Here is a 275625-nt window from a genome sequence, read left to right on the forward strand (position 1 = left end):
TAATATATTACATTAGGCATCTGTTACTGCACCCATTGGGTTTGTCGTTATCAGATGTAATCTCTGGACATTATAATCTAAAATGAGAAAACTGATGGCATTTTCTAGCAGACATATGTGATCAGGTGAAAGCTGATCATAAAATATATTCTAACAAATATACAGCTGCACTCTAAGACGCTAAGATATGCAAGTATTGAATATAGGAATTTGGACATGCATGGTAACAAAATTAAAAATTGAGACACAGCACATAAAAAAGGCCAGTATTATGTGAGCCCAGCTAACAGCCAGTGGTGTAACAAGAGTTTGATGGGCCCCAGTGTAAAGTTTGGGCCTGCCCCCCACCCCACCGTGCACAGACACTTGGGGCATAGGATAATGACGCCGACACTCGGGGTACGGGATAATAATGCTGACACTTGGGGTATGGGATAGTGAAGCTGACAGTTGGCTCTTTCCCTCAGCACTCAAGCTTCCCATGATCAGAAATCCCTCTATCAGCACCCAGCTTTCCTATGTTCTGATATCCATCTTGTCCTCATCCCCCAGCTTGCCCATGCTCTGCTATACATCTTTCCCTCAGCACGCAGCTTTTCTATGCTCTGATATACATCTTTCCCTCAGCACACATACCTTCACAATGCTTGATTGCTTGCATATAGTATAATGGCCCTCCATAAAGTATTAAAGCTCCCTCATATCTTTCCAAATTGTTTAATGTCCCCACATAGCCTTCCACATAGTATAATACCACATAACCCTTAATATATTACAATGCAACCCCATTGTCCTCCATGTATTATAATGCACCACATAATCCTCCATGTACTATTGTATAATGCACTCCCCATAGTACTCCATATATTATAATGCACCGTCATAGTCCTCCATGTATTACTCTTAATGCAATCCCCATAGTCCTCCATATATTATAATGCAGCCCCCATAGTCCTGCATATATTATTATGCAGCCCTCATAGTGCTCCAAGTAGTATATTATGTACCCACACTGTAGAAAATTCGTGGAATTTTCCTCGATTTTTTTGAGGACATTCTGCGGATTTTTCAAAACTCCGCAGTACAGCGAGTCTCTAGCTATTTCTATGGCATTTGGGGACTGCTGTGCCCATGCTGCGTTTTTTTCCGCAGCGGAAATAATGTGAATTTCCCTGCGGAAAAATCTGCAGCATGTGAATTATTCCAGCGGATTTCTCCGCAGGGTCCCATACTTACCTGCCTTGATACAAGACACCGGAGTCACTTCCTCCGGTTCAGACTGAAGCCAGGAGCAGGAAGGAGGAGGTGAGCGGGACCTGCACGAGCTCCGGTCATGTGACAGCCAGAGCTAGTTCAGGCCCACCCACCTTCTCCAGCAATGTGCAGACAGACACGGCCGGAGAGGGAAGTTCTGCGTGATGGAGGTAAGTATGAACTCACCAATCACTGCAGCACTTGTTATGCATTGATGATGCAGTGCCGAAGCCATGGTACTGTGTCATCAATGTAGAATGACCGCAGCATATCCGCAGAACATTCCGCAGCACAACCGCAGCATGTAAACAGACAAAGTTGTGCTGCGGTTTTCTGGGAGCCCCTGCGGAATGTCCTGCGGATATATCTGCAGGGCACTTTCCCTGTGGGCACATAGCCTAATTCACACATAGTTCTCCATGTATTACTGTATACTGCACTCCGCATAGTCCTCCATATATTATAATGCACCTCATAGTCCTCCATATATTATACTGCACCCCATAGTCCTCCATATATTATACTGCACCCCATAATCATCTATATATTATACTGCACCCCATAGTCCTCTATATATTAAACTGCACACCATAGTCCTCCATATATTATAATGCACCTCATAGTCCTTCATATTTTATACTGCACCCCATAGTCCTCCATATATATATATTATATTGCACTTCATAATCTTCTATATATTATACTGCACCCCATAGTCCTCTATATATTATAGTGCACCCCATAGTCCTCCATATATTATACTGCACCCCATAGTCCTCCATATATTATACTGCACCCCATAGACCTCTATATATTATACTGCACTCCATAATTCTCCATATATTATAATGCACTCGCATAGTCCTACATATAGTATTCTCCATAGTCCTTCATAACCCCTTTAGTCCTACATAAAATATAATGCAGCACCCATAATCCTCCATGTATTATAATGCAGGCCCCATAGTCCCCCATGTATTATAATGCAGCCCCCATTGTCCTCCATGTATTATAATGCACCACATAATCCTCCATGTACTATTGTATAATGCACTCCCCATAGTACTCCATATATTATAATGCACCGTCATAGTCCTCCATGTATTACTCTTAATGCAATCCCCATAGTCCTCCATATATTATAATGCAGCCCCCATAGTCCTGCATATATTATTATGCAGCCCTCATAGTGCTCCAAGTAGTATATTATGTACCCACACTGTAGAAAATTCGTGGAATTTTCCTCGATTTTTTTGAGGACATTCTGCGGATTTTTCAAAACTCCGCAGTACAGCGAGTCTCTAGCTATTTCTATGGCATTTGGGGACTGCTGTGCCCATGCTGCGTTTTTTTCCGCAGCGGAAATAATGTGAATTTCCCTGCGGAAAAATCTGCAGCATGTGAATTATTCCAGCGGATTTCTCCGCAGGGTCCCATACTTACCTGCCTTGATACAAGACACCGGAGTCACTTCCTCCGGTTCAGACTGAAGCCAGGAGCAGGAAGGAGGAGGTGAGCGGGACCTGCACGAGCTCCGGTCATGTGACAGCCAGAGCTAGTTCAGGCCCACCCACCTTCTCCAGCAATGTGCAGACAGACACGGCCGGAGAGGGAAGTTCTGCGTGATGGAGGTAAGTATGAACTCACCAATCACTGCAGCACTTGTTATGCATTGATGATGCAGTGCCGAAGCCATGGTACTGTGTCATCAATGTAGAATGACCGCAGCATATCCGCAGAACATTCCGCAGCACAACCGCAGCATGTAAACAGACAAAGTTGTGCTGCGGTTTTCTGGGAGCCCCTGCGGAATGTCCTGCGGATATATCTGCAGGGCACTTTCCCTGTGGGCACATAGCCTAATTCACACATAGTTCTCCATGTATTACTGTATACTGCACTCCGCATAGTCCTCCATATATTATAATGCACCTCATAGTCCTCCATATATTATACTGCACCCCATAGTCCTCCATATATTATACTGCACCCCATAATCATCTATATATTATACTGCACCCCATAGTCCTCTATATATTAAACTGCACACCATAGTCCTCCATATATTATAATGCACCTCATAGTCCTTCATATTTTATACTGCACCCCATAGTCCTCCATATATATATATTATATTGCACTTCATAATCTTCTATATATTATACTGCACCCCATAGTCCTCTATATATTATAGTGCACCCCATAGTCCTCCATATATTATACTGCACCCCATAGTCCTCCATATATTATACTGCACCCCATAGACCTCTATATATTATACTGCACTCCATAATTCTCCATATATTATAATGCACTCGCATAGTCCTACATATAGTATTCTCCATAGTCCTTCATAACCCCTTTAGTCCTACATAAAATATAATGCAGCACCCATAATCCTCCATGTATTATAATGCAGGCCCCATAGTCCCCCATGTATTATAATGCAGCCCCCATAGTCCTCCATATATTATAATGCAGGCCCCATAGTCACATATGTAATATAATGCAGTCCCCATGGTCCTATATGTATTATAATGCAGCTCCCATAGTCCTATATGTATTATAATGCAGCCCTCATAGTACTCCATCTATTATAATGCCGCCCCCATAGTCCTATATGTATTATAATGCAGCCCTCATAGTCCATTATTCACGGGTCCGATAGCGGCTGTGTGGTCTGATGCCACTGGTGGTACACCACTGAACAGCGCAGCTCCTTTCTCATTGAGAGGAGCTGGCTGCTTCTCTGCAGGGTGGGTGCAGGGACCCTAACCCTGCCATGCCCGGTCGCAATCTTTCTGACTGCAATCACTGCACCCTTGCTGCCAGCATCCAGGTGTATCTCTTATGCTGGGTCCCTACCTAAATGCCTCTTCTTGAGCCTACAATTTTATGGGCAGGCAGGAACTTAAAAATCGCCTTAAGGTTGTAGGAAAGAGTGCTCAGTAAAAAGTCAGTGGAAGTAATGCATGTCCAAATTCCTGTATTCAATGTTTGCATAGTGTCTCAGAGTGCAGCTGTGTATTTGTTAGGGAGAGTACACACAATTAGGGTTTGCAGTGTTTTGGACGCAGCGTATTTTTGCTGTGTCTAAGATACTGAGTTGTACAGTGCAAGCACAATGGATGGGATTTAGAGAAATCTCCTGCCCACTGTGCGTCTCTGTAGCATAAACTGACATGTGACGCGGCTTTCCGAGCAAAGCATGTCAATTTATACTGTGGAGATGTGAAGTGTTCTACCCAGGGAGAATAGAGCTAAAGTTTGCAGCGGCCCGAACCCTCATCATGGGCACGGGTAACTGCGATCTCCTGCAGACAGAATCTCGGCCCCGCAGGAGAAGACATGCTGCATCCAGAATGCCACATGTACTGATCGTGTGCACATATCCTTAAGCGGGCTTTACACGCTGCGATCTCGCTAGCGAGATCGCAAGCGATCGCACCGCCCCCGTTGGTTGTGTGACATGGGCAATCGCTGCCCGTGCCGCACAACCTCGCTTAACCCCGTCACACGCACTTACCTGCCCTGCGACGTCGCTCTGGCCGGTGAACCGCCCCCTTAGAAAGGAGTGCGGCGTCATAGCGATGTCACACAGCAGTCGTCCAATAGAAGGGGCGGAGCTGAGCGGGACATAACATCCCGCCCACCTCCTTCCTTCCGCATTGCCAGTGGAGGCAGGTAAGGAGATGTTCGTCGCTCCTACGGTGTCACACACAGCGATGTATGGTGACGCAGGAACGAGGAACAACATCGCTAACATGCAGAAAACGATTTTTTTGTTTCAGGACGACCTCTCCGCGGCAAACGATTTTGACCGCTTTTGCGGATGCTCATACTTGTCACACGCTGCGATATCGTTAATGACGCCGGATGTGTGTCACAAACACCGTGACCCTGACGATAATTCATTAACGATATCGCAGCGTGTAAAGCCCACTTTAGAGTAATCTCAGGACAGTCCAAGGGACAACTACACCATGTTCCAAATTATTATGCAAATTATATTTTCTCTGATTTTCCTAAATGGTAAGTGCAAATGACAGTCAGTCTAATAAAAGTCATCACCCGTTAGAGTATACAAATTTTATTGAAGAAACCTCCCAATGATAACAGTATATTTTTACTAATACCAAATTATTAGGCACAGTAGAGTTTCTAAACATTTTATATGTTTTAAAGAACTGAAATTGCTTATTCGTGGAATTTGCAGCATTAGGACATCACATTCACTGAAATAAAAAGCTATTTAAATCCAAAACATCCTAACAGGCCAAGTTACATGTTAACATAGGAACCCCTTCTTTGATATCACCTTCACAATTCTACCATCCATTGAACTTGTGAGTTTTTGGAGAGTTTCTGCTTGAATTTCTTTGCATGATGTCAGAATAGCCTCCCAGAGCTGCTGTTTTGATGTGAACTACCTCCCACCCTCATAGATCTTTTGCTTGATGATACGCCAAAGGTTCTCTATAGGGTTGAGGTCAGGGGAAGATGATGGCCACACCATAAGTTTATCTCCTTTTATGCCCATAGCAGCCAATGACACAGAGGTATTCTTTGCAGCATGGGATGATTTTGCTCCTGAAGGCACATTTCTGCTTTTTGTACCATGGAAGAATGTTTTCAGTCAGAAACTTTATATACTTTGCAGAGGTTATTTTCACACCTTCAGGAATCCTAAAGTGGCCTAACAGATGTCTCCCCATGATTCTGGCCCAAAACATGACTCCTCCACCTCCTTGCTGACGTTGCAGCCTTTTTGGGACATGGTGGCCATCCACCAACCATCCACTAGTCCATCCATCTGGACCATCCAGGGTTGCTCGACACTCATCAGTAAACAAGACTGTTTGAAAATTAGTCTTCATGTATGTCTGGGCCCACTGCAACCGTTTCTGCTTGTGACCTCTGGATAGGGGTGGCCAAATAGTAGGTTTATGCACCACAGCAAGCCTTTGAAGGATCCTATACCTTGAGGTTTGAGGGACTCCAGAAGCACCAGCAGCTTCAAATATCTGTTTGCTGGTTGGTAATGGCTTTTTAGCAGCTGCTCTCTTAATCCGATGGACTTGCCTGGCAGAAACCTTCCTCATTCTGCCTTTATAAGCACAAACACGTATGTGCTCTGAATCAGCCACAAATCTCTTCACAGTACGATGATCACACTTAAGTTTTCATGAAATATCTAATGTTTTCTTCCCCTGTCCAAGGCATTGCATTTCTTGATGCTTTTCGGCAGCAGAGAGATCCTTTTTCTTTCTCATGTTACTTGAAAACTGTGGCCTGCTTAATATTGTGGAACATCCAGTTTTCTTTTTTTTTGGGCTCACCTGGCAAACTAATTATCACAGGTATCTGAGACTGATTTCAGTGATCCAAAGAACCCTGAGACACAATACCATCAATGAGTTTCATTGAAAAAAAATAAATAAATAAATAAATCGCTATGACACTTAAATCCAATTTGCATAATAATTTGGAACATGGTGTATTAGGACTCAAGCTGGTGTGCACTCGCTTTGTTGATGCTACAATCAGGATTTTTGCTGAGGAGGTGGTTGTTAATAAAAAACAAATATGTTTAAAATTTCAAATTCCTCCTCAGTCAATATAAAACTGCTGTGCCCACATGACAACATTACAGTAAATATATGATGATCAACATTATGATTCCTAAAATGTGATGCACCACCCCTTTAATCCCTACATTGGGAATTACATAAAATATATTTTTATGATGGCTTCCTTTAAAGAGGTCTAAAATGACAAGTCTGCAGTAGGTCTATGTGTCACTTTACGTGACTGCAGACTTTGCACTGTTAGGCTATGTGCCCACGCTACAGGATTTATCGCGGATTTGACGCGGATTTTGACGCGGATTTAGCGCGGATTTGCCGAAAATCTGCAGCACAGCTACTCCCCAGCCATTTCAATGGCATTTTGGAAATGCTGTGCCCATGCTGCGGATTTTTCCGCTGCGGATTTTGCCGCGGATTTTGATGCGGAACAAACTGCAGCATGTCAATTGTTTGGTGCGGATTTGGTGCGGATTTTCTGTTTTGAATGGGGAAAAAAAAAAAATGAAATCCGCATCAAAATCCGCGGCAAATCCGCGGTAAATCCGCGGTAAATCCGCGGCAAATCCGCGGGTGCGGATTTGCCGCGAAAGTTGCGGATTTTCAGGCAAAAAAATCCGCAGGGACCTTTTACTGTGGACACATAGCCTGAGGCTTCTGCCACACTCACGTGAAATTCACGCACGTGCCGAGAGACACGTATTTTCCCTGCGTGTTGCGTGCAGGTAAGTACGTGTCTCTGGTACGTGCGTGACACGTGTGTTCTACGTGTGCTATCCGCGATAGCACACGTAGAACCGGTAATTAACATACTCACCTGGTCCTTCCTGCTGTCCGCGCTGCTGTCCGGCAGTGAAGTGAATATTCAATGAGAATAATGAGCGGCGGTCGGCAGCAAGAGGCAGCAGCAGCAGAGACAGGAGGGCTGGAGAAGGTGAGTTAATGTTTTTTTTTTTTTTTTTCACTGACATGTGTGTTTTCTCCGGCACGTGTCACACGGGACCGCATCCATACTACACCCGTGTGGTACGGGTGCGGGCCGTGTGACACCCGTGCTGCGGGAGAAATCACTGACATGTCAGCGCTTTGAAAAACGCACACACGTACAAACGCACACGGACACACGTTCCGTGTGGTTTTACGTGTGTGTGCCTGCTACAATAGGGTAGCATTGGTTAACGTGTCTCCGTGCCGCCGGTACGTGTAAAAAATGACAAACACGTGCCGGCAGCACGGATGTGTGGCGCAAGCCTTAGGCCCTGTGCGCACAAGACGTTTTTGCTGCGTTTTTAGCGGCTTTTTTTTACCACGTTTTTGTTCAGAAAACTATGTGACATTGCTTCCCCAGCAATGTCTATGAGTTTTCAGAAGTGCTGTCCGCACACAGAGTTTTTTTGTAGCTGCGTTTTTGTGGTGCCCACAAAAACGCAGCATGTCAATTATTTCTGCATTTTTCACGGCGTTTTTCACTCATTGAGTTCAATGAGATGTTCAAAAACGCAATCAAAAACGCAAATTGCACATATATCTGCGTTTCTATGACTAAAAACGCAGCTATAAACCCAAGGGGTGGGTAGTAAAGTGACATGTACAGGAAGAGCATTCCTTCTGTCAGTAAACACAGAAGCGTGAATCCTCCCAGTACCGCCACCGCTGCTTCCACCACCCGCTCAATGCCATATCCGCTCCCGTGCGGCGCCATGGCCGGGCGGGAGGTGGAGGCAGCTGTGAAATCAAAAGTCAACAGTAGAAAAAATGTCATACTCACCTGTCAGCAGACTCCCGGTGCCATGTCCGCCCCCAGCTTCTCTCCTGGTACCGCCACCCCCGGTCCGGCTGTGTGCCAGCTCCCCGGGCACGTCCGATGGCTGCATGACCTGGCGGTGATCACCTGATGCGGTCACCTGACGCATCAGCTGATCGTAAGTCTCTCGGTGACGCCGCCTTTTTAGTGCCCGACTGGCTTAAACGATCAGCTGATGCCATCATGAGACTTCATCAGCTGATTACCAGCAGCTCCTGCAGCGATCGGACGGGATTCTCCAATGTCAGAGCTGAGACAGGCTGTCACATTGCCAGCACTGTGCACTGTTAGGATTCTTCAATTTCAGACCTGGGACAGGCTGTCATGTGGATGCAAGTGCAGTGGAACCTCGCTTAACGAGTAACCCAGTTAGTGAGTATTTCGCTTAACGAGTAAAGCTTTCTGTAAATTTGTAACTCAGTTTATGAGCAAGCTTTACTGAACAAGCAAAATATTCACCGCACACACTTCCGGTTCCGTACATCCACCGTGTTCTAACCAGCTCTTGCAGTCCACACAAACACACACAAGCACTCACAAACATACACAATACAAACACGCACACAGACAAATTATGCTCAACTTACCTTCCGTTCCCTCGCCTGCATCCTGGAACTTGCAGTTCGCCCGTACAGGATGTGTATCGGGTAACCATCGCGACCGTTGCCGGACCTTCCTCGCGCTGACGTCAAAGGCAGGAGCTGCTTGCCTCTGATTGGCCAGCGCGCTGCCTTGGAGTAGCAGCTGACAGGGGAAGTTCCTCCCTCGTCGCGATGCTTGCCGATACACATCCTGTAGCGGCGAATTGCAAGAACCATGAGGCCGCCGATGGAATGGAAGGTACACATATTATGCGCACCTTACCTTCCATTCCATCGCCAGCCACATGGTTCTTGTAGTTTGTCGCTACAGGATGTGTATCCGGTAACCATCGCAACGAGGGAGGAACTTCCCCTGTCAGCCGCTACTTAAAGGCAGCGCGCTGGCCAATCAGAGGCAAGATCCGGCATTGGTCGCGATGGTTACGTGATACACATCCTGTACGAGCAAACTGCAAGTTCCAGGAGGCCGGCGAAGGAACGGAAAGTAAGGTGAGCATAATATGTGTGCGTGCGTGTGTGTTTGTGCATGTTTGTGCATGTTTGTATGTGTGTGGAATGGCACAATAGGGGACCAGGATGGGACATTAAACAAGTTGTGGAATGAATTGTCTGCATCGCAACAATTTCCTATGGGAATTCTTGCTTTGCTGAACGAGTAACTTGGTTTACAAGCACATTCCCAGAACGGATTGTTCTCGTTAACCAAGGTTCCACTGTATGTGATATGTGTACTCTAGACCAGACTCTGGACTACTGGATGGGCGCAGCCTTGCCTGAGGCGAGTAAGGCGGCGCCCATCTAGTCGGATTCTCGCTGGGAGTATACATATCACATACTCGCACCCGCGTGACCGCCGTTCCTGTCTCTGACACCGGAGAATCCTCACAGCGTGTATTGTGTGAGTTGCAGTCACATAGAGTGACACATAGACCGACTGCAGACTTGTCATTTTAGACTGAACAACCCCTTCCACCAGTACAATCTCTTTTTCCTTGTAATATGATAGTATACAAAACTAGAAAGAAAAGATGCCACAAGATGTGAAAGAAAAAAGCTGACAAGTAAGTGAACAACGCTAACGCTTTAATAGAACAATTACTGTATTTCCTACATGTTCAAACTATTCAGTCAAACAGCAGAGACAGCGCCGGGTCCTTCCGATAATCGCTGAACTTAATGCTGCACTGCAGTCCTCAAAACAAGCCGGAGCGTCGTCAGGACAGATCAGGCGAACAATACCGCTGGCTGCTATTCTATTGTCTGCAGCCCTTATATCGTTTAGACCTCAAACTGTGATTACACAAGGTTGCTGCGGCAGTTGCTATAGAAACCGCTCTTTTACTTGTGTAATCGGCCCCTGTGCATTTTGAGCTCTATGTCTCCAGCTTTTAATGCAATTAAGGATTACTGCAAGAAAACACTCACACAGAACTACAACCAATTACCATCACTTAAAGGACAAGATAATCTAAAAAGTCATCTTACACTGTGTTTATCCTCTTTATATTATGCTGTATGAGTGGCATAATGAATCTAGAACTTTTCTTTTGAATCATATTTTTTTTTTAAGCCAGCCTTGTTATTAGATGTTGATATAACATTCTCAATAATGATGTACTATCCAATTTTTCCCACCGTAGAAACTGACCCTGTGCACACATTGCCAGAGATGAATATGTATCCACTATTGGGTCCAAACTGTAATATAACAATATTGGAAGCATATGATTGTCTAAAATGTCTTTGTATGGCACAGTGTTAACATTGTGTAGCACTCCTGAGGCTCCAGGCGCCACAGGGTACTGCACCTCCATTAGGGTGTAGTACTTATCCCAGGTCCAAGGAAGGTCGTTAACGGTTCCACAAACACACACACACAGTTAGAGTGGGTTTCCCTCCCCAATGGGGACCAGGCCAGAGTCGGGTTCCAGTAGGAGGTCACTACAGCGGTTGGGTTTACAGGACGCCACCGCACCAGGGGCTCCACAATCCACTGGAACTGGGACTCAGGGTCAGGAAGAAGCAACCACCAGGGGGAGTGAGGAGCACACAGTGGGAAGATCAGGTTGATCTAGTGAGAGTAGTGATCCAGCCGGTGGCAGCGGCTGGGAGCATCAGCTTAGAACACACAACACAACTACAACAAGGATATCAGCTACAGACACAGAGCAGAGAGGATGTGCCGCTAGCCGGTTCTGTGTGCCAAGGCATTTTCAACACTGTCGTTGGGGAGAAGCAGGCGGCTGTGTGACGCCCTGGACCCCAGGGGTCACAGGTAATTATATCAGCCACATACACACACACCCCCATCCCCTGTGAGGTCACACACATGTCACCCGAAAGGGAGACCTGATGCCTCCCCCAGGGCAAGTAGAGCACACCAGGTGGGCGGAGTCAGGTGGAAAGACACGCCCACCGAGGAGACTACTGTCCTGGGGCAGGAAGTTCAAGCAGATTAGTTTGGAGAGTGACAGTGACAGGAGGTGAAAAAGGAGAGAAACTGTCTGGGACCCGGGTTGGAGCCTGGGCCCCTTGGAAAACGTCAGGCAGGCAGGCGGTGGTGGCCATCTGCAGGAGTACCGGTACAGCAACCGGCGGAACCGTACGGACCGGGCCTGGGTTGTGGCCCGCCAGTCACGAACCGGGGAGTCAAACGTGTACCAGAGCACCAAACGGAGGGTACTCAGTCCCCATTCTAGCTTAGAAGCCACTGAGTATAGGCAAATTGACTGATTGCTGGCTGGACCTCATGGGTTCATCCACAACCAAAGTCCCGAAAGAAAGCAAAAGCCCACCGAGACCGGGTGAGCGCCACCGCCAAAGGCCAAACACCCGACAGGCCAGGACCTGCGGACAACCGAGGGCTCCTCCGGCAGCTGAACGCCGGGGAGCGGGCTACCACTGCTCAGGCAGGGGGGAGCCGAAACACAAACATCTAGAGGTGCACGGGAAAAGGGGCCACCATCAACCCTGCAGGGGGACATCAGCAGCCGGCCGCGGGAACCGACCAGACCCGAACTTTGGTTTACCAGTGACTCAGTGTGAATTAATCGTGAGTACACCAGTGCCATCCGGGCACGACACACTACACCGCGGCACGGCGCCCTGCACCCCGACAACAGCATCAAATAACCCTTAAAGTTCCCCACCGGGCCCCGGAACACACACCACCCCTACCCACAGGGGCTAACATCTCGGCTGCGGCCGCAACACCGATCCTGGATGAGCCCGCCATCACTCCAGCCGCAACGGTGGTGCATCCCCCGTCACCACGACCCGTGGGTGGCGTGATGACCCGTTACACGACTACCATCCTCCCACCGCCTACCCCTTTAACAAGAGTGACGCGGCCCCCGGTCCAGAGGCGCTCGTGCCACCGACAACCCGAGCCCGGACCTCGAGCGGCTCGGCCCGAGCAAGCAGAGGAAGCGGCTGGGCCCCTCTCAGGGCGGTACAGCTGCTTCAACAGGACTCGCGCTGTAGGGGTACAGAACCCTAGCGCAGACATACTTCACATTGTCTACCAACTCTGCAAGGGTCGTGGAAATGGCTAAAAAAGTCACTGGACCTGTCCCACCAAGTCTGGAACCAAATAGAATATAGGATCCTGGAGCTGAGGTCTTCGACTGGCCCCACATTGGAACCACGCTATCAGCAGACAGAACATGACACTTTACTGACACTGAGATTCCCAAGTGCTTCACGCCACGGGGATCTGATACTTAGCGCATAAAAAGAGGAAGGGCCCATAGGCAGACACACCGGATCTGACCTTCCACTGATTCGGGATTGGCTGGAGCCCATCGTGGCGAAGACTGATACTCTGGGGCAGTGCCTGAGCTACCTGTGAGTAAAAGACCTGGAACCGCAGCCCCTGTCTCTGCCTCTCTTTTACCGACGCAGTCACACAGCGCTTCGGCGCCAATGGGGACTGCCACCACCCCCGTCTGTCCTCCGTCATCCTCCCTGGGGTAACCCCGCTCCGCCTGAGGGGCAGTGACACCATCCCAGCTGCGACCTTCACCATCAGCCCCGGAGAGCAGCACCCACAGCAGCGGCCCATCTCTGGCCGTGGACTACAGCTGGCGTCACGATCTAAAAAGACTTTCCTCATCGTCACTACTACCTCCATCCTCCATCCTTCCTCCCATACACTGCCTTCCCTCCCTTCTGTATGCCTCGAGGTCACGAAACCGAGCCAGGCCAGCCCGTGATGACACAGAGGATCTCCACCCATGGCCCGGCGACGAGTCGGGTGAAAACCCCTCGACACAAGGGTGTTACAATTGTACTTCAAATACACCATGTTCCAAATTATTATGCAAATTATATTTTTCTCTGATTTTCCTAAATGATCGGTGCAAATGACAGTCAGTCTAACAAAAGTCATCAACCGTTAGAGTATACATCACAGTTTATTGAAGAAACCTCCCAATGATAACAGTATAATCTTCAAAATTAAAAAAAAACTCAAAATGCACTGTTCCAAATTATTAGGCATAGTAGAGTTTCTAAATATTTTATATGTTTTAAAGAACTGAAAATGCTCATTTGTGGAATTTGCAGCATTAGGACATCACATTCACTGAAATAAAAAGCTATTTAAATCCAAAACATCCTAACAGGCCAAGTTACATGTTAACATAGGAACCCTTCTTTGATATCACCTTCACAATTCTTGCATCCATTGATCTTGTGAGTTTTTGGAGAGTTTCTGCTTGAATTTCTTTGCATGATGTCAGAATAGCCTCCCAGAGCTGCTGTTTTGATATGAACTGCCTCCCACCCTCATAGATCTTTTGCTTGATGATACTACAAAGGTTCTCTATAGGATTGAGGTCAGGGGAAGATGGTGGCCACACCATGAGTGTATCTCCTTTTATGCCCATAGCAGCCAATGACACAGAGGTATTCTTTGCAGCATGAGATGGTGCATTGCCATGCATGAAGATGATTTTGCTCCTGAAGACACGTTTCTGCTTTTTGTACCATGGAAGAAAGTTGCCAGACATAAACTCTATATACTTTGCAGAGGTCATTTTCACACCTTCAGGAACCCTAAAGGGGCCTACCAGATGTCTCCCCATGATTCTGGCCCAAAGCATGACTCCTCCACCTCCTTGCTGACGTCACAGCCTTGTTGGGACATGGTGGTCATCCACCAACCATGCACTACTTCATCCATCTGGATCATCCAGGGTTGCTCGACACTCATCAGTAAACAAGACTGTTTGAAAAGTAGTCTTCATGTATGTCTGGGCCCACTGCAACCGTTTCTGCTTGTGAGCACTGGTTAGGGGTGGCCGAATAGTAGGTTTATGCACCACAGTAAGCCTTTGAAGGATCCTATACCTTGAGGTTTGAGGGACTCCAGAGGCATCAGCAGCTTCAAATATCTGTTTGCTGGTTTGTAATGGCTTTTTTCGCAGCTGCTCTCTTTATATGATGAACTTGCCTGGCGGAACCTTCCTCATTCTCCCTTTATCAGCACGAACACGTATGTGCTCTGAATCAGCCAGAAATCTCTTCACAGTACGATGATCACGCTTAAGTTTTCGTGCAATATCTCATGTTCTCATCCCATGTCCAAGGCATTGCACTATTTGATGCTTTTCTGCAGCATAGAGATCCTTCTTCTTTCCCATGTTACTTGAAAACTGTGGCCTGCTTAATATTGTGAAACATCCAGTTTTCCTTTTATTGGGCTCACCTGGCAAACTAATTATCACAGGTATCTGAGATTGATTTCAGCGATCCAAAGAACCCTGAGACACAATACCATCAATGAGTTTCATTGAAAAAAAAATAATAATTAATCGCTATGACACTTAAATCCAAGTTGCATAATAACTTGGAACATGATGGTATAAAGATCAAAACTCTGGGAGACTGCTACATACCATAATATTTTAGTAGGTGTTTCTGCTAAGCTTACTTGATCCAGATGCATATTTACTACCAAATAGTCACTATGATTTATTAGTCTTCAATACACGTTTCTACTAATGAAGAGCTAAGTGGTGACATACACTACTCTAGGTGATGCTGGACTATGAGCAGTGTTGAGGTCCTGTGTTCAAATCCCACCAAGGACAAGATCTGGGAGTAGATTGAATGTTGTTTGCATGGATTCCCTCAGTTTCTCCATTTTTCTCCCACACTCCATAGACATACTGATGGGGAATTTAGAAAGTGGGCTCAATGAGGACAGTGTTGATGGCTGTAAAGTGCTGCGCAATACGATGGCGCTGAAAAAATACCTATTTTAAAGGCAATCTACCACATCATATGGTACACAAAGGGGTCATGTTCGGCTAGTAAAACCTGATAATTAATGTGAACCTGTCAGGTGCAATATACACCCAGAACCAAGAACAGTTCTAGGTGCATATTCCTAATCCCTTCCGAATCCTAACAGTCTCTGTATCTAGCTGTATAGCTAAATATATCTTTAGAAAAAGTATTTCTTAAGATCCTCTATGAAATGCTAATGAGCGCAGGGTCTAGTCACAAGGGTGTTAGTTCCTGCACTCACTCCGCCCTCTTAGCACGCCCCTTGTGGCCATGCTACCATTCTAACATGCTATTCAATGCCCACTGCTTAGCATCATCATCGGTGGTGACGCGCGTACCTGTGCCCATTAAACCACCTCAGAACGCTGGGCATAGGGTCAGTGCACATGATCAGAAGTCCCCGACACTTTCGGTCATGCACACTACACTAATTTGAAGCCAGGACGCGTATAGTGCGCAAGACCGGAAGTCAGCATTGGGTATGGTGGCAGCAGAGGTGAGCGCGACCATGCCTCTGATTCTGTGCATTTATTAGCATAACTTGTGCACAGGGGATGGCTCAGGGTAGGCAAGGGGGTGGCCACCATGAGTCATGGGACTTCCCCGTTCACTGAAGCCAGCCACCTGGGGGGCGAGTTCCACTTGGGGTAGAAGTAGGAGCACACGCACACATTCTTCAGACAGTCTACTCGGGACACCGGTTCTGGGACACGACAAGCTCAGCCCAGGTTCCTCAATGCTAGAAGCGGCAACTCTGAAAAGGACTTTCTTCTTTCAAACACCGGTGACTGCTTCTAAGGCCTCTGCCACACTCACATGAAAATCAGTCACGTGCCGAGAGACACGTATTTCCCCCTGCGTGTTGCGGCAGGTAAGTACGTTTCTCTGGTACGTGCGGGCCACGTGTGTTCTACGTGTGCTATCCGCGATAGCACAAGTAGAACCGGTAATTTACATACTCACGTGGTCCTTCCTGCTGTCCGCGCTGCTGTCCATGGTGCTGATCTTCGGTCTCCAGCTCTCTCGTCTCCCCGCTGCTGCTGCTGCCAGGCAGTGAAGTGAATATTAAATGAGAATAATGAGCGGCGGTCGGCAGCAAGAGGCAGCAGCGGCAGAGACAGGGGGGCTGGAGAAGGTGAGTAAATGTTTTTTTTTTTTTTAACTGACACGTGTGTTTTCTCCGGCGCGTGTCACACGGGACCACATCCACACTACACCCGTTTGATACGGGTGCGGGCCGTGTGACACCCGTGCTGCCAGAGAAAACACTGACATGTCAGCGCTTAGAAAAACGCACACACGTACAAACGCACACGGACACACGTTCCGTGTGGTTTTACGTGTGTGTGCCTGCTCCCATAGGGTAGCATTGCTGAACGTGTCTGAAACGCCCACGCCGGGGCTTGCAGGGCTCGCACGGTCACCAGGCCGGTGGTATTCGGGATCAGGCTGTGAGTGGCCCGACCCTGCTTCCATGACTCCCGGCGGGTTTCAATAAAAGGAAAGTCCGACCGTCAGTCCGGTGTTACAAGGGGGGTGGAAGGAGGGTAGCGGGGGGGCTTGCCATTGCTCTCCCCCAGGAAACAGTACAGGATGGGGACGGGGGATGCTTGCAGCGCCACCCGTGGTTTGCGGCCAGGTGTTCAGCCGCCGCTGCGCGGTCTCTCTCCGGGGCAGGTGTTACGGGCAGCCAGATGGAATCGCTCCCCACGGGTGGAGCGGGGGAGCCCCGGGAGGTTAATGAGACCCAGGGCAACAGTCCTCAGGGACACCGGGGGCACAGTGCGGCGGCATTACTCACAGCAGTCACGGTGTGCGGTTCCAGTTGTTCTTTATTTAAGTCTGTTTCACATCGCACCCGGGTGCTGGTCCTCGCCGCCTGTAGCCTTTGGTCGATCCCGGGCAGGTAGGAGGAAGGGGAGTCCGGTGAGATATTCTGGGGGTATCTCCCTTTCGGTGCATTAGTGCCGTCCCCGTGGCATAGAGCATCTTGGGAACTCGCCGCCTCTCTGTCTCTCTCATCCCCAGTAGCAGACCTAACACAACCGCCACCGGGTACAACTTTCTCCAGGGAACCCCAGTCCTCAGCTCCATTCCCCTCCTCTAGGTGTTATCAGCCCTGGTCTCGTGGCATCTCCTCAACAGGAGCTGTTCTCTGGACGTCTGCACTCCCTTGCAGCCTCTGATGTCCTGCCTAAAACTTCTGTGTGCTCTGCACTAAGCTCACTCCTTCAGGCCCCCCTCCCCTTGGTTGTCATGGGGACCTGCCTGTGTCCAGCCACCTGCTCATTAAGGAGACAGGATGAGTAATGGACTCAGAACAAACTTCATGCTGCAGAAGCTATTAACTCCTTCCTGCCAGTGTGATGTGAGTGTGTGTTGTGGGGACTCTTCTTCCTCCTGCCCGGGAAAAATGGGGTAACATTTAATACCCTGTAACGACCCGTTTACAGGGGCGTTACATATCTCCGTGCCGCCGGTACGTGCAAAAAATGACAAACACGTGCCGGCGGCACGGATGTGTGTCGCAGGCCTAAGGGCCGCTTTACATGCTACGTGTTAGGGCCAGGTAGACGGGCAGACCCAGGAGGTGGATCCACTGGGCCGAACTCCTTGATGAGGGTAAGGGGTCCGGTAGCTGGAGCACTACGGATAGCAGGACAGTCCGTGCACCAGAGTAGAATGGAGAAGTCCCTGGGACCACGGAGTCACTGATGGTAGTCCGGGTGATGGAGCTCAGGTTCGGAAGCCGAGATGTTGTCAGGCGGAGTCCGGAACCGATGGAGCGAGAGGACGGGTCACCACAGGGATCAGAGATGGAACGGACTGTCAGGATGGCAGATAGTCAGCGGTCGGGGTTCGGGAATCGGCAGGACCGGATGGCGAGGCAGGATCGGCTCTAGAAGAGAGAGAGGTGAGTATATCACAGGAACACAAGGAGACCTGACTCCTAGCTTGGGAAACACGAAGAACAGGCCCCGCCCACTTGGACACTAACCCCCTTTATACCCTGTACCTGTGTGCTCAATTTCCTGTCAGTGGACGCTGGCCCTTTAAGAAAGGGTCAATGACCGCGCGCGCGCCCTAATGCGCATGCGCGAGGCCCGGGTGCCAGAAGCCAGGACAGGGAGCAGTGAGGAGGAAACAGGAGAGCCGGGCTGGGGCTGAGTAGCCGACGGGCGCCGGGAGCGGGGACCAGGACGCCTGGGAACCGCAGGCAATGGAGGCTGGAGACCGGGAGGCGTCGGACGCCAGACAGAGGAACCGGGGAGCGACGCAGGGAAGCCGGAGAGCGTGGCAGGTGAGCCGGGGAGAAGAGCAGGGGACCCGGGGAGCGTGACAGCACCCCCCCCACGCCCCCCTCCCCGCAACCGGGACAGGAAGGCACGGAGCAGAGGAGTACCCACATTCTCCCGGGGTTCCCAGGACCTATCCTCAGGACCATACCCTGCCCAGTCCACCAGGAAGAACTGTCGGCCCCGTACGGTTTTCATGGCCACGATATCCCTTACCGCATAGATGTCGTCATCGGCAATAGGAGGAGGAGCCGAACTGGCAGCAGCGGAGAAGGGACCAAGGACAACCGGCTTGAGCAGGGAGACGTGGAAGGAGTTGGGTATCCTCATCGTGGCCGGGAGCTGCAGCTTGTAGGAGACCTCATTGATCTTGCTGAGGACTTTAAACGGCCCGATGTAGCGAGGTCCCAGCTTGTAGGATGGCAGCTTCAATCGGACGTACTTGGAAGCAAGCCAGACCAGATCTCCTGGAGAGAAACACGGGGGATCCAGACGCCTCTTGTCTGCGTGTCTCTTCATCCGCAGGGAAGCACGTCCAAGGGACGCCTTGACAGAGTCCCAAATTGTGGCAAAGTCACGGGCTACAGCATCAGCAGCAGGAACATCCGAGGAAGAGGATACAGGTAATGGGACGGAAGGCTGAAGTCCGTAAACGACATGGAAGGGAGAGCTGGAAGAGGACTCACTGACGTGGGGGTTATGGGAGAATTCAGCCCAAGGAAGAAGCGTGGACCAGTCGTCATGATGGGCGTTGACGTAGTGACGTAAGAAGGAGGTCAAGATCTGATTGACCCGTTCCACTTGGCCGTTCGACTGAGGATGGTAGGCTGAAGAAAAGTCCAGAGTCACTCCCAGATGTTTGCAGAGGGCCCTCCAGAAGCGGGAGGTGAACTGAGTTCCTCTGTCGGACACAATGTGTGATGGAAAGCCATGCAAGCGGAAGATGTGTTGTATATAGGCGTCAGCGAGTTCCTGGGAAGAGGGCAGTCCAGCCATAGGGACGAAATGAGTCATTTTGGAGAACCGATCCACCACGACCCATATGACTGTGTGTCCGGAGGACAGTGGCAAGTCCGTAATAAAGTCCATTGCAATGTGTTGCCACAGAACTGAGGGTATAGGCAGAGGCAGAAGACGGCCATATGGCAGGTGTTTGGGCGTCTTGTTCCTGGCACAAGAGGAGCAGGCTGAGACAAAAGAAGCGACATCCGTGCGAAGGGATGGCCACCAGTAGTGACGTACAATTGTACTCCATGTTCTCTTCTGACCAGCATGACCGGCTATTTTCGAGGCATGGCCCCAGTGTAGCACTTTTTTCCTGTCAGTCTCAGAGACATAGGTCTTCCCGGGCGGTATCTGAGCCAGGGTGACAGGAGCCACCGGAATGATTTTACTAGGGCAGATGATGGGCTGGGATGTCTCCTCCTCCTGCTCCATGGGCATGAATGACCTGGACAAGGCATCTGCGCGTACATTCTTGTCCGCGGGTCGGAAATGGAGCTGGAAATCGAATCTGGCAAAGAACAAGGACCACCTGGCTTGCCGTGGGTTCAGTCGCTGAGCAGACCGCAGGTATTCCAGGTTCTTGTGGTCCGTGTAAATAATAACGGGGTACACTGCTCCCTCCAGAAGGTAGCGCCATTCCTCCAGAGCCAGTTTGACTGCCAATAGCTCTCGGTCACCGATGGTGTAGTTGCGTTCAGGCGCTGAGAAGCTCTTGGAGAAGAAACCGCAAGTCACCATCTTCCCGGAGGAGGACTTCTGCATGAGCACTGCTCCGGCTCCCGAGGAGGAGGCATCCACCTCCAAGGTGAACTGTCGGTTTAACTCCGGACGGTGGAGCACAGGGGAGGAGGCAAATGCCCGCTTCAGAGAGCCAAACGCGGCGTCGGCCGCAGGTGACCAGTCCTTTGGATTAGCCCCCTTCTTGGTCAAGGCGGAGAGAGGAGCAGTCAGAGCCGAGAAGTGAGGGATGAACTGGCGGTAATAGTTGGCGAATCCCAGAAAGCGTTGGATTGCCTTTAGTCCAGAAGGAGGAGGCCAGTTGAGAATGGAAGAGACCTTCTTCGGATCCATCTGCAGTCCGGTATCGGAGATGACGTAACCCAGGAAGGGAAGAGAAGACTGCTCGAAGACACACTTCTCGTACTTGGCGTACAGACGATTCTCCCTCAGTCGTCGTAGTACCAGCTGCACGTTCTCTCTGTGGGTCTGGAGGTCCGGAGAAAAGACCAGGATGTCATCAAGATACACCACCACACAGATGTAGAGAAGGTCCCGGAACACGTCGTTCACCAATTCCTGAAAGACTGCTGGTGCGTTACACAGGCCGAAGGGCATCACACAGTATTCATAGTGCCCATCGCGAGTATTGAACGCGGTCTTCCATTCGTCCCCAGAGCGGATGCGGACCAGGTTGTAGGCACCCCGAAGATCCAACTTGGTGAAGACACGAGCTCCTCTAAGCCGATCAAACAATTCGGGGATGAGCGGCAGGGGGTACTTGTTTTTCACGGTGATTTGGTTCAATCCCCGGTAGTCTATGCATGGGCGTAGGTCACCTTCTTTCTTCTTAACGAAGAAGAAGCCTGCTCCAGCAGGAGAGGAGGATCTCCGAATGAATCCCCTTGCCAGGTTCTCTGTGATGTAAGTAGACATGGCCCTTGTTTCGGCAGGAGACAGCGGATATATCCGTCCTCGAGGTGGTGTAGTTCCCGGGAGCAGGTCGATGGCACAATCGTAAGGACGATGTGGCGGGAGTACCTCAGATTCCTTTTTGTCAAAGACGTCCGCGAAGGACCAATAGGCCGAGGGCAGTCCCGGTAGGGACTCTGGAACCGGAGGTCGTCGGATGGGTTGTATGGTCTTCAGACAGTTCTCATGGCAAGAAGAGCCCCATCGGGTGATTTCACTAGTGCCCCAGCTGACTGACGGTTCGTGTGTCCGTAACCAGGGGAGTCCCAACAGGATTTGATCGGACATGTGTGGAAGGACGTAGAGAGCGATGTTCTCGGTGTGCAGGGCACCGATACGCAGTTTGACCGGCCTGGTGATCCACGAGATGGTGTCAGAAAGGGGTCTCCCATCCACAGAGGCAATCACGAGGGGTTTGTCGAGTGGAATAACAGGCACCTGGTACTTGTCCACCGTGGCCTGCTGGATGAAATTGCCTGCTGCCCCAGAATCGAGGTACGCCTCGGCCGTGAACCGCGTCTCTCCCGTTGTCACTTGAACAGTCCACGTAACCGGGTCTGAGAGAGTCCCAGCACCTAGGGTGGCCTCTCCTACCAACCCTAGGCTTTGGAGTTTCCCGGCCTCTCTGGACAGGAGCGTAGAAGGTGTGTGCCCTCTCCGCAGTAGAAGCAGAGGCCCTTGGCGAGCCGCTCTGCTCGGCGTTGTTCAGACTGCCGCACACGGTCGATTTGCATGGGCTCGTGGACGGAGACATCAGATGCCGTTGACTGAAGTACGGCGGGCTTCTGCGGAGGAGAGGAATGCCGTACCGGACGTCTCACACGGGACACCTCTTTGGATCGCTCCTGAAAGCGAATGTCCACTCGAGTCGCTAGGGTAATCAGGGCATCCAGGGTGGACGGTACGTCACAACCAGCCAGCTCATCTTTAATTCGACCCGAGAGTCCTTCCCAGAAGGCGGCGGTTAGAGCCTCGTTGTTCCACCCGAGTTCCGAAGCCAAGGTACGAAAACGGATGGCATATTGACCCACCGGCAGAGTCCCCTGACGTAACCGGAGAAGAGATGAGGCAGATGCGGAGGCGCGTCCGGGCTCGTCAAAGGTGCCACGAAATGCCTGCAGGAACTCCTGGAGGTTCGTGGTCACAGGGTCCTCCTTCTCCCACAAGGGGTTCATCCACGCCAATGCCTCACCCTCTAGATGGGACATCATGAAGGCGACCTTGGCTTGGTCGGAGGCAAACAAATGCGGCAGCTGCGTGAAATGGAGGGAGCATTGGTTTATGAATCCCCTGCAGGTCTTGGGATCTCCGGCGTACCGGGGTGGTGAGGCCAAACGAAGCCTGGAAGCATCCGAGGAGGCTGCCATGGGAGCTGGAGCCGTGGATTGTCCAGTGGAAGCCCGAGATGCTGAAGATGTAACCGACGCTTGTAGTGTGTTCAGGCGGGCGTCCACAGAAGACATAAAGTTCAGCATGCGGGTCTGAGTCTCACGCTGGCGTGTGAGTTCTTCCTGCAAGGCCGCTAGTGCTTCGGCGGGATCCGGGCCTGTTCTTACTGTTAGGGCCAGGTAGACGGGCAGACCCAGGAGGTGGATCCACTGGGCCGAACTCCTTGATGAGGGTAAGGGGTCCGGTAGCTGGAGCACTACGGATAGCAGGACAGTCCGTGCACCAGAGTAGAATGGAGAAGTCCCTGGGACCACGGAGTCACTGATGGTAGTCCGGGTGACGGAGCTCAGGTTCGGAAGCCGAGATGTTGTCAGGCGGAGTCCGGAACCGATGGAGCGAGAGGACGGGTCACCACAGGGATCAGAGATGGAACGGACTGTCAGGATGGCAGATAGTCAGCGGTCGGGGTTCGGGAATCGGCAGGACCGGATGGCGAGGCAGGATCGGCTCTAGAAGAGAGAGAGGTGAGTATATCACAGGAACACAAGGAGACCTGACTCCTAGCTTGGGAAACACGAAGAACAGGCCCCACCCACTTGGACACTAACCCCCTTTATACCCTGTACCTGTGTGCTCAATTTCCTGTCAGTGGACGCTGGCCCTTTAAGAAAGGGTCAATGACCGCGCGCGCGCCCTAATGCGCATGCGCGAGGCCCGGGTGCCAGAAGCCAGGACAGGGAGCAGTGAGGAGGAAGCAGGAGAGCCGGGCTGGGGCTGAGTAGCCGACGGGCGCCGGGAGCGGGGACCAGGACGCCTGGGAACCGCAGGCAATGGAGGCTGGAGACCGGGAGGCGGCGGACGCCGGACAGAGGAACCGGGGAGCGACGCAGGGAAGCCGGAGAGCGTGGCAGGTGAGCCGGAGAGCAGAGCAGGGGACCCGGGGAGCGTGACACTACGACATCGCTAAAGCGATGTCGTTGGGGTCACGGAATTTGTGACGCACATCCGGCCGCGTTAGCAATGTCGTTGCGTGTGACACCTATGAGCGATTTTGAATCGTTGCAAAAACTTTCAAAATCGCTAATCGGTGACATAGAGGTCCATTCCCAATTATCGTTGCAGCTGCAGGTACGATGTTGTTCGTCATTCCTGCAGCAGCACACATCGCTATGTGTGACGCCGCAGGAACGAGGAACATCTCCTTACCTGGGACCGCCGGCAATGAGGAAGGAAGGAGGTGGGTGGGATGTTACATCCTGCTCATCTCCGCCCCTCCGCCTCGATTGGCCGGCCGCTTAGTGACACCGAACGCCCCTCCCCCTTGAGGGAGGGATTGTTCGGCAGTCACAGCAACGTCGCTGAACAGGTATGTGCGTGTGATGCTGCCGTAGCGATAATGTTCGCTAAGGCAGCAATCACCACATATCCGCCGTACGACGGGGGCGGGTGCTATCGCGCTTGACATCGCCAGCAAATGCTAGCGATGTCGCAGCGTGTAAAGCGGCCCTAACTCATCCGAGGTCAACGGGGCACATCACAGTGAGTGACTAGTGCTACCCGGGCGAGTGGCACAAAGAGTGAATAAAGACTCCTGGAACCGCAGCATCTGACTTGGACTCTTATTACCAGCGCTGCAGCCCCACGCCTCAGCGCCAAAGGCCATTGCCATCACTACTCACCTCATCATCCTCCCCAGGGCCTGCTCCACCTTTGGGTAGCGATACCATCTCTGGCTGCTACTACCATCTGCCCCGGAGGACAGCGACAGCAGCAGCGGCTAATCTCTGGCCATGTACCACAGGTGGCGTCACGACATTGCTACTACTACTACCCCCATCATCTTCCCTCCTTATTGGTGTACACCTCGGGGCACAAAGCCGGGCAGGCCACCGTGACAATCCAGATCATCACACCAGCCCGGTGATGAGTAACTCAGGTACAAGGCCCCGTGCCTGATTTCCACTGCCCCCCTAGGTGCTACACATAGGTTTGTACAGGAGCTGCAAATTCAACACGATGGGATATTTTTATTATGACTTTGTTACTTTCCTCTCTGGGCTGCTGCTATGAGTTAAGGCAGGATTTGTACATCACATTTAGCTTTTCTTCCTGTCCTGGTCTGATCATAAAAATCACTACCAGGCAAAGAGAAATCAAATTATGAGGCGGTTCAGTTCTTTCCATGATATAAAGCTGAATGTGAGGAGCACATTTTGTTCAGTATCTCATGTAGCTATGAACAGTCACAGAGTTTTCTCAACATGAGGCAGAACACTTTATAAAATCCCCGCTCAATAAGTACAGTAAGTGGTCATGGGCTAGCAACTGGTAATCCTGACTGCAGGCTGTAAGACAAAACACTTTTAACCGTTCGTTTTAATGTTTTCCTTATTTTCTTCTAAGAGCTATAACTTTTTTATTTTTTAATCAATATAGTCATAAGAGGGCATTCTGCCAAATTTTGCATTGTAATTGTTTTTTTGAATTTTTTTTACCATGTTCACTATATGGTAAGACTGAACTAGCAGTATGATTCCGCAGATTGTTAGTACGAGTTCGTAGATACTAAATATGTATATTGCACTTTTGTCCCCATTTTCCGAGACCTGTAGTGTTCTTGTGTCGCCCGGCTGTAGCGGTCGCCTCAGGGACGTCACTCCACTTTTGGGATGCCACAGGGGCTCCACTTGATTACCGCTGGCAACAGGTATGTCAGGTTTATTTACATGGGAGTCGTGACGCCACTCACGTTTTGCGGTCAGGGTTATGGGTGACCGCCACTGCAGGTTTAACGAGCGTCTGGGGCTGATGGGGTCTGCAGTTGGGTGGTCTGGCCTCCCGTGAGTGAGGCTGGCCCCAGGGGCTCGAGTGTAGAACAAGAGGTTTCAGAATAACTCAGTCGCAGTCCAAAGGGTCTTTCAACTTGCTTACTCACTTTTGGATCTTTTGTTGTGAGGAGCCCGGGCGATGCTGAGATTCAACCAGGTGGAACCAGGAACTCCTTCAGGCCATTCTGAGGGTAGCTAATAACTCGCCTTCCTTGCACTTCTTGTTTCGGATAACCCCTGACTTAAAGTACCGTGGGGCTCATCCAGGGAAGTCGCTACTGCCTTTTCACCCCTTTTTGGACCGTTTGCCGGCAGCGTGGACCAGGTGAGATGGCTTCTCGCTCCGTTTCCTTATGGATCCCCCTGTTGCTGCTGAAGCTCGGACTCTAGATGGTTGGCGAGGGACCTCCAGTCCCCTCACCGACAGGTTCAGCAGATCACTAAATGGACGTCTGCTCTAGTGACCTGCTCCCTGCGAGTGCTTAGTCACCAGCAGTCCCCGTACTCGACTGCCTCTCTTCATGTGTCTTTCAGACTGACTTTCTGGTCACTGTTCTCCCCCGCTAACAGCTACTACACGTGCAGGGTCTGACTAGAGTGAGTGTGCACATCTGCTTCTCTTAGCCACTGCTGCTCACTGCTCCCAGACTGGCTTGCTTCTCCTACTTTCCTTACAGCCACTGCATCTTAGCTTCCAGACCCTCCCCTACACCCCTTGACAGGAATTGAAAGCTAACCTCTTCTAGGGACTGCCCAAGGGTCCCATCTAATGGTGTGGGAGACCTGGTTGCTATGTGTCTATGCGTACACACCTCTTTCTGGCCTTTGGAATTACCTGAAGGTACTGACCCAGCATGGGTGCAGTACCCAGTGGTGCCTAACCAGGTCAGGGGCGCCACATTCTCATTTTTCAGGATCTAGGTCTTTGTGAATGTTGATTTTTTTGCATCCTGAGCTGACATTATAATTACAACATTTTGTGGTAGATGCAATGTTTTTTGCCCATTGTATCGTTATTTACTAGTCTTATTAGGGGATGTGAAGCTCATATACTCCGATCGCTTTTGCTGTACAGTGCAGTGCTTCAACAGAGATGCTGACCTCCTATGAATGCCAGCGTTCATCACAGGAACTATGTCATGACAGTAACAGGGGTCATTAGATGACCCATGGCTGCCATGACAACCCATCGGCACCCTGTGATCACGTTACAGGTCGATAATGAAGGTGGGGAATCACCTGCTCCCCACCAGCGAGCATTAAATACTGATGTCAAAAATTGACAGTGGGATGTAACTAGTTAACATGCGCAGGTGGATCTTCGATCCACCCTCAACTGTCAGCTGCACATGTCAGCTGATCAGACCAGACAGCACGTGCAGGGAAACATGCAGGTTTGGCGTGCGATCCCACATTTAATGGGACACACGCAACCTATGTACGGGTACGTCATAGGTCGTGAAGGGGTTAACATAAATTTTCATTCCAAAAGTGTATTTTATAGTCCATCTGAAAAATATAGTGGAGTGTATCACTTGCAAATCAATAAATACTAACATACAAGCTGTAAATACTGGGTTACTACTGTTATTCTTGTAGAACAGTTGGATCCAAGTAAGCTTGTCATGAAACCCGGTACACAAATCTCTGTCACATTGTACAGACTTTAAAGGGAACCCATCACATCTGAAAATGGTGTAAACCTGCAGATAAAGAGTCAATCTGCAGGTTAATAGCATTAGGAAAATACAGTTAGGTCCAGAAATATTTGGACAGTGATACAAGTTTTGTTATTTTAGCTGTTTACAAAAACATGTTCAGAAATACAATTATATATATAATATGAGCTAAAAGTGCACACTCCCAGCTGCAATATGAGAGTTTTCACATCCAAATCGGAGAAAGGGTTTAGGAATCATAGCTCTGTAATGCATAGCCTCCTCTTTTTCAAGGGACCAAAAGTAATTGGACAAGGGACTCTAAGGGCTGCAATTAACTCTGAAGGCGTCTCCCTCATTAACCTGTAATCAATGAAGTAGTTAAAAGGTCTGGGGTTGATTACAGGTGTGTGGTTTTGCATTTGGAAGCTGTTGCTGTGACCAGACAACATGCGGTCTAAGGAACTCTCAATTGAGGTGAAGCAGAACATCCTGAGGCTGAAAAAAAAGAACAAATCCATCAGAGAGATAGCAGACATGCTTGGAGTAGCAAAATCAACAGTCGGGTACATTCTGAGAAAAAAGGAATTGACTGGTGAGCTTGGGAACTCAAAAAGGCCTGTGCGTCCAAGGATGACAACAGTGGTGGATGATCGCCGCTGTTACGGTTGCTGCGAGCACTGGAGACTAAGTCCAGATTTCTTGCTACTGCACATGTGCGAGCGCTGGAGACTAAGTCCAGATTTCTTGCTACTGCACATGTGCGAGCGCTGGAGACTAAGTCCAGATTTCTTGCTACTGCACATGTGCGAGCGCCGGAGACTAAGTCCAATCTTGGAGCCATTGCACATGTGCGGGTGACATCATCGCTGACACGAGGTCACATGTCTCTGACACCTTCTATGCCGATTGGTCGCTGGTCATGTGCTTGTGACGTCTTGCTCGGTGATAGGCCAGCATGACGTCACTCCTGTCGTTCTGGCAGCGGATTGGCTCTGGTGTCCTCCATCTTGGATGAGGCACAGAGTCTATATAAGACCCTGACACACGCCGCATGGTGCTCAGTCCTCTTGGTTCATGCATATGAGTAGACGCTCTGTGCGCGTTCCTCTAGGCATTCCTCTGTCTATGCTAGGTGAGCGCTACCGGCAGGGTAGCGTTCTTATACCTTACAGCTTCGGCTGCTGTCCGTATCCTTACCTCTTAGGGGAGCGGACATAGGCAGGTGCCTGAGGCACATGGTCTGGCTGGGCCTTGTGATTCTACTCGTAGGTGGACGTTGCCGCTAGGGTAACGTTCCTTATACTGCGTCTGGCAGTTGTTCGTATCCTCGCACACTAGGGGAGCGAACAGAGGTAGGAGCTTTGTGCGGCTTACGCTGCTGTTCGTCTCTTTTGCACCACTAGAAGAGCGGACCTAGGCAGGTGCCATATCTAGTGGTTCGTGTCCTCGCACACTAGTGGAGCGAACGCAGGTAGGAGCTTTGTGCGGCTTACGCTGCTGTTCGTCTCTTTTGCACCACTAGAAGAGCGGACCTAGGTAGGTGCCATTTCGCACACATTGCCTTTGTCTCTGTGATTATTAACAGAGATCATTCCACACACCCTCCAAGTAAGGGAGGAATTGCTTTACTTACTTATTATATCCTTCTGTGAGTTAACAGAGGTATTGCACTCTGCCATAGTCTGCAGCAAAGTCTTTGCACGGTGGACCCTGACTGTCTGATACTCCTTTCAGTTATTATCAGACAGCCCCCCGTAACAGCCGCATACTTTCTTTGGTGAAGAAGAACCCGTTCACAACATCAACTGAAGTCCAGAACACTCTCAGTGAAGTAGGTGTATCTGTCTCTAAGTCAACAGTAAAGAGAAGACTCCATGAAAGTAAATACAAAGGGTTCACATCTAGATGCAAACCATTCATCAATTCCAAAAATAGACAGGCAAGAGTTAAATTTGCTGAAAAACACCTCATGAAGCCAGTTCAGTTCTGGAAAAGTATTCTATGGACAGATGAGACAAAGATCAACCTGTACCAGAGTGATGGGAAGAAAAAAGTTTGGAGAAGAAAGGGAACGGCACATGATCCAAGGCACACCACATCCTCTGTAAAACATGGTGGAGGCAACGTGATGGCATGGGTATGCATGGCTTTCAATGGCACTGGGTCACTTGTGTTTATTGATGACATAACAGCAGACAAGAGTAGCCGGATGAATTCTGAAGTGTACCGGGATATACTTTCAGCCCAGATTCAGCCACATGCCGCAAAGTTGATCAGACGGCGCTTCATAGTACAGATGGACAATGACCCCAAGCATACAGCCAAAGCTACCCAGGAGTTCATGAGTGCAAAAAAGTGGAACATTCTGCAATGGCCAAGTCAATCACCAGATCTTAACCCAATTGAGCATGCATTTCCCTTGCTCAAATCCAGACTTAAGACGGAAAGACCCACAAACAAGCAAGACCTGAAGGCTGCGGCTGTAAAGGCCTGGCAAAGCATTAAGAAGGAGGAAACCCAGCGTTTGGTGATGTCCATGGGTTCCAGACTTAAGGCAGTGATTGCCTCCAAAGGATTCGCAACAAAATATTGAAAAATATAATATAAAAAAATATTTTGTTTGGGTTTGGTTTATTTGTCCAATTACTTTTGACCTCCTAAAATGTGGAGTGTTTGTAAAGAAATGTGTACAATTCCTACAATTTCTATCAGATATTTTTGTTCATACCTTCAAATTAAACGTTACAATCTGCACTTGAATTCTGTTGTAGAGATTTCATTTCAAATCCAATGTGGTGGCATGCAGAGCCCAACTCGCGAAAATTGTGTCACTGTTCAAATATTTCTGGACCTAACTGTACCTGGACGTTGTACTAAAAATATGGCACCTGGCAGAAAAACAGAATCATTCCTGCCGGGAGCCACCAGCATTCAGACATAGAAGCTTGCCGGGATGTCTACAGTGCACTGTGGGCAGCAATGGAACTTTCCACGGCTGCACAGTTCAGTGGTGACATACACTTCTCAGGCTGAGCAACGAGCAGCAATGAGACTTTGATGGATGCAGTGCAAAGCTAGCTGTCCGGAAAAGTGCATGCCAATGTGATGCCCCTGAGGCTCTGGTCACCACAGGGTACTGCACACCAATTAGAGTGCGGTATCTATCTCAGGTAAGGAGGGGTTAATCACCGATGTTCCACATTCACACACTCCATACAGCTTAGGAACCTTCACACAGAGTGGGTTGGTTCAGGGTAGGCATGATCATGGACTTCCCGTTCACTGAAGCCAGCCACCTGGAAGGGACGGGTTCCACTTGGGGTAGAAATAGGCCCAACACACGGACATCAAAAACAGACCCGTCAGGATCATAGTTCTGGCAAGACATCTGTGGAAAACCTGGACTTTACTGGGCCCAGGAGCTTGGAGCGTGAGTTCAGCCAGGGTACCTAACTGTGGAGGCGGACACCCTAAAAATAGGACTCTCAATCCTTCTCTCTCAAAACACTGGTGGTGACCTCTTACCGGATCTGGGATTGACCTGAGCCCATCACAGCAGTGACCAGTGTGAATGGGCTGGCAGCTGAAGTTGTGAGTAAACTACATCCTGAACCCACAGAGACTGTGTTGGCTCGTCCTTACCGACGACGATGCCCAGCGCTTAGACGCCAATGGCCATTGTAACCCTCATCATCCACCCGGGGCCCGCTCCGCCTGTGGTGAGTGACACCATCCCAGCTGCCATAACACCTGCCCCGGCGAGGAACCTGGCAGCAGCGGCTACTCCCTGGCCGCATACCACAGGTGGCATCACAACAAATTTTTCACAATACCCAGTTTCCCCCACCATTTACTGTACGTCTCGGGGCAACGGAACTGGGCAAGGCCACCCCGTGACAATGCCTGATCCGACCCGAAATGGCCCGGCAACGAATAGGTTAACCACCTGCCCCTTTGAGCGCTGCACTAACAGTGATTCAATGATTAAGGGCTCCCAGGAGAAATAAAGAATAAAGTTCAGTTTGGCCTAAGTGCCATCCTTACAGCACAGCAGCTGGACACCTTCCTGATGCTGTTAACCTACAAATTAACCCTATATCTGCAGGTTATTAACTTTATCCAACTTGACAATGTCCCTTGAAATAGAGTTGCAGTAACTTTCAGCCATTAAAAAAATGGGAAAAAGCATCAGCAAAGCAAGAGTTGTTAAATATGCTGCCTACAGCTAAAAAATCTATACATATATCCACTGTTACTTGCGCCTTTTCCGATTATACTATTATGCTTAGATAGCTTTGTTTTGTTTCACTTCATAGCTTTCTGTGTTACTACACCACAGGGGGTGAGAGCCGAGCTTCATGTTATGTGCCGCTGAGCGGTTTTATGGCTTATCAATAGAAATTGTTCCTGAATCTCCTCTAGGGCTTCACCACTGCATGCCCGCACCACATGTTTTGTAGAAGCAACAATTCAATAAGAAATGAGGGAGGAAAAATAGATTTCGTTTTACAACATGAAATTTTCCTGAGAGCTTGAAGCCTTGAAGAACCGCTTAAGGAAGGGAAGATTTCTTTAAAGAAGCCTTTGATTTGTATTTTAAATATTCTGCACAAACCATTTTTCTCGCAAGACTAGTAAAATTTTAGCCAGTAATAGTAGTGACATGTTAGAGAAAGCAGTGCTTAAAGGGAACCTATCACCTAGAATATGCATTCTGACCTATCAGCAGACGCATGTGTGCCCTAATTACACCTCCCTACCCATCCTTGTGTTGTAAAATTGTGTAATATGAAAGTAATAAAAAAAACATTTTATTACCTTCATATTTCCTATGTAAATAGCAGGGTATTTGGTCACAGGGGCGGCACCTTGCCCCTGCATTCTTTCCGTGGTATCACGCCCCTGTGAGCGTGATATCATGGAGTCACATGAGCGATGTCACCGTCGCTCATTCTCTCCTGTGAGCATTGTGGCAGCCTTCTTTTCCGGGTGTTACGCACCGCAGTGCGCGTCTAAAACTGACAAGGAGAACCCGGAAGAGAAGCCTGCCGCAATAGTAAGTGTAAACACGTGCAGGATAGAATGAGTGATGGTGACGTTGCTCATGTGATTCCATGGTATCATGCCCACAGGGGCGTGACACCACGGAAAGTATGCAGGGGCAAGGCGCCGCTCCTGTGACCAAATACCCTGCTATTAACATAGGAAATATGAAAGTAATAAAACAGTTTTTATTACTTTCATATTATACAATTTTATAACACAGGGATGGGTAGGGAGGTGTAAATAGGGCACACATGCGTCTGCTGATAGGTCAGAATGCATATTCTAGGTGACAGGTTCCCTTTAATGCAGGTAGGGGAATAGTTGGATTAGGCCAGGTTCACACAGCTGTATTTTCGTTAAAAAAATAAATCAATATTATTCAGTGGGCAAAGATACGGATGTTTTTAACCTAGATAGTTGCATTTAAGTTAGGTTCCCGGATTACAGAGATATACCTTGCCGTTGGTTTCCGGGCTTACATGTATTGGCCAGTACATAAACTAAATATGTCTCTTTTGCTGTAATGCAGTGCCATATTTTCCCTTGTACATTTTTGGCTTTTTCAGAGTGCAACTGTATGCATTTATAGTTACTATGATTTTTCAGTTAGCACCTGTTCACATTTGTTGGATGTGCGGGTCAGTTTTTTGATATTTCTAGTGAGTCTTTTCCTGACTGAGCACTCCGCCCTTAGACCTGGCTGTGTTTATAACCATTATAGCAGGAGCCTAGCTGCCCATACATGGAGGTTTGTAGTCCAAATAGTGGTATTTTGCCCAGATACAGATGTTTTTAACCTAGATAGTGGCATTTAAGTTAGGTTCCCGGATTACAGAGATATACCTTGCCATTGGTTTCCGGGCTTACATGTATTGGCCAATACATAAACTAAATATCTCTCTTTTGCAGTAATGCAGTGCCATATTTTCCCTTGTACATTTTTGGCTTTTTCAGAGTGCAACTGTATGCATTTATAGTTACTATGTTTTTTCAGTTAGCACCTCTTCACATTTGTTGGGTGTGCGGGTCAGTTTTTTGATATTTCTAGTGAGTCTTTTTCTGACTGAGCACTCCGCCCTAAGACCTGGCTGTGTTCATAACCATTATAGCAGGAGCCTAGCTGCCTATACATGGAGGTTTGTAGTCCAAATAGTGGCATTTTGCCCAGATACGGATGTTTTTAACCTAGATAGTGGCATTTAAGTTAGGTTCCCGGATTACAGAGATATACCTTGCCATTGGTTCCGGGCTTACATGAATTGGCCAATACATAAACTAAATATCTCTCTTTTGCAGTAATGCAGTGCCATATTTTCCCTTGTACATTTTTGGAGTTCAGATCTAGTGATCTGAGGGCTTTTTGTACTATCAGGTTTTTGGAATTTTGTAGGGTTTTTCTCTGGCCAACATCAGTCCCTTTCCTATCCTGTCCTATTTAGTCAGAAGGGCCTCACCTTTTGCTAATCCTATCATCTATCTGTGTATTGTGTTTTTCCTATATCACCGCAGTCTTTGAATGTGGGGGGCTAGCTATTCTTTATGTATTTTCTGAGGCAGAGAGTTATTCATCTTTCCTTCTTTTAGGATAGCTAGTTCTCCATCTGGGTTCGCGGTGCACAGGATGTTAGTTCACCCCTCGGCTACTTCTAGTGTTGATGGTTAGTAAGGAGATGGCGGCCAGATTAGTTGCCAATGCTCTTGTCACCTTTTTCCAATGATTTATGGTGGTCTTCCATGGTTCCGGATCATAACAGTACATCCGGCCAACAAATTTAAAGGGTACTCTTATGAAAAGAAAAAAAAAAAAAGTCTGCAGAAAGATTTTTTTTTTTTTTTGGTGTTTTTCCTCTTTTTCTTTGGGTTCCGTGGAAGATTTCTTTTTTTCTAGCATGAATAAATTGGGTGAGCGTGTTGCTCATCTTGATGCTAAGGTTCATCGTATAGAGTCTTATCTTGTACAGACTCCCCTTGCACAGCATAAGATTCCCGTTCCTGATTTTTTTTCGGGAGATAGGTCGAGATTTTTGAGCTTCAAAAATAATTGTAAATTATTTTTTGACCTGCACCCTAAGTCCTCAGGGAAGATCAATCAAGATTGTCATCTCCCTGCTGCGTGGTAACCCTCAGGACTGGGCCTTCTCTTTGGCGTCTGATGATCCGATTCTCAGTGATGTGGATTCCTTTTTTCAGGTCTTGGGATTATTATATGACGAATCCAAAATTGTGGACCAAGCAGAGAAGGCCTTGTTGTCCTTAACTCAGGGTCTGGATTCTGTAGAAAATTTTTGTCAGAAATTTCGAAAGTGGGCGGTCCTTACCAAATGGAATGATAACGTGCTTACAGCTCTTTTTCGGAAGGGTATTGCTGATACTGTGAAGGATGTAATGGTGGGATTCCCTGTCCTTTCTGGTCTTGATGCCTCTATGACCTTAGCCATTCAGATTGATAGGCGGTTACGTGAGCGCAGGAAGACACCTGCTGGTTTTGTGCCTGTGGAACAACCTTTGGAGCCTATGGAGTGTGTTAGGGTCCTTTCTAATGCTAGTCGACAGGGGTTCAGACGGAAGAATAGATTGTGCTTCTATTATGGAGACGCTTCTCATAATATCTCTGTCTGCCCTAAACGTGAAAGGAGATTGGCTACTTCTGTTACTGTGGGTTCTTTGCAATCAAAGTTCCTTTTGTCTGTCACATTGATTTGCTCATTGTCTTCCTTTTCTGCATTGGCCTTTGTGGACTCAGGGGTGTGGCGCCCTGGACAAGCCAGGTCGTCACAGAATTAAACCAACACACCCCACACCCCGGTTAGGCACAGCAAAGTCAAACACAAAATCCTTGTTGCCTTCCTCCAGGGGCTGATGTCCACACCAGAGGGTGGGCCAGGCGGTTGGTCCCGCCCACCGAGGAGTTCACAGTCCTGGAGGCGGGAAAAAGGTTCAGTTTCAGATCAGTTTTGAGAGGAGTTGAAGGGAGAAGTGAAGTGGTAGAAGAGGAGACTGACTGTGTCCGGGTGCGTGGCCCGGGCACATACAGCAAGGTTGGCAGACGGTGGTGACCGTCTGCAGGAGAGGCTGATTAGAGTGAACCGTAAGGACCGTGGACGGGCAGTGGCCCGACGGTACCGGATCGGAGAGCAAAGAGAAGCCAGCACCATCCGGCAGGGCTTACGGACCCCGACCAGGCTAGGAGTCGCCGTAAAACTGGTCAAATCCGTTAGCGAAGGGAACCTCTGGAGTTTCCCTGCTGTCAAGACCCGATTGAAGGCAACAGCTCACACCGTAAAGGAAAACACAGTCAACGCCAAGGCTACAGTTCCCAGGGCAAGAGCCTGCGGGCAAAAGGGGCTCCCTCAGCCTCCATCCAAGCTGGGGAGCGGGTTACCGGTGGGAACCCATTGGAACCGTAAACACAACACAACACAGGTGCAGGGAAAGGCAGTCACCATCAACCTACCGGGAGAACTACCGCAGCCGTCTGTGGGACCCGTTCATCCAGCCGTTTGTTTTACCGGAGACTTTGCATTCGTCATTGGCTGAGTGAGTACCACCGTGCCGTGTGGCACAGCGCTGCCCCCGCGACCCTGCACCTCACCAGGCCCCGTAACCCGCCTGCCATCCATCCCTACCTCCCTCACTGGGCCCCGGGACAACCAACACCCATACCCACGGAGGGGAGAACCAACATCCAAGCTGCTCCCTGTCATCGCTCCCGGGATCCCCGTCCAGAGCAGCGGTGGTGTCACAACCTCACCACAACCGTGGGTGGCGTCACGGACAATCAATCCCCAAAACCATTCCCCTTTTCACTCACGGGCGAGGAATGCCGCTCGAGTCCCCGGGATCCGGCCCACCGCTCGAGCCACCACCGAGCAGCAGCAGCAGCCGGACCCGAGCAGTGTGGGTGAGCGCAGCGTTCCCTCCTCCGCCCGCGACAGGGGCAGTGCTCAATTTGATGGATTTTGGGTTTGCTAGGGATTGTGGTTTCCCCATGCTTCCTTTTCAAACTCCTATTCCTTTAAGGGGCATTGATGCTACCCCATTGGCAGAAAATAAACCCCAATTTTGGACCCAGGTGCCTATGAGAGTTGCACCAGTGCATCAGGAAACTTGTAAATTTTTAGTATTGCATAATCTACAGGATACCTTGGTACTAGGACTTCCAAGGGTGCAGACCCATAATCCGGTTATTGACTGGAGATCTTTGTTGGTAGCTAGTTGGGGTTGTCAAGGTGTGCATCAGGACCTTTCCATGTAATCCACGTCTGCTCAGGCAGTTGATGTTCCGGCCTTCTTGTCTGATTTCCGTGATGTATTTAATGACCAGGAATCTGATTCTCTGCCCCCACACCGGGACTGTGATTGTGCCATTGAGCTGGTGCCGGGCTGTAAATTTCTCAAGGGGCGGATTTTCAACTTGTCTGTGCCCGAACATGATGCCATGCGGTCATACATCAGGGAATCATTGGAGAAGGGGCACATTTGGCCCTCTTCTTCTCTTTTGGGTGCTGGCTTTTTCTTTGTTTCTCAGAAAGATGGGTTGTTGAGACCTTGTATTGATTACCGTCTTCTTAATAAAATTACGATCAAATATCAGTACCCTATGCCTCTAATGTCTGATCTTTGCTCTAGAGTGAAGAGTGCCAAATGGTTTACGAAACTGGATCTTAAGGGTGCATATAATCTCATCCGTATTAAGGAGGGTGATGAATGGAAGACAGCTTTTATTACTCCTGAGGGGCATTTTGAGTACCTAGTGATACCTTTTGAGCTCACTAATGCCCCCTCCGTCTTCCAGGCCTTCATGAATGATATTTTTCGGGACCTTATTGGTAAATTTTTGATTGTCTATTTGGATGACATCTTGATTTTTTCTGATGATTGGGACTCTCATGTTGGGCAAGTACGGACTGTTTTTCAGATACTTAAGGATAATGCACTGTACGTTAAGGGGTCAAAGTGCCTCTTTGGGGTACAAAGGATTTCCTTTTTGGGGTTCATCTTGTCTCCCTCCGCTATCGAAATGGACCTGGTTAAGGTTCAGGCTATTTACGAGTGGGTGCAACCGACTTTTCTAAAATCCCTGCAGCAGTTTTTTGGGTTTGCTAATTTTTACCGTAAATTTATAGCCAATGTTTCTGCCATTGTCAAACCTCTGACAGATTTGACCAAGAAGGGAGCTGATGCTGAGCATTGGACCCCAGAGGCGATTGTGGCCTTCCAGGAGCTTAAAAGGCGATTCACTTCTGCCCCAGTCCAGCAGCAACCTGATGTGTCTCGCCCATTTCAGGTTGAGATCGATGCCTCAGAGATCGGAGCAGGAGCTGTTCTGTCTCAACGAGACGCTACTTCGGGTAAACTTAAGCCCTGTGCCTTTTTCTCTCGGAGGTTTGCTCCTTCTGAACGGAATTATGATGTGGGGAACCAGGGATTATTGGCTATGAAGTGGGCATTTAATGAGTGGAGACATTGGTTGGAGGGGGCTAAACATCAAGTTGTGGTGCTTACGGACCACAAAAATCTTACCTATCTGGAATCTGCCAAGAGGTTGAATCCTTGGCAGGCCAGATGGGCTTTGTTTTTTACCTGGTTTACTTTTGTGATCTCTTTTTTGCCAGGCAAAAAGAATGTTAAGGCCGATGCCCTTTCCAGGAGTTTCTGTGCTGACTCTTTGGAGGTTGTCGAGCCGTCTACTATCCTGAATGATGGTATAGTTCTCTCGACCATTTTGCCTGATCTGCGGTTGGCACTGGCGAAATTTCAGGGGGATAAACCTGAGAGGTGTCCTACGGGGAAACTTTTTGTCCCGGACCAATGGAGAGACCGAGTTGTCTCTGAGGTTCATTGCTCTGTTTTGGCGGGTCATCCTGGCATTTTTTGTACTTGGGATCTTGTGAGCCGCTCTTTTTGGTGGCCTTCCCTGTTCCGGGATGTCCGTAGTTTTGTGCAGTCGTGTGGAGTTTGTTCTAGGTCCAAGCCCTGTTGTTCACGTTCTAGTGAGATATTATTACCTTTGCCGGTACCTAAGAAACCTTGGACGCACATCTCTGTGGAATTTATATCAAAGCTTCCCGTCTCTCAGAAAATGACTGTGATTTGGGTGATCTGTGATAGATTCTCCAAGATGGTTCACTTGGTTCCCCTATCTAAGTTGCCGTCTTCATCAGAGTTGGTGCCTTTGTTTTTCCACCATGTTGTTTGTTTGCATGGTATTCCCGAGAACATTGTTTTTGACAGAGGGGTGCAGTTTGTATCCAGATTTTGGAGGATTTTTTGTTCCAAATTGGGTGTTCAGCTGTCTTTCTCCTCGGCGTTTAATCCTCAGACCAACGGTTAGACTGAAAGGGCTAACCAGACCCTGGAGACCTATTTACGGTGTTTTTTTTCTGCGGATCAGGATGCTTGGCTTCGTTTTGCCTTTAGCTGAATTTGCCCTTAACAATAGAGCTAGCTCTACCACATTGGTGTCCCCATTTTTCTGCAATTTTGGGTATCACCCCAGGTTCCTCTCGGGGCAGCTTGAGGCGACTGACTGTCCAGGGGTGGATTCGGTGGTAAACAGAACGCAGCAGATTTGGGGGCAGGTAGTGGATAAATTGTTTCAATCCCAGGAATCTGCCCAGAAATTTGCCAACCGGCGTCGGACTGTTGGTCCCCGGTTTAAAGTGGGGAACATGGTGTGGTTGTCCTCTAAAAATATTCCTATGAGAGTTCCATCTCCTAAATTTAAGCCCAGATTTATTGGACCTGATAAGATTTCGGAGATTATCAACCCTGTATCTTTCCGTTTGACTCGGCCTGTGTCATTTAAGATTCACAATGTCTTCCATAAGTCCTTGTTGAAGAGACATGTGGAGCCAACAGTTCCTGCAGCAGCGCCTCCCGACCCTGTTTTGGTACAAGGGGATCTGGAGTATGAGGTTGAAAAAATTCTGGATTCCCGTCGCAGTAGGCAAAGCTTCAGTACCTTGTGAAATGGAAGGGTTAAGGGCAGGAGGATAACTCTTGGGTTGTGGCTTCTGACATTCATGCGGACAGGTTGGTTCGCGCCTTCCATCATGCTCATCCTGAGCGACCCGATGGCGTTGGTGAGGGTTCGGTGACCCCTCCTCAAGGGGGGGGGGGTACTGTTGTGAATGTCAGTTATGCTTTTTCTGCTGTGAGGCTCCCTCTTGTGGCCAGGAATGGTTTGGACAGAGACCAGGTGTGTTGAGCAATGGGCGTTTCCATTACTAACTCTCTGCCTATTTAAACCCTGGTCTGCTAGCAGGCTATGCCGTATGTCAGTTGTTCTTTGTTCACCAGCCTGCTTCATCCTGCTCCAGACCACATCTACCCCAGATAAGTGCCTGGCTCTTTATTTGTTGTTTGGTTCTTTTTGCTCTTATCTGAGTTTGTCATTTGCTGTGGTTGTTTTCAGTTTATTTGCATGCAGGGATCTTCCCTCTCAGTTGCTTAGCTGGGAAGCTCCCTGCAGCTATGTTTGGAGTATTGCTTATATAACTCTATGTGTTTGTTGCTTCTTGAATTTGTAATGGTTCCTGCTTTCTGAACATTGGTATGAGAAGAGCGCCTGGTATAGGACGGAGTTCAGATCTAGTGATCTGAGGGCTTTTTGTACTATCAGGTTTTTGGAATTTTGTAGGGGTTTTGTCTAGCCACCATCAGTCCCTTTCCTATCCTGTCCTATTTAATCAGTAAGGCCTCACCTTTTGCTAATCCTATCATCTATCTGTGTATTGTGTTTTCCTATATCATCGCAGTCTTTGAATGTGGGGGGCTTGCTATTCTTTATCTATTTTCTGAGGCTGACAGTTATTCATCTTTCCTTCCTTTAGGATAGCTAGTTCTCCGGCTGGGTTCGCGGTGCACAGGATGTTAAATCACCCCTCGGCTACTTCTAGTGTTGATGGTTAGTAAGGAGATGGCGGCCAGATTAGTTGCCAATGCTCTTGTCACCTTTTACCAATGATTTATGGTGGTCTTCCATGGTTCCGGATCATAACAAGTCTGTGTCAGAGAGAGGAGTGGAGAGCTGACAGGTGGGAGTTGGAGCTCCCTGGAGAGGGTGGTAGTCGGGGTTGAAGCCCCGGACCACCTGACGACTGGACTAGCTACGCTGACTGGGTGGCAGTGAGGGCCACAAGCGACGGAGATCCGGTAGCGGGGAACCTGAGGTAGACCAGGACAGGGTTGTAGCCCGCCGGTGCCGAAAGAGGGGATCCGGTCCGGAGGCCGTTACAAGCGAACTAGAGCAGACAAGAGAGAGGCAGAAAGTGCAGTAGAAAGGGCCCCTGGCTGTATATCTGCATGTGGGATCCAGCACACCCCTCCAGAGGCTCCCGGCATCCGGCATTGGTTTACAACATGGACTCTGTGTGGTTACTGACCCTCCAAATCATCAGCAGCTCATCCAGCACCACGACAACCGAACTGTGAGTTTCCTGCTCCCTGCAATCCCTCACCGTTCACTGGGTCCCGGGACTACACCTCCACTACCCGTGGAGGGGATACCACCTTGCTGCCCTGCTCCATCAGCCCCGGGTGCCCACCTATAAGGCAGCGGCGGTGTCACCATCCCTCACCGAAACCCACGGGTGGCGTCACTGACAAAGACCCTATCCCCTGTAAATAACCCCTTTTCACTCATGGGCGACAGACGGCTGCACAAGCCCCGGATCCGGCTGTCACTCGAGCCACAGCCACTGCCCGGATCCGAATGCCTCAAGCAGCCCCCCGGTTGTGGTCAGTCTACCGCCCATGACACATCTATCATGCTGTGTATGTGTGAGCTGTGGAGGGCATCATGTGGTGTATAGGGAGCTGTGTATGTGTGAACTGTGGGGGGGTGTGGTGCCCCTAAGTATATCAGGGTGCCACAGGGTACTGCATACTTACCCAGGATGCAGGGCCTACCCCCCCATGGTTCCAGGTTCTTAAGAAACCAGTGTCACTACCAACAACACCAGAAATCCCATGTCTACTTTATAATCCTCATCCAGCACCCCGACTACCCACAGTGAGTACTCTGATCCCCTGCACCCTGCACTCCCAAATAATCACCAACACCCCTGAGCCCAGGGTCATCCCTACCTGTGGAGGGACTAACATCAGGCTACTTAACTCCATCTGCCCCGGTACTCCTTACAGCAGCGGCGGTACTCCCATTACCGCAACCCACAGGTGGCGTCACGAACTTCTCCCCTGTAAATACCCACTTTTCACTGATCCAAGTGTCCGCCAAGCTGGGTTCGGGCCCCTCGAGCCACCACGATCCCAGATCCGAGCAGCCCAACCAACACCCGGCGGGAAAGGGGCATCATGCTGAGTAAAGGGAGCCGTGTATCTATCATGCTGTGTATGTATGATCTGTGTAAGGCATCATGTTGTGTATAAGGAGCTGTGTATCTAACATGCTGCGTATGTGAGAACTGTGGGGGTATTATGTTGTCTAGAGGAGAACTACAGTACATATGGGGAGACTCGGGACATTATTAAATGTTAGATGGATCCTTAAGAAGCATAATTGTTTCAGGGGCACTTAGAATATTGTGACTGTAAAATGGACACTGGGGGCATTATTACAGTACTTTCTAGAGTTCAAAATGTAGACACTGTTTTCTGGGGCATTTGCACAAGGCATTAATATTTTTTAGGGCATAATTTTACAATCTAGAAGGCACAATTGAGGAATTTTAATTTATAAGAGGCAGAATGGTGGGCATTATTATATGGGGTACTAAGAGGCTCAGTAATAGGGACACATAAGTCAGCAACAGCTCAGTATTGGGGTGAAAGCAGGATGGGGAAGTTTATGCAAGTTATGAATAGATGGAGACGGTGCCGGAAATGTGAAAAGCCAAATGTGTCTGTTGTAATCTCTGCAGATGAGCTTAGTTCATCAGAAAAACATCACCTGTAAGTCATCATCAATAACTGCACTGCAATCTCTTATGTGTTCTACAGCACTGATATCTACCACTATATGGTGGCAATATCAGTGTTAATCTTTGTGTATATATTTGTTTTCAGTAACAGCATAGTTATCTGCTGAGGTTCTCCTATACCTATAATGGTAGTTGTACACATGTTTACAGGACACTTTACACGCTGCGATATCGCTAGCAATATCGCTAGCGAGCGTACCTGCTGCCGTCGGTTGTGCGTCACAGGCATGACCAGCTGAGGGAGGATTCTCCGGTCGTGATGTCTGTGTAACCAAACCCCCTTATCCTCTAAGAATAAACACACGGACTGCATGCGACTTGGTTCAAAATGGCCACAGCAGCCTTTTATTGCCTATTGTTTTACAGACTAGCACCTTAGGGACGCCGTCCAACGGGCGACCCAAAACAACCACATAACGGTAACAATAGACAATAACATTTACAATACCCCCCGGGGTAGGCCCAGTCCACTAACTACTACTCCCCCTGTCCCCGGCCGCAACACACCGACCCAGAGACGAGGTGCCAATCACCCACGGATTGACCCCCACACTTTGGCAGAACCCCGTGCCTGCCACATCCCGGAAACCGAGAGCCACCATACCAAGACAATGACTCCCGGTCCAGCCACCAATCACTTCCAAACCTCTGGACCAGACCTACCCCCACCGCTGCTGTGACAAAGGTTATCCCAACTACCCAAAAAACATCCCCCACATGACAACACAAAGGGAGGGTGGGCGGGGATCGTTCGGCGTCCGGAAACAGAAGAGGAGGTAACTCTTCTCTCTCCCAGACTAACCCTTTCCCTGCTCCTCCTCTTCCTCCCCGGCTAAGACCAACCCCCAATGCCATATCAGGCATACACACCACTGTCCCTATTAACCCCATCACTCCCTACCTCCCCCTTGGTCATGTCGCCCCTCCCCCCCAAGTGGGTCCGTGGCTTTCTTGACCAGCTGAGGGAGGATTCTCCGGTCGTGATGTCTGTGTAACCAAACCCCCTTATCCTCTAAGAATAAACACACGGACTGCATGCGACTTGGTTCAAAATGGCCACAGCAGCCTTTTATTGCCTATTGTTTTACAGACTAGCACCTTAGGGACGCCGTCCAACGGGCGACCCAAAACAACCACATAACGGTAACAATAGACAATAACATTTACAATACCCCCCGGGGTAGGCCCAGTCCACTAACTACTACTCCCCCTGTCCCCGGCCGCAACACACCGACCCAGAGACGAGGTGCCAATCACCCACGGATTGACCCCCACACTTTGGCAGAACCCCGTGCCTGCCACATCCCGGAAACCGAGAGCCACCATACCAAGACAATGACTCCCGGTCCAGCCACCAATCACTTCCAAACCTCTGGACCAGACCTACCCCCACCGCCACAGGACAGACCACGTGACACCTTACGTGGCCTGGACCCGCCACACACCAAAAGCACGCTCCACACCATCCTGCAGACCCAACGCCCATAAATCCAGACCGACCTCGTTGAGGTGCACACCATCACCCCTCCGATATCGCCAATCTGCCGGCTCCAAATCCCTGTGCCGTACCACAATCCCACCATTCCTGGTCACAAACCTAGCCACTACCCTATTCACCTGGGCCCTGGCCTTATTAACCTTCTCCACCGACCGAGCCCCTCTCCATGCCAACCTGGTCACTATGTCAGACCATACGACCAGCAAACCAGGATACCGCTTCCACAACTGCAGTAAGTCAATCTTTATGTCTCGGATCAAATCCCGCGACGCCCTGGCACCAAGATCATTACCCCCCACATGTAATACCAGCACATTCGGGGGCCGCTCCACTTTACAATGGAAACGAAATTCCGGGACCACCCTGCCCCACTCCATGCCCCGAACTCCGATCCATCGAACAGTCGCCTGCGCACGATCCAAACCCAGCTGTCGACCATTCGGGCGGACCTCTGCCCGACGGGCACCCCTAAATACGAAGGAGTGCCCCAAGATCCAGATCAGGCACTTCCCTATAACAAATAAAACAAAACGAAAATATCAAAACCAATAACAGCACAACCACCAACACATCTAGAAACACCCCTTTCCTCAAACCTACCGCACGTAACCAAAGTACCATGATGCTACAACAACTGCGGTCTCACATACCGCCGAAAACAAGAAGATTCCCATCTACCAATACGCTTTACCACCTCATCTCCAAGCCCCCAACGAGCTGCCTCCGTTGCTGCACCAATTCGGAATGAATGCGACCCGAATTCCTCCGGGCGCTCCCCCGCGTTACGTAGACTTAGCCGCAGAACCGCCACAAACTGAAACCTCGACAAAAACGACCCATTCAAATGCCGCAACAATGGGCCAGGTAAGCCTCCCCTCACGGCCATAAATCTCTCGACTAAACGCACAGGGCACAATTCCTCTCCTGGAACCGCATATAACACCACCAATCTACCACGGCCCAGCTGATCCATTTTTGACCGGCGAATCCGGCACTCCACCTGACTACTGCTCACTCGCACGTCCTCAAACATCAAACCACCACCCGTCACCCTGGACGGGCTTACCAGCTCGCCTATCCGGAACGCCCCATAAAAAGCGAGTCCGAAAGCCGTTGTAAACAGAACCGTCTCGTACACAGACTCACAAATGCCGCTCAGGCCACCCACCATCCGTCTCAACAAACCGAACGATACAGGACGCCTCTTGTCCCTCTCCCGTACGCCGCGGCGAAAACCCCGCAAAGCCTGACGAACCCGAAAATCCTGTGAAACATCACGCTCCCCTCTCATTTTTAACCAAAATGCCACTGCCGACACCCGATGTGCCACAGCCGATGCCGATCGCACGGCTGAAAAATCCGTACTCACCAATGACAACAAAGCCACCAAGTAATCCACGCTCTCCCCACCAAACATCAGACACAACAACTCCTCCCATTCAGCCCACACCTTAGCATACCGGCACCAAGTCACCTCGGTCACCGAGTTCCGAATCAAGTCTGAGATCACCGCCTCACCAGATGCCACAAATCCTCGGGACACTCCACTCCAACTTCGTCCGCCCACGGCAACAGCGCCCGAAACCTGCTGAACTGAAAACGAGACAAAGCATCAGCCACCTCGTTGTCAACACCCGGAACGTGCCTTGCCACTACCTGCACATTCAACTGCAGACATCTCAACACTAAATGCCGCAAATACACCACCACCGGCTCCGACTTAGCAGACAAGTTGTTAATCGCGTGCACCACCGCCTGGTTATCACAATGAAAACACACTTTCCTTCCGGCAAAGTGCGACCCCCATAGCTCCACTGCCACTACAATGGGGAATAGCTCTAACAGAGCCAAATTCCTAACCAAGCCGCTCTCCCGCCACGCCTGTGGCCACTGCCCGACACACCAATGACCTCTGAAGACAGCCCCAAACCCGGCCGACCCCGCCGCATCCGTAAACAGCTGCAACGCCCCGTTAGACGCCACCCTCTCCATCACCAGCGTCCGGCCGTTGAAATGCTGCAAAAATTGATCCCATACTTCCAAATCGTCCCTGATCGCCTTTGTGATCCGCACAAAATGCGCCGGCAACCTTACCCCGGCCGTCGCCGTCGCCAAACGCCTCGCAAATACTCTCCCCATTGGCACAATTCTGCAAGCAAAATTCAATTTTCCAAGCAAGGACTGCACCGCCTTAAGCCGCACCTTCTTCGCCGCTTTTACCCCCGTCACTGCGGTCCTCAAATCACGGACCTTCTCCGCCGGCAACCTGCATTCCATAGCAATGGTGTCAATTTCAATTCCCAGAAAACACATCACCGGCGCCGGGCCTTCCGTCTTATCCGGCGCCAAAGGAATCCCGAAGCTGGCCGCAACTTTTTGCAACGCAAACAGCAAACCCGCACAAACCATCGAACCCGCCGGCCCGACACACAGGAAATCGTCCAAGTAATGAATGATGGACGTAAGCCCGGACACGTCCCGAACCACCCACTCAACAAACGAACTAAATGCCTCAAAGTACGAACACGAAATGGAACAGCCCATTGGCAAACAACGATCAACATAATAACTGCCATCCCACCAGCAACCCAACAAATGCTGACTATCTGGATGAACCGGTAACAACCGAAACGCCGCTTCCACATCCGCCTTTGCCATCAATGCACCCCGCCCCGCCGCCCTAACCAGGTCCAACGCCTTATCGAACGACACATAATATACCGCCGACAACTCCGGTGCAATGCCATCATTCACCGATAACCCTTCCGGGTAAGACAAATGGTGAATCAGCCGAAATTTATTCCGCTCCTTCTTTGGTACCACCCCCAACGGTGAAACCACCAAATTCCCGCACGGCGGGGCGACATAAGGACCGCCCATCCTGCCCAAAGCCACCTCCTTTTCCAGCTTCTCATCCACCACTTCCGGGTGATCCCGAGCGGAACGCAAATTACGATACGGCGGGCCCGACGCATTAACAACCGACGGAATATGAAAACCATCGGAAAAACCAGAACATAACAACGCCGCAGCCTCCTCGTCCGGATACCTATTTAAAAACTGAACCATCACTTCTACCTTCACCGGCGTCGTCCCTCTTACCAGCCCCATCACCAGCCTTTCCTTTCCCTTTTTTAAAACATTTGGACAAGCTATGTCCCCCCCCACATCCGGAGCATTCATGCTTAAAACGGCACGCCGCTCCAAACCTGCACTGCCCTTCATTGTACTGCCAACACAAACCTTTTTTGAAACTTGCCGGGGACCCGGCCCCCGAACCCCCGGCGCCCCCCCGAAAGGGCTGAGCCGGTGCCGACATCAGTCGCATCCATAAGGAAATATCCTTATGGTCCCAACGCATATCTGGCCGCAATGCCTTCCGCTGCCTAAATTGCTCGTCGTAGCGCAGCCACGCCAGCCCGCCATAAACTCGATAAGCCTCCCCTATCGCATCCATGTAGCCGAACAAAGCCGAACAATGCTCCGGCTCCTTCTCCCCGACCACGCTCGCCAAAATCGCAAATGCCTGTAGCCAGGTGGCAAAAGTCCGAGGAATAAGCCTATAACGGCGCTTTTCCTCCTCGTCCTTCTCCTGTTTGGAGTCACTCGGCTTAACCCTATCCAAATTAAATTTCTCCAGGGGAAGCAGAGAAAATATCTCTACATATTCCCCTTTCCAAATTTTTTTCCCGCACCTCCTTCTTTAAATGGGCCCCCGGCGGGCCTTCAAAACAAACATAAACTTCGCTTTTAGCCCTATCATCTAAGCGCACCACCTCATCCTCCTTCTCCTTTTCCTTCTCCTTTTCCTTCTCCTTTCCCCCCCCGTCTCACTCCCCCCTTCGCCCCCCCCCTTTACTCGCACCCGCTCCGTCACCCCCCGTCACCGACGAGGCCCCTAAACCGGCTGCACCCACCCACGCCGCCACCGGCGCCTGAGCCCCCTCCCCCACCGCTCCCGAAGCCGCCGCCAGCCCCTGCAACAGCCCCAACAATTGACTCCACCCAGCTAAACCAGCGGGCGCTGTCGTAGCCGCAGCCGCCCCCCCCCGAAGCCCCCTGCTCGGCGTCCCCCGAGACCGCCGCCTCGCTGTCCTCCGTCTGTCGTCCATCCGACTCCTCCGAAACGAAAGCCTCTTCCCCCTCCTCGCCGCTGGCCTCATCTTCCATCCGACATCCGGGGGGCGCCGCCGCAGCACCCCCCCCACCACGGCCGCCAGACAGGGCCGCCGCGTGGGCAGAGTCATCCCCGCTCCATCTCTTGCCCCGGGGTGACAACCCAGGAGACCGTCCTGTCCCCCGCGCCGGCACCCCGGGCCTCGACCTCTTGCGCCCGCCCCCCTGCCGACTGCAAGGGGCCTCTGGGCGCGGACGAACAGACGCCCGGCCCCGGGTCTCAGCCGGCGTCGCCTCTGGCCCTCCTGGGCTATTGCAGGCCTCCGTCCGCCGAGTCCTCCCGCTCCCACGGGAGACTGCCACATCCGGGGGCTGCACAGCGGTACTGAGTGACCCGGCGGTCGCCGCAGGGCTCCCGCCGTCACTCCTTCTCTCAGCCGCACCGGGGTCAGGCACCGCAGACCTCCCCCCGGCGCCGGACCTACCGCCACGTGCAGCCCCGCGGTCCCCCCGCCGACTGCAGGGGGATCTGCTGGCCTCTCTCCTGCGCCGAGCGCGCTCCCGGCCTGGAGCCGCTGCACTCACAGTAACTCCAGCCCGGAGGCCGGGACCGGAAGCAGGCCCCGTGCTGGCCACTCCCACCTCCCGACCGCCGCGGCTGGAACGAAGATTCCTCCCGCCGGCCTCTGCAGCAGCCAGACGCTGCTGCTGCGCTGCACTCTGCGGAGGGTCCCTGGAGGGGCTCTTACATCTACTCCTCGCCCCCCCGCGCCCGGGGAATACCTGCGGGGGGGCCGCGACTGGCGCCCGCCGTTGCTGGGGGGACGAGGGGCAAGCGCCGACGGGTTAACCCCGGCAGCCCTGATGTGGGTCTGCACTGCCAGGGGCCCGTGCGCTGCGACCGCAGCCTGAATCATACGCTGGAGCTCCTGAAGATCTGCCATGGAGGTGCACGTCCAGATCGTTCGGCGTCCGGAAACAGAAGAGGAGGTAACTCTTCTCTCTCCCAGACTAACCCTTTCCCTGCTCCTCCTCTTCCTCCCCGGCTAAGACCAACCCCCAATGCCATATCAGGCATACACACCACTGTCCCTATTAACCCCATCACTCCCTACCTCCCCCTTGGTCATGTCGCCCCTCCCCCCCAAGTGGGTCCGTGGCTTTCTAATCGCTGCCCGTGGCGCACAACATCGCTTACACCCGTCACACAGACTTACCTTCCCTGCGACGTTGCTGTGGCCGGCGAACCGCCTCCTTTTTAAGGGGGCGGTTCGTGCGGCGTCACAGCGACGTCACACGGCAGCCATCCAATAGAAGCGGAGGGGCGGAGATGAGCGGGCGGAGTATCCTGCCCACCTCCTTTCTTCCTCATTGCCGGTGGATGCAGGTAAGGAGATGTTCGTCGTTCCTGCGGTGTCACACGTAGCGATGTGTGATGCCACAGGAACGACGAACAACCAGCGGCATGCACTACCAACGATTTATGAAAAGGAGCGACGTTTCAACGATCAACGATATTTGATGTTTTTATGATCGTTGATCGTCGCTCCTATCTGTCACACGCTGCGATGTCGCTAACGATGCCGGATGTGCGTCACAAACACTGTGACCCCAACGATATATCGCTAGCGATGTCGCAGCGTGTAAAGCACCCTTACCTGTTTCCTGGTTAAGGGCCCAATCAGATATTTTGCCCTCCATGAGCTATGACCCCCTCATTGCTATTTCCCATGTTTCTGAATCATCATAGCCAGGAACAAGTAGGCCCGGGGGTGTGGGGGAGCAGAGGAGCACATGTCCCCTGGGTTAATGCCCAATCAGATGCTGAAGGCGTGCTGCAGTCATGGGCCGGTTCTACACTTTTAAACTTGCGGCTGTGCTGGCCTGCTGGTATAACAAAGTATAGCAGACACGGCCAATTCCTCCAGACTGATGTCAGAAGAGGCTCTCTGAGCAGGGGAGACAAACTGTACAGCAGGTTAGCGTTATGTGGCTGGCTGCTTAATGAAGGGATATAAAAGCATCCCCAAAGTGTTTATGTAAGGGTGGTGGACTATGGCTTTTGCGTTCCTTACACTGAAGACACCAATCTCATTATTGTCTTGTAATATGAATAATGTCTTTTGTATATAATATGTTATGTGAATTGCAATGTAATGTATTCCTGTAATGGGTTGTGTTGGTAATGTGATATATAATGTATAAGATAGCAGTGTTATATGTAGGGATGTAAGGTTGTAATGATATTTTGTAGAATGTTTTATAAGAAGTCTAAATTCTGCCCAGCATCAGACATCAGGGATAGATACAGTTAAGTGTTAGGACTAGCCAACAATGGGAGGAGTTAGTATACAGGGTAAGAGATGGTTCCTCTGAACAGGAGTCATAGCTGTTGTTGGAGGAGTAGTGACCTAGTGTGTAGTAAGAACGAACGTATAGTCTGCAGGTTGTCGAGGCTGTACGCATTGGGTGACTTATGGCATGAGAAAGAGAGAGACTGGTTGGTAGATAGAGTGAACCCTGAGAGATGGCTCAATATTTGACAGGAGCAATGGGAAGGCTAAAGACTGACACTTGGATGGAGCAGCCACAGACTATAGGAGACTGAGTACAAATAAAGCCAAGCCCTTTAACCTTCAAAGTACTGGGTTATGCTTACTGGTGTGTGAAAGGAGATTTCCTCTGATGTTTAGGACTGCAAGCTTCTATTCTGGGCAGGACAGGCCCTGTAAGGAGACTGAACATGGGACCGCGGTAAGGAAAGGAAACCGTCACAATCTGTCGAGTGTGGCTGGGTTATGCTGTGACTCACAGGAAGTCCGCAGCCTGGATTGTCACTGGGTCTTCATGCACCCAAAGCGTCATAGCCCATTCCAGTGCTCAATCAGAAGGAGCGAGATGATGAAACCCACCTTGGCTCTCTCAGTGGTATACTGTACTGCGAGGCCAAGAGCTCCAAGTTAATTAAGCACTGGTTGATAAAGCCTCGACACGCCTTATTGTCCCCAGAGAACTTATTGAGGAGAGAAAGGCATGGAGTGGACTGCACCGCAGGAGACACCAGTGCGACGGTGTGACCGACTGCTTGAGTTGCAGCCTGCTTCACCAAAGCGGCAACATCCACAACTGGAGAGGACTGCTCGACTGCAGAAAGCTGAGCCTCCAGTTGTTACATGTACCTCTGAAGTTGTTGTGCATCCATCATGTCTAGAGGACCTTTGGCGCGAATGTACTGTTATGTAACAGCTCTAACATCTCCAAAGGTCCTCTGGGCAGATGATAAATCCACAGATGGACAGGTGGCTGGACGGCACAACTTCAGAGGAACACAAAAATAAAAAAACACAATCGGTGGTGTTAACAGCACACCCACCGAGTACTGGATCTCTCCTGTTCACAGCACAGGGAGGCCTGAGGGAAACTGTCTGTGTGCATAGGTGGCACACCGGGACAGTAGGCGCAGTCCAGCTAGCTTCACTCAACTGCCACAGTATGACTGGAGTGATAGGGCAGAAGCGGGATATCTGGCCCTGGCTGTGCCTCGCCACAAATCTTGGTGTGACGCCTAACCCTGCCTACTACTTCCAGTATCACATGCAGCCCTTTCACAGACACAACAGGGCTGTATTGGCGCTATGGCCGCTAGGTGACTGCAGTGCTCTGCTGATGCCACAGAAAACAAATGACGCTTGCGCAGCCATGTGCATTGTCCAGGGTCTTTTATAGACTAAGACCTGCCCCAAGCCAAGCACCAGATGGCAATGGTGCCAATCGCGGCCTCTCAGGGACTTTCACATAACCAATGATGTCATCGATGGCCAATCAGCGGCTGCCATTTCACCGCTGACGTCATCGACGGCCAATCAGCGGCCACCACGTCATTGGTGACGTGAGCGACGGACAATTGGAAGCTGGTGCGTCACTGGTGACATCACGCGCATGCACAGTAGCGTGAATCCTGCACTTAAAGCCAGGAAAGGCAGCGGTAACCCGCGCATGTGCGGTAGGGCAAAACAGGTACTTACCCTCAGAATGAACAAAGACCCTGGACACCTGACACCTACTAGCCATGTGCCTGGAGCGGCGGACAAGTGACGCAGGAGTCAGCCTCCAGGGGATGAGAACTGGGCAGGAGTGGTTCGAGACTCAGGAGAACACCGAACCATAACACTCCTTCTTGTAAAATATCCTTATCAGTATACAGAATGGGTAAAAACCTATGTACAATATTGATCATCTCATTTGTAGAATAGGTTAGGAAAAGCTTACATTGATCATTACGTCTCTAAACATGATAAAAATAATAATCCCAGTTCTTAGAATTACCCTTACCTTTCTTAATAACAGATTCCAAATAACCCCTATTACAGAAGAGTTGATCTAACATAGAACAGTCCCTAGTGTAACAATTCTCATCAGAGTAGCACCTCCTGGCCCTAATGCACTCCCCCAAAGGCAAATTCCATATCACATGTTTTGCATGACAGCTTGTAGCAAATAAGTACGAATTTCCAAATATTGGTTTCGGAAAAATGCCAGTGTTCACACTTTCTGTAAGAGAGTTTCCAATAAGGTTAATATCCAAAAATGGGATCATAGTACGATGGTGTTGAGAAGACAAGCGGATATTACAGGGGTTAATATTAATGTACTCAAAGCAAAAACCAGAATCCTCAATTCCACACCAAATTATCAATATATAATCTATAAAACGCATATAAGTAAATAAACAGGAAAAAAAGGGTTCAAATCACTAAATATATAAATTTCTTCCCACCAGTTCATGAAAATAATAGCAAAAAAGGGTGAAAATTTACCCCCCATAGAGCAGCCCTGGTTCTGTAATAAAACTTGTCCAAGAAAAATAATTATTACAGTAGTAAGTAAAAAAGTGGTCACATCAGTAATAAAGTCTGGCAAATCCACATTGTATTTTGAATACTTCACCATCTGAATTAAGGCAATCAAAGCCAATCTGTGGGGAATAGAGATAAGTGAACGTGTTTGATATAGGTTTGCCAATCTCAAATTCGGCATATGCCTTGGCCGGTTCAGCTCGGGCTTGGAAAACTGAACACTTTTCCAGAAAGTCGGCAATGTTTGATTTTGTTCGGTAACTCTTTGCAGCTTTTCTAATATTTTACTATTACTTTATATACAATAATGGTGCTGTATGATGAGCAGGAGGACGTGTTTAATGAAGGGAGGGGGTGGGGAGAGGTCATTGGAGCGGCAGACTTTTTTTTTCTTTCTTAACATTATGTGTGCAATTTCCGGCAGCCAATCAGGGCACAGAAAACTTCCACAAGGTTCAGACACAAGTGCTGGTGTCATTGGCAGCCTAAGGGCGGCTTTGCACGTTGCGACATCGCACATGCGATGTCGGTGGGGTCAAATCGAAAGTGACGCACATCCGGCGTCACTTTTGACATCGTACTGTGTAAATGCTAGATGATACGTTGAACGAGCGCAAAAACGTCGTTATCGTATCATCGTTGCATTCACCAACATTTCCATAATGCCGGTGCCGCGACAGGTACAATGTTGTTCCTCGTTCCTGCGGCAGCACACATCGCTGTGTATGAAGCCGCAGGAGCGAGGAACATCTCCTTACCTGCCGCCGGCGGCTATGCGGAAGGACGGAGGTGGGCGGGATGTTTACATCCTGCTCATCTCCGCCCCTCCGCCGCTATTGGCCGCCTGCCGTGTGACGTCGCTGTGACGCCGCACGACCCGCCCCCTTAGAAAGGAGGCGGGTCGGCGGCCAGAGCGACGGTCGCAGGTCAGGTGAGTGCATGTGAAGCTGGCGTAGTGATAATTTTCGCTACGCCAGCTATCACACGATATCGTACCTGCGACGGGGGCAGGGACTATCGCGTGCAACATCGCAGCATCGGCTTGCGATGTCGCAACGTGCAAAGCCCGCATTAAACTAGGTTCACACTTCCATTAAATTGTATCAGTCACAATCCGCTGTTCTGGTAAACAACGGAATCCGTTTGGCAGATTCCGTTGTTACCATAGACTTGTATGAGCGGCAGATTGTGACTGATAATGCTGCGTTGCACCGTCCGCCCGACTGATCAGTCGTGGAACGACTGACCGTGGGGCAGAAGGAACGCAGCATGTAACGTTTTTTGAGCAGCGCAATTCGTAGGATTTCACTGCGCATGCGCTCTCTGGCTCCCTGCACACGTAACCAGGATACACATCGGGTTACTAAGCAATGCGCTTTGGCTAGTTACCCAATATTTACACTGGTTACGTGTGCAGGGAGCCAGCGCTAAGCGGTGTATGCTGGTAACCAAGATAAATATCGGGTAACCAAGCAAAGTGCTTTACTTTTAGTTACCCGATATTTACCCTGGCTGTGCACTTCCGCGCTCGGCTCCGCCCCCTCCCGCACTCAGCATGCATTCCCACACACACACACTCACCTGTCCCCAGGCCTGCAGTCCCCGTGGCACTGATGCAAAACAACGGAAATGTGAACCTAGCCTAAGTCACATGTTACTCTGCATATAAAATGCAAATATTCGGCATTGGCGAAATTTTGTGATTGCGAAAGCTTAGGGACTGTGCTGCTGCCACTGTTGCTAGCCAGTTAGCTTTGCTAAGGGTTTAATCATAGGCAGTTGAGATAGTTAGGACGTAGAATAGGAAAGCGCAGAGTAGGGAACGTTGTGTGCCACAAATCAGCATTTCATCATCTAGTAATAGCTAGTTGTGTGCTCCAGCAAAAACTTGCTATTTCGGCATCTAAATATGGTCCCAGCTTCAAATTGCTATTTCTGTATCTAAATAGAGTCATGTCTGTGTCCCAGCTCCAAATTGCTATTTCTGCATCTAAATAGGGCCCATCTGTGCTCCAGCTCCAAATTGCTATTTCTACATCTAAATAGGGCCACATCTTTGTTCCATCTCCAAATTGCTATTTCTGCATCTAAATAGGGCCACATCTTTGTTCCATCTCCAAATTGCAATTTCTGCATCAAAATAAGGCCACATCTGTGTCCCAGCTCCAAATTGCTATTTCTGCCTCTAAATAAGGCCACATTTGTGTTCCATCTCCAAATTGCTATTTCTGCATCTAAATAGGGGCACATCTGCTTCCATTGTACTGTATCAAACCGGCGAAAAGCCTCCTGATCCACCTCCGCCCTCCTCCATCTGCCACCGCTCTCCCCGATCTGCTGCCCGCACCCCCCACCTCTCACCCCCATGATCAGCTGCCTGCCCCCTCCCCCTCCGCCTCGTGATCGGCTGCCTGCCCCCTACCCCTCGTGATTGCCTGCCCGCCCCCTTCCCCTTGTGATCGGCTGCCCGCCCCCTCACCTCCGTGATGTGCTGCCCGCCCCCTCCCCCTCACCCCCGTGATGTGCTCCTTGCTCCCCCCACCTGTCACCCCCGTGATGTGTGCTCCCTCACCTGTCATCCCCGTGATGTGTGCTCCCTCACCTGTCACCCCCGTGATGTGTGCTCCCTCACCTGTCACCCCCGTGATGTGTGCTCCCTCACCTGTCACCCCCGTGATGTGTGCTCCCTCACCTGTCACCCCCATGATGTGTGCTCCCTCACCTGTCACCCCCGTGATGTGTGCTCCCTCACCTGTCACCCCCGTGATCTGTGCTCCCTCACCTGTCACCCCCGTGATCTCCTGTCCGCTCTCCCCACACCTCTCACCCCCGTGATCTGCTGCATGCTCTCCGCTCACCTGTCACCCCCGTGATCTGCACTTCCTCTCCCACCTCTCACCCTCCCCGATCTGCTGCCTCCTTCATCTCCTGTGATCCTGCTGCCTAGATCCATCCTGTAAGGTAACTATCCCCAATCTCACCTCCCACTCCCACTCCCCTTCCCCCCATTCTCCGCTGCTCGTGCATCCACTGCGCCCTCTCCCATCTGCTGCCATCCTATCCCAGCTGCCGCCGTTTCACATTCACAGATGCTCCCTTTACATGCCGCTGCCCCCCCATCTGCCGCCCCCCGTCTGCTGCTGTTCTGGTCCATCCTGTAAGTATTGTTCGTGGCTCTTTTCTAACTATCCCCAATCGCATCTCCCACTCCCTCTCCCCCCCCTCCTCCCCCAACTGCTTGCCGCCAAGTGCTGATCAGCTACATGATTGGCTGATCAGGTACGTAATTGTTGCTCGAGTTTTTGCTTTTTTTGTGCACCCCAAATAATAAAAAAAAGACAAAACTTGAACAATTAGGTACCTGATCAGCAATCGTCCTGCAGTCGTACTCGACTTTGGACAGGACTTCTTTTTTCCATTCCACCTAGTCCCCTTCCTTTTTGCAGAACATCCGTGCGTGCGCCCTGATTTTTTTTTTATGCCATGGGGGTCTAGTTTCCAAAATGGGGTCACATGTGGGGGAGCTCCACTGTTTTGGCACCTCAGGGGGTCTCCAAACACAACATGGAATACGCTAATTATCCCAGACAATTTTGTGTTTGAAAATTCAAATGACGCTCCTTGCATTCCGAACCCTTCTGTGCACCCAAACATTTGATTTCCACCACATATGAGGTATCTTTGTACTTAGAAGAAATTGCACCATACATTTTATAGTGCAATTTTTCCTCATACCCTTGTGAAAAAAAAAGCTACCTGGTTGAAGTAACAATTTCGTGGTAAAATTTTTTTTTTTATTTTCATGGCTCAACTTTATTAACTTTTGTGAAGCCCCCAGAGGTTCAAAGTGCTCAATAAACATCTGGATAAATTTCATGAGGGGTCTAGTTTCCAAAATGGGGTTACATGTGGGGAAGCTCCACTGTTTTAGCACCTCAGCGGCTCTCCAAACGCAACATGGTGCGGCTAACGATTCCAGCTAATTTTCTGTTCAAAAAGTCAAATGACACTCCTTCCCTTCCAAGTCCTGCCGTGCGCCCAAACAGTGGTTTTTCGCCACATATGAGTTATCTGCGTGCTCAGAAGAAATTTCCCAACACATTTAGGGGGTTCATTTCATCCTACTACCCTTGTGAATATGCAATATTTGAGGCTAAAATAACATTTTTGTTGCAAAATGTAAAATGTTCATTTTTTCCTTCCACATTGCTGTAGTTACTGTGAATCATCTGAAGGGTTAATAACCTTCTTGAATGTGGTTTTGAGTAGCCTGAGTGGTGCCGTTTTTGGAATGGTGTCACTTTTGGGTGTTTTGTGTAATGTAGACCTTTCAAAATCGCTTCAAATGTGATGTGGTCCCTAAAAAAAGTGGCTTTGTAAATTTTGTTGTAAAAATGAGAAATTGCTCATAAACTTTGAACCCCTATAATTTCCTTAATTTTTTTTCCCAAAATTGTTCTGATGTAAAGTAGACATGTGGGAAATGTTATTTATTAATTATTTTGTGTCAAATGTCTCGTTGGTTTTAGAGCATAAAAATTAAAAGTTTGAAAATTACAAAAGTTTCAAAATTTTCGCAAAATTTCCGTTTTTTTCACAAAGAAACACAAAAAATATCGGCCTAAATTTACCACTAACATGAAGCCCAATATGTCACGAAAAAACAGTCTCAGAATCACCGGGATCCGTTGAAGCGTTCCAGAGTTATAACCTCATAAAGTGACACTGGTCAAAATTGCAAAAAGTGGCCTGGTCGTTAGGGTCAAAATAGGCTGGGGGCTGAAGGGGTTAAATAAATAATTTTTTTAAAAAACGGTGGGAAGTGCCCCCCAATTTTGATACCCAGCCAAGATAAATGGTGCCCCCAGAAGATGCAAGGGCGAAAAGATGTTGGGGTGGAGGGACCGGTCACCCAGATCCAGGAATTGCTTTATTACTATCAGGTAGCTGTTGCAGCTTCTAACCTTGGAGTTATTAATGTTTACAATAGGGTAGCAGGCAATATTTAGTCACTTGGCACTTTATCCTTGTTTTGGCAGCTCAGTGGATATTTTTAGTGTTTCAGTGTCTGTATGGTCAATTTACTAGCAGCACTGTTCTATGTAAATCTGCCTCAGTTTGTGGTGGTCATGTACTCATAATGCACAGCTCCCCCTTATATATATGTGGACTTTAGTATCTGGGTATATATTGTGTCTCCACAGGATTAACTCTGTAATAAAAATTTAAAATTTTAACATGAACCACTTATTAGTTGCCTGATTTGGGGACAATATTCTGAGTTGATCTAGTTGTTACAAGTGGTATGAATATTTCAGGTGATTTGTTGATTAATAACCAGCCAAGATAAAGCCCAACAGCTGGGGGCTGGTATTCTCAGGCTGGAGAGGCCCATGGTTATTGGCTCCCAGCCTAAAAATAGCAGCTTGCAGCTGTCCAGGATTGCTGCACCCATTAGATGCAACAATCCTGGAACTTTACCCGGCTATTCAGAATTGTCCTGGTGCAGTGGCAATTGGGGTAATAAGGAGGTAATAGCAGCCCACAGCTGCCACTAAGTCATGGATTAGTAATAGGAGGTGTATGTGAGACCCTCCCCCATTACTAATCTGTAAATAAAAAGAAATAAACACAAACACCGAAAAAATCATTTGTTTGAAGTAAATACAAAACAACCCACCCTCTTTCACCACTTTCTTAACCCCGAAAAGACCCAGGTCCTACGTAATGCACACAAGGTCCCACAATAATCCTAGCTATGCAACATCTGAAGTGACAGCATGCAGCCATAGAACATGACTGCACGCTGTAACTGCAGGCAGAGATTGAGCCTCAGCAATCAGCGGTGATGTCATTAAGGTTATTTGTGGTCACAGCTGGAGATTCCCATGGCTCTCTACCTGTGATCACAGGTAACCTGACCTCAGGGGACCTCAATGAACTCAGTGATCTCACCTGAGGTCTTGAAAATATTACTTCAAAATGTTTTAATTTGCAAAACTGTGTGACACAAGCGACTTCCTGAATTTGCATAACTTTACAGCTATCTTCTTGGTGTTACAATTTCAAGTTAAGGACTGTATACAATATAATAATAAATATAAATATTATTATTATATATGCACTATATACTTCCATATATAAAAATGTCTTAACAAATTTCCTTTAAGAAATAGGAAACAGAGAATGTCCAAGGTCAGCAATAAAATGCCATAATAATGTTTTCTTCCAAACAGTTTCTGAAAACTCATCTTTTCGTTTATTTTAGTTTTCTTAAAAACAAAGGTTAAATCTTTCAATATATTATCAGACATTTCAGAAATACATATCTTACTATTATTAATTTACTAACTATAGAAGTCATGATATATCAGTTTAGAAAATGAAAAATTATGTCAAGATTTGATGACACATTGAATATTCTTTAACTTTTTATTAGAAAGGTTAAAGTCAATAAACATCTCTAGGAATTTAAAAATAGGTTTGCTCAGAATCTTTTGTCACTGTGAATCAGACAATGGCCATCTTCAGAAACTTTATACCACCTGTGTTCCCCGAGGTCAAGATAAAATATTTACAGTATGCAGCAGAAGGAGTCTCTGCAGTCAAAATGACTTATTAATGCAAGATTTCTTAGCTCCTAATTCCAGTAAAAACAAAGCCCAACATTGTACATCTATGTCGTGCACTTAATATTCTTGATGAATTACTGGAAAAAAAAGAGATCCAATGGAAAATTTACTGCTTCATTCATTTCTCATATTATTATCAAATGTCTGAGTGTAGTGTCCTGCATTTAATATACAAGGTGGCCATAAAATAACCTAAGGTGTTTGGAGCCGTGTGCAGTCTGACCCAGTGGATAGAATGGCTGAAAATTGGTATGTATGCTATTCAAGGCATGGGGAAATAGAAGGCATCTTAAAATTTGTTTATACCAAAACTCCCCACCAGATGAAAAAGAGCCCCTGTACAATTAGCACCTTGCAACTAAGACTGCAAGATGGCTGTCTCTTTGCCGGATTGTGCGCTGTTTCTGTGGTTGTTTTATGAGAATGCCAGGAATGTTACAGCTGCGCTGAGAGCCTTTTGTCATTTGAAAGACTTTCCCACATGTAACGGTTCAATCGCTGTCAATTTGCTGAGACAGATGATGACACGTTTTGAGCCAACAGGGTTACTGAGGTTCAGCCTGGGCACGGGCAATGACCGGTAAGCAGAGAGGTTGTGGAGGACATTGCCACTGCCATTGTGGAAAGGGCATGAACAACCCTGCTGGGACCAGCAGTGCATGCAGTGTTTCCAGGCAATTGGGACTCCCATATAGCACAGTGTGGAAAGTTGTCGAAAAGGTCAAGGGGGCATACCGGTACAAAATTAGCCATCATCAACAACTTCTTCCTTGTGACAATGATAAACACAGGACATTTGCATTCATTTTTCCGGTGAGAGTTAAAGTGGATGGCCATTGGCCATTGAATGTTCTGTCTTGCGACAAAGCACATTTTTACCTGAATGGAACAGTAAATACACAAAACTGTTGAATGTGAGCTAACAAAAATGCGCATGCGGTCAAGAGGGGTTCCTCTGCATTCACCAAAGGTAACCGTTTGGTGTGGCTTCACCTCATCATTCATCCTCTGACCGTTCTTTTACGAAACAAGACAAAATAATCACTGATCTTGGGGAGACCAGCCAGAGAAAACACTGCCGGCAACCAACGTGGGCGCTCAACACAGTTAAATCCTAGGTGCATTGCCTGGGAAATATGCAAATCAAAAAGTCAGTGGAGCCTTTGTTAGGAGTCTGGACACAGAAACTAGCCAGATATCCCTCCGGGATGGACCTAGCCAAGGAGTGTCTCTTTTTAGGAAACCACCATAACCACCATATTAAGTGGCCCTATTAGTCAATATCCAACTCTTTGACAAGTTTAAAGATATGACAAAGGAAATACCAAGGCCAGGTATCCATCCACAGACAGCTGTTTCAGGGTATTGCCCCTCATCAGTGGGGAGTAGGATTCTGGCAAGGTGGGAGCAATGCCTAGTAGACCAACAAGACAAAACAATCACTGATCTCGGGGAGACCAGCCAGAGAAAACACTGCCGGAAGCTAACGAGGGCGCTCAACATAGTGAAATCCTAGGTGCATTGCCCCCTGGGAAATATGCATATCAAAAAAGTCAGTGGAGCCTCTGTTAGGAGTCTCGACACAGAAACTAGCAAATGTTGCTAGTGATGTCGCTGTGTGTGACATCCAGCAACAACCTGGCCCCTGCTGTGAGGTCGCTGGTTGTTGCTGAAAGGCTTGGACCATTTTTTAGTTGTTGCTCTCTCGCTGTGGAGCACACATCGCTGTGTGTGATAGCGAGAGAGCAACAACTGAATGTGCAGTGAGCAGGCAGCCGGCATCTGCGGACGCTGGTAACCAATGTAAATATCGGGTAACCAAGAAGCCCTTACCTTGGTTACCCGATATTTATCTTCGTTACCAGCGTCCGCCGCTCTCACGCTGCCAGTGCCGGCTCCCTGCTCTCTGCACACGTAGCCAGAGTACACATTGGTTAATTACCCATTGTGTACTGTGGCTAAGAGTGCAGGGAGCCGGCACTGGCAGTGTGAGAGCGGTGGACGACGGTAACGAAGATAAATATCGGGTAACCAAGGTAAGGGCATCTTGGTTACCCGATGTTTACCGTGGTTACCAGCATCCGCAGAAGCCGGCTCCCTGCTGCCTGCACACGTAGCAGAGTACACATCGGGTAATTAACCCGATGTGTACTGTGGCTAGGTGTGCAGGGAGCCAGCACTAAGCAGTGTGCGCTGGTAACCAATGTAAATATCGGGTTGGTTACCCAATATTTACCTTAGTTACCAAGCGCAGCATCGCTTCCACGCATCGCTGCTGGCTGGGGGCTGGTCACTGGTTGCTGGTGAGATCTGCCTGTTTGACAGCTCACCAGCAACCCGTGTAGTGACGCTCCAGCGATCCCTGCCAGGTCAGGTTGCTGGTGGGATCGCTGGAGCGTCGCTTAGTGTGACATCTCACCAGCGACCTCCTAGCAACTTACCAGCGATCCCTATCAGGTTGTATCGTTATTGGGATCGCTGGTAAGTTGTTTAGTGTGACTGGGCCTTAACTTATATACAGGTGATAACTTTCTATGATTGAAATAACCTGTTATATATACTTTACATTCAATATACACCCACAAGAAATAGTATTTGGTTTTTACACTTATTACATTTCTGTCTGAAGAAGCGCTGTTTCTGCTGTGGCCAGAAGGCAGGTCCACTTCATGGCTTCCTAAGTGTTCCAACATAAAAGTTTACCTGCATCTCTCCCTCCTCATTGTAACACTTCATTATGTCATATTTAAGTGGCCAATACATGCATTTATTTGTGAGTGGAACGCGGAGCTGGAAATATGAGCCGTTAAATATGTCTTTGTTGTAATCTCTACAGATGAGTTGTGGCTTCAAGAAGTTGTTATGTCGGTCTGGGCCAGATGGAAAAGACGAGAAAAGTGAACAACTCTATCAGAAAGAACATTAGCTGTAAGTCACCATTTCTAACTGTAATCTCTTACATGTTATGCAAGACTTATATAAATGTGATGTCCCTGGGCTGTGGGGTACTCGGTACCGGGCGCGTGGTGCACAGTGTGGGGGACAGTCGTGGTCACGGCCAATGCCCGGTTCCGTGACCCTGGGGGTTGGTCCGAATAAAAATGGGGTAAAAATAAAAGAAAAGGGAAAAATAAAAATAAAGAGTGGATGTTGGGAGTAGTAGTAAGAAACAGTCAATGTATGTGTACGGAGGCGAGAAGTCCACACTGGTATTGCAGTTTTAACTTGCCTTTTACTTTGGGCTTTGTACCTGGTGCCGATTACAGGTGTTCCCGCTCCCCTTGTTCTCCATGCCAGCTGTGACCTGGATTGGCTGTCATCCGTGCACAATTGTTGTTGATGGGCTCCCGTGGCCTGGAGCTGCTTGGGAACTCCTCCATTTCTGTCTTGGTCATATTGTGGGCAGCCTGGACTATTTAAGAGGTTCAATCCCCGATCCCCTCTTTGCTGCTGATGCTTCAGACTCTTTGGTTGATGATGGACCCTGGAGATATTCTTTCCCTGCAGACTTAACAGTTGACCATAAAGTGTCCTGCTGTCCTAGGGTCTGCACCCCGCCTCGTGCTGAGTCCTGTGAGCCAAGGTTCTAGACTTTCACAGGTGCCCCTCGGTTGCTGGAGTATTCCACTTCCACAGGTAACCCACAGTCCCTGGAGTCCTAGTTCCTTACTCCACTGTCCCTCAGTCCTGTTACAACTTTCCGTTATTACTTCAGGTCTTGTTACACCTTTCTTCCTTTACATCACTCTTTCACTCCTCCGACTACTACTCTTCCTTCACTCATGTCACTTAACTGACTACTTCTCCTAACTCACTACTTCCGCCCCCCAACTTTCCAACTGACCATTGGCCCCTCCCCTTGCTGGGTCTCTCCCTACAGATTGGGTGGCGACTATCCAATCAGTGCCAATCCCTTTTACATGTTGCTAGGCAGTCTCCCAGTCTGGTGTTGGGGTATGTATGTGGCCTGAAGGTGCTGGTGTGTTGACTGGCATGGATATTCTGGGGTTTGGGTTTCCACGTTCACATTTTGTGGCACCTGGTACTGCAGGGGTGCTACATAAACCATTACATGGTCACCATATAGTGGTAATTTTGGTCTTGGTCTTTGCATAGTGATGTTTTCAGTAACAGGATGGTCCTCTGCTGAGGTTTCCCTATACCAGCATTTCCCAAACTCCAATCCTTAAGGGTGCTTTACACGCTGCGACATCACTAATGATTTATCATCGGGGTCACAGTGTTTGTGACACACATCCGGCGTCGTTAGTGACATCGCAGCATGTAACACCTCTGAGCGACCTAAAATAATCGCAAAAGAGGTAAAAATCGTTGGTATTGGAGAGGTCGCTCCAACACCAAAAATCATTGACGGTTGAGTAGCGAGGTTGTTTATTGTTCCTGCGCCAGCACATATCGCTATGCGTGACACCGCAGGAATGAGAAACTCACCGTACCTGCATCCCGCCGGCAATGAGGAAGGAAGAAGGTGGGCGGGATGTTTGGCCCGCTCATCTCCGCCCCTCCTCTGCTATTGGGCGGCCACTTAGTGACGTCGCTATGACGCCGAACGAACCGCCCCCTTAGAAAGGAGGTGGTTTGCCAGTGACAGCGATGTCGCTAGGCAGGTAAGTGCGTGTGCCGGGGCAGCGATTTGTCCATGTCGCACAACAAACGGGGGCGGGTACGCTCGCTAGCGATATCGGTACCGATATCGCAGCGTGTAATGTACCCATTACAGCCCCCTAACAAATCATGTTTTTAGGATTTCCTCAGTATTACATAGGTGATGGAATTATTATCAAAGCATGAAAAATTGCCCTGATTCTCTTACCTGTGCAATACCAAAGAAATCCTGAAAACATGATCTATTATGATCTATTATGGGGCCATAAGGACTGGATTTGTGTAACGCTGCTGTAAATCCATTATTTGGGTGAGCCACCATAGTAGTAAACGTGGTTACCTGGTTAGGGGCTCATTCAGATGTTTTGTGTCCCCAGCCCTGTACTTAACCCCTAGCTATGTATCTGACTAAAACTATTATGGCCTACAGACATGTCCTTTCTTACCATTTCTCTTGGCTCACCATATCGTAAAAACAAGTTGATTTTGTGATTCACTGTCACACTGCTACATGTGTACATGTGTGGCCTCCGAGTTTTTGTGATGTGAGTTGTAGCCTGTAATGGGCTTTGCCAAAATATTACTATATTGTATTGAATTTATATCATAAGAAATTGGATTGTAACCAAATTCAAAAAAGTCAAAGATGAATAAAAGGAGTGTCTGGCAAAGTTTAGCCAGAGCACAAGCACAAAGAACTGGTCAATGAGTGCCACAGCCTTAGGTTTGGGTCTCATGTAGCACTTGGGTCATATCCGAGGTGTGGCTGCTAACAACTTAGCTCATAAAATTCACAGCCTTTTTCTGGAATATCCTTAGAAACTAATCACAAATGGATCAGTTATTGTGAATGGGTTCACAGTTACTGCAAAATATTGCAGCCATTCAATAAACAAATTAAAAGCACTTATTTTTTGAGTATACAGTGGCAAGATTCTGCAATCATATTTCCCCCCCTCGCCCTACATGTCATAACTAATACATCTCCTGCAGTATTAGCCTCCCCAATAGTATGATAAATCATTTCACTCTACCACATCACTCCAGTTATAATATTATACCCCTATGATCACCTATAGCATAATAATACCTTCACCTAGAAACCTGAAAGGTTTTTTATCCAATTCCGGGACAATGCTAGGAGACAAAACATCAGCCTTAATGTTATCACACCTGGGTACCTGTAAAAAAAAGGCAATCTCAGGCTCCTGCAATCTGCAAAACTGCCAAAGGTCTCCTTCTTTTTCCTTTAAAATTCTTTACTGTATTTTAAACAATGAACAATGACATGACCAAGACCTCTGCTATACAAACACAACTGAGCGGATGCTCCATGTTCAGTTCCTCTTTGGTGTCCCTGCAAAAACCAATTTGCATAGGTTCATTAGTGTGAACAAGTAGCATGGAAGCTGTTACTGAAATGCCTTTAAATGGGCCTTTATTAGTGATGGGCGAATAGTAACTATTCGTGTTGGGATTATTCACAATGAATTCAGTAGAGAACTGCCCAATGTCTAAACTGTGAGCAGTAGTTCTCAATTCTATGGCCTCCCTGAACCAGTTTGAGGATCTTGGATTCAGTTAGTATGGCTTCGTCAGGGTCGTCATAAATGAAGCCAGGAGCCGAGAAACATGCTTCAAAAGAGGAAAATGCCAGGCAACTAAAATGCTCAAGCGAAAGCACAATCAACATGTGGTAAAAAAATTGAGAACGGCTATCCCTGTCAAAGCAGTCTGATAACTTTATCTTGGGTTCCACAGTGCCATTAGGACTAGCGAGTAGTTGACAAAATCCATGATGATGTCTTAGCATTCATCGTGGGGTCGGCTGGCTATAATGTTATGCACTTATGTATTCTTACATGGGTAAAGGAGGAAATTAAGCCTTGACCAGCTGAGGGAGTATTCTCCGGTCGTGATGTCTGTGTTACCAAAACCCTTATCCTAAAATAAACACACGGACTGCATGCGACTTGGTTCAAAATGGCCACAGCAGCCTTTTATTGCCTATTGTTCACAAACTAAGCACCTTAGGGACGCCGTCCAACGGGCGACCCAGAACAACACACAGATAACAATAGACAATGCCAATTACATGACCCTCCCGGGGGCAGGCCCAGTCCATAACTACTACTCCCCTTGCCCCTGGCCGCAACACACCGACCCAGAGACGAGGTGCCAATCACCCACGGATTGACACCCCCACACTTTGGCAGAACCCCGTGCCTGCCACATCCCAGAACCGAGAGCCACCATACCGAGACAATGACTCCCGGTCCAGTTACCAGTCACTTCCAACCTCTGGACCAGACCTACCCCCCCGCCGCTGTGACAAATAGCATCCCAACATCCCAAACCACGTCCCCCAGATGACAACACAAAAAGGGAGGGTGGGCGGGGATCTCTTGGCGTCCGGAAGAAGAAGAGGAGGTAACCCCCTCCTCTCCCAAACTAACCCTTTCCCTACTCCTCCTCTTCCTCCCAAGCTAGAACCACCCCTTAATCCCTATTAGGCCTGCCTACCAAACTGTCCCTATTACCCCATCACTCCCTAACTCCCCCTTGGTCATGTCGCCCCTCCTCCCCAAGGGGGATCCATGGCTGTCTTGACCAGCTGAGGGAGTATTCTCCGGTCGTGATGTCTGTGTTACCAAAACCCTTATCCTAAAATAAACACACGGACTGTATGCGACTTGGTTCAAAATGGCCACAGCAGCCTTTTATTGCCTATTGTTCACAAACTAAGCACCTTAGGGACGCCGTCCAACGGGCGACCCAGAACAACACACAGATAACAATAGACAATGCCAATTACATGACCCTCCCGGGGGCAGGCCCAGTCCATAACTACTACTCCCCTTGCCCCTGGCCGCAACACACCGACCCAGAGATGAGGTGCCAATCACCCACGGATTGACACCCCCACACTTTGGCAGAACCCCGTGCTTGCCACATCCCGGAACCGAGAGCCACCATACCGAGACAATGACTCCCGGTCCAGTTACCAGTCACTTCCAACCTCTGGACCAGACCTACCCCCCCGCCACAGGACAGACCATGTGACACCTTACGTGGCCTGGACCCGCCACACACCAAAAGCTCGCTCAACACCATCCTGCAGGCCCAATGCCCATAAATCCACTCCAATGTCGTTGAGGTGAACGCCGTCACCCCTCCGAAACCGCCAATCTGCCGGCTCCAACTCCCTGTGCCTCACCACAATCCCACCGTTCCTGATCACAAACCTGGCAACCACCTGATTCACCTGGGCCCTGGCCTTATTGACCTTTTCCACCGACCGAGCCCCCCTCCACGACAACCTGGTCACTATGTCTGACCACATGACAATCAAACCCGGGTACTGCTTGCACAACCGCAGTAAGTCGATCTTTATATCCCGGATCAGATCCCGTGACGCCCGGACTCCCAGATCATTACCTCCCACGTGTAATACCAGCACATCCGGAGGCCGGTCAACCTTACAATAACGACCAAATTCTGGGACCACCCTGCCCCACTCCATGCCCCGAACACCGATCCACCGAACAGTCGCCTGCCCACGATCCAGCCCTAGCTGCCGACCATTCGGGCGAACCGCCGCCCGCCGAGCACCCCAGAACACGAAGGAATGCCCCAGAATCCAGATTAGGCACATCCCTACAACAAAGAAAGACAACGAAAACAGAAATTAAAACCAATAACATCACCACCATCAACGCCTCTCAGAAAAACCCATTCTACCTCCGTCCTCTAACACTTGTACATTACCCACTCTTTTTTTTTTCTTTTTTTTTTTACATATATAAACCACTTCCAAACCGCCAGACCACCTGTACCTAGACCAAAGTTACCATAATGCTACAACAGCTGCGGCCTCACGTACCGCCGAAAACAAGAAGATTCCCATCTACCAATACGCTTTACCACCTCATCTCCAAGCCCCCAATGAGCGGCCTCCGTAGCTGCCCCTATCCGAAAGGAATGCGACCCGAAATCCTCCAGGCGCTCCCCCACGTTCCGCAAACTTCGCCGCAGAACCGTTACAAACTGGAACCTTGATAAAAAGGACCCATCCACGTGCCGCAAAAATGGGCCCGGTAAACCCCCCCTCACGGCCATGAATTGCTCCACCAAACGTACTGGGCACAACTCCTCCCCCGGGACCGCGTATAACACCACCAACCTACCACGGCCCAGCTGATCCGTTTTCGACCGACTAATCCGGCACTCCACCTGATCACCGCCCACTCGCACATCCTCAAGCAGCAACCCGCCGCCTGTCACCCTGGACGGGCTTACCAACTCACCGATCCGGAAAGCCCCATAAAAAGCAAGACCGAAAGCCATTGTAAACAAAACAGTCTCGTAAACCGACTCACAAATGCCGCTCAGGCCCCCCACCAACTGCCTCAACAAACCAAACGATACGGGACGCCTCTTGTCCCTCTCCTGCACACCGCAGCGGAACCCCCGCAAGGCCCGTCGAACCCGAAAATCCTGCGAAACATCTTGTACCCCTCTCATTTTTAACTATAACGCCACTGCCGCCACCCGATGCGCCACGGCCGACGCCGATCGCCCGGCCAAGAAATCCACACTCACCAACGCCAGTAATGCCACCAAGTAATCCACGCTTACCCCATCAAACATCCGACCCAGCAACTCCTCCCATTCAGCCCACACCTTAGCATATCGGCACCAAGTCACCTCAGTCACCGAATTCCGAATCAATTCTGAGATCACCGCCTCACCAGATTCCATAAATCCACGGGACACTCCACTCCGACTTTGTCCGCCCAAGGCAGTAGCGCCCAAAACCTGCTGAACTGAAAACGAGACAAAGCGTCAGCCACCCCATTGTCAACTCCCGGAACGTGCTTTGCCACCACCTGTACATTCAGCTGCAGACATCTCAACACTAAATGCCGCAAAAACACCACCACTGGCTCCGACTTAGCAGACAAGTTGTTAATAGCAAACACCACCGCCTGGTTATCACAATGGAAGCAAACCTTCCTCCTAGCAAAACACGACCCCCACAGCTCCACTGCTACCACGATAGGAAATAGCTCCAACAGAGCCAAATTCCTGACCAAACCGCTCTCCCGCCACGCCTGTGGCCACCGACCCACACACCAGTGACCTCGAAACACGGCCCCAAACCCTGCCGACCCAGCCGCATCGGTGAACAGCTGTAACGCCCCGTTAGACGCCACCTTCTCCATCACCAGGGCCCGGCCATTGAAACACTGCAAAAATTGATCCCATACCAAAAGATCGTCCTTGATCGCCTTCGTGATTCCCACGAAATGTGTCGGCGACCGCACACCTGCCGTCGCCGTTGCCAAACGTCTCGCAAAAACTCTCCCCATCGGCATAATCCTGCAAGCGAAATTCAATTTCCCAAGCAAGGACTGCACCACCTTAAGCCGCACCTTCTTTGCCGCCTTCACCCCTGCCACCGCGGCCCTCAAATCACGAACCTTCTCCTCCGGCAACCTACATTCCATGGCAATAGAATCAATCTCAATCCCCAAAAAACGCATCACAGGCGCCGGGCCTTCCGTCTTATCGGGAGCCAAGGGAATTCCGAAGCTGTCCGCGACTTTCTGCAACGCAAATAACAACCCCGCACAAACCATTGAACCCGCCGGCCCAACACAAAGAAAATTGTCCAAATAGTGAATAATGGACGTAAGCCCAGACACATCCCGAACCACCCACTCTACAAACGAACTAAACGCCTCAATATACAAACACGAAATTGAACAACCCATTGGCAAACAGCGATCAACATAATAACTGCCATCCCACCAGCAACCTAACAAATGCTGACTATCTGGATGAACCGGTAACAACCGAAACGCCGCTTCCACATCAGCCTTTGCCATCAACGCCCCCCGACCCGCTGCCCTGACCAGGTCCAACGCCTTGTCGAACGACACATAATATACCGCCGCTAACTCCGGTGCAATGCTATCATTCACCGATAACCCCTCTGGGTAAGACAAATGATGAATAAGCCGAAATTTGTTCAGCTCTTTCTTCGGCATAACCCCCAACGGCGAAACCACCAACTTCGAACACGGCGGGGCGTCATAAGGACCGCCCATTCTGCCCAAAACCACCTCCTTTCTCAGCTTCTCATCCACCACATCCGCATGATCCTGAGCAGAACGTAAATTACGGTACGGCGGGGGCGATGGACTAACAGCCGACGGGATACGGAAACCGTCAGAAAAACCAAACCATAACAACGCCGCTGCCTCGCCATCCGGATACCTATTTAAAAAGAGGGCCATCGCTTCTACCTTCACCGGCGTCATCCCTTTTTCCAACCCCGTCACCCGCTTTTCCTTTCCCCTTTTTAAAACACTTGGACAGGCTATGTCCTCCCCCACAACCTGAGCATTCATGCTTAAAGCGGCATGCCGCTCCAAACCTGCACTGCCCCTCATTATATTGCCAACAGAAACCTTTTTTCTGACTTGCCGGGGACCCGGCCCCCGGTCCCCCGGCACCCCCCCCGAAAGGGCTGAGTCGGTGCCGACATCAGTCGCATCCATAAGGAAATATCCTTATGGTCCCATCGCATATCCGGCCGCAACGCCTTCTGCTGCCGGAATTGCTCGTCGTAACGCAGCCACGCCAGCCCGCCATAAACCCGATAAGCCTCCCCTATCGCATCCATGTAACCAAACAAGGCCGAACAATGCTCCGACTCCTTTTCCCCGACCACGCTCGCCAAAATCGCAAACGCTTGCAACCAGTTTGCAAAAGTCCGAGGAATAAGCCTATAACGGCGCTTTTCCTCCTCGTCCTTCTCCTTTTTGGAGTCGCTCGGCTTAACCCTATCCAAATTAAATTTCTCCAGGGGAAGCAGAGAAAAAATCTCCACATATTCCCCTTTCCAAATTTTTTCCCGCACCTCCTTCTTTAAATGAGCCCCCAGCGGGCCCTCAAAACAAACATAAACTTTGCTTTTAGCCCTATCATCTAGGCGCACCACCTCATCCTCCTTCTCCTTTTCTTTTTCCTTTGCCCCCTCCGCCGCACTCCCCCCTGCACCCCCCCCTTCCGCCGTGCCCGCTCCATCCCCCCTTCCACCGCCGCCGCCCCCCGACCTGTCGTCCCCACCCACGCCGCCGCCGGCGCCTGCGCCGCCCAACCCCCCAGCCCCGGCAACCACCGCCAACCCCTGCAACAGCCCCAACAACTGGCTCCACACTGTTACTCCGCCGGGCGCTGCCGTGTCCACAGCCGCCCTCCCGCCCCCGACACTCCCCGCCAGCGCCGCCCCTGCTGCCGTCTCACCCAACCGCGGCTCAGCGTCCCCCGATACCGCTGCCTCGCTGTCCTCCGTCTGCCGACCATCCGACTCTTCCGAGAGCACGACCTCCTCATCCTCGCCGCTGACATCTTCTTCCACCCGCCAAACCGGGCCGCCGCGTGGGCAGAGCCGTCCCCGCTCCGTCTCTTGCCCTGGGGCGACAGCCCAGGAGACCGTCCTGTCCCCCGCGCCGGCACCCCAGGCCTCGACCTCTTGCGCCCGCGCTCACCCCCTCGCCGACTGCCAGGGGACTCTGGACGCGGACTGATGGACGCCCGGCTCTGGATCCCAGCCGTCGCCGCCTCTGGCCCTCCTGGGCCGCTGCAGGCCTCCTGCCGCTGGGTCCTCCCGCTCCCACGGGACACCGCTACATCCGGGGGCTGCACAGCTGTCCTGAGTGACCGGGCAGTCGCCGCATGGCTCACGCCGTCACCCCTGCTCACTGCCGCGCCAGGGTCAGGCACCACAGACCTCCCCCTGGCGCTGGACCTACCGCCGCCTGCAGCCCCTCGGTCCCCCCGCCGACTGCAGGGGGAACTGCTGGCCTCCATCCCTCGCCGAGCGCGCTCCCGACCTGGAGCCGCTGCTGTCACTGGAAATCCAGCCCGGAGGCCGGGACCGGAAGTAGGCCCCGCGCTGGCCACTCCCACCTCCCGACCACCGCGGCTGGAATGCAGATTCCTCCCGCTGCTGCTGGGAGCAGCAGCCAGACTCCGCTGCTGCTCGGCCCGCTGCGGAGGGTCCCTGGAGGGGCTCTGGCATCTCCTCCTCGCCCCCCCCGCACCCGGGGAATACCTGCGGGGGGGCCGCGACTGGCGCACACCACGGCTGGGGGAGCGAGGGGCAAGCGCCGACGGGTTAACCCCGGCAGCCCTGATGTGGGTCTGCACTGCCAGGGGCCCATGCGCTGCAATGGCTTCTGCAATCAGGCGCTGAAGTTCCTGGAGATCAGCCATGGTGGTCCTCGTGCTGCTGATCTCTTGGCGTCCGGAAGAAGAAGAGGAGGTAACCCCCTCCTCTCCCAGACTAACCCTTTCCCTACTCCTCCTCTTCCTCCCAAGCTAGAACCACCCCTTAATCCCTATTAGGCCTGCCTACCAAACTGTCCCTATTAACCCCATCACTCCCTAACTCCCCCTTGGTCATGTCGCCCCTCCTCCCCAAGGGGGGATCCATGGCTGTCTATCTCACAGCTGCACATCAACTGGTTCCTGTACAGAATAGAATCCCTTGGTGATGACACAATAAAAGAAAGTTTCTCCACTTTCTCCTATATAAGGCCACGTTCACACGTTGAGTATTTGGTGAGTTTTTTACCTCAGTATTTGTAGCCAAAATCAGGAGTGGGTGATAAATACAGAAGTGGTGCCTCTGTTTCTATTATACTTTTCCTCAGGTTGTCCCTCTCCTGGTTTTGACTTCCAAATACTGAGGTAAAAAACTTAGCAAATACTCAACGTGTGAACGTGGCCTTATAGTGAAAAACGGACAGCACACAGATGGCATCTGAATGCTGCTCAAGTTTTTCCAAGACTTTCTTTGACAGTTTGGTTCCAATTTGCATTTTATGTGGACCACTTAGTCGAAGGAACAGATCAGGCATGTGAACAGCCCCATAGACTGTCATAGGTACAAGTGTTATCCATTAAAAAAAAACAGTACTCGTATCTGGAAAACTGATGTGTGATTGAAGCCTTACTACTGGACCAGAGCCAATAACTTCAATAAAGCCATATGAATCACTTTGGACAATGGCCTTTGTCCTGGCACTGTTCACCTTTTTTTAAAGACATGCATAAAAACATTGTCTGACTTTTGGATTTACTTCCAGTTTGGACTTTTATCTTTTCATATAAACAGTACATACACTAGCTATAAAGCTGAACTGGAGTATGAAGAGAGACATCAAACTAGTTCACAGGAACAGACATCAGAGCCATTAATAAGGGAGCTGCTGTGTATACCAACCGATGGCTGCAGGTCTAGCATCTGATACCTATGACAAACAGCTGATCTTGGCACTGGAAGATGTACCAAGCTGGGCAATTCCTCTGCAGCCATTGTATGTAACAGTTTTCAATACTTATTCTATAATACTAAAGAAATGTATAAAAATTACTAGGGAGTAGTGAGAACAATAGGTTCTGCTCCATATGTTATTATTTTCATGTGCCAAGATATTCATAAATGTTTATTGCTTCCTCGCTGACACAGTTATTAATTACTAAACCGGTAATTATCACGTTCACTGACAACAAAAGATGGAGGTGCGGATTCCATAATTACCTCCTGGCCATTTATTTCAAGCTCTCAGTGGGTCTAGTTGGATCTTGGATGAGGACACTGTTTGTGCGAGGTTTTCCCTATCATTATCGGCTAAGAACTTCATTTGTTTTGGAACACACAACAGTTCCCATAGCACCGTATTGTATCCAGCAGTCTGACAGGTAATCTTTAAATGCCTTGCTCACAGCTCTGTTAATCCTCTATCCAATGTATCACTAAGACACTTACACATCCAGGCAGCATCAGCAGTGTCCTCGGTCATCAATCATATGGACACAAAGTGTGAGCTCAGAGCCAGTAAATATCGACACAGTGAAAGTTGATGCGTTTAAACATATGATTGCAGTTTGTTTGCATCGCCCCATGGTTTGGTAATATGGGTCATATCAGTTGTACTAATGACGGGCCCCAATGGGCTAATTTATAATCACGTATTGCATAGAGACTAGAGGAAGCTCCTGATGAATATGCGTTTTCTTTTTTTATTCTCTGTGTATATCATTTCCTGGCACTGTAGACTACACCAGAATAAATATACCATTGTGTCTCATTAGCCGGCTGAAGACAAATAAAACATATTAATCTAATGATGGAACACTAAATATTTCACACAATTAATGTTTTAGCAGTATTCAGGTATCTACAATAATCTCTTGCAGACTACAAAATAGCAATAAATATTTTGACAGTTGTCTTATTGCTTTATTCGTGGCTATTTAACCCCTTAGTGACGTAGCTAATTTTCACCTTAATGACCAGACCAAATTTTGCAATTCTGACCAGTGTCACTTCATGCGGTTATAACTCTGGGACGCTTCAACGGATCCCGGTGATTCTGAGATTGTTTTTTCATTACATATTGGACTTCATGTTAGTACAAAATTTTGGACAATATTTTTTGCGTTTATTTATAAAAAAAAATTGAATTTTGGCAAAAATTTTGAAAAATTTGCAATTTTAAACTTTTGAATTTTTATACCGTTAAACCAGAGAGACACAAAATAGTTAATAAATAACATTTCCCACTTGTCTACTTTACATCAGTGTGATTTTGGAAACAATTTTTTTTTGTTAGGAAGGTAGAAGAGTTCAAACTTTATGAGCAATTTCTCATTTTTACATCAAAATTTACAAAACCATTTTTTTAGGAACCACATCACATTTGAAGTGACTTTGAGAGGCCTAGGTGACAGAAAATACCCAAAAGTGACCCCATTCTAAAAACTGCACCCCCCAAACTACTCAAAACCACATCCGAGAGGTTTATTAACCCTTCAAGTGCTTCACAGGAACTAAAGCAATGTGGAATGAAAAAAAAGCAAAAAATAAAATTTTACCTAAAAATGTTGCTCTACTCCAAATATATTAACATTTAGAAGAAATAACACAATAAAATGGACCCTAAACGTTGTTACCCAATTTCTTATGAGCGCACCGATACCCCACATGTGGTAAGAAACCTCTGTTTGGACAAATGGGAGGGCTCGGAACAGAAGGAGCAATATTTGAATTTTGGAAAGCAAATTTGGCTGAAATAGATTGCGGGCACCATGTTGCATTTACAGGTCCGCTAAGGTACCTAAACAGCAAAAACCCCTCACAAGTGATGCCATTTTGGAAACTAGACCTCTCAAGGCTTCTATCTAGGGGTATAGTGAGCATTTTGGACCCACAAGTACCATATTTTTCGCTTTATAAGACGCACCGGAATATAAGACGCACCCCAAACTTAGACATAAAAAAACGTAAAAAAAAGAAAAATGGGGTCCGTCTTATACTCCGGTGTTCTCTTACCGGAGGGGGGCAGCAGTGGTGGTGAAGCGGGGTCACAGGAGGTACAGGTTGTGCTAGTAGGCGTGGCGGGTCAATGGCAGCGGGGTCCGTGGTTGCAGGTGCCGTGGCGTCCTTGGTTGCAGGCGCGGTGGCGTCCGCGGTGGCAGGAGCCGTGGGGTCCGTGGTGGCGGCAGCAGCCGTGGCGGGTGAGCCGTGCAGCAGGCCGGTGCAGTGAGTGTCCGCGGTCCCGGTTCAGTGGTGGCAGCGGCGCCGGCTCAGTGGTGGGAGCGGCGGCGACTGCTCAGTGGTGGCAGCGGCGGGGACTGCTCAGTGGTGGCAGCGGCAGGGACTGCTCAGTGGTGGAGTAGACGGATGCGGTGTTTTCCCAGCGTGTCCGCGGTCCCGATTCAAGTAATGGCGCCCGGAGCAACACATGCGCAGATGGAGCTCTCATCCAAGGGCTCCATCTGCACACACGCTGACTTCCGGAGCAGCGCGTGCGCAGATGGAGCTCTCATCCAAGAGCTCCACCGGCGCCATCATTTGAAAGTGGGTCCGCGGACAACTGGTAACATGCTGCACAGCCACCCGCCCCGCATGCACAGCAGGCTGCCCGCCCACCCTGCGTACAAGCCGCCGGGTACCCGTGCTTGTGTGCGGGGGCAGCCGGGTACCCATGGCTGTGTGCGGGCGGCAGCTGGGTGACTGTGTGAGGGCGTCAGCCGGGTGCCTGTGTGAGGGCGGCAGTCGGCTGCCGCCCGCACGGGCACCCGACTGCCACTCGCACACAGCACCCGGCTGCCGCCCGCACACAGCCAAGGGTACCCGGCTGCCACCGCATGCAAGCACAGGCACCCGGCTGCCGACCCCACACAGCACCCGGCTACCGCCCGCACACAGCCACGGGTACCCGGCTGCCACCGCACGCAAGCACAGGTACCCGGCCGCTTGCATGCAGCCACAGGCACCCGGCCGCCCGATCGCCTCAGACAGGACCCCCCCAGGTACCGCTTTATAAGACGCACCCCCATTTTCCTCCCAAATTTTTGGGAGGAAAAGTGCGTCTTATAAAGCGAAAAATACGGTACTTCACAGATTTTGATAACATTACGTTGTCATATTGAAAATTTTCATTTTCTTTCTCAAAAATGTTGTTTTAGCATCAATTTTCTCACTTTTTCAAGAGTCAATTCCAAATATTGGACCCAACATTTTGTTACCCATTTTCTTATAAGCGTGGGGATACCTAACATTTGGACACAAACCTTTGTTTGGACAATTGGGAGGGCTTGGAATGGAAGGAGCAATATTTGAATTTTGGAAAGGAAGTTTGGCTGAAAAAGTGCGGGCACCATGTCGCATTTGTAGGGCCCCTAAGGTATGTAAATAACAGAAACCTCCCACAAATGACCCCATTTTGGAAACTAGGCCCCTCAAGGAATTTTTCTAGATGTTTGGTGAGTACCTTGAACTCCCAGGTGCTTCACAGAATTTTATAATGTTGAGCCATGAAAATAAAAAATAAAATTTTACCACAAAATTGTTATTTCAACCAGGTAGCTTTTTTTCTCCCAAGGTTAAAAGGATAAAAATCACCATAAAATGTATTGTGCAATTTCTCCTGAGTTTGGCAATACCTTATATGTGGTGGAAATCAACTGTTTGGGCGCACGGCAGGGCTCGGAAGGGAAGGAGTGCGATTTGACTGCAAAATTGGCTGGAATCAATAGCGGACACCATGTTGCGTTTGGAGAGCCCCTGAGGTGCCTATACAGTGAAGCTCCCCAACATGTGGCCACATTTTGAAAAGTAGACCCCTCCATGAATTTACCTAGATGTTTTGTGAGTACCCTGGACCCCTGGGTGCTTAACAGAATGTTATAACATTGAGCCATGAAAATAAATAAAAAAAAAATTACCACAAAATTGTTACTTCAACCAGGTAGCTTTTTTTTCACAAAAGTAACAGGAAAAAAATGCACCATAAAATTTATTGTGCAATTTCTCCTGAGTACACGGCAGGGCTTGGAAGGAAAGGAGCTCCATTTGACTGCAAAATTAGCAGGAATCATTAGCGAACGCCATGTTGTGTTTGGAGACCCCCTGAGGTGCTCAAACAGTGGAGCTCCCCCACAAGTAACTCCATTCTGGAAACTAGACCTGTCAAGGATTTAATTTAGGCGTATAGTGTGCATTTTGAACCCACAGGTACTTCATAGAATTTGATAACCTTAGGTAGTCATATTGAAAATTATAATTTTTTTCAGAAAAATGTTTCTTTAGCACCAAATTCCTCCTTTTTTCAAGATATCAAGAAATGGACTACACAGTTTGTTATGCAATTTGTTATGAGCACAGTGATACCCCATGTGTGGCAAAAAAACCCTTTGTTTGGACAAACAGTAAGGCTCAAAACGAAAGGAGCATGATTTGAATTTTGTAAAAGTTGAAATAAATTGTAGTCACCATATCGCATTTGCAGAGCCCCTAGGGCACCTATGCAGCAGAAACCCCCACAAGTGACCCCGTTTTGGAAACTAGACCCTTCAAACACTTTATTCAGGGGTATCATGAGAATTTGGAATCTACAGGTACTTCACAAAAATGTTGCTGTAGCGCCAAATTTCTCACTTTTAGGTTACCTGCCCACAATCTGGTGACACTGTGTCTAGGATGCAGTGCCAGCCTTTCTGCAGAGATGTATATGCTGTCCACGGGAGAACACAGCTGCCTGTGCATACAATCCGGTTTCGGGCCGCTGCGGACTTTATTCTCACCCGAAGAACACTTTAGTCACTGCAGCATAAATTGACATCCTGCTGCTCAGGAAGCCGTACCGCAGGTCAGTTTATGCTGCAGAGAAAAGAAGTGACGTGGGCAGGAGATTTCTAAAAATCCTTCCTCTGTGCTTGTACTGCACAACACAGCCTTATGGATGCAGTGAAAACACTCTGCCTCAAAAACGCTGCAAATCCTGATTGTGGGCACATAGCCTAAAAAGCTAGGATGGATGGATGGATAGATGTCTAACACATATATAATGTCCTACCGCCTGCATATTCTAAGCTGGTGCCCGCTAGTGACTTTCATTGTGTTGTGCCTTGTATTTAGCCCAAATATAAATAATTAAAAAATAAAATTACGTGTGGTCCCCCCCATTTTTGATAGCCAGCTAGGGTAAAGCAGACGGTTGCAGCCTGTAGACCACAGCTGGCAGCTTCACCTTGGCTGGTGATCCAATTTGGAGATCACCTCAGGCTGTTTTTTATAATTATTTAGAAATAATAATAAAAAAAAAATGTGGGGTCCCCCTCAAATTGGATTACCAGCCAAGGTAAAGCAGACAGCTGAGGTCTGGTATTATCAGGGTGGGAAGAGCCATGGTTATTTGGGATTTCCCAGCCTAAAAATAGCAGGCCGCAGCCGCCCCAGCAGTGGCGCATCCATTAGATGTGCCAATCCTGGCGCTTCGGCCCAGCTCATCCCGTGCCCTGGTGCGGTGGCAAACGGGGTAATATACGGGGTTGATAACAGCTGTAATGTCACTTGGCATCAAGCCCAAAGGTTAGAGATGTCACGGAATCTAAACAGATACCCGACATCACTAACCCAGTAAGTAATAGAAAAAAATAAAGACAAAAAGAATTTTTTATTTGAAAAAATGCTCCCCAACTCATTCCCTCTTTCACCAATTTATTGAAAATAAACAAATTCCAGTTTGCTGTAATCCATTTTGGAGGTCCCACGACGACTCTGGACCTTCTAGAATATGGGGGGCACACTCAGGGAACGTATCCGCCATTTTCTGGAAGAGCAAGCTCTTCATGTGAGCAGTGTCGGTGCAGTAATCTGAGAATACTGCACTCACACTGCCCTGGTCCAACCTAGGGCAGAGTGAACTGCAGTAACCTCATTCCAGAATATGAGGAGCACGCTTAAAAAAGTACCCCCCATTTTCTAGAACAGCAGGCCCTCCATGTGAGGAGTGTGGCTGCAGATTACTGGACTCACGCTCCTCCGGTCCACAGTACAGCAGCTGAGCAGCAGTGAGGTCAGCGTCCCTGCTTGCAAGGAGCTGGCTGACAGCCGCTGTCTGCACATGCACCGCCAGCTTTCCAGAAGGAGGCGGAGTGATCGCCGGGACCGGAGCAGCAGCCAGGTTCCGGTGAAGACTGGGGGCTGACGGGGTGTGAGACCTGGCAGGACCTGGGGACGACCTTTCTGTCGCATTTGACATGTCACATGCGACAGAAATGAGAGCAGGATGAATGTGGCCGCGCGCTACTCTGCATGCCTCAATCTTGCATGCACCAAAGGGGGGAAGGGGTGGGCTCTGGAGAACCGGATGGGGCTCCGGGGGACCAGAGAGGAGGGCTCAGGGGAGGACATTTCCCTCCGATCTGAAATGTTTAATGATTTCAGATCGGAGGGAAATGAATGCAGAGCCGGCGGCGGCGGCAGTTTTCGGTGTGCTTCGGCGCCATTTTGAATGTTCCGGAGGGGGGGTAGGGGTGCGGGGAGTGATTCTCCAGTACCGGATGCATTGGGGGAACTAGGGGTTTATATTTCTTTCTCATCTGACATGTTTGATCACGTCAGATGAAAAAGAAATCCGTTTTACCAGCCATTTCTTTTTTTTATGTGATCGTTGGTATATGGTGTATACCTGCAATCACATTATCGGGGTCCAAAAAAACACCCCGATTCATAATCTGGGGGGTCTCAGCTGAAACCCGAGATTTTTGGTCTCTGGGGGGTGCTAAAGGCTTTAAAGCGTCGGAACAGAATAAGTACCCTTTTTTCCGACGCTTTAAGTCGTACGGCCGTCGTTATGAGGTTAAGGTTTAAGACCTACACAAGAGCTACCACAACAGTTGCACTCCTCAAGAAAAGCCAGAAGCTTTATTAGCTGTATACAAGGGTGGGCTTTAAATTTTTAACAACAGTTTCCCTCTTTGTGTTAGGAAACCACACATTTTAATGCAACACACATTTAAAACCACAACCATTTTATTAGCCACACCCTTTGTCACACACTCAACCCCAAATACTTCAAAATACAAGTAACAGTAACAAAAAGTTAAAGCACTTTCCCCTTATTACCTATATCATTATGTACAATCTGATTGTCTCCTGTCAGGTCCACATTGTTCCAGTCACTGTCAGCCACTTAGCATTACATTACAGTTTTTTCTACAAGTTTTCAAAATTAGTACTAACGGAAGCCTGCTCAAATTTGAAATGATGATCACTTGTTCACCTGGCACCTCAACTGTTTGCTGCACTTAATCTGTGTCCACAGGTAAAATATGTATGAAATACCGCAACACTGTGCACAGACCACATATCACACCACATAGTGATCAAATAATTTTTAGTTAAAATAAAATAGTTTTGAACTTTTGACTTTAAGGTTCTATATCTCACCATCCACTACTGATTTGAATGTGAGATCATCAGGCTTTGTGGGGTGATGCAATGCAAGACGCAAGTGCAATCATACCCTCACTGTCAGCCTGCTTCTCGCTCTGTACAGAGCGATGTAGCAGAGCTGACATGGCTCTCTCTGCATCTCACTTTGTATAGACTGTGTCTGTACAGAGTGATGAAGCTGACATTGCTGCCCCTGTGGATGACATCAGACTAAGGATTTTTTTTATAATAAAGAAGGAGCCTCTAAATGTTTTTTTTGTTTCATTTCTAATAAAAAAAAATTGTCTGTGTTGTGTTTTTTTACTGTTTCCTAGAAATTTATGGCGGCCATCTCTAATTTGGCATGACACATTGAATTTCAGGCTTAGTACCATGGGAGAATACAAAGCTGGTATTAACCTCTTTATTACCCAGTGTGCCACCGCCACCAGGGCCGCTGAACGAGCTGGGTAAAGTGTCTGGAAATGGCGCTAAGAATCAATGCGCCATTTCCAGGGGCGGTTGCGAGCTGGGGATAACCTGGTTTTACCTGACTGGCGATCAAAATACAGCGGGAGCCCATGCGTTTTTTTTAATTATTTTATTTTTAAGGCTGCACAGTATAATCATGTTTCTTTCAATGAATAAATTATAATATGTGACATTTGAAGACATATAGATGATACAGACAAACAAACCTTTATGTAAGCTGATGTGTAAAACCACTCATGAAGAATGGCTTCAGGAGGTTCACAGATTCAACTGGTACTGGTTTACAAAAAAAATATTATCACAGAAATATATACCTCTAAAATAGTTTTTATTAGATATGCATAAAAAAGGGGGTAAAATCTATATATTTGCCAGAGTATTATTATTATTAATAATAATAATCATAATAATTAATAATAATTTATTCATTTATATAGCGCTATTAATTCCATAGCACTTTACATACATTGGCAACACTGTCCCCATTGGGGCTCACAATCTAAGCAAGTACCTGGTATAACAACCCAATGAAAAATAATATCTCAGGGGTAAGGGGTATATTCCTTAGATCTTACATCTGCATAGCCGCGGAGGTTTGGCAGCCTATATTGTGCAAATGGCTCAAGCACTCAAAGACGACTGGCCCTAGTGGCACCTAATGGGTATGCTGTCTAATAACAAATACAAACTAGGGCTATGATTGTAACCAATTTCAGATCTAATAGACTAGTGTGTATTCATAAATACAGCACCACTTAAACAGTACAAATCAAGTGCAACATCACTATGAATATCATTTGTGATTTTGTTTAGTTTACTTATCAATCTATTTAAATTAACTTATCAGTCGACATGTTTTCCCCCCCAGCATCAGAGGTTCTTCAGGAATGTATACAATGGTAGATTTGCAGCTTGTGAAGTTAGAAACCTAAGTACTTAGCTTTCCACTTGGTCAAGGATGACCATTGCTTCAATGAGTCCCATCACAGTAAATCCTGATGGAGCATGGTGACCCCCATAGATCAAGAAGTCCATATATAACAGTGTCCACTGGAGTAAGGTAACCTTACTCTACTATAATTGATGCAATAGTCATCTATGACCATGGGGAAAGGTAAGTACTTTGGTTTCTAACTTCAAAAGTGGCAAATCTCCCACTGTATTCACTCCTGAAGAACCTCCGATGCTGGGAGGGAAACATGTTGAGTGATAAGTTAATTTATATTCCTTTATTTTGACTGGGTATCAAATTGGGGGAGCCTCACAACATTTTTTAAAATTATTTATTTAATTAATGGAAAAAAAAGCAAAAACAGAAATGCATAGTGTCCCTCATATTTTGATACACAGTCAGGATAACACACACAACTGAGGGCTGCAGTCTGTAGCTGTCTGAATTTGGGGAACCCTATCCTATTTTTTCCAATTATTTATATATTTTTACACTCCTCTTGGGTAAACTGAGAGCTACTGTCATATCAACCAATCACAGATGCCAGCACAGAGGGTGGTCTGATGAAGAAGAACTGCAAACAAACTCAGACACTGTTACAGAGGGTGGGCGGGGGAAGCAGTTCATTTTCATGAACTTTAATGATTGGACCCGGAAGCAATGTGACAGCTGCTGGAAAACTCAGTAAGTATAATTCTCCTGGTTTAATCCCTGTAATACTCTGACATTATTCCCAGAAACCAACTGTGAGTCAGAAATAGATCCAGGCATCTTCCCCATGTTGTTCATTTTCAGTTTCAACACTTTTCCATCGATTGCAGCATTTTTACAGCCCCCTCCCCTCCAACCAACTTCCAAGATCCTGCAGAAAATTATCTGCTTTTGCCATTGAATTGCATTAAGTTTGTTATTTGGTACAAAGAATCTGAACCCAAATATTTGAAGATTCACCCATCTCTTCTTAAAAATAACCATGACACTTCTTTTGATAATCCAGTCATAAATAGAGATGAGCAATGTTCGAGGCTCGAGGTTCGCCAATTTCATGTTCAAGTGATTTTGGGGGGTGTTCAAGAGGCTCGATGAACTCGAGCCTTTTGCTAAAAGCTCGACAGCTCGAGTAGCGTTCGAGAACGGTTCGATCAACAAAAAGCCTAGCTAGTTAGTAGCTGGCTTCTCACTGTAATAGTGTGAGTCCCTGTCAATCACGCTATTATCAAAATTCAGCGTATAGTGTGCGGTGGGAACGGGGTTTAGATCAGTGCTGCTGCTGAAGGCTGAGATGATGCCGATCGCCATTTTTTTTTTCCCCTAACCGCGCGTACAGTGGGGCGGGCAAGGCTGTCAGCAAATCACAGAGACACACACTACAAAGTGGATTTTTGCCAGACAAGCAAGGGCACGTGTCATAGGCTGTGCATGTCCCATGTCCTTGCCTTATAAGACACAGCCATTTTCGAAGTCGCCGCCATTATCTGTCTGCTGCGTGTGGGTGACAGTCACCGCTCCAGCTACTGCTGCTGCTGTGTGCGCTATAAAGATACAGTGCAATCTACACAGCGCTTTAGGGAATAGGGACTACTGGTTATTTCAGCCATTTTAAGGGCTGATTTAGAGGCGTTCATAGCCATAGCTGCTAGGCAGGTCTGTGCAAACGCTGTGTAGGGCTTTAGATAACAGCGTATGACTACCTCAGCTCAGGCAATTCCTTGCTGCATTTTTTCATTAGCAGGGATAGAAAGTGAGGCTTCCTTTGCTGTCCACTGACCCATAGCACCCATGCATTCTACCCACCTGCCCATTTTGGCCTTGCTATTTTATTTCCCCAAAGAGCTGACACTTTTTGTGCCATCCTAAAAGTGTCTGGAATACTAACTTAGTGTTCCTTTGCTGTCCACTGACCCACAGCACCCGTGCATTCTACCCACCTGCCCATTTTTGCCACGCTATTTTATTTCCCCAAAGAGCTGACACTTTTTCTGCCATCCTAAAAGTGTCTGGAATACTAACTTAGTGTTCCTTTGCTGTCCACTGACCCACAGCACCCGTGCATTCTACCCACCTTCCCATTTTTGCCATGCTATTTTATTTCCCCAAAGAGCTGACACTTTTTGTGGCATCCAAAAAGTGTCTGGAATACTAAGTTAGTGTTCCTTCCCTGTCCACTGACCCACAGCATCCGTGCATTCTACCCACCTGCCCATTTTTGCAACGCTATTTTATTTCCCCAAAGAGCTGACACTTTTTGTGCCATCTTAAAAGAGTCTGGAATACTAAGTTAGTGTTCCTTCCCTGTCCACTGACCCACAGCACCCGTGCATTCTACCCACCTGCCTATTTTTGCTACGCTATTTTATTTCCCCAAAGAGCTGACACTTTTTCTGCCATCCTAAAAGTGTCTGGAATACTAAGTTAGTGTTCCTTTGCTGTACACTGACCCACAGCACCCGTGCATTCTACCCACCTGTCCATTTTTGCTACACAATTCTAATTGCAAACTGTGCTGCCACTGTTAAGGGCATACTAAAATTTACTGGGATACTACCTTAGTGTTCCTTTGCTGGCAATCACGGTACAGCACCTGTGCATGGTACACACCAGTCCATTTTTGCTACGCAATTTTAATTTCAAACTGTGCTGCCACTGTTAGGGGCATACTGAAATTTACTGGGATACTACCTTAGTGTTCCTTTGCTGGCAATCACGGTACAGCACCTGTGCATGGTACACATCTGTCCATTTTTGCTACGCAATTCTAATTGCAAACTGTGCTGCCACTGTTAGGAGCATAATAAAATTGACTTGGATACTCAGTGTTGGTTTTTCAGCTGTCATGCCGCGGATTTTGATGCGGATTTTATTTTTTTTTTTTTCCCCATTCAAAACAGAAAATCCGCACCAAATCCGCACCAAACAATTGACATGCTGCAGTTTGTTCCGCATCAAAATCCGCGGCAAAATCCGCAGCGGAAAAATCCGCAGCATGGGCACAGCATTTCCAAAATGCCATTGAAATGGCTGGGGAGTAGCTGTGCTGCAGATTTTCGGCAAATCCGCGCTAAATCCGCGTCAAAATCCGCGTCAAATCCGCGATAAATCCTGTAGCGTGGGCACATAGCCTAAGTGTCCAATCTTGTTGCTAACAAAATGAGTGGCAAAAGAACAGATGCTGGTGGAAAGGGGAACAGGCGTGTTGGAAAAGGAAATAAGTTTGTGTCCGTGGGGTAGGTGGGAAAGTTACATTAACATTTGCTGAAGAAAGGCCATCTTCCAGCAAAAGTAAGATGTCTACTACTTTCCATGGCCAATCGGATGTGCTACCTTTTTTACAGAACCGAACAACTGTAACAAAGGTAGATGATGCACCAAAAAAGAACATGCTTGAATGGATCTCAAGTGCTCCAACAAGTGGCCTCTCCTCCACCTCAACTTCAACATCCAAAAAACAACAGTCCTCTGAGTTGTCACCCCAATCGCACTAGCTTTCTGCCAGCTCTTCAGTCTCCAACCGCCCTGCAGAGTATGGTGTAACAGAGATGGCTGAGTCTGCAGAGCTGTTCAGTCACACTATACCCTGGGAATCAGAGGTCTGCTCCCAAGCTACAGTGAGTACAGACCAGGAAATGGTCTGCAGTGATGCCCAGAAGCTTTGTGACTCAGATTAAGGCCCTGATGACCAAGTTTCTGAGCATAATGTAGACCTTCATTCCCAAACTGTAACACCTGTTGGTGGAGACAATGAGGAACATACTGATGACGATGAGACGCAGATACCTGATTAGGATGAAAACTTAACTATTCAGTCAGGGTAGAAGAGGTTAGGTGTGAGGGTGAGGGGAGTGCAAACACAATGCTTGATGATGAAGCTGTAAATCCCACATACTGTCAACCCACAGTCAGGCACTCAAGTAGGTCACCAGAGGTGATGGAGGAGGATGCGACTGATGACGAAGTTACCTTGCGTCTTCCTGGACAGAGTCGGAGTACTGACAGCACGTCAACAACTGCATCCTCAGCCACAACTCTGCCTCTGAGCACAAGTCGGGGTGGCTCTGCAGGTCGCATGGGCTGTAAGCCTTGCCTAGCCTGGTCCTTTTTTGACATCGTAAATGATCTCTCTAATCATGTGATCTGTAAGATTTGTCACCAATCTATAAGTAGAGGTCAAAACCTCACCTGTTTGACAACTTCTTCCATGACTCGTCACATGAATAACAAGCATAAGTCCCAGTGGGAAGCTCACCGTGATACAATGCGGGCTAGCGGAGCGGGCCAAACACCGTCTGCCCCTTCAAGTGCATCCGTGCGCTCTTCATCCTCTATGGCTGTATGGACAGCTGTCACACATGTTTTTCCACGCAGACCTTCCACCTCTTTAACCGCAACAGGCAGTTTACTTGGCAGGTCGTCAGTTGTTTTGGAAGGGGAAACAAGTGCTGCTGTAGAGCTCTCTCAGACATCAAGAGCATTGAGTTTGAATGAAGGCAACATCATGTCTCCGCCTGCACTTTCCTCACAGACCTGCAGTTTTCCAGGGACACCCTACTCCACACTGTCTCCAAACACCAGCCAGGTCTCGGTCCCTCAGATGGGGACCAATAAAAGGCCATTTCCTCCGAGCCATTACAAAACTAAGAGGTTGACTTTTACCCTCTGTAAGCTCTTGGCTATCGAAATGCTGCCTTTCCGCCTGGTGGACACACAGGATTTTCGAGACCTTATGTCAATTGCAGTGCCCCAGTACCAGATGCCCAGTTACCACTACTTCTCCAAGAAAGGTGTGCCTGCGCTACACCAGCAAGTCGCACAGAACATCACCGCTTCCTTGAGAAACTCAGTGTGTGACAGGGTGCATTTCACCACCGATACTTGGACCAGTAAGCATGGACAGGGGCGTTACATGTCGCTGACTGGGCACTGAGTAACTATGGTGAGAGATGGAGAAGGGTCTGCTGAACAAGTCTTGCCGTCCCCACGAGTTGTGCGTCAATCCTCTGTATGTAGAAGTTCCTCCACTGCTTCTGCCTCCTCAACCTCTTCTGGGTCCTCCACCTCCACCCCAAGCCTGCCTGGTAAGGCCACCTGCATTTGTAACTGCGCACAAGGAATCCCGCACACCTCCTTACTATGCTGGCAGCAGAGCACAATGGCATCAGGCAGTCTTAACCTTGAAATGTCTTGGAAATAAGAGTCACACAGCTGAGGAGTTGTGGTCAGCTCTTGAGAGCGAGTTTCGTAAATGGTTGTCTCCACTCAACCTGCAGCCAGGGAAGGCCGTGTGCGACAATGCTGCAAACCTGGGTGCGGGCCCTTCACCGGGGCAAGGTGACACACGTGCCTTGTAGCTCATGTGTTGAACCTTGTTGTCCAACAATTTTTAACCCACTATCCCGGCCTAGATGGGCTTCTGCACAGGGCACGGTCACTCACTGCTCACGTCCGCCGTTCAACCACTGCAGCTGACCGACTTGCATCGCTCCAGAAGTCTTTCGGCCTGCCGGTTCATCGCCTGAAATGCGATATGCCGACACGCTGGAATTCAACTCTATACATGTTGCAGCGACTGTGAAAGCACCACCGAACCCTGGTGCAATACATTATGACGTATAGCCTGGGCCAACGAGATGCAGAGGTGGGGCAGATCACACTGCTGGAGTGGTCTCAGATCGACATGGCGACGAATATGTTTAGCGCTAAAAATGCCATTATGAGCATGACAATTCCAGTCATTTACATGCTGGAGCACACACTTAACAGTATTCGGAGTCAGGTGGTCGGACAAAAGGAAGGGGAGGAAGTCCAGGATGATTCATATACGCAAAGGGATACCAACATCTACAAGGTCCAGACGTTCAGCATCACCAAGGCGGCAGGCATGGGACGGTGGGGGAGAGGGATTAACAAGGGCGCATGGTAGCAGCCGAAATGTTGAGGAAGGTGCAGGAGCCCAGGAAGAAATGGAGGACGAACTCTCGATGGACATGGAAGACTCAGCAGATGAGGGAGACCTTGGTCAAATTTCGATTGAACGAGGCTGGGGGCAGATGTCAGAGTAAGAAAGCATGGTTATCACCTCACCGCCACAAACACAGCGAGGACTTGGTCCGCATGGATGCGCAAGACACATGAGCGCCTTCTTGCTGCACTACCTACAACATGACCCTCAGATTGTCCGAATTAGAAGTGATGATGACTACTGGGTTGCCACACTATTAGATCCCTGGTACAAGTCCAAATTTGGAGAAATAATTCCAGCCATAGAAAGAGACGCATGTATGCAGGAGTATCAGCAGAAGCTGTTACTCAATCTTAGCTCGGCTTTTCCACCAAACACCAGTGGTGCACGGAGTGAATCTCCCAGTTGTAACTTGCCAAACATGGGACTGTCTCGTCATTATCAGTCAAACCGTAACAGCAACACCGTATCTGGTGCTGGTAACAGCAATTTTATGGAATCATTTCATAATTTTTTTAGACCATTGAATGCAATCCCACAAGAGACAAGAAGTCTGACACATAGTCAATGGCTGGAGAGGATGATACAGGAGTATCTCCAAATGAACATCGATGCCATGACTTTGCAACTGGAGCCTTGCTCATTTTGGGCTTCCAATCTTGAAAAATGGCCTGAGCTCGCCACTTACGCCTTGGAGATCTTGTCGTGTCCCGCAGCCAGCGTTGTCTCGGAACGTGTCTTCGGTGCTGCTGGGTGTGTGCTGACAGATAAGCGCACGCGTCTGTCCAGTGACAATGTGGACAGACTAACGTTCATCAAGATGAACAAGTCATGGATCTGCAAGGACTTTACTACCCCTGTGTCATCCTGGGGACAGTTAAGGCTGGCCTATTTTTGAATGTGCTTGATGCAAATCTACCTGTCAAGTTTGCAACTGGGGCACAAGTGATGCCACTGAAGGGGTGTCTGTGGGGCCCAATTTTTGGAAAAAAGGAAGACTTTGCTTGGAGTCCCCTTGCTGTGTTTTACATGATTTTAGAAGGGCATGACATGCCTATATCTGTGTCTCCTCCTCTTTTAACTTGTCCAGCTGTTTTGTTTTCGCATGAGTATATGTCCTTGTCACTTTCCCATGTGTTTGTGGTGTCTTGGGAGTTGTTTTTCACCTTTTGGACACCTTTGAAGGTGTTTTCTATGTGTTTTTATGTGTTTGTGTTTGCCTCCCATTGTTTTCAATGGGGTTCGAGAGGTTCGTCGAATGGTTCATAGAGCCGAACTCGAACGCGGCCTCCGTTTGACGAACCGAACCGAACTCGAGCCTTTAGAGGCTTGCTCATCTCTAGTCTTAAATAGTGATGAGCGAGTGTGTGCTAGCCACTGCTCAATACTCGATCGAACATTGATACTTGATTATCACTGGCGCTTGAGTGTCATACACAAGTCTCTGCATTTTGGAGAGAGCCCTCTTCTTCAGGAAAAAAAATCACATGTTTTTTTTCCTGAAGGAGAGGGCTCTCTCCGAAACGCATAGAAAATAAATCACCAATTTGTACCCTTGGACTAATTTCTTATGTGACAGTGCGGCAATTAACCATTTCCATTGTCTTTTGATTCCAATACAAAGGACTGGCACATGACTTACTCCTTCCAAAAACAATACTAAGCACCAGGGGGCACTCAATGCAAGTGGAACAAAGGCGATTCTGGCAACTAAATAGGAAAGGGTCCTTTACAGTTAGAGCAGTCAGACAGTGGAATGCTTAACTGCAAGTAATGTTAGACACCATAACAGCTCTTAAAAAATGGCTGGATGATTTTCTCAATACACATAGCATTGTCAGTTATAGATGATTTAGTGACAAAAATATATACAGTTAGGTCCAGAAATATTTGGACAGTGACACAAGTTTTGTTATTTTAGCTGTTTACAAAAACATGTTCAGAAATACAATTATATATATAATATGGGCTGAAAGTGCACACTCCCAGCTGCAATATGAGAGTTTTCATATCCAAATCGGAGAAAGGGTTTAGGAATCATAGCTCTGTAATGCATAGCCTCCTCTTTTTCAAGGGACCAAAAGTAATTGGACAAGGGATTCTAAGGGCTGCAATTAACTCTGAAGGCGTCTCTGTCGTTAACCTGTAATCAATGAAGTAGTTAAAAGGTCTGGGGTTGATTACAGGTGTGTGGTTTTGCATTTGGAAGCTGTTGCTGTGACCAGACAACATGCGGTCTAAGGAACTCTCAATTGAGGTGAAGCAGAACATCCTGAGGCTGAAAAAAAAGAAAAATCCATCAGAGAGATAGCAGACATGCCTGGAGTAGCAAAATCAACAGTCGGGTACATTCTGAGAAAAAAGGAATTGACTGGTGAGCTTGGGAACTCAAAAAGGCCTGGGCGTCCACGGATGACAACAGTGGTGGATGATCGCCGCATACTTTCTTTGGTGAAGAAGAACCCATTCACAACATCAACTGAAGTCCAGAACACTCTCAGTGAAGTAGGTGTATATGTCTCTAAGTCAACTGTAAAGAGAAGACTCCATGAAAGTAAATACAAAGGGTTCCCATCTAGATGCAAACCATTCATCAATTCCAAAAATAGACAGGCCAGAGTTACATTTGCTGAAAAACACCTCATGAAGCCAGCTCAGTTCTGGAAAAGTATTCTATGGACAGATGAGACAAAGATCAACCTGTACCAGAATGATGGAAAGAAAAAAGTTTGGAGAAGAAAGGGAACGGCACATGATCCAAGGCACACCACATCCTCTGTAAAACATGGTGGAGGCAATGTGATGGCATGGGCATGCATGGCTTTCAATGGCACTGGGTCACTTGTGTTTATTGATGACATAACAGCAGACAAGAGTAGCCGGATGAATTCTGAAGTGTACCGGGATATACTTTTAGCCCAGATTCAGCCAAATGCCGTAAAGTTGATCGGACGGCGCTTCATAGTACAGATGGACAATGACCCCAAGCATACAGCCAAAGCTACCCAGGAGTTCATGAGTGCAAAAAAGTGGAACATTCTGCAATGGCCAAGTCAATCACCAGATCTTAACCCAATTGAGCATGCATTTCACTTGCTAAAATCCAGACTTAAGACGGAAAGACCCACAAACAAGCAAGACCTGAAGGCTGCGGCTGTAAAGGCCTGGCAAAGCATTAAGAAGGAGGAAACCCAGCGTTTGGTGATGTCCATGGGTTCCAGACTTAAGTCAGTGATTGCCTCCAAAGGATTCGCAACAAAATATTGAAAATAAAAATATTTTGTTTGGGTTTGGTTTATTTGTCCAATTACTTTTGACCTCCTAAAATGTGGAGTGTTTGTAAAGAAATGTGTACACTTCCTACAATTTCTATCAGATATTTTTGTTCAAACCTTCAAATTAAACGTTACAATCTGCACTTGAATTCTGTTGTAGAGGTTTCATTTCAAATCCAATGTGGTGGCATGCAGAGCCCAACTCGCGAAAATTGTGTCACTGTCCAAATATTTCTGGACCTAACTGTAATTGGTGGAGGAAAGTTGAACTTGATGGACCTAGGTGTTTTTCAATCTATATAACTATGTAACTATATAATCTATTCTCTGATAATACTGCTGTTAGGTGCACTGTAAGAAATCTATTATATTCTCTAATAATACCTCTCTTATCTGCATTTAGTGTAGGGCTAGCTGCTGGAGAAAGAATAGTGTATTAGAAGCATCCAGACAGAGATTGTTGCCTTACAGTCTTTGCTGAAGCAACGTAGAACCAAACGTAATTTTTAAACCTACATCTATTCTAGTCCCTATTAAGGCCTGTTTCACACATCATTCAAAAACACAGAGGTCTTTCACTGACATGTTAAAAATGCATATGTCCCTCCATGTGCCGTGATTCACGGCACACGTGGGTTCTACATACCGTATTTTTCGGACTATAAGACACACTTTTTTTCCCCCAAATGTTGGGGGAAAGTGGGGGGGTGCGTCTTATAGTCTAAATGTAGGGCATGGCTGCGGGGAGTGAGGGTGCTGTGGTGGAGCAGGTCATCGGTGGCATGCGCAGTCTGTAGCAGCGCCTGCCATGACCACGTGGGCCTGCTCATTTCATATGCATGCATCCTCCCACCCGTCATCTCTCAGCGCTGAAGCCGGCACTGACAGGTGGGTGGGATGATGGGTGTGGGATGCGCGCATAACTAGCAGCCAGTCCGTGTGATCCCTCCTAGCAACTCGAGCCTGGAGTGATCATGTGTGGCTATATTCACTTATTCACTTCCCCCCACACATCATCATCAGCGCGGGGGTTAGTGAATAAGTACAGTATACTTACCGGTCACTGTTCCCTGCAGCATCACGATATCCTCCTGTCTGCCGGCCTGCTGATCTGTGTAGAGAGTGGTGAGCACAGTGATAAAGTCATCACTGTGCGCACGGCTCCACACACATCAGCGAGCAGGCAGACAGGAGGACATCGCGATGCTGCAGGGAATGGTGACCAACTCCACACAGGTCAGCGGCGCTGCTGCCGCCACAGACAGGAGGATGAGCGATGCTGCTGGAGTGAGGAAAGGTGAGTATAAACGTTTTTTGTTTTTTTTGTGTGTCACAGGATGCAGGCTGTTGACCAGGATGGGGTATATAGCAGGATTGGGGTATTTAGCAGGATGGGGGTATATAGCAGCATGAGGGTATATAGCAGGATGGGGGTATTTATCATCAGGATGCAGGCCATATACCAGGATGGGGGTATATAGCAGGATGGGGGTATTTATCAGGATGGGGGTATATAGCAGGATAGGGTTATTTATCAGAATGGGGGGGGAAATATAGCAGGATGGGGGTATTTAACAGGATGGGGGCTATACCAGGATGAGGGACATATATACAAGGATGGGGATCATATACAAGGCAGGAGGATCATTACCAGGATGGGGTATCTTAGAGAATTTCGGGACAATACTCCCATAACAGTGTCAGCAGCAGATCCTCGCCCCATAATAGTGTGTCATGACAGAATATAGAAAAAAATTTCCAGCGTCTCCAGGAGATAAAATAGTAGTTGCTTCCATGAGTAAGCCCCTTTGGGGTGAAACACGTAGGAAAGTGCTCCCCTCTACATGCCTTTTTATGTCGTTTTACTTTATGGTAAGAAGATTTTATATTTTCAATAAAGCAACTACTATTTTATCTCCTGGAGACGCTGGAAATTTTTTTTCTATAATGTTCTTGCACTATACACCCGGGTCAGGGTGTTTCCGTGCGTCGGAGGCGTGATCCGGAGTGAAGAGGGGTGAGCTGAGTACTTCCCTTAGTGTGTCATGACCACACTTTTTGCTTAAAATTTTATTTTCCTATTTTCCTCCTCTAAAACCAGGGTGCGTCTTCAGTGCGTCCTATAGTCCGAAAAATACGATATGCTATCTGTGATCAGTGATCCGTGATCCTTAATAGCACATGGTGATAAACTCACCTGTCCCCGCTCCTGCTGTCTGTGGTGCTGAAGTCTCCCAAATGCTGTGTCCAGCCGCTGTGTGTCTCACCGCTGCAGCTACTTCCGGGTCGCCTGTGCTGTGCATAAATGCACATGCATGAAAATAATTAGCTGGCTTGGAAGCAAGAGAGAGCAGCAGTCGGAGACAGCGTTGCTGGAGAAGGTGAGTATAAAAAGCTTTTTATTTTAAATGTATGTGTTTTTCTGGTACGTATTTCATGGATCACACCATAGTATGGTACGTGGGACATCAGTGATGCCAGAAAAAAATGGACATGTCTCCGTGCGGAAATCATAGACATGCATGTATGCCACACGGAGACACAGTCAGGGAAAAAACTCTGATGTGTGCGCAGACCCATTGATTTTAATGAATCTGCTTACATCCAAGATTCTGGTACATATAAAAAAACTGTCCCATATGTACTAGAATCACTGACGTGTGAAATAGGCCTTTTACAGCTTTTAGCTGCATATCAAATTTAAAATGCACAAGGTGTGCAGTAAGGGACAGGCATGTAAACACCTCGCTAATGGTGGTGCACTCAGATCTTGTGGATGTGGGCCAGGACAAACTGTGCCTCCTGCAACAGCACAAGAAATGCATACATCTGTCACGCTCCCCGGTGCCCGTGCCATGCTCCCTGGTTCCCCTGCCACGCTCCCCGTCTCCCCTGCCACGCTCCCCGGCTCCTCTGCCACGCTCCCCCGCTCCCGGACCTCGCTTTCCCGCTCCCGTGCCACGCTCCCCGGTCCCCCGCTCCTCAGCCTCCATGCTCCCTCACCTGCGTCCTCCAGGCAACCCGGTCCCCGGTCCCGGCGCCCGTCTGCTGTCCTGAGCCAGCCCGGCACTCCTGCCTCCTGTACACCACATCCTGCTATGGCTTCTGGCACCCGGGACTCACGCATGCGCATTAGGGCGCGCGCGCGGTCATTGACCTTTTCTTAAAGGGCCAGCGTCCTCCAACAGGATATTGAAAAGGCAGGTACAGGGTATATAGGGGGTTCTTTTCTATGTGGGCGGGGCCTGTTCTTCGTGTTTGCTAAGCTAGGAGTCAGGTCTCCTTGTGCCATTGTCTCGTACTCACCTATCTCTCTTGTAGAGCTGCTCCTGTCCCGCCTACCGGTCCTGACGGTTGCAGAACCCCGAACGGACTGTCCGCCATCTTCTCAGTCCCTACCGTCTCCGATTCCTGGATCTGTGTGGTGACCGACCTCCCCGTTCCGCTGGTTCCGGACCCTGCCTGACATCATCTCGGCCTCCGAACCTGTGCTCCGTCACCCGGACTACCTTCAGAGACTCCGTGATCCCAGGGACTTCTACACCCACTCCTCTGAACGGACTGTCCTGCTACCCATAGTGCTTCGGCTACCGGGCACCTTGCCCTCGGTGAGGTGTTCAGCCCAGTGGATCCACCTCCTGGGCCTACCCGTCCTCCTGGTCCTAACAGTAAGAACAGGCCATGGATCCCGCCAAAGCACTAGCGGCCCAGCTGGGCAACTTGCAGCAGGAACTCGGACGACAGCGCGAGACTCTGTCCCGCATGCTGGCCTTCATGTCCTCGGTGGATACCCGCCTGAACACGCTGCAAGCAATTGCCACGTCCCTGGCATCTCAGGCTTCAACAGCACAGTCCACGGCCGCAGTTCCCGTGGCGGCTTCCTCGGAAGCCTCTAAACTCCGCTTGGCCTCTCCACCCCGATATGCCGGATATCCTAAGACCTGGAGAGGATTCTTGAATCAATGCTCCCTCCACTTTAAGCTGCTTCCGCACCTGTTTGCCTCCGACCAAGCCAAGGGGGCGTTTGTGATGTCCCATCTAGAGGGTGAGGCACTGGCCTGGATGAACCCCTTGTGGGAGAGGGAGGACCCTGTAACTACTAACATCCAGGAATTCCTGCAGGCGTTTAGAACCACCTTTGACGAACCCGGACGTGCCGCCGCGTCCGCCTCATCACTCCTCAGGCTACGTCAGGGGACCTTGACGGTGGGCCAATATGCCATCCGCTTTCGCACCTTGGCCTCAGAGTTGGGGTGGAACAATGAGGCCCTCACCACTGCCTTCTGGGAAGGACTCTCCAGTCGTATTAAGGACGAGCTGGCAGGCCGCGATGTTCCTTCCACCCTGGATGCCCTGATCGCACTAGCCACCCGCGTGGACCTCAGATTCCAGGAACGATCCAAAGAGTTGTCCCGTGAGAGACGTCCGATACGGCATTCCTCTCCTCCGCAGAAGCCCGCCGTACTTCAGTCAGCGTCGTCTGGTGTCTCTGTCTACGAGCCCATGCAGATTGACCGTTTGCGGCAGTCCGAACAACGCCGAGCAGAACGGCTCGCCAAGGGCCTCTGCTTCTACTGCGGAGAGGGCACACACCTGCTACGTTCCTGTCCAGAGAGGCCGGGAAACTACAAAGCCTAGGGCTGGTAGGAGAGGCCACCCTAGGTACTGGGACTCTCTCAGACCCGGTTACGTGGACGTTTCAAGTGACAGCGGAGAGACGCGGTTCACGGCGGAAGCGTACCTCGATTCCGGGGCAGCAGGCAATTTCATCCAGCAGGCCACGGTGGACAAGTACCAGGTGCCTGTTACTCCACTCGACAAACCCCTCGTGATTGCCTCTGTAGACGGGAGACCCCTCTCTGACACCATCTCTTGGATCACCAAGCCTGTTGTACTATGCATCAGTGCCCTGCACATTGAGAAAATCGCCTTCTACGTCCTCCCGCATATGTCTCATCAAATCCTGCTGGGACTCCCCTGGTTACGGACACACGAACCGTCGGTCAGCTGGCGCGCTGGCGAAATTACCCGATGGGGCCCCTCTTGCCACGAGAACTGCTTGAGGTCCATACAGCCCATCCGACGACCTCCGGTCCCGGAGTCCCTACCAGGACTGCCTTCAGCCTATTGGTCCTTCGCAGACGTCTTTGATAAAAAGGAGTCAGAGGTACTGCCGCCACATTGTCCTTACGACTGCGCCATCGACCTACTCCCGGGAACCACACCACCTCGAGGACGGATATATCCTTTCTCCCCTGCTGAAACAAGGGCCATGTCTGCCTACATCACTGAGAACCTGGCAAGGGGATTCATCCGGAGATCCTCCTCTCCTGCTGGAGCAGGCTTCTTCTTCGTTAAGAAGAAAGAGGGCGACCTGCGCCCCTGCATTGACTACCGGGGATTGAATCAAATCACCATAATGAATAAATACCCCCTGCCGCTCATCCCCGAATTGTTTGATCGGCTTAGAGGAGCTCGTTTGTTTACCAAGTTGGATCTTCGTGGTGCCTACAACCTGGTCCGCATCCGCTCTGGGGTTGAATGGAAGACCGCATTCAACACTCGCGATGGGCACTACGAGTATTGTGTGATGCCCTTCGGCCTGTGTAACGCAACGGCAGTCTTTCAGGAACCAGTGAACGACGTGTTCCGGGACCTTCTCTACGTCTGTGTGGTGGTATATTTGGATGACATCCTGGTCTTCTCTCCGGACCTCCAGACCCACAGAGAGAACGTGCAGCTGGTACTACAAAGACTGAGAGAGAATCGTTTGTATGCCAAGTACGAGAAGTGTGTCTTCGAGCAGTCTTCTCTTCCCTTCCTGGGTTACGTAATCTCCGATACCGGCCTGCAGATGGACCCAGAGAAGGTCTCTTCCATTCTCAACTGGCCCCCTCCTTCCGGACTGAAGGCAATTCAACATTTTCTTGGCTTTGCGAACTATTACCGTCAGTTCATCCCTCGCTTCTGTGCCCTGACTGCGCCTCTCTCTGCCTTGACCAAGAAGGGGGTTAATTCGAAGGACTGGTCACCTGCGGCCGACGCCGCGTTTGGCTCCCTGAAGCGAGCATTTGCTTCCTCTCCTGTGCTCCACCATCCTGAGTTAAACCGACAGTTCACCTTGGAGGTGGATGCCTCCTCCTCTGGGGCCGGGGCAGTGCTCATGCAGAAGTCCTCCACCGGGAAGATGATCACTTGCGGTTTCTTCTCCAAGAGCTTCTCAGCGTCTGAACGCAACTATACCATCGGTGACCGAGAGCTCTTAGCAGTCAAACTGGCTCTGGAGGAATGGTGCTACCTTCTGGAGGGAGCAGTGTACCCCGTGATCATTTACACGGACCACAAGAACCTGGAATACCTGCGGTCTGCTCAGCGACTGAACCCACGACAAGCCAGGTGGTCCTTGTTCTTTGCCAGGTTCGATTTTCAGCTCCATTTTCGGCCCGCGGATAAGAATGTGCAAGCAGATGCCTTTTCCAGGTCATTCGTGCCCATGGAACAGGAGGAGGAGACATCTCAGCCCATCATCTGCCCAAGTAAAATCATTCCGGTGGCTCCTGTCACTCTGGCCCAGATACCGCCCGTGAAGACCTATGTCTCTGAAACTGACAGACAAAAAGTGTTGTACTGGGGCCATGCCTCGAAAATAGCCGGCCATGCTGGTCAGAAGACAACATGGAGTACAATTCTACGTCACTATTGGTGGCCATCCCTTCGCACGGACGTCGCGTCCTTTGTCTCAGCCTGCTCCTCTTGTGCCCGGAACAAGACGCCCAAACACCTGCCATATGGTCGTCTTCTGCCGCTGCCAATTCCCTCCGTTCCATGGCAACACATTGCAATGGACTTTATTACAGACTTGCCCCTGTCCTCCGGACACACAGTCATATGGGTCGTGGTGGACCGTTTCTCCAAAATGGCTCATTTTGTCCCTATGGCTGGACTCCCCTCTGCCCAGGAACTCGCTGACGCCTACATACAGCACATCTTCCGGTTGCATGGCTTTCCATCACACATCGTGTCCGACAGAGGAACTCAGTTTACCTCCCGCTTCTGGAGGGCTCTCTGCAAACATCTGGGAGTGACTCTGGACTTTTCTTCAGCCTACCATCCTCAGTCGAATGGCCAAGTGGAACGAGATCAAATCAGATCCTGACCTCCTTCTTACGTCACTACGTTAATGCCCATCACGACGACTGGTCCACGCTTGGACGTGCTTCCCTGCGGATGAAAAGACACGCCGACAAGAGGCGTCTGGATCCCCCATGTTTCTCTCCAGGAGATCTGGTCTGGCTTGCTTCCAAATATGTCCGATTGAAGCTACCGTCATACAAGCTGGGTCCTCGCTACATCGGGCCGTTTAAAGTCATCGGCAAAATAAATGAGGTCTCCTACAAGCTGCAGCTCCCGGCCACGATGAGAATACCCAACTCCTTCCACGTCTCCCTGCTCAAGCCGGTTGTCCTTGGTCCCTTCTCCGCTGCTGCCAGTCCTGCTCCTCCTCCTATTGCTGATGATGACATCTATGCGGTAAGGGATATCGTGGCCATGAAGACCGTACGGGGCCGACAGTTCTTCCTGGTGGACTGGGCTGGGATCATTCCTGAGGATAGGTCCTGGGAATCCCGGGAGAATGTGGGTACTCCTCTGATACGTGCCTTCCTGTCCCGGTTGCGGGGAGGGGGGCGTGGGGGAGGGGGTACTGTCACGCTCCCCGGTGCCCGTGCCACGCTCCCTGGCTCCCCTGCCACGCTCCCCAGCTCCTCTGCCATGCTCCCCCGCTCCCGGACCTCGCTTCCCCACTCCTGTGCCACGCTCCCCGGTCCCCCGCTCCTCAGCCTCCATGCTCCCTCACCTGCGTCCTCCAGGCAACCGGGTCCCCGGTCCCCGGTCCCGGCACCCGTCTGCTGTCCTGAGTCGGCCCGGCACTCCTGCCTCCTGTACACCGCATCCTGCTATGGCTTCTGGCACCCGGGCCTCGCGCATGCGCATTAGGGCGCGCGCGCGGTCATTGACCTTTTCTTAAAGGGCCAGCGTCCTCCAACAGGATATTGAAAAGGCAGGTACAGGGTATATAGGGGGTTCTTTTCCAAGTGGGCGGGGCCTGTTCTTCGTGTTTGCTAAGCTAGGAGTCAGGTCTCCTTGTGCCATTGTCTCGTACTCACCTATCTCTCTTGTAGAGCCGCTCCTGTCCCGCCTACCGGTCCTGACGGTTCCAGAACCCCGAACGGACTGTCCGCCATCTTCTCAGTCCCTACCGTCTCCGATTCCTGGATCTGTGTAGTGACCGACCTCCCCGTTCCGCTGGTTCCGGACCCTGCCTGACATCATCTCGGCCTCCGAACCTGCGCTCCGTCACCCGGACTACCTTCAGAGACTCCGTGATCCCAGGGACTTCTACACCCACTCCTCTGAACGGACTGTCCTGCTACCCGTAGTGCTTCGGCTACCGGGCACCTTGCCCTCGGTGAGGTGTTCAGCCCAGTGGATCCACCTCCTGGGCCTACCCGTCCTCCTGGTCCTAACAACATCAACTAGAGCTATTTTTCTGTCCCATTTTGCAGAGTGGTGCTGGATACCACTGCTGAAGCCAGAACAGTGCAAACAGGTGGTGTGTTGGACGGCAGATAATGCGTAGAGTCTGTTTCCTAGCACCACCCTGTCTTCCACATTGTCCAGTTTCACTAGCCAAGAGTCTGGACCACCTAATCCTCACCCTGATCCTCCTTCTTCCCACCATGGTGAATACCAAGAGATAAGTGATGTTCAAATATTTGAGCAACCACGGTCAGAAGACGATGGTGGGGAATGGCAATTACTGTCTCAAGAGGTGGGTGATGATGAAACACAGTTGCCAACAAGTCATAAGTCATCAAGTTAGGAGGAGGAAGAGAGTGCTAGGGAGGAAGACGAGGTGGTGAACGATGAAGTCCCTGATCCAACCTGGGAAGGTGGCATGCAGAGTGAGGTCACCAACACAGAGGGCGAGGGATCCGTAGCACCACAACCAGCAAGAAGAAGCATTGGGGTGGCCAGAGGGAGCAGGTGGTAAACTGTCCCACATAGCACCCACATGCGGTAAGATTCCAGGCCAAAGGTTAGGTGTTCTCCAGTTTGGTGCTTCTTTATAGAAAGTGGGGACAACAAGAAAACAGTGATTTGCAAACCTTTGCCATACCAAGATCGGTAGAGGACTAACCACTACCAGAACAAACACAACCAGCATGTACATGCAACACAAAGCACCCTACTAGACCAGACACCTTGTTCCACAATCGATGTTTGCGGGTGATACCCCTTCCTGATCCACTGTGCTACTTGCTGGCCAATACCATGTCCAGGACCAGTTGTGGATGCCTTCTGCAAACATCATTAGTAACCATGTCCACTTCCTTGACCCAGCACAGCATTTAGCTGTCCCTATCCCAAGCCTTGTAACAAAGGTGGAAATATCCAGCCACCCACCCATAGGCCAAAACACTAATTGGCCACATTTGTAGACTGCATGCCCTGTTGCCATTTAGGCTCTTTCTGCAACCTAATGGCGGTAAACCCTTGATACTTGGTCTACAGCTGGCACTACTTTCCCCTGTGTGCCATCCCTGCCTTACACAAGCATGTGTTCCATAATCTCACCTATTCCCTGACCCAGTTACTGGGAAGATTCACTTAACCATGGACGCATGGACAAGTGCTTGAGGCCAGGGATGCTACATTTCCCTAACAGCATACAGTATACGGAGTTGCTCCGTTATAGATAGATTTAAAAATGACTGATCCTCATGTCTCTAAATTGTATGCATTGATCAGTAGAAAAAAACTGTATTATAACTACTACAAGATTTTTCCACTACAGATCTAAAACTACAATTACTAAAACAACGTCATTAAAAAAAAAAATACTGCGTGCCTGCAACTATCTGATGCTAATCCTGACAATATTCAGTAAAAAATACTGTAGTAGATTGCAAATACTACAGTATATTTTACTGTCCCTAATCTAATCATATCAACTAATCTGACACTAGCCCTGACTATGCAGTAAAAAATATGAATATAGCCTACATAGAAAACTCCACACATAAAAATAATAAAAGAAGATATCTTTATTAAATTTTCAATATCTTTATTAAATTTTCAAAAGTTAAAACCACTTGAAAAGGAGAGATAGACACAAGACACACATTGGCCCGAGCGGTATCACAGTAAAAAATTTACAATCAATACTCCATGGTATAAGACAGATGAATAGGTATAATTATAAATATAAAGTGCAGTACTTTCACATATCCACAAGGTGGCAATAGAACCATACATAAGGAGTCCAAGTGTAGTATTAAGTAGACAAAGCCCTTATTAAATATATCTCACTCCAGCAAGGAGTATAGATCATAGGACGCTAGTCTACACAGTAAGAAGACCAAGGACAGAGCAGAAAAAAAAGAAAAGATCGCAAGTGAAGGTGACCAAATGGAGATAAAGAGAGTGAGTAATTACCGCAAGGACCTCCCCTTGACGCACGTTTCGGCGTCACTTTTTTTTGCTCTGTCATTGGTCTTCTTACTGTGTAGACTAGCGTCCTATGATCTATACTCCTTGCTGGAGTGAGATATATTTAATAAGGGCTTTGTCTACTTAATACTACACTTGAAGTCCTTATGTATGGTTCTATTGCCACCTTGTGGATATGTGAAAGTACTGCACTTTATATTTATAATTATACCTATTCATCTGTGTTATACCATGGAGTATTAATTGTGATTTTTTTTACTGTGATACCGCTCGGGCCAATGTGTATCTTGTGTCTATCTCTCCTTTTTAAGTGGTTTTAACTTTTGAAAATTTAATAAAGATATCTTCTTTTATTATATTTATGTGTGGAGTTTTCTATGTAGGCTATATTGATGTTGTAAACTCCCTTACTGGTCAATTGATTGGTTTATTGCAGTAAAAAATATGGTAGTAAATGGCAATAACTACAGTATATGTTACTGTCCCTAATCTAGCCCTATCTAGCCTGTGTCCCGATGCTTTTTGTATGACAAGACATTCCTTAGCAATATGGTTATACGGTAGCTGTGACAGAGGACCTCATCCTTATAGGACATTATGTCCCCTGAAGAGTCTTATGAGACGAAATGCGTTGGAACACAGATAGGGTTACCATAGGGGTCCAGCTGAGTTTAACTAGCTATGGACTCTCCTTGTCAGGACAGGAGTCATTGGGTGATAGATAGTTTACTATTTTCCCCAGGAGATGGTAGGGTCAGTAATGTCTCTGGAGGACTCCGGACTCTGGTTCTGGTGGAGATTCTATACATCCTGACTCATAAGAACTTGGTGAGATTGTTCCATTTTTTTTTTTTACCCAATACTATTCTTTTACGGATGACCACTGTCACTGTGAGATTTATTTATGTTTATTGTGTTTTTCTTCTTCTGTATTTTGTGCTTAGGACCACTGTCCAACCTCTGAAGTAAAACACATTTTTTGCTTTCTGTCTTTTCTGTTAGTTTATTGTATTTTTTTTGTATGAACATTATTAGTGGCTGCCTGAGTGACCCATCCTTCACCACATTCTAGGGCATCAATAACCAGAATTGATTTTTTTCTGACTTATTCCCGCTTATTGATAGGTTTGGTAACAGGAGTTTAAAGGTATATGCTTATTTGGAGGCATATGTAACCTATTTTAACATGTGTTTCTTAAAGGTTAAATTTTAGTCATTATGCTGATATCTTCAAACATACCATTGGTATTTTACAGTTGTTAAATAGTAAGGCCTATGCACTAATTGTAAGACCTAGCAAAAATGTAAAGGTGTTATTACAATACACAATGGAAGACGTGTAAAGGAGGGCCGCAGAAAACATGTTTGGTCAATTTTAATATTCTTTATGCTCCTTTAAATGGAATTTTGTATAAACGTTGTACATGTATGTATAATATTTTTATAATATACAGTATAATCAATTATGTATGCCTGAATATGTGTTTTTGATAGATGTATATTTATGTACACATACTGGTTGGTGACCACTTAATGCAGTGTTATGTGAATGCCTTATTTATTATATTGATGGCTGGATCAAACACTGTAAAAAAAACACTTTTTACCATTTTCCTTTTGTGTCTCCCCTATTTCCTCATAGATTGTAATCTTGTGAGCCCTCACTCCTCTTGGTATCTGTTGAATTGTGTTACTCTATGATGTCTCATATTGTCTGTACCTGTCCCTTTTGCATTGTGAAGTGCTGCAGAATATGTTAGTGGTGTATAAATAAAAAAATATTCTCATTATTATTTATACATTTACTTATATTTTTGTGCACTGATACTGTTGTACTACAGTTTGATTGTACATGTTGCACACTATATTATATTTATGCATCTAACTATTGTATTTATATTTATTTGTCCTATATTATATGCCTTTATACCATCCTAGGCATATAATTCTAGGATATTATTATTATTATTATTATTATTATTATTACCCCTCACATACTGTATCCTCACTCGTCCCTTGTAGACTGTTAGCCCTCGCAGGCAGGGACCTCTATCTTATTGTACTTGTCTTTATTATGTATACCCCTTTTCACATGTAAAGCACCATGGAATAAATAGCGCTAGATTAATAATTAATATTAATAATTAGTGGTTGTTGATTATTGTTATTTTCTTATTTATTGTTTCCTACCCATCAGTATTTATGATATTTACCATTATGTTTCCTTTTTACCTCTTCTCACATTTGTACGTTGTTATTTCGTCTTATGTCAACCATACACACTACAGTATATGTATCCCTTTGCACTGTCTTGCTTTTCTCTTCCAGTACTTTACTGCCATCTTGTGGTGGTTTTTCATTAATGCATATTCTATTAAATTATTCTACAACCAAATTGGTTCACAGATTAAAATAGTTGAACTCAATTTATTTTGTGGTGCTAAACACGAATATGATGATTACGTTTGCTAACTGAATCTAAATTTCAAGATCTAGAGTAGGTTAAAATTACGTTTGACACTTTTCATGCAAACTTGTAGAAAAATTGCGTCTTTATTATTTCATCATCATTACTGCATTGTTAGTAGCTAGTCTATTACATCACCTATTTAGTCTATTGAGCCTTCAGTATTCTATCATCTTAGGGTGACCAATTAAAAAATACCAACTCAGCTCCGATAGCGTAATACTAATTATTTGCATCACCTACTTCTATAAATGCTCTCTGTGTAAAGTATACAGTTTTAGGATTTCTTAGCATATTGACATGTTTCTATATTTTTGTTTTCAGATAAGCCTTCCATAAGTTACTTTTGCGTTACATAGGCAAAACCTGACTACTAGGAAAAGGAAAGACTACAACCTGTATTATTGCTACAGAATAGCACATCAGCAAAAGAGTTGGGCTCCACACATATGTTGGAAAAGATGAGCATCACATTTAAGCCAGTGGTTGCTTGGCAAGAGGCAATCAGTCCCAAATGATCTGGAGAGAGCCAACTGATAACACTACCAATTGTTATTTCTGCATGGTGCCCTTCATTAATAAAGGAGTTTCAATGAAGAAGTGGACTTTGCAGTATCTGAACATTCCATCTGCAATGAGCCCAGTACAACATACAGAAGGACTGCCGGTTCCTGGGGAAGCAGAGAAGCATCTTCCTATCACAATCCAGACTTTGTCAGCAACCTCAACTGAACCACACCTTATAAGGCCTCTTTCACACGTCCTTGTCTCCGGTACGTGTTTAGTCCTTTTCCTCACGTACCAAAGACACGGGCACACGTAGACCCATTAAAATTAATGGGTCTGCGCTCACGTGCGCGTTCTGCCATGGACCGTGTGTACGTGTGGAGCAGACATGTGTCTGTGTGCTCCACACGTCAACATGTCCATTTTTCTCCGGCATCACGGGTGTCGCACGGAATGCAAATGGACCACACGGAGGTGTTCCGTGTGATACGCGGCGGAGAAAACACACGTGTTTGAGAAAATAAAAAAAAACCTTTACTCACCTTTTCCAGCACTGCTGTCTCTGCCGCTGCTGTCACTTGCTTCCGACCGCCGCGCATTATGCTCATTGAATATTCACTTCACTGCGTCTGGAAGCTGCAGTAGCGGGGAGTCGGCAGGACCGGAGACCGAAGATCAGCACCACGGACAGCGACGCCAGGGACCGGTGAGCAGAAAGTTCCCGTTCTCCGTGTGTTATCACGGATAACACATGGAGAACACACGTAGACCATAAACATGGCTCACAGAGGGCAAAACGCACCTCTGACACGTCCATGAAAAACGTGCGTGGTTTTTCACGAATGTGTGAAAGAGGCCTAACACAAAGTGAACTGAACAATCTTGTTAGTGATTTGGATCTGCCCAAGAGTAAAGGGTGCTTTACACGCTGCAACATCGCTAACGATATATCGTCGGGGTCACGTCGTTAGTGACGCACATCCGGCGTCGTTAGCAACATCGCAGCATGTGACACCTAGGAGCGACAATCAACGATCGCAAAACCGTCAAAAATCATTGATTGTTGACACATCGCTCCTTTTCATAATATCGTTGGTGGTGCATGCCGCTGGTTGTTCATCATTCCTGCGGCATCACACATGTGTGACACTATGTGTGACACCGCAGGAATGACGAACATCTCCTCACCTGCGTCCACCGGCAATGAGGAAGGAAGGAGGTGGGCAGGATATTCTGCCCGCTCATCTCCGCCCCTCCACTTCTATTGGACGGCTGCCGTGTGACGTCACAGGGAAGGTAAGTCCGTGTGACAAGTGTAAGCGATGTTGTGCGCCACGGGCAACCGGCGGGAGCGGGTTTGCTTGCTAGCGATATCGATACCAATATCGCAGCATGTAAAGTGTGCCCTTAAGGCTGGGAACTAAGAGAAAACAGTGTATAACAGGACGCTGCAGACCATGAATGAAGGAATAATAATTTATATTAATGCACTACACATTTCAATGACTGTGCTATCCTCTTCCTCAGGTGCTCTAGCAAATATAAATAATTTTGGTTCCTAATTGACCTAAAGCGTGAAAGGTTTATTCTGATTTCATGTCAATGAGGAAAACATGCAGATGTGTCTATTTAGATCGTGTATGTAAACTTCTGGTTTCAACTGTAGCAGTAAAAGGAAAACTGATCAAACCATCAAGAGCCAACTAAAATTTTCAAAATTATTAAGAAATAGCTCATTTTATAACTGAGCCTGATAACATTAGAAAACAGTGTTATACATCTCTATCTTTCTCAGTATCTTTTCTTATCCAATGCTGTGCTGTTCCTACCTGTTTTATTTAAAACTGTTACCTGTAATGATTATATCCATTGTTATTCAATGTATGTTCTTCATGCTTGTCCTCTGCTGCCATCTACTGGTCAGGCCTTTCTGCTCCTCTGTTTCTCCTTGTTCCAGCTCATGGGAGTGTCTTCTGTCCTTCTCACATCTCACTTCTTGGTATCCATTTTCAAGCCAGCAATTATGAGAATTACACCCCCTCATTTGGGCTGCAGAAAGGAAAGTCTTCTGACCTTAGTGGCTTCAGAAACAAACACCACATGATCACCACAATATCAGGAACTCGGTTCTCTGTACCTGTGCATGTTTTATGGAGAAAAAAAACACTGTTGTTCATCTCAGCGTCTGCACATTCTATCCATCATCTGGAGCACTAAGGTCATGTCTGCCTCAGCTATCGGAAAATGAAGGAAAGATTCTCACGCCATCCACAACTACACACCTTCAATCACCTTTAAGTGGGGACAGAACAAATGCCACTTGTATCCTTACTATGCATGCTCTGGGGCATCATGTGACTTCTTGTCAAATGCTGCATATGACACAATTGGCTTTGCGGTGGCCGACAGGGTGAGATTATAACTGATTGATGTGTGGCTGATGATGCGGCTGGATGGATAGAACTGCCCTATGTCTATGGCGATCCCACTGGACTTTTTCTGCTTTAATGCAGCCTCCTGCTGGGATGTTACAAAACCCTGATGAAGTCAATCTGCCGAAACACACATCGGGGCTGGGGATATTCCAGCAGGATAGGTTACATTATTAGTAGCTGTGTATATTGCATCAATAGGATTTTAACAACTTTGTACCCTATTTTATGAAAGAATATGTAACGCCCGGCAGCGGTCGAACCGATCGGGTACGGATGTCACTGCTCGTGGCTCGAGGGTCTCCGGACCCGGGGGCAAAGGGTTTGTGATGCCACCCGTGGTGTGCGATAATAGGGAGTACCGCCGCTGCCATTGGGAGTACCCGGGGTGATGGAGTGGGGCAGCAAGATGACGTTACCCTCCACGGGTAGGGGAAGGCCCCAGGACATTGGATGGTGGGATGGGATGCAGGGGGAGCGCAAGCTTGCTGGTTGCAGGGGTTAATCAGGTACTCACTCAGCAATAAAGCAGATGCTGACAACAGGGTAAACCAAGTCTCTGAGTGCCGCTGCCCTCTTGGGGGAGCTTGTCCGCGTCCCATCCCCTGCAGTACTGCCTGGTGGTCCATGACCTGCCTCCTGGCACAGTAGTTTTAAAGTGTCCTTTGTGGTCCGTCAGCTCCCCACTGTGGCTAAGTAGAAGAGCTTGCTCTCAGGAGCTCACGCTTGGGATTTCAGTGGGCTGCTTGTTTGGAAAGCCCAATCCCCCTCGTTGCGCTAGTGCCCCCGATCTCTGAGCTTTGTGGGAACAGTCCATAGAGGTCCTGTCCTCTGCAGGTTAATTGCCAGGTTACTTGAAGCTTCTCCCCGACCTGGGGTCGGTGTACCCCGTCGTGCCTTCGATTCCAGACCGGTGATTAGGACCAGGTTGCTGACCATCCTCCAAGACAGGTCCCAGGCACCTACCCTTAATCCCTTCTAACTGGGGTTCCGACTCCTCTAGGTCCAGACCACCGTCTGCGACCTAGTCTGTTTCTCCCCTGGGAGCTACAACTCCCAGATTCCTCAGAGCTCCTCGCAGCTCGAGGGCTACCACTTCACTGACTTGACACCTCCCACCTCCCTGCCTGACCTCTAGGTGGGTGGCCCTATTCGAGCTTAAGCAGCCCACTGGTGTGCCTGACAGGGTGTGGTGCAAGGTGTATCTAGGATTTGTGAATGCTGGTGGAGGCAGTACTGCAGGTTAGGTTCCCAGAACCATGGGGGGTTGAGCCCTACATGGGGAGAGAAAGATTGTGCAGAACCCTGTGACGACCTGAATAGTCCAGTGCATCACAAATACATATATGCGTGTACCACCTATGCAATACCTTTCTATGTGATTACACAGTACTTATCATATCAGCACTGCTTGGTACATGATCGATCACCAGAGTGCTCGAGATGTTCGATACTCAATAGATGTCACACTAGGTACGGGGAACTACCAAGCAAACGGCGAAAAGGAAGGGAAACCTCATATCTAGGGAAAGGGAAGATGGTGACCCCTGACGAAGCCTACCTCTAGGCACTGGGTTCCCTCACCACCCTAGATAGGTTATGAACCTAGACGCCAAGCTGCATTCCTGACTCTAGGCTGACACTGTTCTGGGCCCTAGGTAGGGAACAGATGGGATGAGTTCTTTGTCAACCCCACTAGGCACTAAAAGACACACAGGGATAACACACAAGAGAAAACAACAAACAACTTATCTCCAGTTGACTCACGGACAGGAACGGCAACAACCACCGAGTTTTTCCAGATGTATAAAAACCGACAGCTAGCACTTGAAGACTTGATAAAGGTACATAAAATGTCACCAGCACTGAGTAATAGGAAATTAAGTTATATAAAAAAACAAGGGAAGTACCAATAACAAGCAGCTGAGCGGCGGAAGAACACCACAGGGTCCTAGAGAGAAAAGAGATGAAATCCAAGCAGAAATGATAGAAGGCCAGAGAGCAATTTCTGCAGCCAAATGCTGTAATCTTCTATAGCTGGACACCACAGAACTGTTTGTCACCCGTGACACATCCATGATAATATAATGGAGGTGGACAAGAAAAATAATAAACCATAAACCATACAGTATACCCTTTTTGTGTGGGAAGAGGTGCATTGGAAAAAAAGGAACACCAAACCCTTGCCCTGTGTGGATGCTGTGGAACAGTTGTCCGCCTGCTTCCTGTCAGTTACAGTTTTTAGTGTGTTACCTTTACCCCCTAGGGAATTGTTGTAAGAACATAACAATCGCTCTTGCCACCCCACTGCCTCTTCCTTCCAGTTGTGGCACTAATGATCCTACAACATCTGCACTCCTGTCCTTGCTCTGTATTGCACCTTGTGGGGATTGGTCAGTGACTTTATTGTCCACCGTGTCATCTTCCACTTCCACACTCTGGTCCTCCTCCTGATTTGTTGACTTAATAATTTTACTTTTTGTCAGCAGTGTTTCATCATCATCGACCACTTGAGACACTAATTGCCATTGCACACTGTTGTCTTGGTCTGGTTGCTAAAATATTTGGACATCACTACACATGATCTCCTCATATGTCTATTGAAATGTTCAGGGCGAGAGGAGAGACTGGAATCAAGTCAGGGCAGGCTGTTGGTCCTCTAAAGATTTATTGAGAGCCACCTCCTGGCTCTCTAAAAATTATGAATGAGGGCTGGCTGCTGGCTCTCTAAAAATTGATTGATGGCCATCTGCTGGCCCACTAAAAATTCTGAATGAGATCCGGCTGCTGGCTGGGTTTTACCATGTACCAGGAAAATCCCCAGCAGGTGCCTCAACACACAGGGTATACAGGAACCACAAAGCAATGGAGGGCCCTGGCGCTAGAGAGAGGGGGGTGGAGTCATCCCCTGCACTCACCTGAGGCTTAACACTGCACTCTCTTGTTTGCTTTAAACTCACACTGGCTAGTGAGCAGGTCAGCGAGTGATCTAGTCTCACCCCTACAATAAAGAAACACAAGGGTAGGAAAACAGACAGGGGAAATGCACACAAAAAGAAAAAAACACTCCAAGCAGCTATTGTACAGCTAACACCACTGCTGCAAAGCGACACAAGACAAAAAATTTCTTCCAGAGACAGGCTCCTTCCAAAGTGGACCACATAGAAATGAGGATTCAGTTTCTATCACTGGCATCAGCTGATCAAACACATGACTTTATATAGTGAAGGGGAGAGGTAACACAAAGGTTTCACCTGGAATTAAAAATACACACAGCAGCCAGACAGGAGGGTGCTTAACCCTTACAGCACTACAAGTAAGTAGATGTCATTCAAGTATCAGTAGTGGTTCTGCAAGCAATAAAGAGCTGTGACCTAATTCAAGACTCACCCAAGATCTTCCCTGACACACTCATTGATACCGGCACACATTCATCGATACTGGCTCTCTAAAAATTGAGGAAAGGCCATCTGCTGGGCCTCTAAAAATTATGAGATAGGGCTATCTGCTCACCTTCTAAAAATTATGAGTGAGGGATAGCTGCTGGCCCTCTAAAAGTTGATTGTGAGCCACCTGCTGACCCTCTAAAAATTATGAGTAAGGATCAGCTGCGGGCCCTCTAAAAATTGATTTAGGGCTGGATGCTGACCCTCTATTACTTGATTGATGCATGTCTGCTGGCTCTCTAAAAAGTATGAGTGAGGGCCGGCAGCTGACCCCGTCAAAATTATGAGCGAATGCTGCATGATGTCTCTGTGGATATGGTGTAGGAAGAGGACAATAAAAATAATAAACCATGAACCATATACCCTTCTTTGGGTTTGAAGGGGTGCATGGCGATACACCAGACAAAAAAGAACATTTCAATTGGCTTTATGTTCCGATGCAATCATCTGCTGGGGTTTAAAAGTCGGGCCATTCCAAGCCTTGTTCATTTTTAAATCAACTTTAGCACAGAGGGTGCTGTGAAAGCAGCCTGCAAGATGCTGACTTGGTTAACTTGACTGTTTTTTAGTAGATTGAGCTAATAGATTACACTGCCTTTATGCTGCTGTTTTTGGCCGCTGTGCAAAGCTGCTATGCAAAGCTGCGTGATGCAACTGTCATGCGGTGTTCAGATCCAGACTCATCAGGTGTCATGGTGGCGTCAGGGAGCTCAGGTTGCTAATTACCAATCTCCTTCCTATATAAGGTTCTGGATGTTGCTACTCAGGGCCAATTATAGCTTCAGCTTAGCTCCAGCAATTCCGGTCTTTGTGATGATCTGTAGTTGCTATTTTGAGTGGTGTGGAAGTTCTCCAGTTGTGTTGACTTCCTTCCTTTATCTTTATTCCCCTGTACACATATAGTCTCTACCTGTTTCAATGCATTGTGCATGAGCTTTCATTCTCCCTTGTCCGTGTTCGTTTTGTGGGGTTTTGTTATTGTATTTCCGGCCCGCCCCAAGTTTGGGGGAGAGAGGGAGTCAGGGTCACGCTGGAGCTCAGACCTGGCTACCATCAAGCCTACCTCTGAGATAATGAACAGCGCAGGGTCTCAAGTCTGAGAGCCAGCCTATGAGCCTCTGTTCTGTCATTTCATACCCCATGACTGCAATGCAGTATAAAGTTTCAGAGATATCCACACAGCAAGGCACACTGGAAAACACTCTGTTTTTTGGTAGAGTGGGCTAATAGATTATACCGCCGCTGTTATTAACTGCTACACAAAGCTGTGTGATGCAATGTAGCATGAAATTTTAGAGATAATGTTGCATCCAGGGATATGGGGTACTCAGTTTCTCTTGGGAATGTCACGGTGGTGGCCATTGCCCGGTTCCGTGCCCTGGGCCCTTTTTGTAATGGAGATATTTATAGGGGAGAATAAGATAATGTTCACATGTGACGCCACTTGCGGTGTTGCGGCTAAGTGTAGGGAACCGCCGATGCAGAATGTCTCTACTGGGGCTGGTGGTATTGGCAACTAGAATGGTAGACCCTTTGCAAGTAGGGTTTTGCCCCAGAGGGTGTATGGTGCAGTCGGTGTCGGAAGAAGGTAGTCCACACAGGTGTTCAGTGCAACTGGTTTACTCGCTGCTGGTAGATGTTGACTGGATGCCCGAGGCCAGCTGGTTTTGCCTCCAGATCCCCTTCGTCCCAGTGCCAGTTTGATTCTCTGGTACCTGTTTCCCCTGCACCTGTGTCTGGTAAGTGGGTCCCCATGGTATAGAACAACTGGGGGTCCCCATCCGGTGGTTTGTCCACTTCCGTCCGCCTGATGGTAGCGTGAATCCTGTGGGGTTGGAGTCTTTGGTCCTGTCCCCGGTTCTCCCTTTGCTACTGAGTCTTCGGATTCTTTAGGGTCAGCAAGGTCCTTGATGGTCCCCTTGATATCATCCACCTCTTGACACAGTAATTGCCATTCCACACCATTGGCTTCTTCTGACCATTTCTGGTCAAATATTTGTGAATCGTTGCACATGACCTCCTCATGTCCCTTTTAAAACGTGCATGGTGAGAGGCCAGAAGCAGTCATGAATGGAAAGGTACAAAGTTCCTCGTAGAGTCCAAGTGTGTGGTGACTTGTCTCCTGGGACTCGTAATGGTTGGAAGAAGGAGGATGAGGGTGATAATTATACGGTCCAGCCTCTTGGCTAGTGAGACTGGACCGTGTGGAAGACAAGGTGGTGTCGGTAAACAGACTGGAAGCATTATCTATCATCCAGCCCACAAACTGCTCCCACTGTTCTCGTTTCTGATTTTTATTACTTTAGTGTTCTGGCTTCAACAGTGGTGTACCGTGCCTCCCTAGAATTTGGGACAGGAATCTAGAATAAGATGAGGTTTGGGGTGCTCCTGCAGAAGCAGGCACAGTTTTCCCTGTTATATTGCCATGACCACAGCGTCCACCAACATTAGCACCAAGTCCACCTCCCCATCCCTTAATGCATGACTTGCATATTTTTAATTAAATACACAGCTAAGTTAACTCTTATTACAGAATAGAAAGTATTGAAATAATCCATTTAAGGGGATGTTTGATTAATCTTGCAGCAGATAGCAGCAATGTTAGAATTCTCCCTTTAAAATAGTGTTTTGGTGGTGACAGCACCAGGTGATGTAAAGCAATCAAGCTTGCCTAAGTTTATTTTTTGAAACACATTGTAGACCTTAATCCATTAACCTCTATCAGATCTAACAAGGAGTGATAATGAAAAAAACTGGTAAGTTTCCCCCTATGCAATTGGACCAGGAGACAATGAGGCACTAATGTAAGTGCAATATAGTAAAAAGATGAGCATATATGTTGTAAATGGTCGCACTCACCAAACAGTTGCTGCTGCTGACACAGGAGACTGTAGATAGAATCCTCCCCAAGGAGCTTCTACTGAGAAATCAGCAAAGTATAGGAAGTGTCAAGCTCCCAGGGATCATCCACGAATCCGTATAAGCTAAAAATACCTTATTTTCTTTTCTTTACTTATTTTGGCCCTTAGAGGCAAAATGCAGGTGTAAATAACGCATTTCAGCTGTTAGTGAGCCTTTTTCAAACATGTTTGAAAAAGGCTCACTAATAGCCGAAACGCATTATTAACACCTTTATTTTGCCTATATGAAATAAATTTTTATAAACTTCAAAAGATTTGAAATCCATATAAGCTGCTAATATTTTATTTCCTTAAAACTACAATGCGTTTCTGCTCTTAGAGAGCCTTCATCAGGTGATTCTAATGATTTAAAAAAAAAAATCAAAAACATTTTTTTGGCACAATAGTATGTAAAAAAAATATGTTTTTTTAAGAAAAATCTTTATAGTTTTACCTGATACATCATTTAAGTTTTAAGGAAATAAAATATTAGCAGCTTATACGGATTCCTGGATGACCCCTGGAAGTACGACTCTTCCTATAGCTTGCTCAAGGAACGGTAATAGTGATTTTAGAGTTCTCCTTTAAAATGTAATTTTGGTGGGATCCACTACAAATATCCAAAAAACTGACCCACACATCAAACAAATATGAACAGGTGCTAGCCGAAAAAAATAGTAACTAGAAAATGCATACATGCTGCACACTGAAAAGCCAAAAATGTACAAGGGAAAATATGGCACTGCATTACTGCAAAAGAGAGATATTTAGTTTATGTATTGGCCAATGCATGTAAGCCCGGAAAACAACGGCAAGGTATATATGTAACCTTGCCGTTGGTTTCCGGGCTTACATGCATTGGCCAATACAGAAACTAAATATCTTTCCTTTGCAGTAATGCAGTGCCATATTTTCCCTTGTACATTTTTGGCTTTTCAGCGTGTAGCTGTATGCATTTTGGTGGGATCAGCACCAGGTAATGCAATCGAGCCTGCCTAAATGGCTTTTTTTAAACACATTGTAACCTTACCCCATTAAACTCTATAAGCACTAACATGCTCACATAAAAGCAATTTTAGAATTTTCCCTTTAAATATAGTGTTTTGTTTGGGGCAGCAGGTAATTTAATGCAATCAACCCTCCCTAAATGGCTTTCTGAAACACTCTGTAGTCCTTAATTAAACTTTATAAGCATTAACCAGCTGAGAGAGCAGCAATTTTAGAATTCTACCTTTAAAATGGTTTTTTCTTTGGTGCAGTACGTAATTTAATGCAATAAACCTTACCTAAATGTTTTTTTGAAACATTTTGTAGGCCTTACCCATTAAGCTTTTAAGCACTAACTAGCTCAGAAAGCAGCAATTTTAGAATTCTGTCTTTAAAATGGTGTTTTGTTTGGTGCTGCAAGTAATTTTACGCAATCACCCCTGCCTAAATACCTTTTTAAACAAACTGGACCCTACTCCAAAATCTCTCTCTGGACTAATAAGCTCTACTTGCAGCGGTTATGGAATAATCCCTTTGAAATGGTGCCTTGTTTGTAGCAGAAGTAAAACTATTTTAAACAATCAACCCTGCCTAAATGAATTTTTACACACACTGTACTCTAAACAGATATCTCACCATGCACTACACTCAGTTGGCAACAGTCTTGTGATTTAGCCCTTAAAAGGGCTGTTGGTTCCAACTCTCATCAGGTCATTGACATGGTCCTCCCCTGTAGTTATGGGCTCATTCCTAACCTCTCTCAGAATCATCCTTACCCTATGAGGCAAGATCTTCATTGCAGTCACAGTAAGATTTACAGTCATGTGTTCATTCCATTTTTTTTAATAATTGCACCAACAATTGCTTCCTTCTCTCCAAGCTGCTTGCCTATTATCCTGTAGCCCACCCCAGCCTTGTGCAGGTCTACAATCTTGTCCCTGGTGTCCTTAGACAGCTCTTTGGTCTTGGCTATGGTGGAGAGGTTGGAGTGTGATTGATTGAGTGGACAGGTGTCTAATACAGGTAATGACTTCAAACAGGTGCAATTAATACAATCAATGAGTACAGAGTAAGAGGGCTTCTTTGCAAAAAAAAAATAACAGGTCTGTGAAAGCCAGAATTCTTGCGGGTTGGTAGATGATCAAATATTTAATGCAACAAAATGCAAATTCATTACTTAAAAATCATACAATGTGATTTTCGGAATTTTTTTATTTTATCAGTCACGATTGAAGTGAACTTAAGATAAAAATTACAGACCTCTCCATTCCTTGTAGGTGGGAAAACTTGCAAAATCGACAGTGTATCAAATACTTATTTTTCCCACTGTATTGTAAGGTGGCAGCTAGACAGTTCCAGGACAGGAGCTGAGTGTCACTGAGGTTGCAAGCCTCGGTGATGTAGAACCCGGAGAAGCAGGTACTAACAGTATAGTATCTTTATTTGTGAACGAGTTTATGAGATAAATCTTCTTCATCAGGACAAAAATAAAATGTAATTTATATCAGAAACACGTTGACAAATAAAGATCACGATTTCTGCTATCTGAGATTGATAATACTTCCAATGCAGTGCAGCTTTCACCTGTTCATCCTCATGTCCTGGTTTTCACACCATTATGTGAGATGCACCTCTGTGCTTATAGCAGCCTATTACCAACATCCATACTATTACATCAGGTGGGCTGCCAATACCATATGTCAGAAAAAGAATCCGGCACTCACAATGGATTGTGCAAAAAGAAGAAACACTTTATTCAGTAATTCTTTTGTGTGAAAAATATAAATGACGTTTCGGTCACACTTTGACCTTCATCCGATTAAATTTCACACTAAACAGAAAATACAAAGAGAATGTGCTATAATGTGCATAATAACAAACAATATCCAGATTTGTACAGAATATAACGCATAAATACAGATTTAAATCGTAACTACAGGAAGGACCAGTGTATCAGGAGAGCAATACACATAACATCAAAAAACATTATTAATTAGATAATCCTATGGGAATATCTATCACTTTAAATTGAATAGATAGTTTGTAACAAGCATCATTGTAGTAGGTGCATGACAAAGGCAGAGATCAGCCACAGATAGCAGGTCTGTAAAACAGAGAAGAACAATCAGGTATATAAATAAAGCAAAGCTTCTTACCAGTAAATCAAAAAGTCACAGGAGAATGAGCGCTCATGTGTATTGCGTCTATCACGCCAGGGAAATGCGCTAACATGTGTCATAAAGAGAGGGTTTTTAAAGGTCCCGGGACGTAACGTCACTTCCTGTTTTACGAAACCGGAAGTGATGTATATGGATGGCAAAAGGTTGGCAACACGTTCCAGGAAGGAAAGCCAGCATCATCACAGGGCTGTGAAACCGGAAGTGATGTATATGGATGGCAAAAGGTTGGCAACACATTCCAGGAAGGAAAGCCAGCATCATCACAGGGCTGTGAAACCGGAAGTGATGTATATGGATAGCAAAAGGTTGGCAACACGTTCCAGGAAAGAAAGTCAACATCATCACAGGGCTGTGAAACCGGAAGTGATGATATTAGCTGGAAAAGCAGCTATTTAATGAAAGAAAGAGGCACATAGTGCATTCAACACATGATGAAATCACATGATCGGCAATATACTGCATCAAAAAAGGCATACATATAATGATGGAACTCAGTAGCTTAAAGTATTGATTAAAGGGGCCAGAGGGGTAACCCATATTGATCCAGTGGAGATCATTATATGGTACAGTGTGAGATATTTATAGTATAGTTATATATATGGAAACCTATAGAAAATTATTTTTTATTATTTATTACTATTTTTTATTTTTTATTTTATTAAAAAAAGGGATCAAAATATTAATCCATGTTATTAATGTATATAGAGAAAATTAGGCATAAAAATTAATAAAAATATAAGATATATGAAAAAAATTCATTTATATAAAAAATAAAACATAATAAATTTAAATACCAAAGGTTGATTGATGAATTCATCAGATTTAATTGGCCTGTAATATTGACTAAACATAAGAGAGAAAAAATGAAAATCAGTTAATAAAACAAAATATATATAAAAAAATTGTAAAAAATACCCAATAGAATAAGATAAATACTATCCAAGACCGTATAGAAATTTATATCCATAAATATAACACACTGAATATATAGAGGAACCTAGACATATACGTGAATAAATGTATAAGAGAGTATTTTCATGAGTGGTTCACAAGAGTGCAAAAAAACCTTTTTTACATAAAGCTCCCTATATCAAATTCTCTGTTGAGACCTTTAGGTTCCATAGTCTGTAAAATAAAAATCCAAAAGGCTTCACGTTTTTTCAGGAGTGTTACCCTACTTTGACCCCTTCTCATTTGTGGAATCTGTTCAAGTACCTGATATCTGAGCTGAGATACCCTATGACCCAATTTATGAAAATGAGAAGGAAGAGGAAGATGGAGACGTTCACAGCGAATAGTAGACTTATGTTGTGAGATCCTATCACGTATAGACTGAGTGGTTTCTCCAACATAAAGTAAGCCACATGGGCATTTGATCACATAAACAACGTAGGAGCTGTCACACGTGAAGAATCCTTTAATGGAAAAACCTTGACCAGTTTGTGGATGGAACACCTTATCACCCTTAATAATATTATTACACTGTAGGCAATTAAGGCACGGAAAAGTGCCTTTACGAGGTGTACTCAAATAGCTCTGTGAAAAAGAGGGGGCAATAGGGTATGCCAATACCATATGTACACCCACAGGACAGACACCCTGATACCCCACATTACCCAGCCACCACTGAAGAGCCTGGCCTACATCCTGCATAAAAAATGTGCAAAAGAGATGCATATAAAAAATGAAGTATTGTTCCATGTTTTGGCCAAAACACATAAGTTCGAAACCCGCGTCAAGGGTCCCCATTATCTTGCATGTCTTTATACTATATTCAAAAATAATTCAAGAAAAAAAGGGCAAAAAAATCAGTGAATTTAGTGTAGGGACTTGCAAGATAATGAGGACCCTTGACAAAGGTTTCATACCTATGTATTTTGGCTGAAATATGAACCAATACCTCATCCATTATCTTCTTATCGACATTGGCTGTACTGGGTACCTCCTAGATCATGTTGGTGTAATCAACGCTGGCTGCTGCAGTGAGCCGACAGTGATCCCTGCACATGTCTGCTGATTTGAAGAGCAGGCATGTGTGGCTAATACGCGCAGGTGGATCCATGATCCACCCGTGCCTGTTAACCCCTTAGATTGTGCTGTCAAAATGTGACAGCGCAATGTAAACGGCAACGGTGGGTAATGTAACTTTCTTCGCCACCATCGAAAGCCCCATTATGCGATCACGAGGAATTGATGGTTGCCATGGTAGCACAGGGTCATGTGATGACTCCTGTTGTTATCATTACATAGTTCCTGTTACAGCCAGCAGAGAGCTGGCTGTAACAGGAATGTTGCATTCCTGCTGATCAGAACTGTGCAGCTGTGATCATCAGACTGCTGATCCTTTTAGTTCCCTAGGGGGACAAGTAAAAAAAACCTTTTAAAAAATTAAAAATATAAATGAAAAACCTAAAAGTTCAAACCACCCCCCATTCACCCCATTGAAAAATAAACGTTTAAAAAAATAAAAAATATACACACATTTGGTATTACCTCGTTCAGACATGCCTGATCTGTGAAAATAGAAAATCAATTAATGTGATCGATAAATGGTGTAGCAACAAAAAAATACCAAACGTCAAAGTTACATTTTTTTGGTTGTTGCAAATTTTGCACAAAATGCAACAAGAGGCGATCAAAATGTAGCACCTGCGCAAAAATAGTACCGTTAAAAATGTCATCTAGAGATGCAAAAAATAAGTCATCACTAAGCCCCATATCCTGAAAAATGAAAATGCTACGGGTACGGAAAATGGCGCAAAAAGTGTGCCACTTTTTTGGGACAAACTTCTGATTTTTTTTAACCTCTTAGATAAAAGTAAACCTATACATGTTTGGTATCTACAAACTTATACTGATCTGAGGCATCACAACGATGCCTCAGTTTTACCATATAGTGAACGCGGTGAATAAAATACCCCCAAAACTATCGTGAAATTGCACTTTTTTTGCAATTTTACCCCACTTGGATTTTTTTTGCCGTTTTGCAGTACAATATATGGTAAACCTCATGGTTTCATTTAAAAATACAAGTCATCTTGCAAGAAACAAGCCCTCATACATCAAGGTTGACGGAAAAATAAAAAAGTTATGGCTCTTGGAAGAAAGGAAGCAAAAAAAAAAAATGGAAAATCGCCTAGGGGTGAAGGAGTTATATACATCTTATTTGCACATTTTTTTAATGCAGGGTACAGGCCAGGCTCTTCAGTGGTGGCTGGGTAATGTGGGGTGTCGGATGTCTGTCCTGTGGATGTACATATGGTATTGGCAGCCCACCTGATGTAATAATAGGTGCTTTGGTAATAGGCTGCTATACGGACAGAGGTGCATCTCACGAAATGCTGTGAATGGCACATATGCAAACGTCTACATTTAAATTACTAGGCAACAGATGTTTGGTGGGTAAGAAAGTGATTGTTCATTAGTTTTTGGCATCTGTGCTGCCTCCGCCTATATCAGTGAGGGCCTGCTGCACCCCATTATAAATTTGTGTCTGACCATGGTATTGTGAGTATAGCTATTTTTTTATCATTTTGGTGGGGGGGGTTTCTGTTCTTTTTTTCAGTGAATTATTATTATTTTTTTAGTCTGAAAACAGCTGATTAAACAATATAGAAAACCCTAGAACGTAAACATTATTTTTTCATAATGCAAAATTTATATAGTGTAGTCACAAGAATGAAATCTTCAGTATGTGCATTATGTACAAGTACCTATAGATGGCAGCAGACTACCTTTAATACTGGAAAAAGTGACTTAGAACGGCAAGGACAAGTGAGCAAAAAAACACTAAGCTGCTGAAATTTTGAAAGAGGATCTTAGTTGTATATTTGTAGAAAAAAATTATATACAGTTTATCTATATATATATATATTTTCTACTAATTATACTTATCTATAAGATATTGGAATTTGAATACATGAGGGTCTTTAAAAAAAATCTGTCAAGATTTTTGCTACCTCATCTGAGAGCAGCATCAGCATCTAGGGGATGCGGGCCAAATAACAAAGATGTATCACTTTACTAGGTGCTGAAATTTTGATTAACATTGTTTTATCAGCTGCAAATCTACCAGTTCTCTGAATATTGAGCTCTGAATGACCCTAACCAGATTTTTCCTATTATTTATTGACAGATCTTGCTGTGCACACTGTGCATAGGCTGAAATCTGCAAATCGGTGTTTCAGGCATGGCTGGATTACATGTCAGCAGGTTTACTAGTCTTCAAGTAATAATCTCCTGCTGATAATTGATTGTATAAAAACTACACTAAGCAGCCCACTAAGTGACACATTGCTGGAATCAGGGTCTCTGCCCATACATCATGCTGCTATCAGATTACATAGCATAAACCTGGTGACAGATTCTATGAAAAGAAATTGTGTCATGCGGGTACCATAATAGAGAGTGGTCCTGTCTATTTCAGGTGTCAGGAGATTGCAGTGCATGGCTACATGAACAGTTGCACAGGTTAAAACTGCTGGCTGTGCAGATTGTTCTTGATCCGGTGCTTCAAGGGTTAAGCAGTTCATCTGGTCTCCTAACTCAGGATCAAAAGTCGGATCTCAGCTGTTCTGAGTTTCCTGTTCACCTCCTCTATAAATACCCTCCTCTCAGGTCAGGGAGTTGCCACTGATAGCTTTGCTGTAGAAAGCCTAAGGAGTCGACTTGTGGGCTGTGGAGTAAGAGGTCCTTTTGGGAGTGGTAGACAGAAATTGCTGCATGAAAGTTGTGTGGTGTTTTCTCTTTTAATCTCTTTTAAGTTTGTGTCACTTATCCTTTCCCTTTACTCCTTCCTGTAGTTTAGTGTGCCTACTATAATTGCCATTTCTTCTGCCCCTGTCTGTCTTATCCCCTCTGTGTCTTTAGCCTAAGGTGGCACTAGTGTACCTGCTGCCCTGCACACTAGATAGGGTTGTGCTCAGGGTAAGACAGGGATAGGAACAGATGCCTGCCTATGTGGGGACTGTTGCTGTTGTTGAGGGTTATAATTGCTCCATTAAAGCAGTTGACTTACCAGTACAGGTTTTTTCCTATTTTGCAAATGAAGCTCTGCTCCCTTTACTATGGTCACTAGGTCATGGAACTGGCAGGTCCACCAATTCGGACGAGCCTTTTTCAGAGCATCTTGTATCGGCATTTTAAGTCCTGAATTGAATGTGTGCTTCAACAGTCTCATGTCCTTACAGTCACTTACTCCATATCTATAGTCAAGGCACAGTTGCTCCAGAGATGTGGCGTAATCAGCTACAATCTGTTTGGTAGTCAATGTTTGCATCATGAAATTGTCAATCTGATTATCCTGTCTGGGGTCAGTGCTGTCAGGTATTTAGGTCTTGTGTCACCAAGAGTAATGAGCAGTTTTCCTGGTGATCTGATCATGTCCCTCATGTCATATTCGGTCCCTCTTTCTGTCTCTCATGACTTGTGCTCAGTAGAGATGAGCGAACCGGCCGCGGTTCGGCTCGAGTTCGGCTCGCTGAACCGAGGTCTGGTTCGAGTTTGGTTTGGCGAACTGGTTAGACGAACCGCTCGAACCCCATAGGTAACAATGGGAGGCAATCACAAACACATAAAAACACATTATAAATATACACATACAGTTAAAAAACATTGCCATAACACTTACCTGTCCCTGTGATCCGTCCTGCACTCTGTCTCCTGCCGCTATTCCATCCGATGATCACTGAATCTTCCCGGTAACCAGCACTGCCAGCAGCGATGCAGGACCTATCGTGACTTCAAAATAGCCATGTGACCAGTCACGTGTCTAGTATATCATTGGATACAGACTGGTCACATGACTATGACGCCGACATGCTAAGACCTGTGATTGCATCTCTGTTACGCTCCAACGATCCCACCAGCAACCTGACCTGGCAGGTATCGCTGGAGCGTCGCTACACGGGTTGCTGGTGAGCTGTCAGGCAGATCTCACCAGCAACCAGTGACCAGCACCCAGCCCCCAGCCAGCAGCGACGCGTGGAAGCGATGCTGCGCTTGGTAACTAAGGTAAATATCGGACAACCAACCCGATATTTACCTTGGTTACCAGCGCACACCGCTTAGCGCTGGCTCCCTGCACTCCTAGCCACAGTACACATCAGGTTAATTTTACCCGATGTGTAGTCTGACTATGTGTGCAGGCAGCAGGAGGCGTCACTGACAACGTGACAGCGGCGGACGCTGGTAACGAAGGTAAACATCGGGTAACCAAGGAAAGGGATTCTTGGTTACCCGATGTTTACCGTAGTTACCAGCGTCCGCAGAAGCCGGCTCCTGACCGGTGACACAGCCAGTCAATAACGGAGATCACCGTTGCCATAGCAACGCGCTTGGTAGCGGTGACGGGGACGTCCCGCTACTAGCACGCAGCGGCACCGGAATCACGTGATCGGAGCACCGTTGCTATGGCAACCCATGCCACCGCTTAGAGTCGGGAGCCTGTGGTCACTCTCACAGAGTGATTTCTGCACGGAGCACATCGTTCATCTCCCATGCACTGCTGTCTGATGGAGCAGACAGAGCTGCATGTGTTGAAGGAGAAAGAAGACAGAAGACCATGGATCGTGGAGGGGTGACAGGGGGTAATAAAGATGGAGTCTACAAGTGTGTCTGTGTACTTATTTCTATTAAAGTATTTTTTCTCTGTGTGGTGTTTTTTTTAACCCTTTATTGGAAATTCTTAATGGCCGGGACAAACGTGCCTGACATTAAGAATCTCTGACTTAATACTAGCTAGTAAAATAGCTAGTATTAACTCATGATTAGCCAACAAGCCACCCGGCTCCAGGGCTGTTGGAAGAGTAGGATACAGCGCCAGATGATGGCGCTTCTATGAGAGTGCCATTTTCTGGGGCGGCTGTGGACTGCAATTCGCAGCAGAGGCACCCAGAAACCTCGCACTAACCTGTGCTGTGGATCTAATCCCCAGCTGCCTAGTTGTACCTGGCTGGACACAAAAATGGAGCGAAGCCCACGTCGTTTTTATTTTTTTAATTATTTAATGAAATTCATGAAATAATTAAAAAAAGGGCTTCTCTATATTTTTAGTTCCCAGCCGGGTACAAATAGGCAGCTGGGGGTTACGGTCAGCCCATACCTACCTGCTGTACCTGGCTAGCATACAAAAATATGGCAAAGCCCACGTCATTTTTTTTTCTTAGTTTTTTGGCAAAAAAAATGCTTCCCTGGATTTTCCATTGCCAGTGAAGGTAACACCAAGCAGTAGGGGTTAGCAGCCAGTAGCTGCTCGGATTACCCTCAGCTAGCAATACAAAAAATGCAGCGGGAGCTCATATATATATATTTTTTTTAATTATTTATTTAAATAACTAAAAAAAAAGGGCTTCCCTGTATTTTGATTGCCTGACATGACAGTGCTGTAAAAATTAATCATTAAAAAAATGACGTACCACTCCGCGATATTTTTGATTCTCAGCGCAGATAAAGCAGACAGCTACGGGTTGCCACCCCCATCTGCCTGGCGTTACCTTGGCTGGCAATCAAAATACAGGGAAGCCCATTAATTTTTTTTATTTAAAAAAATAATTTAAAAAAAAAATGACGTGGGGTCTCCCCATTTTTGATAGCCAGCTAGGGTAAAGCAGAAGGCTGTAGGCTGAAAACCACAGCTGGCAGCTTTACTGTGGTTGGGGATCCAATGTGGAGGTCACCCCAGGCTCTTTTTTATAATTATTTTATAAATAATAATAATTACAAAAAAAAAAGTAGGGTCCCCCCCAAATTGGATCGGATCACCAGCCAAGGTAAAACGGACAGCTGTGGTCTGGCATTCTCAGGGTGGGAAGGTCCATAGTTATTGGCCCTTCACAGCCTAAAAATAGCAGGCCACAGGCGTCCCAGAATTGGCGCATCCACTAGATGCGCCAATCCTGGCGCTTCACCCCAGCTCATCCCGTGCCCTGGTTCAGTGGCAAACAGGGTAATAAATAAGGTTGATACTAGCTGTAAAGTCACCTGACATCAAGCCCAGCAGTTTGTGATGTCATGGCGTCTATCAGATACCCGACATCACAAACTGTCAGTACTAACAAAACAAATAGACGAAAAAAAATGTATTTGAAAAAACACTCCCCAAAACATTCCCTCTTTCACCAATTTATTGTAAGGAAAAAAAATAAAGGGGTCCCACGATGACTCTGGACCGTCTAGAATATGGGGGGACACGCTCAGGGAACATATCTCCCATTTCCTAGGAGTGCAGACCCTCCATGTGAGGAGTGTGGGTGCAATGAATCTGCACCCACTCTCCCTGGGACCACAGCAGCAGAGTCCATGTCGTAACTGTTGCTACCAAAGCTGCAATGCCCTGCTCATGAGGTAAGGGCATGCCTAATCAGGAGAACTATTCTACATTTCCAAATATTGGTATTTGCTGATATTATTGCTATTCCACCTACTATATATTGGGGATAGGATCTTGGAGATGGAATACCCCTTTAAGTTCAGTTATCCAGCTGAATGAATACTAAACAGAGCTCGCTATTTAGACATGTTTTCTTGTGGCGTATAATGGACTCTCATGTTTGGTAGTCGTTCAGCAGGGCAACTATAAAATCAAATACCTCCATTTGGAAATGTAGTATAGCTCTCCTGATCAACTATGTTCCTTACCTCATGAGCAGGGCATTGCAGTAGCTTACAGATGCATGGTTACCACCACTCACTGTGTCTGAACACAGGAACTTGAGCTGACAGCCGCTCTGTGCATGCGGCAGCGTCTATTGTGAAGGAGGGGGCCGCGGGGGATCAACGCTGCACAGGTACCGTGGGACACCAGGGAACACCGGTGGGGTTATAGGGGGTGATCTGGGAGGGCCTGGGGAGGAGTTCTCTGTTGCATGTGTCATGGCACATGCGACAGAAATCAGAGGAGTAGGGTGAATGCGGCCGGCTCGCTGCTGTGCGCGCGGCCATCTTGGATTTTCCGGGAGAGGGTCAGGGGGCAGCACTTTGGCAACACCGGGGGACCGGGGAGGAGATTTATCTCCCATCTGACATGTTTGTTCATGCCAGATGGGAGATAAATAATTTTTTACCGGTGTTGTCATTTACTGTAACGTGATCACCGGTATACGGTATATACCGGTGATCACGTGAGCGGGGACCGGACAAACCGACCTGAATCATGATCTCCAGGGTCTCAACTACCCCTTGAAACCCCGGAGATTTTCTGACGCTGGGGGGCGCTATTCACTTATTTCTGCCTGCTGTTTATAAACGGCAGATTAGAATAAGGCTACATTCACACGACCGATCCGTTTTTGCGGTTTGCAAAAAACGGTCAGTTTTTTTCACGGGTGCATCCGTGTGGAATCTGTTTCCGTTCCATATTGTTAGGTCCGGGTGGTGGATCCACTGGGCTGTGCACCCCATTGGAGGCCTGGGTACACGTTATCCAGAGCAATAGCGTGGCAGGTACTGCGTCCCACAGGGGATGGGTAGAACAGTCACTGGGGCTTCAGAGTTCCTGGAGACAGTGCAGGAATCCGGCAAAGGTGCCGGGTAGGAATGTCAGGCAATAGTATGATCACAGGACACGGAACAAAGGGGACCTGAGCACCTAGCTTTCAAGACAATGCTTACAAGACACGTTGATCAGGCCCCGCCCACATGGAAAGGCCAGTCTTATATACCCAGCATAGCCTCATGTCATATCCTGCTGCAGCAGTGCTGGGCCCATAATACCAGGTGAGTGGGCGCGGCCCGACCCTATACAGAAGCATGAGTCAGACACATGAGACTGGGGACAGGACACAGGAAAGCTCAAGCGGGAGCGGCAGCAGAGACCGGTGGACCGGATCAGTGGGTAAGGAGCGGTGCCGAGGCATCGGGAGCGTGACACGTATACGGTCCGTATGTCATCTGTTTGTCATCCGTGTGACTTCCGTTTTTATGGCATACTGCCAAAAAACTGAAGGAGGGAAAATACATAAATTTACCCAGGATCCATAGCTACAACCTACATTAGGTGGTCACATGTTTACTCCAGTGCCATTTTCTACTACTTTTCACAGCGTAGAGCGCTCTGGTGATTTTCCTGTGCTTGTACACTTCATATCAGTCTTTTCTGTAATTATAATGGCAGAAAGACACATAATGTTCCACTCTCCTGCATTTTGTAATTTTGCACCATTTGGTGCCTTTCATGTGGCACTAAGGGTAGCTTAGCCTTGTATTTACCAAAATAAATAAATAAATTAAAAAAAAAATTGACGTGGGATTCCCCCTATTTTTGTAGCCAGCTAGGGTAAAGCAGACGGCTGCAGCCTGCAGACCACAGCTGGCATCTTCACCTTGGCTGGTAATCCAAAACTGAGGGCACCCCACGCTGTTATTTTAAATTAAATAAATAATTAAAAAAAGAACCACGTAGAGGTCCCCCCAAAATTGGATCACCAGCCAAGGTAAAGCAGACAGCTGGGGTCTGATATTCTCAGACTAGGGAGGTCCACTGCTATTGGACACTCCCCAGCCTAAAAATAGCAGGCCGCAGCCGCCCCAGAAGTGGCGCATCCATTAGATGCGCCAATCCTGGTGCTTCGCCCCAGCTCATCCCGTGCCCTGGTGCGGTGGCAAACGGGGTAATATATGGGGTTAATACCAGATGTGTAATGTCACCTGGCATCAAGCCCTGGGGTTGGTGAGGTCAGGCGTCTATCAGATACCCGACATCACCAACCCAGTCAGTAATAAAAAAAAAAAATAGACGACAAACACATTTTTATTTGAAAAAACACTGCCCAACACATTGCCTCTTTCACCAATTTATTAGAAAGAAAAACAAATCCAGGTCTTCTGTAATCTAAGCGGTTCCCATGACGATCCATACCATAGTCACTGGCCCAGTCAATGAAGAACAGAATGTTCCCCATTGGCTGGGAGAGCAATGCAGTGACCTGAGCTAACATCAGAAGGTCAGCCCAGGTCACTGCAGGGCATGACAAGTGCTGCTGTCAGGAACGAGGTACATTACCTGCGCTGATCTCCTGCACTGCTGATACTGCACACTGACTTCAATCAGCTTCACAGCCAAGTATCGCGAGCGGCCCGTGACATCACCGCTAGTGACAGTCTCGGGCCGCAGTGACAGATGTGAAGTGGCGGCCATGGAAGACAGTGTCAGTGCTGAGGTCGGGAGGGCAGGACTTCATCACCGCAGGTAAGCTGAGCAGGGCCATGTGTGCGGTGCGAGGTGGGCAAATCCTAGCGAGGTAATGTGTGCGGGTGTGAGGTGGGCGGAGCCTAGCAGGGTAATGTGTGTGGATGTGAGGTGGGCGGAGCCTAGCGGGGTAATGTGTGCGGGAGCGAGGTAGGCGGAGCCTAGCGGGGTAATGTGTGCGGGTGTGAGGTGGGCAGAGCCTAGCGAGGTAATGTGTGCGGGTGCGAGGTGGGCGGAGCCTAGCGGGGCTATGTGTGCGGGCGGCGGAGTGTGAAGTTGGTGGAGCTTAGCGGAGCCATGTGCGCTGAGGATGCCAGTGCCGGGGACTGCATGGCTGGGGACGTGTGTGTGTGTACATGCTGAGTGCAGGAGGGGGGCGGAGGCAGCTGAGCGGGGAAGTGTCGGCTCCCTGCACACGTAACCAGGGTAAATATCGGGGTACTAACCAAAGCGCTTTGCTTGGATACCCGATGTTTATCTTGGTTACCAGCTTACCGCAGGCTGCCAGCGATGGCTCCCTGCACACTGTAGCTGTAAAAAGCCCTACTTTTGCTGCTAGAACCGTTCTCGAACGAAACTCGAACTATCGAGCTTTTAGCAAAAAGCTCGAGTTCTAGTTCGATCTAGAACTCCCCCCAAAACCACTCGAACCATGAACTGGAGAAACTCGAACCTCAAACCGCGCTCAACTCTAGTGCTCAGTCAAAGTCATTCTCTGGGATACTTCATATCCCATTCTGGCCTGGTCATATTTATTATGGTCTTCCAGTCATTCCTTATAGTTAGTCAGAAACCTCTCTCATACTTGTTCATCCAGTGTTCCATTTACACCTGTACTCAACTTCTTCAACATTGTTCTACAGCCTTTGGTTGCTTCCATACCTCTCATATGTTGTACACCGGGACGTAACGACTGCAGTGCGCCGATATAGCTAATCTCTGTGATCGCCGGTGCTGGGGCCACCTGGACCCTGGAGTAGGTGAGTATGAAGTATGATTTTTTTTTTTTCTTTTTTTCTCAATGCTGTATGGCGGACATAAATAAATATATATATATATATATATATAAGTTTTTCTATAGCGCCAACATATTCTGCAGCACTTTACAATTCAGAGGGGAGATGTACAGACAATATGAGGCAATACAAAATAACAAAATTAAGATACCAGGGGGAGTGAGGGCCCTGCTCGTAAGCTTACAGTCTAGGAGAAAATAGGGGAGGCACAAAAGGTGAATGGAGGGGAGAAAAGCTTGTTATATATGGTCCAGCCATCGATTTAACAGGGGATTCAAAACCAGCTGTATGAACCTGTCATCGCCCAGAATTTATACAGGTCCAGGGGACAAGAATTGGAAGTAAATTTTTTAGGAAGGGCAGAAAGGGACTAGATTAGATGAGGGCAGTGAGCTGATAGGCTAGTCTAAAGAAATGCGTTTTTAGGGCCCGCTTAAAGGTGTGGATGTTGGTAATTAATCGGATTGCTCTTGGTAGTGTGTTCCAGAGCGTAGGCGCAGCTTGTGAGAAATCTTAGAAATCTTGAAGACCGGAGTGGAAGGTTCGATGGGCATATGTAGCGCCCCTGAGATTGGATGCTACAGGGTATTGTTTTTATGTATTTTATAATATCCGTTCACCTTGGGCAGGCAGAGGTTAAAATCTTAGTAAGTTTCATATCCTGCTTCACACAGCCTTGCACACAGCCAGTGGGGACATTCCTTAGGTGGGGGCACATGCAAGAGGGAGTTACAAACAGACAGTTTACCTCAGAATGCCTTGGGAAAGCACTGAGAGAGGACACATAGTGACCAGCTCCCTAAGGGAGCTCTTTCTCTCTCAGGGAGGCAGAGCAGTAGAACCACTAAGTCCAGACCGATTCATACACCCTTTCCTTACCGGGGATGGGGCGAGTGCATGGCTGAGGACCCCTAAGCTGAGAGAGCAGACAGTGCCAGTTAAGAGGCTCCAGGTCCATTAGCCAGCAGAGACCTGGAATGGGAGAGGTGGCTAGCCGGGATGAAATACAGAGCCCTACAGCTTCGGGTGGCAGAGTAATGGGTCCCAAGAGCTCCAGAGACAAGGAGTGGACCACCACACGAGAGCACAGGGGGAGAAAGCCCACATGCTGTTCTACAGGACTTTACCTCTGCCCTGCCTGGGAACGACACAGAGTCATTGCATGAAAGAACTGTGAGTAAACCAAATTTGAAACCTGCAACCCAATGACTCTCACTCTGTTTGTCGTCGCCTTGTGATCTGCCGATCCCAGTTCCCCGTTCTCCCTCCCGGGGGGGCTCCACCTGTGGGGAGCAATATCATCCCGGCTGCCCCCCAACATCTCCCCCAGCGAGGTATCATGCAGCGGAAGCATTATTTTTGGCCGCACACCACAGGTGGTGTGGTCGACATCATCCGTTCCACTCCTGGAGGAGGAAAGGTTGGAGAAAGGGTCCACAGCGGAGGAGGCCGGGACCCCAGTCACCACCGTAATTGGTGACTACCTCTCCAGGAACAATTTTTGCTAGCCTCCCTTTATTGTGCACCACGGGGCCACGGAACCGGGTCAGGCCACGACTTTTACAAACCACTGGCCCGGCGACGGGTATACAAGGTACGAAGGTAAGCTCCTATCTTGAGCTCCGTGGGGTGTCACACATATATGTATATATGTGTGTGTGTATGTGTATGTGTATGTGTATATATATATATATATATATATTACACACACACACACACACACACACATGTGACGCCCTGGGCAAGCCAGGGGTCACAGGTAATGACATCACCACACCCTACACCTCGGTTAGGCACATCTAAGCTAGACCAGAAATCCTTGTTGCCTTCCCCAGGGGCTGATGTCCACACCAGGGGGTGGAGCCAGGCGGTTGGTCTCCACCCACCGAGGAGTTCACAGTCCTGGAGGAGGGAAAACGGGCAGATTAGTTTTGAAGGAGGAAGTGAGAGGAGTTGAGTGGTAGAGGAGCAAGTGAGAAGAGTAAAGTGACAGCTAAAGAGCCTGAGAGCGTACGGGTGTGTGCCCCAGACAGAGACAGCAAGGTTAGCAGACGGCGGTGACCGTCTGCAGGAGTGGCCTATCGGAGGTGACGTAAGGACCGTGGATGGGTGGTGGCCCGGCGGTACCGGCCCGGTACACAAGGAGAAGCCAGCACCATTGGCAGGGGCCTTTCGGATCCCGGCAAGGCTTGGAGTCGCCGTGAATTTGCCAAATCCATCAGTGAAGGGGACCCCCGGGTCTCCAAACAACTAAGTCCCGATTGAAGGCAACAGTCCAACCGTATGAGAGAGACACCGCCAAGGCACCAGTTTCTCAGGGCCAGCGCCTGCGGGCAAAGAGGGGCTCCTCCGGCCCATATCCAAGTCAGGGAGCGGGTTACCGGTGGGAACCCATCGCAACCAACAGAAGTACTAGGTGCAGGGAAAGAGACAGTCACCGTTAACTACCGGGGAAAAGCAACAGCAGCCGTCCGTGGGAACCGTCTTTCCAGCCGTGTGTTTTACCGAGAACTGTGTCACCGTCTCAGGCTGAGTGAGTACCACCGTGCCGTACGGCACAGCGCTGCCCCCGCGACCCTGCACCTCACCAGGCCCCGCACCTGGCCTGCCATTCCTCATCCACCACCCCATCACTGGGCCCCGGGACAATCAACCCCTACCCACGGAGGGGGAGAACTAACAACTCTGCTGCTCCCTGTCACCACTCCCGGGATCCCCACACAGAGCAGCGGTGGTGTCCATACAATCACCACAACCGTGGGTGGCGTCACGGACAATAAATCCCCAAAACCAAACCCCTTTTCACTCACGGGCGAGGAGCGCCGCTCGAGTCCCCGGGATCCGGCCCATCGCTCGAGCCACCGAGCCGCAGAGGCTGCAGCAGCAGCGGCAGCCAGACCCGAGCAGTGGGAGAGCGCAGCGTCCCCTCCTCCGCCCGCGACAACTTGGCGTCACGAACAGGATCTTACCGCTCTGCCGTTGGGTAGAGGTGTGCCTTGTTACCGCCGGAGGTGTCCGGCCAGAAAATTTCAGAAGCCGCCATCTTTGGCGCGAAAAGTTCCCGCTCAAGCGTCTCCTCGAGTAGTGGAGGCGCGAAGGCCAAAATCCCGCTCCGATAGAGGAGGAGCCGAAAAAGAGGCTAAGGGGGACGAAATGGCGACTGGTCGCATGTAGCCGCGGCTATAAAGGCAGGGACGCCAGGACTCTTCAGCCATCTTGTTCCTGGGAGAGGCCGCCAGCAACATGTGGATGCCGTCCCGAAGCAACGTAGCCCCCGCGCCTGGAACCGTGGCGTGGGTGGAGATCCGGACCGCGCAGCTCTACCAGAGGCTGCAGGTCAAAATGCAGCTCCTCATGGAGGAGTGGGAGACCGACATGGCGGAGGTTATAGCGGCCGTGCGGAGACGCGAGGAGGAAGCTGCGGAAGGGAGGGTGAGTGACCCACGCCCCGATGCCCTTGAAGGGCCGGTAATTGCGGCTGTGGGACCCGGTCTAAACCCTCTCACCCTGCTGCCTCCCTCGCCACCCGTCCCGGAAGCCGTGACCCCGCCACTAGGCCCGCTACCACCGCAACCGGTAGCGATACCCAGCATGCCCGCCCCGGCGGGCCGACCTGTAGCCGGAGCCCGTAGTCAACCGGATGTGCTGCCGTGGAAAGCCCCGAAGCCTGAACCGGAGGCGTCCCCTGAGAAGTTCCCTGAGCCGGAGCCGATAGCCCGCTCCGTGCCGAAGGCCCAGCAGAGGAAAGCCCCTGTGCCCATTCCCCACACCTCGGCTGAGGTTGCGCCGGGTTGCCGCTGTAAGGTGGCGTCTAAGGCCAAGTCACCGCGGGACCTTCCGCCCAGGTCACCAGTAGTGGGCAGTGTCCAAAAGGTCTCGCGGGGCCCGACCCGTGCGCCGGAGCTCGCAGCAGCGCCGTACTGGGACAGGGAGCCGGTACCTTTGGGCCTGGAAATCGAGGAGAGGGAAAGAAAGAAGGCAGAGATGGTGGCCCGTACAATCCGGGAGAAGGAGAGCCTGAGACAAGCGACCTTCCGTGTCCGGGGCCCGCTGTATGAGAGGCAGGTGAGGCGGTTTGACTTGTGGTCGCCTAAGGATCCCTTTGTCTGCAGACGCTGGCCCGTGGGATCTCTGAGCCGTGGCAGTGGCCTTTTATCCCCCTCGTTGCGTTGGGCTGTTGTCTTTTATTAAGGACTTTGGGTGGGACAGGACCTCTTGTCCTGGCCGCAATCAGTTAATTAATTAAATCCAGTAGCATCTGGGCCTAGCTTCAGGGTCTGACTACCCCCTTTGTGCTCCGGTTTCCGAGTCGGTTCACCGGGTCGGTACCAGCGGGCCACTACCCTGTCCCGGTCCACCTCAGTTCCACCGAGCCATCTTCCCGGCTCCTGCAGATGAAGACCACCATCTGCCTCCTAGCCAAAGGCACCAGGGCTCCTACCCTGGCACCTGTTCAATTTGGGTATTCGCCTCTGCTGGAGCTGCACACAGCTCCAGCCCACAATCCTCTCCAACTTGAACTCTCAACCTTTCTGGCTTGACTTGACTTGTTTCCTGCCCTTGGGCTATCTAAGACTCCTAGGTGGGCATCTTCCAACCGCCTGGTTCCGCCCCCTGGTGTGTCTATCAAGCCGTGAGGGAGCTGACTAGGGTTTTAAGGGTTGGTTGTGTGTTACCTTTGAGGGAAAGGTGTAATGCGGGGCCCCATTTGTGACTACCTGGCTGGCCAGGGCATCACAAATACATCTTCAACATAATAGGTCACTTTTTAATCCTTAAAATGATTGGTTTCTAAAGCTTAATGAGTGTGCTGATTGGTTATTTAGCACAGATACGTAAGTGGCAGGGTGTGCAGTCTTCTAGTCCTCATCTTATCTTGGCATATATCTTAGAGTTGCAAAGTTTGTTCACGTGTACCAAGCGCCATCTTAGATTACTAGATGTTCATAAGATGGTGAGTTTAAACATTATACAATATTCAAGTACCACACATTATCATATTATAACAAATTCAAACATTATAATATCCACATTTCAGTCCAAAATCCGATGATTTCCTTTACATGCTGAACCAAAAATGGATGTCTTCCGCCCCGGCGCAGACCGGGGTACTCGGATCTGGGATGGTCGTGGTTCGAGGGGTCCGGACCCGGGCTCGGTACTCACTCCGATCCTTGATTATTTACAGGGGAGACGTTCGTGATGCCACCTGCAGGTCGTGGAAATGGGAGTAACTCTGCTGCTGGAAGGAGTACCGGGGCAGATGGTGGGGAGCAGCAAGGTGTCAGTCCCTCCGCAGGTAGGGAAAGCTCCAGCCTCTGGGGTGTTTGGTGGGATGTTTGGGAGCGCAGGGTGTAGGGGAACCAGGTTACTCACTGTGGAATAAAGTGATTGAATCACTTTAGCACTATTGCACTTTGTCCCCAAGAAAATTGGTTACTGATTTTGTCTGAACCCTCCTCAACATCTTCCATGATAGAGCCTGTTCTGATATAAAACCCTATTTCCGTAGAGTCATACTCACATATGTGCTAACTGATAACAGGCTCTACCCCTGACAGTTAATTCTTTGCACCTTTGTGTTATTTTGACAGTGCAGAAAAATCTTTTTGAGCACTCCTATACTCCCAGACTAGCTGCACTTGTAACTTAGGGAAGGGAGAGGAGGGCAAGCCGACGTTTGAGCGGGGGCGCCATTACGTAACCTAGGGTGCCGACCTCCGCAGGCTAGGTAGGGAGAAGTGTGAGGGTGTTTGACCACTCCCATTCTGCACTGCAGCACTTTTCTATTTATTTATATGTATATATATATATATGTGTGTGTGGTTTTGTCATATGGGATATCTATTTTAATCTAAATTAATTAAAAGTGAATTTTTAAAGGGTTTTTCTACGGTTTACAGTTTATGATCCCTTAACAATTATTTATGACGGTTTTTTAAGGATTGCAGTACCCTGTGGCACCCTGATGTATTCAGGGGCACGACAGATGCAGAGTGTCTCCTGTACGTCTGTTGCTGGCTGTATTGCCATGCCTCAGTCAGTTTGGCTAGCCCTCGAACTGCCGGCTTATCACTTCCTAGTTTGTGAGTCTCTTCCAAAGTTTCTCCGAGAACCTCCTTCTAGTTTTTGGTAGCCCTTGCACTTTCTGCATAGCCTTTATGAGTATAGCAGTCCCACTACCGAACAATTTTAATGGAATGTGTTTGAGGCCCTCCTTTATGTCTAATATAGGGTGTATCAGAGCCCCTCTTCTTTGTAATTTTTGCAAGTTCTTGCATTGTCTACATTGCTTTGTGAGTTTGAGTTCCTTCTTTATAAATTAAACATGATGTAACACACAAACACACACACACACACACACACACAAACACAAACACACCAGATAAGGTACTAAAATGTTAAAATTACATTTACCGGTGACTACCCTCGCTTGAAGTTTCATTTACCCCTTTACTATGTCATCTACTGTAGTCATAGGAGATGGGAAAATAACGCTGAGCAATGGCCGGGCAATTAAGGCTATGTTCACACTTTGCATTTTTGCAGAATTTTTGACAGCGTCTTTTAGCAGTGTTTTTGAGTTTGATGTAAACACATAGTGAAAATTACGTGCCGACAGCTTTCACTTACAGCTGACTGGCATGGGAAGAGGTGCAGTGACTCATATCAGTCCCCGCACTCAGATCGCTGTGATTGATCAGTTAATCTGACTGATCGATCTCAGCATGATCATGCAGAAAAGTGCTGAATGTGAGCATCACGGTATGAGCTCAGCTTAGCTGACAGCCAAGCTCCTGCAGTAACAGCAAGGGACAGCATGCAGATCGCCCCTGGATGATTAACTCTCTAGATTCCAGTATCGTGGCATTTAGAAGGTTGTGGGAGGGAGTGCACTCCCTCTCTCACTCTCATCATGTCCTCTGTGACAAAATCACAGGGAGCCGATAACTAGCCCGATAAAAAGCCTGATAATACCAACCCCCAGCTTTCTGCTTTATCTTGGTTGGTTATCAAAAATAGGGGCTATTCTCCGCAATTTTTTTAAATTATTTAAATTTTTTGATAACAAGTCAAGGTACAACAATCAGCTGAAGGTTGCAGCCCACAGGTGTTGGCTTTACCTGTGCTGTTTATCAAAAATGGAGGAGAGCCCAGTCGGTTTGTTTCATTTATTTACTTTGCTACAAAGCTGTACAAGCTTTGGAGCTATATATCTATCCACATCTAATTTATCTATCTTTTATCCATCTCACACATGTTACACATTCAAACCATTCATTTAAGTATCAAGCATTTTTTTCAGTACGTGTCATACAAATGTCACATCAATTAAAAATTAAGAATTTGTGTGTCAGCATAATTTTCGTTGAAAAAAATGTATATTTGATTTTCGTGGCCCAATATGATAAAATTCTGTGAAGCACAAATGGGTTCAAAATGCTCACCACACCCCTACATAAATTCCTTGAGAGGTGGAGTTTCCAAAATGGTGTCACTTTAGCAGGTTTCTGCTGTTTTAGAACCTTGTCGACTCTGCAAACGCAACATGCCACCCACAATCTATACCAGACAATTTTGCATTCTAAAAATCAAATAGTGTTCATTCCCTTCCGAGCACTGCAGTGCGCCCAAACAGTAGGTTACCACCACAAATTGGATATTGGCGTACTCAGGAGAAATTGCACAATAAACTGTATGGTGCGATTTATCCTGATAATCTTGTGAAAATGCTAAATTTTGGGCTAAAATAATATTTTTGTTGGAAAAAAATGATTTTTTATTATCACAAATGCTCACCGCAAGTTGAGATAAATTCCTTGAGGAGTCTAGTTTCCAAAATATGGTCAATTGTGTGAAGTTTACACTGTTTAGGCACTTCAGGGGCTCTCCAAATGCAACATGTCATCTGCTTACAATTCCAGCCAATTTCACATTCCAAAAGTCAAATGGCGTTCCTTCTCTTCCGAGGTCTGTATTGGGCAGAAACAGTAGTTTTCCATCACATATGGGGTATTATCATGCTCAGAAGAAATTACACAATAAATTGTATGGTCTATTTTATCTTTTAACCCTTGTGAAAATGCAACATTTGGAGCTAAAGTGTCATTTTTGTGGGAAAAAGTAAAATTTTTATTTCTTCTTTTCACATTGCTTTAGTTCCTCTGAAGCACTGGAAGGATTAGTTAACTTGTTAGATGATGTTTTGAGCAGTGTGAGGGGTGCAGTTTTTAGAATGGTGCCACTTTTGGGTATTTTCTGTCACCTATGCCTCTCAAAGTCACTTCAAATGTGACGTGGTCCCTAAAAAAAATGGTTTTGTAAATTTGGTTGGGAAAATGAGAAATTAGTGTTAAAATTTTAACCCTTTTAAATTCCTTACAAAAAAATATGGTTGAAAAGTGATGCTGATGTAAAATAGTAATGTGGGAAATGTTATTAACTGTTTTCTCTGGTATAACTATCAGGTTTAAGGGCATAAAAATTCAAAGTTTGAAAATTGTGAAATGTTGGAAAATTTTTGATATTTAAATAAATGCAAATATCTACCAAAATTTAGCACTATCATGAAGTACAATGTGCCGCCCCCGCGACAGCCGACGGGCTGCTCAGACCCGGATCCACAGTGGCTCGAGGGGTCTCCGGATCCGAGGCGGGGTCGCGCGGCTACCTCGGAATAAAAAGGAAGAATGTTTTGGGTGGTGAATGGGATAATGTTCATGACGCCACCCATGGTGCGTGGTAATGTGAGAGACCACCGCTGCTGTTGGGGAGCCCGGTGACGATGTTGAAGCAGCAGGATGTTTAACCCCTCAGTGGGTAGGGGGTTTGGTGTCCCGGGGCCCGGTGATGGATGGAGTGGGGAACCCGTCGGGGGTGAAGAGATATCGGGTACTCACACAGTCCAAAGTCACTGACGCTGACACCAGATAAATCAAACTCTTGAATGCTCCGTCTCCGTTGGTCGAGCACGCTGGGTCCGTGACCCTTTGGTGTTGCTGGTTGGTCTGAAGCCTTGTCCCTTGGCACTGTGTGTAACTTGGTGGATCCGCTTCGCCTAAGACTACTCGGGTCCCGCTCACCTGCGTGGCTAGCAAGGTGAGCCTGCTCTCAGGGTTCACGCTTGGGATTTTCTGGACGATTTTGGGAAATCCTATCCCCCTTGTTGCGCTAGTACCCCGATTCTGGAGTGGGTGGGGAACGGATCCTGAAGACACCGTTCCCGTGTGGTGAATTACTGGGCTGTGTGAAGCTTCTTCCCAGCCTAGGGTCTGCGTACCCCGTCGTGCCCTGGCCCCTGTCCGGTTGTAGCACAAGGCAGCCGGCCTGCTCTCTGTAGCAGCACCGTACTCCCTGTCACTACACCCCGCGACCGGGGTTCCAGCTCCTTCTGTCCAGGCCAACGTCTGGCACCTGGGATGGGTACAGGAGTCCAGCTCCACAGCGTGACCTGTCCTGTCACCGCTGTCTCACTGCTCAACTACTACTCTCTACTGACATCTCTGCCCTCCCTCTTCCATCCCTCCATCTGGGTGGCCCTATTCCCCTCAGGCTGCCCAATGGGTGTTTGGTGGGTGTGGTGCAGAGTGTTCCTCAGGATTTATGTACACCTGTTGGTAGCAACACCAAATTGACAGGACCCATAACCAAGGAGGAGCGGGTACCATGCAGAAGGGCCCATTGCACGGCACCCCTGTGACGACCTGATAGGCCAGGGCGTCACAACATGTCACAAAAAAACACTCTCAGAATCACCAGGATATGTTGAAGCATTCCAGAGTTATTGCCTTGTAAAGTGATGTTGGTCAGAGTTATAAAATGAAGTTTCGTCATTAAAGGGAACCTGTCAGGTCCAATATGCACCCCGACTCACGAGCAGTTCTGGGTGAATATTGCTAATCCTTGCCTAGCAGTCCCTGTATACACTAGCATAGATAAACAGATCTTTAGAAAAAGTATTTCTAAAGATTGTGTATTATATGCTAATGAGCACGGGATCTAGTCCCAAGGGCTTTTCTCCCCTTAGCTAGTGGGCTCACATAGTGTAGAGCACTGCCACACCCCAGGCCCTTGGGATACTCGGTTACGGGTGGTGGATAATGGGGATCACCGTCACAGGTGGCTGTGCCCGATTCCGTTACCTGGGAGGCGCTCGATAACAGGGTTATTTTGTATGTCACTTGTGACGCCACTGGCGGGTTGCGGTAATAAGATGTCCCGCCGCTGCTGTGGTTTTAGGGACAGATGGTATAGCAGCAAGTGTGTTCGTACCCTCCGCCAGTAGGGGCTTAAGTCCCATGTAGGTGTGCTGCGCCTTGGGGCTACAACTATCTTGAATAACCCCAGCCTCCTTCATGTCATGTAGCATTTCTTTGGCCCTCTGATAGTGTTTTGGTGGTACAGGTCTGTATCGCTCTCTGATGGGAGGATGGTTCCCAGTGGGGATATGGTGTTGTACCCCTTTAATTCTCCCAAAATCCAATGGATGCTTACTGAAGACTGGTTCATATTCCTGCACAACCCGGTATACTCCTTGCTTCTGGTAAGAAGGCGTGGAGTCGGTACCAACATGGAGTTCCTGACACCAGTTTGCTAATTGCTCATCTGCCAGGTCTGTTGGGGGAAGTGGTTCTGCTGCTTGAATGGCATTTTCAGTGACGGTAAACAATTTACCAATGGTAGCGTACCTGGGCAATTTGGCTTCCTCGTCCCCACAATTTAATATACGTACAGGAACTCTCCCTTTGTGTACATTGACTACCCCCCTGGCTGTCAGGATTGTGGACCAGTCCCCTGAGTACACGGGCTCTACCACTGCCTGGTAATCTCGCCCTCTAGGACCTATGGATGCCCCACACCACACCATCATTTCACTTCTTGAAGGTAACACAATGGGGTTAGAATCCATTACCCGCACACTACTAGTTCTCCACCAGACTGGTTTACTTGTTGTTTTAGCAAGAGGACTTTAATCTCCTTCTGCAGCACCCTCTGCTGCCTGGCATTGGCAGTCTTGACGATCTGTTGCAGCAAGAACAATACTTCTTCCAAACAATTTTCGATGACATTGGTACCTAGGATCACATGGGGATTTCTATCATTTGCATCAGTTTTAACAACAATCAGTCCCTGACCCCTAAGCTCCACCCTCCCCACCTTTATGATTACTTCTTTAAATCCTATCTGCTCTACTGGTAACCCGTTTACAGCATATATGGTGAGGCTTGGATCAGGTCGGATGAGTTCTTCATCACACTAGAATCGGCAGTACAGCTCATAGGGAATTGTGGTTACCTGTGAACCGGTGTCCAACAATGCAGAAGTGGGGATCCCGTCCAAGGTAATGGACAAAATCGGACGTCCTCCCACATACTGGTCATGCCATTCCATTGGGCCTTGTCAATTTATACCTGGGGATTGGCCCTTGGCCCCAGGGGTTGCATATTTTTAAAGGACACCTTCTTGCAAGATGGCCTGTTTTACCGCAATGCCGGCAGATGGGTTGTTCTGAAGAACAATAGCGATCGGTGGGTTTTCCTCGCAGTGGGGGACTCCTCCGGTTCCTCATCCACGGGACGTCCTCAGGGCAGTCAGCAAGCAGGATACGGTCTGGTGGCTTGGGCTCTGGACCAAGCTGCATGACTTTGAGGATCTTTGCTACGTCCTCGCTGAGTCTCTGCACTTGGGAACGCAGGTCCTCTAGTGCACTAGGGGGTGCAACCTGCCCATTGGCCTTTGCTGGAGTAGAGGAGGCAGGTTCCACTTCCAAGGAAGGGACACTGGCAGGTAGCACCGTCAGGGTAGAGTCTGAGGTTGCCGGGGGCTGCAACGCCTTGATAGCCCGGTCTTTTAGAGTTGCAAAGTCCACATCAGCATGTTCAAGGGACCACAGGCGCAGTTGCTTGCGGTCCTCTGATGACAACAGGCCCTGTATGAACTGCTCTGTTAGCATCCGGTTTTCCTCTCTGGCACTGAGAGGATCAACATGTTTTAATGTCCTTATTGCTGCTTGGAGTCTCAGGGCATAGTCCCTGATGTTATCCTGCGGTTTCTGCCTGCAGTTGTAGAACTCCAACCGCAGTTCCGCCTCAGTGCGGGTCTCAAATGCAAGTTTCAATTTGTCAAAGATGGTGGTTACTGACTCGCGTTCAGCGTCTGACCAAGTTTCTGCTTCTAGCTCCGCTGCCCCTTTAAGCTGACCCAGGATAATGGACGCCCTTTGCTTGCCGGTTAAGGGATACATGGCCATTGAAGTAGTTATTTTCTTTTTGAATCCGGCTAAGGTATCCGATTTGCCATTGTACTGGGGCATCCAGGTCGCGCCTGGGAGGTAGGGTAGCATGAGCGGCATGATCGGTGCCACCGCCGTAGCGTCTGCGCTCCGACTCAGTCCGGCAGCGTCTCCGTTCTCTTGCCCTTCCATTTTAGTCCCCCTTGGTTAATTTCAGCAACCTTCTCTATGGGGATCCCGAGAGGTTCAGGAGCTCCTGAAGTCAGGCTACTGCTCGGTGTTTGGCTTCTCTGCAGATTCCCTGTGGGGAGGCGGAGTCAGGTTTTCCTGCGCACTTTTTCAAACTTTGCGCTCTTTTACAGCCAGAGTGATGGCGCAGTAGTTATTACTGAGGCAAAATGGCGACAAAAGTCTATATACAATTTTAAACGGTTTAAGGCACACTGCACCCAGGGTTGCTGGGCCTAGTTTGGATCCTGTTCGTGACGCCAATTTGTAGAGCGCTGCCACACCCCAGGTCCTTGGGATACTCGGTTCCAGGTGGTGGATAATGGGGATCATCGTCTCAGGTGGCCGTGCCCGGTTCCGTTACCTGGGAGGCGCTCGATAACAGGGTTATTTTGTATGCCACTTGTGACGCCACTGGCGGGTTGCGGTAATAAGATGTCCCGCCGCTGCTGTGGTTTTAGGGACAGATGGTATAGCAGCAAGTGTGTTCGCACCCTCCGCCAGTAGGGGCTTAAGTCCCATGTAGGTGTGCTGCGCCTTGTGTTGCGCCAGTAATAAACATGACACAGTTCTTGCAGATTAACTGGAAATTTACTCACTGGATGTTGCAAGTGCAGTTTGGCACGGCTGGTCAACCGACTTTCCTTTGTCCCTGTGCTGATGTGAGTCCCAATTTCTACACCAGTTTTCGATAGAAGATCTCATTCCAACCCAGTAGAATTTTTCACGGAGTAATATCTCAAGTTTCTTCCAACCGAAGTGTCCTGCGACATTGTGGTACGCTTCTAACACTATTGGGACGTCTCTTTTTGGTATTATCACTTGCCACCTCATCTTGCGAGTTTTTGGATTGATGAATCGTCTACAGAGTGTTCCCCGGTGGATAAACAACTTATTTCTGTTCTTCCACAGATGTTGGGCTTCTTGTGGAGCCTCTGATACAAGACGAGAATCGGTTTGGCTTACCAGTCTCTTGATTAGGCTGACAGCGGGATCACTGTCCTGTGTCTCTTTCCAACTAAAATGTGATAAGGGTTTCAAGGTTGTCTCTTTTGGTCTAGAACCAGTTTGTTGACATTGGCATGTTCTCTTGCGATGGAAGGCAGGTAACTCTATTTCTTCTAGCTCATCTATGTCTTCTCCCTTTTCTTGCAAATGGGGCATTCTTGACAGCGCATCTGCATTTGCGTTCTTACGTCCAGCTCTGTACTTGATGGTAAAGTCATAAGGTACTGTCACACATAATGAGATCGCTAGCGAGATCGCAGCTGAGTCACCGTTTTGGTGACGCAGTTGCGATCCCGTTAGCGATCTCGTTATGTGTGACACCTACCAGCGATCAGGCCCCTGCTGTGAGGTCGCCGGTCGTTGCAGAATGGTCCAGACCATTTTCTTCAAAGGCGATGTCCTGCTGGGCAGGACACATCGCTGTGTTTGACACTGTGTAACAGGATCACAGTGACTGCTGAGATCGTTATACAGGTCGCTACTGCGATCTGTATTGTTCTGCATCGCTGGTAAGATCTCACTGTGTGACATCTCACCTGCGACCTCCCAGCGACTTACCTGCGATCCCTATCAGGTCGCATCGTTTTTGGGATCGCAGGTAAGTCGTTATGTGTGAAGGTACCTATAGTTGGATAACCGAGCTGCCCAGCGTTGTTCTAATGCGCCCATCTTTGCTGTATCTAGATGGGTAAGAGGATTATTGTCAGTGAAGACTGTAAACTTAGTGGCTGCTAGATAGTGCTTGAACCTCTCAGTGATAGCCCAGACCATGGCCAGCAACTCCAACTTGAAGGAGCTGTAAATTTCCGGATTTCTCTCAGTAGGCCGAAGCTTCCTGCTAGCGTAGGAAATTACTCGCTCTCTCCCATTCTGGACCTGTGACAACACTGCTCCTAATCCCACGTTGCTGGCATCTGTGTGCAGTACAAAGGGTAAGTTGTAGTCTGGATTAGCAAGAATTTCTTTCCCCGTCAGAGCCCACTTCATTTGTTTGAAGGAACTTTCTTCTTTTTCGCCCCATTCGAATGGAGGATCAGACTTCTTGCCTTTCTTGGGTTGACCAACCAGGAGGTCTTGAAAGGGGGCAGCCATCTTGGTGTAACCTTTGATGAATCTTCGGTAGTATCCTACCAGGCCCAGGAACTAACGTACCTCTTTGATAGTAGTTGGTCTTGGCCAGGTCTTGATGACTGTTATCTTGTCTGGATCTTTCGGGACTCCCTCAGCACTGACTACGTCTCCCAGAAACTGAACCTTGGGTTTAAGGAGATGGCACTTGGATGGTTTCAGCTTCATGCCGTACTTGGATAGTGCTTCAAACACCGCTGCCAGATGTTCCAGATGGTCTTCGTAGGACTTGGAGAACACAATGACGTCATCTAAATAGAGTAGTACAGTTTCAAAGTTCAGATGGCCCAGACAACAGTCCATCAGGCGCTGGAAGGTTCCAGGTGCGTTACAGAGTCCAAACGGCATACTGTTGAACTCGCACAGGCCCATCGGGGTGGCAAACGCAGTCTTCTCCTGGTCTTCCTCTGCTACAGAGACCTGCCAATACCCACTAGTAAGGTCTAAGGTAGAAAATTAGTTAGCAGTCTTGAGTGCAGCTAGTGACTCTTCTATGCGGGGTAATGGGTAAGCATCTTTATGTGTAATGCGATTTATCTGCCTGTAATCCACACACATCCGCATGGTGCCATCTTTTTTTCTCACTAAGACTAGTGGAGCTGCCCAAGGGCTACAACTATCTCGAATAACCCCAGCCTCCTTCATGTCATGTAGCATTTCTTTGGCCCTCTGATAGTGTTTTGGTGGTACAGGTCTGTATCGCTCTCTGATGGGAGGATGGTTCCCAGTGGGGATATGGTGTTGTACCCCTTTAATTCTCCCAAAATCCAATGGATGCTTACTGAAGACTGGTTCATATTCCTGCACAACCCGGTATACTCCTTGCTTCTGGTAAGAAGGCGTGGAGTCGGTACCAACATGGAGTTCCTGGCACCAGTTTGCTAATTGCTCATCTGCCAGGTCTGTTGGGGGAAGTGGTTCTGCTGCTTGAATGGAATTTTCAGTGACGGTAAACAATTTACCAATGGTAGCGTACCTGGGCAATTTGGCTTCCTCGTCCCCACAATTTAATATACGTACAGGAACTCTCCCTTTGTGTACATTGACTACCCCTCTGGCTGTCAGGATTGTGGACCAGTCCCCTGAGTACACGGGCTCTACCACTGCCTGGTAATCTCGCCCTCTAGGACCTATGGATGCCCGACACCACACCATCATTTCACTTCTTGAAGGTAACACAATGGGGTTAGAATCCATTACTCGCACACTACCCAGTTCTCCACCAGACTGGTTTACTTGTTGTTTTAGCAAGAGGACTTTAATCTCCTTCTGCAGCACCCTCTGCTGCCTGGCATCGGCAGTCTTGACGATCTGTTGCAGCAAGAACAATACTTCTTCCAAACAATTTTCGATGACATTGGTACCTAGGATCACATGGGGATTTCTATCATTTGCATCAGTTTTAACAACAATCAATCCCTGACCCCTAAGCTCCACCCTCCCCACCTTTATGGTTACTTCTTTAAATCCTATCTGTTCTACTGGTAACCCGTTTACAGCATATATGGTGAGGCTTGGATCAGGTCGGATGAGTTCTTCATCACACCAGAATCGGCAGTACAGCTCATAGGGAATGGTGGTTACCTGTGAACCGGTGTCCAACAATGCAGAAGTGGGGATCCCGTCCAAGGTAATGGACAAAATCGGACGTCCTCCCACATACTGGTCATGCCATTCCATTGGGCCTTGTCGATTTATACCTGGGGATTGGCCCTTGGCCCCAGGGGTTGCATATTTTTAAAGGACACCTTCTTGCAAGATGGCCTGTTTTACCGTAATGCCGCAGTGGGGGACTCCTCCAGTTCCTCATCCACGGGACGTCCTCAGTGCAGTCAGCAAGCAGGATACGGTCTGGTGGCTTGGGCTCTGGACCAAGCTGCATGACTTTGAGGATCTTTGCTACGTTCTCGCTGAGTTGCTGCACTTGGGAACGCAGGTCCTTCAGTGCACTAGGGGGCGCAACCTGCCCGTTGGCCTTTGCTGGAGTAGAGGAGGCAGGTTCCACTTCCAAGGAAGGGACACTGGCAGGTAGCACCGTCAGGGTAGCGTCTGAGGTTGCCGGGGGCTGCAACGCCTTGATAGCCCGGTCTTTTAGAGTTGCAAAGTCCACATCAGCATGTTCAAGGGACCACAGGCGCAGTTGCTTGCGGTCCTCTGATGACTACAGGCCCTGTATGAACTGCTCTGTTAGCATCCGGTTTTCCTCTCTGGCACTGAGAGGATCAACATGTTTTAATGTCCTTATTGCTGCTTGGAGTCTCAGGGCATAGTCCCTGATGTTATCCTGCGGTTTCTGCCTGCAGTTGTAGAACTCCAACCGCAGTTCCGTCTCAGTGCGGGTCTCAAATGCAAGTTTCAATTTGTCAAAGATGGTGGTTACTGACTCGCGTTCAGCGTCTGACCAAGTTTCTGCTTCTAGCTCCGCTGCCCCTTTAAGCTGACCCAGGATAATGGACGCCCTTTGCTTGCCGGTTAAGGGATACATGGCCATTGAAGTAGTTATTTTCTTTTTGAATCCGGCTAAGGTATCCGATTTGCCACTGTACTGGGGCATACAGGTCGCGCCTGGGAGGTAGGGTAGCATGAGCGGCATGATCGGTGCCACCGCCGCAGCGTCTGCGCTCCGACTCAGTCCGGCAGCGTCTCCGTTCTCTTGCGCTTCCATTTTAGTCCCCCTTGGTTAATTTCAGCAACCTTCTCTATGGGGATCCCGAGAGGTTCAGGAGCTCCTGAAGTCAGGCTACTACTCGGTGTTTGGCTTCTCTGCAGATTCCCTGTGGGGGGGGGGGCGGAGTCAGGTTTTCCTGCGCACTTTTTCAAACTTTGCGCTCTTTTACAGCCAGAGTGATGGCGCAGTAGTTTTTACTGAGGCAAAATGGCGACAAAAGTCTATATACAATTTTAAACGGTTTAAGGCACACTGCACCCAGGGTTGCTGGGCCTAGTTTGGATCCTGTTCGTGACGCCAATTTGTAGAGCGCTGCCACACCCCAGGTCCTTGGGATACTCGGTTCCAGGTGGTGGATAATGGGGATCATCGTCACAGGTGGCCGTGCCCAGTTCCGTTACCTGGGAGGCGCTCGATAACAGGGTTATTTTGTATGTCACTTGTGACGCCACTGGCGGGTTGCGGTAATAAGATGTCCCGCCGCTGCTGTGGTTTTAGGGACAGATGGTATAGCAGCAAGTGTGTTCGCACCCTCCGCTAGTAGGGGCTTAAGTCTCATGTAGGTGTGCTGCGCCTTGTATTGCGCCAGTAATAAACACGACACAGTTCTTGCAGATTAACTGGTCATTTACTCACTAGATGTTGCAAGTGCAGTTTGGCACGGCTGGTCAACCGACTTTGTCCCTGTGCTGACGTGAGTCCCAGTTGAGCCCTCTGTGCACATGCAGAGCTGATGGTCCCCTTGCCGGAAGCTGTTGGTGACCTGCGGCGCTCCGCTCCTTTGTTTATCCCAGTATGACAGGCCTCGCGGTCCCTTGTGGGGTAGGCTACTTCTCTGTGTCCTCTCCCGGGTCCTATATATGAGGCTGTGTCCCTGAGCCTATGGGTGGTGTGGTACCCTGGAAGTCACCACGCATGGCTGGATTAGCAGATCGCCTGCAGCTGTCGTCTACTCTGGGGTCCAGTACCCCCTCATGCGTAGTGCCTGGGATCTGTATACCCTCAGGCTACTACCTCCTAGTCGCCTTTTGGGGGTCTCCTCACAATCCTCACACCCCTCTCACTCTCTGGCTCCTTTCAACTGTCACTCCTTCAACTGTCGTTTTTCCTCTCTGCCAACTCTGCCTAGCAACACCTGTTGCTTCCCACAAGCCACACCCCTTTCCCAGGCTAACAGCTAAGGGATTGGTTCTCACACCTGACCACTGTTATCCCTCTATATGCTACGCCCAGGTCTCAGGGAATGAGCCTTTACCTGTGTGTGAGGTGTGGGTTGTCAGCATAGGGTGTTCCAGAAAGCCTTAGAATCCTGCAGATCACTGGGGTAGCATATCCCAGGGTGCTGCAATAGCATGGTAGCACCCCCATGTGGGTGTACTAACATGCTAATAAATATGCGGCGACGCCGCACGTACCTCACTGTTCATAGCGGCTGATGGAGGATGGCATGTGCACTGTGCATGGTCCGGAGTCCTCAGCACATCCGGTCATGCGCACTACACCTCACTGAAGTCGGAAAGTTCACATCCGGCATCAATTTAGTGCACATCATCGGAAGTCTCGGTACTCCGGATCATGCGCACTGCACATCCATCCTCCGCCGGCCGCCATGAACAGTGAAGTATGTTCGGCATTGCTGCGTATTTATTAGCATGTTAGTACGTGCTAGCATGCTATGTGGGCCGACTAGGTAAGGGGAGAAACACCCTTGGGACTAGTCCCCTCACTCATTAGCATATAATAAATAATCTTTAGAAATACTTTTTTTAAAGATCCCTTTATCTATGTTAGTGTATACAGGGATGGTTAGGCAGGGATTAGTAATATGGACCTAGAACTGCTCGTGGTTCTGGGTGCATATTGCACCTGACAGGTTCCCTTTAACTTACAAAGTAACTCAATGGTTAAGGGGTTAAAGAATTAAACGCTTACTTTTTGCTTTGTCACAGATTCTGGCAGGGGATAGATTTTCTGATCTGCATATTGTGTATGTCCATTTTTTTAATAACAAGATCATTTACCAGGAAGTCAGAAACCAGACAATGAAGTTCATCTGAGGCAAGAACATCTGGACAATAATCTTTTATTCAGAGGTTTACTTTACACCATGCAGAAAATAATCTGAATCATATTTAAACTGACCTTTCTAGGGGTAAAAAATAGGTATCTCTGTAATATTCAGCAATGACACAGCATTAATTGTGCATCACACCTTTGCACAGATAAACCTTTAATACAGTAACACATTATTATGTATGACCTCAGAAAATTACAAGTTTACCGCTTCAGTGACTATGCAAGAAAGTCGTTATTTCATAGGTGGCACCTCTCTGTATTTTTAAAGGAGATTCATAGAGTATGGACCAGATTGATCAAAGAAATTATGAGAGAATTCTGCCGTATATTGCTTTGAAAAGCCATAAAGGGCAGCAGAAATTATGGACAAAGATGATTCCCTAACTGGGGTCCATTTTTTTTTTGTGGTGATGTGAGCTAAAATATACCCCAAAGTCATTAAGATGCACACACCTCTTATTAGTGACCTATAAACTGCTTAGGTGGTCATTACTTGAAACAAGTATGTGGGACTGCTCGGGTGCTCGTCTCGAGTAACGAGCACAGTTTAAGTCTATAGAGAAGCCAAGCAAACCCCCAACAAGTGGATTTGGTGAAGAAGAGGGGGAGAGGGAGCGAGAGAACGTCTCACTCAGGTGTAGCAGAGCAGAGATGGTCAGATGTAACAGAAAAGAGCCGAAATTGAATTATATAGACCGAGCATACTGCCATATTGTAACAAGATTGCATTATAGGGTACGCTCACATGAGCATATGACTCGGACAAGTGCAATGTGAGAAACTCTTGCACTGTACTCGGACTAATATTATTCAATGAGTTGGAGCAGATGGTCAGCTTTTTACAATCCAAATTCTGGATGAGCAAAAAGTCGCAGCATATTGCGATTGTCAGTGAGAGACGTGTCACTTAGACCCATACAACTCTATGGGTGTGAGTGAAACATTGGACTGCAGTCGGATGACATCCGAGTGCAGTGCGATAATCACATCAGCTGAAAATGGAGGAGATAGGGAGATTAATCCTTCCCTCGCCTCCGCAGCTCGAGCCCTCTCCTCCGCAGCTGTGATTCGATCGCAGGATCGGATCACAGTTGGATGACACTCAGCTCATGCTGGCAGCACAGTGGGAGCTGAGGGTCATTAGCATATCACATCAAATGCACTCAGATCGGACGCCATACGATCGTGTGAATACAGCCATATAGACCAAGCATAATATTGCCATATAGTAACCACATTACATTTTATTGAGCTAACATAATAGTACCATTACCAACATCTGTCTCTGCTCTGCTACATCTGACTGTCTCTGTTATGCTAAATCTAACATTTCAGGTTTACTACATCTGAGTAAGATGGTCAGATGTAGCAAAGCAGAGCCAGATTTAGCGACTCTGACCATCTCTGTTCTACTACCTCAGAGAGTCTCTGCTCTGCTATATCTGACCATCTCCACTCTGATTCAACTGAGGTAGATGGTCAGATGTAGCCGAGCAAAGACAAATGTAGTGCAGGAGTTAAAAAAGGAGGACAAGACCCTATAAAAAGAGCAGTGTGAGGGAAGAGGAGGAGGAGAGTCCCCAGGAGAAGAAGCAGATAAAGAAAGCCCCAAACATACAGACAAAATTACGGATCTTAAGGGTCATCCCAGGATCACCGACACAAGGGGTCATGCACATAGAGGACTGTGGAACTGCGTCCCAGAAGCAGGTTTAGTCGGTCAGTCGGAGAGGCATCCATTTCATGGAAGAAAAATACCCAAAGAACCCCTCTGCGACACTGAAGGTCAGTTGTGCCCTCAGGAGTAGGGTATGTTTTGGTCCTAGCCTAAGCATGAGCGGAGGAGTGTTGTCATGCATGGCCTATGCAGTGTGTTAGCAGTCCCTGTGGGTGGGATGGAGCGGCCTAAGAGGCGTTTTGATTCTGCTTGTGCGAGCGGGACGTCAGACAGAGGGATGGGGGGCCAAGAGGTGTCCTATGGAGCCCAGGTGCCAGGAAAGCAGTCAGCTGCTAAATTGCATATTGAGAAGGAGGGTGGAAGGAACCCCAGCTGGACCGGCGACGGTGCCCATATAGAGAAGGTGAAGACGGTGGTTGTAAAGGAAAAAAATGAAGTTGTGGAAACAGATTTTGTAACTGCGGCAAAGAAAAGAAGTAAACTGTTGTTGTTTAAAGAGAATGTCCTGAAGTGTGCTTTATTGCCTCCAGGTGAACGTGAAGTGAATGAACTGGCTGAAGTCATCCTTTAAGTGGAGCACAGACTGGGAGGCAAGGGGTTGACCGCCGGCTGCGCCGCGGCCTGGTAACCCCTGAATACACAGTCACTACTGCCTACCCCGTCCCCTCTACAGAGGCGAAAACTGAAGTCATACAAATGGACACCATAAGTATAGAAATAAAAGGCGTTTGTGCCACTCTTGTCTATGGGCTGTGTCTTCTACTGCAACTCGATGTCATATATTTGAATAATGCTGCGCTGTAATTCCAGATTTACAGCAACCTATGAAGATGAGTGGCACTGCATGAGGAATCAACAGATCCTTTTATCTAGTCTCATACAAGTTCTTTCATGTTGGAACTTCTAGAGATAGATTTACGTGGAGAAGAATTACTTAATTCCCAAAGAAAGCTCCACCAGGAGCGTCAAAATTCATAAAAACCATTTTGCTGTTGAAGTAATATCTGGGCAAAAAATGTGTAATCTAAGTATCACACAGTGATGACTTATCTCAACCTTAGAAGCATCGGGTGATTTAATATTTTTGAACAGGACATTTACATAAGGAAAGGAACATCAAGTAATCAGATCTGATCACGTACTGTACCTGAACAGATGCAATCCAATAATTATTCATTTTTCCAGTCAGCTATCAGCTGTGCATATAAAACACAGCCTTCTTACAGTAATTTAACTTAATTTTCATACTTGTTCTTTTTAACCCCTTGGAGCAAAGTGACGCACATGAATAGTATGCCGTCTGCAAGGCGCACTTCTTGCTGTATGTTGTAAATCATTCTGATCATGTGGGAATAGTGGGATGCAATTTTGGACATTTAATCACTTAGATGTAACAATCAATGTGTTTCATGTCTTCCAACCAAATTTATTGAGATGAAAACTTATCTAGCAAAAACGCATAAAAAAATAAAAAACATGGAAAAACACAAGTGGGCAGAGGACTGATATTTATGCGGAAATTCAGCTGCGTGAAAGCCTGAACAAACATTGATCGTGTGCTCATACCCTAAAGGCTAAAATACCCTAACGGTCCCGATATCGCTAGTGTGGGTACCCACCCCCATCTGTTGCGCGACACGGGCAAATCGCTGCCCGTGCCGCACAACAGCCATCACACATACTTACCTGTCCGGCGACGTCGCTGTGACGGGCGAACCGCCTCCTTTCTAAGGGGGCGGTCCGTGCGCCGTCACAGCGATGTCACTGAAGCGTCACTGAACCGCCGCCCAATAGCAGCGGAGGGGCGGAGATGAGCGGGACGTAACATCCCGCCCACCTCCTTCCTTCCTCATAGCGGCCGGGAGGCAGGTAAGGGGAGCTTCCTCGTTCCTGCGGCGTCATACGCAGCGATGTGTGCTGCCGCAGGAACGAGGAACAACTTGGTTACTGCTGCAGTAACGATTTTTAAGAATGGACCCCCATGTCGCCGATTAGCGATTTTGCACATTTTTGCAACGATGCAAAATCGCTTATCGGTGTCACACGCAACGGCATCGCTAATGCGGCCGGATGTGCGTCACAAAATCCGTGACCCCAACGACTCCGCATTAGCGATGTCGCAGCGTGTAAAGCCCGCTTAAGGCAATAAACACTGCGTATATGCCTCTAATCCAAAACTATCCCTCCTTCACCTGCTATCTCTACGCTGAATGCAGGTAACAGCAGTTTTACTTTGGAAAGGACAGTATGTAGTCCTAAAAAGGACTTTTGTTTTAATGGTGCAACAGTGGCATACAATTACTGCAATACCAATTAAACACTGCCTATATGTCTGCTCTAACTTAAGCTATCCTTCCTAGGTCAACTGTTACTGAACTGCTCCCAGAGGATAGTGTGCCGATTTGCATCACCGGATCTTATATAAGACCAGATGAGTCCTTTCGACGTAATCAACATGGCAATTTGCAAAATATAATTTGGTATCAATATTTAACAATGACATTGGCCTGTAATTAGAGACTAGGGGTGAATATTTTCGCCGGCTTTGGGATTACAGGGCTATGAGCTTTAAGGGATTGTGAAGCGAAGGAGATAGAATCAGAAACAGTATTGAACACTAGTGAGAAATGGAGTAAGTTGTTCTCTCAATGATTTGTAGAACATTAGTGAGAAGCCATCAGGACTCTTGGGGTATTTTTATTAGCAGTGCATCTCCTCAGAGAATTGATTCTCTAAAGGCTGCTTTACACACGATATCACTAGCGATCTCGTTAGCGATGTGACACACCCAGATCGTTGTTGCGATTTGCCGAGATCGCTCATAGGTCGTTATGTAGCGGTCACATGTACACATCTCACAAACGACGCTCCATCGTTCAGCGATATATTATTTGACCAAGGCGGTCGTGTGGATATTGTTCATCATTGGCAAGGTGTCAAACGTAGCAATATGTCTGCTCCATTCCAAACGACAAATAATATTTTGAAACTGAACGACGTGTCAACGATCAACGATTTTCACCCTATTTGCGATCGTTCGGAGTCGTACGTAGGTGTCACACACAACGACGTCGCTAACGATGACGGAAACCGTGACCCCGACGACATATCGTCAAATAAATCGTAACGTGTAAAGCGGCCTTAATTGTGTAATATCTTCCGCATCAATCATAAGGAGAGCTGTATCAGCTATACACTTATCAATACAGTTTTGCAATATCTAGAGAGCTAAGCCAGAGAATTTCCATTGGATGTTTCATAGCTTAGAATAACACTTTTTCATTATATGTTAAATTTTCAACAGAATTATGTTTTCCTTCCTCCCTGCTGTTGTAACTGAGAAATATAGGACGTTTGATTGCACAGATTTAGGAGTGGTGGCAGGGGACATTCATCTGAATAATTGTATAGAACTTTCTTGAACTGGTCTCTATATATCAGAAATTTTTAACTGAGACTGGATCTAAGATCTTCTCTACATTTTGTTTATTCGCTAATATTGAAGGAGAGTGAATTCTTTTTATGAACCAATTCAAGAGTATGTATCTGTTTGAGAAGCTCTGAGGTTTTAAAAGTGCTTTCCCTCTTAGGCCCCCTTCACACGTCTGTGTTTTCAGTACGTACTGGAAACATGTTTGTTATTATTATCATTAAAATACAAGTGCATCTCAATAAATTATAATATCATCAAAAAGTTAATTTATTTCAGTAATTCAATACAAAAAGGGAAACACATATATTATATAGAGTCATTACACACATAGCTATCTATTTCAAGTGTTTATTTCTGTTAATATTGATGATTATGGCTTACAGCCAATGAAAACCCAAAAGTCATTATCTCAGGAAATTAGAATAATTACCACAAAAGCCTGCAAAGGCTTCCTAAGCGTTTAAAATGGTCCCTTAGTCTGGTTCAGTAGGCTCTACAATCATGGGGAAGACTGGGGTTTTCCCCATTTTTGATGGCCAGCAAAGGTAAAGCAGACAATTGTCAGCTGATATTATCAGGCTGGGAAGGTAAATGGTTATTAGGTCCTTCCCAGCCTAAAAATACCAGCCTACAGTCATCCCTGAAGTGGAGCATCACATTGGATGCACCAATTCTGGCGCTCTCCCTGATTGCCCTGGTGCATTGGCAATCAGCATAATGGAAGCTCATTTTTGGAAGATATATAAAACTTCAGTCCACAACAATGTGTAAACATTATACTAATGATTGGTGTATGCACTTTACTTATAGAAAACTGACATATACTTTACTTGTAAGATCTTTAGATGAAATCCTACACAGTAACTAAGGGAATGTAATGGTCTGGTGACAAAAATCACACCATGTACCACCTTAGGTACAAATACCTTACTATATAAAGAGGACACCTAAGAGGAATTACTAATACTTTATCTGTATAATATACTAACATTCCTGTTGTTTCATACTACTGATGACCTAGGCATAAAAACACTCTGTCAGGTGGAAATGCAGAATATCTTCTCTTTTTCAAACTCCCTCATTTGGCTATGTGCGCACAGTGCGTTTTTCGCGGCGTTTTTGCGCGTTTTTCGGGTGCGTTTTTGGCCTCAAAACTGCAGGACTTTGCTTCCCCAGCAAAGTCTATGAGTTTTCATTTTTGCTGTCCGCACACAACTGTTTTTTTTACCTGCGTTTTTGAGTTAAAAAAAAAAAAATGGACATGTCAATTCTTTCCTGCGTTTTTCTGCGTTTTCCCCCCATGCAATGCATTGGAAAAACGCAGCAAAATGCAGAGATCAAAAACGGAGCAAAACGCAGCCAAAAACGCACAAAAACGCGGCAAAAACGCATGCGTTTTTGATGCGTTTTTTGACGCAGGTGCGTTTTTGTGCGTTTTTAGCGGCCAAAAACGCACAAAAACGCAGCATCAAAAAGACGCAGTGTGCGAACCTAGCCTTTCTCTGTCTGGGTTCCCCCTGTCTTTGTGGGATAAGGTGGGGAGGATCTTCCTCCTGAATCCCGGCGGGTAGAAAGGGACAATCCGGCATTGTGAACTGAGGGACATGAAGGGTTGCTGTGAATGCTAGAATACTTTGTGGGTAGCAGTGAACATGAACTCTTCCTGCTTGACGAACACTTAAACAAAAGGGAAGCCTCCATGTGTATGGGATACAATGTTGACATAATATGTTCAAAAAAGAGGTTTCAGTGCTTTTTCTTTTTGTAGGGTCCATCTTGAAAGGTCTGGGAGTATTTATATTGTTTCCCTGGTGTTTTATGTTACTTGTAGTATGTACCTGCCTGTGACATTATGGCCTTCTTCTGTTGATATATATGCACCCAACAAATTACATCCCTTGTATATGCAGTATCCACGGGCTGGGGTCCTAAAGTCCAGTGGGACATTTAATAAACAAACAAAAAGGGGACAAAGTGTTCTGTTCAGGTCATTAGTGCCAATTGTTTAAGGTAGACCACACATTCTTATATTTTGACTACCTCTATTTATTGCATCATTCAATAAATCAACTACTTATGGTGATATTGAAGTTGATGCTTTTCACCTTTTTTTCGGGCACCATTCCAGACTTGCGTAATGTGTGTAGCACGGTGTTTGCATGGACATCTGTGATCTCACTATTACGAAGCATACGAGCCAGCTCCACTGTTATGTTTGGCATAGCAGAACTGATATACAGTGCCTACAAGTAGTATTCAACCCCCTGCAGATTTAGCAGGTTTACACATTCGGAATTAACTTGGCATTGTGACATTTGGACTGTAGATCAGCCTGGAAGTGTGAAATGCACTGCAGCAAAAAAGAATGTTATTTCTTTTTTAAATTGTGAAATTTGTTTATTCAGAGGGTCATTTATTATTCAACCCCTCAAACCACAAGAATTCTGTTTGGTTCCCCTTAAGAAGTATTTCAGGCACAAAGAACAATGAGCTTCACATGTTTGGATTGATTATCTCTTTTTCCAGCCTTTTCTGACTAATTAAGACCCTCCCCAAACTTGTGAACAGCAATCATACTTGGTCAACATGGGAAAGACAAAGGAGCATTCCAAGGCCATCAGAGACAAGATCGTGGAGGGTCACATGTTACACCTCGTGGCTCTCCTGTGGCAAGGAATGAGACAGTCTCCTTGCCTGCCACGAGCGCTCCTGCTCCGCAGCGCCGAAGGTCTGCCAGACTGCAGGAGAAACCTCCTCAGAGAGGCAGCACAAGGGTGACACCTAGTGGTACTCCTGTTGCAAGAAATGAGGCGGTCTCCCATTCCTTGCCTGCCGCAGCTCCTCCTGCTCAGCAGCCTCGAAGGTCTGTGAGGTTGCGCAATGTGCAGAGATTTGCTGCTCAGGGAAGCAGTGAGACTCCCGTTATCTCTACACATTGTGAGACCGAGGATCCCACCTCTATTTCCCAGAGGCAGGAGGGTGAGCATGTGCTATGCTTGGTGGATCCTGATTCGCCCACTGACGTCACACGGCTTGATGACAAGGCTGGTGACGTGGTGAATCCTGACTGGCCAGGCTGGGATGTCGTGGATCCTGATTGGGTCAAGTCCGTCATCTCCGCCTCGCGCCTGCCCTTGGCTGGAGCTACACCTCCTTAAAAGCTCCTCCTGCCATCATGGCGGCGCGCGACCGTCCTTCTATGTTTGGATGTCTGGCAGCGTGCTGCCACGCCACTGCTCAGGCATTATCTTCCTCTGTGGGCTTGGCCCTTGCTGCTTAGGCAGCACCTGGTTTGCAGGCCGTGTCCCTGCCTTGCTGCTCCGGCAGTAGCTCCTTCTACAGGCCGTGTTCCTGTCCCAGGTGAGCTCCTCGAGTCTCCACTGGACTCACCTGGTTATTGAAAGCACACGTGCGTGGGCACCTCTGTGCTACCCTCGTGCCATATTCTCGTGACTTCCACTGGCACACGTGCGTGGGCACCTCTGTGCTTCCCCGTGCAACAGGTACACCGAGCCGTGTGATCCCTGCCATACAACCCACACGGGTTAGGGCAGACCGGTGTACATAGATCGTCTGTGACATTCCAGACGATCGCTAGCAGCAACCCGCTCACTCTTCACCCACCATAGCAGCGGTCCCTTACACCGCACAGTGGACCTTGACCGGCGGAAGCTGTCCATTCCCCATCTTGGCACGCTTCCCCGGGTCCCCCTCGTAACATTACGGTCGCGCCAAAGGTCTGGCTATGGCTGAAGAGCAGCAGCAGTTGCTGCGTTATGTGCAGCAGTTGGAATCACGTTTGGCAGCAGTGGAGCAGTCTTCCTCCGACAAGACTGCTCTGACGACAGTCGCCACCCAGGCGGCTACCCAGGCTGTGCTATTGGGCGGAAGGTCTCCTCGCCTTGCGCTTCCAGAGCGCTTTAGCGGGGACAGCTCCGAGTGCCGTGGGTTTATAAACCAAGTTACCACCTACTTAGAGCTGTCCGCGACTCTTTACGCTACCGAGAAGGCGAAGGTAGCCTTCGTCCAGTCCCTGCTCACAGGGAGAGCGCTGAAGTGGTCCACGCCATTGTGGGAGCGCGGAGATCGGGTGGTGAATAACTTAACATCTTATCTTGGGGCCATGAGAATGGTGTTTCTCGGGCCTCAAGTCACCCACGACTCCGCGCTGCGCCTCCTACGACTTCGGCAAGGGTCCGCTTCAGTCGGGGACTTTGCCGTACACTTTAGGACACTTGCCGCAGAGCTGGACTGGCCCGATAAGGTCCTTGTCCCTGTGTTCTGGGAGGGCCTGGCAGGGTTCGTCAAAGACGCACTGGCCACGCGTGAGGTGCCTGCTACGTTAGAGTCCTTGATTGTGGTTGCCTCTCGCATAGACATCCGCCAGGCGGAGCGGAGGCTCGAGGTCTCTTCAGCACCCACGTCCTCACGGCCTAAAAAGCGTCTGGCTCCCGTATTCCACCAGACAGGTCTCCCAGCCAGCTCTGTAGGCGACTCCGTGGAGTCAATGGAGGTGTCCAAAGCGGTCTCCTATACCCCAGGTTCTCGGTCTGGTGTCATCTGCTTTTCCTGTGGGCAGAGGGGACACATAGCTACCCGATGTCCCAAACCGTCGGGAAAAGACAGCGTCTAGTTTCCATCAGAGGGGGGTTACTAGACGCTGCTTCTCCCTCTAGGTTGACTATCAGCGCCCAGTTGCAGTTTGGCACTACTCTCTTCTCTGCTCTGGCCTGCCTGGACTCAGGCGCTGATGGCAATTTCATTTCGACCTCCCTGGCAACCCGATACTCAGTTCCCCTGGTTCTCTTACCCAAGCCACTCAGGGTTCGGGTAGTCAACGGGTCCCTACTAGTCGATCCCATCACCCAGATCACCATCCCTCTCAGGATGGAAGTACCACCAGGACACCATGAGCAGGTGTCCTTCCTGGTGCTTCCAGGGGGGACGGATGAGATCCTACTTGGCCTCCCTTGGTTGAGACAGCATGCTCCTATACTCAACTGGGCAACAGGGGAGATCTCATCATGGGCAGGATCCTGTAGGGAGCACCTCGTGACTACCGAACCACCCGCTACCATTAGGTCGGTTGGGTCCTCAGGGAATACAGGGGAGCCAGGTTTACCGACACCTTATGAGGCCTACAGGGACGTCTTCTCCAAGAGGGCCGCAGATACCCTTCCTCCCCACCGGCCATACGATTGCCGAATAGACCTGAAGCCAGGCTCCGAGCCCCCTAGGGGCAGAGTGTATCCCCTCTCTGCTCCAGAGACGGAGGCTATGTCCAAATATATTCAGGACAGCCTGGCAAAAGGGTTCATTCGCAAGTCTATTTCACCGGCCGGTGCGGGGTTCTTCTTCGTGCAAAAGAAGGAAGGGGATCTACGCCCCTGTATCGATTACAGGGGATTAAATGCAATCACGATCAAAAACAAATACCCTTTGCCCCTCATTACGGAGTTATTTGATCGATTCCGCGGGGCAAAGATCTTCACGAAGCTGGATCTACGCGGGGCGTATAATCTAGTGCGAGTCCGAGAGGGCGATGAGTGGAAGACCGCCTTCAACACCAGGGACGGTCACTACGAGTATCTCGTAATGCCCTTCGGACTCTGCAATGCCCCCGCCGTATTTCAAGACTTTGTGAATGATGTTTTCCGGGATTTGTATCTTTCCGTGGTTGCATACCTGGATGATATCCTTATCTTCTCCCCCGATCTTGCCACCCATCGGAGGGATGTCATCCGAGTACTTAAGAGGCTCCGCACTCATTCGTTATATGCTAAGCTAGAAAAGTGCGTTTTTGAACGTGAATCCTTGCCGTTCCTGGGGTATATCGTGTCCAGTCAGGGGTTAGCAATGGATCCGGGGAAGTTGGAGACAGTGATGAAATGGCCTGAGCCCCGCTCGCTGAAAGCGATCCAGCGATTCTTGGGGTTTATCAATTATTATCGCCAGTTCATTCCCAACTTCTCGACGGTGGCAGCACCCATCATTGCCCTTACCCGCAAGGGCGCTAATCCTAAAGCATGGACACGGGAAACGGTAGAGGCATTTCACACTCTCAAAACTTACTTCTCCAGAGCTCCCATCCTTCATCGTCCAGACATCTCCAAACCCTTTCTACTAGAGGTAGACGCCTCTTCGGTCGGTGCTGGTGCAGTCCTGTACCAGAAAGACGAACGAGGAAGGAAGCATCCTTGTTTCTTTTTCTCCAAGACCTTTTCTCCGGCCGAGAGGAACTACTCCATAGGGGATAGGGAGTTACTGGCGATGAAACTAGCATTCCAGGAATGGCGGCATCTCCTGGAGGGTGCGAAGCATCCATTTGAAGTATTTTCTGACCATAAAAATCTCACATACCTCCAGACAGCACAACGCCTGAACCCAAGGCAGGCCCGTTGGTCCTTGTTCTTCTCCCGGTTCCGCTTTATTATCCGCCACCTGGCCGGTGAGAAGAACGTACGGGCCGATGCCTTGTCACGTTGTATGGTTGTGTTGGAGGAGGACGAGGAGGAGCCTCGTCTTATACTACCCCCGGACAGCTTGAGGATGGTCACTCCCACTTCTTTGGACCAGGTGCCACCTGGCAAGACCCTCGTTCCCCCTGAACTACGGAATGAGGTGCTATCGTGGGCCCATGCCTCCAAGGTCGGGGGTCACTTTGGGGTCAAAAGGACCAGAGACCTTGTGACTAGGCACTATTGGTGGCCGAGACTACCCCAGGACATACAGGAGTATGTGGGAGCCTGTATGTCGTGTGCACGGAATAAGCCGTCCCGGCAGAGACCGGCAGGTCTTCTTCACCCACTGCCAGTGCCGGATCGTCCCTGGGAAGTAGTGGGAATGGACTTCCTGGGAGATCTGCCCAAGTCAGCAGGTCACAAGGTCGTATGGGTCATCACGGATCACTTCTCTAAAATGGTCCACTTGGTGCCTCTCCCACGACTCCCGACGTCACGTGCTCTCGCCACCTTATTCATTAGGCATGTATTTAGGCTGCATGGCATGCCTGACAAGGTGGTGAGCGACCGGGGTCCCCAGTTCGCGTCTCGCTTCTGGAGAGAGCTCTGTAAGCTCCTGCAGATAGAGCTGAACATCTCCTCCGCATACCATCCCGAAACCAATGGACTGGTAGAGAGGACCAATCAGACCTTGGTAACTTACCTCCGCCATTTTATCTTCGCGCACCACGACAGCTGGGCTAACCTCCTTCCTTGGGCCGAATTTGCCATTAATAATTCGGTCCATGAATCCTCTGGTCAGACTCCGTTCCTGCTCAATAACGGACAACATCCCAGAATCCCGGTTCCGATGCCCATTACGTCACCCGATCCTAGAGTGGAGGATTGGGCGACCGAGGCCCGGGAGATCTGGGATAACACCCAAGAGGCCCTTAAGAGGGCTAAAGACCGGATGGTGACAACGGCTGATGAGCGCCGCCGCCCTGCACCATCCTTCGCCCCTGGTGACCTAGTGTGGCTGTCCTCTAAGAATGTTAACCTACGGGTACAGGCAGCCAAGTTCGCCCCTAGGTACCTGGGTCCGTTTAAAGTGCTAGAGCAGGTGAACCCGGTGGCATACCGACTCCAGCTCCCTCCACGCTGGGCTATAGCCAACACCTTTCACGTGTCCCTCCTGAAACCCGTACGACTTAATAAGTTCTCGGGGTCCCTGACGCCTCAAACTGACTCCCCGCCCGACGACTCTGAGGTGGCGAAGCTTGTGGAGACAAAAGTTATACGGGGCAGGAGGTACTACCTCGTGGAGTGGGTCGGCCGTGGTCCGGAGCATAGATCCTGGGAATTGGAGGATCATATCCACGCCCCGGGTTTGATAGCGGCCTTCGAGCACGGGCAGGGGGGGGGCCTAGACGGGGGGGTAATGTTACACCTCGTGGCTCTCCTGTGGCAAGGAATGAGACAGTCTCCTTGCCTGCCACGAGCGCTCCTGCTCCGCAGCGCCGAAGGTCTGCCAGACTGCAGGAGAAACCTCCTCAGAGAGGCAGCACAAGGGTGACACCTAGTGGTACTCCTGTTGCAAGAAATGAGGCGGTCTCCCATTCCTTGCCTGCCGCAGCTCCTCCTGCTCAGCAGCCTCGAAGGTCTGTGAGGTTGCGCAATGTGCAGAGATTTGCTGCTCAGGGAAGCAGTGAGACTCCCGTTATCTCTACACATTGTGAGACCGAGGATCCCACCTCTATTTCCCAGAGGCAGGAGGGTGAGCATGTGCTATGCTTGGTGGATCCTGATTCGCCCACTGACGTCACACGGCTTGATGACAAGGCTGGTGACGTGGTGAATCCTGACTGGCCAGGCTGGGATGTCGTGGATCCTGATTGGGTCAAGTCCGTCATCTCCGCCTCGCGCCTGCCCTTGGCTGGAGCTACACCTCCTTAAAAGCTCCTCCTGCCATCATGGCGGCGCGCGACCGTCCTTCTATGTTTGGATGTCTGGCAGCGTGCTGCCACGCCACTGCTCAGGCATTATCTTCCTCTGTGGGCTTGGCCCTTGCTGCTTAGGCAGCACCTGGTTTGCAGGCCGTGTCCCTGCCTTGCTGCTCCGGCAGTAGCTCCTTCTACAGGCCGTGTTCCTGTCCCAGGTGAGCTCCTCGAGTCTCCACTGGACTCACCTGGTTATTGAAAGCACACGTGCGTGGGCACCTCTGTGCTACCCTCGTGCCATATTCTCGTGACTTCCACTGGCACACGTGCGTGGGCACCTCTGTGCTTCCCCGTGCAACAGGTACACCGAGCCGTGTGATCCCTGCCATACAACCCACACGGGTTAGGGCAGACCGGTGTACATAGATCGTCTGTGACATTCCAGACGATCGCTAGCAGCAACCCGCTCACTCTTCACCCACCATAGCAGCGGTCCCTTACACCGCACAGTGGACCTTGACCGACGGAAGCTGTCCATTCCCCATCTTGGCACGCTTCCCCGGGTCCCCCTCGTAACAGTCACAAGGCTGGCAAGGGGTACATAACCCTTTCCAAGGAGTTAGGCCTACCTGTCTCCACTGTTGGGAGCATCATCCGGAAGTGGAAGGCTTATGGAACTACTGTTAGCCTTCCACGGCCTGGACAGCCTTTGAAAGTTTCCACCCGTGCCGAGGCCAGGCTTGTCCAAAGAGTCAAGGCTAACCCAAGGACAACAAGGAAGGAGCTCCGGGAAGATCTCATGGCAGTGGGGACATTGGTTTTAGTCAATACCATAAGTAACGTACTCCACCGCAATGGTCTCCGTTCCAGACGAGCCCGTAAGGTACCTTTACTTTCAAAGTGTCATGTCAAGGCTTGTCTACAGTTTGCTCATGATCACTTGGAGGACTCTGAGACAGACTGGTTCAAGGTTCTCTGGTCTGATGAGACCAAGATCGAGATCTTTGGTGCCAACCACACACGTGACGTTTGGAGACTGGATGGCACTGCATACGACCCCAAGAATACCATCCCTACAGTCAAGCATGGTGGTGGCAGCATCATGCTGTGGGGCTGTTTCTCAGCCAAGGGGCCTGGCCATCTGGTCCGCATCCATGGGAAGATGGATAGCACGGCCTACATGGAGATTTTGGCCAAGAACCTCCGCTCCTCCATCAAGGATCTTAAGATGGGTCGTCATTTCATCTTCCAACAAGACAACGACCCAAAGCACACAGCCAAGAAAACCAAGGCCTGGTTCAAGAGGGAAAAAATCAAGGTGTTGCAGTGGCCTAGTCAGTCTCCTGACCTTAACCCAATTGAAAACTTGTGGAAGGAGCTCAAGATTAAAGTCCACATGAGACACCCAAAGAACCTAGATAACTTGGAGAAGATCTGCATGGAGGAGTGGGCCAAGATAACTCCAGAGACCTGTGCCGGCCTGATCAGGTATTATAAAAGACGATTATTAGCTGTAATTGCAAACAAGGGTTATTCCACAAAATATTAAACCTAGGGGTTGAATAATAATTGACCCACACTTTTATGTTGAAAATTTATTAAAATTTAACTGAGCAACATAACTTGTTGGTTTGTAAGATTTATGCATCTGTTAATAAATCCTGCTCTTGTTTGAAGTTTGCAGGCTCTAACTTATTTGCATCTTATCAAACCTGCTAAATCTGCAGGGGGTTGAAGACTACTTGTAGGCACTGTACCTTGTGGTGAGCTGACTTGACGCCGATATTTTGCCTCGATGTCCACCTCTTGACTTTTGAATAGATGGACAGACTTCATTTAGTATTCTTCCAACTGTCCTCAATGGCCTCACATGATGTAATTTGGAAATTTTCTTGGCTGAGAGACTGCTATCAATGAGCTATATAATGCTGTTTCTCTTTTCTTGGGAAATCTTCTTCATGGTTGCTGCTTGATTGGAATCAGTGACTTTTCTCCTGGGAATCAACCTAATAGAATATTGAGCTATTAAGGAATGTGAAAACAGATTTTAATTTGTAGTGTCCAAAAAAAAAAAATTCCCACCACCAGGAACAAAACAGTAACATTGCAGTGACATGACAAGAATCTGCATAAGTAGTGATAGGCAGACACTAAATCGCTTGTTCCTCGATTCAGATGCTCGGACAAGTGCGTTGCAAATAATGTGCATTAAGGATAGTCAATCATTGGCCTGTTCATGGTTCCACCCACATACAGCCAGCCATAAACGGAGCATTTCCATTGGGGTTTTTTTTTTGGTTACACTATGTCCGAGAACATTATTTTATCCGCTGGGAGAGTCATTTAGAGACTTCGAATGACTCTCCCTGGAGTGCCTGCACACATGCAGTGAAGCAAGCCTGTGCATTGTGGTCATTGTTTCCTCATCTGAAACATAAGAACACCCGTGATATTCGGCCGAGTTCCGAGAGTACCCAAGCACCCCAATGCTCCATAGAGTAACGTGCAGTGCCGAGCACGCTCGCTCATCATTATGCATAACTAATCATATGCTAATAGTTGCAAGTTAAATTTATGTATGGGATAGCCAAGATGATTGCCTCTAAAATGAAGGTAGTCTCACGTTCGAAGCAGTAGTGGATGGTGAGAGTTGGAGCCCGAAAGTCAAAAGTTCAAAACATTGTTACCTTTTTGCTCGTCACTATATGAGTTTTCCAGGTATGAGACATATTGCTTCATATCCTCTCTGGTAGGAATATTTTTAATTTTATTACTTAAAGTTGATAAAGCCCATCATAAAAAGCCTAATCTTGTACCTACAGTGCTGGCCAAAAGTATTGGCACCCCTGCAATTCTGTCAGATAATACTCAGTTTCTTCTTGAAAATGACTGCAATCACAAATTCTTTGGTATTATTATTTTCATTTAATTTGTCTTCAATGAAAAAAAAAAAATGTCATAAAGCCAAATTGGATATAATTCCACACCAAACAAAAAAGGGGGTGGACAAAAGTATTGGCACTGTTTGAAAAATCATGTGATGCTTCTCTAATTTGTGTAATTAACAGCACCTGTAACTTACCTGTGGCACCTAACAGGTGTTGGCAATAACTAATTCACACTTGCAGCCAGTTGACATGGATTAAAGTTGACTCAACCTCTGTCCTGTGTCCTTGTGTGTACCACATTGAGCATGGAGAAAAGAAAGAAGACCAAAGAACTGTCTGAGGACTTGAAAATCCAAATTGTGAGGAAGCATGAGCAATCTCAAGGCTACAAGTCCATCTCCAAAGACCTGAAAGTTCCTGTGTCTAAACAAGTTCAAGCTGCCCTGCAGTCCGAGGGTACAACAGTGTCAACCTGTACTATCCGTCGGCGTCTGAATGAAAAGGGACTGTATGGTAGGATACCCAGGAAGACCCCACTTCTTACCCCGAGACATAAAAAAGCCAGGCTGGAGTTTGCCAAAACTTACATGAGAAAGCCTAAAACGTTTTGGAAGAATGTTCTCTTGTCAGATGAGACAAAAGTAGAGCTTTTTGGGAAAAGTCATCAACATAGAGTTTACAGGAAAAAAAAAAAGAGGCATTCAAAGAAAAGAACACGGTCCCTACAGTCAAACATGGCGGAGGTTCCCTGATGTTTTGGGGTTGCTTTGCTGCCTCTGGCACTGGACTGCTTGACCGTGTGCAGGGCATTATGAAGTGTGAAGACTACCAACAAATTTTGCAGCATAATGTAGGGCCCAGTGTGAGAAAGCTGGGTCTTCCTCAGAGGTCATGGGTCTTCCAGCAGGACAATGACCTAAAACACAGTTCAAAAAGCACTAGAAAATGGTTTGATAGAAAGCACTGGAGACTACTAAAGTGGCAAGCAATGAGTCCAGACCTGAATCCCATAAAACACCTGTGGAGAGATCTCAAAATGGCAGTTTGGAGAAGGCACCCTTCAAATCTCAGGGACCTGGAGCAGTTTACCAAAGAGGAATGGTCTAAAATTCCAGCAGAGCATTGTAAGAAACTCATTGATGGTTACTGGAAGTGGTTGTTCGCAGTTATTTTGGCTAAAGGTTGTGCAACCAAGTATTAGGCTAAGGGTGCCAATACTTTTGTCTGGCCCATTTTTGGAGTTGTGTGTGAAATGATCAATGATTTGATTTTTGTTTCATTCTCTTTTTGTGTTTTTTCATTGCAAGCAAAATAAATGAAGATAATAATACCAAAGAATTTGTGATTGCAATCATTTTCAAGAAGAAACTGAGTATTATCTGACAAAATTGCAGGGGTGCCAATACTTTTGGCCAGCACTGTATATTTGATGAAGACCCTCAGTGTCACACATAGCGATGTGTGCTGCCGCAGGAACGACGAACAACCTGCGTCCTGCAACAGCAATGATATTTGAGATTAGAACGACGTATCAACGATCAACGATATGGTATTTTTGATTGTTAGCGGTCGTTCGTACGTTTCACACGCAACGACGTCGGTAACGAGGCCGGATATGCGTCACAAATTCAGTGATCCCCCCCCAACAACATCTCGTTAGTGATGTTGTTGCGTGTAAAACGGCCTTTAGTATGCACTGCACATGGCTCCCCAGAGGGCCATCCATCTTCCACTCCAAAAAAGACCGCTGAGGCTGGAGACGGTGAGAATACTGGGCATAATTACATTACTTTTGTGCCTATTGTTTATGAGCAAAAAGGAGAGATGTTCTCCTCCAAGGTTTCCACCAATGACACCCCCAAAATCACACCATCAGGTTTCTGTTGGTGAGTGAGAGAATGCATCCTCTGTTCCTGCATTTCGGCACCACCTTGCCTCTGCTGGGTAGGCCACGCTAGCATGTTGGGTTACTTTTAGGCGGGCTTTGCACACTACGACATCGCAGGTGCGATGTCGGTGGGGTCAAATTGAAAATGACGTACTTCCGGCATCGCATGCGACATCGTAGTGTGTAATGGTTCGATGATACGATTAACGAGCGCAAAAGCGTCGTAATCGTATCATCGGTGCAGCGTCGGCGTAATCCATAATTACGCTGACGCGACGGTCCGATGCTGTTCCTCGCTCCTGCGGCAGCACACATCGCTGTGAAGTCGCAGGAGCAAGGAACATCTCCTACCGGTGTCACCACGGCTTCCGTAGGATATGCGGAATGAAGGAGGTGGGCGGGATGTTTACATCCTGCTCATCTCCGCCCCTCCGCTCTTATTGGCCGCCTGCCGTGTGATGTCGCAGTGACGCCGCACCACCCGCCCCCTTAATAAGGAGGCGGGTCGCCGGCCAGAGCGACGGTCGCAGGGCAGGTGAGTGCATGTGAAGCACAGCGTAGCGAGAATTATCGCTACGCCAGCTATCACAAGATATCGCACCTGCGACAGGGGCGGGGACTATCGCGTGCGACATCGCAGCATCGGCTTGCGATGTCGCAACGTGCAAAGCCCGCCTTACTCAATAGCATCTTTTCCAAAATCCTCAAAGATTTCGCCCATAGATTAAATCTACAGTTACCAATCTTAATTGTTTTATCCGTTTTGAAGAATGTCACATTTTTAATAGAGGCATGGTTTCTTTTTGATCCAATCTTTTTAATTTTATTACAACATTTTGTAGAAAAAAACAGAACAGAGAAACTGCCACCATTTTATACAATATTTTAAAATATAATATTTTAGATTATTTTTTATTATTGTGAATAAATGATGAGACTTTTGTTGCTTCATTTATTTTATTTTTCGAGATCATCCAAAGGATTTACGTTACAGTAGAAAATATATTATAATCATAAATAACATTATTGTAAATTTTAATGTATCATTTTTAAAGTATTTCCCAAATTGCCCCAAAAATTAACAAAATAAAATACATGTCAACACTGTAGCAGTTTATGTTGAAATTGGACTCTTCTTAACATAAGGCAAGGAAATTTATGTTAAAGTGAATCTGTCACCAGGTTTTTGCTACCTAATCTGAGAGCAGCATAATGTAGAGACAGACACTTACTGGGCTCCTTAGTGCAGTTTTTTCATAACATTACTACTGTTTCAACAGGAGATTACCAATATAGGACTACTTGGCCTGCTGCCAGGTAGTCCGAATATACCCAAACCACTGATTGGTAGCTTTCTGCACAGTGTAAGGAGAATGGTGTCAATCATTGGTGTGGCCGGGGTGATGCAGATCATAGCACTCAGACAGCTGGTAGATCTGCAGCAAAATTAAAAAAATATTTTACCAAAATGTCAGCACCTGGTAAAGTAAGTGACACATTGCTAGAATCAGAGTCTCTGGCTCTATGTCGTGCTACCCTCAGATGGGGCACCAAAACCCTGCTAATAGATTACAAACAATTCTGACAAATTTAAATTTTATTTTAAAGGGGATGTCCAGTACTTGGACAACTGCTTCTCATTTCTCTTGTTCGCCCAGAAAAATAAATAAGCTTAAGTCGTTCCCAGGGCTCACGTGACATTATTATGACACGCCAGACCCATGACCAATTAACGCCCGATGTCTTCCGCCTTTGGACATTTGAACAGGAAGTGAGCACTGCATTGACTTCCTGCTCCAAAGTCCAAAGGCGGGGAAGAAGAAGCCGCCACTGATTAGTCGCGGGGCTCGCATGTCATAACAATGTCACGAGGACCCCAGGAACTGGAGCCACAGCCGCACCTCAGGTGAGTATATAAATATTTATTTTTCTGGGGTGGATAAGGGGAATGGGAACGGGTTGTCCAAGTAGTGAACAAGTGTTTTAATATGACGTTTTATTAGAATTTGCATGAACACTACGCTTGTACAGTACAGTAATATAACTTTATGGTACATCTTGTATTGTTTTTATCAGCTATAGAGGTAGTGTAAAGAATATAAATCTGGTAAAAGCTGTAAAACAAACATACTGTAAATTCTCTCTTGTGGTCCAACTTGGGTGAGGATGTGTATAGTTGGAAGAGATATTGGCCACTCTTCAGTCCAATAGAAGGAGAAGAATGGGCAAATACATAAATAATTTCCCTAATTGGATGTGTTTAAAAAATGTTTTTCCTGTGCTGAGATAATCTTATATATGTGTCTCTGCTATGTGCTGTGTAATGGCCGTGCCTGACCGTACAGGGACATGGATTGATCACACCACCATACCACATCTATTCTTTTTGTGAGGTAAAACATTTCAATGCCTATTTTTTTTTAAAAAAAAAAGCAAAAACAAAAAAATGTTGTTCCTTAAAGAAAGAATAATTTGCAATCCCGCACTGTAATGGCTATATACTTTTTTATTTATTCCCCAGTCCTTGAGGTCCCTTCCAACCCTACCATTGTACAATTCTAGATATGATATGATAAGGTTTCTATACATTTCAGATGATTGATGTCAGTCAGTAGGAATAGTGGTGAGAATGGATAACCATTTCCTAAAATTGCTTCAAGCCTGGACAGTTGAGTAAAACCTTAATATAAGTGTAGTTCACATCAGTATTTGTCCCTACAGCATGCAATTTATTTAAAGGGGTTTTCCCATGAAGAAAGTTCATCTTAATCAATAGATCTTGGAATAATAAGTTCCACAATTGGATGTGTTTAAAATAATATTTCTGTGCTGAGATAATCTTATATATGTGACCCTGCTATGTACTGTGTAATGGCCGTGTCTGAACGTACAGGGACACATATATAAGATTATCTCAGCACGGGGACTCACTAACCAGAGACAGGTGCAGGGGAAAGAAGGCACCAGGTCCCCACACCGGCACTGTGACTAAGGGGACCAGCGGTCAAGACCAGCCTTCCTCGGGTTACCAGCTACCACCATACTGTGAGTAAAGGAACCAGTTACACTGCAACCCCTTGTGTGGCCTACCTTCTTTCCATGCCCAACAACATCATCTATTCCCTGGGGCCTGGCCCTACTTGCGAAGGGCCCAACATCCAGGCTGCCACTAACACCAGCCCCAGTAATGAGAACTGTGCAGTGGCTCCACGAAATAGCCGCAACCCACAAGTAGCATCACGATAAAAACTTTTGTTTCAAATCCCCTGTAAATAACCCCCTTTTAAAAGTGACCCCAGGGTCACGGTACCGGGCAACGGCCACCCAGTGACATCTCCCCAGCAATACATCTCCCGGGACCGAGTATCCCATCACCCTAGGGCGACACAAAAGCTGAAAAAATGTGAATTCCACGTAGTTCTGCTCCCAGTACTTTGTAATTACACACAATTCTGCAGTGAGATCAGTGAGGAGAGCAGAATGTCTTTCATTACATGTCTCACACTGAGAAACCTACTTTGGGTACTGTTCCCCTTGCGATTTTCATGTGTGAGTGCAATCCGATAAAACATTGAATTGCACTCGCACCAGTGCAAAACTATGGGGCAGCAGCCATCTGCGATGGATTTCGCATGCCACAGCAGCATGTGGAATGAATCACAGCATGCTACGTTTGGCAGTGAGTCTCAGCTCACGCACAGGCATAGAAGTCTATGGGAGCTTGTGAAACATTGCACTGTACTCGCATGTAATACGAGTGCAGGGCGATGTACGCAGAGACAGCAGAGGAGATGGTGAGAAAGTGCTCCTTCCCTCTTCTCCGCAGCTGTGATGCGATCACAAGATCAGATCACAGGCACATGACCCTCGGCTGATGCTCGCAGCAGAGGGTCATTAGAATATCGCTTCCGATGCTCTGTCATCTCAAGGTATGTGCAAGTGGAAAATTACCCTTTAACCTATTGTAGAGGAATGTTCTTCCTTCCCCAATATGTTGCAGCCTATATTGGTCAACCTCATACAAAAGACCTCAGTGCAAAAATAAAATTCCCTAGCAAAGCCTCCTTTGATTAATCATAACTTATAACCTAAACTTTACAAGCTAAGATCTCCACAAGCATGGAGAAATTAAAAAGAAAAAAAAAATGTTTTATAGAGATCTATACCATTTATTCCACCACGTTGGCCAGTTCAACATGCTCCAATTGGTGAAAGGCCCTCCGGACAACCACTTGTATCAAAAGCATAGAAAAAATAAAGAGAAAAATGTAAAAAAAAATATTGTGGCTGTAAAAATTGCTACCATTGCATAATGTAAGCCTGGTTATCTATTTTTTAACAGCTTATGACATCTAAGAAATATATTAAGGCCTGAACCCATAAACAAGCAAACAGACTACCTGCCAAAAGCCATAAAAATCCATCAAACTATTTTTTTTTTAATTCCTGTCTCTGACTTCTCAGTTAATCTCAGATTTAAGAAATATAAAATGCACAACAAATAACTCTTCGAACAATATCACACCAGCTTTAAAGACTTAATTATTGGAACAATCAAACTCATTGACAATAAATCTTCCCATAGACGACATGTTTATGTACAAGCAGTTCAGTAATATAATCAGTAGATAAATCATGTACATTGTAATTCAAGTTTAGTTTATTTGTTGCCTGGTATCCCATTAAAATTATGTGCTTGATTTATCTACTTTGTTGAGTCTTTTGCTGCATATCCTTTGCATGCCTTCTGCATATCTTTTAAGAAGTTTGGAACTCCATTCTTTAAGAAATAAAAGGAGAGAATTAAAATGAGAAAATTCTTTAAAATACAAATATTAACACAGAGTATGGAGAACACTAATTGTCAAAACCTTTCTAGTATTACGTTTACTAGAATTGCGAATCAACTTCACTTTTAAACTTTAAAGGTTTGTTTCACTCATATGGTATTAACAAGTCATAAATTTCAGATTTACAAAACCACCGTCACAACAAGAGTGCAGGTGACCTGGTACCTCTCAGCAGCACTCATGCTACGAAGCAGAGACCCCAAGACTACAAGCCATACCACTCCACAAGCACAGCACCACAGCAAGGTGAGCTTTTTAGATTTATTCACTTGGTCCTGGTGCGGTGTGGTGGCCATTGTTGCTGTGGTGCTGTGGCCTGACTTGGTGCCAGTGCTGTATGGTGAACAGTGTTGCTGTGGTCCTGTGCCTGTGGGGTAATGTAGCCTGACCTGGTGCTGGTGCTGTGTTGCGGCCAGTATTGCTGTGCCTGTGGGGTGATGTGGCCTAACTTGGTGCTGAGTGGCGGCCATTGTTGCTGTGGTGTTGTGCTTGAGAATTGGTATGGCCTGAAATCATGGGGACTCAGCCTCACAGAAACAATGCTAAGAGGCATCAGGTCACCCACCCTGCTGGTGCACTGTAGCTGTGACGGTAGTTGGCACAAAGTGACCTTTAAGGCTAGGGACCCACTGAGGTGTTCACCATTATTATTATTATTATTTATTATTATAGCGCCATTTATTCCATGGCGCTTTACAAGTGAAAGGGGGTATACGTACAACAATCATTAGCAGTACAAAACAGACTGGTATAGGAGGAGAGAGGACCCTGCCCGCGAGGGCTCACAGTCTATAGGAAATGGGTGATGGCACAATAGGTGAGGCCAGAGCTGGTTGCGCAGTGGTGTACTGGACTGAGGGTTATTGTAGGTTGTAGGCTTGTTGGAAGAGATGGGTCTTGAGGTTCCTCTTGAAGCTTTCCACGGTAGGGGAGAGTCTGATATGCTGAGGTAGAGCGTTCCAGAGTATGGAGGAGGCACGGGAGAAATCTTGTACGCGATTGTCGGAAGAGGAGATAAGAGAGGAGTAGAGAAGGAGATCTTGTTAGGATCTGAGCTTGTGTGCAGGTAGGTACCGGGAGACTAGGTCACAGATGTAGAGAGGAGACAGGTTGTGAATGGCTTTGTAAGTCATGGTTAATGTTTTGAACTGGAGTCGTTGGGCGATGGGAAGCCAGTGAAGGCATTGGAAGAGTGGCGAGGCTGGGGAATAGCGAGGGGAGAGGTGGATTAAGCGGGTCGCAGAGTTCAGGATAGATTGGAGGGGTGCAAGAGTGTTGGAAGGGAGGCCACAGAGTAGGAGGTTGTAGTAGTCGAGGGGGGAGATGATGAGGGCATGCACTAATGTCTTTGCTGATTCTTTGTTAAGGAAAGCACGGATCCGGGAGATATTTTTGAGTTGTAGTCTGCATGAGGTGAAGAGGGCTTGGATGTGTGGCTTGAAGGATAAAGCAGAGTTGAGAGTTACTCCAAGGCAACGAGCTTGTGAGAGTGGGGAGAGTGAGCAACCATCAAGTAAAGTAAAAACAAAGAACTAAGAACCTAGTGTTCAGTTTTATAAAGTTTTGCCAAATGGCATTACTTTAGATCAATAATTATTGGATGTGAGGTCCATATCTTTTTTTTTTTTTACAGTTGTGGCAAATTGATCACGGCCCAACACCCGGAACACCCACCCATCACTTGTTCTCAGTTCCAGAAGTAAATAATTGCAAAATTGATCAGCAAAGTTCTTTAAACTGTTTAGTGGCCCCTGCCAGGTACTGCTGATCAGTAGTCATTCTAGTCATATCGAGTCATTTGAACATGATGGCTTTCAATAATTTTCTTATGCACATGGTTAGGCCATAGAACTTGAGCATGTTGCATGGCTCTCCATTAAAAAGAACCGGTCATGTAAAAAAAATGCTATAAACCTGCAGATATGAGGTTAATCTGCATGATGTTTTAACCCCATGCAGCTGCCTGGAGGAAATTAAAGGGAACCTGTCAGGTGCAATATGCACCCAGAGCCATGAGCAGTTCTGGGTGCATATTTCTAATCTCTGCCTAACTGTCCCTGTATACCCTAGCATAGATAACGAGATCTTTAGAAAAAGTATTTCTAAAGATCTTATATTGTATGCTAATGAGCACGGGGACTAGTTGCAAGGGCATTATATCCCCTGACTAGTCCGCCCTCTTGGAATGTTAGCATGCCCACAGTGTTAATTGTTTGGTACAGTTTTTATCTGCACCAAAATCTGCAACAAGAACACAGCCCTTTAGGATTCTCACAGACTTTGCTGGGTTGCGTTTTTCCTTGAAATCTGCAAGAAAAAACGCATGAAAAACATGGGAAAAAATATGCAGCCGTGCACATATTCTCAAGCACCAAGGCTATTACTTAACCTCAGTAACTTAGGTGGCATCTGTAGGAATGCATGGTAGGTAACGGCCATGTACTAGCCCCAATTTGCAAACAAATAGGAAACTGGCTAAATTATAGTAAAATAAGGTACGCATCCGCTAAGTGTAGACAGAATCGGCCCATGGAAGCCGTCAGAGCAGCAATGTCATCTAATTGTGAAAAAGGCAAAAAGAACAATGGAATTCATGAATAAACCTGCAAACATTACAAGTCATCCCTCCTTATGCTTTCCTCTTTACACATCAGTCGATATGTAACTCTGGTTTCTTTGTGTATGTATACTGGTACTATCCTCCTCAGAGCTGCTCATTACAGATATTTAATAGTAACAAGTTGCAGGAGTTAAACAGCCCCTGAAACAGTCATCCATTACTTTAAGGACTGCTACTCTATTAATAATAATAATAATTTATTCATTTATATAGCACTGTTAATTCCACAGCGCTTTACATACATTGTGCACATTTCTTTTCCATGCTCAATCCCCCGGCCTCAGCCCACACCCCTCTTCAAACATAGGCATCTTGTAATCAGATTTCGTACAATATTGTAGTCTCCTTACGTCAATTCCTTATCTGGACAGCAGGAGACAGGAAAAATGACATCAGCACACAGAATTGTTTAATTGGCGACAACTGTTTTGGTAAAGCAAAATAATTCAATTAATAAGTGACGGCTTTACTGCATCTTACCTAAGAGAAGGGCGGAAGGAAATGGGCTAACTGGAAAATGTGGTTAGTTATTCCAAAGTATTCCAAAGTACAGTTCTACTTAAAGAGACTTATTAAAGGGAATATATCAGCAGATTTTAGTCACCTCGTCTAAAAGCAGCATGATGGAGACAAAGAGTCTCTGAACCCAACGATGCATCACTTAATTTACTGGATGCAGCCGTTCTGATACAATCAGAAATGTTAGATTTAGCATGTAGCAAAGCTGAGAGAGCTGCCTCCCAACACACACACACACACACACACACACACACACACACCAAGCTCTCGATATACAATGTCCATAGATAGTGATCTGCTAATTACAGGAGGGGACGTTTCAGACTGCCAAGCACAAGGCAATGTAGTTTAGCAAGAAGGTGCTGTTGCTAAAACATTATTGCAAGTAAACAACATCATGGAAACTGATAAGAGAGGATCACTGAATTCCAGGAACTTTCTGCTCACCTGTCCCTGTCACTGCAGTCCGTGGTTCTGATCTACGGTCTCCGGTCCTGCCGAATCCCCGCTGCTGTTGCTTCTAGCCCGCAGTGGAGTGAATATGCAATGAGCATAATGAGCAGGGGTCGGAAGCAAGTGCCAGCAGCGGCAGAGACAGCAGCACTGGAGAAGGTGAGTATAGAAATTCCTTTCAATTCACAGACACATGTTTTCTCCAGTGCATGTCACACGGATCACATCTGTGCGGTCCGTGTGCGGTCCGTGTGACACCCGTGATGCTGGAGAAAAAAGGACATGTCTACATGTGGAGCACACAGGCACACGTATGCTCCACACGGACACACGGTCCATGGCAAAACACGCACATGAGCGCAGACCCATTGATTTTAATGGGTCTACGTGTGCCCGTGTCTCCGGCACGTGAGAAAACGGACCAAACACGTACCAGAGACACGGACTTTTGAAGGAGGTCTAAGACTGTGTGCCCACGCTGTGTCTTGCTGTGTTTTTTTTCTTGCAGATTTTAATCAATACTGCAAGGAAAAAACACATCCCAGCAAAGTCTATGAGAATCTTGACTTGCTGTACACGTTGCAGATTTTTTCTTTGAAGATTTTGGTGCATAAAAAAATCTGCAGCGTGTCAATTCTTTCTGCACTTTTTCCTGTCTGATATAATCCACTTCAGTGCTCAAGCTCAATGCACTCGCACCACTGACACTTCGCCTTACACATCAAGCATACAGTATGGACTGTGAGGCGATCCGTAGCTCAGTAACCTGGGGTTGTCATGGTGATGACCGGGGTTCCCATGGCAGCAAACGGGTCCCTGTGATCGCATTACAGGGACCCAATCACCAGAAGAAAGCGATTTCTCTCCCTGCCTCTTGAATGCTATGATCTAGATTGATTGCAGTAATCAGGGGGTTAAACTGTCGGAAGCGGCACAAGCCCTACTCCTGGCAGTGAGAGGCGGGTCTCCGCTGTAAAATCAAGCGGAGGCCTGCCGGGGTACAGCGCAGGAACCCCCGAGGTGAAAAACGCATGCAAAATCACTTTAAAAACCCACGAAAACGCAATAACAAACTATTGTTTTTTCTGCTGCGTTTTTCCTGCCAAAACATGCAGTTTTGTGTGCAAAAGATCTGCACACAAATCTGCTACGTGGTCACATACCCCCGTTCCTCACCAATCACATTTTCAAGATTTTTTTTTGTATATGTGGTTGACCAGTTGTAGTAATTGCTCAGATATTTATAATTTTTACATTTTCTTTTTTTTATGAGACATGGGTCATCATTTATATGCCACTTTCTTTCTTATGATCACAAAGGACCATACTTTAAACTTTGTTCACTTTTCTGTAACAATTATTTTTATATACAGTCATATGAAAAAGTTTGGGCACCCCTATTAATGTTAACCTTTTTTCTTTATAACAATTTGGGTTTTTGCAACAGCTATTTCAGTTTCATATATCTAATAACTGATGGACTGAGTAATATTTCTGGATTGAAATGAGGTTTATTGTACTAACAGAAAATGTGCAATCTGCATTTAAACAAAATTTGACCGGTGCAAAAGTATGGGCACCTCAACATAAAAGTGACATTAATATTTTGTAGATCCTCCTTTTGCAAAAATAACAGCCTCTAGTCGCTTCCTGAAGCTTTTAATGAGTTCCTGGATCCTGGATGAAGGTATATTTGACCATTCCTGTTTACAAAAAAATTCCAGTTCAGTTAAGTTTGATGGTCGCCGAGCATGGACAGCACGCTTCAAATCATCCCACAGATTTTCAATGATATTCATGTCTGGGGACTGGGATGGCCATTCCAGAACATTGTAATTGTTCCTCTGCATGAATGCCTGAGTAGATTTGGAGCGGTATTTTGGATCATTGTCTTGCTGAAATATCCATCCCCTGCGTAACTTCAACTTCGTGACTGATTCTTGCACATTATTGTCAAGAATTTGCTGAAACTGAGTTGAATCCATGTGACCCTCAACTTTAACAAGATTCCCGGTGCTGGCATTGGCCACACAGCCCCAAAGCATGATGGAACCTCCACCAAATTTTACTGTGGGTAGCAAGTGCTTTTCTTGGAATGCCGTGTTTTTTTGCCTCCATACATAACGCCTTTTTGTATGACCAAACAACTCAATCTTTGTTTCATCAGTCCACAGGACCTTCTTCCAAAATGTAACTGGCTTGTCCAAATGTGCTTTTGCATACCTCAGGCGACTCTGTTTGTGGCGTGCTTGCAGAAACAGCTTCTTTCCCATCACTCTCCCATACAGCTTCTCCTTGTGCAACGTGCGCTGTATTGTTGACCGATGCACATTGACACCATCTGCAGCAAGATGATGCTGCAGGTCTTTGGAGGTGGTCTGTGGATTGTCCTTGACTTTTCTCACCATTCTTCTTCTCTGCCTTTCTGATATTTTTCTTGGCCTGCCACTTCTGGGCTTAACAAGAACTGTACCTGTGTTATTCCATTTCCATACTATGTTCCTCACAGTGGAAACTGACAGTTTAAATCTCTGGGACAACTTTTTGTATCCTTCCCCTGAACAACTATGTTGAATAATCTTTGTTTTCAGATCATTTGAGAGTTGTTTTGAGGAGCCCATGATGCTACTCTTCATAGGATATTCAAATAGGAGAACAACTTGCAAGTGGCCACCTTAAATACCTTTTCTCATGATTGGATACACCTGCCTATGAAGTTCAATGAGGTTACAAAACCAATTTAGTGCCTTAGTAAGTCAGTAAAAAGTAGTTAGTAGTGTTCAAATCAAGAAATTGATAAGGGTGCCAATACTTTTGCACCGGTCAAATTTTGCTTAAATGCAGATTGCACATTTTCTGTTAATACAATAAACCTCATTTCAATCCAGAAATATTACTGAGTCCATCAGTTATTAGATATATGAAACTGAAATAGCTGTTGCAAAAACCCAAATTGTTATAAAGAAAAAAGGTTGACGTTAATAGGGGTGCCCAAACTTTTTCATATGACTGTATATGACACGTATACATGTATTTTGTTCTTTTGACAGGGGCTAGTAGCAGCCATTTGGATTAGTAGCAGTTTTTATTTAATTTTTTTGTCATGCTTTTTATGTACGGTATTTTTTATTTATTTCAACTATTTTGCCAACATTTATATCATAAAAGATCTTTGGGGGGGACATTTCAACATTTCTATACTTTATTTAACCTTATATTCCATATAGCTGGGACTGGTATATTACTCCCTGTTAGGCCCCTTTCACACGTCAGTGATTCTGGTACGTTTGTGCTTTTTTTTAAACGTACCAGAATCACTGACATACGCAGACCCATTATAATGAATGGGTCTGCTCACACGTCAGTGATTTTTCACTGCACGTGTCTCCGTGCGGCGTACCCGCGTGTGCGTGTTTGCCGCACGGAGACATGTCCATTTTTTTCTGGCATCACTGATGTCCCACGGACCACGCAGTGGTGTGATCCGTGAGACACGTGCCAGAAAAAAACGTGCTTTTAAAATAAAAATCATTTTTACTCACCCGGCTCCAGCGACGCTCTCTGCAGCCCGTTCTGCCGGCTGCTTCTGAGCCGGCTCATTACTGTCGCGCATATTCATGATGCACGACACAGCCGACCTGGAAGCAGCTGCTGCGGGGGTCAGCGCCTAAGGCCCGTTTCACACGTCAGTGAAAAACACTGACGTTTTTCACTGGCGTGTAAAAAAACACGCACATGTCCCTCCGTGTGCCGTGAATTACGGCACACGTGGGTTGTCTAACTGCAATCCGGGCTCCGTTCTCCGTGGCCCGTGATTGCACTTAGAGATTAACTCACCTGTGCGCGCTCCCGCTCTCCATGGTACTGATCGCTCCCGCGGTGCAGCATCCGGCCGACGCTGACCTCCGCAGCAGCTGCTTCCGGGTCGGCTGTGTCGTGCATCATGAATATGCGCGACAGTAATGAGCCGGCTCAGAAGCAGCAGGCAGAACAGGCTGCACAGAGCGTCGCTGGAGCCGGGTGAGTTAAAATGCTTTTTATTTTAGAAGCACGTTTTTTTCTGGCACGTGTTTCACGGATCACACCACTGGGTGGTCCATGGGACATCAGTGATGCCAGAAAAAAATGGACATGTTTCCGTGCGGCAATCACGGACACGCGTGTACGCCGCACGGAGACACGTTCAGTGAAAAATCGCTGATGTGTGAGCAGACCCATTCATTATAATGGGTCTGCGTATGTCAGTGATTCTGGTAAGTTTAAAAAAAAAGCACAAACGTACCAGAATCACTGACGTGTGAAAGGGGCCTTATAGAGAAAATTTAGCCTCCTGGCTGCAGCAGAGCTTTCTGGGACTTCTAGGACAGAGCACCTCTGTTTTCTCCACATGACCACTGGGTCCAAAGGAGAATGTGCCACCAGTGTTTCCTATTTTGTATGCACAGTGCTTGTTCAGTGCTGAGTATACACTGATTGGGAAGGCAGAGTTGATAACCAACCCTCTCTGCCTTCTCTATGTGGGGTCCAGCTGTGTCTGACAGCCGACTTCTCGCTCATGCAGGTGGTCATCTATTTAGTGACTAATGATGAGCGAGTTTTGAAATACGCGGATTCGCAATACTCGAAACAAGTACTGCCTAATACTCGCATATGCATTCCGAATAGTGTGTGCACCGCAAGTCAGTGGGGAATACTCGCAATGTAACGAGTAACCCGAATGCTATACTATTTGTGCGAGTAGCGAATCCGAGTATTTCGAAACTCACTCATCATTATTAGTGACGTTTTAGAACAATACTGCAGAGTAAAATGCTGACTTCTGGGACATTTATTATCTCTGGGCAACTCAGGGTTGGTTAAGGGTTAGTACTGAGGCTGCATTGCTCTCTCCTCTCTTTTCTCTCTCTCTCTTTCATCTCTCTCTCTCGCTCTCTTTTTCTCTGTCATCCCTCTCTCTCTCTTTTTCTCTCTCATCCCTCCATCCATCCCTCCATCCATTCATCCCTCCCTCCATCCCTCCCTCCATCCATTCATCCCTTCCTTGATCCCTCCCTCCATCCCTCCAACCATCCCTCTATCAATCCATCCATCCCTCGATCCCTCAATCCATCCATCCATCCCTCCCTCCATCTTTCCCTCCATTCATCCCTCCCTTCATCCCTCCCTCCATCCATCCCTCTATCCCTCCATCCATTCATCCATCTCTCCATCCATCCATCCCTCCATCCATCCTTGTAGCTGAATAATTTACTTCTGGATTCTCAAGTGCAATACAGAGGTCAAGATTACCAAATGTTCCTATGCTTTTCATTAACCCCTTAACGACCCATGACGTACTAGATACGTCATGGATCGTGTGCCGGTAAGCCCCGCCCCCTGCCGCCGGCAGGCGGCGGCGATCAGCGCACATATCAGCTGTTATCAACAGCTGATATGTGTGCCTGCTAGCCGCGGGTGGAATCTCTTCCACCCGCGGCCATTAACCCCTTACATTTCGCTGCCAAAGTCTTGGCAGCGATATGTATATGGGCGCCGCCATGACAGTGACTTACCCCGCCCCCACCGGAAGTCACGTGACATGATCACGCGACTTTCGGCGGTTGCCATGGTAGCACAGGGTCATGTGATGACGCCTGTAGCTAACATGAGTCACTTCCTCTCAATGCCGGAATACAGCCGGCATTGAAAGTGAAGCAGCAAATCTGCAGTTCTCAGCTCTGTAGCTGAGATCTGCAGATAGTGCAAAGCGATCGGATTGCTGATCGCAATAGCCCCCTAGGGGGACTAGTAAAATAAAAAAAAAAAGTAAAAAAAAAAGTTTTAAAAAATTAAAAAAAAATAAAAAAACCTAAAACTTCAAATCACCCCCCTTTCACACCATTGAAAATTAAAGGGTTAAAAAAATAAAAACTACACACATATTTGGTATCGCCACGTTCAGAAATACCCGATCTATTAAAATATAAAATCAATGAATCTGATCAGTAAACGGCGTAGCGGCAAAAAAATTCCAAACGCCAAAATTACGTTTTTTGGTCGCCGCAAATTTTGCGCAAAATGCAATAACAGGCGATCAAAACGTAGCATCTGCGCAAAAATGGTACCGTTAAGAACGTCAGGTCGAGACGCAAAAAATAAGCCATCACTGAGCCTCAGATCCTGAAAAATGAGAACGCTACGGGTTTTGGAAAATGGCGCAAAACGTGCGCCACGTTTTTTGGACAAGCTTGTGAATTTTTTTTAACCCCTTAGATACAAGTAAACCTATACATGTTTGGTGTCTACAAACTCGCACCGACCTGAGGCATCATACCCACACATCAGTTTTACCATATAGTGAACACGGTGAATAAAATATCCCAAAAACTATTGTACAATCCCACTTTTTTTGCAATTTTTCCGCACTTGGAATTTTTTTGCCGTTTTCCAGTACACTATATGGTAAAACTTATGGTTTCATTTAAAAGTACAACTCGTCCCGCAAAAAACAAGTCCTCATATGGCAAGATTGATGGAAAAATAAAAAAGTTACGCCTCTCGGAAGAAGGGGAGCAAAAAACAAAAACGCAAAAACGGAAAGTGCCCGGGGGCTGAAGGGGTTAAAGGCAGTGGCTCAATGGGTAGAGCTGCCGCCTAAGGAGAATTACTTCACGAGTTCGAGTTCCGGCCGTCCCAGTAAACAATTTAACTTAATTTTTAATTTTAAATTATAATTATTTATTTAAAATTATAATTTAATTTAATTATGCACTGAGGGGAGGAGCCAGACATCAGCTGTGAGCCGCGGGACACACCTCTAAAATCGGAGCAGTTCACGGAATGAGGCTGCATTGCTCTCTCCTCTTTCTCTCTCTCTTCTCTTCTCTGTTTCTCTCTATCTCTCTTCTCTCCTCTTCTCTCTCTCCTCTCTCTTCTCTCTTTCTCTCTCTCTATGTTATCTCCTCTTCTCTCTCTCTCTTTCCTCTCTCTATTTCTCCCTCTCTCTATCCTCTCTGTCTTTTTCTCTCTCTTTTTTTCTCTCTTTCTCTCTTTCTCTCTCTCTCATTCTCTCTTTTTCTCTTTCTTTTTCTCTCTTTTTCTCGCTTTTTCTCTCTTCTCTCTCTCAGACCTGGCGATGATCAATTGATGCGGTCACCTGATGGAATCAGCTGACACTATAAGTCGAGCGGTGAGGCCGGCTTTTTACCGCCTGGCCGCCTAAACTATCAGCTGCCGCTGTTGGACAGGAGTCTGCACAGAAGTGTGTAGTTTTTTTTTGTTTTTTTGTTTTGCACTGATGCATCAGCTGTATAAAAGCTGCTGTGTCATGTGATTCAGGCCCTTGAACCTGACACATAATCTGATCGCTTTGCCTTCCAGCAAACCGATCAGATGATATTGGATCCGGATTGGACGGCGCGGGACCCTTGACCCAGGATTACTGCGGAGGGGGGCTCTTTATTTCAATAAATATGGAGTCACTAATTGTGTTGTGTTTTATTTCTAATAAAAATATTTTCCTGTGTGTTGTTTTTTTTTATCTTTACTAGAAGTTCATGGTGGCCATGTCTAATATTGGCGTGATGCCATGAATTTCGGGCTTAGGGCCAGTTGATAATATACAGCTAGCCCTAACCCCATTATTACCCAGTGAGCCACCCGTCACCAGGGCAGCTGGAGAGTTGTATACAGCGCCGGAAGATGGCGCTTCTATGAAAGCGCCATTTTCTGTGGCGGCTGCGGACTGCAATTTGCAGCAGGGGTGCCCAGAAAGCTTGGGCACCCTGCGCTGCGGATTCCAATCCCAAGCTGCCTAGTTGTACCTGGCTGGACACAAAAATTGGGCGAAGCCCACGTCATTTTTTTTTTTTTTAATCATTTCATGAAATTCATGAAATAATAAAAAAAAAGGGCTTCCCTATATTTTTGGTCCCCAGCCGGGTACAAATAGGCAGCTGGGGGTTGGGGGCAGCCCGTAGCTGCCTGCTGTACCTGGCTAGCATACAAAAACATGGCGATGCCCGCGTAATTTTTGGGGGGGCAAAAAACTCCTGCATACAGTCTTGGATGGAGTATGCTGAGCCTTGTAGTTCTGCAGCTGCTGTCTGTATGGAGGAGAGTAGAGAGCAGCTGCAGAACTACAAGGCTCAGTATCCTCCATCCAGGACTGTATGCTGGAAGGAGAGGCAGGGGGAGCAGAACTACAAGGCTCAGCATACTTCATCCACTAATGTATGCAGGAGAGCAGACAGCAGCTGCAGAACTAAAAGGCTCAGCATACTCCATCCAGGACTGTATGCAGGAGTTTTTTGCCCACAAAAAAAAAATGACGTGGGATTCACCATATTTTTGTATGCTATCCAGGTACAGCAGGCATGTACGGCTGCCCCCAACCCCCAGCTGCCTATTTGTACCCGGCTGGGAACTAAAAATATAGGGAAACACCCTTTTTTTAATTATTTCATGAATTTCATAAAATAATTAAAAAAACCCAACATGGGCTTCGCCCCATTTTTGTGTCCAGCCAGGTACAACTAGGCAGCTGGGGATTGGAATCCGCCGCACAGGTTGGCCCGAGCTTTCTGGGCCCCTCTGCTGCGAATTGCAGTCCGCAGCTGCCCCAGAAAATGGCGCTTTCATAGAAGCGCCATCATCTGGCGCTGTATCCAACTCCTCCAGCTGCCCTGATGCCGGGTGGCTTGATGGGTAATAATGGGTTAATACTAGCTTTGTTTTACTAGCTAGCATTAAGCCAGAGATTCTTAATGTCAGGCAAGTTTGACCCGGCCATTAAGAATCTCCAATAAAGGGTTCAAAAAAAGACACCACACAGAGAAAAAATACTTTAATAGAAATAAATACACAGACACACTTAGAGACTCCATGTTTATTACTCCCTCTCACCCCTCCACAATCCTGGTCTTCTGTCTTCTTTCTCCTTCAACCCATGCAGCTCTGCTACATCAGACAGCACTGCATGGGAGGAAGACGCTGCTGCTCCCATGCAGTCTAATCACTCAGTGAGTGAGCAGAGGCTGCGGGTTGTAAGCAGTGACGTCACCGCTGCCGCAGTTGAAATAGTAATCTAACAGGGGGGTTACTATAGCAACGGTGATCTCAGTTATTCACCGGCTGTGGCATCCAGTCCTTGCATGTGGGCTGACTCTGTAAAGAGCACCTACATGCAGGAACAAGGAGCCAAGCATGTGTCCAAGCATCTCACCGGTACACGGAGATGCTCAAACGAGCACCGCGTACCGGAGAGATGCACTGACAGGACATAGCATGACGTCTAGCCATGTGACCAGTCTGTAGCCAATGAGATAATACACACGTGACTGGTCACATGCTATGACGACGTCACGGAAGGTCCTATCATCAGTGCTGGTTACCGGGAGGGCGCAGTGATGATTGGAAGGAAAAGCGGCGGGAGACAGAGTGCAGGACGCGTTGCGGGGACCTGTAAGTGTAATGGCAATGTTTATTAACTGTATGTGTACATGTATAATGAGTTTGTATGTGTTTTTTTTGCCTGCCATTGTTTTCAATGGGGTTCGAAGGTGTTCTTCGAACGTTCGTCGAACATTCGTCGAACTAGGCCGCCGTTCGACAAACCGAACCGAACTCGAACACTAAGGGGGTGGCTCATCTCTAATATGCAAAATGAAGATGCTGATTCAAAAACTTTCTTGTATGAATATCATGAGTTATATCTAGTTTTGGAACTGTATCATCAGACATCAGAAAGTCCCCCCCCCCCAAAAAGGTGATACCAAGACACAAATAATATGGAAAATAAAGTACATGTGAAAAAAATAAAATTACCTTAGCAGCCCAGTTAATAAGCCATGAAGGGATCATGCCACCTGGATTGTCAAAATAGTACATGAATACTGCAAGGTAAAGGAAAGGAACAATGAGCAGCTTATGCGCTAGATGTGCCCAATGCGACATTTCGGACTTTTACTGCAGTCATTCTGGATTTTCCCAAATCATCTCACCTTTACAGCCATTGTCGCCGTCGCTTTCTATTGCCAAGCTCTGTTTGTATCCATTGACTCTGATAATTCCTGACTTCTCTGTACAATTTGGAACTGATACACTCTTCGCCAGAATGACAAAAATCTTTCTCCCATCGATGATTAGATCTCTCCGATCTCGAACATATACATACTATATTCATATGTAAGGAAAAGACAGCTAGGGATTGAAGAATCAATTTGCTGGACTCTGATCCTTTGGTCCATCGGCAGGTGAGTAATCTGTGACCGTCGGGCAAGAGGGCTTTGAATCTTTTTGCCCCTCGGTGTTTGTTTTCATTAGCCATGTTGGCGCAACATCATCATTGTGGCATATGCACACCATGTTGTGCCAGACTGATAATCAAAAGAATGTGTCACAGCCTGATGTGATCTTCGGGGGGATATAGGATCAGAAGGTCACAGCATATTGTTGACCTCCTCTAGTACACGCTTGTTGGCTACCCTGAGTTGGAGAGTATTTCATTTCATCTGGTACTGACGGGGTTAAGGTTCCTTTCTATCCTGCAGTGATCTAACAGGTAGTTGTAATGTCAACTGCAGCCACTCGCTTTTGCTATAAATATCCGCTCCTTACTCCCTCCTATGTCGGCTATAGCTCGCTTTACCTGTCCATGATGAAGGAGCATGTATTGCACTACAGCGTAAATACATGCGTCCTGCGTCCCCTGAACAATCTATGTAGATTGTGCATGATACGTGTGCACGTTGTATTTCTGAACGCAGCGATTTGGGTGCTAAAATATTGACCCAAATTCGTGTGTTCATAAAAGCAGCATGTCAATTATTTCTGCATTCTGGATGCAGCTCCCACTCTGTCTATGATGGGGGCAGCATCCCGAGCGCATGAAATCGGCTATTTTTAACAAAAATACTGCATCCATTATGCAGTGTTTCTGCAGTGATTTGAAGCGCACATCTGCTGTCAAACTGCTGCAGAATATTATTAATTATTATTAATATTTAGCAGTTACGTGCGCATAAGCCCTAAACATCATTCTGTTTGATTAAAGGGTTTGTTCTCCGCTAAATGTCACTGCCAGCATAAAGTATTTTGCTTTTATTCTTCAGCTTCACTTTCTCAATGCCAGAACTTTTTTATTTTACATTGTGGATAAAGGATTTTCATTTTGAAAGTTGATCCTTCACCAAATTTTAGAATACAATCTGTATAGATTATTAAATTCATTATTAAGACATGATGAGAATGGTGTACTTAATTTGACAATCCATGAAAAAATTGCTGTGTAATCTTGATTTTAGGAAGAACATTACATGAGCCAAGCTAGAGAATTAAATATTTTATAATACCAAGTTTATTTAGTGTCTGCCCACTCAGTCTGGAAGACAGTTGCAGATTGTACTGAGCAGATAAAAGATCTCAACAGGGAAGAGGGACACTGAAGAGGTGGAGGTCAGGTGAGGTCAGCTGAGAGACTTAGGGGTACTTTGCACACTACGACATCGGAGCTGCGATGTCGGTGGGGTTAAATAGAAAGTGACGCACTTCCGGCGTCGCTGTCGACATCGGAGTGTGTAAATCCTTTTTGGTACGATTAACGAGCGCAAAGGCATCGAAATCATATCATCGGTGTAGTGTCGGTCATTTCCATAATGTCGCAGCAGCGACAGGTACGATGTTGTTCCTCGTTCCTGCGGCAGCGCACATCGCTGTGTGAGAAGCCGCAGGAGCAAGGAACATCTCCTTACCTGCGTCCCGCGTTTCACGCCGGCTATGCGGAAGGACGGAGGTGGGCGGGATATTTACGTCCCGCTCATCTCCGCCCCTCTGCTTCTATTGGCCGCCTGCTGTGTGACGTCGCTGTGACGCCGCACGACCCACCCCCTTAAGAAGCAGGCGGTTCGCCGGCCAGAGCGATGTCGCAGGGCAGGTAAGTGCATGTGAAGCTGCCGTAGCGATAATGTTCGCTATGGCAGCTATCACAAGATATCGCAGCTGCGACGGGGGCGGGGACTATCGTGCTCGGCATCGCTACCATCGGCCTGCGAGGTCGTAGTGAGCAAAGTACCCCTTAAACTTTCATAAAGGATTATACAGCCATTCTGACATGGAATTTTACAGCAACCACACCAGTGTTTATTGGTCAAAAAGATGTTCTTAATGTGTGGAGTTTGTATTGTGAAATCTAGTGACATGCAACCATGCAGCGCTCACAGACTTGTTTCTCAGCGAGCACATTTGGGACATTATTTGTAATTGGTAACTGCAAAAGTAGCTGCCAGCAGCAGATCTTGATGATCTGTGCATCTAAGAGCATACAGCTTAGAAGAACATTTCTCAGAAAACCATTAAAAAGAATCTGTTTTAGGTTTTTGCTATGGAATCAGATAGCATCATAATTTAGTGCAACTCACACTTGTGTGAAGAACATAGTGCTGATTCTGGTCTCATTTTATAATAATATTAATTATTATTATTAGTATAATTAATATTATTTATATAGCGCCAACATATGCCGCAGCGCTTTACAATTCAGTGGGGACATATACAGACAACAAGAGACATTACAAAATAGCAAAATTCAGATACCAAGAAGAGTGAGGGCCCTGCTCATAAGCTTACAGTCTATGAGGAAATAGTGGAGGCACAAAAGGTGAATGGGGAGGAGAGAAAAGCTTGTCATATTTGGTGCAGTCATCAATTTAATAGGGGATTCAAAACCAGCTGCGTGGACCGGTCTCCAGCCAGAATTTATACATACAGAGTGCAGAAAAGTACAGGCAGAGGAATGGAATCAGAAGATACAGGGAACAAGAAATTGAAGTAAATTTTATGAAGAGCAGAATGGGACTAGATTAGATGAGGAAGGTGAGGTGATAGGCTAGGCTAAAGAAATGGGTTTTTAGGGCCCGCTTAAAGGTGTAAATGTTGGGAATTAATCGAATTGTTCTTGGTAGTGTGTTCCAGAGCATTGTCGCAGCCCTTGAGAAATCTTGAAGATGGGAGTGGGAGATTCGAATTATTGAGGATGTCAGTCTTAGGTCATTAGCAGAATGAAGGGCACGGCTAGGATGATTGACAGAGATGAGATGTAGGACTGTGCGGAACTGTATGACAACCATACTGTGTAGTGGACCACTTTAAAATTTATGAAGACCCCTGAGATGCCAAAACAGCAGAAACCCTCCAAAAATGACCACATTTTGTAAGATACACCTCTAGATGAATTAATTTAGTTGTGCAGTGGGCATTTCAATCCAACAATTGATTCACAAAATTTTGTAACATTGGTCTATAAAAATGTAAAATTATTTTTTTTTCCACTAAAATATTATTTTAGTTTCAAATGTTTAATTTATACAATAGGTAATAGGAATAAACGGACCATATAAAATGCTATAATATTCCTTTTGATTATGCTAATCCCCGGGCAATGAATTTTCCCAAGGTGCCCCACGTGAGACCATGCCCTGACTGTTGTGGAGAACTGAACCAACAGGCCCAATTCTGCTAATCAAAACTAAATAATTGGCTTCATTTTTAGCAGGATGAGATGATGTTTCCAGCAATACCGTTTTTATTTGCATATACATTTTTTTATCACAGAATAAGGAAAAAAATATTTTTTGTCTTTAGAGATTAAATAGTAGCATAGTTTTATATATTGAAGCTGGACATGACAATACCAAATATGTGAACTTTGGTTTATTTGTACATAAAAATGCGTACTTTGTGCTAAAAAAAATTGTGATTTTTTTTTTTTTTTTTTTTTTACGAAGTAAAATGTATTTGTGTTTTTTTTGTTAGATTTTTTACAATTTTTCCTTTTTTGTTTCTTTTTTACTTTCTATTAAACATTAATATTTTATAAACGAATCACTGTACAATATTTATTTATTGTGGAGTATTATACCTGTCAGTATTGCATTGACAGTGAGGTCTGTCGACTCTTCTTATAGCAAGGCCTAACAGGCCACCATACCTAGCAGACCTGGAGGTCAGTTGCCCTGAAAACCATCAGCCTCCTGCTAACGTGTTGCAGAAGGGCTAATATGGTGACAGAGGAAGCCCCCTTTCTCATACTGGCTTCAAAACGTCTTACTTATCACGACTAGTGATGGGCGAATAGTGAAATATTCGGGTTCGGATTATGCGGACCGAATACCCAGTATTATTTCACTATTTCTCACAAATCTCAATGAATCACATCACAATAAACCACAAACCTAATGAAAGTCAATGGGGAACCCGATCATTTTTCTAGGAAATCTTCAAGAAAAAATGCTCGGGTTCCGAACTGACTTGCATAAGGTTCGTTATTGGTGACAAATAGTACTAGGTATTTGATAAGCATTATATGAACTCAAGTATTTCACTATCCGCCCATCTTTAATCATGAAAACTAGAGAGTTAAACAGGCAAGGGATGGTGCTGACTCCGGCCATGGCTGTTACTGCAGGAGCTCGGCTGTCAGCTTATTCAAGCTCCCACGGTTATCGTACAAGTTCCTGTGCCCACACAATCACCTGTATATCCATTTGTGGGAATACCTAATGGGACATACCAATATATCCAATGACCGGAAGGAATTACAGTTAAAAATTCCACCATTAGGGTGCACTCACACTATCGTATAGCTAGTGCATAACTTGGACAAGTATGGTATTATCCGATGTTTCATCAGTTAGCACTTGCTCCAATGTTATACTATAGAGCAGTGCAGACTAGTTTTTTTTTCTCATGACAAGTTGCCGTAAGAAAAAAATAAATTGCTGCATGCTGCAATAGGTAGTGAATAAGAGATGACGTGCACTAGTGTAATGACAAAAAATTTTTTTTTATGAAACCATGTGCAATCGAGGAACTTTTATGGGTAATTTAAGAATAAGTATTGCTTTTTTTGTTTTTTAAAAAAAGTTCCCCCTTTCATTCAAATGAAATAAGGCAAAAATTATTTTCCCCCAAAAAAAGGACATGCAATTTTGCTTTATTGAAACGATAATAGTAATAACTAAGCAACTTTTATTATTCGTTTTTTAACAAATACGGTATAAAACAGTTAATTATAAGTACAATATGTATAAAAGAAGTGTTTAAAAATTATTTTTTCCTATGAATTTTAGATTCAAAAATTCAATTTTTTTCGATTTCGCATGTAGTTCCTCCATCAGTTTTACAGCACGTTTAGCATTTTGGTTAGATCTGGGAATGTCAATTAATGACTCCTCGACCAACCAGTGCGCCTTCAAACACTTAATTGCCTTCTTGCACTTTGTCTTGGTGAGTGAGGTTAACAGTTCATTGAAGGACGCTTTGTTGTAGTGTTGCGACTGGAACCAGGCATTTACCCATTCATAGTAGATGAAGTCGCATGCAATGCCGAGGACACGGCGCCACTCTGGTATCAGAAAAAATGCTATAACAGCATATACAGCTCGCGAGTTCCATCTTGCCATGTGCAGGTTTGGGAGTTTCTTCCAACTGATTCGAGGCCAACGTGCTGTTGTTTTGTAATGACGATATGCCTGACATAGTTCATATAAGAACTTGAAATCATCTCGCCATCCAGGATTCTCGCCTGTGTTGACATCATCTGTTGCAACTTGGTGGTAATCAATCTGAAGTGAGGCATAGTTTTCTGTTAATTTGTCAATGAAGAAATAATTGAGTTCTGGTTTCTTCGCTGACTCTGGAATAAGGAAATTCATGACGTGCTTCAGTAGGAGGTTGAGTACATGGTGTTGACAGCCACTGTATTGTGGCTTCTGAAATCCCTTTCTCAAGACATCATCCTGTATCAGCCTTACAATCCCGTTCAAACGACCAGTATTTACTGCTGCCGTGTCACAGATTATCATGCGAATATTTTCCCAAGCGTCGTATTCATCAATTAGCTGATGTAGTTCCTTGTGAATAGCCGTGGCAGAACCATTCTCACATTTCAGAATACCGAGTTTGATTTTGGTTGTGGTATTTTTCAGCAGAACTACTTGATACTCTTCCCCTTGGATTCTTTTACCATCGAAGTGGAGACAATAGGGATCTTTGCTTTGAAGTTTTTCAAAAATTTTGGTTTTCATTTTCTGTCTTTCTGAGATTATTCGTCTCCGGACACCCGATTGACTTGGAACCCGTACATCATGACCTTGTTCAGCAATGGTTGCAAGCACTTTATTTGCTTTATGTGTAGAAATGTTGTTTTTCAGTACCAGTAAACTCGCTGTTGTAGTGCTTGCAGTTTTGTATTTCGGTGTGCGTTCAGGAGAAGATGACGCGGAAGAAGAGGTTGGCTTTGGAGTCTCGGGTAAAGATTCAGAGACACTATCAGATACTTTCTAGTATCCAAGATGGCTGCCTGACTCCAAATGTACCACATGCTTTTCAATTCTTTCAGCTCTTCTTATAGCACATGTTTGTAAGGCTAAATCTAACTTTTAAAGAAAACGTTAAATATAAATTTTTAATGGGTAACAATTAAAAATGTCATTTTTTCACTAGATTATTCTTATTCCAGAATCTTCAAAAAATTAAAACACAAAAAATAATTTTTTTGAAAATTTTGAAATGAAAAAGAGGGGGAACTTTTTTGAATATTTTACAAATTTGATGATACTAATGTCATTTGAATGCAATTGTTCCTTATTCATTACAAAAGGATACATCTCTGTTAGAAAGCGGGAACGGATATTTCACTTCCCAGTATATCACTTTGTCTTCTCCATTTTGGTCTTCATAAAGAGCTGCAGAATGAAAAAATAGTATTGTTTTGCGGTATCTCTAAGGCCTCTCTCACACTCACGTGAAAATCACGCACGTGCCGCGAGACACGTATTATCCTTGCGTGTTGCGTTTGGTAAGTACGTGTCTCCGGTACGTGAGAAAACTGCCAAACACGTATCGGAGGCACGTACCTGTGAAAGAGGCCTAACAGAGACAAATATCTTTTCAAAAAGAAAAAAAAAGAAAGTAAAATTTATTTATAATTGTTACTTCAAAATAATCCTTCAAGAATGGGCTGAACACAGTGTGTGCAGATGCGTTTATGGCTGTCATTTTGGCTGAATAAACATCTTGAATGATGCACTTTGTCATCTTTTTTTGAGCTTTATGTTTTATGAATGTATTTTTATATATACATATAATTTAAGAAAAAAATCTTTAGCACAAAGAAGAACAATGAGTCCTGAAAATTATGATATGGTCCCCACAGAGGCATGATGTGGGATTATATTGAGAGGCAAGTCTACATCCGCAGAGGATCTGAGGTTAGTTCTCCGAGGTGTTTGGAACCAGCCACCTTGCTGTTCAAAAATGTATGTAAGTGTACTTAGGAGAATTGATACTTTGATTCTCTTTTAAGGTTCAGTCACATCAGCGTATTAAATCTGAAAGTGCACTGCACTCGCACCAATATTAAAAAATAAGGCAGAGCACATCTGCAAGTTTTTCTTCTACAAAATTTGGCGTGCAGGTCAAATCACAGTATGTTGAAAGTGACTGCGTGTCTTGCCAATACAAGTCAATGGGTGTGATAAAAACACATAGCACAAGTAGGGCACACAGACATCACACAGACGGCACTTGGACAGCACATGTACATGCATGCGCAATGTGTTTGTCATATCTTTTACATATTGCAAGAACCTAGATATATAAATAGATAGATAGCTAGATAGACATCAAACAGCTATATAATGTCTAACCCCCCACATCTAAGCTTGTATCCTCTAGTGCCTTTCATGTGGCACTAAAGGATGTGTATCTTGTATTTAGTAACAAAATATATAACTAAATTAAATGACAGAATTAAGATTTTTTGGTCATCGCAACATTGTAATAAAAGACAAGCAAAATATTGCACAAAAAAATAAGCCCTCACTCTGCCCCAGGATTCTGAAAAATGAAAACGCTACATGTCTCGGAAAATGGCGACAAAAGTGCAATTCTTTTTTTTGACAAATTTCTGAATTTGTTTCACCGCTTAAATAAAAGAAACTATACATATAGATATCTATAACTCGTACTGACCAAGGGAATAATATTGCTTAGTTTAGCATATAGTGAACATGGTAAATAAAAAAAAAATTACAAAAAATAATGAATTGTTGAATTGCACTTGTTTTGCAATTTCACCGCACTTGGAATTTTTTTTCCTGTTTTTCAGTACAATATGTGGCAGATTGTATGGTGTCATTCAAAAGTACAACTTGTCCTGCAAAAACAAGCCATTATATGGCTATATTGAAGGAAAAATAAAGTGTCATGGGTCTTGAAAGTAAGGGAAGAAAAACTAAAATAAAAAAATTGCTGCATTGTGAAGGGGTTAATGCTGGATTCTTCCTGCACTTTATATTTGTAGGCTTTTGGCATGGGAGAGGCACATCTGTTAGCAAGGGCAGGCTGGGCTGGGGGGCAGAGGGGCAAATACTCTCTGGGCCGATCTCTCAGCAGCTATTTCGGGCCACATAGCTGTCTACTGCTTTAGAAGCCTGGTGCTGACACTACACAAGTGCCAGCTGGCCAAATCCCTGTATTGCAGATTGCCCACACTGCACATAGTGTGGACTGCATCAGCTGATCTCGTCCCACCCAGCGTGCCTGGCTGCATCCTCCAGCCAATAGGAGAGGAGCTTGTGAGCAGGCTGGAGGTCAGCACACACAGAACCGGGTCAGGAAGGAGGTGAAGAGTGAGGGGCTGATAGGACCAGGCTCACCTATTGGTATGTTTATGGCAGTCGCTCTGAGGCACATGGTGACTTATTGCAACAGCTGGACTTTCACACAGAGCAGGCCATCCTGTCAGTGGGAGTCATTGGCTCCATCATCACTAGATCTGCATGTAAGTTCAGTCTGCAGCAATAACTCACTTTGGGGGTCAGATAGAGACTGCAGATCTGCAGATGGAAGTATACAGCATCCCGTACTAATTGATCCTCAGCCTGGCTATATATATATATACAGTGCCTACAAGTAGTATTCAACCCCCTGCAGATTTAGCAGGTTTGATAAGATGCAAATAAGTTAGAGCCTGCAAACTTCAAACAAGAGCAGGATTTATTAACAGATGCATAAATCTTACAAACCAACAAGTTATGTTGCTCAGTTAAATTTTAATAAATTTTCAACATAAAAGTGTGGGTCAATTATTATTCAACCCCTAGGTTTAATATTTTGTGGAATAACCCTTGTTTGCAATTACAGCTAATAATCGTCTTTTATAAGACCTGATCAGGCCGGCACAGGTCTGTGGAGTTATCTTGGCCCACTCCTCCATGCAGATCTTCTCCACGTTATCTAGGTTCTTTGGGCGTCTCATGTGGACTTTAATCTTGAGCTCCTTCCACAAGTTTTCAATTGGGTTAAGGTCAGGAGACTGACTAGGCCACTGCAACACCTTGATTTTTCCCTCTTGAACCAGGCCTTGGTTTTCTTGGCTGTGTGCTTTGGGTCGTTGTCTTGTTGGAAGATGAAATGATGACCCATCTTAAGATCCTTGATGGAGGAGCGGAGGTTCTTGGCCAAAATCTCCAGGTAGGCCGTGCTATCCATCTTCCCATGGATGCGGACCAGATGGCCAGGCCCCTTGGCTGAGAAACAGCCCCACAGCATGATGCTGCCACCACCATGCTTGACTGTAGAGATGGTATTCTTGGGGTCCTATGCAGTGCCATCCAGTCTCCAAACGTCACGTGTGTGGTTGGCACTAAAGATCTCGATCTTGGTCTCATCAGACCAGAGAACCTTGAACCAGTCTGTCTTAGAGTCCTCCAAGTGATCATGAGCAAACTGTAGAGGAGCCTTGACATGACGCTTTGAAAGTAAAGGTACCTTACGGGCTCGTCTGGAACGGAGACCATTGCGGTGGAGTACGTTACTTATGGTATTGACTGAAACCAATGTCCCCACTGCCATGAGATCTTCCCGGAGCTCCTTCCTTGTTGTCCTTGGGTTAGCGTTGACTCTTCGGACAAGCCTGCCCTCGGCACGGGTGGAAACTTTCAAAGGCTGTCCAGGCCGTGGAAGGCTAACAGTAGTTCCATAAGCCTTCCACTTCCGGATGATGCTCCCAACAGTGGAGACAGGTAGGCCCAACTCCTTGGAAAGGGTTTTGTACCCCTTGCCAGCCTTGTGACCCTCCACGATCTTGTCTCTGCTGGCCTTGGAATGCTCCTTTGTCTTTCCCATGTTGACCAAGTATGAGTGCTGTTCACAAGTTTGGGGAGGGTCTTAATTAGTCAGAAAAGGCTGGAAAAAGAGATAATTAATCCAAACATGTGAAGCTCATTGTTCTTTGTGCCTGAAATACTTCTTAATACTTTAGGGGAACCAAACAGAATTCTGGTGGTTTGAGGGGTTGAATAATAAATGACCCTCTGAATAAACTTTTCACAATTTAAAAAAAAAAAAAAAATAACATTCTTTTTTGCTGCAGTGCATTTCACACTTCCAGGCTGTCCAAATGTCACAATGCCAAGTTAATTCCGAATGTGTAAACCTGCTAAATCTGCAGGGGGTTGAATACTACTTGTAGGCACTGAATATATATATATATATATATATATATATATATATATATATATATATATGTATGTATATGTATATGTATGTATATATATATATATATATATATATATACACATATACATATATATATATATACACATATATATATAGATATATATATATATGTAGAACTATCATACTATAATGTGATTTCTAAGAATTAGTGAGTGTGCTCGCCACTGCTTGATACTTGATTGAGCATCGGGGTGGTCGTGTATGCTCAGTTCTTGGCCAAGTATCAAGGGTGCTCAGATGTGTCATTCATGAATGATCCAACACAACAAGCCGGCTCCCTTCAGTGAATAATGGTAGGGGGCACCCCAGTGAGAGACACTTGCAGTCTCTGAATGACTCTCACTGGGGGTGAAAACAACATTTTTGGATGATGTGTGTGTAAAAAAAAAAAAAAAAAGCAGCCCACCCTCCCCCGGAAATGCTCTGTTTATGGCTGGCTGTATGTGAGCGGAGAGCCAGACTGCCCAATAATTGACTTCCATTATACTTGTTATTCAAGTCAAGCTCATCAGAGCGTCCAATCTGCTCCACTCAAGTAAAGAGCTTTGAAGCACTTTAGTACTTGCTCATCATTAGTGATGTCCTCTTGAATGTGCCAGTGGAGGATCAGTCAGTGCATATAACACTGTATATCTGTGCATAGCATAACACATCCAGGGTGCACATTTTTATACATTTGATGTCTGTGGCCACAGAATAGTAAATAATAATCTGAATACAAGCTATCCTGTACTGTGTACACAGACATCAGCTGGTCAGTGGTGTAACCAGATTCTATAGACTTCAGTGCAAAATTTGAACCAGGGCCCCAACCAGCATGTTGGTCAGATCTATGTGCCCCTGTAATATTGTCCTGTCCTGTAATAATGTCCCTGTCCTGGGCCTTGTATTTCATAATGTCCCCCATTCTGTAAATAATCTTCCCCATCCTGGGCCCTGTATGGAATAATATTCCCCATCCTGGGTCCTGTATGTAATAATGTTCCCTACCCTGGGCCCTGAATGTAATAATGATCCCTATCCTGGGCCCTGTATGTAATAATGCTCCCCATCCTGGGCCCTGTATGTAATAATGTTCTCTATCCTGGACCCTGAATGTAATAATGTTCCCCATCCTGGGCCCAGTATGTAACAATGTTCCCCATCCTGGGCCCTGTATGTAATAATATTCCCTATCCTGGGTAGTTTATGTAATAATGTTCCCTATTTTAGGCCCTGTATGTAATAATGTACCCATCCTGGGCCCTGTATGTAATAATGTTCCCCATCCTGGGCCCTGTATGTAAAAATGTTCCCCATCCTGGGCCCTGTATGTAATAATGTTCCCTATCCTTCCACTTTTCTAAAAAAAACAAACAAACATTGAAACGCAAAAATATAAACTATGCTCTCAACTTTCCTCACTCTGCACCAAGCAGCATCTTCTTTACCATCTATCACCAGCACGGGGTGTGTGGGGAGGTGGATGAGCAGCACATGGCAGGGATCTCCTAAACTACATATCAAAATGATGATCATTTAAACCCATTTGGTATAATTGGTTACTCATACATCCAGTGTTGGACTGGCTACCGTAGGAACTGCCAGTAATACCAGTCCTGGCTGCGGTTACCTGGATTTAACTCCGGAGCTCTCACCAGAGCGTGACTGAACTCGGGGTTTGCAGGACTGGACGCGAGCGCTGACTGATTCCCCGGCGATTGCGGTTCAGTTCATGACAGCTGCGGACAGGCAGGGCTTAACTCCGAACCTGTCACCTGAGCTCCGAAGTCCAGACTGCATTCCGGAGCGCAGGTGAGAGCTCCGAAATTCAATGCAGGTAACCGCGGCCAGGACTGGTATAACTGGCAGTTCCTCCGGTAGCCAGTCCAACACTGGATGTATGAGTAACCAATTATACCAAATGGGTTTAAATGATCATCATTTTGATATGTAGTTTAGGAGATCCCTGCCATGTGCTGCTCATCCACCTCCCCACACACCCCGTGCTGGTGATAGATGGTAAAGAAGATGCTGCTTGGTGCAGAGTCCACAATTTCACTGCAACCACAGATCTGCTGCAGATTTATCTCTGCGTGTAACAGGGCCTTTAAGCTCCTGCAATCTTTTAGTATATAATATTGAGGTACTAGGATGTTGCACTGTGTGGGAGTCAAGTCTGTATGAACAAATGTGTTTTTAAATAGCGGGTCGGAGGATGTATACCTCGACTGCTTGAAGGTATAGTTTGTAGTTACGTGGCGTATTTTTTTTTTCTTATTGATTTTAAATGCAGTTCTTTTTCCTGCATGAGTTATGTTATGTTTTTGTTGGGGTTTTTTTGTAGCTATTTTTATCTCTAAAAACTTTTTTTTGAACAGCCATATTGAAGATAGTTACAGTGGAACCTTGGATTACGAGCATAATTGGTTCTGGGAGTGCGCTCTTAAACCAAGTTACTCTTATATCAAGCGAATTATCCCATAAGAAATAATTGAAACGCAAACAATTCATTCCACAACCCAAAAATATTTACTGTTTTTATAGAAACTTATTACAGAAATACAAAATAATGTCCTGTATTCATATATAATTATTACTTTACAGTAATACAAAATACTGTGCAGTATAGTAAACAACATATACAACAAATTAAACTGCACGTTAGCTTACAATAGAATTGCTGGTGTGCTGGAGGTACTATAGAGAGAAAAAATGATGTATAAATATGATAACCTTTATTCTAGTACAACACACAAAAAAACACCCCAAATCTATTCAATCAATACTGTATTCACAAATACAAATTGATAAACATGCTATAAAGTATATATTGTACTGTACAATGGTATACTGTATACATTATACAGTACATATGTACAGAAAGTTACCTCCAGAGCGGGTCAGAGTGCGGTGAAAGGACAGAATCGGAAGTGTACATGGTGAATATTTGCTCTTATTGCAAAGCATTGCTCTTAAACCAAGTTTCAAAATATTAAAAAGCTTTGCTTGTCTTGCAAAACGCTCTTAAACCAAGTTACTCTTAATCCAAGGTTCCACTGTACTTCCTTCCTTTATTGTCTGTATACACAGTAGTTTCTCCGTGATTTATGGCAGCTTAAATGAATGCAAGTCGATTGACAAAGAAATTTTATAGATTAATGCAGTCTAGAAATGATGGATTGATTACATTTCCCATAACGAGACCAGGGAGTGACAAATAAGTAGCATGAGAAGCCTTATTATTGTGTATGTTTCTATCTTGTTCTATCCAGGTATCCACAAAAATGATGGTGCTGTATTTAAAGGGTTAATCTGATGCGACTCCCTTATGCTTTGAGAGGTAAGCTGAGGTGACGACATTGCATCTACAGTTTCTAATGATTTGTGCCCAATATATGCCGATTATCTGCCGTCCTGGCAAATGGCTGTAGACGACACGTCTTCATCATCATCACCACTTACCTCCCAATACAGAAATGAACACCACCGGAATAACCCCTCTAAGTTGACCACCTACTGATAAGGAGATTATGCTCATTTTCTTCCAAGTGATACAGCGAAGCTGACATGTAGGTTACAGAAAACAAGAAGCGTCAGATTATTTTTAATTCTTTGCGAATTTTTTTTTTTTTTCATTTATGTTACTTGTCAATATTTACAAAAATATTAAAAATAGAAAAAATATTTTTTTACCTCTATTTCAAATTGAACTATTGTTCTTTTTAGAAAATATATTACCTTTAACAATCATGTTCCTATATTAACCACTAGGGGGCTGTAGCGGGTTTCCTTACGCATTCTTTCTCACTTTTTTAGTTTTAGGGCACATACAAATGGAAAGCATAAGAAGTTTACACGTAGCTAGAGGTTTCATCCACAGCACAGGACAGTTCAATGCAAGAACATTTTCAGAGAAGGAAAAACCTCATCTGTACAATGTCTTGGATAGAATGGGTACCCCACAGTGATTGTAGCAGTGTCATTAACAGTATGTAATATGGTTGCAGCAGGGATACATTATCTGTGTAATATATGGGTATTCAATATATGGGTATTCAATATTCAATGGAAAAACACCGGAAAATCCCTTAACCCAGTGTGCTGATTAAAGATACCTTTTACATACTGGTCCCATTTTTTTCTGTAATCCAAATCCATGTATACATCGGCACACAGCTCTGCTGGACAATCGGCCAGGCCACCATAGATTTTATATTCATAGAGACTTGTTTTCTGTAACATGCAATCATAATAAGGCAAATGAAATATGAAAACAGGACAAAACCAAAAATAATCACAAAATGGATATATGGACATGTCTCTTTATCCATGCAGTTTAACAAAACACTGGAAAAGATACAATACATAAAAAGGTAAAAAAAAGGGATAGTAGAATAAACCTGATACACTGATGCACAATTCACAGCTGTAAGTTAATAGGGTCAACATTAGAACACTGTAGTGATGAGCGAGCACCACCAAGCTTGGGTGTTCAGTACTCATACTGATTAATGATGAGCGAGCACCACCAACCTTGGGTGTTCAGTACTCATACTGATTAATGATGAGCGAGCACCACCAAGCTTGGCTGTTCGGTAGTCATACTGATTAGTGATGAGTGAGCACTACCATGCTCGGGTGCTCGGTAGTCATAATGATTAGTGATGAGTGAGTACTACCATGCTCGGATGCTCGGTAGTCAAAACGATTCGTGATGAGTGAGCACTGCCATGTTTCAGTGTTTTGTACTCATAACGATTAGTGATGAGTGAGCACTACCATGCTCGGGTGCTCTGTACTCATAACGATTAGTGATGAGTGCACACAACCATGCTCGAGTGCTCGGTACTCATACTGATTAGTGATGAGCGAGCACTACCATGCTCAGGTGTTCGGTACTCATAACGGTTAGTGATGAGTGAGCACTGCCATGCTCGAGTGCTTGGTACTCTTTACGATTAGTGATGAGCGAGCACTACCATGCTCGGGTAATCAGTACACAAGTCATGCCCATTCGAGCGTCCAACTGCTCGTTACAAGTACCAAGCACCCAAGCATGGTAGTGCTCGCTCATCACCAATCATCACTAGAATACAGCACAGACCCTAACTGTCTGATAGAATGCAAAATAGCACCTGGCTGCCATTCTGGAGTATCAAAGAAAAATAAAAGCATGAAATGAGAGCAAATTGTTTATGCCCCCTTTTATTTCCTTGTCTGTAGCTCCAACATTCATATCCTGTTTACACCTTTCAGGCAATGCAGTTGCTCAGAAAAAAAAATATATTCACACATTAGTTGGTAACAATAAGTTATGAAATTTATTAACTTTGTTCTTTTAGGCAAGCTAACCCAATTCTATGGAAGGCACTCCAACCAAGTCCAAATAGCTTGGCTTCCGGTCCTATGTTCGATCCACGTCAGTAATTCATCAATCAACACATGACCAAAGTGATGTCTGAAGGGATCAGGCTGTTCTCTGTTACAGCTGATGTAAAGATAGAGAAGATGGCTGGCTTAGCGCCATACATGTACTGCTTCACATGCTGCACAGGTAACACTGTTCTGTATAGAGTACAGTACCAGAAGCTTGGACCTCAATGCAGCAGCTATTCGGAGAGAGAGGTTACTGACATTATAGCAATACCTTAGTAGATTATATGTCTTACTATTTACAGCTAACTTATGAATATTGGAAGAGCTATAGATGAGGTCCCATGTCACCTGACAGACGCAACCACTTGTCTCGGCAGTGATGATGCCGAAAAACGGACATCATTGTTTCCTGTCCCAACATAGACCACAAGAGCAGCAATGGCTGGAAACATAAAGGTTTCAGCTAATCAGCATGCCTTAATTTATTTTTTAAAGCATCATCTCAGACAAGAGGAACATTTTCTCACACCCCTTAAATTCAAATTTGCCAAAATTACCAAATTTTAAAGTACAGACTACAGAAATTCTTAAACATTCTTAGACCTGATAAGGATTTATTGATTTTGAAAATCCCTCCCAGAATGATTGTAATAATATAATTTGTAAGCCCAGATCCAAAATATGGTAGAGATACTGTGCACATTATTTCTATAGTGTGTTTTCTTTTTTTGTTGTATTTCTGGTTTTGACTTTTATATACTATTGGTAAATGATGCCAAAAATACCTAACATGCTTCCAATGTACAGGACAGAATAATGGTACTTCAAAGAAAATTGTAAGGATATAGCAGCAGATACTGCCCTAGCGGAGTAAGTGGCCAGCAGGGAGTTACCCTGCAAACTAGGAAGACTTTTGGATTGAATGTTACTGGGATCAAGGAGCTTAGAGCTGGAACTTTAAGGTAGATGAAATGAGAGTCTGGGTGGAGGAGTAGTGTGTAAAGAACTAAGGGTGGGCTCTGGGAAGGAGTTTAAAAATTAAGGTCGGGGGGAGCAATTAGTGGCCAGGACTAGAGTTGAGCGCGGTTCGCGGTTCGAGGTTCTCCAGTTCGCGGTTCGAGTGATTTTGGGGGCTGTTCTAGATCGAACTAGAACTCGAGCTTTTTGCTAAAGTTCAATAGTTCTAGATACGTTCGAGAACGGTTCTAGCAGCAAAAAGCAGGGCTTTTTACAGCTACAGTGTGCAGGAGCCATCGCTGGCAGCCTGCCAGAAGCTGGTAACCAAGATAAACATCGGGTATCCAACCAAAGCGCTTTGGTTAGTAATCCGATGTTTATCCTAGTTACGTGCAGGAAGCCCACACTTCCCCGCTCAGCTCACTCCGCCCCCTCCTGCACGCGGCATGTACGTGTACACACACACACACACACACTCTGCACACTGAACTCTGCACACATGGTCCCGCTCGGCTTACCTGCGGTGATGAAGTCCCGACCTCAGTGCTGTCACTGTCCTCCATGGCCGCCGCTTGTCACATCACCTTCTCTCGCTTCCGACCCAAGACTGACTAGCGGTGACGTCACGGGCCTCTCGCGATACTTGGCTGTGAAGGCGGCGGTCATTGAACTCAGTGACAGGTGCTGTCAGCAGTGCAGGAGATCAGCGCAGGTAATGTACCTCGCTGACAGCAGCACTTGTCATGCCCTGCAGTGACCTGGGCTGACCCATTGATGTTAGCTCAGGTCACTGCATTGCTCTCCCAGCCAATGGGGAACATTCTGCTCTTCATTGACTGGGACAGTGTGGATCGTCATGGCAACCCCTTGGATTACACCAGACCTGGATTTGTTTTTCTAATAAATTGGTTAAAGAGGGAATGTTTTGGGGAGTGTTTTTTCAAATAAAAATGTGTTTGTCGTCTATTTTTTTTTATTACTGACTGGGTTGGTGATGTCGGGTATCTGATAGACGTCTGACCTCACCAACCCCAGGGCTTGATGCCAGGTGACATTACACATCTGGTATTAACCCCATATATTACCCCGTTTGCCACCGCACCAGGGCGCGGGATGAGCTGGGGTGAAGCACCAGGATTGGCGCATCTAATGGATGCGCCACTTCTGGGGCGGCTGCGGCCTGCTATTTTTAGGCTGGGGAGAGTCCAATAACCATGGACCTCCCTAGTCTGAGAATATCAGACCCCAGCTGTCTGCTTTACCTTGGCTGGTGATCCAATTTTGGGGGGACCCCTACGTGTTGTTTTTTTTAATTATTTATTTAATTTAAAATAACAGCGTGGGGTGCCCTCAGTTTTGGATTACCAGCCAAGGTGAGGTTGCCAGCTGTGGCCTGCAGGCTGCTGCAGCCGTCTGTTTTACCCTAGCTGGCTACAAAAATAGGGGGAACCCTACGTCATTTTTTTTTTTTTTCATTTTTTTGGCTAAATACAAAGCTAAGCACCCCTTAGTGCCACATGAAAGGCACCAAAGGGTGCAAAATTACAAAATGCAGGAGAGTGGGACATTATGTGTCTTTCTGCCATTATAATGACAGAAAAGACTGATATGAAGTGCACAAGCACAAGAAAATCACCAGAGCGCTCTACGCTGTGAAAAGCAGTAGAAAATGGCACTGGAGTGAACATGTGACCGCCTCATGTAGGTTGAAGCTATGGATCCTGGGTAAATTTATGCATTTACCCTCCTTCAGTTTTTTTGCAGTACACAAAAAAAACGGAAGGCACACGGATGAGAAACAGATGACATACGGACCGTCTACGGAACGGAAACGGATGCCACACGGATGCACCCGTGAAAAAAAACGGACTGTTTTTTGCAGACCGCAAAAATGGATCGGTCGTGTTAATGTAGCCTTATTCTGATCTGCCGTTTATAAACAGCAGATTTTGCTTTTATAGTTGCCCTGCTGAATGACTACCAAACATGAGAGTCCGTTATACGCCACAAGAAAACACATCTAAATAGCGAGCTCTGTTGTTAAGTATTCATTCAGCTGGATAACTGGACTTAAAGGGGTATTCCATCTCCAAGATCCTATCCCCAATATATAGTAGGTGGAATAGCAATAATATCAGCAAATACCAATATTTGGAAATGTAGAATAGTTCTCCTGATTAGGCATGCCCTTACCTCATGAGCAGGGCATTGCAGCTTTGGTAGCAACCATTACGACATGGACTCTGCTGCTGTGGACCCGGGGAGAGTGAGTGCAGATTCATTGCACCCACACTCCTCACATGAAGGGTCTGCACTCCTAGAAAATGGGGGATACGTTCCCTGAGTGTCTCCCCCCATATTCTAGACGGTCCAGAGTCGTCGTGGGACCCCTTTATTTTTTTTTCTTACAATAAATTGGTGAAAGAGGGAATGTTTTGGGGATTGTTTTTTCAAATAAATTTCTTTTGTCGATTTTTTTTTTTTGTTAGTACTGACAGTTTATGATGTTGGGTATCTAATAGACGCCATGACATCACAAACTGCTGGGCTTGATGTCAGGTGACCTTACAGCTAGTATCAACTCGATTTATTACCCTGTTTGCCACTGCACCAGGGCACGGGATGAGCTGGGGTGAAGCGCCAGGATTGGCGCATCTAGTGGATGCGCCACGTCTGGGGTGCCTGCGGCCTGCTATTTTTAGGCTGTGAAGGCCCACTAACTATGGACCTTCCCACCCTGAGAATACCAGACCACAGCTGTCCGCTTTACCTTGGCTGGTGATCCAATTTGGGGGGGACCCTACTTTTATTGTGTAATTATTAATATTTATAAAATAATTATAAAAACAGAGCCTGGGGGGACCTCCACATTGGATCCCCAACCACGGTAAAGCTGCCAGCTGTGGTTTTCAGGCTACAGCCGTCTGCTTTACCCTAGCTGGCTATCAAAAATGGGGGGACCCAACGTCATTTTTTTTTTAACTATTTTTTAAATAGAAAAAATTAATGGGCTTCCCTGTATTTTGATTGCCAACCAAGGTAACGGCAGGCAGATGGGGGTGGCAACCCATAGCTGTCTGCTTTATCTGCGCTGAGAATCAAAAATACCGCGGAGCGCTACGTCATTTTTTTTAAAGATTTGTTTTTACAGCACTGTGATGTCCAGCAATCAAAATACAGGGAAGCCCATTTTGTTTTTAGTTATTTAAATAAATAATTAAAAAAAATATATATGGGCTCCCGCTGCATTTTTTGTATTGCTAGTTAAGAGTAATCCAAGCAGCTACTGGCTGCTAACCCCCACTGCTTGGTGTTACCTTCACTGGCAATGGAAAATCCAGGGAAGCATTTTTTATTTTTTTTGCCAAAAAACTACAAAAAAAGGACGTGAGCTTCGCCATATTTTTGTATGCTAGCCAGGTATAGCAGGCAGGTGCTGGAAGAGTTGGATACAGCGCCAGAAGATGGCGCTTCTATGAAAGTGCCATTTTCTGAGGCGGCTGCAGCAGTGGAGCCCAGAAAGCTCAGGTCAACCTGTGCTGCGGATTCCAATCCCCAGCTGCCTAGTTGTACCTGGCTGGACACAAAAATGGGGCGAAGCCTACGTCATTTGTTTTCTAATTATTTCATGAAATTCATGAAATAATAAAAAAAGGGCTTCCCTTTATTTTTGGTTCCCAGCCGGGTACAAATAGGCAGCTGGGGGTTGGGGGCAGCCGTACCTGCCTGCTGTACCTGGCTAGCATACAAAAATATGGCGAAGCCCACATAATTTTTTCAGGGGGCAAAAAACTTCTGCATACAGTCCTGGATGGAGTATGCTGAGACAAAGTAGTTCTGCAGCTGCTGTCTGTCTGTATGGAGAAGAGCAGACAGCAGCTGCAGAACTACAAGGCTCAGCATACTCCATCCAGGACTGTATGCAGACGTTTTTTGCCCACCAAAAAAATGACGTGTGCATCGCCATATTTTTGTATGCTAGCCAGGTCCAACCCCCAGTTGCCTATTTGTACCCGGCTGGGAACCAAAAATATAGGGAAGCCCGTTTTTTTTAATTATTTCACTTATTTCATGAAATAATTAAAAAACAAATGACGTGAGCTTCGCCCCATTTTTGTGTCCAGCCAGGTACAACTAGGCAGCTGGGGATTGGAATCCTCAGCACAGGTTAGCCCGAGGTTTCTGGGCGCCTCTGCTGCGAATTGCAGTCCACAGCCGCCCCAGAAAATGGTGCTTTCATAGAAGCGCCATCATCTGGCGCTGTATCCAACTCTTCCAACAGCCCTGAACCCGGGTGGCTTGTTGGGTAATAATGAGTTAATACTAGCTTTGCTTTACTAGCTAGTATTAAGCTAGAGATTCTTAATGTCAGGCACGTTTGACCCGGCCATTAAGAATCTCCAATAAAGGGTTAAAAAAAAGACACCACACAGAGAAAAAATACTTTAATAGAAATAAATACACAGACACATTAGAGACTCCATCTTTATTACCCCCTGTCAGCCCTCCACGATCCATGGTCTTCTGTCTTTCTCGTTCAACAAATGCAGCTCTGCTACATCACTGCTGCATGGGGGAAGACGCTGCTTCCCGTGCAGCCTTCACTCCGTGAAAGCTGCACGGAAAGCAGCGTGTAGCCTTCACTCCGTGAGTGATCAGTGCTGCTGGCTGTTAGCGGTAACAGCGGTAACGCTGACAGACGCGTTACCATAGCAACAGTGCTCCCGGAGCCGCGGTTAGCGGTGACATCACCGCTAACTGCGTTGCTATGGCAACGGTGATCTCCGTTAATGAGCGGCTGTGTCAGCCGGTCCCTAACGGAGTGGGGAGTCGAACGTGTGCTACGGCATGTCGCCGTTACACGGCGATACACAAATGTGCACCGTGTACCGGAGAGATGCACTCGCAGGTCCTACATGACGCGTCATAGTCATGTGACCAGTCTGTAGCCAATGAGATAATAGCCACGTGACTGGTCACATGGCTATTTTGACGTCACGATAGGTCCTGCATCACTGCTGGCAGTGCCGGTCACCGGGAGGATTCAGCGATCATCGGATGGAATAGCGGCAGGAGACAGAGTGCAGGAGGGATTGCGGGGACCAGTAAGTGTTATGGCAATGTTTATTAACTGTATGTGTACATTTATAATGCGTTTTTATGTGTTTGTGATTGCCTCCCATTATAGCCTATTGGTTCGAGTTCGGTTCGTCGAACGTTCGACGAACCGAACTCAAACGGGACCTCCGTTCGGCGAACCGACCTCGAGCCGAACCGCGACCGGTTCGCTCATCTCTAGCCAGGACTGGTAGAAACAATAATACTCACCATGCCAGCAATGTCTGAAAACCTGTATTTCCGCCTGTATAGGATCAGATTAGTTGTCAATGATAAGTGAATGGAGGTGTAGCTAAAGGGAATTTGGGGGGTCAGTGTAGGAGTAATCTGCTACGCCCCATTCTACAGTACAGCTTCCAGGCCTTGAGCATTTGATCACAGCCTCTAGAAAAGTTGACCCTGGTGCTCATCCTTAGGGCATGGTGGTGCATTAGAAGCACGAGGGACCCTTTGCCACAAATGGAAAGGAGATCAGTGCAGGATTCCTTGTCCAGAAAGTAAGAAATTTATTATTCAGAGACATGCAATGGTTAATAGATTTGATTAGGTGTTATTTAAAGGGAATCTGTTAGCAGATTTTTGCTATGTAATCTGAGGGCAGCATGCTGTAGGGGTTAAATGACAGATATCAGCAATGATTCTCTTATCAAACTCTATGGTATGTACTTGCAATGTATGTTTTAGTCTGGCATACCCCTTCTTCTGATAAGTATTTCACTATCTATAAACTTTGTATGTAGAGAGCATGGTGTGGGCGGGGTGAGCTTTCTTAGCTCAGCTGCATTGTTAAATCTAAAAACTGTTGATTGTGTTAGAACAGCTGTATCCAGTAACGTAAGTGATACATTGTTGGATTCAGAGTCTCTTTGCCTATATCATGCTTCTCTCAGAAGAGGTAGCAAAAACCTGCTGACAGATTCTCATTAAACACATCCAAAACGGACCAAGAAGGAAAAGGAATTTGGATTACATATCATAGGTTGTGTGGGACAAGGGTGTGCCCCATGCAGGGGTGTGAGGGAGTTTCTGACTATCCAATTTATTAATCAAGTTATGTAGAGGATTTGTTTTTGCCCCAGTATCAGTTTATAGAGGTTTCTTCTAGTGCTTGGTTGAATGAGAGTTGGTTGGTGCAGAATTTAATTGGAGTTGTTTTCGCATAGGAGTTGTAACTAAGCTGAAACATTGTGCTTTGGCAACTGATAGGGCACGGAGAATCAGATTTATATTAGGCCTCATTGGTTATAACATGTGGAGAAAGGTATTCTTGAAGGGGTTGTTCACTACTCAGACAACCCACTGAAGCGCGACCATTAGATGAGTATTATAAAGTGTTTTTTTATGTTTTACACAGCAGCCTGGGCTCTTATATACAGCATGTTAGAATGCTGCATTTGTAGAGCTGTAGGGGGAAAAAGCGCAATAGGGTCTTACCCGGTATGAGGGTAGAGAGACAGAAAGAGGTACACTCACCTGGTAGGGTTGTGAAAGTCACAACTCCTTATGATCGCATGTGAGTGCCTTTTTGTGGTTTAGCAGCGGCCCCGGAATGCAGTATATAAAATATAGGTCAGGTAAAGAGAAAACCGGTTTAAATGCCGCGCTAAAAACCACTGATGTTGTAGATGAAAAAGATTTCCTTTATTTCATATGTATTTTAATCCCACCACCTTGTGCCTGTTCCACATATTATTTATGTTCACTTTCCCCAAGTACAAATCCACAGTAACCATATTCCTGTTTAGTGTAGAGGTTTGGCCCCCCGTGCTATCACCTACACTTTCTGGGTTCGCACACCATCTGCTTTTCTTTTACCCTCGTCCCCACTTTTTTCTTTTTATACTCTTTTATTAAATAACACGCAATAATTATTATTTTTATGTTTTTTATTGATCCTTCACTGATCCACTAATTTTCTCCTTGAGATGTTCATGTTATTTCACGGTAATTCCTTCGGTTCATTTGTGCTGATTTAATGTGTGCTTTCCCCTTTTTTTTTTTTTTTTCTCTTCTCCATGCGGCGCTGAGTCATCGGCTCTGAGTCATATGGGCTGTTCACTTTTCAAATGCATATGTGGCTACTGGTCTTCCTTTATATAGGCTCTGTTGCCCCTTTTTTGTAATATGATTTATTTTCCTGAGGAAGGAGACGGAGATGTCTCTGAAACGCGTAGAATTATGAAATAAAGGAAATCTTTTTCATCTACAACATCAGTGGTTTTTAGCGCGGCATTTAAACCGGTTTTCTCTTTACCTGACCTAGAATGCTGCATATAAGAGCCCACTAGTGGTGGTCGCTGCTTATAGGCCGAAAAAGTGGTGACAGGTTCCCTTTAAATCCTACCAGTCCAGGTTTCAGTATTAATTTTTCAGCTAAACAGATATTTGTTTCTAGAGGTTGTTTTCATCCCACTTTGCTTCTGCAGCTGTTCTACCTGGATGTTGTTTTTCTTCAGCAGTATTAGAATTCCAGACCCCTAGCAGCTTTTCAGAAGTTTCAGGAATGTAATGACGTGCATAAGAAGATTTAGGACAGACATTTATAGGAGCTACAATTACTGCTTTTTATTAAATCCATCCAGTCATGGCATATATATATTTTTCTCATCCATTTGACATTTGAATCTTCTGGAAAAATCATCAGTTACTGTATTTAGTTTTCTCTTTTTAACAGTCGAAGAAAAATGAAAGCAGAATTCACATATTAGTGATTCTTCTTAGGTGCAAAAAAAAGACTGAGTCAACAGTGTGCTGGATCTGAATTTCATGCGTTGTGGACTGTGTGTTTTTTGCATGTATATGTCATCCATTTTCCTTAATGAGAAAACACCTAAAAGAGATATATCGTAACATAAGCCACATTTACATAACAGTGTGTGGGCATGTTTGTATGTCAATTTCTCTTGGAAGTTGAGGTCACTTAGTTCAATGAGGTCAACTGAGATCAAGGTACCTGCGATAACAGGTGGAGGACCATGGAAACCTCCAAATGTGACCGCAAATAACCTAAGTGACATCCGTGTAGCTCAGTCTCTGTCTCTCATTATTAATCTAGGGCTTAGTGGCAGCTGTGAGCTGTCATTAACCCCTTATTACCCCGATTTTCACCGCACGAGGGCAATCAGGATGCGTGGGTAAAGTTCCAGTATCGTCATACCTAATGGATGCAACAATCCTGAGTGGCTGCAGGCTGCTATTTTTAGGCTGGAGGGGCCACAATAACCATGGGCCTCTCCATCCTGAGAATACCAGCTCCCAGCTGTCGGCTTTATCATGACTGGGTATCAAAATTTGGTGGGACCGCATGCCATTTTAAAAAAATATTTATTTAAATAATTTTTAAAAAAGCTGCATGTGGTTCTTCATATTTCAATAAACAACCAAGATAACGCTCACAGCTTTCTTTTTTCTTTGATTTTTTTTTTATTACCCGGGTGGCTGGATCCAGATCATTACCTGCAGTTTCCTGAGAACTATGGGCCCAGAGTCAGTGCTCGGGTTCTTTTGAATCCACGTGGATCCGGACTTTTACAGTCCAGGTCCGCCATCACTAGTGGTCAATACAAAAGACTAGCACATGACTTATTCCTTACAAAGACCATACTAAAGACCAGGGGGCACTAATTACAGGTGGAAGAAAGGCGATTTTGTCAGCTAATTAGGAAAGGATTCTTTACAGTTAGAGCAGTCAGACTGTGGAATTGTCAAGAAGGTACCACGAATGAGAGTAGTTTTTCCTATTTCTGGAGTTAGTAGATCACATTGCAGGGCTACTTGCACACTTGCAGAGGTTCATACTGCCAGCTGTGCAGATTCTCCTTGATTCGCTGCTGCTAGGGTTAAGTAGTCTAATTTTTTATACTTTGGATGAAAGCTGAAATCAGCTGTTCTGTGTTTATGCATTACCTCTGCTATATAGACTCCTAATTCAGCTCAGGGAGTTGCCAGAGATAGCTTTTCCTTTGCTAGGCTCCAGACCAGGTGTCTCAAGCACGCAGGCAGCATGCAGCCCCTGAGGTTGCTTCTTCCGATCCGCAGGCCCGTAGACCCCATGACGATTGCAGGTGGTGCAAGAGCCACCGCCGTCAGTGCTTTAGTTCAGTTGAATGATTTGCAACGTCATGCAGAGACAAGCTTTATGCCGCTGTACCATTGGCAGCCACCGGCCAATCAGAGGCCAGCAGCTGACGTTGGTGTATGACGTCAGCTGTTGGCCTCTGATTGGCCAATGGCAGTCATTAATACAGATGTGCAGAGAGCTCATCTATGCGCGGCACTGAAAATCATTCAACTAAAGTAAAGCATTGCCGTGCACCACCTGCAATCGTCATGGGGTCTACGGACCGGAAGAAGCAATCTCAGGGGCCACATGAGGCATGCACTGGCCACGATAGTCATAGGTTCGAGGAGCCACAAGAAGCAGAAAAGAGGACACTGAGGGAACGGAGGACATGTGAGAAGATCCTTTTTTTTATATATGTGAACAACGGCATAATAAGGGACAATTCTTCAGGAGGAGGACTAGGAAAGGGGACATTACCACATGAAGAGGACCAGCATGGGTACAAGGATGGGCACATTACTACAGGGGACAAGATAGGCACATTACTACAGAAGAGAAGATGGGCACTTTATTACAAGAGACAATATGAGCACATAGCTAAAGGGAACAATATGGGGACATTACTACAGGAGATAAGATGAGCACATTACTACAATGGACAAGGATGGGCACATTACTACAAGGGACAAGGATGAGCACGTTACTACAGGTGGACAAGGATAGGGCACATTACTACAAGGGACAAGGATGGCCACATTATTACAAGGAACAAAGATGGGCACATTACTACAAGGGGACAAGATGGGCACGTTACTACAAGGGGACAAGATAGGCACATTACTAGAAGGGGGTAAGGATGGGCACATTACTACAAGGGGGCAAAGATGGGCACATTACTTCAAGTGGACAAGGATGGACACATTACTACAAGGGGACAAGGAAGGGCGCATTACCTCAGTGGTCAAGGATGAGCACATTACCACAGGGGACAAGGATGGGAACATTACTATAGGGGACAAGGATGGGCACAATACCACAGGGGAAAAGGATGAGCACATTACTACAGGATGGGAACAAGGATGGGCACATCACAAGATGAAGACAAGGATAGAAACATTACTACAAGATGTTAGCCACAATTAGTATATGGTGCTAATTGCAAAATAATATAACTTACGAGAAAAAGATAAATGTAAAAAAAAAGTAAAAAAAAAAATTCAAAATAGATTAAGAATTTTTTTTACCATTAAAAATGTTTTATATATATACTGAAATAATAAGTGCATATTTGCTATAATAAACAAGTGGAAAAAAAACGTGATCCAAAGGTGTATAGAAAAAAAAATATTTTATCACTAAAAATGTTGTCACTTTGTCCAGCAAAGAATGCGGCCCCCCTTATAAAAAAAAATTCTATGTGCAGCTCATATTACGCAGCAGAGTTTGAGACCCCAGCTGTAGAGGGAAACTGAGAATTGTGGACAAGCCATTTTGGGAACCGCAGGTGGAGCTTGCTGTATGGAACCGGTGTTCTATTTGTCCTTAACCCTTTTCAGTTTGCCTCACTGCTCCATTCCCCTTTACTACTTCCTGTTTTCTGGCGTGCCTTGTATGATTGTTGTTGATTTTCTCACTGTCTGTTTGTGTCTTTAACCTAGAATGGGACTAGTGTACTCGCTGCCCTGTGCACTAGATAGTCCAGGGAGGGAGGGATAGGGACATTATCGCTGCACAAAGTGAAAGAACGTCTAAAGATGTGAGGGAGCTCATGGCCGCTTAGGGTAAGTGTCAAGGATTTCCCCTCCCTATCCTTCCTTAGTGGCAGTGTATACCTTCTTGCCTTGCACCGACCTTAATGGAGTGCGACAACCAGGAGCTGCCCTGGAGTAGTACCTGGTGCCTATCGCCAGAAAAATGCAAATTCACCATTACAGGATCTGGTGAAGGCTGGGTAGTCACCAAAATAGAAAAGAAAAGCAGCTCAGGTCACCATAGAGGAACAGGACATATCAAAAAGTGTGGTTCGCGGAAATATTCAGGCTGGCTCCTGAGCAGTACAGTCCAACTTAGAAAAAAGCCAGCATCCGCCAATGATCTTCATAAAACCTTTGCTTTATTTATTCCATAAAATTAAAACATAGACTCTGTCCGGTCTACGCATTCCGAGCAGAAGTGATCTTAATCATGACCATGATGGCGGATGCTGTTTTTTTTCTAACTTGGAGTTATTTGGTCATGCCCCTCTCAGGGTAAGTGTCGCGGGCAGAGGGGCCGCGCTCGCTACGCTCGGGTCCGCAGCTGCTGCTGCTGCTCGGTGGCTCGAGCAGTGGGCCAGACCCGGGGACTCGAGCAGTGCTCCTCGCCCACGAGTGAAAAGGGGGTGGTTTGTTTTAGGAGATAGTTCGTGACGCCACCCACGGGTCGTGGTGATAATAGGCACCACCGCTGCTGGTGACGGGGATCCCGGGAGCGATGGTAGGGAGCAGCTAGGATGTTGTCCCCTCCGTGGGTAGGGGTTGGTGATCCCGGGGCCCGGTGGTGAATGGATTGGAGGGCTGCTGGGCGCAGTGCTGCGGTGCGGTGCCTGATGGCACTATTGTACTCAGAAGTAAACCACACAGAGTCACTAGTAAACTAGAAACTGCCGGAGTCCATAGCCTTCGGTGTGGAGGGTGTTTGGGGTCCCACACGCAGTACAGCAGGATCCTGTTCTTGTATTGCAGCCAGATGCTTCTTTCTTCTTCCTCAGTCAGGAACGGGGAGCCCACTCCCCCTGCAGTGATCCGGGTCACCCCTTGATGCCAGCGGGCCACTACCCTGCCCCGGCCACCTCAGGGCCCTTCCTCACACGTCCCTTCCTTATAGCAGCCAGGAGCTATCCTCTCCTGGTCTGCTCTCTTCACACTCCAAACGCACTCTGTTCCAGCCCCTCCCCTCCTGCTCAGTTTAGCTCTTAAGGTCCAGTCACACTAAACAACTTACCAGCGATCCCAACAACGATAGGGATCGCTGGTAAGTTGCTAGGAGGTTGCTGGTGAGATGTCACACTGCGACGCTCCAGCGATCCCACCAGCAACCTGACCTGGCAGGGATCGCTGGAGCGTCGCTACACGAGTTGCTGGTGAGCTCACCAGCAACCAGTGACCAGCCCCCAGCGCCGCGTGGAAGATGCTGCGCTTGGTAACTAAGGTAAATATCGGGTAACCAACCCGATATTTACCTTGGTTACCAGCGCATGCAGCTACACGTGCAGAGAGCAGGGAGCAGCGCACACTGAGCGCTGGCTCCCTGCTCTCCTAGTTACAGCACACATCGGGTTAATTACCCGATGTGTGCTGCAGCTAAATGTGCACAGAGCAGGGAGCAGCGCACAATGCTTAGCGCTGGCTCCTTGCTCTCCTAGTTACAGCACACATCGGGTTAATTACCCGATGTGTCCTGCAGCTACATGTGCACAGAGCAGGGAGCCAGCACTGACAGTGAGAGCGGCGGAGGCTGGTAACAAAGGTAAATATCGGGTAACCAAGGACAGGGCTTCTTGGTTACCCGATATTTACATTGGTTACCAGCCTCCGCAGAAGCCGGCTCCTGCTGCCTGCACATTCAGTTGTTGCTGTCTCGCTGTCACACACAGCGATCTGTGCTTCACAGCGGGACAGCAACAACTAAAAAATGGCCCAGGACATTCAGCAACAACCAACGACCTCACAGCAGGGGCCGGGTTGTTGCTGGATTTCACACACAGCGACATCACTAGCAACATCGCTGCTACGTCACAAAAGTTGTTCGTTAGCAGCGATGTTGCTAGCGATGTTGCTTAGTGTGACGGGGCCTTTACACTGGGGGAGGGTGTCTGTCCTGCTGCACTGGTGTGGGATCAGATTACCAAGGAGGAGAATGGCCTGCACATTGCTGGATTTATGCAGGCTTTGTGACACCCTGGTTTTGCCAGGGCGTCACATAAGCCTGGATCTGGAATCAGTGGGTCAACTTCCCTCCCTCACCTCCATCACTGTACCGTAAACATTAGTGAGCTACCACAAGAAGTAGTAATGGCAGTCACTAAACAGCTTTCAAAAAGGGCTGGATGATTTCCTCAGTACACATAATGTTATCAGTTACAGATAATTTAATCTCAAAAATATATAAATGGTGGAGGAAGGTTGAACTTGATAGACCTACGCCTTTTTAGGCTAAGTGCACACACTGCGTTTTTTTGACGCTGCGTTTTTGTGCGTTTTTTAGCGCTAAAAACGCACAGAAATGCAGCGTCTTTAAAAACGCATAAAAAAGCATGTATTTTTACCGCGTTTTGGTGCGTTTTTGGCTGTGTTTTGCTGTGTTTCTTCTCACTGCGTTTTTCTGCGGTTTTTTTTATCAGTGAACATTGCCATTAAAGATTGTAGAAAAAAAAAAAAAAAAGGTCTGATGTCATTTCCTTCTTCCATATGTTCTTCATTCTCCACTAGTGTATGCAGGAGAGCAGACAGCTGCAGACCTACAAGGCTCAGCATACTTCATCCAGGACTGTATGCTGGAGGGAGAGTCAGGGGGAGCAGACCTACAAGGCTCAGCATACTCCATCCACTAGTTGATGCAGGAGAGAAGACAGCAGCTGCAGAACTACAAGGCTCAGCATGCTCCATCCAGGACTGTATGCTGGAGGGAGAGTCAGGGGGAGCAGACCTACAAGGCTCAGCATACTCCATCCACTAGTGGATGCAGGAGAGCAGACAGCAGCTGCAGAACTACAAGGCTCAGCAAGCTGCATCCAATAGTGTATGCAGTAGAGCAGACAGCAGCTGCAGAACTACAAGGCTCAGCATCCTCCTTCCAGGACTGTATGCAGGATTTCTTTGCCCCCCCCAAACAAAAAAAGGACGTGGGCTTCGCCATATTTTTGTATGCTAGCCAGGTACAGCAGCCAAGTACGGGCTGCCCCCAACCCCCAGCTGCTTATTTGTACCCGGCTGGGAACCAAAAATATAGGGAAGCCCTTTTTTTTTAATTATTTCATGAATTTCATGAAATAATTAAAAAGAAAAATGACGTGAGCTTCGCCTAATTTTTGTGTCCAGCCGGGTACAACTAGGCAGCTGGGGATTGGAATCCATAGTGCAGGGTGCCTGTGCTTTCTGGGCACCCCCGCTGCGAATTGCAGTCCGCAGTCACCCCAGAAAATGGCGCTTTCATAGAAGCGCCATCTTCTGGCGCTGTATCCAACTCTTTCAGCTGCCCTGGTGACGGTGGCTCGCTGGGTAATAATGGTGTTAGGGCTAGCTTTATATTATCAGCTGGCCCTAAACCCGAAATTCATGGTGTCATGCCAATATTAGACATGGCCACCATGAATTTCTAGTAAGAATAAAATATAACACAACACACAGAAAAATTGTTTTATTAGAAATAAAACACAACACAATTAGTGACTCCATCTTTATTGAAATAAAGAACCCCCCTCCGCAGTAATCCTGGGTCAAGGGTCCCGCACCGTCCAATCCGGATCCAATATCATCTGATCGGTTTGCTGGAAGGCAAAGCGATCAGATGATGTGTCAGGATTCAGGATGTGAATCACATCACACATCGGCTGATTGTATAAAAGTCGTTTATACAATCAGCTGATGCATCAGTGCAAAAAAAAAAAATACTCACTTATGTGCTGATTACCGGCAGCTCCTGGAGCGGAGTCTGATCCCGTCCGATCGCTGCAGGAGCTGCCGGTAATCAGGGATGAAGTCTCCTGACACATCCGCTGATAGGTTAAGCCGGCCGGGCGCCCCAAGACTTACGATCAGCTGACGCGTCAGGTGACTGCCTCAGGTGATCCATCGCCAGGTCCTGCATCCATCGCACGTACCCGGGGAGACTGCACACAGCCGGAGCGGCGGTATCGGGAAGAGGAGCTGTGAGTGGACATGGCACCGGGAGTCTGCGGACAGGTGAGTATGAGATTTTTTTTTTCTACTGTTCACTTTAGTTTTCGAAGCTGCCTCCACCTTCCGCCCAGACATGGCGCCGCACGGGAGCTGACATGCACAGGACTGGAGGTGGACGCAGCAGTGACGGTACCGGGAGGATTCACGCTTCTGTATTTACTGACAGAAGGAATCCTCTTCCTGTACATGTCACTTTACTACCCACCTCCTGCGTTTATAGCTGCATTTTGGTGCGTTTTGTTGTGTTTCTAAGACCAAAAACGCAGCTATAAACAATATATTATAATTTATAATATAATAACAATTTGCGTTTCTCACTGCGTCTTTCAACATCCCATTGCACTCAATGGATGAAAAACGCGGTGAAAAACGCGGGAATAATTGACATGCTGCGTTTTGTGGTCACCACAAAAACGCAGCTGAAAAAAAACGCTGTGTGCAGACAGCAAAAATGAAAACTCATAGACTTTGCTGGGGGAAGCAAAGTCATGCAGTTTTCTGGGCAAAAACGCACCCGAAAAACACCGCGAAAAACGCACTGTGTGAACTTAACCTTTTAACCTATATATGTCGTGTCTAACAGATACCTGCCTGTGCTTTTTTATAAGCAAAGTAATGTACCATCAAATATATACAAGACAGTTTATATATTTAAAAAAAAAATAGTTAAATGGGAACAAAATTAGTATAAGTGATTATAAGGAACTCTGTAACATATATATATATTTTTAGGAGCCACTTCTAGCCTCCCAACCGCCAGTAAAAATCTTCCACTTGCTCAGAGCAAGGTGGACTACAAGCATACCTAGGTATCGGTTAACACCTTCTTGTATCTTCTCTGGACAGGGAGAGGGTAGAAAAGCACTCAGCACAGTAATAAACACACATTCGTGTGCTGCAGCTTCAAACTGTTATATTTCAATAAGGAGCTGGATTTACATGTACACAGCTCATAAACTGCTGTATAATGTCCTTCATGCTGCTGTATATTGATTACCTGCTGCTGCTTCTAAACATTTGCTACACAAGAAAGAAAAGCAGGAATCCCTGCATTTCTATGCACTTTGTATAAAAAAAAATAAAAAAAGTAAGAGTCCTTATAAGGCCTCTTTCACACGTACGTGCCTACGGTACGTGTTTGGCAGTTTTCTCATGTACCGGAGACACTTACACACCTAGACCTTTGTATTCCTATGGTTTTGGACACACGTAAGTATTTGCGCATGGAACGTGTGTCCGTTCCGTACTTACATGTGTCCGTGTGTTTCTCACGGCAACATGTCCGTTTTCTCTCCGGCATCACAGGTGTCACACAGAACGCAAATGTGTCACACGTAATGCAAACGGACCACACGGATGTGTTCCGTGTGACACGCACCGGAGAAAAGACATGTGTCTGTGAGAAAAAAAACAAAACCTTACTCACCTTCTCCAGCCCTGCTGTCTCTGCCGCTGCTGTTAGTTGCTGCCGACCACCGCTCATTATGCCCATTGAATATTCACTTCACTGCAGCCGGAAGCAGCAGCAGCAGTGAGTCAGCAGGACCGGAGACCGAAGATCAGCACCATGGACAGCGACGCCAGGGACAGGTGAGTAGAAAGTTCCCGTTCTCCGTGTGCTATCACGGATAACACACAGAGAACACACGTAGCCCATAAACACGGCTCACGGAGGGCAAAAGGCACCTCTGACACGTCCGTGAAAAACGTGCGTGGTTTTTCGTGAATGTGTGAAAGAGGCCTAAGACGGGGCAAAATCAAGTGGGAAAATTGCAATATCGTTCTAAACACAGCACTATTTGCAGTGTGTAATAACTGCTAGAGATCATAATATTGAAGAAAAAACAAAAAGCCAGCACCAAATGTGCACTTCAGCACTAAACATTCCAAACTGTACTTATTATAAAAATTTTGAGATTTTTGGCAAAAAATTGCAATTTCTTGAGCTGCCTCACCACGTCACGGCAAATCTCATTTGAGGCAGTCCTACACTAAAATATTTTTAAAAAATGTGCCATACGGCCTCACATATGAATAATAGAACTGCTCTTAGCAGCACTCACCTGGTCTATTTCAATCCCGTACCCATGACTGAGTCATGGCTGTGGGCGGGACAGGTCCAAGCAAATACTGCATGAAGTAAATAGCCTGTGGACAAGGCCTGATGACTTAATGTGAACAGTCACCAACCGCCAAAATCTAGACAGATGGAATACATCCCAAATTGGGGTGCATAGCAAGGTGGAGGTCAACCACCGACCAATTCAATGAAGAAAAAACAAAAAGCCAGCACCAAATGTGCACTTCAGCACTAAACATTCCAAACTGTACTTATTATAAAAATTTTGAGACGCCAGGGACAGGTGAGTAGAAAGTTCCCGTTCTCCGTGTGCTATCACGGATAATACACAGAGAACACACGTAGCCCATAAACACGGCTCACGGAGGGCAAAAGGCACCTCTGACACGTCCGTGAAAAACGTGCGTGGTTTTTCATGAACGTGTGAAAGAGGCCTAAGACGGGGCAAAATAAAGTGGGAAAATTGCAATATCGTTCTAAACAGAGCACTATTTGCAGTGTGTAATAACTGCTAGAGATCATAATATTGTTCAATTCTCATAATATCAGATCTTTCAACTTGCTTAAAAATGATTACTTGGCATAAAATTTCTCCTGATCCTAGATGTAATACATGCTTTTATGAACGACTTGTGACTTTCCATTAATGGCAACAAGTTTTCGAGCAAACATTTGCTTTTCTAATAATGAGCTTATACGCACGATAACAACGTGATAACTATCCGCTCAATTGCTATTGATAAAAATGTTTCCTCTCTAATACAGACTTTAAATCTCTTCTTACTAGATCAAAAAGAAAAAATAGCAAAGATAAAGTCTGCCGAGCGAAAGCTTTTGTAAAATGCAGAATGTAAGTCATATAAAGGCTATAAATGATGTTATGCTTCTTGTACACACACACGATAGATTATTTTGAAAAATTTAGGTCATAAATAAAGTTTTAGAAAGAAAAATAATTAACAAAAACAATAGTTTAAAAATAGAACCCAAACTCTACTAACTAACTTACTGAAAATGTGGCTTCCAGGTGGAAATTAACTTTATTCCTCCCAGCATTTACTGGCTTTAGGCCAGAGTCACACTTGTGAGAGACTCGCGCGAGTCTCACATCGCATCACCAGACATGGACTGCAGCTCTCCTGACAGGAGCATCTCAGCTACATAGAAATACATGCAGCTGACCCGCTCCTGTCAGGAGAGTGTAAGGCCATGCCGGGTGATGCGATGTGAGACTCGCGCGAGTCTCTCGCAAGTGACTCCAGCCTTAGAGACATATCCGGAGAGGCTTCAGTCATCACTCAGTACACAGTGAGTGGCGTTTGCAATCACACCCCGACACTTTAATTAACAGATTGCTCTGCACCACATCTGGGTAGAGAGAGCTGTTAGTGCCAGGGCATGCTTAACCCCTTCACGACCGCGGGCCGTAAAATTACGTCCTATTTTAACGTGACTTAACGACCAGGGACGTAATTTTACGGCCTAAACTTCATTTGATTGCCGTGGCCATAGCAACGGCTTTCAAATGATGTCCCCTGCTGTTTCTTACAGCAGGGGACCTTTGCTTGACCCCAGGGGGGGCGGCATCGCCACCCCCTATCGACGATCGATGTGATTGTCTGTTCAAATCTGAACCGCCAACCACATCGATCGCACTAATTTCGGCAAAAATAATGCCCGAATTAGTGCGATCCTGTGAGATCCAGCTATGAGATGCCGCAGCTGCTGCAGCATATCATAGGTGGACCTCAAACATGTCGCCCCCAGCCCCTGCAGCACTGATTGGAGCGATCGTGCTATGACGCGCAATCGCTCCAATCAGTGTGCAGTGGGGTGGTCTGATCTGCCGGTGGCCGCCCTCCCCAGGCCTGTGCTGGCCTGTGAGCCCTCCCCCAACATGTCTGCAGCGTGCAGTGGCTGGTACTTGTGGTACCACGCCACCGCTGCTGCCGCCGCCGATGTCACCGCCGCTCCGGCTCCACGTGAGTATTGCGCGCTTCCCGTGATGGCCCCTGCATGCTCCCTGATGTGCCGCCCTGCTGCGATCTGCCTCCTGCTGCGATCTGCCCCCTGCTATGTGCTTCCCTGCTGTGATCTGCCCCCTGCCATGTGCTTCCCTGCCGCGATCTGCCCCCTGCCAATGTGCTTCCCTGTTGCGATCTGCTGCACGTGAGTACTGTGCTCACTTTGCAGCCCGTGCGCGCTCCCGTGGTGCCCCTGCGCGCTGTCGTGATAGCCCCTGCCGTGCCCCCCCCCCGCGATCTGCTCCCCCCAACCGGCCCCCTCCCCCCCCTGACATCCCGATCCGGTCCCCCCGCGATCTGACTGCCTCCCCCATTATCTCTATTCTGCTTCTGCAGCTCCCTCTCCGGTCTCCCCCTCTGCTCTCCCCCCTCCCCCTCTGCTCTCAACCCCCCCTCTGCTCTCACCCCCCCCTCTCCCCCTCTGCTCTCCCCCGACGTCCTCTTACCTGTCTTCACCGGCCTGATCACATCTGCGTCCATCGCTGGGTCCTTCCTGGGCATTCTGCTGATCTGCCTGCTGCTCCTGTAAAGCTGTCCATCTCTCTGCCATCTGTTCCTCTGCAGCTCTTCTGGTCAGTGATCCTCCTGCTAGTCCTCTGGGTACTGTGAGTATAACTTTTTTTTTTTTTTACGTATCCCCTGTCCATTTTTACACCTCATCCGTCCGTGCATCCTGCCAAGCGCTGATCAGGGATGCAGATAACGGATCGGCATCCCTGCTCAATTTTTGGCGTGATTTTTTTTCCGTATCCCCGACGCTTTTTGTATCGCATCCGTCCGTGCGTCCCGCCAAGCGCTGATCAGGGATGCAGATAACGGATCGGCATCCCTGCTCAATTTTTGGCGTGACTTTTTTTTCCGTATCCCCGACGCTTTTTGTATCGCATCCGTCCGTGCGTCCCGCCAAGCGCTGATCAGGGATGCAGATAACGGATCGGCATCCATGGTCAATTTTTGGCGTGACTTTTTTCCGTATTCACGACGCTTTTTGTATCGCATCCGTCCGTGCGTCCCGCCAAGCGCTGATCAGGGATGCAGATAACGGATCTGCATCCGTGGTCAGTTTTTGGCGTGACTTTTTTCCGTATTCACGACGCTTTTTGTATCACATCCATCCGTGCGTCCCGCCGAGCGCTGATTAGGGATGCTGATAACGGATCGGCATCCCTGCTCAATTTTTGGCGTGACTTTTTTCCGTATTTGCGACGCTTTTTGTATCGCATCCGTCCGTGCATCCCACCAAGCGCTGATCAGGGATGCACATAACGTATCTGCATCCATGGTCAATTTTTGGCGTGACTTTTTTTTTTACGTATCCCCGACGCTTTTTTTTATCGCATCCGACCGTGCGTCCTGCAGCGGCCGATCAGTGCACTGCGTCTGTGCGTTTGAAAAGTCAAATGGCGCTCCTTCTCTTCTGAGCCCCGCCATTGCTTAAACAATTACTTTCCACCACATATGAGGTATCTGCGTACTCAGGAGAAATTGCACAATACGTTTTATGGTGCATTTTTTCCTGTTACCCTTGTGAAAAAAAAAGCTACCTAGTTGAAGCAACCGTTTTGTGGTAAAAAAATGTTTTTTTCTTTTCACAGCTCAACGCTATAAACTTCTGTGAAGCCCCCAGGTGTTCAAAGTGCTCACCAAACATCTAGAAAAATTATTTGAGGGCTCTAGTTTCCAAAATGGTGTCACTTGTGGGGGATCTCCACTGTTTAGGCACCATAGGGGGTCTCCAAACGTGACATGGCGTCCGCTAATGATTCCAACCAATTTTGCTGTCAAATGGCGCTCCTTCTCTTCTGAGCCCCGCCATGCGCCCAAACAATTACTTTCCACCACATATGAGGTATCTGCGTACTCAGGAGAAAATGCACAATACATTTTATGGTGCATTTTTTCCTGATAGCCTTGTGAAAAAAAAAGCTACCTAGTTGAAGCAACCGTTTTGTGGTAAAAAAAAATTTTTTTCTTTTCACGGCTCAACGCTATAAACTTCTGTGAAGCCCTTAGGTGTTCAAAATGCTCACCAAACATCTAGAAAAATTATTTGAGGGCTCTAGTTTCCAAAATGGGGTGACTTGTGGGGGAGCTCCATTGTTTAGGCACCTCAGGGGGTCTTCATACCCCACATGGCGTCCGCTAATGAGTGCAGCTAATTTTGCACTCAAAAATTCAAATGGCGCTCCTTGCCTTCCGAGCACTGCCGTGTGTCCAAAGATTTGATTTCCACCACATATGAGGTATCTGCGTATTTAGGAGAAAATGCACAATACATTTTATGGTGCATTTTTTCCTGTTACCCTTGTGAAAAAAAAAGCTACCTAGTTGAAGCAACCGTTTTGTGGTAAAAAAAATTTTTTTTCTTTTCACGGCTCAACGCTATAAACTTCTGTGAAGCCCCCAGGTGTTCAAAGTGCTCACCAAACATCTAGAACAATTATTTGAGGGCTCTAGTTTCCAAAATGGGGTCACTTGTGGGGGAGCTCCATTGTTTAGGCACCTCAGGGGGTCTTCAAACCCGACATGGCGTCCGCTAACAGGTGCAGCTAATTTTGCACTCAAAAATTCAAATGGCGCTCCTTGCCTTCCGAGCACTGCTATGTGTCCAAACAATTGATTTTTACCACATATGGGGTATCAGCGTACTCAGGAGAACATGACAATAAATTGTATTGTGTACTTTCTCTTTTCTCCCTTGTAAAAATGAAAATTTTATGGCTAAAGTAACATTTTTGTGTTAAAAAGTAAAATTTTCATTTTTTCCTTCCCCATTGCTTTGGTTCCTGTGAAGCACCTAAAGGGTTAATAAACTTATTGGATGTGGTTTTGAGCAGTGTGAGGGGTGTAGTTTTTAGAATGGGGTCACTTTTGGGTATTTTCTGTCACCTAGGCCTCTCAAAGTCACCTCAAATGTAATGTGGTCCCTAAAAAAAATTATTTTGTAAATTTTGTTGGAAAAATGAGAATTTGCTGATGACCTTTGACCCCTTCTAACTTCCTAACGGAAAAAAAATTTGTTTCGAAAATTGCGCTGGTGTAAAGTAGACAAGTGGGAAATGTTATTTAGTAACTATTTTGTGTGACATATCTCTCAGATTTATGGGCATACATTTTCAAAGTTTGAAAATTGCAAAAGTTTCCAAATTTTCGCCAAATTTCCTAAATTTTCACAAATAAACGCAAAAAATATCGGCCTAAATTTACCACTGACATGAAGTACAATATGTCACGAAAAAACAATCTCAGAATCGCCAGGATCCGTTGAAGCGTTCCAGAGTTATAACCTGTCAAAGTGACACTGGTCAGAATTGTAAAAAATGGCCCGGTCATTAGGGTGTTTTAGTGGCCGGGGGTGAAGGGGTTAAAGCCACCGCTCACTGTGTACTAAGTGATGACAGTAGCTACTCCTTCTCTATGACTGAGAACTGGTGGCTCCTGGGAGGAATAAAGTTAATTTCCTCTCAGTAGTCTAATTTACATTTATGGTCAGTACAGGACAAGAAATGCAGAATAAGGCCACTGCATTTTTTACTTACTCCTGGTTTTGGCTAATAAATACTGAGGTAAAAAACTCACCAAATACTCACCGTGTGCACGAGGCACCAGAGGAAAAGTATAATAGAAACACGCGCACCACCTCTGCATTTTTCACCAACTCCTGTTTTTTCTTACAGATACTGAGGTAAAAACCTCACCAAATACTCACCGTGTGCATGCGGCCTAAGAGGAAAAGTATAACAGAAACATGTTCACCACTTCTCCATTTTTTACCCACTCCTGGCTTTGGCTTAAAAATACTGAGGTAATAATCTCACCAAATACTCACCGTGTGCACATGGCCTCAGAGGAAAAGTATAATAGAAGCACGTGCACCGCTTCTGCATTTATTACCCACTCCTGGTTTTGGCTTAGAAATACTGAGGTAAAAATCTCACCAAATACTCAGCGAGTGTGTGCACATGGCCTCAGAGGAAAAGTATAATAGAAGCACGTGCACCACTTCTGCATTTTTTACCCACTCCTGGCTTTGGCTTAGAAATACTGAGGTAAAAATCTCACCAAATACTCAGCGAGTGTGTACACATGGCCTTGGAGGAAAAGTACAGTAGAAGCACGTGCACCACTTCTGCATTTTTTACCCACTCCTGGTTTTGGCTTAGAAATACTGAGGTAAAAATCTCACCAAATACTCAGCGAGTGTGTGCACGTGGCCTCAGAGGAAAAGTATAATAGAAGCATGTGCACCACTTCTGCATTTTTTTTACCCACACCTGGTTTTGACTACAAATACTGAGGTACAATATTGACCAAATACTCAGCCAAGTGCACAGGCTCAATGTTTCAGTCAGGAAAGAGCTTCTCTACTCCCTGGTGCTTACGTCAGCAGGAACTCAATATTTCCTGCTGCCTGATGAACGCATCATAAAGCTCGAAAGTAAAACTTGACATCAACGTAAAGTCCTTATAATTCTGAAGACTGTTATATTAACTATAGCATTTAAAAACTAAAAGTCTCCTAATGATTTATATAGCAGAATTTCACACCACTTTCTAGACCTTAACAACAATAATTCCTGACAATTGGCCTATCCGTAAACTGGAAATGGGTTACTAGAAATCTTGAGAGTAGCTCTAACATCTATATAACACAAAACGATTCACGGCTATGACTTGGAGGACTTATGATGAATCATTACTTTCCCTCCCATTTCCCTTTCACAGAACTAGGATGACCTGTATGTTTGCATTCTCTATATTTGTTCCTCAAAGGAAAGAACAGCCCAAGAAATAGGACATCGACACGGCAAAAGTCAAGAGGTTTTGCTTCCCTAACCTGAACTTCATCCTTTGATATTACAGACAGTCAGAATCATTGGCTTTTAGGCTCACTGAAATCCAACATAGTTGGTGCCACTGCTAATCACAAGGCTTCATTATTCTAAATACATTGCTTCATATTGTTAGTTTTTGTTTGTTTGTAAGTTGTATTTTTATTCACATATATTGACTTCCTTCAAAGAGGTTGTGTAGACCTAAAGATTGAGGTGATATCTCCTAGTACGTGTAATCATAATTCCAAACTTCCTTTTCCTGTCTACACTGATAATGACATGATATGTGTTAAAGCATGCGTGTTTAACCTCATAGAGAGCGGAGGATAAGCAGCTGACCCACCTGGCAGTGCTTATCTCCAGTTTTTATAAAGGGTCCTATATGTTAAAATCTGTCATCAGATTCAAAACGATCAAAACTAATCCAATGGACATTTATGACATACTGTACGTGCTATAGTGCCTTGAGAAAGTATTTACCCCCTAAGCATTTTTCGTGTTTTGATACCTCACAACCTGGAATTTCAGTTTTTTTGAGGGTTTGCATCAGTTCATGTAAAGAACATACCTGCAACTGTGAACATTTAGTTTTATTTTTTGTGGGACAAACACCAAATAGGATAAAATAACTGAAAACTTCAGTGTGCATAACTATTCACCCCCTACAGTCAGTACTTTGTAGATCCTCATATTGCGGTAATTACAGCTGCAAGTTGCTTTGGATAAGTCTCTATGAACTTTCCACATCTTGCCACTGGGATTTTTGCCCTTACTCAAGGTAAAACTGCTCCAGCTCCTTCAAGTTAGATGGTTTACTCTGGTGAACAGCAATCTTCAAGTCTGACCACAGATTCTCAACTGGATTAAGGTCTGGGCTTTTCACTAGGCCTCTCCATTACATTTACATGTTTCTCCTTAAACCACTCCAGTGTCTGTTTAGCAGTATGCTTTGGGTCATTATCATGTTGGAAGGTGAACCTCCATCCCAGTCTCAAATCACTGACAGACTGAAACAGGTTTTGCTCAAGAATATCCCTGTATTTCTTACCAGCCATAAATTCACACAGCATGATGCTGTCACCACCATGTTTCACTGTGGGGAAGGTGTTCTTGGGGTGATGACTGAGCTGTGTCGGTTTCGCTCCAGACAGGCGTTTACCCTAGTAGACAAAAAGTTAAATTTTGGTCTCATCTGACCACAGCATCTTCCTCCTTACATTTGCACATGTCTTTTGGCAAAATCAAAACGAGCCTTCCAATTTTTGGCTGTATGTAAAGGTTTCTTTTCTAGCCACTCTTCTATAAAAGTTAGCTCTATGGAGGATTTGGCTTATTGTGGTTGTAGGCACAGACTCCCCTCTCTCTGCTTGTGAACTATCTGCTCCTTCAGGGTTATCTTTAGCCTCTGTGTTGCCTTACTAATTAATGCCCCCCTTGCCCGGACTTAAGGGGGCTTTACACGCTGCGATATCGTTAATGAATTAACGTCGGGGTCACCGTGTTTGTGACGCACATCCGGCGTCATTAACGATATTGCAGTGTGTGACAAGTACGAGCAACCTTAAACGATCGCAAAAGCAGTCAAAATCGTTTGCCGCGGAGAGGTCGTCCTGAAACTAAAAATTGTTTTCTGCTTATTAGCGATGTTGTACGTTGTTCCTGTGGCACAACACAACGCTGTGTGTGACACCGCAGGAGAGAGGAACATCTCCTTACCTGCCTCCACCGGTAATGCGGAAGGAAGGAGGTGGGCGGGATGTTACGTCTCGCTCATCGCCGCCCCTCCGCTTCTATTGGACACATGCTGTGTGACGTCACTGTGACGCCGCACGAACCGCCCCCTTAGAAAGGAGGTGGATCGTCGGCCAGAGCGACGTCGCAGGGCAGGTAAGTGCGTGTGACGGGGGTAAGCGAGGTTGTGTGGCACGGAGAGCGATTTGCCCGTGTCGCACAACCGACGGGGGCGGGTACGATCGCTTGCGATCTTGCTAGCAAGATCGCAGCGTGTAAAGCCCGCTTTAGAGTTTTCTTAGGCTTTATAGCAAAATGGGTGAATATATATGCATATGGCAATATTTATCTATTTTATCCCATAAATTACATTTTTGCCTATATTTTTCTCACTTCATTTCTCCCTACTTAGGGTATGTGAACACGAGCAGGACCACAAATGTTATCCACAGGAGACCGCAGCTGCCCATGCCCACAATCAGGTTTCAGAGTTTAGCTGTATTCTACCAGCGGAGAACATGCATGTCTCCGCATCATAAATTCACATGCTGCGGCTCGAAAAGCCGCGCCACATGCCAGTTTACGCTGCGGAGGAAACAAGCACAGTGTGCATGGGATTTCTATAAATCCCATCCACTGTGCTTGTACTGTACAACATAGCGTTTTGGAAGCAGCAAAAATATGCTGCGTGCAAAATACTGCAAACCCTGATCGTGTGCAGTCACCCTTAGATTATTTAGTGCTGATGCATTGCACACAAATCAGATTACAAAAATATTTAAACACAGGTTGTAATGTAACAAAAGAAGTGAAAAGCAAGGGAGTGAATACTTTCACAAGGCACTGTGCAGTATTTGGGAGGGTGCCCAAAGCACATTTTTTTGCCCAAGGATCTCCATTATCCTTAATCAATCCTACAACATGGAGAATATGAAAATTATGACTTTAATCAACATGGCTTGTAAACCTCAAATGAATGTCTTAAGATGTTGGGTAAAAAAAAGTATCTTTGTTATGATACATTGCAAACAACATTTTGACTGTGCAATGGTCTTCATCAGGCGGATAAAAACATGTATAATGAGTATGTATATGGTCTATACTATAAATACTAGCTATATAATAATTTTATTTATTTATATAGCACTATTAATTCCATAGCACTTTACATACAATGGCAACACTGTCCCCATCGGGGCTCACAATCCAAAATCCCAATCAGTATGTCTTTTGAGTGTGGGAGGAAACCGGAGATCCTGGAGGAAGCCCACACAAACACAGGCAGAACATACAAACTCCTTGCAGATGTTGTCCTTGGTGGGATTTGAACCCAGGACCCCAGTGCTGCAAGACTGCAGAGCTAACTGAGCCACCGTGCCACCCATGTTACAATACACCTGACAAAATAATAATCACCTCATTAGTCCTCTACCACATCCGTGTCAATACTGTCCTAGTCCCCGTAGGTCTCTGTTTTTTCAGGCCTAATGGTGACACAACATGTGATCACTGCAGACAATCACTAACTGCAGCATGACCTTGTGGTATTGACGTGGCATCATTACAGCCAGTGACTGATTGCTGTGGCCTCACATTTTGACAAGCTATGTCTTTGTTAGAGTCCAGCAAAGAGGAAATGATCAGGTAAACATCAGCACATGAGCAGCAGGGAATTGGAAAGTTGAGAACTGGTCCTTATACAACTTCATAATTTTAGCAATAAGACCTCCTTTATCACTGTGCAATATTCTTCTCAGTACACTTCCTCTCTAGCTCAAATGAGAAGTGACAAGCCGGCATGAGAGTGAACTGTCATTCCATATTGTAAGCAGAGAACTCAGCAAACAAGAAAAAGCAGAGACTTGTCCTGCCCCCAAAAAAACAGATGTCAATTTTGTGGGTGGAGTTGGTCTCTGCTCTCAACACTCTCTGGGTTTTCACCTTAGAATGTGCACTGGCAATGCGCTCTATTATTATTATTATTATTATTATTTATTTATAGAGCACCATTAATTCCATGGTGCTGTACATAAGGGGGTTACATACAAAATACGTATACAAGTTACAGTAGACAGACTAGTACAGAGGGAAGAGGGCCCTACCCTTGCGGGCTTACATTCTATAGGATTATGGGGAGGAGACAATAGGTGGGGTGTAGGTCAGGCGGCAGCTCCGCACGGTGGTCGGGCGGCAGCTCCGCACGGTGGTCGGGCGGCAGCTCCGCACGGTGGTCGGGCGGCAGCTCCGCACGGTGGTCGGGCGGCAGCTCCGCACGGTGGTCGGGCGGCAGCTCCGCACGGTGGTCGGGCGGCAGCTCCGCACGGTGGTCAGGCGGCAGCTCCGCACGGTGGTCAGGCGGCAGCTCCGCACGGTGGTCGGGCGGCAGCTCCGCACGGTGGTCGGGCGGCAGCTCCGCACGGTGGTCGGGCGGCAGCTCCGCACGGTGGTCGGGCGGCAGCGAGTTCATTGTAGATTGTAGGCATTTCTGAACAGATGAGTTTTCAGGTTCCTTTTGAAGTTTGCAAGGGTAGGGGATAGTCTGACGTGTTGAGGCAGCGAGTTCCAGAAGACTGGGGATGCTCGGGAGAAGTCTTGGAGTCGGGTGTGTGAGGAGCGAATGAGAGAGGAGGAGAGGAGGAGATCTTGGGAGGACCGGAGGTGACGTGTTGGAGTGTAGTGGGGGATTAGTTCGGAGATGTACGGAGGGGAAAGATTATGCACAGCTTTGTAGGTCAGTGTTAGAAGTTTGAATTGGATACGGTGGAAGATTGGAAGCCAGTGGAGGGACATGCAGAGAGGAGAAGCGGGGTGGTATTGAGGAGAGAGGTGGATAAGTCGGGCAGCAGAGTTAAGGATGGACTGGAGAGGGGCAAGCGTGTTGGCAGGGAGGCCACAGAGGAGGATGTTACAGTAGTCGAGGCGGGAGATTATGAGGGCATGCACTAGCATTTTAGTAGATTGCAGATTGAGGAAAGGGCGGATTCTGGAAATATTTTTGAGTTGAAGACGGCAGGAGGTGGTGAGGGATTGGATGTGTGGTATGAAGGATAAGGCAGAGTCAAAGGTCACTCCGAGGCAGCGAACTTTGGGTACTGGCGAGAGCGTGGTGTTATTTATTGTAATAGATAGATCAGGTGGAGAGTGTAGGTGAGACGGAGGAAAGATGATTAGTTCAGTTTTGGCCACATTGAGCTTTAGGAAGCGAGAGGAGAAGAAGGAGGATATGGCAGATAGACATTTCGGGATTTTGGACAGCAGAGATGTGGCATCTGGGCCAGAGAGGTAGATCTGGGTGTCGTCGGCATATAGGTGGTACTGAAAGCCATGGGACTTTATGAGTTGTCCCAGGCCAAATGTGTAGATAGAGAAAAGTAGGGGTCCTAGGACAGAGCCTTGAGGGACGCCAACAGAGAGATGGTGGGATGAAGAGGTTGTGTGGGAGTGGGAGACACTAAAAGTGCGATTTGAGAGGTATGAAGAGATCCAAGAGAGGGCAAGATCTCTGATACCAAGGGAAGAGAGGGTCTGTAATAGGAGGGAGTGGTCAACGGTATCGAAGGCTGAGGACAGGTCTAGGAGTAGGAGTATAGAGAAGTGCTTGTTCGCTTTGGCAGTAAGCAAGTCATTTGTGATTTTAGTCAGGGCAGTTTCGGTGGAATGATGTGGACGGAAGCCGGACTGTAGGTTGTCAAAGAGAGAGTTAGAGGAGAGGTGGGAGGAAAGTTCAGCGTGGACGTGCTGTTCCAGGAGTTTTGAGGCAAGTGGGAGTAGTGATATGGGGCGGTAGCTGGTAGTAGAGGTTGGGTCGAGGGAAGGTTTCTTTAGGATAGGTGTGACTGTTGCATGTTTAAAGGCAGAGGGGAAGGTTCCGGTCGTTAAAGATAGGTTGAAGAGATGGGTTAAGGCTGGAATAAGGATGGTGGTGAGGTTGGGAAGGAGGTGGGATGGCATGGGGTCAAGTGCGCAGGTGGTGAGGTGCGCTTTTGAGAGCAGACGTGCAAGCTCTCCTTCGGTGATGGTGGGGAGGAAGTTTATGGGGGAGGGGCAGTGGTCAGCTACATGAAGGGGTTGTGGTGGCTGAGCAGAGAAGACTTGCCTTATTAGGTCGATTTTTTCTTGGAAGTAGGTGGCAAAGTCTTCTGCAGAAATGAGGGAGGTTGGAGGGGGCAGTGGTGGGCGAAGGAGGGAGTTGAAAGTGTTGAATAACTGTTTGGGGTTGTGTGTTAGAGAGGATATGAGGTTTCTGAAGTAATCGTGTTTAGCGGAGGTGAGGACTGAACGAAATGTGTGAATTGCATTTTTGAATGTGGTGAAGTCTTCCTGGGAGTGCGTTTTCTTCCACCGCCGCTCTGCAGCCCTAGACCTTTGCCTAAGTTTTTTAGTGAGGCTGTTGTGCCAGGGCTGTCTATTGATTCGTCTCACTCTGCCATGCACAAGGGGAGCGACTGAATCAATAGCTGATGTGAGGGTGGTGTTGTAGAAAGTGGTGGCGCTGTCTGTGTCGTGGAGGGACGATATGGAGGACAGTGGGAGGATAGAGTCGGCGAGGGTGTGCATGTTGAGGTGTGCAAGGTTTCTGCGGGGATGTGCTAGGTGCTGGACAGGGGGGGTAGGTGAGGAGGACAGGGCTGAAAAGGTCAGAAGATGGTGGTCAGATAGGGGGAGGGGGGAAGTTGTGAAGTCAGAAAGGGGACAGAGGCGGGTGAAGATGAGGTCTAGTGTGTGTCCATCTTTGTGGGTGGCAGAGGTGGACCACTGAGTTAAGCCAAAAGACGAAGCAAGGGAGAGGAGTTTGGAAGCAGCTTGTTGGCGAGTGTCAGTGGGGATGTTGAAGTCACCCATGATGATGGTGGGAATGTCAGCAGAGAGAAAGTGTAGAAGCCAGGCAGAGAAGTGGTCGAGGAAGGCAGTGGTGGCGCCCGGCGGTCTGTATATGACAGCCACTTGGAGGTTGGAGGGAGAATAGATTCGGACAGAGTGCACTTCAAAGGAAGGCAGGTCGAGGGAGGGTAGAGGTGGGATTGTGGTGAAGTTGTAGTTGTTAGAAAGAAGGAGGCCCACTCCTCCACCTTGTCTATTGCCAGGGCGAGGAGTGTGGGAGAAGTGCAGGCCACCGTAGCATAGTGCAGCTGGGGAGGCAGAGTTGGAGGGTGTCAGCCATGTTTCGGTGATGCCCAGAAAGGATAGATTGCTGGAGGTAAAGAGATCATGAATGATGTGCAGTTTATTACACACTGAACGGGCATTCCAGAGCGCTCCTGAGAGAGGGGGCGGCGGAGTCGGTGAGAGGGGAATAGTTTTTATGTTGGATAGATTGCGGTAGTTACTATTATGTGGAGAGTGGTGGGTGGGTGATAAAGAGGGGTGTACCATCCATGGGGGGCCAGGATTGGGGGCTATGTCACCAGCAGTGAGAAGGAGTAGAGAAAGGGAGAGCAGGTGGGAGAAGGAGAGTGGACGGCATGGTCTGCGCGATATTAGGAGCGATCTGAGGTTCAGGAATAGGTCAGCAGATGAGGACAGATGAGAAGGCAGGAGGGACGGGGAGATGAATATTTGCTTAGAGGGTGCTGGGGTGTGGGGATAGCGAAGGAGAGTGAGGAGGAGAGGGGCAAAGACTGTGAGGGCATAGGTGAACATGGTGGGAGTAGTGTGGTAAGTATATGATTTAACAAGTAAGTTGTGTCAGTGGGAAACTTGGTTAGAAAGAGCTGAAGGTTACCTTCTGGTCATGTCTGGTTCATTTCTGGTATATTTCTGACACTTATGAGGCACTTATCCAGAGGCACGCACACAGACCACGGTCATAGACCTAGTGCAGTACTTATATACATGTCTCATTGACCCAGATGAACATCAGCTGACCAGCAGGGGTGAGGCACATGAAAGAATTACAAACAGGTAGAAACCACTCAAAGAAGAGAAAAAAAAAAAAAAAAAAAAATACAGACAGGATTTAACTAATTATACAACATGAAAACAGCAGGTTAGCATACCAAAGCAAAGGGACTTTAAATGTATATGCAGGTGAGGAGATTAAGGTCAAAGCAGGAAATTCAGATGCATAGAACAACTGGACGGTCATACCAAAGCAAAGGGACTTTAAATGTATATGCAGGTGAGGAGATTAAGGTCAAAGCAGGAAATTCAGATGCATAGAACAACTGGACGGTCATACCAAAGCAAAGGGACTTTAAATGTATATGCAGGTGAGGAGATTAAGGTCAAAGCAGGAAATTCAGATGCATAGAACAACTGGACGGTCATACCAAAGCAAAGGGACTTTAAATGTATATGCAGGTGAGGAGATTAAGGTCAAAGCAGGAAATTCAGATGCATAGAACAACTGGACGGTCATACCAAAGCAAAGGGACTTTAAATGTATATGCAGGTGAGGAGATTAAGGTCAAAGCAGGAAATTCAGATGCATAGAACAACTGGACGGTCATACCAAAGCAAAGGGACTTTAAATGTATATGCAGGTGAGGAGATTAAGGTCAAAGCAGGAAATTCAGATGCATAGAACAACTGGACGGTCATACCAAAGCAAAGGGACTTTAAATGTATATGCAGGTGAGGAGATTAAGGTCAAAGCAGGAAATTCAGATGCATAGAACAACTGGACGGTCATACCAAAGCAAAGGGACTTTAAATGTATATGCAGGTGAGGAGATTAAGGTCAAAGCAGGAAATTCAGATGCATAGAACAACTGGACGGTCATACCAAAGCAAAGGGACTTTAAATGTATATGCAGGTGAGGAGATTAAGGTCAAAGCAGGAAATTCAGATGCATAGAACAACTGGACGGTCATACCAAAGCAAAGGGACTTTAAATGTATATGCAGGTGAGGAGATTAAGGTCAAAGCAGGAAATTGCCAGCTAATCACTTCTCATTAGAGCTGGTGAGGGAGTGCACCATCACTGTGCATTGAAAAGGATATACCAAGAGCTCTCATACTAAGCTTATGTTGGAACAATCAACTGCCACATGCCCCCTGATGATGTCTCGTTTGAGTATCGCAGCATGCAATGGGGATTCTCAAACATAATGTTATTAAATTGGACGTAGGTATAAAAGAAATAAAACAGGGCAGAGAGGGAATGGTAGGAACTTTTAAATTAAAGTACACCGTGTGCTGAATTATTAGGCAAGTTGTATTTTAGGGGATTTTTTTATTATTGTTCAACAACTATGTTCTCAATCAACCCAAAAGACTCAGAAAGAACAAAGCTTAATATTTATGGAAGTTGGAGTGGGTTTTTTTTAGATTTGACTATCTTAGGAGGATATATGTTTGTGCAGGTAACTATTACTGTGCAGAATTGTTAGGCAACTTAATAAAAACCAAATATATTTCCATCTCACTTGTTTATTTTCACCAGGTAAACCAATATAACTGCACAAAATTTAGAAATAAACATTTCTGACATTCAAAAACAAAACCCCCAAAAAATAGTGACCAATATAGCCACCTTTCTTTATGATGACACTCAACAGCCTACCATCCATAGATTCTGTCAGTCTGTTTACGATCAACATTGCATGCAGCAGCCACCACAGTCTCCCAGACACTGTTCCGAGAGGTGTACTGTTTTCCCTCCCTGTTGATCTTACATTTTATGAGGGACCACAGGTTCTCTATGGGGTTCAGATCAGGTGAACAAGGGGGGCCATGTCATTATTTTTTCATCTTTTAGACCTTTACTGGCCAGCCATGCTGTGGAGTAGTTGGATGCATGTGATGGAGCATTGTCCTGCATGAAAATCATGTTTTTTTTGAACGATACCAACTTCTTCCTGTACCACTGCTTGAAGAAGTTGTCTTCCAGAAACTGGCAGTAGGTCTGGGAGTTGAGCTTCACTCCATCCTCAACCCGAAAGGTTCCACAAGTTCATCTTTGATGATACCAGCCTATACCAGTACCCCACCTCCACCTTGCTGGTGTCTGAGTCGGAGTGGCGCTCTCTGCCATTTACTGATCCAGCCTCTGGCCCATCCAGAGGGGACTGCCCTGACAGTGGTACATGGCGAGTACCTGCAGTCTAGGATATGGTCACCATTTGAGGCTCTATTGAAGTCTAGGTAATCGTTTAATCACCCCTCCAGGGTAAGCTTGGCCAGTGGCGCAAGGGCTCTACACCCACTGGCTGTCATCGTGGCCTTTTTGAGCTAACAGCCTTAAACAGAATTTTAGATAGGTGATAACATCTGAATCTAGGACATTACCTTTGAGCGTAAAGTGAGCATTTGCTACATCTGTAGCAAATAACAAGTATATATCAATTTTCATTGTGGGGGTTTTCACTATAGAATCTTGAGAACAGATGAAATGTCCTGTTGTTTCTCCTGCACAATGACACTCTCTTAAATGATTGGGAAGGTACTGTGCAGGTAACCACTGCATAGGAGTGTTGTGCTAAATGAGATTCCCAGCATTTTCCTTGATCTGCAGGCCCATTTATTCTAAAGATTGGAGAGAATCCTAATGACCTATGCCATCATCTAATATTTTGGGAAAACCCTATATTGCTGTGGAGCTTGAATAACCTTAGGTTTAGTGGACTCTATATCAAGAACGTTTCGACCTGCACCTCTGTATGGCACCTTAAGGTATATGCAAATGTCTGTTAATAATGTTGAATAATTAATTGTTTAACTGTCATGTGAATTTAGGCAAGTTTAGAAATATCAATAATATGAATAATTTTACGTTACAACAATAAAGGTCCCTATTAATAAAAAAAAAAAAAAATGATACAGGAATGTTATTATTCTACTACAGTACATTTCTTATTACCAATTATTGGCCATTTATGAAGGAGTCAGAGCCAGAGCCTGGGTGTAGAAAAATAGATAAGTTGGTGTCGGAACTTTGTCTAAAGGCTGCTTTACATTCCTCGATTTATCATGCGTTCGCATGTGTGATCGCACCCGCCCCCATCGTTTGTGCGTTACGGGCAATTTGTTGCCCGTGTCGCACAAAGTCGGTAAACCCTTGTCACACGTACTTACCTCCCGAACGACCTTGCTGTGGGCCTCGAACATACTCTTCCTGAAGGGGGAGGGACGTTCGGCATCACAGCGACGTCACACAGCGGCCGGCCAATAGAAGCGGAGGGGCGGAGATGAGTGGGACATAACATCCCGCCCACCTCCTTCCTTCTGCATTGCCGGCAGCACGCAGGTAAGCTGTGTTCATCATTCCCGGGGTGTCATACGGAGCGACGTGTGCTACCTCGGGAACAATGAACAACCGACGCGCAGAAGGACGATCGATTTTTTTTTAAAATGAACGACGTGTCAACGAGCAACGATAAGGTGAGTATTTTTGCTCATTCACAGTCGCTCATAGCTGTCACATGCTACGATATATCAAACGATGCCGGATGTGCGTCACTAACGACGTGACCCCAACGACATATCGTTAGATATATCGTAGCGTGTAACGGGCCCTTTACCGAGTCTACAGCCAGGCTATGATGGCCACTATTTGGAACACATTGGTGACATTATTGGCCTCTCTCAATCTAGGAACTAGGAAAATGCAGGCCTAGCCTTCATTTTGGAGGGAAGAAGTAAACGGTTTACATTTGCTGTTCTTGTATGTTTCCGATACAACTGCCAGCCATTAAAGTTCCTAAAAGCAGATGGTGGCTCTTGATAAAAATGGTCTCCTGAATCCTAGTGACTACTAATTACAGTTTGGTTGAGACAAACTACAGTAATTTTCCATAATTAATGACCAATATATATCGTCATGCTGCTTTATTATTGTTTGCATGTTATTTTGTTCTTGGACATATGTACAAAATGACACGGCTATAAAGCCACAGATCACATTGATATGGACTGTAGGAACGCGAATCCTTTCTAAGCAGGATATTCCATACATGAGCTGAGCCTGAAATCTACACCATATATCGGCTCATCAGCAGTAAAGCTGCTTATTCCAATTAGCTATAGAATTATAAAAGACAGATAATCCATTGTATTAAGGATAAGCACCAGTCTTGGGGTCAAAAGGGCAAGAACCAACATCTCAATGTATAGAATTGAGATACAAGATTTATGTACCATAGACCTGTCACACTGAAATATGCCAAATATCACACACAAATACAAATCAGAAGTGAGTCAATAAGATAGAAGATAGATAACAAATGTATCACTACTATGTCATAAATACGTGATACATGGCGGTCCAACTTCTGGAACCTCGGGTCAAAATGAAAGAAATGCCTAACTGCTGACTATAAAGCTATAAGCACATCATATATTGTAGACACCGGGGTTCCTGCATAGTTTTTGAAGCAGAAGACGCTTCAGGAAAGCATTGATAGTGTTTTTGCTACAGTGTTTTCTGTCTAGAAGTTTTTGCAGCAGTTATGCCACAGTCTTCTTTTAAAAAAAATGTACACATAAAATAATGGTGAATTCCAAGTGGAAACTGTCTGAAGAATGGTCAGGTAACATGTTTTAGATATTTAAGGCTTTGTGCGCACTAGAAATGTGAAGTTTCTCAAGAAAATTTCTTGAGAAACTTCTGGGAGTGGAAGATTTCCGGACCTCCGGAAAAAATCCGCACCAAATCCGCGGCAAATCCACATGCGGATTTGCCGCGATTTTCCCGCAGGTTGTTCCCTGCGGATTTTGCAGGCTGTACTGCAGAAATCCGCAGGTACCTGCAGAAAAGAATTGACATGCTCATTTTCTCAAGAAATTTTCTCAAGAAAATCTTCTGAAGGAAATTTCTTGAGAAAAATCCGCAGCGTGCGCACAGCTATTTTTTTTTCTCATAGGATTTGCTGGGAAATGTCTGCACAAAGATTGCAGACATTTCTCAAGAAATTTCCGCAGCAAATCCGCGGGTAAATCCGCGGGTAAAACGGCCTAGTGCGCACATAGGTTTTCAAAATCTGAAACTGTTAAAAGAAGTGACAAAAAATTTGAACATACGCACAGAAAGTCAGGTTTCCATTGCTGTGCATAGGTTCATTCTTCTTTATGGCTTTTTAGCACTTTTCCTAATGGGTTTAAAGCAAGCTCCACCTGAAAAAGATGCCATGCGCACACAGAAGCAGACACACACACACACACACACACAGAGACACACACACACACAGACACAGACATACAGAGACACAGACACACATAGAGAGACACACATACACAGTGACACACAGAAACAGACACACACACAGAGACACACATGGACACACAGAGACACACACACAGACACACAGAGACACTCACACAGAGACACTCACACAGAGACACAGACACACAGAGACACTCACACAGAGACACAGACACACAGAGACACTCACACAGAGACACAGACATACAAAGACACAGACACACATAGAGAGACACAGACAGACACAGAGACACACAGAAACAGACACACAGAGACACACACAGAGACAGAGACACAGTCAGAGACACACACAGAGACCGACACACAGAGATGGAGACACACACACAGAGATACACACACAGAGACAGACACACCGAGACAGAGGCACAATCAGAGACACACACAGAGACACACACACAGTCACACAGAGACCGACACACAGAGACAGAGATACACAGAGACCCACAGACACACAGAGAGAGATGCACACAGATACACACACAGAGAAACACAGAGGCAGAGACACACAGAGATAGACAGAGACCCACATTGACACACAAGAACAGACACACACAGGGACACACACACACACAGAGACGGAGACCCACACACAGAGACATGTGACTTTTAAGTGTTTTTTCCCAAACACCGCAAAAACTGTGCTGACTCAGGGCCCATCTGGAGATGGTGTTCCCACTTTCCCGATGGTGAATGCATCTCACATCCATAGGACATACTGCGTGTCAGACATATCCCACGCCTATGAAATGCCCATTTTATTATTTTCTATGACTGATAGGACTGTTGTTCTCATAACAGCAGAAATTATCACGCTGTTCCATAAAATACTGTATGATTAGATTTCTAGAAATCCCCATGAACTCCATATTATAAATGGCCTAGCAGTTTTCCATGGGATATCCACATAATAGGTGACAAATGTAATTTTTTTAGACATATATTCCTCACTATTCTACAGTAATAAAGCAGAAAGTACAGTATCAACCTTCTCTCCATTTCTAAAAAAACAGATGCCTTTTATAAAGATGGTCAGACGAAGGCTACAATAGAATGCTCATGCGGGGGATTCCGAGATCACAATGTGAACAAAGCCTTAAAATGACTGACACTATCAATCCGATGGACCCCATTATAGATCTCAGCATCAATTCTGTTCTTCGTCGGGTTTTTTTTTTTACAGAGCAGTAAGACGCAATTCCTAATGAACATAGCCTTAGAATAATTGTGAAAACTCTATTCTTTGTCTACTAGTGTTGAGCAAGCACTACCTTACTTGAATGCCCCGTACCCCGTACGATGCTTGGACGGGCTCAACTCGTGCACAGAGTATAATGGAAGTCAATGACAGACTCAAGGATTTTTCAGGAAGATCTACCCATGCTTGAGTTCCCCATTGACTTCTGTACTCAGCACTCAAAACGAGCAGGTTGGACCTTCAGACAACTTGAGTACCGAAAATAATGGAATTCAATTGGAAACTCGAGCATTTTCACGGTAGATCTTCCCATGTTCGAGTTCCCCATTAACTTTCATTAACTCGGTACTCAAGTTACTCTCATTTGAGCATCCAACCTACTTGTTACGAGAACTGAGCACCCGAGCATGGTAGTGCTCACTCATCACTAATCATTACGAGAACTGAGCACCCGAGCATGGTAGTGCTCACTCATCACTAATCATTACGAGTACTGAGTACCCGAGCATGGTAGTGCTCACTCATCACTAATCATTACGAGTACAGAGCACCCGAGCATGGTAGTGCTCGCTCATCACTAATCATTACGAGTACTGAGTACCCGAGCATGGTAGTGCTTACTGATCACTAATCATTACGAGAACTGAGCACCCGAGCATAGTAGTGCTCACTCATCACTAATCATTACGAGTACTGAGCACCCGAGCATGGTAGTGCTCACTCATCACTAATCATTACGAGAACTGAGCACCCGAGCATGGTAGTGCTCACTCATCACTAATCATTACGAGTACTGAGTACCCGAGCATGGTAGCGCTCACTCATCACTAATCATTACGAGAACTGAGCACCCGAGCATGGTAGTGCTCACTCATCACTAATCACTACGAGTACCGAACAACCGAGCATGGTAGTGCTCGCTCATCACTAATCATTACGAGTACCGAGCACCCGAGCATGGTAGTGCTCACTCATCACTAATCGTTACGAGTACCGAGCACCCGAGCATGGTAGTGCTCGCTCATCACTAATCATTACGAGTACCGAGCACCCGAGCATGGTAGTGCTCGCTCATCACTAATCATTACGAGTACCGAGCACCCGAGCATGGTAGTGCTCGCTCATCACTAATCATTACGAGTACGGAGCACCCGAGCATGGTAGTGCTCACTCCTCACTAATCATTACGAGTACCGAGCACCCGAGCATGGTAGTGCTCACTCATCACTAATCATTACGAGTACTGAGCACCCGAGCATGGTAGTGCTCACTCATCACTAATCATTACGAGTACTGAGCACCCGAGCATGGTAGTGCTCACTCATCACTAATCCTTACGAGTACCGAGCACCCGAGCATGGTAGTGCTCGCTCATCACTAATCATTACGAGTACCGAGCACCCGAGCATGGTAGTGCTCGCTCATCACTAATCATTACGAGTACTGAGTACCCGAGCATGGTAGTGCTCGCTCATCACTAATCATTACGAGTACCGAGCACCCGAGCATGGTAGTGCTCACTCATCACTAATCATTACAGGTACCGAGCACCCGAGTATGGTAGTGCTCACTCCTCACTAATCATTACGAGTACCGAGCACCCGAGCATGGTAGTGCTCACTCATCACTAATCATTACGAGTACCGAGCACCCGAGCATGGTAGTGCTCACTCATCACTAATCATTACGAGAACTGAGCACCCGAGCATGGTAGTGCTCACTCATCACTAATCATTACGAGTACTGAGTACCCGAGCATGGTAGCGCTCACTCATCACTAATCATTACGAGTACTGAGCAACCGAGCATGGTAGTGCTCACTCATCACTAATCATTACGAGAACTGAGCACCCGAGCATGGTAGCGCTCACTCATCACTAATCATTACGAGAACTGAGCACCCGAGCATGGTAGTGCTCACTCATCACTAATCATTACGAGTACTGAGCACCCGAGCATGGTAGTGCTCACTCATCACTAATCATTACGAGTATCGAGCACCCGAGCATGGCAGTGCTCACTCATCACTAATCATTACGAGTACCGAGCACCCGAGCATGGTAGTGCTCACTCATCACTAATCATTACGAGTACAGAGCACCCGAGCATGGTAGTGCTCACTCCTCACTAATCATTACGAGTACAGAGCACCCGAGCATGGTAGTGCTCACTCCTCACTAATCATTACGAGTACAGAGCACCCGAGCATGGTAGTGCTCACTCATCACTAATCATTACGAGTACAGAGCACCCGAGCATGGTAGTGCTCGCTCATCACTAATCATTACGAGTACCGAGCACCCGAGCATGGTAGTGCTCACTCATCACTAATCATTACGAGTACAGAGCACCCGAGCATGGTAGTGCTCACTCCTCACTAATCATTACGAGTACAGAGCACCCGAGCATGGTAGTGCTCACTCCTCACTAATCATTACGAGTACAGAGCACCCGAGCATGGTAGTGCTCACTCATCACTAATCATTACGAGTACAGAGCACCCGAGCATGGTAGTGCTCACTCATCACTAATCATTACGAGTACAGAGCACCCGAGCATGGTAGTGCTCACTCATCAAAAATGATCAGGTAAATCGGAAAGAGGGGATACATGACCCCTGTGTAACACCGTGACCCTGAGCATTGCTTCCCTGCTCTGTAATTTCAACACCATGGACAGCATGATAAAATGAGTATATCATCCCGATACCAAGCATCGATAAATTAGGGGGTGCGATGAGTACCTTAATGTGTGTCTGCACACAGTACCTGATCAGGAACCATTCATGGTAAAGTGTACACTACAGTATTTAGTATCTGTACAGTCATCATCATCACCTCCTCTTCTGATCATGGGTTTTAGACTCTCCCCCGTGCTCTGCACATTCACCTTTACTTTACGATGTATTTCATAGATCACCATGAATGGACAGGAGCTGTACAGCAGCGCACACTATGATAATACCTGGTCGTAGAGCCGGTATATCTGAATGCCCATGCTCTGTGTGAACAGCTCCCACCCAGTGGGCAGTGCCGGCCGGTCCAGCTCCTTCCAGGCCTCCTGAAACTCTTCTTCTGTGAACTCCATTTCCATTATTCCGGGCACCGGCACACAAACTGGACTTGACAGTGCAGCGATGACGTCACGATTCGAACCGCGCCGTAGCCAATCACGCAGCTGGATAATTTTATAGCTGGCCAATCAGAGTCTGTCGTGCACTTCCGTGTTTTGCTGCGCTGCTGAGTCCTGGCACGCATAGTGCAGTCAGTGCACGGACGTGTGTGAGGCGGAGCTGCTGCATTTCACAACTACTGTATATGATTAATGCAAATGGTTCAAAATACTGCGCCTTTGTTATTGTTTAGTGCTGTGTATGTAATAAAGCTTCAAAAGGTGCAGCAATAAGCGATCTATTCATACCTGAGTAGTGTGAGTCTGCCCTCCAGAGCAAAGAAACGGTGTTACCCATAGCAACCAGGTACAGCTTTTATTTTGGGGGGGGGAATGATTTTCAAGTTTTCCTTTGCACCAGTTTTGATACATTTCCTGCACTGTGGGGGAATTGATTGTTCCCTCTGTCAGATTTCTGGTGTTAGGGGTACTTTGCACACTACGACATCGCAAGCCGATGGTAGCGATGCCGAGTGCGATAGTCCCCGCCCCTGTCGCAGATGCGATCTCTTGTGATAGCTGCCGTAGCGAACATTATCGCTACGGCAGCTTCATATGCACTCACCTGTCCTGCACTCATGCACTCACCTGTGCGGCGTCACAGCGACTTCACACGGCAGGCGGCCAATAGAAGCGGAGGGGCGGAGATGAGCGGGGCGTAAACATCCCGCCCACCTCCTTCCTTCCGCATAGCCAGCGTGAGCCGCAGGACGCAGGTAAGGTGATGTTCCTCGCTCCTGCGGCTTCACACACAGCGATGTGTGCTGCCGCAGGAACGAGGAACAACATCGTAACATCGGTCCTTCCGAAATTATGGAAATGACAGACGCTACACCTATGATACGATTTCGACACTTTTGCGCTCGTTAATCGTATCAAAAACGATTTACACACTACGATGTCGCCTGCGATGCCGGAAGTACGTCACTTTCAATTTGACCCCAACGACATCGCACTTGCGATGTCGTAGTGTGCAAAGTACCCCTTAGTTGTATTTTGATGCAAAACTTACTGCTTTTTGTGTCATCTTTGACAATTTTGGTGCCAAGTGACAAATTTGCTAGAAAGTACATCAGAAAATAAGCAATTGTAGCGTTAAAGAGGTGGTCCAAAGACCAAAGAAAATTTCATCCAAATGCCTATTTAGTGCCATAACCTAAACTAATTTCTGATCTACTCAGATGAAGAATTCCCTATCCTTCCCTAACTATACTAACCGCTATTGTATGTTTTTTCTACTTCCTCTCTGAATGACACTAAGAGAATCCTAGTGCATGCTGGGATACTCAAATAAACAGGGCCGGCATCAGCACACGGCACACCTGGGCAAATGCTGGGGCCCCTCGACTGCCGGGGGCCCACTCGCCAGCGTTCGTTATCAGTTCTGCGGTCCCCGCTGAGTTCCGGGGACCACGGTTCTCACGCAGCCAGCCGCACGCTCTTGGCTGTCAGCCTTTAGCGGCCCGCTGTGCTTCACATAGGACCTCAGACTGTTAACCATGGGCTGTGCTAGGGCAGGGGGCTCCGGGGCGCTCCACCAGTGGCAGTGCTGAGGCCGCAGGGCCGCTTGTCTCTATGTTGGTCAGCACTGCACTGCACCTTCAGTTGTTCGTGTGTCGCCCTGGCCGTGTCACAATTAATAGACGCAGCCGCATCTGCTAACTGTGACGTCACTCAGCTCCCAGCACTGCTGCTTCCCGCTGAAGAAGATCTGGATCTGGAATGGAGCTTGCGGGCTGGACCAGAGACAAGCCGGCGGAAGGTAAGAACTCCTGTAATATGTGTGTGTGTATATGTATATTCTATTTATATGACTTTTTTGCATAAACAAGTATAATCTGTGTACGGGTATGTATGTATGCCTGTACATTACATTAGAGCACGTGCTTGTCTGCATTCTTTTACTTATCTGTGCATGCGTGTGCCTGTGTGTCTATGTATTTGTGCTTGTCTCTGCATGAGCCTGACTGCATGTATGTGCCTACGTGTGTGTATGCATGGTTGTGCCTATTGTCTGTGCTTGTGTTCATTCTTGTGCATGTGTTTGCCTGTCTGCATGTCCACATATGTGTGTCTGTGTGCGTGCATATGCCTGGCTGTGTTTTTCTGCATATCTGCGTTTGCGTCTGTTTGCGTTTTTATATATGTGTGCTGTCAGTGTTCATGTGTGTTTCTGTGTGAATATGTGCATGTGACTGTCTGTGTGCACCTGTTTGCATGTTTGTACATTTTTCTGCGTGTGTGCATGTCTATGTGTCTGCCTGTGTGTACGTGTGCCTGTCTGTGTGTACGTATGTAAGTGTGCATGTGTGTATGTTCACATTTCTGTGTCTACACATGTGTGCATGTCTTCATGTTCATGCCTGTGTGTTTACGTATGTATGTGTGTTGTCTGCATATGTCTGTGTGCCTGTCTGCATACATTTGTCTAAGCGGCTGCATATGTCTGTGCGTCTACGTATGTAAGTGTGTGTTTGCATATGTGTGTCTACATACCTGTGCGTGCATCTGCGTATATGTGAATGTGTCAGTGTGTGTGCATGTCTGTGTGCCTACATCACATATTTTAACATGGCTGCAATTTTCCCTCGCTCTGACGTCTGTGTGTGGCCTCGGATGGGCGGGGTGGACATTTGACGGCGTCAGATATGAAGCCACTAGAGGACACCGGGGGAGCGCAGGAAGGTGAGAAGAATATTTTTGTTCCTCCCTCTGTGAATCGACAGGGTAGTGGATAAAAGAGGCCAGGATGCGAGATATTATTAAATAAAGGCGGCCAGGATGAGAGACATTATTAAATAAAGGCAGTCAGGATGGGGGACATAATTACTATATAGAGCCAGAACGAGGAACATATATCTATTTTTGGTTTATGGTGGCAAATGGTGGACATAATTATTGTAGGGGCAAATTAGGGGACATTGTTACTGCTGTAATATTATTATTATTATTATTATTTAGTATTATAGCGCCATTTATTCCATGGCGCTTTACAAGTGAAAGAGGGTATACGTACAACAATCATTAACAGTACAAAACAGACTGGTATAGGAGGAGAGAGAACCCTGCCCGCGAGGGCTCACAGTCTACAGGGAATGGGTGATGGTACAATAGGTGAGGACAGAGCTGGTTGCGCAGTGGTCTACTGGACTGAGGGCTATTGTAGGTTGTAGGCTTGTTGGAAGAGGTGGGTCTTGAGGTTCCTCATATAATATAATTTTGAGGATATTGTCTTCCATGGGGGAACAAAAGTCTGACATAGTGTAGAAATTGGGGGAAAAGTGTGGAATGTGCTCTGGGAGTGATCAGCTACAGGTGACTGTTATTTTCTGCAGAGTCGCGTCATGGCAGGAAGAAGTGATGGCGGTCAGCACCAGATGAAGATGAAAATGAAGATTAATAACTTCAACTAGAGACCTCACTGGTAAGTCAGTGTATTACATGTACACACACACTATACACTATATACAGAGCTTCTGTGTATAATGTCACCAGTGATCAGTGTATTACCTGTACACTGACACTATATACAGAGCTCCTGTGTATAATGGCACTGAAGGTAATATTAGTGTTATTAGTATTGTGGTTTTTATTCATGATCATTATTGTAGCATATGGTTACTATGTGGTCTGGTCATGGGGCATTGGTATTTGACCCTTGTATGTGGTTGTATTTGGTCACCATGGAGTGGTAATATGTGATCTGGTCACGGTGTGGTGGTATTTCTCTGTTGTATATGGTATTATTTGGTTACTGTGGTCTGGTCACATTTTGGCAGTATTTCCCTCTTGTATGTAGGTGTATTTGGTCACTGTGTGGTGGTAATATTTTGTCTGACAATCAAAAAATGCTTATGGGAATGTTACAAATTGCTTAACAAGTGAACAACACAAATCCCTCTAAAATTTGTTTTTATTAATATTATTAAAATCGCCCAGGTGAATTAACCTGCAAACTCAAAGATGAATCAAATGAATAAATAAAACAATAGTAGGGAGATCATATAGACCAGGAATAGCCATTCAAATGGTATTTCTAGACAGAGGTCATTATAGTGTGATAACAATTAATGAAAACATAAATACATACACTCCAGTGACCCTGATATGTCACTGTGTCTGACACCTGCCTATCAACGGAGGATATGACACCCTAACGTAGCTGTGTGCCCCTGTTCCTCATCAGCTATCCCTCACTTTCCCTACAAACACCCTACCAATCAAAAATTGATAATGTACCTAGTAGTATTACATCAATCAAAGGACTATTTATGGACCATGATAATCTACTGAAAGATAAATATTCAGGACAGATGTCTTAAACAGTAGTAACCAAACTACTGCCCCAGACACCCCAGTCCGACACTGCCTGCACTTGTTCCCACAGTGTTCTGCTGCGTTGTGTGCCTGTGCAAAGAAGTTCATCTGTGGGCGGAGCTAGCATGCTGTGCGCTCCTGTTCTACAGATGAAGAGAGAGAAGCCACAGCGCAGCTCCGAGCAGCATCACCTGGAAGCGGGCTCAGAGAAGTATACAACCCCCCACCCCACTTCCACCTTGCTGTATGAGCCCCCAGACATGTATGGGATGCCCTCCCAGAGCAGTATGGACCCCCTTACCTGTATGAGCCACCCCAGAGCAGTATGGGCCCCCAAACCTGTATGAGCCATCATCTAGAGCAGTATGGGCCCCCAGACCTGTATGATCCACCCCTAGAGCAGTATGGGCCCCCAGACCTGTATGAGCCACCCCTAGAGCAGTATGAGTCCCCAGACCTGTATGCACCCCCCCAGTAACATGTATGCCCCCAAGTAACGTGTATGCCCCCAGTAACGTGTATGGCCCCCAGTAACGTGTATTCCCCCAGCCCTTCCTGTGATTTATATACTGTAGTCCTCAGTCTCCTCTGTGATGTATATACTGTAGCCACCAGCCTCCCCTGTGGTGTATACACTTTAGAACCCAGCTCCTCCTGTCATGTATATATTGTATCCCCCAGCCCCCCCTGGCTATGGCTACTATAGAAGACATCTGAGCATCAGAATTGGCTGTCATTCCCTTTTCTCCCAGGCCTCCTGATGATCCAGAAAAAAGGGCGGGGAAACGTGTCAAGCTGTGCAGATTGCACCTACTCAAAGTAAGTGATTTGTTTTTATAATGGCATCTATGACTGTCTATTGGGACAAAGATGCTGAACTGGCATTGTGCCAGTATGTGATATGCGCCTAATGATTGTTGTTTTTGTATACCGTATTCTTTGGACTATAAGGCGCACTTTTTTCCCCCAAATGTTGGGGGCAAGTGGGGGGTGCGTCTTATACTCTGAATGTAGAGCATGGCTGCAGGGAATGAGGGTGCTGCGGTGGAGCGGGTCATCGGCGGCATGCGCAAGCTGTAGCAGTGCCTGCCGTGACCATGTGGGCCCGCTCATTTCATATGCATGCATCCTCCCGCCCATCATCTCTCAGCGCTGAAGCCGGTGCTGACAGGTAGGCGGGATGATGGGCGGGGGATGTGTGCATAATTAACAGCCGGCCCGCGTGATCACCCCTGGCAACTACAGCCTGGAGTGATCATGTGTGGCTATATTCACTGCACCCCGCGCATCATCACCAGCGCGGGGGGTAGTGAATAAATACGGTATACTCACCGTTTCCTGCAGCATCGCGATGTCCTCCTGTCTGTTGGTCCGCTGATCTGTGTAGAGTGGTGAGCACAGCGATGACGTCATCCCTGTGCGCACCGCTCTCCACACACATCAGCGGGCCGGCAGACAAGAGGACATCGCAATGCTGCAGGGAACGGTGACCGGCTCCACACAGGTCAGCGGCGCTGCTGCTGACACAGACAGGAGGACGAGCGATGCCACTGGAGTGAGGAAAGGTGAGTATAAACGTTTATTTTTTTGTGTGCCACAGGATGCGAGCCATATACCAGGATGGGGGTATATATCAGGATTGGGGTATTTATCAGGATGGGGGTATATAGCAGGATGAGGGTATATAGCAGGATGGGGGTAAATATCAGCATGGGGGTATATATCAGGATGGGCGTATTTATCAGGATGGGGGTATTTATCAGGATGGGGTATATAGCAGGATGGGGGTATTTTATCAGGATGGGGGTATATAGCAGGATGGGGGTATATAACAGGATGGGGGTATTTATCAGGATGAGGGTATTTATCAGCATGAGGGTATTTGTCAGAATGGGGGTATATAGCAGGATGAGGGTATTTATCAGAATGGGGGTATATAGCAGGATGGGGGTATTTATAAGGATGGGGGTATTTATCAGGATGGGGGTATATAGCAAGATGAGGGTATATAACAGGATGGGGGCATTTTATCAGGATGGGGGTATTTTATCAGGATGGGGGTATATATCAGGATGGGGGTATTTATCAGGATGGAAGTATTTATCAGGATGGGGGTATATAGCAGGATGAGGGTATATAGCAGGATGGGGGTAAATATCAGCATGGGGGTATATATCAGGATGGGCGTATTTATCAGGATGGGGGTATTTATCAGGATGGGGTATATAGCAGGATGGGGGTATTTTATCAGGATGGGGGTATATAGCAGGATGGGGGTATATAACAGGATGAGGGTATTTATCAGCATGAGGGTATTTATCAGAATGGGGGTATATAGCAGGATGAGGGTATTTATCAGAATGGGGGTATATAGCAGGATGGGGGTATTTTATCAGGATCGGGGTATTTATCAGGATAGGGGTATATAGCAGGATGGGGATATTTTATCAGAATGGGGGTATATAGCAGGATGGGGGTATTTATCAGGATGGGGGCTATACCAGGGTGAGGGAATATATATACAAGGATGGAGATCATATACAAGGCAGGAGGATCATTACCATGATGGGGTACCTTAGTAGAGAATTTGGGGACATTACCCCCATAACAGTGTCAGCAGCAGTCCTCGCCCCATAACAGTGTGTCATGACCACACTTTTTGCTTAAAGTTTTATTTTCCTCCTCTAAAACCAGGGTGCATCTTATGGTCCGGTGCATCTTATAGTTCGAAAAATACAGTACATTTGGTCAAGTGCTTTGTACTGATTTGGCACTAGTGTGGCATTAGAGCCGGAAGACCATGATCTATCGTTATTGTGTATTTTTTTTTTTTTAAAAAACTATGTATTTTCGTTAGTAATTTTTGTCCTCATATGGTAGGAAAAGTGAAGGGGAAGGGAGGGATAGCCAACGAGGAACGGGGATGCCCAGCTAAGTTGGGCTGTCATACCCTCCGTTGGCAGGTTGGGGTCAGTTATAGGTATATACAGTGCTAGGGTCATTGTTGTAATTCATTGAGTATATTATCTCTCCAATTTTTCTGACCTATATTTTCATTGAGGAGATTTTTCTCCAATTTTTTCTGACCTTCACTGTCAAATATTTAGATAAATAAACATATTTTCTGAGGAAAAACATATATATATATATATATATATATATTCATATACATATATATATATATATATATATATATATATATATACAAAATATTTATATTGTTTTTTGGACGGTCCCTCCTAGTTATATGGTACTTCCTCACCTGGGCAATTTTAATAATTGAATAAATAAAAAGATTTTTAATAGGGATTTGTGTTCTTCACGTACACTTGTGTACAGTGTTACTTATATTAGAAATGAGCAAGCTTGGTCTAATGATTTTATGGATGTGATTGACGGGGACACTTAAGTGTTGACCTGGAACAGGAGTGATCTAAGGACAGAAGCATGTTTGGTAGGTTAAATGAAGCTGATTGACTCTTGTAAATCACAGGAAGTCCATTGCCCTTTGAACATATTTTTAGACATATTTCAGCTGGTAAACATGCCTGGTGGACAGCATAGGGTTAATTTTGTTCATATCTGAAATATCAGCGAACGTGCTTTGGAAATAATGTGCTGGAAGTGCATTAATGCTGGTCATGTTTATTTGGCAGTGGTATAAATGATATAGTAAGTGACTAGAGATGAGGGGTCACATTTTACTTAAAGCGGCTTTTGGCATCTTTTCATTTTTTTTAAAAAAAATATATTAAATCGGAATTGTTTATGGCGTATAAAATAGGATTATTGTAAAGGTCTTTACCAGTAGCGCAGTTCCACTTTATTTTTTCACATATTTTTTTTTCGTAATTTCAAAAGCAGCATATACAGAGAATGAAATAAGTATTGACCACGTCACCAATTTTCTAAGTAAATATATTTTTAAAGATGCTATTGACATGAAATTCTCACCAGATTTCGGTAACAACCCATCCAATACATACAAGCAAATAAATCAAACCATAGAAGTCCATAAATTAAGTCATGGATGTATATATATATATATATATATATATATATATATATATATATACCGTATATTACATATACATATGTTTAAATATGAGTATCACATGCAGAAATACACAAACTTACATATTGCATGCTATCAATTAATGGTGGTATAAGGAGCCACGCTGAATGCACTTGGGTACGGAAAATCATCAAGATCAGCTGCTGGCAGCTCCTTTTGCATTTGATAACTAATGAAGTCCTAGATATCCTGCAGGCTAAAGCGGGCTTTACACGCTACGACATCGCTAATGCGGAGTCGTTGGGGTCACGGAATTCGTGACGCACATCCGGCCGCATTAGCGATGCCGTTGCGTGTGACATCGATTAGCGATTTTGCATCGTTGCAAAACAGTGAAAAATCGCTAATCGGCGACACGGGGGTCCATTCCCAATTATCGTTACTTCAGCAGTAACGAGGTTGTTCCTCGTTCCTGCGGCATCACACATCGCTGCGTGTGACGCCGCAGGAGCGAGGAACGTCTCCCTACCTGCCTCCCGGCCGCTATGCGGAAGGAAGGAGGTGGGCGGATGTTACGTCCCGCTCATCTCCGCCCCTCCGCTGCGATTGGGCGGCGGTTCAGTGACGTCGCTGTGACGCCGCACGGACCGCCCCCTTAGAAAGGAGGCGGTTCGCCGGTCACAGCGACGTCGCCGGACAGGTAAGTATGTGTGACGGCTCTGGGCGATGTTGTGCGGCACGGGCAGCGATATGCCCGTGTCGCGCAACAGATGGGGGCGGGTACGCACACTAGCGATATCGGGACCGATATCGCAGTGTGTAAAGTAGCCTTAACTGTAGCACATTTGGGAGCACTTTGCAACACTAACATCTATCTGCTTCTTTTTCCCATATTTCACAGCAATCTCTGTTTGAGTTAGGTCCAATGTATAGGACCAAAAAGTTAACTATTCTATTTTGATTGCCTTACAATAAAATTGGACATTTTCTTTTGATTATTTTTTTGTAGCCTGTTTAGGCAATGTAGACTGCTCATAGTAGTACAAGCAACAGGCACCTGCTGCTCGAGGATAGACTTTCATTCAAGCCTCCAGACAAGAGTGGAACTCATCCCTGAAGATGATAGAGCTCCATTTTAGTCTTCATTGCTGTATTGCTTTGCATCATGATATCCCTTTGACAGTGACATGAATTCAGTGGAACACCTATAGGACTGGTGTGACATTGCCTGGTGAAGGGCTCTTCATTTCATTGTACACATAGCCTCCTGTCCAAACTACAATTATCATCAAGTCCCTGACAAAAGGAGGACTCATCACAAAGAGGATATACTCCATTCTAGCCTCCATTGCTCCATTCCATTCTTCAGTCTCCACATGGGGACAACATGGGCAATACCATGAAGTTGCCTTTACGATATGATACGATACACTTTATTGATCCCGTGGGAAATTCTGGTATCACAGCAGCACAACTTAAATCATAAATAATTGACAAGACAGTAGAGTTGACAGAAGAACATTATACATTAGATTAGGTCATACACAGCGGGTGAACTGAAAGTAGAAAAAATAAAGTAGACATTCACCTTGATGATTTAACACTAATGTTATTGTTGTACATTCCCATAGCAGTTGGCACAAATGATTTCCTATATTTTTCCTTGTAACACCTCAGAAGGATTAGCCGGTTACTGAAGGTGCTCTTCTGTCTCATGAATAGCTCATATAGTGGATGTGCATTATTATTCATAATCACCATAACCTTTTTCAGAGTTCCTCTCTCCACTACCTCCTCAAAAGAGTTCAGATTGCAGCCAACAGCAGAGCTTGCCTTATTGATAAGCTTATTCAGCTTATTAGCATCAGAGACCCGCACACTACTACCCCAGCATATGAGTGCAAAAAAGATGGCACTTGCCACTACAGACTGGTAGAACATTTTATACCATTTTGCTGCACACATTAAAAGACCTCAGTTTCCTTAGGAAATACAATCTGCTCATCCCCTTCTTGTAGACCCTCTCTGAGTGGCATCTCTAGTCCAGTTTGCTATCCAGGTGGACCCCCAAATATTTGTAACTCTCCACCTGCTCCACCTCCTGACCAGCAATAGTGATCGGTAAACATTCCATCTTTCTCCTGCTATAGTTGGCCACCAACTCCTTAGTTTTCTTAACATTTAGTTATAGATAGTTACCATGGCACCAATCCACAAAATTCGACACCACCCTTCTATATTCCTCATCCCCCTGGTCCCCACTAATACATCCCACAACCACGGAGTCATCCGAGAATTTTTGAGGGTGGCAAAAATCAGATTTATACTGAGTCTGATGTATACAGTGTGAATAGAAAGGGCGCTAGCACCGTTCCCTGAGGGGCACCTACACTGCTCAATAATCTGCTAGACACAACTGCTCCCATCATTACAAACTGTGGCCGATCTGATAGGTAGTCAGTTATCCAATTTTTCATCCCCTCCTCCACCTTCATATCAGTCATCTTTTTGTGTAGTAAAAGTGGCTGCAGGGTATTAAATGCACTCGAGAAATCGAAGAACATCGCTCGCACAGTGGTTTCGTCATTCTCCAAAAATGAATGTACAGTATGTAACAGAGAAAGAATAGCATCGCCCACCCCCAATCTATGCCGGTAAGCAAACTGTAGGGGATCAATAAAAGCCCTCACCCTTGGACTCAAGTGAGCAAGCACTAATCTTTCCAAGGCCTTCATAGCATGAGATGTTAAGGCTACAGGATGATAGTCATTTAGGGTTGCAGGAGAAGTAATCTTGGGTACCGGAACCAGACAGGAAGTTTTCCATAACACTGGTACCCTCTATGTTTGTAGACTTCCATTAAATAGGTGTGTAAAGACCGTACACAGCTGGTCTGCACACACTTTAAGGATACGTGGACTGAGTCCATCTGGCCCTGCAGCTTTACCAATGTTAAGTGACTTAAACTGCCTCTTCACATCATTTTCGGAAACTCTGAAATTAGTCTGGTCATCCTCCAATATCAGTGTTGCAGAATTTGCACCAGATTCACATCCTCTGTCAATTGGCGTTACACATGTATTGCTAAATCTATTTAAATACTCATTCATCTCATTAGCCTTGTCCAGTTTTCCTCCCCCATGCTCAGACCTCACATTAAGCCCAGTCAGTAATTTCATTCCTGACCAAACCTCCCTGGAATTATTGTGGGACAGTTTCTTTTCAAGTTTAATTCTGAAGACTTCCTGGGCCTCCTTTATTTTATACTTCAATTCATGCTGTATCATTTTAATTTCCTCTTTGTCGCCTAATTTAAATGCCTTTTTTTTCCTGTTGAGCAAATGGTTCAATTCTGTTGTTATCCATGGCTTGTTATTTGCAAAACACCTAATCTTTTTAACAGGCACCAACATATCAATGCAGAAGTTAATGTAGTCAGTCACTCTACCAACCACTTCATTAACATTTGTATACTCGTCCATTGTCCCAAGCAACACATCCCAGTCTGTAAGATGAAAGCAATCCTGTAAAACCTGTTCATTTGTTGGATTCCACATTCTAATTGTTTTAATTGTAGCAGGCTGTTTACTAACAACAGGTTGGTAGACTGGTGACAATAGTATAAGATTGTGATCGGATTTCCCCAAGGGAGGTAGGGCAGACGATGAATAAGCATTCTTGACATTAGCATAAAGTGAATCCAAAATAATTTTGTCACGTGTTGTACATTTAACAAATTGATAGAATTTAGGTAAAGCAGTTGAAATTTTAGCCCGATTAAAATCCCCAGAGATTACAGTAAGCGAGTTGGGGTGTTTCATCTGGAGCCGAACAATGACTCCTGACAGCACTTCTCCTGCAGCCTCATGGTTTGCTGATGGTGGTATGTACAATACTATTGCAATTACAAGCGAGAATTCTCTAGGAATATAGTAAGGTCTGAGGCCAATGGCTAGTAGTTCAATGTTTGGACAACAATGGCGCTCCCTTACTGTCACATGCCCCTGATTGCACCATCCGTTGTTTATGTAGAGTTTAACTCCTCCACCCTTTTTTTTGCCACTCTTCATAATGTCTCTATCAGCCCGGACCATGTGAAATCCTGGTACTGAAACACTTGAGTCAGGGATCTCTCCATGTAACCAAGTTTCAGTAAAACACATCAAACTGCATTCCTTGTATTCCCTCTGGGTCCAAATTAATGCCAGCAGTTCATCCGACTTATTTCCCAGTGATTGAACATTCCCCATGATGATGGACGGGACCACAGGTTTAAACCGTCTTCGCCTTGCCTTAAGTTTTTTGCCCGCTCTGCAACCTCTGAAAGGTCTCCTTACCTCACATGGGACACGTGGTCTACCCACTGCAGGAGAAGACATTAGCCTGCGCAGCTCCAGAAGTCGGCCCCTTGAATAAACAACACGTTTAGGAACAGACTTTGAGACATCAATCAAATCCTTGTCCGTGTTTGTCACACCAAGCCTGTCCGAAATAGATGGCATACAGTGTTCACCTCCAGACATAGCTGTACCAATTCCAAGACAGGTAGTGGCCGCCTGGCAGTAGGTGCATATAACACCAGTCCTAGGTTACAAAGGTGATCACAGATATACTGTATATCCAGATAGCTGTCGGTAGCAGCATACATCCAAGGGAAACATTTCAGAGGATCCAAGGTTCAGAAGCATACATCTAAGGGAAATCCAAGGGTTCAGCATACATCCAAGGGAAACATTCCAGAGGATCCAAGGTTCAGAAGGAGAAGGTACTAGAGAAAAATTAATTAGAAGTTCCAAAACTGAGGTTCAGAAAGAAAAGGTTCACACAAAACAAAAATAATTCCAAATTAAAACTATTGCTGCTGCAATGGGCTGCCACTAGCCTTATTGTCTTCATCCGGAAGAGAGCAGACAGACACATCTGGTCTCTTAGGAAGGTTGAAGAACAAGAGAATTCTCTTTACAAGAGAATGCCACACAAATCTTACTTCTGGGATTATAGTGTGAGGTGGTATAATGTGCAGTTGCTTTTCCACGATAGTCTTAATTCCAGGTCCAGTTTGGCATTATATTGATTTGAGGGTGGAACCAGTGGATGAACATTTCTCCAAAGTGTCCGTGGAGCCATTTTTCAACACAACAGCAGGCTGCATAGTGCTCAGTCTATTATGAGCAGCCAATGTGGCCTTAACGTCACCATGGCCTACAGCATATTCAGATTTGTTTCCCATAGAGCACATCCAGGACTTAATTGGTCAGCAATTACAATGAAGCTGCAAGCAGTGGATCTTGATTTGCCCAGCTGCATTCACCATGACAGAATACTCCTCAGACAATCATTAGTAACTAATTTGATAGGAGCCAAGGCATGTAAGTGTGGGAATGTTTGCACATAGCGCTCTAAATCTAGATGTTTTGAAAATGTTGTTCCCTTTTTTCTTTTCATTCAAAAATCTTTATGTAGGAGGTGGTCAAATTGTCCCCGCTTCTACTGAGATGTATACTGTTTTGTGTATATGGCAATGTGAAGTGTAACCTGTAATGTGCCGTTAATGTGTTAACAGTGTAATGCAAAGTATAACAATGTTATGCAAATTGACTTTGATAGTCAATAGATGTAGCAGTGAAGCTAGGGTCCTTGGGAACAGAGGGAACTAGTAACAAAGGTAGGAGGAGTGACAGATGGCCAGAGGATAGGCTAGACCAATGGATCTCTGGGGAGTCAGTTCTACAGTGGGGTTCGTGGAGTAAAGATGTGACTTTATAAGTTGGGTTCTTCAGGGATCCAGGAGGGTTTATTCCTGGGTCTGGAGTCTATGGATCACTTTGGGTTGAGCTTAGAAGAGTCCAGGAACTAGATGGACGTCCAGCATGAGAGTACCTCTGGTTGGGCCTAAGGAAGTTGAGTGATTAGAAGTCATCAAAGACAACGAGAGGACCACAGGTAGCCTTGGAGAGAAGAACATGGGGGAAGCGGAATCCCAGTCAGATGGGATATGCCAGATTGAGTACCCTGGGAAACAGCTGTAGTAGAACCACATAAACTACAGTTCAAAAGTTTAGGGTCACTTAGATATTTCCTTATTTTTGAAAGAAAAGCACATTTATTTTCAATGAAGCTAAAATTAAATTAAACATAAATACATTCTATATATTGTTAATGTAGTAAATGACTATTCTAGCTGCAATTGTACGTTTTTTAATGCAATATCTACATAGGTATATAAAGGCTCATTTCCAACAATCACCACTCCAGTGTAATAATGGTACATTGTGTTTGCTAACTGTGTTAGAAGGCTAATGGATGTTTAGAAATCCATTTAAAACCCTTTTTCAAGTATGTTAGCATAGCTGGAAATAGTTTTGCTGATTAGAGAAGCTATAAAACTGACCTTCCTTTGAGGTAGTTGAGAATCTGGAGCATTACATTTGCTAGTTCCATAAAACTCTCAAAATGGCCAGCAAAAGAGAACTTTCATGTGAAACTCCACAGTCTACTCTTCTTCTTAGGAATGAAGGATATTCCATGTGAGAAATTGCCAAGAAACTGAAGATTTCCTACAATGGTGTGTACTACTCCCTTCAGAGGAGAGCACAAACAGGCTCTAACTAGAGTAGAAAGAGAAGTGGGAGGCTCCACTGCACAACTGAGCAACAAAACAAGTACATTAGAGTCTCTAGTTTGAGAAATTGACGCCTCACAGGTCCTCAAATGGCAGCTTCATTAAATAGTACCCGCAAATCGCCAGTGTCAACGTCTACAGTGAAGAGGCAACTCCAGGATGCTGTCTTTCAGGGCAGTGTGGCAAAGAAAAAGCCATATCTGAGATTGGCTACTAAAAGGAAAAGATTAATATGGGCAAAAGAACACAGACGTTGGACAGAGGAAGATTGTAAAAAGTGTTATGGACAGACGAATTGACGTTTGAGGTGTTTGGATCACACAGAAGAACATTTATGAGACGTAGAAAAACTGAAAAGATGCTGGAAGAGTGCTTGACGCCATCTGCCATGCATGGTGGAGGTAATGTGATGGTCTCGGGTTGCTTTGGTGCTGGTAAAGTGGGAGATTTGTACAAAGTAAAAGGAATTTTGAATAAGGAAGGCTTACTTCATATCACTCCATTTTGCAATACCATTGCATACCCTGTGGACAGCGCTTGATTGGAGCCAATTTCATCCTACAACAGGACAATGTTCCAAAGCACACCTCCAAATTATGCATAAACTATTTAGGGAAGAAGCAGGTAGCTGGTATTCTATCTGTAATGGAGTGGCGGGCCCACTCACCAGATCTCAACCCTATTGAGCTGTTGTGGGAGCAGCTTGACCGTATGGTACGCAAAAAGTGCCCATCAAACCAATTCAACTTGTGGGAGAGGGGAAGCATGGGGTGAAATATATCCAGATTACCTCATCAAATTAACAGCCAGAATGCCAAGGGTCTGCAAAGCTGTAATTGCTGCAAAGGAGCATTCTGTGACGGAAGCAAAGTTTGAAGGAGAAAATTATTATTTCAAGTAAAAAATCATTATTTCTAACCTAGTCAATGTCTGGGCTATATTTACTATTCATTATGCAACTCATTTGATAAATATAAGTATGATTTTTCAAGTAAAAGACAAAATTGGCTGGGTAACCCCAAACGTTTGAACTGTAGTGTACATACGTCATCAATATGCTACAACAGGACAACCTCTTTAAGTGCACCTTTGTCATGGGATCTCCTGTCTGCCCACCAATACATTACATGCACTACTCTTCTGACAGAAATTCTTTCCAGCTGTATGATGCCTCCCATCTCCCAACTAGATCCACTCTTCTTGTTCCTCTGTATATATCCTAATGTACAAGGTCCTGCAGAAGATATCATTTTTACTCTATCTAGGAGACCAAGAGCAAAGGAATTCAATAGGTCAGTTCATACAATGATTAGCTGTGGAGTTTTAAAACTACTTTGCCTCCAGCTTATAAGACCTGACAGGGAGAAACCTATCACCAGAAGGAGGCAGGGAGACTGTTTGTACCTGCTTTACATAGGATACAGTAAGATTTAGCAGTCTGAATTAGTGGACAAAAGAACTTACACTACTCCGTTTGTCACAGAAAGAAGGAGTCAACAGTATAATCAATCCAAATATGCCATTTCAACTAAAACATGTAAATAGAAGGCATAATCAAGAGCCTCTACAATATTTTTAAATAGGCCATACTGCAGAATATTGGCAAGGAATGCTGGCTAAGATGCATCACGACAATTTATGTGTTTTACAGCGAGGACAGCAGAAGTTTCTCAACTGATTGCAGATGTGCTTGAAATATTTGAGACTAAAAAAAACACTGTGCCCAAGTATTTTGTTTTATATGGCTCTACATGAAAGGAATGGAAATGTAGACAGCTGATGTTTGCTTCGTTGATGAAATCCAGAAGGGACCATAAATGGGGCAAAGATCTGCAAAATAAGAATGATCCTGGAAAAAATCTGGAGTCTGAAGAGTAAACAACCATTAAAGAGCCAAAGTCTTAAGTAATGAAATACATAGTAAGCTGAGAACACTCATGTATGTTATTCATTGTATATATAACACTATAGTATGGGTGCCCAACCTGCAACACCAGTTTTTCTAATTGTTATAAGTCAAGAATTCTTTACTTTGCTAATATCTTTTTAGAACAGCTGGAATCTTAAATGTTGTTATATAGTGGCACATCCCTTGCAAAGCCAATTAAACTCAGCCTCTTCTAAAGGGGGCTAAAGCTGGGTTTAAATAGACTGATTCCTGCATGTAATAAGCGTTAATTATCGACATTAGGCCAATTTGCAGATACAACGGACGAGTGCAATGCAAGAAAAATTGGATTGAACTTGTACCAATGTTATTCAATGAGACAGTGTAAAGGCCCCGTTACACGCAGCGACATCGCTAACGAGATGTCGTTGGGGTCACGGAATTCGTGACGCACATCCGGCCTCGTTAGTGACGCCGTGGCGTGTGACACGTACGAGCGACCGCTAACTATGCAAAATACTCACCAAATCGTTGATTGTTGACACGTCGTCCATTTCCCAAATATTGTTGCTGGTGCTGGACGCAGGTTGTTTGTCGTTTCTGAGGGAGCACACAACGCTACATGTGACACCCCAGGAATGACGAACAACAGCGTACCTGCGTGCTCTGGCAACGAGGTGGGTGTGACTTTCATGCAGCTGCTCTCTGCCCCTCCGCTTTTATTGGACGCCTGCCGTGTGATGTCGCTGTGACGCCGCACGAACCGCCCCCTTAGAAAGGAGGCTGTTCGCCGCCCACAGCGACGTCGCTAGGAAGGTAAGTATATGTGACAGGTACTAGCGATATTGTGCGCCACGGGCAGCGATTTGCCCGTGACGCACAAACGGCGGGGGCGGGTGCTTTCACGAACGTGTAAAGCGCCCTTTAGTCTGAAAGTTTTTTCTCAGCTGGAAGCAGGCTAAGGGGTGCTTTACGCGCTGCGACATCGCTAGCATTTGCTAGCGATGTCGAGCGAGATTGCACCCACCCCCATCGCACAGTCGATATGTGCTGATCGCTGCCGTAGCAAACATTATCTCTACGGCAGCGTCACACGCACATACCTGCTCTGCGACGTCGCTGTGACTGGTGAACCGCCTCCTTTCTAAGGGGGCGGTTCGTTCAGTGTCACAGCGACGTCACAGCAGCGTCACTGAACCGCCGCCCAATTGAAAAGGAGGGGAGGAGATGAGCGGCCGGAACATGCCACCCACCTCCTTCCTTCCTCCTTTTCCGGTGGACGCAGGTAAGGAGATGGTTGTCGTTCCAGCGGCGTAACACACAGCGATGTGTGCTGCCGCAGGACTGACAAACAACATCGTTGCTGCAGCAGCAACGATAATTGCGAAGAGGGGGTGATGTCACCGATAAGCGATTTTGAACGTTTTTGCGACGATTTAAAATCGCTCATAGGTGTCACACACAACGACATCGCTAAAGCGGCTGGATGTGCGTCACAAATTCCGTGACCCCAACGAGATCGCTTTAGCGATATCGTAGCGTGTAAAGCCACCCTATGGGAAAAATCGCAACATGCTGCATACGGCCTCGTATATTGCATGAGACTCACCAATGCAAGTCAATAAATGCAATGCGAGAAAACAAGCAGACGGCAAACAGATCATTCTATGCCATTCTATTTTTACACACATATAAAAAAAAGCCCTGCAAACATGTAACGTAAAAATATTCCAAATATGGGATGAATATGTAAAACATTTTATTAAAGAGGTTGTGCACTAATAAGATCACTTCTTCATAAATACTATATTCTCCAATGTAAAATAAAAAAATAGGCACTCAACTGCTTCACCGGTACTATGCCAGTATTGTCAGCATCGGGTCTCCCATGACATTGTTATGCCACACTGCAAGCATTACAGTTTGCTCAAGCCATGGACTCTGCTGACTCTGACTCTTTGCCCCTGGCTGAATAATACCATGAGATGTCGCACATGTGGGAACAGCAAAGTCAAATCCTGACCCACGTACAGTCTGTGAATGTCTGCCTGAATGCTCCTGCACCTGCTCTGTCTGTATCTGTACCCCATCTGTCTGCTCCACCACATTTTGATGGTGATCCCAAGCAATGCTGAGGTTTCATTAGTCAATGCACTTTGAGCTGTTGGCCCATCAATTTTCTTCTGACTGGCGAAAGTGGCATTACTGATGTCACATCTCAGTGGGGAGGCTCTTACCTGGGTCAATTCTTTGTGGGAGAGAAGTGACCGAGTTACCTCAGATATTCTGGAATTTCTGCAGGCCTTCCAGAAAGTTTTAAATGAGCCTGGTCAAGTTGCTTGTGCTGCGTCCTCTCTTCTGCACTATGAGGTTCAATTAAGAACCCTCTCCTCAGAATTGGGATGCAAAATCAGGTGCTGGTAGCCGCCTTTTGGAAAGGTCTATCCAGGAGGATCAAGGACGAACTGGCAAGTCTTTAGGTTCCTGTTACTCTGGATGATCAGAATTCTTTGGCCTCACGGGTTGATCATAGGTTCCAGGAATGATCCATGGAGGGCTCGCGTGAAAGGAAACCTACTTGCCTAACCCCATCTTTCCAAAGGCGATCAGCTTTCCAGTTTCCATTCCAGTTCATGAACCTATGCGAGTGGATAGTATCAAGTGTCTGATCAATGACGAACACATCACCGAGCCCTGGGTTTGTGTTTCTACTGTGGAGGAACAGAACATTTCATCCATGCCTGTCCTATGAGGCTCTTGCCTTGGCTTGGTAGGAGTGGTCACCCTCAGCAAAAGCAGTCTCTCTTCTTCAATTCAATCCAGTCAGCGGCCACCCTGCCTATCCCTTCCACTGGCCATTTCTTCACCCATGAACTCTGAGGACATCATTCTGGAGAAAATATTTTCTTCAGGCCTGGTGAACAGGGGGCGTAAGGGGGTAGATACTGTAGTGCCAGTGTCCCTGCATTGCTCTGTCTTTCCCAGCAGGGACGCTGACTCAATTACTGTCACAGCCATCCTGGACTGCCCTGCCTTGCTTTTCTGCTGTCCCCCACTTGTGAATCTACTGTCTCTTCCTCCCGGGGCCTGTGCACATTGCATAGGTCTCCCAGTGATACACTTAGGGCTTGTACTGCTCTGTATATGTGTGTGTGAAAAAGTAAGTCTTGAACCCGCATTGCAGGTTCAAGACCTACTTTTTCACAGACATAGTACCTTGTGAAAGTTTTCAGCCCCTTTGAATTTTTCAACCTTTTCCCACATTTCAGGCTTCAAACATAAAGATAAAAATGTTAATGTTATGATGAACAGTCAACAACAAGTGGCACACAATTGTGAAGTTGAACGAAATTTATTGCTTATTTTAAACTTTTGTAAAAAATAACTGAAAATAGGGGCGTGCAATATTATTCAGCCCCTTTAAGTTAATACTTTGTAACACCACCTTTTGCTGCGATTACAGCTGCAAGTCGCTTTGGGTATGTCTCTATCAGTTTTGGACATCAAGAGACTGAAATGCTTGCCCATTCTTCCTTTGCCAATAGCTCGAGCTGAGTGAGGTTGGATGGAGAGTGTTTGTGAACAGCAGTTTTCAGCTCTTTCCACAGATTCTCGATTGGATTCAGGTCTGGACTTTGACTTGGCCATTCAAAACGCCCCTTTACACACTGCAACATCGCTAGCGATATCGCTGTAACGTCACCGGTTTTGTGACGTATTAGTGACTTCCCCAGCGACATCAGCGACCTGGCCCCCGCTGTGAGGTCGTAGATCGCTACAAGTTGTTCAGGACCATTTTTTGGTCCATTGTTTCCTGCTGTGCAGCAAACATCATTGTGTTTGACAGCGGGGACCAACGAGCACCAGCTCTGTGTAAGCGGTGTACGCTGGTAACCAGGATAAATATCAGGTAACTAAGCAAAGCACTTTGCTTGGTTACCCGATATTTACCCTGGTTACCGGCGTCTGCCGCTTACAAGCTGCCAGCGCTGGGTCCCTGCACACGTAGCCAGGGTAAATATCGGGTAACTAAGCAAAGCACTTTGCTTAGTAACCCAATGTATACCCTAGCTACATGTACAGGGAGCCAGCGCTGGCACCCTGTAAGCGGTGTATGCTGGTAACCAGGGTAAATATTGGATAACCAAGCAAAGTGCTTTGATTGGTTACCCAATATTCACTCTGGTTACCAAGCGCAGCATCGTTACACGAGTCGCTGCTGGCTGGTGGCTGGTGAGATCTGCCTGTTTGACATGTAGAGACTTTCCAGCGATCCCGGCCAGGTCGGATCGCTGGTGGAATCGCTAGAAAGTCTCAGTGTGTAAAGGGGCCTTAACACCTGGATACGTTTATTTGTGCACCATTCCATTGTAGATTTTGCTTTATGTTTGGGATAATTGTCTTGTTGGAAGACAAATCTCTGTCCCAGTCTCAGGTCTTTTGCAGACTCAAACAGGTTTTTCTTCAAGAATGGTCCTTTATTTGGCTCCATCCATGTTCCCATCAATTTTAATCATCTTCCCTGTCCCTGCTGAAGAAAAACAGGCCCAAACCATGATGCTGCCACCACTATGTTTGACAGTGGGGATGGTGTGTTCAAGGTGATGGGCTGTTGCTTTTACGCCAAACATATCATTTTGCATTGTGCCCAAAAAGTTCGATTTTGGTTTCATCTGACCAGAGCACCTTCTTCCACATGTTTGGGGTGTCTCCCAGGTCGCTTGTGGCAAACTTTAAATGACACTTTTTATAGACATCTTTGAGAAATGGCTTTCTTCTTGCCACTCTACCATAAAGGCAGATTTGTGCAGTGTACGATTGATTGTTGTCCTATTCACAGACTCTCCCACCTCAGCTGTAGATCTCTGCAGTTCATCTAGAGTGATCATGGGCCTCTTGACTGCATCTCTGATCAGTCTTCTCCTTGTTTGACACGAAATTTTTGAGGAACAGCCGGGTCTTGGTAGATTTGCAGTGGTATGATAGTCCTTCCATTTCAATATGATCGCTTGCACAGTTCTTCTTGGGATGTTTAAAGTTGTGGTCATTTTTTTGTAACCAAATCCAGCTTTAAACTTCTCCACGACAGTATCATGGACCTGCTTGTTGTGTTCCTTGATCTTCATGATGCTATCTGCGCTTTAAACAGAACACTGAGACTATCACAGAGCAGGTGCATTTATACGGAGACTTGATTACACACAGGTGGCTTATATTTATCATCAGTCACATTTAGGACAACATTGGATCATTTAGAGATCCTCAATGAACTTCTGGAGTGGGTTTGCTGCACTGAAAGTAAAGGGGCTGAATAATATTGCACGCCCCAATTTTCAGTTTATTCTTTTTTACAAAAGTTTAAAATAAGCAATCAATTTCATTCAACTTCACAATTGTGTCCCACTTGTTGATTTTTCACCATAACAATAAAATTTCTATCTTTATGTTTGAAGCCTGAAATGTGGGAAAAGGTTGAAAAATTCAAGGGGGCCGAATACTTTTGCAAGGCACTATATACCATATATATATATATATATATATATATATATATATATATATATATAATTTTTTTTTTCCTTTCCTGTTTTTCTTTTCATTTATTCATTTTTAAATTGCTTTAAAACAATATTGATATGGAATGTTACTCAAACATTTTTTTATGTGCTTTATTATATTTCTTGAACAATTGTAATTTATTTACCGATGTTACATCCCACTGACCGGCCACCCGCCTTTTTTTGAAAGTTTAGGGGCGGTCTTGAATGCAGTCGTTATCCTGACAAGCATATACATAGAAAGGAGACTCTGTTATACCAGTAAGGTTGATTTTTCTATAATAATTGTCCTGAAGAAGGAGGCTGCGTCATCCGAAACGCGTAAACCTAATTAGATAAAGTAGAAATTAATCAACTTCTGGACGTTTGATGTCAGTGCGGCATATCCCGGCTTCCTTCCTTCACATCTGTAACAAGAAAAATGTCTTGAAAGGATACAACCCCATTTGAAAAGGCGTTGTCAGAATAGGGTGGAGGGAATAGAATCCAGCAGCATGTCCGAGGTAAATAATTAAAATTCCACTTTTATTTCAGAAAAAAACTAAAAACCACATAGGTTAGATGAACATGCATACCTCCTTGCACCGTCTCGAGCTGAGGAACCAAGGACATTCATTCGGGTGAGCTGAAAAAAATCTTTTTTTGTATCAGTTGTCAGAATAGTGGATACATTTTTTAAGTCTAAACATGAATTATTATTCAAATTTCCATTATGGATAGTATGAAGCCTATATACAATATTATACATTTGTAAGTAACATATTCAAAATATCCATCTATAGAAGCCGCCAAGACTACAAATTTAGGGCTACTTCACACACTTTTTTTTTTTTCTTCATTTTTTTAAATGTCTGTAAAATACTATGTCATACAAAGTAATGTTTTTATTGGTTATTCAATAGTTTTTCATTTTAAGCTTTCTTTATTGATTTTCATTAAAGTGAACCTGACATCTGATAGATTCTGTCCCATCCATGGGCAGTAAGTATCAGGCACTGGCTGCATAAACTCAGCCAGGAATGTTTGATTACTCAGCGATGTGGCCGGTCCCCGGCGACTTCTTCCAACCCGCTGCTCTCGCTTAACAGGTCTCTGTCTATGTGTGTGTATAGGCAGAGACCTGTCAATCCAGGGCATCGAGCAGGGAGAAGCTGCTGGGGACCGGCCTGTCTGACTAGTGGAGTGAAGAAAAATTGTTTTGATACACATATCAGTTTAATATGTTCAGGAACTGTCTGGATTGTCATTCTTTGTAATTTGCCATCCACTTTTTAAGTGTGCTGTTCTTAATCAGCATTCTACCAGCACTATATGTGCTATTTGCCTTATGTGATAGAAATCATAGAGCTTGCCATTGTCCAGTTGCTTGCCTGCCCCAAACTGAAGCTCGCTTGTCTGTTTACACACGTCTCTCTTCCAGTGACAAATACACAAGATACAGATCCAACGTATGTAGAAGAGTGTGGGGAAAGTCATGAATGAGATGTGCCAAATGAAAAAGTCATCAGAGCATAAGTAAGAAATATTTTTCAATATATTTTTATACAGTAAAACTGTTTTGGTCTCAGTTATTAAAACAACTTATTGCAATTGACAAAGTCACTGCTGCTTCATTATCACGGGGTAATTAACAAAATGAAATTCAAGTTCTTGGGAAGAGCAACAAGACCCATTCTCTGATTTCCAATTTGATTGATTGGTGGCATGGTGGCTCAGTGGTTAGCACTGCAGTCTTGCAGCGCTAAGGTCCTGGGTTCAAATCCCACCAAGGACACCATCTGCAAGGAGTTTGTATGTTTTCCCCGTAATTGCGTGGGTTTCCACCAGGTTCTCCGGTTTCCTCCCACACTCCAAAGACATATAGATAGGGAATTTAGATTGTGAGCCCCAATGGGGACAGCGTTCCTGATGTATGTAAAGCGCTGTGGAATATGTTAGTGTACCACCCTGGGGCTTGGCCGGCTACCGAGCCGCTCGGATCCGTGCTTGTCGGCAGGTGGCTTGAGCTTCTCACGGACCCGGGCAGTGTTGATGCGGTACGGTGCGGTGCTCGGCCCGAGGGCACTGGTGTACTCCCTATTACAGACAAACTGGAGTCTCTGGTAAACCAAACAAGATGGTGGACGGTGCCCGCAGCCGGCTGCGCTTCTCCCCTTTCTTCAGGTTGGTGGTTTCCGCCTTTCTCCTGCACCTTTTTGTGTAGATTTAACTGCCTACACTTCAGCGATGGTAGTCCGCTCCCCAGCTTGATGTGTGCTGAGGAACCCCTTTTGCCTGCAGACGCTGGCCCTTTGGATCTCTATGCCTTGGCGGTGGCTCACTATCCCTCTGAGTGGGGCTGTTGTCTTCAGTCAGGAATTGGATGGGAAGGGACCTAGAGTACAGACCCCAATCAGTTAATTCGACTCGGTCCAGTGGCTTTTGAGCCTCGTACTGGGTCTGAGTACCCCTCCTGGTGCTCCGGTTTCCAATTGGTTCCCCGGTTCGGTACCGGCGGGCCACCACCCGTCCCCGGTCCTTACGGTTCCACCGGTTGTAATCCCAGCTCCTGCAGGCGGCCACCACTGTCTGCCTCCTGGCCACAGGGTGTCCTGGCTATGACCCTGACCCCTGACAGATGTTCTCTCCTCTTCTGTTACTCTCCCTACTCCTCTCCTTCCTCTCCCTTTCACTGTCCTTTCTCATCTCTCTGTGTTTTCCCGCCTCAGGCCATCCGAACTCCTCGGTGGGCGTGGCCAACTGCCTGGCTCCGCCCACCTGATGTGTACATCTGAACCGGAGAGGGGCGACTCAGGGTTTTAGGTTGGCTGCTGGTACCCTTTTTTTAGGGGAAGGTGTTGTGCGGGGGCTTAACTGTGACTACCTGACTAGTCCAGGGTGTCACATTAGCGCTATATAAAAATAAAGATTTTATTTATTTTTATTGATTGAAATATACTGTAGTAGAGTGTTAATGAAATGTTTTGGCCTATATGGGGTTAATGAAGCATCTGTGTTGTAGAGGAAGTACATTTGTTATGGCAGCCCGGGTTATGTAATAAGTTCTTGGGAGGATGCTTAAATGCTTCCTTAAGGAAGTGAGTCTTAATAATCAGACATATAGATAACAGCAACCCCTGAACTACAGTTAAACCAGACTTGACGTTAGCAAATGAAGCCAGACTGGAGACATTACAACACCCAAATTCTGGCACTATCGCTTTAGGATCTACTGTTGTTTTTAGTATGTTTGCGGAGGTCACATGCCAGATGCCATATTAAGCCCTATTCACTTACTTAGGGATGCATTAAAGGGAATCTGATGAGTTTTTGCTATGTAATCTGAAAGGAGCATGATGTAGGGACTGATTCCCTGATTCCAGCGATGTGTCACTTAAGCCTGCTTTACACGCTGCAATGTATCTTACAATGTGTCGGAGGGATCACGTCGTAAGTGACGCACATCCGGCATCGTAAGGTACATTGCAGTGTGTGACAGGTACGTGCGATTGCGATTGAACGTTAAAACGTTCATCGCATACACGTCGTTGAATCCTGACGAATTGCACGTCGGGTTGTTCAATGTTCCCGAGGCAGCACAAATCTAAGTGTGTGACACCCCGGGAACATTGAACAGATCTTACCTGCCTCCCGCGGCTCCAGCTGGCAATGTGGAAGGAAGGAGGTGAGCGGGATGTTTACGTCTCGCTCAGCTCCGCCCCTCCGCTTCTATTGGCCGGCTGCCGCATGACGTTGATGTGACGCCGAACATCCCTCCCACTCCAGGAAGTGGACGTTCGTCGCCCAGAGCGAGGTCGTACGGACGGGTAAGTACGTGTGACGGGGGTTAATCGTTTGTGCGGCACGTTCAACAAATTGAACGTGCCGCACATACGATGGGGGGCGGTTACGATCGCATACGATATCGTATGCAGAATCGTAACATGTAAAGCAGGCTTTAGTTTACTGGGTTGAACAGTTGTGACACAATCTCTCTGCTGCAGCCTGAACAGAGTGTGGAATATTGGACCCTGTCCACACTACTGAGTGTCAGCTTGCTGTGTACAATGTATATAGACAAAAGGCTCCTAATCTATGCTGATGGCAGTTTGGACCAGCATGCACAGGACAACTAGTCATATAGTGATACGGTAATCTGTTGAAATAGAAACACTCAGCCTAGTAAGTGACACATCTCTGGAATCAGAGTCTCAGCTTCTACACCATGCTGCTCTCAGAACACATAGCAAAACCATGCTGACAGATTCCCTTCAATCATTACTAACATGTGGGCTTTATCATATATCATGCAGAGATAACGGCATACTGTACTAAGGAAAGACATCTAAGCCGTTTTAATTTTAGAACATTGAAGATTCACATTTAACTATCATATTTTCTTGCTATTTGATATATTTTTTTAAGTGTAACTGTCATTTCAGGAGAATTTACAGCAGAATAGTCTGCGTCTGCCTCTAACACCTGCCTCTCCTCTCCATAGAACTTTATGAGCACCAAATGTCATCTCTTATCTCACCAATGCAAAAGTCTGTATTCACTGAAAACAGATTTTACCCATGAATGGAAAATAGTACGAATGAAAGATCAGTCCAGGAGGAGAAAGAAGCAAATGACACACCCCAGGGCTTTGGGGTACTCGATTCCGGGCTGTATATTACTGGGAAAGTTCACTGGGTGGCCGTTGCCCGGTTCCGTAACCCTTGACCCTGGGGGTCGCTTAAAAGTGGTTTTGTACAAGGGAAGAATAAAAATAAAAATGTTTTTCGTGACGCCACTTGCGGTATGCTGCTATATCGGGAAAGCCGCCGCTGCAAAGTCTCTCAGTGCTGGGGCTGGTGGTATTAAGCAGCTTAGATGTGATGGCTCTTCGCAAGTAGAGCTAGGCCCCAGGGGAGGATGATGGTGGTTGGAGTATATAGATGCAGAGGTGTAGGAAGAATTTAGACAACACAGGGGCTGCAGTTTAACTTGTGCTTTACTCACTGGTTTGGAGTTGCTGCTACCCGGTTTATGATGGTCTTTACCAATCTGGTATTCCCTTTGTTCCAGTGCCGGTGTAGTGAACTGGTGAGCTTTACTTCCATGCACCATGTATCGTTTTTGGGGTCCCCCTCCTGTTGTCTCCGTCTTGGCCCATACGGCAGGCAGCTTGAACCTCTCTTGGGTCAGACCTCTGTCCCCGTTCCCAGGTTCCCTCTCTGCTGCTGTGCCCCGGACACTAACATCGGTAAGGTCCTTGATGGTCCCCTCACCGGGCAAGTGTTTATCAGGTGAGCCTGAAGCGTCTTCCTGAACTGGGGCCCTGTGCCCCGTCGGTGCTTGGTCCTGTGAGTACTGGTACGTACTCTCCCAGTGACTTTACTCCCTTTTACTCATTAGCTACTTTACACTTTGCTGTCAGCACGTCAACTTCTGACTGACAGTCTGTCCTTTCACTTTCTATCGTTCTGACAAGATGTCCGTCGTCTGTCCACTTCACTGACCAGCCCCTCCTCCTCCCAGGTTTCTGACTAATGGATTGGATGCGTCCCAGCCAATAGGTGACCACCCGTCAGGTCCATCTCTAGCCTGTTACCCAGTTCGAGGAAAAGATTTGTGTGTGTGTTGTGTTAGTTACCAGCACTGGTCTTCCAGGAATCCAGGGTTAGATGCAGTACCCTGTGGCACCTGACACTCAGGGGCGCCACACAAATATATTGCAAAGTTACTTATTTTAATGTGCTCTATTAATTAACAAAATAAAAATTCAAATGTCAGGTACTCTTTGAAATACAGCTAGTTTTTCACTTTCTTATTTTTGTTTATGGGCTAAAAGCATTAAAGAGAACCTGTCATCATGATTTTCTTCATCTAAAGACATAAAGAAAACAATCAAGCTCCCCCTCGAAGATAGTCCATATGATCTGGAGCAAGGAAAACCATCTATGCCAAGATATTTAGAGAAATCAAAGAGAAGAAAATAATCCAGCTCCATAGATTAGGAATAAATCATTAATAGGGATGATCAAATATCACAAATATTTGGCAATATTCGGCTTTGGGAATATCCGACGAATAGGTCGCCGCTATGCTAATATTCGATGCTCAATGTAAGTCTATGGGAAGCCCGAATAGTTGCTATTCGGCAACTATTCAAGTTTCCCATAGACTTACATTGCGCATCGAATATTCGCAAATAGTCGAATAGCGGCGACTTATTCGGCGAATATGGGTTTGCCGAATATTTGAGGTATTCGATCATCCCTAATCATTAATAGTTCAAATAACAGTCTAGTGGAAAAAGTTAAAGTACCACTGTCACGAGGTGTCAGAGGGTATATAATGATGGGATAGGTAGCCCTAGATTGGCCCTCAGACTAAAGTCCCTATGTTGTCCCTTATCTTTAAGGTAGGTTTGATGGTAACCAGATCCGTGCCCCCAGTGTGACCTTAACTCCTGTTCGAGCCCTAATGTTACTCCCCCTCGCCCACATCCTCGGAGCGGGCTGGAAAACACAAAGACAAAACCTCACAAAATGACACAGACAAGGTAGAACGGAAACTCGTACACACAGCACTCAAAACACACAGGAGAGACAATGTTAACTGGGAAACAACGAAAAAATGGGGGAAAGTAATGCACAACAGTGGAACACTCACACCACTCAGAAGCACGGTTCACCATAAACAGGAAAATCACCAAGACTGGGATCGCTGGAGCTAAAGCTGAAGCCAACATCGGCACATACAGGAAGGAAGCCATGCTTTAATAGGGAGGAGACTGCTACACAAGGCAATTAGCAACCTAAGCTCTTAGGTCCAGCTCACCAGTCTGCAGGAATTAACTCCTGCAGAGCTGAAGACCAGAGAACCTGAACTAGCTGACGCCCAGCTCTGGCTGAACAATACAAAAGCCTCAGGTTGCTTGTCAGACTCTGTGGTGTGAACAGAGTCTGACAACGCTGTGCCAGCAGGTGTGTACAAAGCCGAACATCACATGATAATCACTCAAGCTTTTGTTTTTATTGTACTGCTGGAGTTGTGCTTTAAATGTAAGTCCCCTGTTTGGTACTCGCCTTCCGGTGGCTTCATCTTTTTGCACCACTACTCACGCTGGGTCTAGGGCAGTTTGTTACCTGCTGGAAACTTCAGTTTGTCATGGAGTGCGTCGGAGGTCTCAAATCAATACATGGCTATTTGAGCCTTATGTGAATTGGGAGATTGTGATGTAACTTCTGACTTCCAGCCAGTCAGAAGTTACAGTCACAATATGACGCTGCGGCACCAGAGCGGCGTTGGTAAAAGGTGAAGTTGCTGGAAGGTGAGTATATGATGGGGCAGGGGAGTTAGATTTAATGTGGTGCTTTAAAAAACAGGTTCAAGTGCAATAAATGTAATGATGTTCCTGTAACACAGATTAAATTGATACCTTTTGAGAAAAAATCTAATTTTGTTCTTCTTTAATCACTATTTGAAGTTTTCTGCTAATTAGATTTCGGTGCACAGGGTCCGAACTGTACACTGGGTCTTCTCCCTATCTGCTGTGACTCCCCAGCCCGTCCGCCTGCCTCCGGTCTGAAAATACCCTGTCTCCTCTGTTTGAAATCCCATCAGTGACCTCTCATTCAAAGACTGAAGACAGGCGAAGGGGAATCATAGACAGGGAGAAGACCCAGTGTACAGTCAGACCCTTGTGCATCAAAATCTAATTAGCAGAAAACTTTGAATAGTGATTAAAAAAGGACCACAAAGTGGATTTCTTTATAAAAGGTATCAATTTAATCAGTAATACAATGCTATTACAGCCTTGTCTTTATTTTCCAATACAAAGTCGTGCTGAAAGGTACTGTGGCGCCCCTGAGGCTCTGGTTGCCACAGGGTACTGCACCTCAATTAAGGTGCGATAAACATCTCAGGTAAGGGGAGATTAATCACCGGTGTTCTACATTCACACACTACATATAGCTTAGGAGCTTTCACACAGGGTGGGATGGCTCAGGGTAGGCAGGGGGATGGCCATAACGATCATGGGACTTCCCCGGTCACTGAAGCCAGCCACCTGAGGGGCGGGTTACACTTGGGATAGAAATAGGTGTGTTGCCCAGGGTTATGGGGTACTCGGTCCCGGGCGGTGTACAACTGGGGAATGTCACTTTGGTAGCCCTTGCCCGGTCCCATGCCCTGGGTCCTTTTTTGAAAAGGGGAATATTTACAGGGGATTAGAATAATGTTCACACGTGACGCCACCTGCGGTGTTGCGGCTATGTAGATGGAGCCCAATGTCCACTACTGGACCGGTCTTAATGGCAGCATGGATGTTAGGCCCTCTGCAAGTAGGGCCGGGCCCCAGAGGGTAGGTGGTGTGACGGGTGTCGGAAGAAGGTAGTCCACACAAAGGGTTCAGTGCAACTGGTTCTTTACTCACTTTCTGAAGGTAACTAGTCACCCGAGGCCGGCTGGTTTCACCTTCAGGTCCCCTTAGTCCCAGTGCCAGTTTAGTAATCTGGTGCCTTCTTCCCCTGCTCCTGTCTCTGGTTGGTGGGTCCCCGTGGCTTAGAGCAGCTGGGGGACCCCGTCTGGTGGTCTTCCACTGCAGTCCGTATGATGGTAGCATGAACCCTGTGGAGTCTCTGGTCCTGTCCCCAGTTCTCCCTTTGCTACTGAGTCCCGGACTTCAAGGTCAGTGAGGTCCTTGATGGTCCACTCACTGTGCAGGTGTTATCAGGCCTGCCTGGAGCTTCTGCCTGACCTAGGGTCCTGTACCCCGTTGGTGCGTAGTTCCGGGAGTACTCCACCGTAGTCAACTTGGCAACTACCCTCCTGGGCACCAGGTTACTGTTCACTCCTAGTCAGTGCATCTGCTCACGTCCACTCTCACTGCTCAACTCTTGTAGACTGACTATTGTCTTCTTGACTGTCCACAGTCTACCCCTCCCACCTGGTCAACTAGTGGACTGGACTGGCTCTACCTCTAGGTGGCCATCCATTGGTCCAACCCTAGCCTTGTACTATTCTATGGGGGATTGTTGGGGGAAACTGGGATTACCTGGAGTGTTTATGTGCTACCGGCACTGGGCTTCTGGGTCCCTAGTGGGTAGGCCCTGCATCCCGGTGGGGATGCAGTACCGTGTAGCTCCCTGATGGCATCAGGGGTGCTACATAGTCACAACTCACTCACATCGAGAGCAGACCCGTCAGGACCATAGTTCTAGCAAGACAATTCTGAAAACTTAGACTTTACTGGGCTCGGGGCTTGGAGCAGGAGCTCAACCAGGGTACCTAACTGCTGAGGGTGACACCCTAGAAATAGGACTCTCTCTCTCCTTCCTTCTCAAAAACACCGGTGATGACCCTTTACCGGACCTGGGATCGACCTGAGCTCATCACGGCAGTGACCAGTGTGACCGGGCTGGCAGCTGAAGTTGTGAGTAAACTACACCCTGAACCCACAGAGACTGTGTTGACTTGTCATTACCGCCGCCGCCGCCCAGCGCTTAGGCGCCAACGGCCATTATCTTCCCTCTTCATCCACCCAGGGCCCGCTCTGCCTGTGGGGAATGACACCATTCCGGCTGCCTTAACACCTGCCCCGGCGAGGAATTCTGCAGTGGCGACTACAACTGGCCGTGTACCACAGGTGGCGTCACGACAAACTCCCCCAAATACACCGCTTTCCCCACCATTTACCGTATGCCTCAGGACAACAGAATGGGCAAGGCCACCCCGTGACAACGCCTGACCCTACCCGAAATGGCCCGGTGACAAGTAGGTTAAC

At 46.5% G+C, this 275625-nt stretch overlaps 1 protein-coding gene across 6 annotated transcripts; it reads right to left on the reverse strand.

Annotated features, from left to right (window-relative positions):
- Positions 1 to 116631: 116631 nt before the first annotated feature.
- Positions 116632 to 243458, reverse strand: PCTP (phosphatidylcholine transfer protein). 6 transcript variants are annotated; one of them, XR_012754261.1, is made up of 7 exons: positions 243268 to 243457; positions 199939 to 200056; positions 191924 to 192003; positions 185263 to 185434; positions 185087 to 185154; positions 137034 to 137206; positions 116882 to 116956 (listed from the first exon to the last, which is right to left on the reverse strand). XR_012754261.1 is itself a non-coding variant. In XM_075349715.1 (7 exons), the coding sequence occupies exons 1-6, from the start codon at positions 243394 to 243396 to the stop codon at positions 117855 to 117857; spliced, it is 588 nt and encodes a 195-aa protein (XP_075205830.1). In that variant the 5' UTR covers positions 243397 to 243457; the 3' UTR covers positions 116914 to 116956; positions 117827 to 117854. The 6 variants fall into 6 exon arrangements, 5 of the variants coding, with proteins under 5 accessions (XP_075205828.1, XP_075205830.1, XP_075205827.1 ...); XM_075349715.1 differs by lacking the exon at positions 137034 to 137206 and adding an exon at positions 117827 to 117875 and having other exon boundaries at positions 116914 to 116956; XM_075349713.1 differs by lacking the exon at positions 137034 to 137206 and having other exon boundaries at positions 116632 to 116956; positions 243268 to 243458.
- Between the last annotated feature and the right edge of the window lie 32167 nt (positions 243459 to 275625).

The sequence above is a fragment of the Anomaloglossus baeobatrachus genome, chromosome 5, assembly GCF_048569485.1.
Source record: "Anomaloglossus baeobatrachus isolate aAnoBae1 chromosome 5, aAnoBae1.hap1, whole genome shotgun sequence".
NCBI lineage: Eukaryota > Metazoa > Chordata > Amphibia > Anura > Aromobatidae > Anomaloglossus > Anomaloglossus baeobatrachus.

Excerpts from the sequence above, each read along its gene's own strand:
- PCTP (XM_075349711.1), bottom strand. The coding sequence starts at position 191,343 with ATGAAAACCAAAATTTTTGAAAAACTTCAAAGCAAAGATCCCTATTGT.